The sequence below is a fragment of the Acanthopagrus latus genome, chromosome 19 (assembly GCF_904848185.1).
Source record: "Acanthopagrus latus isolate v.2019 chromosome 19, fAcaLat1.1, whole genome shotgun sequence".
NCBI classification, from domain to species: domain Eukaryota; kingdom Metazoa; phylum Chordata; class Actinopteri; order Spariformes; family Sparidae; genus Acanthopagrus; species Acanthopagrus latus.
The window spans coordinates 18,863,847-19,088,929 of record NC_051057.1 but is presented as its reverse complement, the minus strand read 5'-3'; the positions used below and the strand labels follow the sequence as shown (position 1 = coordinate 19,088,929).

Sequence of the window (225,083 nt, the reverse complement as noted above, 5' to 3'; positions counted from 1 at the left end):
TGCTTGTGGTGTGGGAAAAAGGGATGTGGACAGAAGAGGAGCGAACAGATGAAGGGATGGGGGGGGGATAACAAGCTCTTTGCCAACCAGGCAACCATGAGTGCTATTGCTCTGCTGGATTGAATGCAACAGGCCTGGCTTTTTCAGCCTGACTACTGGAGCATGTGAACACACATCTTCCCCGCCATGGGAGAGGAGGCTGTCATGACAAAGCCAATGCCTTTGCCTCTGTTACTTTCGCTTACTGTCCCTTCCTGCTCCTCATCTACGTCTGTGTCTCACCCGGTCCTCATTTCTTGTCTTATTTGTGCTCGCTATCTGTTTTTTTTTTTTTTGTCTTTTTTTTCCCCCCCTCCGCTCTTTCTCTTTCGGTCTCATTGTATATAACACAAGGTGACATTATTTTCATCCTCTTTCAGAATGGAATGAAAAGCATCTGGGTGATGTGCAGTCAAGGCCTGCTGTCAAAAGCTTTGAACGTTCGCCACCTTTCAGGGAAAATCCTAATTGAAAACCCGGGGCTCCGGAGGTAACAACAAATAAACTAGAAAATGCACAAGCTAGAAATGAATACAGATGTGATCTGATACAAAAAAACCTCAAGCAGTTTCCTTAAAATGATTGTGTGCCTTAATATGGAGGGAACATTTTTTTTTTTGAGAGAGGATCCCACGTGGCTCAGACGGCAAGTTTTTGTTGTGATATTCCTCACAAACTCTTTTTTTTTTCCTTGTGTGTATCAGAGACATGAAAGATGGTGTTTCAAAGTTTGTGGAAGTTTGCGGCTCGTTCCCTGATGGTGGATTTTTATGGCAGAAACAATCAAGTAATTAAGTATGAAAGCATCCAAGCAAACTTATCAAACTACCCCTCCAGCAAAATCAACTTCTCTGTTCTTCATCATGCGCACAGTAGACTACATACTCTTAACAGCTGTTAGACCTGAATACTGTAGGGACTGATACACTTTGCACCATCTTCTCCAGCAAACCTAAATTCTGCTGTTTCATCGGTCAAAACCAAACGAACTGCTGGAGTAAAGGTTCTGCAGAACAACAGATACGTTGCAACTTTAAGTTTCTTTATGCCAAACTTTCTGTTTCTATCTGTGCTGATTAGGTTTAGGAAAGTTTGGAGAACATCACTGTTGGGTTTAAAATACTGGTTTTGGATGAGGTCTTTATGAAAAAAATGACCAGACTTCTTTTAAATGCTGTGACGTTATGTACCTGTAATGCTATCTGTAGTTAGCATGCGACGAGGTGAACATGACTAAATATAGTTTGAATAAAACTTAATGCAAGTCATTATCTCCTGTCATCGGTTTGAGTGGCAGAAGTTACACGTTTGCATATAAGGACAAAGAACAACAACAACGGGAGAGAACGTTACTAGAATTTGGTCATTTATATGAAGTATTTCTAGGCAAGAATGATGTTTATTCAACGCTGACTCACCTTGTAGCTCTGCTTTGGTCTCCTCCAGCTCCTGAGGTCAGATTCTGTCTGTGAAGCTGCTAGTTGAATTTATTTACTCGCTTAGTTGCTAGACTTTTTTTTTCTTTTTCTTTTTTTTTTCAGATTTCTGTTTTGTGCTGGGCAGGTATCGTGTGTGTGTGGGCGAGTTATTTTGTTGAAAACAGATCCTGCTGATGGAAATGAGGCTGATCAATTAAAATTCAGGAGCTGTTCCAAAAACAAAACAACAAGATAAAATAGGCTGAAAAAGCTCCGTGGAGCTTGAGGGGGCTGGATGAAAACTTTTCTGTGGCTTTTCACCTCACGTGTGGTCGTTTATTATTTAGACAGTACACGAAACATTTCTTATTATTCTATCATCAGCGTCAGAAGCACGACAGCCATGAACAAGATGCATTTTGAAGCTTTAACCTGAAGCTGCACGAGCCGTACCTCCGCTCAGCGCATCATACTTTGTATTGCAGCGGCCGTGTCGACAAGGAGGATCTCGTCTGACAGACTTGTTTTGCCTTTGCAGGGATTTTGTAGGCGCCGATCCGAGTGTGAATTGAGAGCGCAGCCCGAGCTGCCACGGCTTCCCTCCCTGCTCTGTGACACAGACCACTGAATGCTCGCAAGTCGGTGTGTCATTAGGATTCGGATCAGGACGCCGTCTCAGTCGACACAAACTGAGGTGAATGAACATGTCTGTCTGCAGCGAGACGTTTTCTCTTTCAGAACCTGCTGCGATGCGTCTGGAGGGAAATTGCTGCGGATGACCTCTGTACTCGATTGTTATCTATCGCAACTATTTACCTAGATTTCTTTTTTTTCCCCCCCTCTTCTTCTCTCTTATGTGAGCTCTCTATCTTGGAGCTCCTCGAAAGAAAGAACGAATGTCACTTTAGTTTCTAGATGTGCTCTGCTGAAGTGCCGTCGCCTGGCTGCATATGAAAGATGCCGCCAGTTCATGATAAACTTTCAGTAACATTGATTATTCACACAGATGCAGGAGATTGTCCTTGAAGAACGACTGTCTCTGCAGCGTTGGCAGCCGGTGTCACCAACACTGGTGTCATAATTTTTGCCTGTGTGCAAAATTGCATCTGCAAGCATGACAACACTTTCAACACGCCGTATATCAATGAGGATTAAGACAATTTATACATGGAGGGTGTGCGTGTGGAGGGGACGGCGTGCTGCAGAATCTCCTGGTGAGGAAATATGAGAACGAGATAAAATACCTAAAAAAAAGGGGAAGTCGGGTTGATAAAAACCTGTTACATTAAATTATTCGAAGTCTAACCCCTCTGCAAGACAAGTTCTAAGCTGCAACTCAGCAAGATTTCCATTCCTCCCCCGTAATCTATTTAACCCTCGGGGGACCGGGAGAGGTATGGGCTAAATTAGTGTAATCTGAATGAGGAGTTTCTTGAATATGGTGGTTTCAGCCGGTGAGGGATCGTATCCGCCCGCAGCTCCAACGGGCCTGACAGACAATGAGGATATGGCCATCCGAATCGATAACAGCCAATCCCCCATGATTAGGTCATCCATTAGTTCACTTGATCTTTCGACCCGTCTTACATTGCATCTGATGAAAATGTAATCGCTCAATACTCGCCCCGGATGATTAGTCCAAATTCCTTGCTCCTCGGTGAGGGAGGAGCAGGGGGAATGTTTTGATGCAGCATATGCAAATAAGTCCAGAAGCTTTTTTGTATTTCGGTCGTGGCGCCGGAGTCAGGGGGGACGTCATCTCAACCCGGGCCTTGTCCCCTTGAACATCAAGGCCCCTCTGATCCCCCGGCTCTCTGGAGCCTCGCGAAAAAACAGCATGTAGCGAAATGCATGTTCACATACTGTGTACGATGCAAAGAGGAAAATAAAAAAACAAAAAAACACACACTGGCCGGACCCCTCGCTGACAGAAAACGCAGCTCCTGATGTGTCTTAGCCTCGACAGAAAGAAGAAGAAGAAAAAAGAAAAAATCAATCGACAAGAAAAAGAATTAAAAAAGAATAAAACACAATTAAAGGGGGTGGATTCAAATGTCTTGGTGCAATTATAGAGCAGAAGGGGGCGCAGAGAGATAAATTAGAACGACCACTAAATGGAATCCAGTTTGATGATAAATCAGGGTCCCATTGTCAAGATCACGGTGTGAAAAAGGTCACCCGCTTTGAATCATCGCCCCCCGCCGCCGTCCGACGCATTCGAAGGCCGACACGCGGCGCAATGAATTCTATTTTCATAAACTTAAAAATCTTGAATCAAAATTGATTAAACTGCAGTTGTTAGGACATTATCATATATCACTGGGCTTCTCTTCCGCCTCGCTCTTGATCAAAAACAACCACTTCATGTGTGTCCTGTCATCGCCGTCGTCCGACTCGTGTTCGCTGTGCTGTTGTGCTGCCGTGCTGTTGTGCTTTGCTGCTGTTCTAAACGGATTACACATGTTATGACAGCTTTTTTAGCTGTGAGCACAGCAGCATGTTTTCTTTAAATGTCCACTGGGGAAATCAATACCTTGTTTAGAGCTGAAATTGGCCGGTCAATGATACAATCATCTGTTTCCAATGACGGTGAAAGGCAGTTACTGGAATTATAATGTCAACCTTCTCGCAGCCAGTCAGAGACTGACCGGCAATTAACATGACTCATCAACTTATTTGCCTGTTATGAGTATTGATCTGTAATTAGCCGTGTATTATACATCTGCAGTTTCAGAGGAGGCTGTGTGGAGAGATTGTGGAGGAGCAAAAAGCAAAAAAAAAAAAACGCAAAATCAGTTTATTGCATTGTTTTCTGCAGGAACGTCCTTAATGGCCACGATTAGCACATCATGGCGAGTCGTTGTTGTCGGGCCGTCTCGTATTACAACAATGATTAAAGTGGGAGCTGGGAAAACATGATGATGCTGGTAAGAATGAACAACATTAGGAAAAACAACCTACTTACTGATGTCATTACTGTCATGGCAAACTCACCCATCTCTTGCTTGGATGATGATGTCTCCTGATTTTACATGGCAAACAAAAGTCAATTTTTAATGAAGTCATTGTGGAGATAACGTCAAAAGCGACACTATAGTCGCACGCTCGCTTGCTGTCTGGATAAGGTGTAAACTGTTAGCTAAAGGTAGGTGAGAAATGACTGAAACTGTTGGATTAAGGAAAAAACTGTTGAAACTGATAGCTAAACGTTGGGTCATAATGTGTCATAAACAGGAAGCTAAAAGCAATGAAGACATTTGGAATAGTTTGCAAAGAGTATTGAACAATAGTCGTTTGTTAAAACTACTGAAAAGCAATAGATATAGTTAGCTAAAAGTACAGAAACTAGTTAAAATACTTAGCTGAAAGTGTAGAAAAGCAGTTGTTAGCTAAAAGTGATGAAAACTGATAGATACAGTTAGCTAAAAGTACTAAAACTAGTTGAAGAGTATTTGAAAAGCAGTTGCTAGCTGAAAGTGCTGAAAAAGGTTTGGCACGGTTGGCTAAAATGTTGGAAAATCAGTTGTTGAAAGCAATGAAAATACACCTTAAAAGTAATTTCAAAGACGTGAAAATTTGGAATCAACAGATGTTAGCTAGAAGTTGCCAAAGGGATAAACAACATAAAGGATGTGCTGTTGGTAGTAAGCTAGGCTAAAGGTGATCAATGGGTAAACAGCTGAGATAGTTCAAAGTAATGGATAAATTAAAGTTAGCTAACTAAAACTAAATAAATAATGCAATTCTTAGCTTAATATATGTATAAGCAGTTAAGATACCTTTCAGAATAATACCTTAACAACAGACCTTCTGCCTAGTTAGCTTAAAGAAATAGATACATGGATTAATTTGCTAGCTAGCCTTACACTGTAGATATCAGGCTAAAACCAGACTTGCAGGGCTCGTTCAGTGTAGCTAACAGAACAGTCAGCTAAATATTGTAATAACTAAATCAATGGATAGAGCTTAAACATTTTAACAGTTGAGCTAAATTTAGTTGAGTTAAAATTAGCTTAACATGGGTTAACGTTAAGCCAGCTAAATAATGGCATAAATTTGTTAGCACCCGTTCAACGGTACGAATGTTAGTGAACAATATCAATGTTTATTCGGTTAATAATCTTAAATAACACCCTGTTTGAAATTCAACGCTCAAAGGAACGTTACAGGTGCTGTTGATATCTGACTAATAGAGCAGTAAACCACTTGTGTAAATGCTAAATGCTGCTACCGAGATGCCGCACCAAAAAAAAAAAAATCAATCCTTGTTGTCACTGGAGGTCATATTTTATTAATCTTCCATAAGCTGCTACAGTATCTCCCCCGAACTGTTTTCCTTGTTAGCCTGTGAACAAAAAGCCCCATCAAGCAGTGTGTCACCTGGGACCAGATAACAGTAGGCCAGGTGAGCGGAGGTCAGAGCATCCTGATGAGGGGAGGGGTGGTGGTCGGGAGGAAGGTGGGGCGGAGGAGGGAGATGTAAGGGAGGCACTGGCGGTTAAATGGCGAGGACCAGGGGTGGCGGAGGAGAGGACGGGGGAGGAGGAGGGGGAGCCACATCACCTCGGGCATCTCCTGACCGCGTGTGATTGATGGGGAAGAGCCGACGAGCCGGGCTCCCAATGTCACTCTCCAATTAAATAACTCTCACCGCTGAACTGCAGCCTCACCCCTCCTCCTCCTCCCTCCACCTCCTCCTGCGATACACCTCCCTCTTCTCCTCCCTTTCACCTCTCCCTTTATTACCACACACCCTCTCTCTCCCCCTCCGTACTCCGTCTCCCTTATTCTCTCCTCCCTCTTTTATCCCTCTTCAGTCTACTGTATCTTATTATTATTTTTTTTTTTTTTAGTTTTTTTGTTCTACCTGTCCATCGTCCCGAGTGTCTAATTCCAGCTCTCTTGCTAACTGCTCTTCCAGTTCTGACAGACAGAGGCTGCTCTTTCTGTTAGTTTGGGTCAGCGCGCTCTTCCTTTCTCAAACAAACCCCCCCCCCCCAAACAAAAGACAGGGAAAGGGAAAAGCTGCACATTGGTAACGTTTCCTGTCTCGGGGAAAAAAAAAAGAAAATGCAAATGCACGCAGGGCAGAAAAACTGCGTGGGTGACTAATGATCGGGGCTGTGTTCAAACTGGGACGTAATCTTTTTTCTCATATGTGAGAACAGGTGTATTTACTATGAAAAGGGAAAAAAAAAAATGCACCAGGAGTTCAGACTGTTTACCCACTAGTGTTGTATTCTGTGCGGACGCGTCGCTTGCTGTGTGTTGACTGTCGCTAATTGGGAACGAGAGCTGATTCTGGGTCTGTTTCAGAGGTGCAGCAGCGTAGAGAGAGAGAAAAGCCAAGACCGGTGCTGCAGTCCAGTGTCACCACAGGAGCTCCGATTGGAGCTAATTGGATGAAAAAAAAACAAAACAAAACAAAAAAAAACAAATAGAAAATGTGAGGCGTGCAGAAGTCCACTTAAAAAAGTGGGTATTTAAGAAACTTAGGAGAAACTTCTGTGCAAAGAAAAGAAAAATCTGTGATTTTTTTTTTTTTTTTTTTGTGACCTGCAGGATTTTTAATGAATTCTCAAGGTGAACGAGGGGTGTTGGAAAAATCCTCTCCCCGGCTGAAAGGTGTCATGAATATTTTTATTTATTTATTCATTTATTTACTGTATCGATTCTCTCTCTCTCTCTCCCAGTCATTTAACAGCACACATGCCATCTGCTGTGCCAAACACTTGGCAGGTTTGTGGGCACTTGCTTCTTCTTCTTCTTCTTCTTCTTCTTCTTCTTCTTCTTCTTCTTCTTCTTCCTTTCTCGGTGCCAAAAACGCTGCGTGCGTTTTTCTGGCTCCCTCCCACCTCGCCAACTTATTCTGGTCACCAAAAAAAAAAAAAAACTATTTCGATAGCCTCCCCCCTCCTCCTCTCCTCCTCCTCCTCACTCCAGTAACCAGGATTTTTGTTTTCTGTCTCGTCCTGTGGTCTGACTTCGCTCGCTGCTGCTGCGCGTCCCCCTCTCTTGTTGCCTTTTTTTTTTTTTCCTTACCGAGCGAGAGAGAGATGGATATGTAAACCCAAAAGCCTGCAGCTGGGGTTCCCTGCACGGAAGGCAGCACTGCGCAGGATACAGAGGAGGGAGAGGGAGAGAGAGGGAGGAGAGAGAAGGGGAGAGAGAGGAGAGAGGAGAGAGGAGAGGAGAGTGGGGATCAGACCTGCCACATCCCTGCCAAGGGTGAGAGCATTTTACGCGCCGATCTCTCCAGCAGCTCTTCCTTCTTTCCTTCTTTCCACCATCAGGACTAAATTCCACCATGCAAACTTTTCCTCTCGTTCCGACGTAAAAGAAACAACTTTTACCACCGCGGACCTCCGTCTGAACTTCTCCCGGTGAGTACATTTTTATTCCCAAAGATTGCAGATCATGTGTCGGCACACACCCGCACAAACACGCACGCACGCACGTTCTCGCCACGCATCTCCTCTGTTCGGTGCGCATTTTCCGTCCCCGTCGTCTGGGATTAGTATTCAGTGGACACAGGTTTCCTGCGGCGCTCGCTCTCTGATTTTTTTAATTTATTTATTTATTTTTTGTGCCGCCCGATTCCCATCATGCGTTCATCTGGCACCATCATCAGTCCTCCTCCTCCTCCTCCGCCTCCTCCTCGATGCCCGAAGTTGTTGAGATGTTCAATCGATCCGTGTGAATGATCCGAGCTGTTCCTTTTCTATTTTTTCCTTTCTTTTTTTATTATTGGACGATCTCCCCTCTGATCGATTCATGAACAGGTGCGAACCCTGCGAACTTTTTTATTTTTTATTCCCCCCTCTCCCCCTCCCGCCTGGGCTTGCAGGTGTTGACGGCTAATGCGCAATGATGGATACTTAACAGGAGGGTCAGAGCAGGTAGGTCACACCTGAAGACAAGGCCGTGGAGAGGAGAGGAGAGTCCATGTCACAGATTACAGGCTGCAAAATCAGGGTGCATGCAGGGTAAAAAAAAAAAATAATGCAAGAACTTCTAATGAGTCAAATTAGGGATCAGAAACAGAAGATCAGCCAACTGCAGTGGGAAGAAGTGCCAGAGAACGACCGAATGTGCTTGTTTTAGGAGCAAATGTGATTACAGGTGGATCGATGTGTAATAAAATGACTGGTGGAGACGGATCCGTCCTGCAGAGCAAGTTTACTTTCAAGAAAAAGCATCGACGTGTGTGTGTGAGAGAGGAACTGGGTTTTTATTGCCGGCGGGGTGATGAAGTATTTTTGCTCAAGCCGTCAGCAGCGTCTGTGAATGATGTGGCGTTGCTGCCAGAGATGTTTATGTGTCTGTGAATGAACTTAAAGGAGCAATACGTAGTTTTTTTTTGGGGGGGGAAGACGTTTTAAAGGTCTTTATAGATGTTTCGTCATGCTTTAAACAAACTAAATGAACAAACTCTTTGTTTTCATGACTGGATTAACAGACCGACCTTAAAGGACAACACAGCTTCATGCTGTTGCACTTTGTTGATATGTGGCGGACCCTGCCACCTGTCTAGCTTCCAGCAGTGTTTTGGCCACCTTATTTTTGTCTGGGAGCAGCTTGTTTATTCAGTCATGGAAAACATTTTTGACTTTGCATTATCACCTCATTCATATTGTGTGTTTTGTATTTCTTCTCCAAAACTACATAGTGCCCCTTTAAAACATTTCATTAAAGGGGAAGTCTGTACTTTTAGGGAACAAATTTTAAACAGAAGAGGAAAACTGTTCATCGATTGATTTTAATTGATGTTTTATTCAATTTGGTGAAACAAACTGACCTTGAAGGACAAAACTATTTCAAAAAGCTTTGCTTTATTTACATGTGGCGGACCCTGCCACGTGTCTAGCTTCAAACAGTTTTATTAGGACCTTATTATCCTCTGAGAGCAGCTTGTTTATTCAGTTATTGAAGAAAAAAATGTATATTTCTACCTCATTAATATCGTAAACAACACAGTTTGAATTTCTTCCTCCAAAACTTCGTGGTGCCCCTTTAAAGTCTCAGTTTAAAGAGTTTGCGATTCCAAAAACTTGCAGTCGACCAAACGACCAGAGGATCCGATCCCTGGAACAGGTTCCTGTGTTTTCCAACGTGCAAGGTGTGAATGAAGCCGTTGAAGAGCACTCCACAGATGTTGCGTCGCCGCTCCCTCGCAGAAGATGTGAGGCGAATTCAAACGCGTGAGGAGGAGGAGGAGGAGGAGGAGGAGGAGGAGGGTGGGAAGACCACCTCATAAAGCTGGAGGACTCGGGTTCAAGCTCCTGCCTCAGTGAGACTCTGATCTGCGCTGCGAGTGTCCTTGAAGACCTGCCAGCAGCTCCGGGGTTGCTGAGGCTCTTCAGCTGACCCCCCGTCCCCCCTCCACAGTCCTCGAAAGAGACAAACAAAGAGGGAAGGTCGAGGGAAAAATCAATGAAGAGCCACGATAGTTATTTACACAACAACTGCTCATATGTTCTCTTGTTTTTCTTCAGTAAACGCTTCAAAACGAAAGAAAACATACTTTCAACTTAAATGAAATCAGTAAAAATCCGTCTCAAAGCCTCATTAACTCAACTTTTAAGCAGTTTTATGCTTTGTATTCCGGCCCACGAGGAGCAGAGACACTTCGGAGCGTTCACAATGATTGAGGAGAATATGGATCAGAGGAAGCGTGTGATTGGTTACTGAGCCCTGTAGCTCTGGTAATCCTGTTGTGCGACTGGCAAATGGGATTAGAAACACAAGTGTGTAAGAGAAAGAGAGCCGGGGGGACAACCGGGAGGCTTCACGTTCACGGCTTTATCTCGCCTTTTTCTACTTAATTTGGGCGTCATCGCCCCGACGCCGCCCCGACGAGCGGGCCCTAGTTACAGGAAGTCGAAAATGGACCCTGACTGTTTTTGAGTCAGCAGAAGAGGATCCTTTGTGCTGATGTCTGAGTGTTTCTTTTTTTTTTTTTTGAGATGATAAGACAAAAAAGCAGCAGTTAGATTTTTCCTCTGCAGGGCGGGAAAACCAACTGAAGCATTTAGAGCGTTTGGCACCAAAAACATCGCCAGCGCTCCGAGGCAGGAGGGTAAAAACTGCCTCTAAATGAAGAACAATAGGCGGTTTGATATCTGGAAGTTAAAGAACAATCCCTTCTTCTCTTTCTCAGCTCGCCCCTTCTCCTTTTCATATTTTTTTTTTTCCTGTCTCAGACGTCAGGCTCCCGGTTCTCACTCGTGCAAAGTATGAATAACAGCTCCAGCACGACTGAGATAATCCATCAAAGCGAACACGGAACGCCTTCATTTGGTTCTCGCCCCAAAGTTGCTCTCTTGTTTTTTTCCCCGTCGTCGCGCTCCGAGTCGAGTGTTTTCATATCGGCGCCGCGTTACCCCTCCGCTCGCTGTCAATCACCTGACAGCAACAGGAAGGGGGGGGGATGGAAGGCGTCACGAGAAAAACAGTCCCCTGTCACATCCATCTCTCGATTTTATTGCACACTTTCATTTTTTAAACAAAAAATAAAAACTGTACTGAGAAAATTGGTTAATTGCTTAAAGGTGCACTGTGTGGTTTTGGGGGAAGAGAAACTTCTTAATCGACTGAATAAACAAACTGACTTTGAGGAAAACACAATTTTATACAGTTTCATTTTGTTTATACGTGGCGGACCCTGCCACTCTTCAGCTTCTAACAGTGTTATGGGGACCTGATTTTCCTCGTTATTCCTTATTGTGAACATTTTATTTATCATTACTTCATTCTTGTTATTAATATCAGAATCCCGAGTTTGAAATTCCTTCTCCAGATCTTCACAGCTCCCCTTTAATAATCTGAACAGGACAATAAATCAGCTGGAGCTCGTTTCATATCAGGCTGATATCTGCCTCGCTGAGCACGCCGCTGCACCCACAGCTACATTAGTGTTATCTCGCCGTCTGCGTCTGACTCCCGTCTCTCCTAATGTTCAGGGTTTTAGCAGAAAATGAGGAGCATTAACGCGGTCCGCTCGGCTCAGACTGACCCCGCCGCCGATTCCTTCTCCCCTCTCCTCTCCCACAACACCACCGCTGCAACCTGCCTCCACAGCTCGTGCTGCCCTGCAGCCACATCTGCTCCACTTTCCACCTCTACCATTAAATTGTCATGCAGAGGCAGTGACTTTGTGTGTCTGCGAAAAAAAAAAAACGCTCGTGCGCCGCGGCCCTTAGCGTGTCGGGGTTATGTTTTTTCTGGTTCAGGTCGGGGAGCACGAGGAAGATCAGGGCGAATGTTTGCACGGCTTCTTCTGCTCGGATAAAGTTCTGCCTGGTCGGGGGGGGGGGGTCGGAGAGAGAGAGAGAGAGAGAGAGAGAGAGAGAGAGAGGGAAGAAGGAAGAGGGAGAGAAACAGATCAAAAATAGATTCTCAGATGTTCTCGCAAACATTTAGCTGTCTGCAGAGGTGACGATCGCGCCTTCATGATTCATTTCGCCGTTAATCATTAGCACCGGTGGATAATGACTTTGCCGTGGCGAAGTACAACAAATCACTTCCACAGGATGTGTGGTGGTGTGCTGTTTTTATTTTGCTCTGAGGGGGGAGGGAGGGGAGGGAGGGAGGAGGGGAGGGGAGGGGTTGAGTCAAATGAGAACTGGAGAATCTGTGTGGGAAGGAAGAGGTCACTTTATGCCAAAGCAATTACCTTCCTCATCCCGGGCCCTGCCAATACCCGGCGTAGAGGAGGGAGAAAGAGAGGTCAGCGTTGAAATAAATATACGTGCGGTCAAGCTCTCGGTTTTCTAAACGTCTGCTTTCAGGAGACCTCCCGAAGTCTCCTGGCATTTGTGGAGTCAGCGTCAGCCCAACAAGTTGCGTAGGTCTGCCGGCGAGCGCCGCCGCCGACCTCTGACGAAGGGGTGCCGCTCCTCCGAGGTGTTTATCGAGGGAATTAGTCGAATATTACAACGACGGTGCCGGCGATGTGATCAAGTTTATGTACTACTCCACACCGCCAGCATGTGTTGTGACACCAAGAACATTATCTGTCACCAGCTGATGCCCCCCACCCCCCACACCCTCACCCTGACAAGTCCTCATGTCCTGGCATCTTGGGGGATCTGTCACGGCACGACGACGGCAGGGAGACAGATCCCCCTTTGCATGTGCCGGTGCCGGCGAACAGACTGCGAGGAGTAGAGGTCAGGAGCGCTCGGGCCATCACGCTGCTGACAGCTCAGATTTATTTTTAATCTCCGGCGATGGAGAGCTCGCCACACAGATCATGTGGCTTGTTAGTGTTTGAGTGGCAAAAGCCCCGCCACCATTACGCCGCGATCTTATACAAAGAAAAAGTGACAAAATAATGACCTTGGTGGAGGTAAGGCCCGGATAATTGGGAGGCAGCCTGAATGGCGTTTTTGGATTGTTATTCCGCACGGCGAGTGTTGTCTCGCTCGCTGTGAAATCTGCATGGAGAGCTCCAGGTTCGTTTTCACCTCCCGTCTTCCGCTGATTAACACTCTGACCTCTCCACAGTTTTCCTCGGGCGCGAGGGCGTGCATGTGAAGGACGTCCCCTGCACCATATTTACCGTCTGCCCCCGTTTTTTTTTTTTTTTGACCAATTTCTTTATGATTGGTGAAAAATGTCATTATCGTTGCATCAGCAGGCACATTACTCGCTGTCTAAAGTGACTGCGGTCACACAGGCAATTTTGCTGACGGTACGTTCTCCCTTCTCTCCCCTATGTCTTTGTCTCTCTCTTTTTTTCTCTCTCCCTCCCTCTCTCTCTCTGTTCTGATAGGTGCCAATTATACAGCCCGAGTGTTGAAGCCTGCCCGGTCACCACTGACCCTGTTAGCCAGCTTTAATGTCAACTCCCTGGCTCCAAAGTGGAGGGAATTACCCCACTTTTAGTCTCCAATCAGGAAAAAAAGAAGAACAACACAGCAAAATGCAGAGCTTGACTCTATCCCGACCCATGCGCTCTTCTCCGGGTCTGACTGCTCTTGCGTTCTGGTGAAAACACAGGGTCAGGACTGTGTGGATAAAACCCTGAGGGTTTTGACATTTCAGCCTTACTGTCTTTTTTTAGTCTATCGCTGCTCTTCTGGCCTCGGTGCTTTTTTGGAGGAGGCCCAGATGACGGGGTGGCGCTGCTCAGGCATATGCAGAGCCCTGGCTCTCCTGGCGCTCCTGTTTCCCTTGCGGCAGAGGGGCTGCTGGGGGCTGAATCCCAGCTCTGGGGACCTGGAGAAGTCCCCGCGCTCTGATCCAGACCCCTGGGAGGGCCTGCACAGGAACAAACGCAGCTGGGTATGGAACCAGTTCTTCGTATTGGAGGAGTACACGGGGAATGAACCGCTCTACGTTGGCAAGGTAAGAGATCTGTTACTGGAGCAGCATCAGCACGGCTTAAAGGGGCACTATGTGGTTTTAGGAGAAGGGTTTTAAACTCGAAACAGTATGAGGTAATCATACACAACTCAGAAATGTTCCATAACTGAATAAACAAACTGTTGTCAGAGGAAAATGAGGCGTTTGGAGCCAGACAGGTGGCAGGGTCCGCCAAAAATAAACAAAGTAAAACTAGAGTGTTGTCCTTTAAGCTCAGTTTGTTTATTCGGTCATGGAAACAAAGAGAGTTTCTTTATTTAGTTTGTTTTTAGCCGTAAGAAATCAGACAAAGAATGATCTTTCTCTTCTGAATACAAATGTCTCGCATAGTGCACCTTTAACAACGTGCACAAGGATTCAAATGTGTAGTAAACCCATTCACACGTGCCGTATTTCATGCAGAGCCTGCTCCGGGGTTTGGTGCACCTGTACAGTGATACACATATCAATAACCTCTTACCATAACGACCTGAGAAATCTAGGACACAGCAGTTGTTTTCACAGAGTTGTACATATTCTCACTGCCCTATATACAGTATTAAACAAATGAAAAGGGAAAACACAGACTGTGTGGGAAGGCGTTCTGTGTTTTTTTTCCTTTTTTTTTTTCCTTTTTATTTTTTTATCCCAGCCCGGCTGGAGTGTGAGCCTGTGCAAATGTACAGTGTTCAGTGTAGAGGACGGTGAACGACTTGACATGCTAATTTGCATTGCAATCATTGCCCGGGAAAAAAGGTACATATTACTCAAATGTGTCTTTGTGGAGTGGGTGTTCTGCCAAGGTACAAGCAGATAGATCAAAGTAATGCATGTTTTGGCAGATAAATAAGTACGGAGCCCTCCCAGTGACACGAGTGGCGTAGATAATATGAGGGTGCAACCGACAAAGTGACTAATCAGGCATGTGCGAGTTACAATAACGCTGCTGTTCTATTATGGATCACATTCCCCAGAGGTGAAACTGTGCGCGCACCGGTGGCCTTCAGATAAGCAGAAGCAGGAATACCACAGTTTAAAACGATCTCAGTCACAGCTTCAGTGTTTCCCACAGAATCAGACTTTAACTGTGGTGGTGGCTCGAGACTTCCGGTGACCTTGTTGGCTAACTTTCGGTTTAGCGAAAAGCTAACCTGAATGAGGATAAAATAATTGAACTGGGTGGCTCTTCTAGACCATTGTGTTGGACTGAATTGCTCAAATTTGGACCGTAAAACAAGTCATTTAATGGAGGTTGTGAGGTTTTCATCTTTGTTTAACACACTTTCACAATGTTAGCATTTGGGAAAAAGTCCTCAGTGCGTCAAATGACGATGTAGTTACACGGCTTGGCCACGACAAAAACTGGCTTCAAGGCCTGGCGCTCTTTGTGGGGGCTTGATCTCGACGATGAGGCCACTTACAAGTTACTCTCAAGCCAACTGCATTTAATAGTCCTCCTCCTCTTCTTCTTTGGTGGTTTTACCAGCAGACAAAAAAAAAAACAAAAAACAAACCACATTGCCATCCACTGTATGGGAGTATATAACATCGTGCTTTTCACTGACGGGTGCTCTGTCTGTGGTGAGTGAGAACGGGACGCATAGCTCCAAAAACAGAAAATCAATATGTGGAGGCCAATGTTGTATATTGTAAATTAATAAATTAATGTGTGGGAAACACTGAGGTAAATGGTCTGCAAGTATTATCACTTAAAAGCAAACTAAACTGTAACGATTTTATAAGCAGCATATAATAAATTGAGAAACATTTACGTAGTTTTAAGCAGATATGGGGACATTTTAAGTGTTTTAATCCTTTACTGGTTATAAAGAGTTAATAAACACATTACATAATATAATATTAGTCAGGCTAAGTTCACAGTGCCATCAAGCCTCTCATTGCCTCATTACAGACAAATGCATTAATAAACCCTTGTATGTGTATGTATTAGAATACTTTGAGGTTCAACGTCCAGTTTCATTGTCTGTGTACACCACAAGAGGAAAAATGTACATTAACATTTGCTTATGAATACAATATAGTGTGTTTTAAGCGTTAAATCGGGGTTTAACAAGTGTTTACAAAGTTCCAATTATGCAGAAAGGCTTAATTAATGAGGCGTTGGGAGACTGCTTATAATGCAGGGAAAATATCTCATGTGGGTGTTTAACGAGTATTCGATATTACATTTTTGTGGCTTCACAGCAGAGTTCTCTCCATGTTGTGGGGGGGGGGGGGGGGGGGGGGGGCAGTCGCTGTAGTGGGTGTGCATTGTGAACATGAGGGGGGCTGAGGACAAAGCCCTGTGGGGCCCCGATGTTAAGAGTGGAGGAGGTTTGACCTCAAAAGTTCAAATTGTCTGTTGTCTGCCTGTGAGGACATCCAACATCCACTTGCAGAGTCTGGTACTCAAGCTGAGAGTGCTCGAGCACCAGAGGTTTCCACTGGAAGTTAGAATATAGAGTACCTCGGATAAACGTTACTGTGTTTTCCCTCTAAAATGTGGTGATGTAGATGCACATGGCGCCGCCAACAACAACCACTACTTTACTAGATTTAGGAAAAGATTGTTGTTTGGGTTAAAGTCACGATGTTACTTGTGTGACTTTGGTTACTATCGTAGGTCTGTTGCTAGGCAGACTTTGTCGCTTATTATCCTCTGTCCAGATTTCCTCCTTTGCTGCTGTAGTTGTTACTTTGGCCGCCTAATGAGAAACGTAAACACGGGTTGTTATAAGCTGCTTTCACATTTCAGGAAGATCGTTTGTATTCGCTCTGTTGTGACCCATTACTATTAAAAGTTTTCCCAGCCAGGTCTTTCTTGGAAAGGAGGTTTCGATGTCAAGAGACTTCCTAGAAGTAACTGGTGTTTTTTTGATTACAGATACCTTAAAGTTTACTTGACACAACTGGAAGTAACTAGGTGACTATAGCTGTCAAAGGAATGTAAGTAAATAGTAGAAAAGACTGATTATTCCCTCTAAAATGTAGTAAAGTAAATGAACAATACAGCGTGAAACTGAAAGAGTCGTGTAACTTGTAACTTCGCTTGTCAACTAAAAGTGTAGCGTACAACATAATGTTACTTCCATCTGAAATGCAGGGAAACAGATCTGCAAGACAAAGGAATCGAGAGGGCGAAATCAAACAGAAGCTCCCTAAAATGAGCTTTAAATGAAACTACTCTGTCCCCCCCCCCCCCCAGCCCTTTGCTTTCAGCACCACGGTGTAAATGGACAGCTCCTGCCTGGGAAAATGGCTCTGGTGTGTGAACAGTACGGGCCAGATGGGTCTCGGATTGGTCTCTAGATCCCTGTTATCTTGGAGAATTTTCTGGTCTTATTATTAAATTAGTTTTCATCTTTCCGCTCATCTGCAGGATAATCATTCTCATCTGCATGTATTTGCAGGGTCTGCTCTCACAAGCCCATTTCCTTGCTGTCTCTGAACTGGATTAGTGTCTCCAGCTGGAATTAGGATACATTTGACTGTCCTATTGTTCTCCGCCGTGGTTCTTGTTTTTTGTTTTTTCGCCAGAGGGATGTCGGAGGGGAAAGCATCTAAATCAGAGTGAGCCTATTTGTGACACTGCCGGAGTTCAGCTAAAGGTCATTCTCTCGCCCAAACAGGAGTCTCGTCTGATCTGCACATCTCCAGATATCGAGAGCATTCTTTTGAACGTCTGCTCTCTGATTCGAGCATGTCCTTGTCCCGCGTTGACCGTTCAAACGTCGGAGAAGCGAGAGGGCCGGCGCAGTAGTCGGGAAATTTCGAGAGGCCTTTTTTTCTTTTCCGCACATGCTCGTGTCTGATTGCTTTTCTTGTTAGTAAATCCCGCAGGACACAAACAGGCTGATTACTTATTCATAGATGTGTGGAGATCTGCTTATCCACATAGAATATACGCAAACTCATTTGCAAACCCTCCTTTTCCTAACAGGTAGTGCTTTTTCTCCCCCTCGTGTGCGTATTGATTAATCTTTTGTTTCGTTTAGTATCAGCGCATTTATAGTCGTATCACTTGCTGCCGTCTGGGGAAACATGCGAAAAGTCACACCGGCCCCCGTCCCCGTCTCGTGCATGTGACCTCGTGGCTGAGCTCAGTCTAACAATTCCCCCCGAAAATATGAAAGATCAGATTCATTTCCGTCCCCGCGGGGCAGAGCAGGCTGCCCGGGAGCCTGAGGAGCTGTCACATTATTTGCTTCCTAAGATCGCAGTTGTCACATGGCGTGTGTGTTTGTTTGGTATCACAAGGACACGCTGTAAAAAAAAAAAAAAAAAAAGTGCGGGACGGGACATCCTGACCTCGTGAGCGACACAGAAGGTCCGGCCCTGTCAGGGGAAAAACGACCTTACTAGAAATGAATGCTTCGGCTGGGTTTTTTTGTCATAGCTCAGCGCTTAATATTTCCAGCAGGTGATGGGCAAAAAAAAAAAAAAACACACCGAAGTGACATCGCCAGTAATCGCTTCTGTCAGACGTATCTAATAGGACAGACAATGGGAATCTGTGTCCAAACAACGGCACAGCCGCCACACAGTTTGGTGGTTTCTTTGGCTGCAAGGCGGAAGAGGAGTGTGATATAGTTGGTAGGAAAATGGGAAGTCATCACTTTGGCCCTGGCTGCTCCCTTTTGCATCTGCAGTCTGCTCGGCTTTAATGCATTCTGTCAGATTCTGAATTTCACAACCAAATGTCTCATTATGCCTTGGCACTCCGCCTCGGGTAAGTGTACTGGCCTGGAATCAGCTGCAGTCACACATCAAGCCGGTGGAAACATACATTAAAGTCGGGGGGGGGGGGGGGCACGGCAAATTGGTGACGCACATATTTAGACAAGCGGCGGAGCAACTCATCCACTTAACAAACACTTTACTGGTACACATGATGCGATTAGCGATTACGACGAGTAACGCTGCGTCAACGTCTCCGAGCGTTGAAATGCTTCTGCTGAGTAAGCAATGTTCGCGGGCGCAAAATAAAGCGTTTTTGTGCCACATGACGGCGGCAATTTTCGAGTGTCAGGTTTGGATCTTTGTCAGTGCGCCGGCTTTCCTCCGTAACTTTTCCCGCAACGCTTCCACTTGCATGCAATTAACGACGTGTCTTTTTCTCCCCACGGATCTGTTTATGTTCGACTGGAGACGTTCGCAGCCTGCGAGGCAGAGTGCCGCCTCACCACACACACCGAATCGCACCTTTTTTAAAAAAAAAAAAAACTCCCACCACAAAGAGGTCTCCAAAATTGGCAGTCCGACTAACCATCAGAGTAATGGAAGGACTTATTCCACTTTATAATTCAGGCTGCATGCGGGCGAGCATTAGCCGGGGCCTCTCCTGCTCCTGTCCCTGAAGGATTTTCTCCCAGTGCAAACAGAAAGGAGCTCAATGAGGAGCAGGAAAATGGAAAACGTCTCCTGACGGAACAATCTCTTAAAGCATGAAGAGAGGAAACGATAAAGGAAGCAGGACGTTTTCCTTTTTTTTCCCCTCTCTCTCTCTCTCTCTTTTTTATTGCAGCGATCATCAGATGTGTTTATGAGCGCGCCTCGTGAGAAAATTCCTGACCCCGGTGGCGAGAACCTGGTGTTGCGTGTGACAGTAATTAAGTTTAATAATCAAACAATATGCATCATGATGCGTCAGGGATACACTCCCAGAGATAATTGCGACGGAGCCAACACAACACGTTACCGCTATGCAAAACCCACTTCATTAGCATTCCGCGAGACGTTCACTGTCAAACGGGTTAGAATCATAGAGCACGGGGGGCGCCGCTGCAAAGGTCAGCCTCAATAGCATCTACTCGCACTGGCTGGTGCTGCAAACACGCAGCCGGGGAGTGGTGGTGAGCCGCCGAGGAGGGTGATGCGAGCCGACAGGGAGGGGGGGGCCACATCATACACACCACGCTACCCAGGGACGAGAGCTCGCAGAGAGGGAAGCTCATGAGGCGTCCTGGGGGCCTGTGGGATGGTGGGGAAAGCCTTTATCTGAGCCAGAGAATCAAAGGGAATGAAAACAGCGGTGTAAAGCAGACCAGAGGGGGAGTTATCAAGTAGGGTGGGGGAAAGGACAGCAGAGGAACATTGTTTACAGTCCTCTCGGATGCAGCACAGGGCCGAGGCTGGCACTGTTCTTTTTTTTTGTTAGATCCTGTAATGTCCAGAAGGAGGTCAGGAAGAAGTCAAGACAGCGTTGAGTACAGTGAGATGCATTCAAGAGCAAAAGGGGCCATTATATCGGTCACTTAATACAGAAAAATGGGTAAACAAAAGGTTTAAAGTACCCATCAACACCCAGCTACACTCGGAAAAGGATAAAAAATAAGCCATTGCGAATATTCCGCCTCATGCCACCGACAAATCCAAGGAACGGTGTTGCCACATGCAGAATAACCCAATAATTATACACAGAGAGGTAGTATATCGTAACACCAGTGGGCTGGTGACAAAAACAGAAATATTTGAGAACATCATCGTGTTAAATCAACTGTGAAAGTAATTGTTAGTTGCAGCTCTGTTTCTAATCAACCTCACCGCCGAGAGACAGTTTGACACTTAAACCAAACAAAAGGTCAGAAAATACAGTCACAAGCTCATTGTCCCACGGGCCTGACGAGTCCTGACGAGTCCTGCTCAGTACCGGCAGACGTCACTCTGTCGATTGATTGATTGATCGGTCTGTCAGCAAAAATCTCCCCAACCTTTTGTGACCAGTGTTTTAGCCAGAAGACTGAAATTTGGCGCGCAGGTCCAGTTTGTATAACGTCCAAATGGATTCATAGACTCGCACAAGATTTTGTAGAAAGGTTGATCATGAGCGATCAGAAGGACAGATGATTATCTGTTCGTGCCAACTGACTTAAAGAGGAGTGTCGGTGAGTTTCAGACAGATTAGGGCAATTTGAATGAATAATATGCAAAGTAGATAAAAGTTCATTAATGTGATGTCTGGAAAAATAAAATAATATGCGATGCTGAGTGACGGGAGAGACACAACCTGCCGTCATCTGTCTGTTGGTACATCGGTTCATTGGTCCACTTTAAATCAACACACAACTTTCTATCAGTGACACCGAAATTTACCATGGCAGTCAAGTGTGTGTCAGGATGTGTGTGTGTGTGCAGCGCTTATGACTTTACATGAAAACAGCGCCTAAACTCAGCCAAACACGATGTCATGCCGCTGCCCCGATCAGACTGCCAGTCATTCGGAAGTTAGGCATAATGGAAGTGGTCCAGCCCGACAGGAGTAGCAGCAGGTTGAGGAAGATGGCAACCGGGTCACAGTTTGTACGTGAGAAAGGTCCAAACAGGAAGTCCAAGTGGGCGGGTGTGCAGGTGGCTGCAGCTGCTCCGACCCATGAAGCCAAACAAGCTCCAGTTTTTTTGACTTTCATCACTCTGATGAATCTGGTTGAGATGTTCCAGAAATGTCGCGTCAAACACGATCCCTCTTTTTGTTCCCCAGGCGAGACAAGCAGCCGATGTCGGTACTTTTCCAGTGATTTTACTCCTTGTGGGTTTCAAATTATTACAGAAGCTGTTTGTCTTTTTTTCGGCAAAGTTGAGTTATTTACAGCGTTCGGTTTACTCGCTCTCCTCTCGTCTCATCCCCTCAGCTACATTTTTTCAAATCTGATGATGTCTTGACAAAATAACAGAGGTGGATGATTCCACCACTTGGTTGTGCTTGTATCTAGATGGGATAAATCCTTGTAGCTACTAATATTGTAACCTAATTAAATATTAAGTAACATTGTAGGCAGGGGGTGCTGAGAGATAGTTTGAAGTCGCTGTGTGTTTTATGTTTTTTGTCTGTAAAAATCTCTTTTATGTTTTTTTTTTTTTTTTTCGGTGGAGTACGAGGCTGCTGAAGTTTCCTGAAGTGCTGATGTATTGAATTTTCGACATCCCCAACAGGTCTGATCCTGAATTATTCAGGAGAGGTCTTCAGCCTGCGCTGAGAATGTAGACGGACTATGAATACACACGAAAGTTAAAGTTTTCAGATCGCTCTATTTTTTTCCTCTACAAAGTGGATAACAGGTGGCCTGGAGACTGTTGTGTTTGGTATCAAGCGCTCGCTCCGTTTCGATGAATAATGTACGCACAGCTCTTCATGTGTTGCTAAGACGCCGGTTAAATGTCTGCCACTTGTTCCTTCTTTGGAGGGTTTTCTGGTTACGGAGAAGAGACCGTTTTTCCTTTCATGGGATTTAAAAATGTATTTAATTCCTTCGAAAAGCAGGAGGAAAAAAGAAAAGCGGCGATGTGAGGAGGGAGAGGTGTCGGTCAGGCATCTCTATGCAGAGGCTTCTTGACTATTCTCCTCAAAAATGTAATGAGGCACTATAGACCAGCGCTCCTTTTTCATGGACTGGCTAATTACATTTCCCACGGATGGATCCGTATGAAATGAAAGTGGTTTGATCTCGGTTTTCTGCTTTTTCAAACCATTGGTCAAGAGACTGGAGGCATTACAAAATGTTTGCTTGAGTCTCTCTTACTTTTCCTTTTCACCACAGACAGCGTCTTCTTTAGAATCATTCATTATGTATTGCCCTGTGATCCCGGTGTAAAGTCTATCAAAACTGCCGAGGCCTCGCGGTAATCAGATTGTTCTCCACTTTTCAGCAGCGCCCAAACTTGGGTTTCTTTTTTCATGTTAAGGGAGGAACAGTGATTTGATTAACCCCTGTCAAATTTGAGGAAGGTGAAACCCAATTGCGTGGTGCAGTATCACCTTATCTTGGTTTCTTGGAGTTGTTTCCCATGTTGGGAAGTACCACTTAGGGGAATGATTCCCAAACCAGGGGTACGAATACCTGTGCAGGAGTCAGGGGGGAACCATGGAAAGAACATTAGGCCCAGCTCATACTTAAAAATATGCTTCGGTAACAGATACATACCGTATAATATAACATATTTGTGGTTTGGAGGAAAAGTAACACAAGAAGTCAAACTGACGTGAGGCTGATCTCAGTATATTTACCGTCACAACAAGGGGTTGCACTGTATATGTACAGTATTGGTGCGATAATGGGAAGCGGAGGCCTCATTAAAAGTGAGGAGAGTCAGGCATGCTTCCATTTGGTGGAGTCAGGGGTAGTTGCAGCTGCAGTGGTGCCGACCGCAGGGGGTGCGGCCAGCCGAGGCGAAAAGAAAAGATGAAACAGAATCAACTTTCGGGGTGAAATCGACCTCACGTTACCGCGGCAAATCACTTGTGCTAGCGATCGGATCAGAACAGTAGTGACTCGTCGGGTTTGCCTCGTGCACCGTTATGAATCTGCAGATCAGAGGCCATAAAGACAGAAGGCAGATCCATTATTTACAGAGAGATGCATTCAAATAAAACATTCAAGATAATATTAAACTTGCATTTACTACCACAGGTAGCAAGGCTACATGCTAGCTCTTTACTTTGTGTATTTTCCAGCAGGCGAACACAAAACACTCTTCTTCAAACTCACTTTTATTGTATTTTTCTTAACACACGCCGTTTATTGTTACTTTTTACATGAGATTTAGATGTCATTTAATCATGTTTTATTGTGTTTGCAATTATTTTGACTGTGAAGCACTTATTAACCCTCCACACAGAGCAGCCGTGGAGCGACGCCTGGGCCAATGCAAACACTCCGTGGCTATCCGCTGCGACGCCTCATTCTGTCTCAACGAGGCCTTATTGGCTCTCGGTTGATGATGAAATTACAGCTGACAAATGAAAAAAAGCCTGATGACACAAAGCCAAATTGCCTCTTATAGACTTAACAAGCGCAGCAGCAGGTAGCGGTAAGCGCCTTAAAATGTTGTTTTACAATGAAAACTAAGCGCAGCTCGCTGTTGTCGTCATCAAACTGCTGCGCCTTGTTAGAGCTGTGCAGCGTTGAGTGTAAAAATCAAACGTCCTTCCATTTTGGGCCTGTTTTTTTTCACAATGAAAAGATGATTGCAATTTACAAAGCACTGTTTCTTCTGTGAATGTTATGTAGCAGCGGCGGTGGGGGGTAATTTCTTTTTTGTATTTATTCTGCCTCTATTCCTGTTGGTGTGGGGCTTTGGCGAAGTGGTCGCAGTGCTACTGTTTATATTTAGCTGCTGATTGTGATTAAAGGGCTACTTCTATGCCCTCGGCCTTATGCTTTGAATAATATAATCCAGACTTTAAAACAAACAGCGTCCAAATTGATCAAGCTGTTCTTATTGTGGTGGTCCAAACGCCTCCTGGATGAATGTAGAGGAGATGCTACAAGGAGAGAAAAAGTCTCAACGCAACAACATTTATAAGAGCTAATCTGACTGTGCTCACTGCTTCTCAGCCTTTCTTACATACACTAGAGATTATGAACTTCTTTTTAAAGAACACAGATGTCAGTTTATTGGTTATGTTATTGGTGGCAGCCATGAAAAGCTGGTAGTTATTGGTATCGCCTGAAAGAAATCCATATTGTGCGTCCTTAGTCCCTACAACCACAAAACACCAACACGTCTCCAAACCAACTTAATCATAGTTATTCCTTAAGACAACAGGATGCACTTGAGAGTTTGTGAGATTACACACTCAGTGAAAGCAGTCAAAATCTCAACCATCTGCCAATCGAAAAGTTGAATTAAATCCAGATTAAAGATTGTTCATATAAATGGAGCTCGTCTGACAGGAATCTCCTTTTAATTAATTGCCATAACAAGCGGTTAGTGCAGTTTGTGTGATTTATATGAACATTAGAAAGCCTTAAAAGTGATTTACACACTCTCGCTTTGTTTACAAAAAGCGCACCGAGGGGTTGATTCTGACATCAGACCACTTTTTTTTTTGTCTTTTTGGAAACGGGAGAGGGGAAATCACGTAAACGAGTTATCAAACTTTTTTTTTTTCACCTTAACCTGATTACCGCTCTCTCAGTAATTTGCTTTTATGTGCGTTAGACAAAAAAAAGTGTTCAAATTGCAGCTTCGGCTGAAGTAACCCGAAGCCCTCTGCCTCCACCCTCCCTCTGCCTCCACTGCACACACCCAGCCCTCCCTTCACCCTCCTCCTTCCATTTACCATCCATTGGCTGAAGGGACCCTAATATGCTAAAACCGGGGATGCAGTGGCCACCTCTCGTTGTAATTAAATTCAGTCATAATGAATCATAGCCCCTAATCCTAAAACAGGCTATATTTCCACAGGGAGGAGAAATGACCTACATGTACTGGAAAAAGCTCTTAGTGTAGCCGTTTCTACTACAGCTTTTTTACTTTGGCACCCGCTCTGAAAGCATGACAAACACGCACAATCCTCACTTTGAGCCCTGTTGAAAGTAACCGACTGGTGTGTTGTGCCTATTGCCATATCATATATATATATATATATATATATGTATATATATATATATATATATATATATATATATATATATATATATATATATATATCTCACAGGGTGTAGTTAACAGAAATCAGGTAAAAGCTTCAAAGGATTTAAAAGCAAGTCGTGTCACAGTTTCTCAAGAGCTTCTTAATAACGTGGTCAAATATTGCCATTTTTTCACATCTCCATCCTGATTTCGGCTAATGTGATGTGACTTGAATAGCAATGTGATGTTAGACGGCTCATTGCTCTGCGGAGAAGAATGTGTGCGTGGTAACACAAGGCAATTAGGGTATTGTATGAGCCAGTCATCGGACTAATGTTGGTGATTCACAATGGTGCCTCTGCACCTTTGCTCCTGGAGGTGTATTTTATCATTTGGAGACCATGTTGGTTGCAGCCCAAGATCCTGTCACCGATCCATTGTGTAAAGAAATACACTTGGCAGCGAGGGGGAACGCAGAGATAATGCATACTTTGTTTTTTCTGTTTTGAATGGATGCAGATAGAAAGAGTGCACTTGGAGGGGGAGTGTGTTAATTACGATTTCTATCTTTGGTTTGCGGTGTTCGAATCATTGTGTTGGATTCATTAAAGTCTCTTTTTTTTGGTGCTTAATTGCACATAGTCACTAATTGCATCAGAGAGTTTAAAAATTTCAGCTTTTATTCTCGCCTAATAATGGCCTTCCACTATCAATCATGTGCTGCTGGAAACAGATTTTTCATTTGGGGCAGATTGGAGAGTGTTTTTTGGTAAAAAACAAATTGTTTGCTCTTCGTCATTGCACGTCTGTCCTCTTGATAACAAGAGCCACATTCAGGCTACACCTGTAAGGTGTCACAGTTAATAACGCTGTAAAATCTGCAAGGTAACGAGTCACTAAATGCACTAGAGTCTGGGTGGGAAAGTGAAAAAGCCAGTGCCTCTTTCCCCGTCCCTCATTATCACCACTGACGTGCCCTCCTGCAAGGCCCTTAACCCCAGCTGCTCCAGTGGAGCTGCTCCGAGGGCAGGCACATCACACTGTTGTTGTACTTGGCAGTTTCTGGCCGTGAATGTGTGTCACTGTGCAAATGTGATCTTCTTGAAAGAGACAGGCTTCCCTTTCCGTGAAACTTCCCTGAATAAATAAAGGTTAAAAAAAAACAAAAAAAAACACAGCAACTTTCAAATTTACAGCTCAGAAACAATGCACTTCCTCTTATTGGATCCCGCTATGCAAGTTAGACTTGCAGGCATCACACATCTGAAGCCAATGGAAGGAATGCCACAGGTGTCTTTCAGATTTAAATTAGGCTACATTTTGTGATGGATTGCTAGGTAATGCAACTTGTACATGTAGCTTAAAGGCGCAATTTGTAACATGTGGCCAGATATAGCCCCTCCCCATTTGAGAGAAGTTGCAGTGTGGAGATATGAGCCAGTGTGGTTCTCACTAAGCTTCACAAGACCTCAAGATTTCAAAAATAAATAAATAAATAAATAACTCACAACACATCAAGAAGTTAAATACTCTCACTTCTGTTTAAGTCATCGCAAAACACACCTCGTTCAAACTCACCAAACAGTCCTGGTACGGCTGTCCACAATCATCTCTGGTTCGGTTGAAATAAATCCTCAGTCCGCTGCACAAGATGGCGGACTCTCTCTCGCCCCTGTCCCGCTCCGTGTCCCGGCCTTCTCAGCCCTTGGTTCATAGTCTTGGTCAGAGCGATTGTAAATCGCCTCTGTACTTTATCACCTGACCTCCCTTGGTCTCAGAGGCTGTAAGGTCCCAGTTCTGTTTACAGCCATACGCAGTCTCAGTCTGCACAATGTGATATGCTGTCTTATAATTCTGTCCGTATTCTACAAATTACAGCTTTAAAGTAGCAGGAAGTCGTGTGCATGGCTGGTCTTTCAACTTGGCCAGGCAATTGTTTTTTATTTGTATGTGTTTCCCCTTGAGGATATGGGAAAATGGGGTCCGAGAGTCAGAGCAGAGGTTTTCTCGCTGCTCTGTGGCGCTAAAATCAGCATGCTTACAAGCTAGTGGTATCTCAGCTGAACATGTTAGCATGCTAACCCTACAAAAAGCATCCAAGGTTGATGGGAATGTATTTATCTTTTCTCCAATTTTTATTTTAGTCATAACCCAAATATTGAATAGTAAGCTAACATAATTCATGAGGGTGGCATTAATGTTTGAACCAAGTTTGGTTTTAATTTATTTAATAGACTTTGTTTAGACATTTCACTCAAACCCACACATGTAAACCTCACGGTGACGCTCGAGTAAAGGTCACGGCTTCACCAAAGTTGTGAGGATTCATCATCTGAGAGCCTCTGAACTCAAATTTGTGCCAATCCATCCAAGAGCTGTCATGAAATATCTCAGCCTGGACTAATGAGGTGGAGTGAGAGACAGAACCATCCCTAAAGGTATGACAACTAAATTACATCTGATAATGAGAGCGAAGCGAGGAAAACAAGGTCTTATCGCTTTGTACAAAGGTGTCTCATTCAAAGCCCGAGTTTTAACGACCAAACGATCCGGTAAATAATCAGAATGCAAGAAGTGACCTTTGCCGCTCGCCTTTCATCTGAGGTACTGCCGTGGCTGTAAAAGCATAATTGCTTCATTGAACAGAACTAACCCCACTCATTACTAATTCCACATGACTGACTCTGGACTTTCAATGCTCAAGGCTAATTCTTAAAAACAACCAAAATAACTGTATTGGAAATAGCTGCTGGCTGAATCAATTCTGTTTCTTTTTCATTCTCTTAACCTGAAGCATTCGTTCAATTTCAGGGACAATGGGGATAAGTGGATTTTGGGCGGTGCAGAAAATGTTTGGTAGTAATCTTTCTTCTCTTTCTTTATTCTCATACAGCCTCTTTTTTTATGCCCATGAAAAATCAGGGACACTGTCTTCTGTGTGTTAATTCAATCTGGTATTTGAATGTTCTTTCACATGTTGTGTGCATTATATTTTCCTTCCTTTATTCTTTTCTCCTCTTCCTTGTGATTCTTTGGTTGTGATTCTTCCGTATGAATGTAACTTTGTACAAAATGTCTACAGAAGCAGACTACTTTTATGACAATTTCAGATATTACCTGTATTAAACTTCTTTTCAGTCTGCCTTAAGCTGATGATTGGTTCGGCACTGGGCATGATCTAAACTATAGGTGCAAGACAAATTATTTTCACTCTATTCACACCAAATTTCATTCCATTTCAGCCCATTTTCCCCCTGCCTGTAGATATCACTCTCTGCATTCGGTTAAATTTAGTGGCTGCAGAGAAGTTTGAGGGATCTCTGTGAAGATATCCTGTTCTTGGAACTTAGCCCATTCATTTTCTATGGAAGAGATGAGTTCATAGTCTGACAGTGTTAAATTATGCCGAGGGGCTAAGGCTATGCAAAGACTATGGGATGATTCAGAGATGGATTGGGCTATGATCTGAAGTTGTTATTGAATTTGGCTCCTCATATCCCTCAGAATGAAGAATGAGAGTCGGGAGAGTGATTTGCTCTTTTTTCTCGGTGCAAGACTAAATATATTCACTACTGGAGGGATTGTGTACACATCAAAAGTCTGCCATCCCAAAGGCCCTCTCATGTTGGGGTTTAATAAGGTATTTTATTGTTTGAAGTAGTACTGCTTGTTTGAGTTGTTTATAATCCCATTGGATCGTAGCAGCACTGTTGGTGGTGTACAAGAGATGGCATTATCCGTGTTTTCTTTTCTTTTCCCGCTCTCACTGGGCTTTGGTTACATCGTATAATCCAGGTGGGCTTTCTCTTTCCTCCCCTGAAGAACTAAAAGCAAGTCTTGAGTCACAGGGTTCAGGATTTGTATTATGCCCTTCAATGCCAGCGGTGGGCAAATGGCATTTTTTCTCTGTTCATGGTGTGTCGCTGTAACACAGAGACATGAAGCTGAATGGAAAGCAGGGACAAAGTAGGTTCTGTAACTGGAATGTGAAAGTCAAAGGGAGTCCGGGTAATGGTGAAGACGTTCCAGTGACAAGACTGCAGTCCTTGAAAGCCTCAAGGTGTATTAGCCACACTGGATTTAACTAGTGGACAGTTGCACATTGCTAAGGGTAAGGCTGGTTTAAATATTCACCATCAGAACATACCACCCTTGGGGATTTAACTATTAAAAACAAGAGACAGAAATTCAGTTTGTTACAAAGTTCCATTTCTCAAAAGTATCGAGAGTAAACCCTCTCTACAAACAAATTAATAGAAGATCTTTGGGAAGGTAATCCTGTCTGTTCAGTTCAGTTCATCTCCGATCTGTAAATCCTCTTTCCAAACAAATCAAGTGAGGATAACTGGCAGAGTTATTAGTTTGGTTCAGTTCTTCCCTTACAAGTACACCATCTTCCCAAGGGTGTCAGTGACGGATCTCTGAAAAAGAAAATCTCCGGCACTGTTGTCAGTTTGATCGTCTACGATTACACGTTTGAGGTGGCTACTTTTTAGATGTCTTTTATTTTTCACGTGCTGCCTAAAAGGATATTGTCATTAAAGTATTTAGCATCTTCAGTGTGTGTAAAAAGGGGGCGAAAATTAGCGTGTCCACCCGGATGTCATATTTCAAATACTGCCGATCTGAGATGGAGCCTATGCATTTCGCGACTGCTGCAGAATGGCAGGAACGTGCGCTGATTGTACCCTATTAAATTGAAGATAGGTTACCAAATGTGAGACCACTGTGAGCGATGTAATCATATATTTTCCTGTCAAGCCCCTCTGTTTTTAATGATCACGGAAAAGATGAACTTGACTCCCAGTATTTCTCACTCATCTAACAAGGTCACACGTCAGGGGGAAAAAAAAAAAAAGAAAGAAGTGGTGAGTGCAACATGGTGGAGTGCATGCATCATACACACTGATGTATTAGAGTGGCTGTGCCTCAGCCGATTCTGACTGCAAGCTGTAGACTTTCTTTATGATTGGCCGTGAGCTGTAACGCAGCTGGGTAAACACTTTGTTGGGTCATTTGCATCTGTTTTCCCGTCGATGATCCGATCTACTTTACGTGGCATTCCATCAGTATCGACTGGAAGAATTGGGCGAACTCACCGCGTGCAGATATGTAGGTAAAAAAAATAAATGAGCTACAAAATCTCTCCTTGCATTTGCCACAGATGTTAACGATGGCAGGATTTGATGCAAAAACACCACCTATGGAAACTGAGTAAACAACTAGTATTTAGTTTACAGATCCCCTTCCTTTTTATTTAAAGGTTGAAAACATTAACAGTAAATGTCAAGAGAACTTCACGGCTCTCTCCACCTACACGTACAGTTACACACAGCGCTATGTTTTCTGTGCATTTTGGAACAAACAAGATATCATTAGTTGGAGCAGAAGACGACAAGGCCAGCTGAGATTAAATGGAAAGAGTCATTGAACAGCACCGAACATTAATAATGGACGGCAGACAAAGCGTAAGCCCGTGTTTTTTATTTGACCTCTACATCGACTGAACAACATGCATAACAGAACAGTCTCATCTGAAAATGTGTTTGTGCTTAAATGTTCTGCGTGTAAATGTGGTTGACGCTGAGGTGAAAACGTGCCGCAGTTTTGACCTGCGTCATTCGTCCCTGTCACACTGAAGTAGAAGAAAATTCAACTCATTACAAACACACTGCAGGTGATTTACTATAGCATAAATAATACGCAGTATTAGTATATGGGCATCCAGTGTATATTTTGAGTTGTGTGAAAGGTAGTTGGACCAATGTGATTGAGGGATCTTGAGCACTTTGTAGAAGAGGCTGGCCAAGTTCGACCTTTTCAGGTGGCTTTATTTTATACACGACCCGTCTGTCTGTCATGTTGCTTTAAGTAATTGGGTTAACATACAAAAATGACATAATGTACAAGTGAGTGACTTACTCTGTTAAGTGACATGAGGTATATCACTTACGAACAGTGTTGTTTGTTGTGATCTATGTTACGTAACGTTGCAGTACGGTATAGTATGCTGTGTTTTCTTACGTTACGGTACTGTATGGTACGTTGCGTTGTGATTGTCACGTTGAGTTACGTAACGTTGAGGCATGGTATGGTACATTGCGTTACATTACGGTACGTCGTGTAACGTCATGTTGCTGACGTTACCCTAACCAAGTATCTTTGAAGCCTAAACGTAACCAAACCATCACCATTTCACACATGAATAACAATCCAAAAGTTCTAAGGTAGTCATCAAGACAGAGAGATTATTTAACAGAGGTGTAAATATCCCCATCAACCCCAAACAGTTACATTAAGATATTCAAAAACTGGTTGAAATCTCCACAAAAATGCAACTTTTATGACATGACAGATGCTTAGTATTGTAACCAAGATACATAGTTAGGGAGACATTATACAGTGTGTTGAGTTAACATGTCTGTTGGTGGACAAATGGAAATACTATTTCTTCATATCCTCAAACTTAGTTTTGCATCTATGCTATAATTTCAACCTTGTTTCCTGCAAATGAGTTTTGGAGCAAATGCAGCAATACCTGTTATTTTTTTTTCATATTAACATAACGAGGAAATGGGGCCAAGTTGCAAAACTGTTGCCAAACGTATTAGTAAAACTTGACTGATGACATTTGATTGGTTATTCCTAGAAATATCTGTTTTTTTTTTAACACAACATCTGCTCACAATGCCTACAGACAGCATTATTAAACTTTATTTTTGGCACATGCAGCTCTCGGGTTTAGGTCAGCGAAAGGATCACGGTCTCCAGGGACTTGATCCACAATGTGCTACACTTCATACCAAAATCAGGTTCTTTCCGTGACCCTAAGCAAACTAACCGTAATCACAGATGGGACTCCCACGCAGCCTGTTCTCACTCTCAGCGTGTAATACAGCAGCCTGGTCAGCGGCCTTCAGCTCTGCGTTTGACACTGTAGTGACTCCTCTAGCATCAGTATAGGGAATGAGGAAAGTGTGTGTGAGCTTGGGGGTGCGAATTAGGTTTTTTTTTTGGTATATTTGCAGCACCAAAACCATGACATCTTGTGCAGTTTTACAAAGATTGCACTACAGTTAATGACTTTTTATTGGACCCATATATACCATTTTTATTTTATTTGAGGTTTTTAAAGATGTTTCATGTTCACATTGAAGTCAAATGTTTTCCTTATGGGTTTTTATTTGAAGTTCCTGCTGACCATAAAATGTCTTTTACTCACTTCGACTGAAAGAAATCTGGATCTTAAAGTGTGCATTTCTTACTGGTAATGGACATTTGAAACGCTCATTGACCTTGTTTCGGAAAAAGAAATAAACGATGAGCTGGGAAGTAGGTCCATGTCGCCAAGTCATGCAGGTCTGGTTTGATTTAGGATCAGGGACCAGGACGAGTCATGACATCTCCCCGCATTGGCCAAACTTTTGCTGACTCTTCATCTCTTGGCCCTGGGGTCTTTTCCGGCAGACGGTGGCATATACAGTAGAGATGTCATGCTCACTCCTTCGCTGTCTGGGGTACTTAAGGGCAACGACACGGCAACAGGAACAACACATCGGTTTCCCACGAGCTGCAGACAAAATCAGAGGTGACTCGTTCTCGACAGCGAGACCCCCAGATGTCATGTGAGCAGTAGATGGAACACAGAAAGCCGTGATATCACATTTTCGCTGTTTACATTTACAGGGTGTCTGCGCCGTCAGTGTTTCCTCTCGCTGTGGTGAACGCATTTTCAGCTTCTACTCCAAACTAACACCAGGCTTCATGCGGCGATGAGAGCCAGTCAGACGAATGATGTTAGGTCAGGGTGACTTTGTGTCATCTGACAATCTCTCTTCACATCATCGAGACAGCTTCATGATCAGAGAGGTGGTCATGCAAGGATTAAACAAAGGGCGTTAGATTTTTGATCTCATCAAATGGAATGGCAGATTTGGCTGACGACCTTCAAAGTTTGATATTTTAGAGGTTTTAGAAAAGCAGTTTCCCATTAGTAGTTATAACTTGTTTAACAAGTCTCACAATCTTACTATTGCTATTGCAGGGACATGATTATTTTTAGCAAATTTCACAGCAATTCATCGAATAAATTATGATTTTTCTACTACTAACTCAACTTTCAACCTTCTGATGGCACGAGAGGAAATGCCATGAGTTCACCAAAGTCATATAGGGTTTTTCCTCTTGGGACGGTTAATCTTTACAAAACATTGTGGCTATATATCCCGATTAGTTGACAAACATTGCCATCCCTGTACCTGTGCTGCTAGCATGGCTGAGAAAAGGCATATAGGTGCATATAAACACTTCCACTGTTTCTTTATCCTCCACAGAAAGCTTTGGTCTTGTCTTTTAGCTCACCCCTCATCAAAGTTTGCAGCACTACTTATTTTCCCATGTCTAAGTAAATACTTTGAAAGTTGAGTCCTCTGAGGCGGTCTGTTCCTTAGCCGATGTGACTGATATATTGCTCTATTAACACACCGGTTTTCCGTCTTATTGGCCCAGAAGATGGAGAAACTTCACGGCCTCATCACAAAACCTCTTCACGCTTTAGCTATGACTTTTACTAAAGGCCACTTTCAATAAATGTCAGGCTCCAAACATTGGTAAACAGTTTTAGCTCTAATCAAATTCCAGAGGGGTGATATACACGGTGAGGTTGCCATGTCTGTAGGATTACAAGGGTTCCACTTTGAAAATGGCACATTAAACAAATGGATCATTTCCCACTGGTGACGACAGTATTTATTCCCAACACTGAGGAGGCCTGCCCTTTCACTTCACGTCCCGCTCATCCAAACATCGAGCCCCTCCCCGACTCTTCACATCACCGACGAGGACTTGCTCACTCCAGTTACACAGCGCCGGCTCTGACAGGGAAAGCTGCACACTCATTACTTTTGAAATATTCTGCCGAAGGTGTCGAAATGTTGATCCGCAGAATTTTGGAATTAGAAGATTGCATCAGAGTTATGAGTATGCAGTTTTCTACTCCTTTGTTTGATGCGTGCGTGTGACCCAGAGTAATTCTCTCTTCTTCAGTGTGAGAAGCAGCGATACGTACACTCACATTGAGCAATAAATATTATTTTTTCACCCTAACAAATACATACTTTTATGTATATATATGTGTCTGTCAAGTATATTACTGTCATTATACTGTGCAGGTTTTTAGAGGTTAGTTTGGCATCAATTTGAGAGCAGAATGGCAACAAAAGCCTATAGGTAAATACATATAAAAGCGTACACAATAATACTGATAATAACACTGTACAGTAATAATAATACTGATCACCTTCTTCATGAGTTGTTCTGAATTAATTATGAACCAGCCGCTAACTAGTGACAACTTATTAATTACTAATTACTTCATCGTAACTTACTCTTTTTATGACGTAAAGTAAAACATAATTCTGAATAGTCATTGATTAATGATAATACTCATTACATAATCATTAGTTACTCTTTGAGCACCTTCAAGTAAAGTGAAACATAATACTGAGTAGTTACCAATTAGACTCATTAATTACCAATGAACTAATCATTAGTTACTCATAGAGAAACATACTATTGTAGTTACTAGGTAGACTCTTTACTTACTAATTACTTTTAACCATTAGCTACTCGTTTAGTCAACATACGACTAGAAGTTTAACAAGATACTCACTTTATCACTAATAACATAATCACTAGATAACTTGTTTACTGATGATTAAGTTATTAGTTATAAATTAGTCATTACTAGTTTGTACCAATCAGTGGCTGTTTGATAGTTAATCAGGAACAACTCAGAAGAAAGCAGTCAGTATGCTGAATCAGATATTCATGAATTCTTACTTGATGATTAATTAGTAACTTTCAGGAATTACTCATTAATGACTGATTAAATCATCAAGTCGTTCTTGATTCATTCTATACTGTATCTTTTCCACACGTCTGTGTAACTTATTTTAAAATATAACCTGGAAATGTTCACATTTTAGGAAAAGGAGCACAAACCTTGAAAGGGGCGAGTCTGTTGTTGTGAAGATAAACAACATTCTTCATCCTTTTTTCATTCATCACAACACATTTGGTGTAGGCTGAGTGTAGGCTAAAGTTTAGAAAGTACAATTTTGGTTGTTTGGTTTTAAGGTAGCAAAAACAGTTTGTTTTTGTTGAGGGTACCTTGTATATAAATTCATTTGTAGCGTCATCTGTTGTACCAACAAAAAGACGAGACAAAATCCTGCTTTGCTATTGTGTTGTAAATCTGTGGCCTTCAACATCTTTTCGATTTTCTTCGAACAATCATTTAAAAACTTTGTAAACATTTCAGAAAATCTGACGTCCATTCATTCTGTCCTTGTATTCATTTGTTAGTTTTTTGGGATGTTTGAAAACGTAACACAGATTCAGTCTAGAGCACCGAATATTAAATGGATCTTTCTTTTTTTATTATTGTCTGTTTGAACAGTACACATTTGGGTGTTTGTCCTTAATTAGAGAGTAGGCAGTTAAAAGTTGTCAGGAAATGAGGAGAGACAGATGGGAGAGGACGTAAAATAAATGTCCAAGTCTGAATTGGGCTTTTTGTGACTACATGGCCAATGTTCCAAACCCACTAAGCCAACAGGATGTCGCAGAAAGGAGTTTTTGTCTATCAGAGTCATATATAGTGAGGTAATGTCAGACTCCCGCTCTCAAAATGATGTGATTTATGGGTCATAATAAGGTTGTTATCTTCCTCCTGATCCACATCTCCAATATTTGGATTGTTCATTGTCCTTGTCGGTCATCTTCATCCATGTGTTGTAGGTGACTAGCGCCTGAGAAGAGATTATTGATGTCACTGTCATCAGGCGGTCACCTCAGAGTGCTGGGAGCGACGAGTACTCTTCACTGAACAGGTTTTTAATCAAAATAATGTGTGTCAAACACCATCGAAAACCTGTTTTTTCTGCGGAGTGCTGGAGTGTGGGTAAACAAACATTGACAATTATGCTTCTCCAAGCATTCAAAAAAATATATATATATGAATGAGATGAAAATGAGATGATGCTTATCAAAAACAATAGGAGAACAAGGGAAATAGAGGATTTTAAATTGCGATGGTGAAGATAGGCCTTCTATTTTGTTTTCCTTTTCCTTTTGAACAACCCCTTTGTCTGAAGGGTGTTTTTCTTTGCAAACGCATTTGTAAAGTCACATGAACAAGCTTAACCATATGTTGTGAAATTTCATTTTCCACAGCTGTTTCTTAAATTACTGTCGACTGCACTCCATTAAGCTCGCACGTATCATGGACTAAAAGCTTCTGCACAAGGTGACAACGATGTATAGCGCAGAGAGACTTGCTCATTGTGGTCTGACTGACATTTTGAGTGCAGTGGGGGCACGTATGGTGAATATAAAGATTAGAATTAATGAAAACATGAGAAAGTGCTTCGTCTGGAGTGATTTCACATTCATAGTCCACATGCATCATGTTCACTTCTTCCATATTCATCTATGTTATTTCAGCGGTAATCTGGTTTGTGGTTTATTACATTTACAGTGTCTAACGCATCGATGGCTGAGCTCATCATCTGTGGTCTTGTTGGATGTCATACACTATATCAAAATATGTGGTGACTTACTTAATATTGCTAGAAAACTGCATGTTAGTGACTATTTATCCATTTTTCATGTTGAGAACAGCTTTAGTTGCCGCCAATGTTTCCCTGGGGTTGAGTCTGGTGACCAATGGCAGACACATTGAGGCAGGTTCATTTCAGGAAAAGCAGTCGGATCCATAATCAGGCCGCTCTGTACGAAACATTACCTTCTTCCAGTTACAGCCGGGTTCCTGAAAACTGCCGTTAACTCTCCTGGGAGTTGGCAACGCTCATATCCACCTTAAAAATAATTAATACAAGCACATCACTGCCTGTTATCATATATTTTTTTTAGCATCCTAGCATTTAACACCAAAAACAAAGAACAGCTGAGGATGATGGGAATGTCATGAGACAGCATTAGACCCGTGATGGTTCTACATCAACATTAAAGTAGATAAACACCAAAACTGATCGTTCAGGTTGCTGTATGTGAGCCAGCAGATTTGGTCACTTTGTTAGAAGAACTTTTATGGATTCATTATTGAATCAAAACTACATTAATGTTTTTTTGTGATAGGCATCCCATCACAGAAAAATGGGATCATTGGAACTCAAGACTGCCATTTTACACACGTTCTGTATAAGTGTATGTAACCTTCAGACCACGATTGTATTTCACTGAATAAGCATGAATGTCAATCTCATGGCGGTACGCAGGATTTCTCCTCTGGGGACCATGAATGTTCGACTGTGAGCCAACCGATAGTTATTCAGATATTTCCGTCAGGAGAAGCAGGACTATGGATCTCATGTTGGTGCTACAGATGAATCCATCAGCAGGATTTCTCTTCTGGGTACCGTGGACGTCTTTCGCTCAGTTTGATGGTGATCCAGTGAACGGTCGTTGAGATACTTCAGTCTGGATCAGAGTTCTGCGATGTCTTCACTACTCGAAGCGCTGTGCCGAAATCCCTTTCCCAGGCAGCTGCACGCCACTTCACAGTTTAATTAATGCGACTGTGACGACTCTCGTGAGCGCGATGCGACCTCACGTGTGATCCCAGCGATCCCAAAGCACCTGCTCGGGTTTAAATGTCTGGGAACTCCCCTTGATTATCAGCCGATAGGACTAATGGAGCTTCTTAAATGACTTTGAGGACAAATCCAGTTACCGTTCACATCCAGGTCTAACAAAACTGCAGTAGTTCTTCACACAAAAAGTATAATGAATTCCTCTCCATGGTACAGTAAGAACAACTTCCTCATTTTAGCCTCCAGTTTCAACAGAGTGCCAGGGCCCTTTTTTTTCACATGACAGCCAATGGGGAATGGCAGCAAGACGGATGGAAGGAAGCCACTTTGGAGAGGCCTGTGCTTTTTGTTGGCGGAGCGGAGCCCCCTTTTTTAAAGTTGTAGAACATTTTAACTGTACAGGCGCGACCGCATGAAGTGGACCGCCGTTTGGGTGAACCGACTAATCACAAGAAAATGTGCCTCAGTATGTTTTTGTTCCTTTGCACAGCTGGCACAACATGCCAACAAAGGAGCAGGTAGAGCAGTTTGCAGCAGTTTTGAAATCGTTGTCGAGCCGCGTTGATTCTGTCGCCGCACAGTACGTGTTGAAAACCTTGAAACTACACACAAAGCGACCATTAGCATCATAATCGACTCCTTCTAAACATTCTTGTTCTTCCATGTAATTTCCAGCTCGAATTTTTTTTTTTTTATATCTGATTGTATAAAACCTGCTCTGTGCTCTCTGTAAAGCAATAGCAGCACTTTTTTTGTATTGAAAAGGCACACTTAAGCCCAATTGGACTCAGGAAAGAATCAATTCAAAGTGATTCACGGCGGAGAGAAGAGTGAGTGAGCCGGTGCTATGTGGGCTGACACAACAAGCAGGAACAAGAAAAAGGGGGACTTGAAATGAAATTTAAAGTGCGGTTAGAAAAATAAACAGATTGTGAGGTTTGGCTCCTGCATTTGTACGACATCTGTCAATAAGGTCGTCAGCTTTTATCACCTGCGACAAACGACTTCTTCAGAAATAACGGTCGGCTCCTTTTTTCCCACCTCGTCTCCATGTATAAAAGTGACATTTTAATGTAACCTCCTCCTGTTTAAACACCCTTCAGATTGTCATTTAACATTAAAAAAATGTCACACCCATTGCACTCTTCCATCTCCACACCAGCCCTTTAATATTAACAATGAGAGGAAAAAAAAGTACTTTTATAATATGATGAATAGGGTCACATAGGTACAATTATCACCTCAGAAATGAGGTTTCACAGCACCACAGTAGACGTTATGATATGATTGTCATTGCGATCATTATTATGCTGATTAATATAAGTTAGAAACATCCTAAACTCAATGAAAACAGACATGCACCTTGGTTTAACAATGCTTTATTGTAATCCCATAAAATAGAATGTTCTGAGATGTATATATGTTTTTTTTTATAACACTAATAATGTAGAATTCAACACTGTATAAAAAAAACTCAATAAAATAGGGAAAAAAACCAGCAAATTACAGAACAACAAGCAAATGCAAGCACAGACATGAGGCTTGATTTACAGGAGAGCTCGCAAAAAAAGACAAACACAGACAGATGAGAGCAAAGACGAGCGGAAAGCAGAGGCTGAGTGGAAGAACAGAACAGCAGCAGTAAATGTTAAAACAGCAACACAGTTTACGGTCAGGCAACAAGGCAGTTTAGCAGCGTCCAAGGCGGGTATTTACAGGTGTGGTTTTAGCAGAGCAACGTTGTATTTCACAGGTGAAATGTTTCAGTCTTGATCCATTTTGGTCTCTAAGTATATTATTCTGGACACTTTAAGGCGGATGAGTTGACCGCGGCGCTGCTCAGCTTTGCAGTTTCATAAGTAAATCGTAATGTCCATTTATAATGCGTCAAATTCTGATTCATTTAGTGGAAATCTGTCTTTGACCCGGGGCCACGCTCGATACAGATTTTGACAGGAGCTCAGTGTTTCAGTGTTTTTAAGTGGGCTGTAACTCTGGACGAGTTCGACCGGAGGTTCAGAATAAATAACTGAAAAAGTTTCCTCTGTTTTTTATTTGTTATGACGCTTTTGTAAACAACATTGATATTCCGGCGGTTGACCGTTGGCCCCTGTGAAGTCAGAATGATAAGTGATGTGTTAAAAGTTTCTTTTATTGAGTGAATCTTTGTTGTTTTTATACTTTTTTTCCTATTTAATATGTTTTTCTCGCGTGGCTGCAAGCTCATAGTTCATGGCATTTGTGACCTCATCAGTGTCACAGATATTTGACAACATCGGAAATTCTGATAAAATGTACTTCTTGATTCATTTTTTCTAAAGTTAATCCATCGTAGGTCTTAAATACGACTATTCCCAATCAAAGAAATCTTCGTTTTCAAACAGTATTTGATATTGAAGGAGAAAATGTGCACCGCATTCATATCTGAAGCTGCTGAAAGAGTTGGTCTGATAAATGGAAGTTGTAGAAAAAGAACAGTTTTTGAACTGAAAGGTTAAATATCGTTCGCCTTTTCTTGTGGCAACTTGTAATAGCTTCTCTCGACACTCGCAGACTTTAACCTTGAGCACAAACGCGTCTCTCTCATCAGGATTTTTGCTGAATTGGTGTCCAGTATTTCTACATTTCCACCCGCAGACGGGAGGAGTAACATCTGTTATCGCAGGTCCGGCATGCAAATAAGATCCCTTGTGTTGAAACACAGTTCCTCTCATCGCTGTTCACTTTTTTTTTTTTCTCTCAATTAGATTGGTCCCTTCAATAGGCTGTCAGCTCCAGCCTGTACTCTGATGAGAAAAAAAAAAAAAAAAAAAACAGTCGTCACAACGATAGCATCTAAGGAGCCTTTCTGTGACAAAAGGCTTTGATTCCCTCACCCATAATACTTTGAAAGGGATGCCTATTCCTGTCTCCCATTTATGTGCATCTCTGTGATGAGGGCAGCTGAATGCCACGCCGACACACACACACATGCACACACACACACACACTGACACAAAATAAAAAATAAAGTGAAAAGCTTGCCCTGATTGCTAGCTTGATTACTTTCATTGATGTGGATGACAAATCGGCATGGTGGCAAGGCTGGCAAACCACGAGAAGAAGAAGAAGAAGGAGAATTCGGATTGAAAAGGCCCCTGGATGCACTCCTGCATGTCTTTAATTAACATGTGTGTGTCAAGGGCTACTCCAAAACGCAGTCGCATTGTGCCGGAGTAAATTAGGATGTTGAATGTTTGTCACCTTTGAAATCTATTGAGAGGCTCGTGTCGGGCAGCTTCTGCCTGATGGGTGCTGAACCTCTCGCAGTGGAGCGGGTACTCTGTCATGTTTGTGTGCACGGATCTGCTCGCTGTGTGTCTACAGTGTTTGAGAGGAGCATCACACTCGACGCCGGCGCTGATACAGCCGCTTAGCGCTTGTGCTCAACATCAGCAAATTGAGTTTGTCCGTTTCTGACGCCGCCGGCTAATGCCTGCAGTATATCAGCTTTCTCTCACTGTAAAGCCCTTCTAAGCTTTAATAGGTTTCATCTGATCATCTCTAATTACAAGTGAGACGTCGACAAATGCAGTTTAACTTGTCTGAGTTTAAACTGAAGATATCTGCAGTTGCACTCAGAGTGGCGATCCTCTGAATGTTTGTGACTAATTAATTAAAGGCGTCTATAATGAAATCATCGCTGTTGTATCGTTTATTGTAGCGGCAGGATTCACGTTATGCATTAGTGAGAAGTCAGAACTTTAATTTAAGAGATCTATAGTTACATTTAGACTTTTAGCGCTAATTAGATTCTAAACTACTCTGCATTCATTATTTGTAGTATTTATTATGTGTATGTCAAACTGTCCAGTGCGTTAAAGCCTCTGCTTCAACTTTTGTCTCTTTCCTTTGGAGAGTTAACGTGAATAAAAGTTTTTATTCATTTTAAATCACCGCATTCGCAAAGAGAAATGGCCTCACTTGCTAAAAAACACAGTTACAAAGTGCTGATATTGAAACTGCTCGACAAACTCAAATAAATCAACCACCAAATGTTACAGGGGTATTATGAAAAACCATTAAGTGATATAAAAGTTTAATGCTATGCTCTGTGTGGTCGACACGCCCAGCCGGTGTTACAATACACTTTTTAAAATCTGACCCGCAGGTTATGAAACACACAGACGAAAACGTTTAGTTGGACCTGACGGATATTTTTGGGCACATTTGAGTCCCGGCTTTTATGAGAAAATGTTTTTTTTTTTTTAAATTAAAATCCAAGTAATTGTCCATTTAAACAAGCTGATATTATAACATTTTAGCCATTCAGCAGCCTAAATATGGGGTTTGTTGGTTGAAAAGCGTCAGACTGCAGCACCGCAATTCAAATGAAGTCATTATATTCAGCAGTAAGTAAGTTGGTGTCAACTTTATCTGTTCTTCTTCTGTTAACTCTTAATGTAGCCGACTGTGGTTCGATTAAACATAGATCAAGTCCGTCATTCAACCAGTTTTCCAAAGAAAGAAAAACACACGTCATTCATTATTAATTATTAACAGATTAATGATTATTAAGGCTGCCGGCCGCTCTGATTCCTGCCAGTCAGAATATGATTAAGTAGTTTGAATTCAAGTTTTGACTTCTCAGAATGCACCGCAGATGTGTTCAACGTAGGTCCAAGAAATGTTAGAAGAATTACTGCCAATATTCATTAATGACGATGGTTTGGATGTAACTTTTAAACAGAACAGTACGCAGGCTGCTCCGCACCACATGCAGAGTGCATCTCGTCTCAGGGTTATGTACAATAAACAAAGCCCCATGTATGAATAAAATGTACGTGACACCCGCGTACCATGACCAACACTGACAGAAACATGACGGATTTATTTAATAAGTCAGAACTTGGATTAAAACAAAAAAGAAAACGTTTTTTTTTTTTTTTTTTTTTTTTCTCTCTTTCTTGCCTCGGAGATCTTGACTGAAATTGTTCAGGCCCCATTTCTATGGAGAAAAAAAAAAAAATCCAAATTCATTTTTCCCCCCACATGGAAACAGAGCCATTATCTCCTCGGTGTTATGACTCAGCCGGCAGGTGCAGATATGAGCCGCCGCTGTCTGATGGAGACAAAGTGTACAAATGGCAGTCAGAATCGAGGGAAAAAATCGCTCCTGACTTTGATTGAAAGCCGATTCTCTTATGTGAACAGTCGGCGCATGGTAGAGAAAGCGGCGCGCCCTGCCTTATCCCCGCTGAAAACTGCCTGTCTGCATTTTCATATTTATCCTCTCAAGAAAAGCTATACGTGTGACGCTTTGTACCTGCTGTCAAGCCTTTAAGAGTCTGCTGAACTGCCTCTTTGACTCCTTTGAATCAGCTTATTCAGGACAGGAACTACAATTTTGCCTTATTTAGTTTAGTTCTATAGATTAGAAAGCTGTTATTTATTTATTTATTTTTTTGACGTATCGACTCCTTCGACTTATATTTCATCTGCTGTCACCAACTTAACTGTTTGCGGCGCTCACACAGCTGTTTCTAGTGCTTTACCGTTCAGCTGTCACTTCAGCTGATTTCATTTCTCGCACTTCAACATGAAGTTCAACAGCCTACAGGGCTTCAAGTCAAAACTGACAAAATAAAAAAAAAATAGAAAATGCTCTGAGGGATTTCAGCTGCTCTTATGTGTTACAGTTAAAGTCAATTCAGATTCTTTCAGCGTTTCAACTTAAACGGGCAACTGTGTCGATTTTCAACCAGCTTTGTATCGCTGCGAAATTTCTCTCCCATTTTACCGACACCCAGAACTCCCCACTCGAGTCTTGTTCTGGCTTGTTTTTCTACATTATGTATGCCAACTCAGATCAAACTGTCAAAACCAGGCAGCGCTGACGGACCGAGATTCTGTTACCGCACTTCCTTTTTCTCACCTAGAATGTTTTCTTACTGTTAAGCTGCGATAGAAGGATAATGAGCCGTAAGTGGACGCCATATTGTTCCTTTACTGTGAAAAGAGGCTGAAATAACTCCGATCAAACTGTAAAATGAGGCAGTGCTGATCACACATGAACCATCTGATTTGATTTGATTTGATTTTTGAAAAATGTTTGTCTTTCTACAGTCTCTAGAGCCAAGGGTCGACTTTCTAGTCTTGAAATACAAAGAAATTGAAATTTAAAGACTTTTTTTCTTTTGAGAACAGTGTTTAAATGTGTACTGTAACAAATTATTATAAAACAAACAAAAAAAAACCCCAGCAGAAATAAATAATAAATAATAAATTAAAATGGCAGTATACTGTAAAAAGTGTGGGGTGAGGTGCATCATCCCATTGGCTGAAAGAATCGACCAACGCCGTGCTTCGTTCCGCAAACATTGAGTATCCAACTTTAACGATGAAAACAACTTGTTTGAATTAAGAAATGAATCATTTAATTTGCTGCTGCCTCTTTTTAAACCAATGTACTAACTGGAATCATCATCATTAATGGAGTCTTGTTGTTGGAAAAATCTGTAAATTACAGTTACGTTAAACAAATTGTAGAAAAACAGTCAAATAATGGCAACCCTGCTGTTTACTGCAAAATCCAGGAAATACAGCCGTGTACTGTAATTCAGTATAATTTACTGTTGACGTTGATTACATCGTTTTAATTAAAAAAAACTAATTAATTTCAGTCATGCGATGGAGTAACACACAAAGGTCAGTGTGTATCCTCATTCATTTTGATTTTGCTAACTTATTGACAGAAAATAAACATTCTTTCATCAACTTTTGAACTGTTAATTGTTGTGAAATATCTGCTAATTAGCTCTGTGGCTAAGTGCTAAGCTTATCAGACAGTCACTGTCTTCTCTCGTAATGACACGAGCCTCCAAAATGGGTTCAAAATGATACTTAAACCTCTGAAGGTAACTTAGAAGAGTGAAGCTAAGAAGGAAAACATCTCCGACATTAGCATCAAGTATCTGTGTGCTCGGAAATGTTTCCATCAGGCCAAGTAAATAACTAAGTTATTACGGTGGGATAGACTCATTAAGTGCAAATGATTTTGAAAACAGTACAGCTGCTGAAAAAACACATTGGAGAGATGGTGCACTGTGCTGAAAATATCTAAATCAGTAAATCTCTGAGATTGCCTCACAAATAGGTTTGAGCTTTTATAAGCGGTTATGTGTTGATGCTGCAATCTGCTTCATCGCGATGACTCAGGTGACATTAAGCCAAACAAATAGCCAATAAATACCTAACTACCATGTAATCATGGTGTTCTTATGTGTTCAGGTGCAGTCGTTTACATCTTATGAGTGATTGTTTTGAAAGATTAGTGTTATTTTGAAATCCGAAGCCTTACACAGTGTCAAACTGATAATGATTTATGTTTTCAACAAATTTGAGCTGTCACGTTCAGACAATGTATTGATTAGTTGATCACCTGATTCACCTTATTCCAGCAGTCAGCGTCTAGTGCCACACAAAATTGGTTTCAAAATTTGGCTGTGAACTCAGACAGAACCTCAGGAAGTTCAGTTAACTTGGATGTTTTAGACTTTCATACAGATTTATGTCTACCTGTGACTTTTCCTAAGCATGTTACAGTCATTTATTATAATATTATCCAGCCGTTTGTCAGTAGATGTGTCTAAAAAAAAAAAAATAAAAAAAAAACAGAGAATATTGAAGTAGGAGTGACTTTATTTCACAGAAATATTTGATCCACTGAAAATGAGCAACAAAAGACTCTTTGCCACATGCAGGTTTCCTTGAGGAATCAACTTTGCCAAATAATCACCTTCACTACCTGAATGTCAACAAAATGTCTGATAATGCTGAAAAGCTGAGAATCAACATCACTTTTCACGAGTCTTTAAAGCACATGTATAGTATTTGTAAGTCAAATGTTATTAAACTTTTGGGAACAAATGTGGGGTGCCCAAGTAAAGTATATGTGTGGGAAACACTCCAATAATAGCTATTGTAGCTGCTAACGGTTGTCTGTGGTTTTATAGTTATGTTACTAATCAATAATGAATAATAGTTGCAGTCATGTTTCAAACAAAAATGTCAACATTTGCTGATTCCAGCCTCTTAAATGTGAGGATTTGCTACTTTTCACTGTCACTGATGATAAACGTAAACGAAGAAGAGATTTTGGACAGTAAACACAGTTAAGGACAGATTTGATTGATATCATTAAAATATTGATAGAATATCGTTAAGTTGTTTGGTCATAACAAAAACATGATATTGTGTTGGCCCTTATTTGAGGAATGTGATTTTGGACTGATGAGATTTTTTCTCTTTTTAATGAATTATAGGCTAAATGGTTGATCTCTTAATTGTGAAAATGAAAAGCAGAATAATCGTTGTAGGCACTGGTGGACACGTTGCCCTTCCAGTAGACAAAACATGGTGCAGTGCCCTCTCTGCAAATATATCATGACTTTCTGCATACATATATACGGTGCCATTATTATTTTCTTGCCCCTGAAACACCCTGAAGCCTCCACTGTTTGCAGGCCTGAAAACCAAACAAAATTAATACAAATATTGAACATGAGGAATATAAAAGATAAATGAGCTTGAAAAGAGTCAATAGAATAATATCATGAAATGTCAAAAGTGAAGTGAATAGACATCATTTATTAAATATAAGGATCATAAGGAAATAAACGTAGACAGATCCCATTGATCTGCTCACCACTGTGTGTTAGCTAACAGTTTCTCCATGGTGATGGCTGAATCCCAGCCTCCCTACGTGAGATGAAAAAGGAGCGGCTGATCCACGGAGCCTCTCTCCGGGCACACAGCAGCAGCGGCACCATGGCTACTCACCAGAACATGGCTGAGTGAATAGATGAAAAGCCAAGCATGTCGGGAGCTCATGTCAGTGACAGCTGCACCGGAGCCCCCGTCTGCTGTCCTTCTTTATTTGAGCTTCATGTATGTTTTATTTAATGAATCCCAACTCCTGCAGATGGCACGTACTAAGTGTCCGGTAATAACCTTCATCCGCTGGCGAGTGGAGTTAAGAGCTGGATATAATACAATCGTGAAGTGTGTGATTTACTCTGTGGGGAGGATTTCTATATGCAGGCGTCTTGTACGGCATCAATTTCTCAACAGGAAACAATGTCAGAGTACAACATCGTTGATGTTTCATTTTATTTTTGGGATTGCTTGTGAAACATGCTGTACTACCTTGTTCCGAGAGACGCTGTTAAGCCTTTCTGTGAAATATCTTGAGGGCGACTGTTGATTAAGGGCTCTCGCGCTGCGGCAGAGGCTGTTGCAGTGTACTGGATCCAGTGTTGCTCACAGGTTGCCTGTAGGTATGGACGTTTGTATCCATTTTGGGTTGTGCACGGACCGTTGAATAGGAGAATCTGTACTCGAGAGGCCCAAATACAAAGCTTGAAACATGAATCTTGGGGCTCTGGCGCTTTTATTTTTTGTTGTTTTTGGTTTTATTTCGGGCCTCTGTAGTTTCCTGCTTTGCTTCACTGGGCGTAAAGAGGAGCAAAATAGAACTACACACTCGCCAACATGAGTTTTCATGTAGCAAAGAGTGGCAACGGTTCGAACACGTTGCGCTGTGGTTCTGGCGATGGGACAAGCATGTGTCGGTGGGTTTTTAGTGGGCTCTTTTATGCTTTCTTACCGCTCTCCCTTGCCACAAGGTAAACAAGCAAACACAAAGCTAACAGGCGGCTCCCCGGAGAACTGCCTGCATACAAAGTGATGATAAGTGTCAGCACTGATTTCAGAAGGGTTCGTGTTCAGATCCCACCCCTCCTTCACAATCCCTGGGAGTGCCTTTGAGCTACACCGCTGCGCTGCACGCTGCGTTGCACTCACCTCGAGGGAGGCGGAGAAAAGAATTACAGAGGAGTCTTTACGTTTTTGCAAGTGAAGCAACTATGGGCGCTCAGTAAAAGTAATACGAGTTGAAACTTCAAATACCACCTGAAAATGAGCAGTGACGGTTTTAAAATGGGTTAGATTAATGAGAGAGAAAAAGTATTTGACCAGGGTATACTTTTAATAAGCCCTGCCAAGCCATACATATTTTATGTAGTGCTCAGTGTTGATGAGATTTAAGAGATGGGATGTGCGGAGCCAGTTTGCGGCACTCTTATGTGTCCTTCCAGCGCCAGGCAGACAGTGGGAAATGAAGCAAGCCAAACAGTTCACTGAAAAGACCACACAGTGTGCTTGACCCTTCACCCGGCTCACATGCTTTGTGGCCTGTCAGTTCGGTCCTCCGTGTCCATGGCATTTACCGGAAACAAACGGCCACGGATGGCTTCCTCAAGATTAAATGTTGACTCTCCGCGGCTGACAATTTACCTCGAGTTCGCTCCTGACAGCAGGAGATGGTGAATAAACACAGTGGGCTCCGCGAAAGGGGCCCGCCATATGCACGCCGAGGCTTGAGGACACAACCAATGCAATCATCATGCCTCTAATGCAGCATCCATCAGCCGGCTGATGGATTCCATTAATAAAAGACCTTTGGTGTTGTATCGTCGTGTTCAGCATGTACTCCTTCAGTGCCACCAATATAATATTGACCTAATCATTCCCCACCCCTGCAGCGCTGGCTTGGAACCTGAAATACCATTGTTATTTATCCCATAATGAGATGTTGACATTTACAGATATATTGAAGGAAGAGCTTCAACAGCAATCTTGTGTGAGTACACTGTGATATAAAACGGAATGGTGCACAAAAGGCTTTTGTCGTCGCGCTGCACAATAAACAACGAGAGAGGCCAGTGCATAATTGAAAAGCACTGTACACAGTGTGCTCGTATTTGCTCACTTGTTCTGTTTTGACAATAAAAAATAATCTCAACAATGAAAAGTAATTAAATTGCTCAAATATAACCTTCTGTAAAAACTGTTGCTGCACAGAGAAATACATTAGCTGCGCTGTTTTGCGTTCGCAAAGCACATAAAATCATGTAGCTTAGAAGAGGTTCAGACAAACCATCAGCACACTCGAGAAGGGAGAAGGCAGGCTGTGTCCCTGACTGATTTTTGAAAGGGAGAGGCCAGTGAATATTTATTTAATAGTCATTTCACAACACCAGGGTTGATATCGCTGATGCTCAGCTGATGAACCATCATGTTTGTGGTGTTTCCAGTCAAGATGCTTTGTTTTGCCCCTCTGTAAAAGTTGAGGAGAATTTCTCTCCGGAATGTAACATTCTTACGTTTTCTTAAAGGTCGGAGATATAAAAATTCTGACCCCATAGTTTTGAGGTCAGAATTTCAGGCAGAATACCGACCCGAAAGTGGGAATGAGACTCAGACTGCCTTCCCCACCTTCAAGACGTGGAGCCTCTCCTGTGCTTTTTTCATCTTAATCATTGTTCTTGCAAAGATTACAAGGTAGTCCAGAGGCACCGCAGATGTATGCTGCATGGGAAGGTGGAAAATTATCTTGAGTGTGGGGTTCAGGAATAGTGTGTCATGGTCTTAGGAAACAGACCAGCCTGAAAAAGGGGCGATAGGGATTCCAGTTTTTTGACGAACCTCAGGTTCAGGAGGATCATTGTGGTGTTTCAATCAGGCTCTTTGAAGAATTGATCAGCTCTGTACATTTTCACAGATATTGGAGTGGTCACTGACGTTGCAGTTTACGTATACGGTAACTTACGAAGGTGTTTATAGTGTTCCTGAAAGTGTCTTGAAGGGTGGTGTGCGGGAGCCATTTGAACGGAGGCGAGAGCTGAGTTTGCACTTCCAGCAGTGATTTAGGAACATTCTTGGTATAGATTAGTTAGTTAATTATCATAACCCCGGGGCACAGCCGAGGAGTAGAGTGTTGGTATCCCATTTGTTAACCTGGAGTAACTGTAGTGTCGAACCTTGGACAGAAGTCCTTTTGCATACAGTGTTTGCAAAGTCTGCCTGCAACGAGCTACAAAACCTTTTGGGGCATGTTATAAAAGCTTCGTCTTAAAAATTTTAGAAAAACAAATGTTTCCTGAAGAATCATTTTACATCAGCATATTTAGCGAAAGTTAATTTGTAGGGAAATTATTCGGAAATTGCTTGTTTCATTTAATCAGTACTGAAATGATGGTGGGAGTTGCATTTAATGTGATTTCTTTAAGATAGTAAAACGTATGTGGTGGTGGGATTATAAATAAATCCTGCCATGAACCAATGTGAAAGCTGCGCTTGCATTTCAAGCAGAAATGTATGAGCGTGCTTGCTGATAAATTTGTTGATTGTTTGTTACTTTAGGGTACAAAATCTCAGGTGCAGGCATGGAGCTGAGTGTATCGCTAGTTTGGTGTTTGGAGTCCAACCGCGTCAGAAATTTAAAGTTTAAAAAACACAGCGTTGCACTTGGTTATGCACATAACAAGAAAAAGATATTCTTTCATAGATGACAAAAGAGTCATAGAATCTAATAGATAGGTGTGAATGGTAGCTCTTCGTCCGTCTGACGAGACGTTCCCATGGAGTGTACCCGCCATCGTCTCTTTGCTGACGATGTTCTCCTGTTCATGAGGCATCCAGCGCCACGAGACGTTTGAAATGACAAGGACGGTGCTCGGCAGTGCAGTGCTAAATCTCTGACAAACCCATGAGTTTGCAGTGTTAACGCTGTGATTATTGGCGCCGTGCTTGATACGTTGCAGGAACCATTTGTGCAATAGGCGGAGAGAGCTTGGCTCGCGAGCGAGACGGAAAAGTTAAATTATTTCTTTTTTAGCAGACATCCATCTGTCGACTCCACCTGGCCCTTGCTGATTTTGGTGTGTAGGCAACACGATTCAAAACACTTTGAAGACTGAGAACACCATTGATGTGTGGATATTAGAGGTCTAATTGAGGCTGTATTCTAAACACATTTAATACCAAATGTTGAGAATCTGGAAAAACATCCCCTTACAAACAAACAAAAACACTAAAAGCCTGCTCTCCCTGCTTTTGCTGTTAATTGAGGTGTTTTGTCACGCTGGAGGTGATGGGGTAAAAGACAGAAATATGCACTCTGCTAAATGCTGACAGTCGAAAATGGTCCATCTGTCCATCTTTGAATACCAACAGCGGCCTTCCCTTAAGATATGAGGCGGCGTGTGATCGCTCTGATGTTCCAGCACATTGAAGGGGTTGATGGCCATCAGACAGCTCTGACTTCAAACGGGGTTTATTAAAGTCTGGTTACAAGCTTCAAGTGTTCTTTTTTTAGAGATGTTCAAGGATACTTTTTTTTTGAGTCATCTTTCAGGAAGGGTCTTGAGGTCATCTTTACACTCCTGACTCGCTCCTCCGAGATTAAAACTCCACAATAAGCAGGAGGTTGTTGTAGTGACTACGCCGGTTCAATGATAAAGATGTAGTGCTTTCTTTGTAGACGCAGAATGTCTGTGTGTGTGTGTGGAAAATTAAAACAACCCCTATTAATATTCTGGCTAAGTTCATAGTGGTAGCCCGCATGCTTTGAGCTGAAAAAGATTTGATTAGGAGATGTGAACTCGACTGTTATTTGCTGTGCCACTAATTTTAGAGAAGGACGGTTTACACGGCCGTTAAAAAGGACTCGTCTGACAGCATAGCTCTCGGTTTATGACCTCAGCTCCTCAGGCAAAAACCTGTAGAATCTGTTTTTGCCGTCAGCAGTGGGCGAATATAAAGCCGCACTTTGTATTTTTCGGCTGATCTTAAAAGTCCCATATCGTAGAAAATGAGACATTCATGTCCTCTTGATCCAAAAGAAGGTCCGGCCGCTGTATTAACACCGAGAAAACATCAAAAGAGCTCAATCTGTAGAGAAACGCACACAGCATTATCTGAGACGGGGCCTTTCAACAAGCTATCAGGACTTTCAACCCATTTGCCAGAATAAATGTTTGCAATGCACTTGTGTGCTTGTTGCAACTTTACATTTCTTGAAATTGAATTTTCTCTTTCAAACTGCGGCAGTGCTGCTTCTGATCTGGTCAGGCTTAGCCACAGAAATCACTTGGTTAGGGTTAACAAAAACACCTAAAGTACTAGTTTTGTCACCATAAACACGACTACAGATGTCCTGAATTCTCATTAAATAAGATAAATCAGTTGTTTGTTGCTACAGACTAACTGGAACTTGTCCTGAGGTCCATGAGAGTATCCAGTCGTGTCGTGCAAACCTGGCAACCACCCTCAGTCACAGCTAATGCAGAAACAACCGGTGACTAATTAGATCCCAGCTGATTCGTTAGCTCAGTCATGACCACTAGATGTGTGGCTAACTGAGCTAACTTGCTAATAGTTATCAGCAGCTGTAGTTGGCAGCAGGTAGTGGTTACTCCGGCGATACGCTGCCCCCCTCATTTGTTTTGAGTATGAATTTCTCAGCCACCCTTAAGTCATTATGATCTGAGCAAAGACAGCAAACATGCAGCGTAGTCTCCACTCGGACAGAAATATTTATTCATAATTGCAAAATGTGGACGAAGCATTTCATCTTGACTTTCCAAATAACGGCTGTCTGGACAGAGAGCAGGAGAAAACAACGCTCGTTGTTCTTTAATTCATTCGAGCACATTTTTAATAGCTGTTTTATGTTCGTTTATGTGACATGCTTTAGTTACTGGTTAATGGAAAATGTGTAGTTTCATAATTTGTGACCATTACATCAGTCAGTCAGTCACGTTGGCTTTGCAGAAAGATTTCATTCCATTATTTGTGGCAAAATGCAAATGGTGATGCGATTTTTGCAGCGTAATTAATTCGTGCATAAACGGTTCATGTTTTTGATCTTCTGATCTGATTCAGATGTTTGTCCAATAAACACGATGTGTATTTGCCTGTCGCGCTTGTGTACATATCAGCAAAGACAGTGGAATTCATAGGGCATAAATATTGAATAGTTAATACATTTGCATATTTTATCAGCATGTAATACGAGATATTTCTTTATTTTATTGGATGAAAAGAGTGACTAAATGTGCCGAAGTACAGCCAAGTTTAAAATCAGTTTTGATTAATTAAGCTTTTTTACATAATGCGAGGCAACAACCTTACTGGTGTCAACAGTTTTTTAATAAATGCTAGTTGAACAAAACAGAAGCCCTCAAGTCATTCTCAAGTCTGGCATCACAACTAAAACATAAAAATATTTTTCCAGGCAGATTCTTTGATAGCATCCTTCAATCTGATGTTCTTTTTTTTTCCTTCCAACAGCTACACTCAGACGTGGACAAAGGAGACGGCAAGGTCAAGTATGTGCTCTCCGGTGAGGGCGCCACCTCCATCTTCACCATTGATGAGAACACGGGAGACATCCACGCCACGAAGCGCCTCGATCGGGAGGCGCAAGCTTACTACACCCTCCAAGCTCAAGCCGTAGACCGAATCACCAACATACCCGTGGAGCCCAGGTCTGAATTCGTGGTCAAGGTCCAGGACATCAACGATAATGAGCCAAAGTTTCTTGATGGGCCGTACTTGGCAGGGGTACCGGAGATGTCACCCTTGGGTAAGTCTCCCAATTAGTCTTTAAAATAATCCAATATCAGTTTCCATTTTTTTGAATTATTATCATATTTTCCATCCTTTCCTGCTCTCTCTCTCTCTCTCTCTCGCTCTCACACACACACTTTCTCTTTGACTTGCCCTCCCTCCAACATCAGCATCTGATCATTTTCCACCTCGCTGAATTCGTCTTCATCTCTCTCAGTCTTCAGGTCACGGGGGAGAATCGAGAGGTTTTGCAATATTAATTTGAAATCCAGCACGTTCGCTTTGTACCACTCGATACCAGCGAATCACATCGGGCTCTATTTAAGCTGCATCAGGTTCCGCGTGTCGGTCGAGGTCCAGGTTAAACTGCTCCGGTTTGTGCAACATGCGGGACTTTTTCGGCTACTTTGTTCTTTTCCACTAATGCTCTATGCTTACGTGTGAAACCTTGGATTGGTCTTGGGATTTTTCATAAACCTTCGATTCAGTTGTTGAAGGCATGATGATGTACAAAGATTGGACTGGCGAGGCGGCCTTGGAACTTTTGACAAGGCGAGACGATTTATTCATGTGTCTCCCTTAGAAATTCAAAGTACAACATGAAAGACATTGAGAGCAGAATAACACAAGGAAAAAGGAAATGCAAGAAAGTATAAAAGATAATATTAAAGAAATCCCTGAATTTTTAATGCCGAAATGTTTTTAGCCTTAAAAGTCGACATTATTAAATATATGTGGAAAAGCAGTTGCAAGCAGCTCCGCATGTGTTGATTTAAATGTAAAAACAGGATGATCAGATTATCTGACAGCTGTACTGTTCAAGCTGTGGATCAAAACTAAACTACATGTGTTAAAACATGAAGGTGGTACTAAAAAATAAGGACTTTTAGAAGTAATTTCCATTAGAGTGATTCATTTGGACAAAATGTGTTATTAAAAACTCTTGATTTACTTTTTTTTTTAGCTATCACACACTTGATCAGGCACCTTCTCCAACTCACAAACAAAAAATAAGTAAGATTAAAAGTCTGAGTCCATTAAAAATGTTTCTGTTCTCAATGTGAGTGCTTTCCATCCTACAAATGGCAGTTCGGTGCGCTGCACTCTCAGGACTTTTATCTCGGCTGCCGACAGTTTAAAAATGTTCCACTTTGGGTAAAAAAAAACAAAAAAAAAAATAAACTGCACCACTTGTCACTAGCTGCATGTCAATCAGGAACGACTGGTGAATGAAGTAAGGCAAATGTTTTGTATGGTAGATGACATGTGATAATGAGTCTTGTCAGGAAGACTTTGGCGCTCAGACTCGACAGGGAGATTTCGTGGCATTTTTCCCCGAGCAGCAGCAGCGGCGGCAAGAACACCTCCCGTTGAGTCCTGACGCGGGTGTTGGTGGTGGTTGATAACGATGAAGCTGACGAAGGCGGCGACTCTGTGAAGACTGGGCTGTGATCGGGAGGAGGGGGAGGGCGCACGCAAAAACAGCAGCGTGAATGAACTGCAGGCAGGAGACAAATAATTAAAAAGACAGCAGCAAGGCTAACAGTGAAGGTGTGTCGCTGTGCTGCTGGACGGATGTGCCCGGCTGATGTGAACGACTGATACCTCAGATAACAGCAGGCAATTATAAGTGAGCATGAGGGAAGGGAGTGACTGCAAGGATAAAAATCCAAATTAAAAATGCCAGTTACATTCTGATTAAACTCTTTGGGGCATGTTAACACATCTTATTGCATCACTTTATATAGCGTCCTGCTAAACAGTCTGAGCAGAATGAATTATTAATATCATCGCTGTCACTTTTTACGCAGCCGCCCGATCACAGCCGAGGAGGACGGGACGAACACCACCTTCGAATCTTACATGTGCAAGAAGAAAACTCATTCTGTCAGTCTGTGAAACTTGCAAAACATAAACTAACAATAACTTCTGTGGGTTTTGAGAACATTAGCTTTAATTTCAAATCATATTTCTGCCTCAATAATCGATCTCTTTTTGTTCAGTTTTTGGTCTCAACCCGCAGAAATATCTAGCTCTGCAGCTGCTAACTGCACCGCTGTTGGACTCGGTACCCAACAGTTTTGAAGCCATGTTTTGCTGCATCGCTTTAAGCAAGAAATCATGCTAACATAAAATGGTAACGACCATTATTTTGCCACGTTAGCGTGCAACAAACCGCTAATAAGCAGTAAACATAAAGCGAAGCTGATGAAAATGTCTTGCAGGTATTTTGTCCTGATGCTCATGATTTCGCAAAGTCAGATGATCACCATGGTCCTTGACAAATTATGAAGAGGTGACCATGAACGTCTGAAATTAAAGCATGGCGTCTCTCTGCTCTGTGGCTGTTGAATTATTTCAGTCTGGACCGACAGTGTTGCTGGAACTGACCTGCCATATAAATCCACTCCTCTGGCATGGCTGGAACCATTATACAGCTGCTGCTGTCAGTTCATATTCTGTTGATCACATTAACATTCATTACCGCAGATATTTTTCTTTCTATCTGTCTGTTTTTTGAAATGTGGTCCTGGAGGGAGGCATCCTATCAGGAGCCCCCCCGTCTTTAAACCGGCTGCTGCTCGCTGCATGGTCAAGATTTCCTCCAAGGTTTATGGCGGGGTCACGCTCGAGCTTTAAGAATGCGAGTAAATGCAAATGAGCCGCAACAACATCCAGAGGCTTTTCCAACATGGCAGGTATTTAGAAACACAGCTATAACGAGAGGGAGACCTCTGTATTGATAAGCCATTATACTCCCTATATGGCACTTTAAATATTTTATCAGTTTAACGAAGTTGTTTCAGGTTAGCTTATCGTTTTTTCCTTCTTTCGTGCTATAGATCGTCCCGTTTTAGCGTTTTAGTCAACAGGAAATGAGTGCCGCCGACCATAAAACCCTGTCGATATGCTGTTTCATGGTGTTTTCTAAGTCTGACTCAGTGTATTGTAATGTGAGGTCTGAATTAATGTCTTAATTTACATATTTATCACCACATATATGCCAGCACAGACCTCCAGGCCCAGAAATGTTGATGAGTGACCCAAAAAATGGACTGCAGCAATCTTAAGGACTGAATCAGGCTCCAAGGCCAAAGGCATGTTTTCCACAAATTAGACTCACTGGTCGCCACTCGCCGGCACTTACAGGTACCTCTCTGCGGAAAATGTCTCGGAAATGTGTTTCAGAGACAAACACATTGCCGTCCGTTCAACAGAGCGGCAGAGGCACCTTTAACTTGCTCCGAGGGGTTCCCGAGGCGCTGCCAGGCATGCTGGGAGCTTTTGGTCTAATCACGAGTGAGTGTTGACTGATGGGATGGAGACAGAAATGATCTGGATGTCAGTCGACTGGCCTCGTATAGTACTGGACATGTGGTAGCTGAGGGGGAGGTGGAGGCAGAGTGAGCTCTGGCTTTGAATACATATCGTTGCATGTGTCATGCGTACGGTTTTAAGGCGTAACAGGACATTAACGGATAAGTTCACCATAAAAATGTAAATGTAGTCATTATCTGCTCTCTTCACATGTGGATGGAAAGTCGGGTAAAGTTTCACAGTCCACAAAACATCCCTGGAGCTTCACAGCAAAGCAACATTATACAATTCTCCTGAACGACTGAAGTAGACGGGGACCAGCTGGAAAAAAAACATCAAGTCTCTCCATACGGCTTGTCAGGACTTATCCAAGTCTCTGGAAGCCCCAAATTGATTTGAAAAGACGATATCTACACACTGTCTTTGAGACAAAATCTCTACTCTAGCTACTGAGCTAAAGGAGCTGGCACAAGGAAAAAAGAAACTACCAAAAATAATAAAAATGTAAATTGGTTCCATACAGCTAGTCTGGTGTAAACTAAGTTTTCGGAAGCCCAGAGATCCAGAATTGATTTGAAAAGACAATATTTACACCCTTGGCGCTCGGTCAAGCTCGTCCAACAACTTAGCAAGTTGTGTGCAAGCTAATGCTGTTAGCTCAGCAGCTACATTGAAGATTTCGGCTTTAAAAAAGGTTGTTAAAAAACTACTTCTCAAAGTTTGGGATCTCGGGGCTTCTGGAGACTTGGATTACGCCAGACGAACTGCATGGAAGTCTCCATTTACGCTGTGAAGCTCCAGAAATGTTTTGTGGATGACGTAACTTCAACCGACTTCCCATGGCTTGTGCGTGAAAAGATAATGCTTTTTATTTTTTGGTGAAAACATCCTTTTCTTTCCTCTTTGAACCTGAGTAAGCGGATCAGTTTGGCCATTTAGAGCATTTTTGAGAGCATTAATTTCGAATCGTACTTCTGCCCAGTAATAGATCTCTTTTTGTTCTGTATTTGGTCTCCACCCACAGAAATATCTGTCTCATTAGCCGCTCGTGGCACTGCTGTGTTCACCAGCTAGTCATGAACTGTGTCCGCTTGTGGTTTGGTGCTGGATGGCTAGTACACGTTGGGTTTTTATATTGATTTTTAGCAGGAAACTGCTGCCTGCTGCAGCTGGAGACGACCCTTTAAAACCCAGCATCAGTAATGTGCGACGCTATAAAGCTCCGTATCACTGCAAAGTTGATTAGAGTCGCTTTTAATTTCACGGTTTTACAGAATAAAAGCACATTACATTTCACACCGATAAACAAAATCGCTCATTTTGCACATCAGCGTCACCTCAGCGCCTCAGACATGCAAACGCGGCACCATACAGATGGAAATGAGCGAAAACAAAGGTGTTTATGGCTTTTTGAGAACCCTCAAAGTCAAAATGAACATTTTCGGGCAGGCATGCAGTGTAAGTGGGAGTCGTTCCAAGAGAAGCAGTGCTTTGCTTACTACACAGGCACGGAGATCTCTGAAGGATTACACAGCCGACTGTCAACGGGGGGTACAGAGCTCAGGCTTAAGGAACCAGAGGATTAGAGTACAAGGGCTCGGAGTCTCGTGTCCAACCCGAGATAAGACAGCAACTCGGTACATCAACCACAGAGGAGGATGCGTTCACACCACGAGCGCCGAGACGCAGGGTCACCCTCCGCCACTTTATTTACTCTGCTAGCTCCTGTGAAGGTCTTCGCCACAAGTTGAGGGAACAAGGGGAGAATAATGCGTCGCCTCTCTGTAAATATCTACTCAAAGCAATTATCAATGCAGTAAAGAACAGGGACGGGCCGAGCACCTCTTGTCCTCAATAATTCCTTTATAGATGTCTTTAAATCATTAATGGTCACAGCTCTGCAGCGCTGATGAATGGGTTCAATTTAGAGGAAATCATGAATTTAATTAATTAAAGTAATTAGAGGCAGTGCTCGTCCATACACACGGAGACCTTATGGCCCGAGGATCTCCGAGGGCTTTTGTCTTAATCACGACAGAGACGTCAAATAAAAAAAGACGGGGGGAGCTCGAGGACAGTTGGAGGTGTGACAATCGGCGGTCTTGGCTCTCTCCGGCTGCACAGCGCCGGGGCCAAAGGAGCAGTCTGAGGGCTCATTACAAGCATAGAGAATGTAATGTCAACCCAAGGCCACGGCTTTTGAATTTACTACTCGCCAAGTCCTATATCCAGCTGTCATTGTTCCTGTCTAATTCATGAGACCGGAGATCAAGGATGGGGATAGTCATTTAATTCTGGAAATGAGAAAGGTGTTCCGGTTTAGGAAAAGTCGATTCAAATTATTATTATTTTTTTTTTCTCCGTCACAGGTGCAGGTGTCAGCGTCACGTTCAGTCCTCTTTGGATAGTGGCTTATGAATATACACTCAGTGGCCACTTTATTAAGTACACTTCTACATTTAGATGGTCATTACTCAGGTTTTATATCGAGAGGTGTTTCCAGTTTCTTGTCCTCCTGATACGCAAACACAAGTGGCTGCAGCATATTTGAAACACATCTGAATATGAAGCAGCCCAGTACAACACCATCACCAATTCTTAATCAATTAACCCCTCGATAGCTGTATTGCCACTGACGTATATTTATGTGGATTTTGAACAGAAAGATTAATTAAGACGTCAACATTTGAAAACAATTTTCAAGAAGTTTTCATGCTCGTTTGAGGAGAGTTTTGTCTTTCTCCAAAAAGAGTTAATGTGCTTAGCAGGAGATAGAAAACCTCCTTCAGGAAAGGTTTTGATCAGTAGCGAGCACTGAAATCTCCTGACTGATCAGATGTTCCTGCTCTGTCCCCTGTGGTGTCCCTCCTGGATGCTCCCATAAAACTGCCTCTCCCAGATTCAAAGTTATTAAAACTGAGACATATATTTACACGTTCTGGTGTCTAAATTATTCAAACCTAGTAAATGTTTTGGACTCGGTCCAGTAGATCACCTCGGCTGGCAGCTGTAACTTAAACCTTTGGGGCAACTCTGGCCATGAAAGTTACATTCAGTTACAGAAAGTGTTTGAAAGTGAAAGTGAAAGTGTTTATGTGTTTTTGCCGCTGATGAAGTCTTCTCTCCAGCTCTGATTCAGATTTCCTCTGTTTTCTTCCGGCAACAAGTCAGTGAAGGATTCAGACAAAGACTGCTTCTTGTGCAGGACTTTTGTTTCTGGTTACAAAAAATGATCTATTTATTTATTTATTTATTTATTAGGCAGTTGGAGTTGACCGAAAGCATTACGTCAGCTTTGAGTTCAAATTCCAACCAATTCCAACACAAAGCGTCAGTATTACTATCTTACTTCAGAACTGCTTCCCCATCTTCAACTGATCGGTCTTGGGTTTCATGAGGTTCTTCTTCCTGGTCAGTGATCAATACGTCTTGCTGTCGGTGCCGCTTAGCAGTACAATGCTCTGCCTCCCTGTCGCTGCTATGCGCTGACAGTCTGACTGAGGATAAGTACCTCATACCCCACATCAATAGACCTGAACTATCCCTTTAAATTCCCACAGTCCTTCATTGAAGACCAAAGCAGCTGGATCTGTTTCTTCACCTTGTTCTCCACCTTGTTTATTGGCAGCTGGTAAACAACAGGTTCTGTTTCTGGTTCGCTTCCTCTTCTTTCCCTCCTCTGTTAGTTACAGTCATCTGTAGCATTAGCTATTCCACAGTCATCTGACAAAACTATGCCACATTTTAAATGGTTGCCGGGAAATAAATACAACAGGCATCATAAATGTGTGGCGAACCGGCTGAATTGGCTTGTGTTAGATTAGACAGGCGCACCTTTACAGTTGAAAATGTTTTAACAAAAAAACACATAAAGGCAGCAGGCAGTTAGTAACTTCCCCTCAAAACTGCTGTAATTCATTTTCAGCCGGCAATTGCAAATAAAAGTCAATCGAAGTCGGAGCAATAATCCCTGCTTATGTGAAACAGTGGGGCGCAGGTGTGAATGTGCATGAATATAATCAACTTAATCAGCGGTGGCAGCTCTGAATACTCATGAAGGCATTGCAGAACCGCCGGCTTCAGACGGAATGTTTTATTGTTTTTAATACTGTTGTTTTGTTTTTTTCATGTGATGCATGTTTCAGTTCAATTTACAAGTCTCAGATTAGGTTTCTCTACAGTGGCGTGACAATGCATTTACATACAGAGGGTGGCCCGCCCTTTGTTTGAAAAACTAGATGCAGTTCGTATTCATAAAAAAAAAAAAAAAAAAAAAAAGTTATGTCACATTCTGGGTCACACTCCTCAAAAACAAACAGGCCGTCGGATTTGCATTCTGAGCGCGCTCATATTGTTTGCTGACAGTCGGTTGCGGCCCGGCGTGTGTGCGCGAGCGGCTGAAGAATACCTGTCTCCCGGTTCATATCAAGCACGCCACATTTATTTTCATTACTGGCAGATGACAGTTGCTCACCCAGGATGCGGAATTGATTAGGAAACCTGTTTTGTACGCAGCTGCTGGGAATAAGGGGAGGGAGGAAAAAAAAAAAAAAAAGAGGAGGAAAAAAAATAAAAGAAAGTGAAATGTGAAGATCGGATCCATCACCTCAATGAGGACGGACAAATATTGAAGGGACACAGACGAGGGGGCAAATTGAGTAGCAGATGACAGCCTCGTGGAGCAGAAAGAAGCTATTCAGGCTGTTTGTCAGCTTTTTTGACATCCCGCCTCAGCCCTCCGCTGGTATTACCTTTCATTCTTACAATGTTTTGAGAGAACAGCGTGTTTTGTTGGACTCGCAGGGCAAACAACCTGAGGATGGAGCAAAAAAATAAAATATATATATATATATATATATGAGCCTTTAAAAGCTGTGCTCCCTCTCAGTCCATATTGTATGTTAATTTACGGCTGCGCGGGCCGAGCGCTGCATGCTGTGATTTTAACTATCAACCCTGTAATAGAGATTTAGACGTCGCCCGGGTTCTCTTTCATACAGTCATCTTTTGACCTTGGCGTTTTAAACTACCTGTAATATAACCTGTCATGACTAAGAGGTGATGATATAATCTAGGTGTCCTTCCACAACCGGGGCCCCGGTGATAACTTCTCCAGCTTCACCCGAGCTTCTATTATATTGTTCACATCCAGGGCCAGAGCCTGTTAATTCTGCTTTTACGGCCAGAACGGAGAACTCTAATCTTCAATTTCCATGATCACTTCATTCTGTAAAAGCTTGTAAAATACATCTCATGTTGGAAAGTGAGATTTTTATTAGGGTGTTTTCCTCCAAAGTAAAAAAAAAAAAAAAGTATATATATATCACCCCAACTTGTAAGACAGCACTTTACCGTCGGATGCTACAATATGGACTCAGGCTTCAGCCGGATATGTACAGCGAGCAATTAAAGTGAAATACTCGAACATCAGCTGGAAGAGGCACACTCGTGGAGAGAAGAGTGCCTTTTCCCTTTCTCAAGGTTACTTCAACAATATCTGCCGCTGATGATTTCACCGCTCGCCGAGTGTGTGGTAGGCGTCAGCTTTCAGGCCAACGCCGATGTTCAGTCTATGGGCAGGAAACAGCCTGAATCAAAGTGGGTGTTGATACGTAATCAATTAATTGGCTTTTCTTCCTCTTCATTATCAGCTGGATATCAGTTCTTTGACGCAGAGTCGAACGTCGAACATGTGACCAATAAACGAGCAACAAGGCTCACTCACACCGCGCTGAACGACCCATTGAAATTGATTGGCAGTGATTGTCGCTGATTATGTTTTTTGTTTTTTTTTCCCCCTGTGAAAAAATCTTCAAACGCTCCTCCGCGTTACCTTCCAGCGCCGCGGCTGTCGGCTCGAGTCACGTCAGCCGGCGTTCTGGTGGTGCGTTTAAAAAAAAAAAAGAGAGAGAGTGCATAAGGAGTCATGTCTGATGTCTCCCTCACTGCCTCCGAGGGAGAGTGGGAGAGGACAATACAGTTCTGCACGCACAAACAACAGTTGTCAGTTGTCAGCAGAGTTCACAGTCGAGTTTGAAAACAAATTTCCTTCTTGTAAGCTGGGAGGAAGTTTGGGGATTTGGGGGGCAGTGCCGGGCAGTAAAACAAAATCAGGCTTTATATCATGGGTTTTATCTGCAGTGCTCTGCTGCCTGCTGTCAGTTTTTATCCGGGGACTAAGGTGATACAGCTATATAGTTACATTCTTTACTGGATGGCTAACAGAACATAACATATATATTGTACACTGACCTTTTTTGCTTTTAATTAAAACCTGAGTTACAGATGCTTCTGCCTTGGTAGCTTATAGCCGGTCGATGGTGTTTCCACAATGTGACAGATGTATCGGGCGTCTAGCTAACCTGTTGCTAATTTTCATCCCCTGTTCCTGGTTAGGGTTTTAAAATATCAACTCACTTGCCAGATTAAATGTCATAAATTAATTTTCTAACCACAGATATGTTGGAAGTTGACATGTTGATGTTGTAACATCATCATTTGACATGTTGTAACAACACTTTGCTTATGCTGTAGTTATTTTAGACACAGAAAACACATGGTTAGGGTTCATAAAAGATCATGTTTTGGCTTTTAATAACAGTTTTGGGTGCATCAAGCCTCGACTTCTCATCAAAAAGAGATATTTTCTTGCCATAAGTCCAGATAGGTCCCCCTTAGAAATATCCACTGGTTTCACCCTTACAATTGTTGAAACTCCACCACCATCACCTCTACCTCCCGATATGATGGTCAGGTAACAAACATATGGCTAATGTGAACGAGATATAAAGAATGAAAAGCCTATGACACTTAGAAATGACATCAGTGGCTTGCAGAAGCGCTAATATCCAACATTTTATCTTTAAAGTAGGTTAAAACAACTACAAACATTGGTCAGTGCTAAATGTAGCTACATTGGCTTAGCTGCCATCTTACCTGCCAGCTTTGTGGTTGACGATAGCAGATTGTAATTTGACCACAGTTAAAGTACAAAGCTCTATTTTATTTTCGTATTTAAGCTTTTTCTTCAACAACAACCTCAATGTTACCAAACACAGGAACATGGGACTCTGCTGAATGATGTAACGACTCTATAGGTTTATGTTAGCGGCCATCTTTGCTTCTGGCTCTCAGTACCACATTGTATCATCTAATCCCAATAAACCTGAGTCATAATGTTATTAGAATATTGTAAAATGGAGTAAAACTAACCAATGAGAGAAGAGGACTGAAGCAGGTTGACTCGTTTGCCGGCCTGTGGAAACGAGCCGTGGCACTGCTATGCAGATTTAGCGTCGGAGGGAGCTGCAATGGCAATATAGGCTCGATATCACATTCGTTTAAGTATTAGCAGCAGCAAATTTACATGTAAATTAAGGTTGAAAATCACCCTTGGAAATCTACTTGATTTATTAAATGATGGGTTTTCAAATTAAGGTGTTAAGGTGTTAATCCAGTGCCTAGATTAGTTTTTGCCTTCTATGAACCTCTTATATATCTTAATACACCTTGAAATGATAATTAAGGGATATGTCAAATAGTTCAAATTAAAGTGTAAATTAAAGGAAAGGCTGTATACCCCTGATATCATACTTAGTTAAAGGCTTTTTTTTTCGAATTATGGTTTATGTTTAGGGGGTTTGGTTTTCACCTTTTTATGCAGAAATTAAGGGATGTCTGGCAACAACGCCAAGTACTTTATTCCTAATTAAAGTGTGAATGTTTTCAGGGGTAAATTAAGTATTTATTTGTGGTAATTAACAGGTTTATCTTATATGTTGTACTGCATGGATTCAGGCTCAGTTGACCATTTTTGGATAGAAAAGCCAAGCGTGCATTGTTTCCCTCTGGTCCAATAAAAGAACAACAAATTTTCACTTTAAGATCATATAATTCCTCAGAAAAGAAGAGGAATGCTTCATTAAACAAGGAGGTCTGCCTTTCACCGAGCGTCACAAACTAAACTACACTTGATATTTGTTTGTGCGACAGAGCCGATATCCGTGCCTCTCGCCTTCAGATATCATTTTGTTTTCATGGTTTAAATTGTTTGCCCTCTGCAGACAGACAGATGCAGTTTAGGGACCTTAAAGGGTCCACCATCTGTGCGTGTTAACAGAGATTTCAACTGGAAAATAAATGAGAACATAATAAAAAGAAAAAGTGAAAAATTGAAGGAAAAAGTCTTTTTCCCAACTCCCAACTGTATCCTTTCTCTACTTTGGTCATAAAATTCTTTATTCTACAGAGTGTTATTGAGCCCTAATTAGTGAAAGACAAAGAGACAGTCTCCTCCTATGACATCGCTGGAGGACATATTCAAACTCTTTGACTCTTTCTGAAACAAAAAATCCCCAAAACTTAGCAGTTTCGGGGATCGGTGTGATGTGAGACGCATGATGATTTAGCTTCGTCTTGTTCGGTGCTGGTGAAACGCCTCTTTTAGCACAGCACAGCTTGTGTTGTTGCTCGAGCCCATTTGGCTGCCGAATTGGAAGCAACAGATTGAAGTTTGCCGGGAAAAAAAGATGCTCCTGACTGATCTGCGGCAGGCAAATGGAAACAATGGCAGCAGAAATGATCTCTCTCTTAAGGCTGCGAGTTACGGTTACATATTTTTCCGTTACAGCGTTCCTGCAAACGACGGCAACGAGGGGAAGTGTTGTTTGCTGCACAGCGTTTGAGGGGCCGAGAGCGGCTGGCGTCACACCTTTGGTGCTGCTGGAGGTTTTCTGAGAAACACTGTTAAACTCAAAACGCTTAACATTTTGTGTAAACATTGAACTCAGTACAAAACTAAAGTAAACACCAGTCCCAAAAGAGGAAGCCAGCGTAATGACTGATGTCTAATGAGATTATTTACTGCCTCAGAAGTTACATTTTCATCACCCCCCCCCTCTTTTTTCCAAGCTTTCAAGCAGGATCGGTCATGCCCGCTGTTGATGCGATGACTATTTTTCCTCATTTAGCTCCATTTGACTCGGCTTTTCCTGTTTTTTTTGTTTTTTTCCGGCCCGCAGGAACGATGGTGGTGCAAGTGGCGGCCACTGATGCAGACGACCCGACGTACGGGAACAGCGCCAGGGTGGTGTACAGCATCATCCACGGACAGCCCTACTTCTCAGTGGAGCCCAAGACAGGTGGGTGCAACAGGTGTTAAACAAAAGCAATGGTGGTTTTTGTTTATGTGCTGACACGGCCGCAGTGTGTCCTCTAAATGCCCTGACACATATTTTCTTCATCAGCTTTTTACTACGAGCTGTAAGGTTTTACATTAAAATGATTATCGTCTGGGGTTTTGGAGATGTAAATGTATTTAATAATGTTCATCACTGGACTTTTTTTATACTGAAAGGTGTTATTTTTTTGTCTCTGAGGGGGGCAGTCTATTCACCAACAACTATGAATACAGTTAAGTCTTCAGTGTGGGTCCTTAGTGGCTTTGTTTTTTTAAATCAGGTGTATTAAGGTAGCTGTTATCTATACAGTAGGTTTATATGCACAGTGCTCAAACCGTCCAGTGCAGCAGCTCTGTTTTAGCTCCTGTCTCTTTAAGAAACCTCTTCCTGAATACTCAGTCTGCTCTCATTGGTCAGCTCACACAAGCCTGAGCCAGCAACGCTAACCGTGTCTCCTGTCTGCTCTGCCAGCTCTGAAGCTTCACGTCTACGTCCTGCAAATGTTTGACGTATTGTGATGTCACAAAGTCACGGATTTATAGGCCAGGCCACTGACGAGGTGTTTCAGGAGCAGTGTTTTCTGTGGGAGAAAGGAGCGCCTGCTTTTGCCGACTTCAACCTTGTGAACTTTTAAGATCTGAGAACGAATATGGAACATTGAGGGAATGGAAAAGAATGAAAAAAAAATAATAATAGCAGTCAGCAGTTTTGTGTGGTTTAAATTGAGTTCGATATTGGATTAGGCTCGACTGAATTCAAGGGGATTGCTGGGCTTTGGTAGAGGTATGCTACTCTACTGAATGCCCTCCGATTTGATGTCGCTATGATGATGAAGCATTCCTGACTTGTATTTTCCATCATTGTACAAATATGCTATGATATTAAGAGGGAAATCTCCAGGGACAATGTGTATTTTCAGAACAACAGTCCATCTGAGCAGAGACAACTGGATAACTGGCTGTTGGACAGATGGGCTTTCAGTCCAATGGGACATTTTTTGGGACTATTGGGATTTCAGACAAATGGGTCATTGAAACAATGAGCGTTAGCCCATTAGGCACCGTAAGCTATCGCAGCAGCAAAGCCCCTGAGTTATTTCCAAAGCTACATAGTGTGGCTTTAAGCTATGGTCATGCTGGAATTTACACCACACTTAAGTGCCTTGATGCCGACATTTAAAAAAAAACCCATCACAATGCTTTTATTTTGCACAAATTAAAGCACTGAATTTTCAAAGACAGCAGCTGACAGCTAAAGCTCTGTCGTCGCTCGGCGCAATAAACATAACAGCAATCAAATTAGAGAACAGTTAGAAAAAGAAGCCTGAGAGAGAGAGAGAGAGAGAGAGAGAGGGAGGAAAAAAACAGAGCTCAGACGAACTGTGAGACGAGATGTGAGGTAGTTTGTTGACTTGTGGGCCGTTTCATCCTGAGAAGTGCGACGGCGGTCCTCGCTGCATCTTCATAGCCGGCTCATTAGCCACTGCCCTGCCGAGGCTCGGCTACTTCACGCAAAGTGCTCTTGCGACGAAAACAGAAAAATATGGGCCATCCCGTGATATTAGCCTTCATCATCTGCTTTGGCGAGCGCCACATACACACATGCTGAAGGTTTTTATGAATGTATAGCTCTAATTCATGAACTGGTGAAAGCCCACTGCAATGCAGGGATTTATAGTGTTTATTTTGCAGACCTGGGCGGACGGAGAAAATAGGAAAGAGGGGAGCGAAGGCAAAGATGCCACGCTGACCTGCGAGGTTCACTTGTAAACATTCAATAAGACCAACCACCGGAAGAAAACGGAGCAATTCGGAGAGGGAAAAAAAATGAATGCAGATGGGAATAAAAGGAGACGACTTCATACTGCGTTGGCTTTATGGATGAGGTGTCTGAGGAGGGGAAGATGTTGTGAGCATCACAATTTCGGCACGCTCGGCTGTGAGGTCTGTACACTTTCACAGGATTCATATGTTGTTTTTCACTTTCCAAGAGACCTTTCGACTAATGAAGCCTCCTGCCGAAGATTTCATTAGGGGAACATTTCCATGTTTCCATGTTTTGGGGGCGAACATTTACATGTTTTATACACTCTAAATGAATAAGTTCCTTGTGGATACTCTTTAAGCTCCAACGGCTCCACTGGGATGCCTCCGAGGCTGTAAATCTTTGATTTTCCTCAGAAGCTAGAAAACTTCCGTGGGCTAATTAATGTGTTTAAATCACCTTCTTTAAGATGAATTTGGTTTGGAAACTGGAGAATTTGTGCTCCCATGTTTTCCTCAGTTCCTCTCTTCCATTAATTCAGCTGGTGATCAAGCGCCGCACGTTATTGGGTGTTGATAAATCTGGTCTTTTTTTTCAGTAGGCATCGTTTAAGCCAGAAAATAGCTGATAATTTGGCCGGCTCGGTCCAAATTCAGCCAAAGACGGACCGTATCAGTCCAGATGGCTGTTTTAAAGCGTCATGTTTACATCATGAAAACTCCCAGTTTAAAGTATATTCTAATGAGTTCTGTATATATATATATATATATATATATATATATATATATATATATATATATATATATATATATATATATATATATATTGTGCTTAAGTAATCCATTGAGCAATTATTGAATTGAAACTACATTTTCTGAACATTTTCAAGTTGACTTGAAGATATCTTGGTTTGATGCATCTCATTTCAGCCCCCTGATTGGCTCAAATTCTACTGGTGTTTGTTTTCTGTTTGGTCAAAGTGACATGTAAAAAAGCACAGACTGATAGAAGACTAGATATCAGACACTACTGCTGCTGTATTTGATCTTTAGCAGCACATACATATGTATGACCAAATTATGAATTTAAGTCCAATATTCACTTTACTTTATACTCTATTTTGGTCTCCACCAGTTCCTGAAGGAAATACTGGGCTAGCTAGTGGCTACTTTTATCTGCTATTTGGTGCCTGAGAGGTAGCATGAACCTTTCTTCCTTTTCTGCCTGTTCAATCAAAAATTGTCCAAAACACTGAAGATGTATCTTCCACTTGAAAACAATAGGGGACAATTCTTGACAAATGACACAAGGAAAATTATTTAAAAAACACTGAGCAGGCATCATTTTCCACTGAGGCTGTCTGATTTGACCATAACACAGATTGTCGATTGTCAGTGACTCGCAAAACAACATGGCCGCTGAGGTGTATGAGCAACTGGTGAACTGGGCCGTCAGTGTACAGTCACTGGTTGGTTTGGTTTCGCCAGAGGAGACCACTTGCTTAGTTTAAGCACCAAATCTCCTGTATCTTCAGTTGGAAATGTACCTATGGTGACTTACATTACGTCCCGTTGGTTTCCTCACCGTACTACGTTAACTCACTGTTCTCCATTTCAAACATCCATCCCCGACCTCCTCACTTTACAGACTTTTTCGCTCCTTACTCAAGATACTGCTGCCATCCAACAAAAACCCCAGATCGTAATAACCTGTCTTACTTTGTTTTTCTGATGAAAACAGTCTCGTGGTGATTGAAAAAAATATCATCTTGGAAAAAAAAAAAAAAAGATGTTTGCCAAGTGATTTAAGTTGCCTTTTGAGGTTTAAGCTTTCAAACTTTAAGCTAACAGATAAATCCCACGTTGGTGCTCTCTCTCTGTAGGACAACAGCAGGTTTATTAACCTGTCAGACAAGCACCACACACACACACACACACACACACACACACACACACACACACCTAAATGTGCACCCAGACACAGCCCTTGGGCCCCTGCCAGCGCCACGGCTTTCAGCTGCCCATCACTGCCGGACCACGACTGATTATACTTGGCTCCCTTTTCCATCCGCGTAGAAGGTGATTGGATCTCATGGTTATGAGATGCAATATCGGTGTCACAATTGAATATCACGGATGGCTGTCGGGGAGGTGTGACTCCGTGTGGGACTGGACGCAGGGAGGCATGAAGACATGTTCTCGTTGTTTGACAGCAGTAACCTTAATAACAACCTATAGAGTCGAGCAGCGACTTATAGAGGAGTAACTCGCGTGTCAGGGGGTGAAATCCTGCAGGCTTTCATAGCAGCATCATTACTGCGGAGGAGTCTCTGTTGGTTTACACAAGTTTTTTGAAGTTTTATTTTTAGTTGTTTTTTTTTTCCTTCCTTATATTGCTCCCTGAAAAAAAGAGCACGGGATACAACTGTAATTGAGAGAAATATTAGGAAGTGCTCGCCCGGTTACCTTCGTCTTCATCTTAATTTAGTTACCTTTCAAGAAGGACTACCTCGGGGAAATAAAAATTTATGCTGCTAAATAATGCTCGGCTGGTTCCCTTTGAAAAACCCCGAGCTCCTGCATTGTCATCAACTTTCAACACTGTGGTCCCTTTTTTTTTTTTTTTTTTAACAAATACGCTGCCTTTTATATTTATGTCTCTATTTGTGGCTTAGTTATTTGACATTTTCTGAAAAATCACAGCACTTCCTGCTCTTTAATTACATTTATCACAAAGTCACTTGGCAATTTATCGCACTTAAAAGATTTTTTCAACCGGCTTCGTATCACTGCCATCTCTGTAGCCTGAGTGAACAATGGTAAACTTCTCTCCAATCTGCCTAAACCCAGATAACCTGTTGTTTAGCCAGCAAAACATCCCCCCAATCAGAGCCTGATTAGAAGATAGATCACACCAGGCAGGCTACTCTCTGTTTCCCCTCTCACATGCACACAGCAAACAAAATGACCTACCAAGATCATTATTATGCTCATTCATTTAGTCGAATTTATCTGGAAGTGGAAGTGGAAGTGGTGACCGTATGGTTTCTGTATCATGTGGCTGAGAAAAGAACCAAAATCCTGTTCATTGTCTATGATTTGGCTAAAGTTGAAAAAAATATATACATATTTTAGTGGACTATTAAGCTATAATATGATATTGTTTGTTACCGACTGGCTGCTTAACTGTCCCCTGTTTTAAAATGGACAATTAGCCAAAACCAAGTTTATTGGAGTGCAGTGCATTCTGGTTGTTGTAGTTTTTTCTACCTTTTGTGTAAAATGGAAACACCACAGCCCTTTTTCTCTGCTTCTTCTGGTTATGTAGCACGGATTTCTAAAGTATTTACATCTTTCTACTGCATAGACAGCCCAGTTTTATGCTAAGGCCATCTTCCAATCAGTGAAGTAGTTCTTTGATTTCTGCTAGTTCTTATTTTTGTTCGGTATGTTTTCATTGTTTGAGAGTGTAACACGACCATATTAAGAGTCGATGTAGTTACATTAGAAAAGAACAACATAAGAAAAATAAATAGGTATAATGATAATTCGTCAATACAATGCAGCATGTATACATGAGGTCAAGTTATTTTAGGTGCAATCAATACAGTTATGTCAATTAAATATTTAATTCTGCTGTTGAAGCCTTGTAAGTGCTCAACCAACAAAAACGTCTTTCAGCCTTTCAGAACAACCTTGTGAAATATGCTGGCTGACCTTCTTATCATATATTTGATTATTTTGTGATTAATTCAAATTCTGATCATGAAGAGCTTAAAATAAATAAATAAATAAATAAATAAATGGAGGAGGCCTCATTTATCATGTTGTGTTGGGCAGAAGTTTCCAAAACAGGGTCGGAACTGAGTCTTGACCGCTTGCCTCTGGCTGTTCAGTGATCTTTAACAAGGTTTGCGCACAAACCCATCGATGAGTCTCAAGTGAGACACCCTGACACCAATACCAATTAGAGCGAGAGCCGACATTTACTTAAGTGATGTTCAAACAGCATGTCTGCCCCATAAAGTCCCCATTACTCTCATGTCATGTTTTTTTCTCGAGGCCCATCCGGCTCAATGACCGGAGCCCATTCTTTCACAGCCTCGGCTCATGACGTGTTTTTCATTAAGCTAAGTGGAGTTTTAAATCCCAAGGTTGATATTTCAAAAGCTTTTTGGGGTTACGATTGCTTACTGTAAGTGGCCTGTATCCTCCGACAGTAGATTGTGATGCTAAGTGGAGTTTATTTGTGCTACGTGTCATACTGTGACTGTACAAACAATCGGCACTGTGGTTGAGTCGTGATGCAGAGATGTCAGCAAATGCCAGTCTGCCTTATTCTTAAGACTGACTCCTATATTTAACTTTTCTTTGTACCTTGACACCCTTTTACTATCTCAGTTTTTCTATCCAGTAGGAATCTAGCGAGGTTTATAGAGGTCTTTTCTGAAAAATGTCAATCACAAGAACACAGAATGTCCCCGCACAGCATTTTACTTCTTTGATGCGCAGAAAAATTGGAATTTAAACCACATTTATCTTCATTTCTACACAACCTAACCTCTTGGATTAAAGGGTAACTTAACTAATTTTAATTATACACGTTAAAGTGTGTTCACAGGTCTGAAGGAGTGCAAATGCATATGTGAAAAAGGTAGCATGAAGCCTTTTTTTGGCTCCAGACGAAGCTGCATGTATTCTGATGAATTGCTTGTAGTTTATAGTGGCTTAGTTGCATTTGTGGGTACTGTAGGAGCTTTACAGGCGCAATATTGAAGGATATTAGTTTTTAATTCAAAAAATTAACTAAAATTATCGACAGAATGTGAAAACATGACAGATTTGATGCTATACCGAAGACATCCAGGCCTACAGTGTGTACCATGTTACAAGGTTCATCTACAGAAGTTAGCATGCTAACCAGCTAGCCCTTATCGACTTTGTACTTAAAGATAGTACAAATCAGGAACACGGGATGAAAACATACTAACTAAGTAAAGGAAAACAAAGACTTAATTACACAGGGGCTACTGAGCGAATGAAACACTGATATACGCAGAAAAAGGGTGTGAAAACAGACAAAGACAGGCAGTGGAAAGAAAAGCATGAAATAGAACTCAAACTCAACTCAACTAAACTAAAATCTAGGACCATGACAGTGTGCCTTACTGTTATTAGTGGCACAGCATTGATGGAGTGAGGAATGAGGCAATTATACCAATCCTACCAACACAACACAAGATACCCTATAATGACAATGAATTTGTGTTGTGGGGCAATTAGCTCTCAATATAGAAAGTGTTTTTGCTAGACTTATTTCTGGAAACATTGGGTCCAACTAATAACTGGAAATCTCACTAATGTCAGTGTGCTCGTAATTGTGATGAAACCTAGTTTACTAACCCAGAAAGTAGGCCGATCCTTAATAACGACCTAGCTACAGAGGCGATTTCCAGTCCCTGTTGAGTCAGCCTTAAGCTAACTGACTGATATATTTCCTTAACTGAATACCACACATATAAACACAATACTAGATTAGCTAGCTCAATCTTATTATAACTAAGATATCTGGTGAATTTTTTTTTCTTGCACAGGTTTAGCTATTATCTGTGAACTCACATGTATTATTAAGCTAGTAGTGGTGGATTGAGACATTTATAGTGATTGGACAAAATCACCAAGAGGATATAGTGGTTAAGTAAGAAGTGGGTAAATTATAAATGCCCTCTTGGCAAACTGTCCAATGTTAAGTTAGTGCTTAACCATGTTGCAATTTGATTGTCCTAATTTGCAAACGTCCCAGACCAAAACTGTCCGTGCACATGTTGACTCGCAAAATTGGTTTGGCATTTTGGCGACATCACAATCCCACTTTTAGCTTTCTCACCTGTTTCTCACCCTTAAAAAAAACATGGTCAGACTTCTGTGTGGATCGAAACACTGCGATTGACAGTCAAAGCATGCCGTGGCAAACGATGAGCGGGAGTCAAAGTGCACTGTAAACGACGAGTGAAAGGTTCAACTGGAAGAACTCAGAGGGTGGTGATTTTTTTATTACTTAGCACCGTAATACTCAGGCGCTGAAAATAGTAAATGATTATTGATACATGCTGCTTAAATATAAGTGTGTACTTCAAGATGATAAGTTTCTTTAAATGGGGAAGCAGAAACCATAAACTCACCTACCCGAAGTCAATAATGGGGATTCATTTTCTCTACTTGCTCCATTGCTCAGGCACCTCATGTTCCTCGTATACATTGCTTTGTGTAGGTGGTCATATTTTAAATCTGCACTTTATAATGAGAGGTGTTGCTGCTGCAGTCTGACTGTCATTGGTCGGGTGTGGCCAGGAGTTTATGGTGGCTAATGTTAGCAAAGTTTAAATCACTGAGTTTTCTGACTTGGTTAGACTTAAAGGTGCACCATGTAGAGTTCTTTAGAGGAGAAAAATCTGCATTGGATTGATTTTCTTGACTGTATGAACTGAAAAACAACCTGTACAGAAAGGTCAACACAATTTCATACTGTTTTACTTTATTTATATTTGCAGGACCCTTCTAAGAAGCCACCTCTCTGGTTTGAAACTGAAAATATTCACATTCAGGAAACTGGAATTAGAGAATTAACTACACAGATTGATCTGTTATCAAAATTGTTGGTGATTGGTTTAATATTGATCCATCCTGATCGATCCATCCATGCTGCGCTGCTTGGTTTGAAACATCATCCGCGTGAGAGACAAATCCAAAATTGATAGTCAAATCAGAGTTTGTGTCGGGGAAAATAACCCGACCAAAAATATAACTCAATAGAGCAAGACTTCAAATGAAAGTCTTGAAAAGGTGCAGAAAATCACTGCTTGTCAAACACTGGAAAAATGGAAATGACTCTCACTATGAGCACGTAAAGCAAAACAAACATAGCTTGTTGTTTGTAGACAGAAGTGACAAAAGTATAAGTATTATCTCCTGAAGTAGAAATACAACTACGTGTTTAAAGGAAATGTACTCAACGTATGAAAGTAAAAAGTATCCTTCTGACAGATATTTCTACCAACTGTTTCTGTGCATAGCTAACTGAACCTGACGTCATGATAATATAACTCAAGGACTATTTAACTTAAAGGGAGGATCAGTAGGATTTGTCTGTGCTGTTTGTAAATGCACCAGACTGATAGTTGATGTTGAGTCTCATGTCCCAGGATGACAAAAATACTGACATTTTGTGTTGGTAACGATTCCTGAGCAGCGACAAAGTGAGAGAATAAGAAAATCCAGGTCCCTATTTCTGTCTGTTTCCATCTTGTTCCGTCTTTTTTTGGTAATTTCATCTTCTGCCATGCGTGATATACACTGATTCAGCTTTGGCGTGCCTGTTTTGAAAATGTAAGGAGTAGAAAGTACAGATATTTGTGTTCCAATGGAGGGAGGGGAAAGTGAAAAGATGTCAGGAAAGTACAGATACCTGAAAAATCAGTATGGTAACAGAGTATTGTGTATGTTGTTACTTCCCACCTCTATTTGCAGCGTTGATCCATCCAGCTGGTTTCATTTTCCATGATTCCCTTGCATCAGTTGTTTGCTTTACTCTTGTGAGAACACCATTGAAAATGTCTGCAGCATGGTAAAACTTGGTCTACCAGCAGTACAAGTAGAGAAGCATCAAACATTCACCGCCAGAAGCTGCTGGTCATGGCCGGACAAGTAAGACTGTAGAAGCAGGAAAAACTCCTTGGTGTATTGAATTGCGTTATTTCCTCTCTCAATAGTTCCATAGTCTCAGTTTAAATGGTGTTACGGGTGTTGGATATGGTGTCAGCCCTCGTTGTTGGCTGTGAAAGGGACCACATTGTTTGTGTTAACTGTTAGTTTTTAACATATTGTCAATACCATGTATCTTACAGAATACACTCCGGGGGTGAGACAAGCGGCGCTCCCGACAGCAGCCCAACGATTGAGTGTTGTGGGATGAGCGCTGCGCTTCTGTCTTTGCGAGTTACTAATTAGTCCCATTTGCGGCACACGCCTGGGCCATAGCGGAGGGTGACTTTGACAAAGTGCCGGCGCTGAAATACACTCTAAGCTCCGCGCTGCAATACTGCACTAGCGATTAAGTGGCACAGGGCTAATGGTCAGGGTGGGTGGGGGAGGGGAGGCTGATGCGTGTGACCTGGTGTTAGGATGGTAGCATCCTGGCTCTCTCTCGTCTAACAAGTCTCTTTACTCTGGTCCTTAATCCCAAATTGAATCTACAAGGTGCCCTTGGGGGGAAAATAGTACTTAATCCTGAATAGCTCCGATAACTTCCAAGCAACACATAATGTCTGCAAAACACATAAGTTGCCGCGCCTAAAGGTGCTCAGTTAAGACACGATTTTGCAAAATATATTGATTGATAGCTTCGAGTTTGGTTTGAAGGTGACGTCTGAAAAACGCTACTGCTGTTAAGGACCGCGTTCTAATTGATGGCAGGCTCAAGGAGGTTTGAACAGCTGCCTCCAGCTCCGTACACCTTGGCGATATGGCAAGTCCTCCAGAGACAATTATCCGCGCACATTAGCGCTGCTAAGCATGCGTGCACGCTCGCTAAAACCTCAATGGCTGGAATAACAAGAGAAGAATTTAGTTAGTGGGAAGTGCCAGGTGCCTCAATGAGAGGATTAATTACATTCTAGAGGGGGTATTTAAGATGTGACACGGCCTGCCTCTCCCAGCGACGCGACTGTGACATCTGAGTATGACAGGCGCTCAGGTGAGAGGAGGCTGGACGGACGGAGCTTTGTGCGTGTTTTTGTGTGGATCTAATTAGATGGATTCAGTCAAATAAAGGAGAAGGCCACGTCTGAACCATTGTGTAATCATCACGTGTGGAATTCTAGCACAGAGGTCAGAAGGAGATGGGTCGGCCGTTAATGAAGATATCAGCGTGGTCCTTTTAAAACAACAGATGCACGTTTGAATCTACACGGTGATCCAGGTCTGGTACCTGAATTTGAAAATACGTGGGAAAAAAGATACAATGAGGAGATAAAAAAAATCTTGAATTTCATGCTGAAACAAACTAAATAATCAAACTCTCTTTTTTTCCATGACTGAAGAAAATGAATAAAACCAACTGAGCAACACAATTTCATGCTGTTTTACTATGTTTGTATTTGGCGGACCCCGCCACCTTTCCTAGCTCAAATGCTGCTCTGTTGGATTTATTCAATTGTGGAAATTATAAATTCTGAGTTTGTATTATAACCTTAACAACATTGGAAATATGACCTTTCTGAGTTCCTCTGCCAAAATCTACATAATGACCCTTTAAGTAGGCTTCAAATACAAACAGGCATTGGAGAGCATCTCCTTGTGTGTGTTTCTCTACATAGTCACATCGTCCAATAAGTAAATAACATCAGAATCAGCTGTCGGATATTTAAAGACTCGTGTGCTTCTCTTCAAAACGAGCTGTGGTCGTTTCCCCCGCACCAGATCCTCGTTGTGGCGACTGCACTAAATCGAGAACATTACTGCTGAAGGCTGGATATAAATCTGGCTGCCTCCTGTAATATCGAGAGGGAGATGCAATTTTTCAGTTCCAATCACAAACAAACACACACAGACACACAGACACACACACCTGCATGCGTGCGTGAACAGGAGAGCACACTTCCTCTCAGCCGTGCATTTCAAAATAAATGGATATTGTGCCTTTTACAACATGTTTGACTTCACCAAAAGGTTTGAATAACACTTTGCGCTGCGGCATCATGTAGCCCCCCCTTCACACTCCTGGATCCCTGGGTCAGTATGGTGACCCGTGATTAGAGCCTGGTGCCTGAATGTCACTCAGTAATAAACTACCCGGGCTGGAGGTTTTATTCCCTGTTTGTACGGCCTGTTTTTGTGTTATAGGATCCATTCCTTGTAAGTGGACCGCCCGAGGCTTTTTTCGGTAAATCGCATACTGCACCCTTCATGTTTAAGTGTTCATCACCTTCATCAATACCTCTCATAGCTGCACGCAGAGCCAGAGGCTTCCTCCCGAAAAAAGAAAAAAAAAAAACTGCACTTTTATTTCCTCTTCCCAAGACAAATGTCAAGTATCTGGGCTTTAGCGGGGAGCGTGGCCCACCCGTCTGCCGCCAGTGGTGTGGAGACAGCTAGACAAATGCGCGGCTACAATGCGTCTGGCTCGCACCGGAGGCAAGGAGTCGCGGGCACAATGCGAGGCCGTGCCGTGATAGCGACAGAAGGATTTTAATCATCGCCTCTCCCCGGGAATGACACCAGCGCCGCACGGGGTAACAGAGATAGAAAGGCGGGGGTGGGGGCACCCAGCAGACAAACAACAGCCTCGCAACATCGCCGTGTGGATTAGTCGTGTCGCTCGGTGAGAAGTATGTGTGCTTCTGGCCAGGCGGCAGGAGAAACATGTCGCTGTTTTTTTTTGTTTTTTTTTTCCTCCTAGGAATCAGGATTCATGGCATCATTAACCACGGCCAATAACTCTCAGGCTCCAACACACCAAGCTGATATTAAATAAGTATATCAATTGTGTGTGAAGCCTATCTATGGCTTAGTGAGATCATTTATTTGTCTCACTGCCGGCTCCACAATCCTCACATCTCCTTCTACTTTATTTCACCTTTTAGGTGCCACCCTGCTGCAGCCGTTATTACAGCCCGGCCATTATCCAGCCTCTACTTGTCCTGAATGTTTAAAGATGCCCCCCTTTCAAGTCTAGACATGGATGCTTCGTCCCTGTGGTGATGATGTTGTATTGGGGGGTGGAAGTGTAGAAAAGAAAAGTTTCTCCTCGCTTCTGTTTGTGTCTAGCTGGTATTAAGGGAGCGGCGGCGGATCGAAAGGCTCGACAGTAACCTCTCTGATGCAACCTGGTAAACAAGGGTTCACAGGTGTCACAGTGGCGGGCGCCCGGAGCAGCGGCGGTGCTCTTTAATTGGCTACCAGGTTAGACCGTTGGAAAGAGGCGAACGGTGGGAAGTGATGAATGGGTGGATGGAGAAAAAAAGGATGTGAGGGGGATGAACGGAGCAGATGGGTGAATATCTGATGCCTGAATTCTAAAAGCACAAAGCTTTCAGAAAGAAAATAAATAAATAAATAAAAAAACAATAAGAAAGAAACAGATGACATGTTTTGACTTTGTCGTTGAGGCAGTCGCTGATCACCCCCCTCAGTGCCGTGTGACGGCGCCCCACTGTTCATTATTTGATTCAGGACTGAAAATGGCATGTTTTGTAGAGCAACAAGCGAAAGATTATTGCTTTATTGACCAGCGTCATCCCACTGTAAGCCCGCTGGCAGGGACTTGCGGAGGAGAAGAAGCGGGGCCGGCTTGGTATAATTTAGCTAACTGAGCCATTTAGTTAGAGCAGCCAATAACAGTTTTCAGCTGGAGGGGCTGCGATGACATTAATAAAGGATGGCGGAGAGAGAGAAAATTAAACACTTAATGGAATTGTTTATTTTCAAGTACGGCCGCGGCTGACGGTCAAAAGGCTTCTTCGTTCCTCTCTTGAAGTCTTCTGACCCACTTTTCTTGATTTGTTTGTCCTTCGTCCCTTGTTCCTCGAGTGAGCTTAATTACAAATACTAAGTGTGTGTGTGAGAGTGTGTGTGTGTGTGTGTGTGTGCTTGTGCTACTCTTGTGAGAACCAGACTTGCACAGGGATAAAGCAAGACAGAGGGTCGGCTTCGACATGTGGCGAGGTGGTTTTCAACGCCCGGATGAATTACAGAGCCCGTCAGTGAGGCTCGTAACTCAGTTATAGCAGAACACAGTCCTCAAACACACACGGTGCTGGAACCAGTGGACCTTCATCCATGTTGGTGATTTATCAGAAATCTGTTAGATATATATTTTACATTCACAGTCACATATTTGTAATTTTTTCCCCTGTTGTTCAATGTCAAATATTTTATTGTATTTACATCCGTGGTCAAGGTGTAGTAGAACAGAAGAATACCTCCACCAAGGCCCAACAGCTGCCTTTAATTCAATCGGGACTTCAGAAGCAACCTTTTTTCATCAAGATCAATGCATTGTTCCCTGAGAGATGAATGGAAATTTTGAAGATACACCTGTTTCACAATGCTAAAAGTGCAATATCCTGTCTTTTTTTATTATAAAGCAGGTCTAGGTGCCCATATTCAGAAACTGTCTCTAAACGAGCAGTCAGTCACTGCCCTCAGCCAGGCCCCCAGCACAGGATGCAGAAATGCACAGTGGGCGGTGCCTGCTCGAGCCTGCGAGACCTGTCCAATCAGAGCAGATTGGGCTTGTTTGGAGGCGGGCCTTAAAGAGATATGCACCAAAGGGTGGATAGAGCAGCTGGACGCACAAAAACGACAAGTATGAACCTGAAAATGAGCAAAACATGAGAAGAAAGTGAGAAAAAATGATTGCATCTGTTCCCTTTGTCTAGATCTGCACCATCCTCCATCCAAATGTCCAATAAACCTTTGAGATCTATGAGGAAGGATGACGTATCTTTATTCCTCCCTCTGTACAAAAACATCCCAGATACCAACGCTACCGTCTCGTGCTAATGATGTCATTAAGAGCCAGAGTCTGCGTAGCAGTAACTCATGACATCACTTCTCATTTTTATGGCATCAAGTAACCGATTGGTATGAAGGGAACAGGAAATGTATGGAAAAGGCAGAAAATCACAACAAGTCCACATTAATGTAAAAGGGGAGCTGATCAACGAACTCGACAAGGTTTCACTGAGCGTTCATCGAGGGGTGTGGCTTCCCCTCTCCGTTATACATCCTGTTCACATCGCCCAGAGCATGATGGGAGCTGTAGTGCATATTCAGCATCCGTGACCCTTTCATCACTGCATTTTTTATCATTAGTATTGACATAACAGTGTCAGTATTGATGCACAGACTGATGTTCGCAGCTATCTGCTCAGATTTTTGCTTATAAGCAGAAACTTGTGGACGTGCAGGCAAAAATTGCCTCTTTATTACAATACAAATGCATCTCACAGACCAAATAATGAGATTTCTGTGTAACCAACATGTCTGGAAAATAACTGTATAGGCCTCAGGCATGCTTAGGCCAAACATGTGGTGAATGCGCCACGAGCCGGTAAATGAAGGGAGTGAAAACCAAGCGAAAACGGCCAAGTTCATCAGATTCAGATGTGTTTTTTATTCATGTTTTCTGCTGTTCGTCAACTCCTCAGGAAAATATGTGACTTATTAAGATGCTTGAAACTCTGCCACGTTCACCAGCTAGCTACTAACTACGTCTGTCGGCAGTTGGAGTGGATTAAAAAAAGGTATAAATCTATCTCTTCATATCAGCCGGTGAAATCTGCAAACATCCTCGGTCGCCTAATCACGTCTCAAAAACAACACAGTCCCCGTCAAGGGCACCGCTGATTGAGAACTCTTCCGTACATGTAATGAGCAAATAAGTACGGCATTTCCTTTTTTTTTCTTCCCTGAGAGTGGGCCTCAATTACATGTCAAATTTGTGTGTAATTTAAAGGATTATGAGAAATTCTTCAGGTGCCCAACTCCAAGCAAAGAAGCCTCCTCTTTTGATCTGCTTCATCAGACTGTGAATGCGATAAAGCAGCTCAGAACGATTCATTTATTCCTGCGACTGTGTGCCGCGTGGCTTTGTGGGGTCCGTAATGAGTAATCTCCCACGTTCCCTAAGAATCTTTAATAAGTGCCATTTAATGAATGAAACACATTGTGTGGTAAGTCATTAACTTTGGGAGCAACAGTGATTGCTTTTGAGGGATTAGGACGCTTTTTTCCTTTGCATTTGAATGCGTGCCGTTAATTTCAGCGGAATTATCATCTTTGTAGTCGGGAGATAAAGTCGAGATTGGAAAACTGTCATTAATGAAAAAGATTTCTGTTTTTGTATTTTTGTGCATGTTGTACTACATCTTGGCTGAATGCCGGCGTCGGCGAAAGGTGCAAACAGTCAACTACAGACAAATGCCAGTCATTTGATGCCAGTGTTGTCACATCTCTGATCCTTTTCTGATAGAGATCAATCGTGACAGGGGGACAGACAGATAATGCCTCCCCTGGCGGCGAAAATGTCCCCTCGCATGTGCTCACTTTTTTTTCCGACAACGTCTTAATCTCGTCACATGTCAGACGGCTAAACTGTGTGGAGTGACAGCGCGTTTGAGGGCACATAAGAGTCACGATTCATCGCTGTTGGGTAAACAAGCAACCAGCCATTATGGGCATCCCACATTAACCTCCAGTCATGTTTTCTTATAATTACTGCTTGAAGACTTGAAGTGAACAACTTTCTGCAGTCAGAATTTATCTTTAGCAAAAGCCATTTCCACATGAATCCTTCCAGTACTTGAGTGTTGTACTTGTCAACCAGTAGTTAAAATAATTTTAGGGCTTGATGTGTAATTTTGTCTTTTTGTCACTTTTTGGGAGGGGGGGGGTGCTTTTGATGCTTTTCTACAAAAACAAACATGAACTGGAGACATTTAAATCGCTGTAGTTTTTGACAACTGTCAATCCTGCTGATGGAAGAAGAAATATATCAAAATACAGATGATGATAACATTTATGAAAGATATTTTCTTGGCTTAAAGCAGAGATCTTCACTGTGGAAAGATGAACAAACAGGTCACATGGCTAACAGTGATAATTAGTGTAAACATATATGGTAGGTAGCAATTTAACAGTTCAAATAAATAGGCAAGGTAAGTGGAAACACAGGTGAAATATTTAGTTTAAAAAAGGAGGAAATGTTTGAATTTGATAGCTACATAAACTGTTGAAGTTGCAGCTTAAATCTTTTTAAAGTAATACATGGAAATTGTTAGCTAAAAGGAATGGCTAAAACATGACGTTCAACTAAAGTAAACAGGTCAATCTAGTTGGCTAAAATGAACATATAAATAGGTGAAACAGTCAGCTGAAAGTAGCCTATTGGATAAATGGTTTGAAATCTAAATAACTCATTTAAAGGACTGGTTTAAAACGTTGAAACACTTAGCTAAAATGGATAAATGGTTGAAAGAGGAAGCTAAATAGAAAGCTAAATAATCAGTCAGCCTCAACAGTTAAACATACTTAGCTCGAATAGATAAACGGAACATAGCAGTTAGCTAAAAGTAATAGATAAATGGTTGAAATACCTTAAAGGAGAATAAATAAAAGGTTATGATTAATACCTAATGGTAGGTGATAAAGAGCACCTTGAAAAACATGCTAAAAATAAATAGCTCCAACAGTCATCTGAAAGTAACAGATAGTTATAGATAGTGGCTGTTAGCCAAAACTACTGGATAAACAGTTGGAATACTAAAACTATGTGGATAAATGGCTGCGATAGCTATCTGGCTAAAGTAGTTGTAGCTGTTGTACTAAACATTTGTAGCAGTTAGCTAAAAGTAATGGATTAACAGCTGAAATACTGAACTAAATGGATAAATGGGTGTAATAGATAGCTAGCTAAAGTAGCTAAAAATAATGGATACATGGTTGAAAACATAAATGATTACAATTAACATCAACAGTTGGAATAGTTATTTAATAGATACTGATATATAGTTAGTAAATTGATAAGAGGTTTTTAAGTAAAACTAATGGATAAACAGTTAAATTACTGAGCCAAATGGATAAATGATTGTGATAGCTAGCTAGCTAAAGTAGCAAGAGGCCTAAACTGGTGTAGCCAGTTTGCTAAAAGTAATGGATAAATGGTTGAATAAATAAATGATTACAGTTAACATTAACAGTTGGAATAGTTATTTTCAGATACTGATATACAGTTAGCTAATTGATGAGAGGTTTTTAGCTAAGATTGCTGCATAAAATGTTAAATGGATAAATAGAATAAGATTGAAATGTCCAGCGTCTCCACATGGTAGCTGTAATAGTAGCATAAATGGCAACTTGATGAAATGAACCATGAAACCATGTTGTCGGCTATCCACTTAAATTTAGTGTTACATCACGTTTATTATCAGCTCTAAGCTGTTGATAGACGGGTTCTTGAGTGAATCTGTGGGTACAGTATGTCTGACTGAGAGCATCTTTTTCTCCCTCCCTCCCTCCCTCCTTCTCCTCAGGCGTCATCAGAACAGCCCTCCCCAACATGGACCGGGAGACGAGGGACCAGTATGTTCTCGTCATCCAGGCCAAAGACATGGTCGGCCAGATGGGCGGCCTCTCCGGCACCACCTCCGTCACCGTCACACTAACCGATGTCAACGACAACCCTCCTCGGTTCACTCACAGTAAGACTCCCTGTTCCCGCTCTGCCTCTGCAGCGTCGATCGCGGCAGTCATGTACGGTACACAGCGTGTTCTGAACAGTGACTCAGCAATCAGAAATAAAACCTCCAGCTCTTCGCTTCACTTGCATGTGTTTTGTTCCAGTTGAATGGGAGGTTTTAAAAATCTATTATCACTAGAAAACCACTTGAACTCCACGAACCCAGCAAGGGCATACTCTGTATTGTATGCCATGAATGCAGCGGTACAAAAAGACTGGGCTGATAATTCGCCCATGAAAAGACATTTCATTTTACTCTATTACTAACAACACTAGGAAATTATTTTTTTGTTGAACAGGAAGTACTCAGAGATCTCAGAAGACAAACGCTGTCATTAAATCCTCGTCGTTAAACTTCATCACGTCCGTTTTCTAAGGTTACGTTAACGGCCTTCCTCGCCCCCATTCTCGATTTATCTCTCTGACTTCCTTACATTTGTATTTTCAGCAAACATTTGGACTTTTTTTTTTCTTGCCTTCCTGCAAGGTGTGCAGCTCCCTGCTTTACTCTTCATCAGAGCTCGGGGAATGCTTTGGCGTTGGACACCAGGATCAATCAGGCTCCGTTTTTTTTGTTGTCAGCCTATTTCACGGGTTGCTAATGGGTTCCAGGCCGAGCTTTAGGATTCAAAGGCATGCACTGCTTCTCATGATAATCCGAAGCGCCGGCAATCGGTTTACCGCTGATAGCCCGACCAATGTCTGGCCGGTGCTCTCACCACTAGACTGCCGTGGAGCAGAGTCAATTTGCTGGCCCCCGGGGGGAAAAGAAAGGTTCGAGTTTGCACAACAAGTCATCAATGGCGTTTTAACCCAGTGCTGTCACGCTGAGAAGAAAGAGTCTTTGGAGGAGTTTGGGTTTTTTTTTTTTTTGCTCCCGCTGTCGCACTCCCAGGGTCATGGGTCAGAATCGATAGACCATTATGGAGCATCAGAGCTGATAGAGTCAGGAGCTATAGCTAGCCCTTGGAAAAAACAAAAAAACAAAAAAAAACATGGGGAAGAGAAGAAGCCAAGGTTAGCTGCATGAGAGGACAGGCTGCGGGGGAGGTGTGCCGAGAAAGGGAAAAGAGGTAGGTGCCGGGGCAAAAACGGAGAGAGAGGAAAGCAATTCTTTGGTCTTTTAAAGAGCGGCTATTCCACGGCAAATTAAAAAGCCATTATAAAGATTACATGGCGGCAAACAATGTCAGGCAGATTAGCATTTAGACGGTGGCAGAGGGAGACACTGTGAGGAACACAGAAAAGGTTTGGTAATGAGCTCTGCCATGGTGATTGGAGAGATTATGATTATGAATATGATTCCCTGCTTTATTCTTATAAGAGTGCCTTAAATCCGAGGGGTCAGACAAAAAGCGCAGGGTGCACAATGGAGAGTTTGGCAGTAATAGATTCTTCAAGTGGACATTTCATCCCTAAGCCTGACTCATCATTTTTCCTCTTCTTCTTTTCTCTGTTTTTGGTCCAAGAGATATCCCTTTACATCCAGCCAGAGTTTAATATATTCTACTAGTTGTAAAACTTGCCGAAATCTGACATCAAATTAGTCTTTGCCTTCTTAATTGCATATTTTATTTTCCTGTTGCCGTTGCCACTGCCTCCACTGCTGTGTGAAGTTAAAACACAGTGCCTTTTTTTAAGTTTTCTTCTGTATATCGCTGTTGCTGCCTGTCCGTGTTACGCAACATGAATATATTCGGGAGCGACGCGGCCGAATCAAAGCTGAAGGGGCATGAAAACAAACGGAGCTGCTTGAAGGTGAGTTGCTGGTGAAAGAAGTGCGTCCAACCTTTTGTTTTTCCCCTTCCTGTCCTTCCTCTTTCTCTCAGAGAACTATCAGTACACGGTGCCGGAGTCGCTGCCGGTGCAGTCCGTGGTGGCCAGAATCAAAGCAGCCGATGCGGATATAGGCTCCAACGCGGAGATGGACTTCAGGATCATGGACGGCGACGGGCCCGGCATGTTCAACATCACCACAGATGAGGAGACGCAAGACGGGATCATCATCCTCCTGAAGGTGATGCTTAATTCAGACTCTCTGTCCATAAATGGTACTACACCTCATCTCCTGAGAGTCAGTGAGACAGAAATAGCACCATTAAGTATACTTGAGCAGCTGGTGTAGCAATGAATATATTGGACGGGTATAAATCCACAGAAAACTCTGTGCATTCATTTTTCTGTCGTCAAGTTCTCAGCACGCAAGTCTTTCCTTCATACTAACTGCCAGCTCTAACTGTGAAGTTAAAACTTTGCTTGAGGTTCAATTCTCTCTGTTGTCACAACGCTGTGCTTATGCTGTGGTTGGGTTTAGGCGAACAAAACACTTGGTTAGGGTTTGAAAAAGATCGCATTTTTTTCACCAAGAGCAGCCCTGGTTCCCTCGTCAAACTGCCTCTCAAACGTAGCTGGAAATTGTTCTCCTTATATCAGAAATATCCAGTGGTTTTTCACTCACATACACAAAAAACACCTACACCTGAGCCCCCGTCACCCTCCGATACAAAGCTCTGCTTATATGCATGTGGTGTGAATTGAATATGATATTTTATACCAATTTCAATATGCTACACATCCTTTGATAAATACATGTATGTATTTTGCGTAAATATTAACTGCAAACATTTGATTATTTCACACATTATTACACTGTAAAACCAAACAAGTGGCCAACCCTCGGATATAAACGCTCACTGTGACGACCTTTTTCATTGTCCGATGCTAAAACAAACGGTCCTCCCCATTAAATTAAGGCCTAAACCAGCCGGTGGATTGATCTCACTAACAGGTGCTTCCTCTGTAGCTGAAGGCTGATATGGTTATTCCTCTGCGCCACAGAGCTCCATTATTGTCAATGAGTCACACAGCTGCACCGGGTGATGTATTCCTTCATTAACATGAACGGGGGACACTGTGGTTGTGGAGTTCCTTATACACCAGCTGCTGGAAATATTTACCAGAGCACCACATGTATATTAATCCGCAGTGGAAAATAGTCCCTGGGAAAAAAAAAAAAAAAAAAAGCACCATTTACCAAGAAACACAATGTCCAGCTGTTTGAGGAACTTGAAAGAATGAAACTACATATTTGTGACTTGTTGTGACTGTTTGCTTGATAAACTGAGATGTTTAAGCAGCAGGCGTCGTTCCACTGCAGAACGTAAGGATAACTATGTCTTCCTGTTTTCCCTTTCTGTTCTGTAAAGTGTCTCCTGCACCTTGTTGGTTAAGTGATAATCACTAATAGCAAATCAGCATCGACTACCTCCGACACCTTTTCATCGAAGTAAACATCCCGCGGTTAACCGAACAGCAGCAGCGGACAGACAGCGCTGTAGGGATCGACGGAGGGCACTGAGACAGTTTAACACTCCTCTCACCATGTGAACCATTGATATCCGCCGACGTCGATAAATACAAACTTTTCAACTTAAATGTGTAACAAGGCCATTTATTTGCTTCCACGGGGAAATGTGTTGCACATTGTTGCCTCACATTGGGATGCACCGCAGCTCACGCTTTTATTTTTCAGGCTTTTTCTCGGAGCTCTTGAGACGGTCTCCTCGGGGCCACATGCATGTGACAGTTCATTGCCGCCGCTTTTTTGTTGGACACGGGCGATTCTTGTCAGACGGGCCAATTTGATCCTTTGTTTGTTTTGCACCAAACAGACAATTACAACGTTGGGAGGGAGAGTCGCTGACAATGAAAGTGTCAAATCAATGTTCTCCTGTAGTATATTATGTGTTGCAACGGGGAGTTCCAGACGAAAATGGCGAAGCGGTTTTAAAAGCATTCATTTGAGAACGTTTTTCACGGCGGTGTTTGGCTCTCTCCAAATCAATATTATTGCTTTCAGAGCACACAGTAACTATAATCCATCAGCAGATGGCTTTGTTTAAATATGACTCCGTGTTAAATTGTAATGGGTCTTTACAATCAACATCTTTAATTAGGATCAATACCTCAGCACTGTATGAATGATTTACAGATGGAAGAGAAATGTATTCTGTTCTTTTACCCTTCACTGACTGTGGAGCCACCGTCACTTGTGACCAAGAACATCTGAACATTTGCTGCCACTTCAAAACCCGACGTCTCTTCTTTTGACAAGTAAAGCGAACGTCTCTCACATCTGCTCATGTGTTGTTCCTCGTCTGTCTCCTCTAGCCTCTAGACTTCGAAACAAAGAGCAGCTTCTCTCTGAGAATCGAAGCCACAAACAGGAATATTGACTCCAACTTCTTGAGCCTGGGCCCATTTAGCGACACGACGTCCGTCAAGGTGACGGTGGAAGACGTGAACGAGCCGCCTGTCTTCTCCTCGCCACTCAGCAAGATGGTTGTTTCGGAAGACGCCAAAGTTGGCACGTCGATCGGGAGAGTCTCTGCCCACGATCCAGACAACTCCAACAATGGCATCAGGTAACGATCTGCACTTACAAACTGTCAGCTCACACCTCTTGTGATCAGATATTACTTTGCCGCATAGCATTTTCAAATCAACATGTAGGTAACTGGAACACAAAGGTACATTTTTTAACCTTAAGAAAGACGTATCATCAAGTATCATGATTGCCGAATTCACAAGAAGGCCCAAACAGTTTAGAATTTGTCGTCAATGGTGTTAAACAAAATTTAGAGATTCTCTGAACTCAACAACTCACAAAACTGAGAGATTTTTAAAAGGGAGTCTGAGGATTTTTTACGAATGCGTCAAAGTAATTGGCTCTATTGGGTATTGTGTGCAGCTTTCATAAAATCTGACATGTTTACCGTCTACGTTTAGTGTTAAATTGCTAAATGTTGGCAGGCAGACGCACTTCAGACTTTGGGAAAAAGACAAACCAACATTTTTTTTACAAGATGAGAAACTTAATGTGTTATATCTAATGCTGATTTGGCATGAAGGCATGAATAATTTTGAATTTCCCACAGCTGTCTGAGGACTTTCTCTACGGGGCATTGAAGCAGCTCCCCGTGCCCAAGAAGGGATGAATGATTTAGAATTTGCTGTCGCTATTTTGCAAGATTTGTTCAGGTTCTTCTCTCTCAACAACTCTTACAATCAGGCGATTTTATTGAGGGAGTCCAGGGATATTGTGGATATTAGTTTGATGTTCAAGTCCCCAAACATCTGCTGCTAATATGGACAGGTTCAGAGAGCCTACGGAAACCAGGTGGTGAGTTATCCATCGTGGCTGTTGTTGTGGCTGTTGTCTGGAGGACGTCAGTCGAGTAGCCAGTCCTTCAGTGTGGACAGGAAACACGAACTGTGTGTAAACACTGCTGAAACAATTTAGCAAGACCGTCTCTGAGGGATCGGATCTCAAAATGTGTTCTCAATGCGTCTCGGTTGTGTTCGCACCTTTGCTCAGAGCTGTCCACCTGTGGTCGGATCACCCAGGACGGACGTTTGTGCAACATCTGAACAGCCTCTTTTAATCTCCCAGTCATTTCAAAATATCAGTAATGATTCACTTAAATTCAGTAAAACTCTCCAGAGCTGTTTGTTAAAGAACAAAACCCAGGGGTAAAGTTCAAGTTAAAAAGACCGATTTGTCAATAAACGGGTTAATCCATTCAGCTCCCCCACATTATGTATAGACGCGGAATCCGTAGGCCCTCGAAATGTCCCTGCGTGGCTGTCACAAAGACACTGCCAGATGGTGAGAGGGCTGAGGAGTGCAGCATTCGCAAAAACTGAAATGCCATCTTGAACAAGAGAAGGGCATTCCTGCAGGAGGGTCAAGGCTCCACACTTGTGCCGTGGCATTTACGGCTCAAAAACAAGCACTCACATCGCCAGGCTGCGCGGTGTCACTCCGGAGATACCCACCCATTCTGCATTAATTGAATGAATATTGTACGGTATTCATGCTCGGCCTGTTAGGATTGTTAGTAATCTTAATCAGAAAATCAAATTACTCCACATTGTGGCTGTAAATTGCCTCTTTTTGCTCCTGCGACTGTTATCAGCGTCTGCAATATATTTCACTACATCTGTTGAAATTAAAATTATTGTGGAACTAATGCAGCCACAAGAGTCAAATTACATTGCAATAATACCCTTTGGATGTAGGCTAATTGAAGTTGTAATTTTCTCCAGAAATATGAGTTGCTGTGTGTTGAAAGGGGGTCGGATCAGTGTTGTGTGCTGAGGGACATGTAGACAGCCTTCAATATTATCCAAATTTAATAGGGTTTCATTGCACTCGCGCTATTGTTTCTGCCGCATTTTCTGAATTTAAACTACGTCTGGACTTTAGATTTAATTACGTTTCACTTCTTAGACGATTCATTGATTGTTTGATTTAAGTTCTTTCAGTTTTAATCGAACATTTCATGTGGCTGTCGCCGCCACGGCTTCATAATCTTTTAATACAAGTCAGAGAATGTAAAATGTCAAATCAATACCACTATCTTAAAGCAATTTTTAATGTTGGTTGTGTGTGTGTGGTTTTTTTTTTTTTTGTCCAGGTACTCCATCGACAGGAACACGGACCTGGAGCGCTTCTTCAACGTGGACGCTATGAGTGGGGTCATCAGCACGGCCAAGTCTCTGGACCGAGAGGCCAACTCGGTCCACAACCTCACCATCTTCGCCATGGAGAGCCGTAAGTTCGCTTCCAGTCAATCTCAAAATCTCAGTCAGGGTTCAAATTTGCTGAGCTCCTTCCCCAAGCAGCAGCTGTCCATTCACAGCCAAGAAAACCTGACAAGGCTCGGCACATTTGTCAAGCTTTGGATTTCTCTACAGATGGTACAGTTTTTGGCACAGTACAAGTGTTCTTAGAGTTTGGTCAAACAAGAGCAAAAAGTCTAAGGAATGGATTAAACTTCCTGTGCTGACTTCCTCCTTTGCTGCAGTTATGATTACTCCAGCCACTAGAGGTCGCTGCCCCAAAAGAAACATTTAAATATGGGCCATAATAAAATGCTTTCACGGTCGACCTTTACATTGTTTTCTGATGGAGGACGCCCTGGAAACTACAAATGATAGGACCAATTAGCTCATTACTGTAATATAAGTTAAATGCTTTTTTTTGTATTACCATGACTTCTGATGATGTTGACTTGTATCTTATTTAGCCTTTAAGTTTTGTCGTTTAACATGCATGTAGGCGTCAGATACATTACCTGCTCCTTTATAACTTAAAAATCAGAGTAAAACATTGAAGTCATGAGTTTTCAACCATGTAATGATGCTAACATTAGCTAAACTACCTAGCTAGCCACAGCTGCTGAGATTAGTTGCCATGTCAGCCTGTGAAATGTATAGTTGCTGGCTTAAAATCACAAGCATGTCCGTGTCTACCTCTGTTTGAGATTAGGAAGCCATTGTTTTAAAAATTAATAAGTATTTCAGGCAGTAAATCTGCCACTGGGGCTTAGAGAGGGGTCACTTCAGCTGTCACCACGAGGACGCGAATGAAAACAGAGATCCTCTCCGTCCTGTTATCGTCTCGAGAATGTCTCTGAGGCTTCGGCGCCGTGGACAGCACTGTTGATAAGGTTGTTGTCGGGCTGTTTGGGGAATGTTAATTCATGCACAGGACGGTCATTTTGACCTCCACGTGTCCCTGAACCGTGGGGACGAGATGCTGACTAAGGGTGGGCGATCTCACCCACGGGTGATCTATGTAAATGTGATGTGAAGAAGTGCTGCCTGCCTTTTTTCGATTCGTCTCTCTGCAGGTCAAAAGACGTGATTACCTTTTTTTCCACCACGGCGTTTCTATCATACCTGCGTCGTCATGCAAACACAGCTGACAACAGTCATCGGCACACTTTCAGGCCGAGCTTTCAACACATCTGCGTCACATCACTATAAGTTAAAGAAGACAAGCAGCCTGTCAGCGCGGCAGTTCCTCTGCTTTCACATCTTCACACCGAACACTGAGTGAAAAAGCCTTTTTTTTTTTTTCAAAAGCTTTTTTATCACTCTTTGCTTCCAAGATGTGTTTTTATTTACATCTAACGGCACACAGACGCAGCACTCGGTTGATTCCCGAGTGTGACCGCTTGCCTGATATAGCAACAAAGAGAAGGCAGCCTATAATAATAGCCATATGAAATGTCACAACAGCCCTTCATGCATGAGGTAGCGGCTTCTGACACGCGGTGACACTTGGGTGCTGTTTCCGGCTGAAAAACATCTTCGAGTTCACGGACTGGCAGCAGAATCCACTGCCCCGTACGCCTGATGACAGTATTTATAGTAAATGGGCTCCTTGTATCTGAAAAGAGTCCAGGGACCGCGTGGTTGAGGGATGTTGTGCATTTGAGCTCCAGTCACTCACATTTCATCGTCTCCGCGCTGACCACGCCAATGACAAGAAGTCCGTGGCCTGAGGCCCCGCGCGTCCTTTTTATCGCCATCAAATCAGCCGGCATCACGAATGTCATCGAGTCATCTGTGGCCGGCGTTGGCCGCGACGCCAGGCCGAATCATCATCTTGCACTCAGACGCAGCCATTTAGCCATCAGTGTGTGTTGGGGAGACAGAGGCGTGAAGCCCGGCGTGCAAGACGGCTCTCCGGCGCACGCAGCCGTCGCAAGCGTAGTCACTTCGGCTCCATCCATGGCAGAGCTGGGGGAGGACGCCAGCTGTTGGAGGCGCACTGCATATTTCATTACAGCAGCGCCTCCCCCCCCCCCCACACACCTTCTTCCCTCCCTCCTCTTCCTCCTCCCTTCTCCTTTTGTGATTAATTAAAGCACACGAGGAAGATCAATATTCCATAATTTGGCCAAGTGCATCAACACCAAGTTGAGGCAGGAGTGAAAGTGTTTAAAGGAAAGTTTTCTGAATGCTTTGACATGAAACGGGGGGCTCTCTCTCTCTCTTCTCTCTCTCTCTCTCTCTCTCTCTCTCTCTCTCTCCTCCAGAGGACCCGACCCAAATTGGAAAAGGCATCTCTCTCATCACGGTGTCGGACATAAATGATAATGCCCCGGTCTTCGCCATCGACTATGAAACTCTGCTCTGTGAGAACGCCTTGCCAGGACAGGTAAGACCCAGCAACCTCTCTGCAGTCGGTTCCAGCTTCGTTTCCCTTTTCTCTCTCCCCGCCAGCTTGAAGTTTGACTCACAAAGACAGCCCGCTGACTCTCAAAGCCATTAAAACCCTTTCTTGTTCCTCAAAACAAGTCCGCTGTGCACATATCTCGCCTCGCAGCTCGAGGTCATCCCGGGGAGAAGACATCATTAGTATGAGACACATCCTTAAGATTTAATAGCACGTATTGTAGGTGTTATCGTTCATTAGAGATGTTACTCTCGGTCCATACTGTCAAAGCTGACTAAATTAATGACGGTGCTTGACTCTGCCTGTGGTCTTAATCCACAATAATATCACGCTGTAATGTGATATCTCACGCCGGGATGGAGTGGTGCTCTGACGCGATCCGACTTTTCTGTTCTGAGGACTGGTGTAATTAGACGGTCACCGCGGAGGCCAGCGGGGCAGCGAAGGCATCACAGTATCAAAAACAGGAAAAAAAAGGGGGGGCCCTGGGAGAGTTCTGAGCTTGGAGATTTGATCGAGGAAATAAAGTAAAAAAAAAAAAAAGGAATAAAGCAGAAGCTGTAGCCATGAATCGCATCCCCCCCCCCTTGCTTAGCATTTGGCCTCATTGTTGCTAAATGACTTGTGTGTCCGCGGCGGCGATTCGTCTGCTCTTGGCATTTGGAAAATACAATCAGAGGCGAAGGGTAAAGGAGGCGTGTAGTCCCGGGAACGTACAATTGATCAGAATGATGCATTGTATTGGAAATGGCTATTAGGCCCTTTTAAATATGTTATTTGCATTCATATTTCGGAGCTGTTTGTCACCATGCTCATGGGAGGGTGAACTAAAATAGCAAATGATTTCATTTGCCAAAAACATGAGGGACTATATTTCATGTGTGCGTTTGTTGTTTTTTTTTTTCCCCTATGTGCATGATGCTTGACCACAATGCATCTCTCTATTTCGCAGCGAGGTCACGGAGCCTCGCAGGTGAAGCTTACTGGCGCTGCGTCTGTGTTTTCTTGTGTTTGTCTTTTGTTTCTTTTGTTCACACACACAAAAAATTACAAATGAGTTCAGTAATCAGGATTCTGGAGAGAGCTGGTGTAGTTTGACATTTAAAAAAAAACGAGGGACAATATTTCATATTATTTCGCTCTCTGTGCACGATGCTTGGCCACAATGCTGCAATCTTTCAGCAGGGTTTCAGGTTACGTTTCGTTCACAGGGTCGTTCACACTTAAATTAGTGAAAAATACAGAGTTCAATGCAAATAATTTAACCCAACTTTGTCAAATTTTCGTTCTGAGGATGGGTGTAGTTGGATGCCAAATTCGCAAATGACAAAACTGTTCTATGTTTATCTTTTATTTGTTTGAGTCAGGTTTAAAATAGCGAAAACACAAATGGAGTTCAGTATAGAGAATTCAGCGTACCTTGGTCTAACTTTTTCTTCTGAGGACACCAAGTTGGACACTAACATAGCAAATAATTGAATTAGGAATGAGAAACTATATTTCATACTGAATTTTATATTTTCTTAGTGAGGTTTTGGAGCCTTACAGGTGAAGCTCACCGCTGTGGTTGTCTCTTGTTTGTTTTGTTCACACTTAAAATAGCGAAAAACACAAATGGAGTTCAATACAAAGAACTGCGCCCACCTTGACGTGAATTATGGCCAGATCTAAATTTAATTAATCAGATTTTCGCCTCAGGGTGCAGACTGTTTGCTGGAATAAACACCGCCTCTTTATTAGATGCCATCGTTATTGAAGAACGCATTCTACCAGAGCTGGATGTCTATTTTTGGTTAATGATGCCTCCACTTACAGACGAGATGAGATGATCGTCGTTGCTCGGCGATTTCAAATTTAGAGGATCCCCGGCAACAATCATCTATCACCCATCAATATCCCCCTCACTTTCAGATTCAACACATAATTTGTACATTTCTCCCCACGAGCACCTGATAAATTACGGCACAGAGCCTATGACAATACTGAAACAAAGTCATTCCCCAACAATCAAACCGGCCCCCAGGACATAGCAACATCCGTGGCCCATGACAGCATCATCAGCAGGAAAAGGTACAGCAAATCTGTAATTACTCAGCTGAGGCAGACAGATTGCTTACTCGATGCCAGTGATAGCTGAGCTGTGAGGTCCCCCCTCGGTGTAGCTGGGAGCCGCTGTGCTGTAAAGCTGCTCGCGACGGAGACCTCCGTCCTCGTCTGCCCGCCGAGGAGGACGTGCCGCATTGAGGAGCCCATCAAATAAGCTGCTATAGCTACAAGCTAGTTTTAGCGTGCTAATAGTCAAGACGCTGTCAGCAGTTTGTGGCTGTGTGGAAATGTTTTTTTGTTTTTTTAACCTCCACCTTATTCAGCGGATGTCAAATGTTCCGAAGGGTTTCTGGCTGCTGAATTTCGGAGCCTCTGTGGCGCAGGAGCAAGGTAACCGAGGACAGACGTCAGTTGTAGGATTTTTTAAAGACGATTCAGTGAAATTATTACAAATATGAGCGAGGACTGGGTACAAAGTGTCGTCTTTCACTCATGCCGATGGTTTTTGTTACACGGAGGGGAAGTAAATCACAAAAAACACAAGTAAAAGTCACATTTTCATTTGGGAAATATGATACGTTTTCGTTTTCAGGTTATTCAAATCTTTGTCATACATGTGCCTCGTGAACAAAATATCTCAGGAGCTCCTGCAGGGAACAAACGTCCACTTCACCTCAAGGATGAACTGATTAGATTCTGGCGGTCACTGATCACCGTGACCCCACGAAACAATGTCTCTTGCCACATGTTGTGGTTATCGACAAGGGTCGAAAGGGGAGCTTTAATAATGTAAGATCCAAAAAAAATCAACAGCAGGCAATGTCGCTAACAAAAACCGGGCTGGGGCCAAGCCAAAAAATATACGAAGAAATGAATACAAACCTGGATGAAGCTCATGGAACAGAAGCATGATTGCAAAAAAACAAACAAACAAACAAACAAAAAAAACACAAGGGCACACACAACAACAACAGGAACAAAACAGATTAATCGACAAAGAGAGAGGGCTAATACATGTGGGCTTATGAACATATGAAAAGAAAAGGGTGGGAAAAAGACAAAGACAGGAAGTGGAAAGTCATAACAAGACTTGTGATGATAACTCCTACAAAATAAAACAGGAAACATCTCAACTGACAAACTACAACACCATAACTGAGTGTAGATGTTCTGAGCTGCTGGGTTGAACATGTGTGAAGCCTCCATGTGCTCTAATCACAGTCAGCTTTATTGGACTCTATTGTTTCTTCCAATGCTCATGCTCACTTGTAGACATTCAGTGGTAGTCCAACCACAAGCTGTAATTGAGTTTGAGGTGATTATTGTTGCACCACGAGGCAATGTTCTCCATCAGTCCTCTATACTTAACAGTAAAAATAGCCTTTAAGTGAAGGCGGCATGTTTCCTCGCTGGAAATTGTTCCCTTGAATAACACATGTAAAGAGAGCCGCAGAATGACACGTAATACCTTTTATTAAATTCCTTGAAAGCCTTCATCGCCGAGGCTACATTATATGAGTCTGGACAGATATGATTCCAAAACGGCATCTTGACGGGTAAGTGGAGGCAAACAGCCTGGAGGTGGTAATTCTAGTTTCATTAAAAAAAAAAAAAAACAGCACACATGTTTATGTGAAAAGATACCGAAGCCCTGAGAAGCAGGTGAGGATTTATTTATTTATTCATTTATTTATTTTATGTCTGATCCATTTTCAAAGTCTGATCAAAAGTGTTGAGAAAAAAATTTTTTTTTGCCAGGACAACTTTTCTAAAATGAGTGAATTTTTACATTTTTAAAAATATTTTTCTGAAGAATTTTTTTTTTTCTTCTCGTGTAAATCCTAGTGAAAAGAAAATTCAGTAATCTAACATGTGAAGCGGAGTGAGAGCAAAGGTTCGGTCAGAGAATGTGTTTTTTCTTTTGTGGAAGGCTCAAATGTTTGTTTTTTGTGATACTCATTTTAGACAACAGGTTGAAATTCATTACTACCTTGCGGCAAAAAAGTTTTTTGTTTTTTTTCTTCCATCAGTGGTCAAGTCAGAACCACATAGAGAGACATAGAAAACAAATTGGATCGCCCAAAAAAATTTACAATTGCCTCCGTAAGAATCACATGATGGTCAATGTGATGCAAATTTGTAACAGGTTATATGAAAATTAAATTATTAAACGATTTGGCTTTTTTTACATGATCAAATACAAAAAGAAATCATGTTGTCAATGTCAAAAATGATCCGAAATTCGCTCACAACATTCCCGTAATAAACATGAATATCTGTTTGCTTCCATGTGCTTCGTCGTGTCCTTCGCTTCATTAATGAGCAAATTAGGTTATTTTTCCACATCAATTCAAATTCCTAATTCCAGTGCGGTCTAAATGAATCCGTCCTGTTTAACCAGCTCTGACGTGCCGTCCTTAGCGGGGGAGGGGGGGGCGGCAGGCGAGAAATGGAAATTTCATGATGAAATTTACACCCAAAAAACACATACAGAGCAAAAGGGAAGGAGGGAGGTTGACATTTGAATGCGAAAACCCCGCTTGAATTACAACGAGGTGTCGGCTGTCTGTTAGCAGACGGACCGGGTGGACTTGTAACCTGTCAGATGTGCGCGCCCCACCAACCCCCTGATTCCTAATTAATTAAAAATGCCCCCGTTGTGTGCTGTGTGTCCAGTGAACAGTTGGTCGGACTGTCTGCTCCGCTTCCCTGCAAAGGTTTGTTAAAAAAAAAAATAAAAAAAAAATATCTAAGGCCGCCCACTGGCTGTCACGCCCATTGGCTTATTCACAGCTGCGACAAAGATGAAATGATAACATTTGCCAGTTGAGGCCAGGGTCGACTGTGTGGCTCTGTAGCTCAGATTAACAGGGAGTGCTTGGATGGAATAACCTGCCATTTTTCAGGCCTAATTAAGGCCGTCTCGTGGCACCGGCTCTCTCCAGAGATGCCACTTGTTACGGATCATCGGTGCGTCTGTCTTCTGCCATAATATTAATTGATATTATGATGGGGTGGAGGGGGCAGAGGCAGCTGGGGGAGGGGATGGTAGGGAGGGGTAAGGGGGTCACGTTTTACAATCACTTCAGTGTAACCATTACATACATGAGTGGACTTGGCATTCTGCTGCCCCCAATTTGCTCCCCGGCCCCTCCCTGCACTCCTGCAGCATCCCAGAGGAGGCGCGGCGGCCTCCGGAGATTTGTGAATGTTTAGTTTGAGACGGTTTGCCTCCACAGAGGAATGAAACAGAAATGCTGCTTCAGAAGCGAGACAGTTATTGTAGTGTGGCCCGTTTACCAACACAGTCGGTGTGCGTCAAACCTCGTTCTTCTTCTCCGAGTCGTGACTGAACACACTGACGTGATACGCACAATCCTAGATTCGGTGTTACAGTTTCCCGATGATCATTATTTTTGGCGTCATTCCGAATAAACATCCGTTACACCGCTTTGAAAGACCGCATAGAAAGAAGGCACTGCTTATAATGACAGAACCTGCATGAGAATTATTACAATTTCAAGTTTTCTTTGGTATCAGAATAATCTGGTGACATTTGTCCAGACATTGATGCAAAGAAGAAACACTAATAGCTAATTCGGCATAACTTCAAAGCAACATTATGTAGAATCTTTTTTGCCCGGAAATAGACGCTTCTGAACTCAGAACTTGCTTTAAAATCATCATGTTTTTTAAGTTTTCTTCACTGTTCACTGCGAACAGGAAGTGCTAATTCGGCATACTTTTAATGCTACAAATTCACCAAATGTGTAGACAAAAAGGCTTTAGCAACTGATCTCAAGTTCTAAAAAGCATTACAGGAACTATAGTTCCACAACTAAAACAAGGAATGTTCAAATAGGAGTTCCATATAGCAGTTAGCACTGATAACAACACTTTTATGTCCCTGGAACAGCCTCTCTTCTATGCGTTCAGACATAAACTACTGCAGCTGTCTTGATTTTATCTGAGTGTCAGACTTTGAAAAACTCTTGGTCAAAAAAAACTTCCAAGTATCACTTTTCTTCTCTGTCCCCGGATCAAAACTACCTCACCTCATCTCCCTCGACTGTCTCATCAATCTCGCGAACAACAAAAAGACAAACATCCTCACACCTCCAGTCTTCATGTAAATTATCAGTTTATTATAGGTGTTGCATCAAGATCAAGCGGGGGGGGGGGTGAAAACAGACATGCCAAGGCGCAAAGAAAATGTGGAAGAAAAAAAACATTAGCGTGTGGTGGCATACTGTCTCGTTCTATAAAAAGACAGAACGTGATGCAGATTTAATCTCAGATCTCACCGGGAGATCGCTTTAACCTCGCCGGTTCGGGCCCGTCGGCTCATGCCAGCATACATGCTGGTGTCACGATGAACGTCGGCGAATGGTTCAGATAATCAATGTGAAAGAGATATAGCTCACTATTAAAATATGTCTGTGTGTGTGTGTGTGATGACAGCAGGTTGGGGTGTGACGGGTTGTGAGCGGATGCCTTCAATCCGGAGGGTGAACTCGTGGGTGCCATGAGGAGGGTGCGGGTGATGTTTGGCGGTGGTGGTGGCAGTGGTGGGGGAGGCGATGTCATGGGAAGCCGTCGCCACCGCCGCCGTAGAGTGAGGAGTGTGAAAAACTGCACGACCGTCACTTCCTCCGTCAACACGAGCCCCCGGTGACAGCTGTCTGGTCGCCACGGCAACGAGTGCCACCTATTTGATGCCGCGCTTTTATTTATACTCTTAGCTCGACTTTCAAGCGGCGGGCTTGATCTTATCGCATGAATCACCCGGCTGACGATCTGATAATTACACTCTCAGGACAATATAATAAAAGTCGACTTTCTTTTAGAGCGCAGTGTTTACTCCGTCGGTGTCAAAGAGAGGAGAAGTGTTATTCAAGCTCATTATCCCACAGATTTTTCTTTTTGCATCCTCTCAAACTAGCCGTGCCACATTAGCCGACATTACTTTCCTCATTACGGAGGCTGCAAGTCCGTCTCTTCCCCGAGAGCCTGAGTCGCTGCAGACACACTCACAGAGCAGTGAGTTACGGCCGCCGCTGCAGTGAGGAAACATGCTTCAAGTGTTTGGGGAGAATCTCGATTGTCAGCGAGAGGAGACACATTTTAGCTGGCAGGAGGTGATTTGTGAGATTAGTGTTGGGTCCATGAAGGTTCAGCTCAATCACCCAGGTGCCGGCTACGATGGAGATACATGCGACACAAGACCCGTCCTCAATCAGAAGTACAATTTTAGTGTTTGACTTCAGATTAAAGACAGATATAGCTGAAGCTTAGATCTACGACTGGATTGTTTGAACAGTTTTAGTTACGAGTGTAAGACCTGGAGTTTTGGACCAGTGTCTGAATATATGACATGTTTTTCTACTGAATTCCTTTTACATGTTCTAACAGATCTTCACTGATCTTGCATCAGTTTTTCCTGGATGAAACATCTCAAGTCAGAAAAAACATACTTACTTTCAGTTTTACCTCAGGAAAAATAAAATTAAACAAGATTGAGACTTTTTATAAAGTGCAAACCGAGTTGAGTTTGAGCTGCAGAATGATTATTATTTGCCATCCAACACTTTTTCTCCATTTGCTCCATCTGCTTGTATCAGAAATGTCAAACTGGCGATATTCAATAATGAATTAATTAATTTTATACAAACGCATTAAAGTGTGTTTACAGGTCTGGTGGTAGCTACATGTGATCTGATATAAGGCCTCCAGTGATGTCACACAGTGGCTGCCAGTTGCATTGTGGGTAAAGTAGGTGTCATAAATTGAAAAAAGAAAGAATGCGTGGATTTAAAAAGGTGATATCTCTGAACTGTCCGTAATGAGTCCAACAGTGTTGTGTTATGTTACAGCACTAGACCAGTGGAATGCTTTTTCAAAACCTGGTGCCTGCATTACCCACAATGCAACGTGGCCACTGAGCAGCAACACTGGAGGCAATTTATCAGATTGCATGTAGCTGTTGTTTAACAGCCTTTTGTTTATTGCTTAATAAACAGTTTATTGAGGTTTAAATTGCCTGTTTGCAGTAAAATACCTAACTTAACTACAGATAAATTAACTATAAATTTACCATTTACTAATGATGGTCATAATGCACTCGGGTTTAACGGGGGTCTCAGATGAAAGCATTGTGATTTGTGTTTTGGATAATAAAAATAAAACTTGACTGGATATAGCATTTAATAAAATATAGCAAACCGCTCATTGCATTAGTGTTAAATAAAGTTTGTAACTCTCTGATCAAAAACAAAAGCAGAACTAAAAGTGAATGTCCAATATTAAAGACAGGGACTAATTAGAGCTCTAATGCAAAGCGCTGATAAGGTGTCAGCCTGGCTGTTGATGATGCCGGCGCCTTCAAACTTCATCGCCTCATTAAAAGAAGTTTACTGGGTGTCAGGTTTTATTTATTTTTTTAATCCGCGACAACGAGGTGGAACGACTTTACATCAGACACAAGAAAGACTGTCACCTTTGCTCCTGTCAGAGTCTGAAACGTCTACTGACAAGGCGTTTGAGGAGCTGTGAGAGGAGCCTCTGTTGGTGACAGATCTTTGTTACTTTCAAGATCTTTTACACGCTCAAGAATCTATAAAACATTGCAGGAAATACATAATGGGTCTCGTTTAATCTGCCAGCTCCATGTGTGGGGAAACACTGTCAGTATGAGCCTCAACAAGTTCCTCAGCAGTGTCAGGTGTGGTGCAGTTGATGAGCTCGCAGGTCATAAATGTTGAGAATAGCTGTTTTTGTCATCGTCCTGTCATTTTGGTTTCACCTGTGTCTCCCCGCCTCCCTCCACCTGCACCTCATCCCCTCATTAGTTCTTTGTGTATTTAAGCATGTGTGCTCCACGCTGCCTCTGTCAGTTCTAACCTGTGTTTTTCACCTGGTGTGTTTACTCTTACACTATTTAAATGTGTTTTTTGTCACCTTTTGAAATTGTTTGACTTCTTTGCCTGCACTTTATATCCAAAAGGTTTCTGCACATGGCAAAATTAAAGAGTAAAACGAGTGCCGATCGCTGCAGATTGACGACTATCCATTTGTTGCAGCACTAATATAATGTAAATGCCGCTGTTGTTTGCACATCCTCTGCCTCCTCCTCCCCACCCGCCTCCTCGATGCCGACAAACAGAGACCTTTTGTCCTTTTTTTCCATCCTCCCTGATCCGACCTGCAGCCACGTGTAAACTCAAAAAACCTTTAATTCCGTGATTCATAGGCCTCCGTGGTCTTGCCTCTGCGACAGGCACCAGTCGGCTGCCGCTGTTAATGTCTCTCAGCGAGAATTTATGCCTACATCCGCGCCGCTCTCCTCCTGTCTGCTGCTCAACCCATCAGAGATTTCCCCCAACCAAAGGTTCTGTGGAACGCCTTGCATCAGAGCCGCACTAATGAAAGGCATTATACATTACAAAGTGTTTGATTTAAGCATGATTTACAGTCCTTTTTCCCTCAGCAGAGAGGGGGGGGAAAAAAAGAGAAATTCCTGGAGATAAGCTGCGGATCCATCTGCAATATTCAAAAGGGACATCAAAGGGTTCAAATTGTGTATAGGAGGTGACGACGTAAGAGCCACAAAGAAAAAAGGGGTTTCTATCAGATGTGGAATTTCCATAACAGAGTGAGAGGCTTGCGAGTTATTATGATCCGCCGAATCAATGGCAGCTTTCATGATATGCAGCTGAGCATGCACAACGCCGCGTGTCGAGGTGCGTCTACCTGTCACTGATCTGCCGCCGACACAAACATCACTTGTTGTCTGTGTGCGCGCAGATATCCCAAATGTTCTTGAAGTAGAGCAGATAACCTTTTTTTTTTTCTTCTCCCCCTCTGCCTCCCACATAAATTTCCCCTTGCACTGCGAAACCAAACAGTAAATACGCTCACACACACACACACAAAAAAACACAACCGCAGCATAGTTTGCGATTACTTCTTCTGATGAAAGAGCAACTATTTTAATTTAGTTTGGAAACAGAGTAAAATATTCATGAATTTTCACCCCGCCTGCCAGATTTAATAATTGGCAGGATGTCGTTTTTACCACCTACACCAGCCCCCTAATACCTGACAGCTTGTAACCAGCAGCATTTAATCACAGCTGACAACTGATAATCCATGTCTCAACGCTGATGGATCATTGGCTTTTATTTTTTATTTTTTTTTACCTTCTCCTTCTTCTTCCTCGCCCCTCTTCATTTTATTTGACTTCTTTTTTTTTCATTTTGTTTTTGTCTTGATGTGCGACGTAGGGGCTGTTTTTTTTTGTGGGGGGGGGGGGTGATGTGATAATTTAGTGTGAATTGGCTTTTAAGAATCCTTTGGATCACGTCCGAGGGTGTGCGTTGTCACAGGGTTGAGTTTGTTTTTTTCTTTTTTCTTTTTTTCTCTAGACTGTCTGTCTACAAAGGGATCCGGGCGGCTTGATCTAAATTTATAAGGACACTGCTGCAGTAACTCCCACTTTGATGGCCGTCTTGGTGGCTATCATTTGTCGTCCATATGGCATGTGTGTGTGTGATATGCCTCTCCTGTACAGCGTGTACTGACTGAGATGCTTTTTTTTTTTTTTTTTTTTTCCTTCCCTGCTGCACAGAAGGCGCTGAAATTAAAGCTCGGTGTTCTTCTTCACTGAGAAAGAGATAACTTGATTTCCAGATACAGCCTTTATTCAGATTAAAAAAAAAAAAATAAAATCATTACAGCTCATGCTAGTGGGTGTAAATAAATGGGTTTATTTGGGTAATTTGATTTCCTGCATTATTTATAGTTGTCAACCACGCCATATAATAAAGGCAGTGCAAATCTGTTTAGTCTGTTTTTTTTTTTTTTGTTTTTTTTTTTTTGGAGAGGCGAAGTAAAAGTGGGCCGAAACAAATAGCGTTCACTTGTTTAACTCGCAGATATGAACGCTTGTCTTGTTTCGCCTCGGGCGAGAGCTGTTCTTATCATGAGTCATTTTCCTGCTTGTAATAATGAAGTGGGAATGCCTGACTGCATAACATATGCATTTAGTTTAAACAGATTCAGCGTGACAACATTCAGCAGACTCACTTTGTTACATGTTGGTTAATGCAGGCGGTTACATGGGACTTGGCTTTAGATATTAGAGTGAGAATACCGTCTTATATTCATTAAACCTGCGATATTTTGTTGTACTTCTGGCAGGTGGTTGAAGTTGCAAAGCTTTTTCCAGGACCTTTTTTCTTCAAGAAGTGGCAGAAAAATAATTTGTTTGTGTGTTTTTGTAATTTACTTTCATGTTAGAGGAGTGAGCAGGAGGAGGTGAATGCATACGCCCCAAAAAGTTCTGATGGCTTTGTAATAATGTGTCGGAAAATATGCTCAGCCGATCAATTTGGATGCTCATTAATGGTGAAGGTTTCTTACTAATACTAATATTACCATTACCACCCAGTCACCAGAATAAATGTGCTATTTTTACTGTATTTTAGTCATTCGGTTTATTTCTCAGGGACAGTGCTTATTGTTGAACATTACTGTGAATGTGCAATAATTAGCAATGAGGCTGGTTTTCATCCACAGTCCTTGGTCAGGTGTAAAGTTTGCAACCAAAAATCAAGAAACAAGTTTAAAACAACAAACATGATCAAAACTGCGGATATGTTGAAATCTTTAAGCTCTGTTTTCTATTATGTTTGCCTGTGGTCTAGTTAGATTTGAGAAAAGATCACATTTTAACTTAAGTTACCTTTTAAGATTAGTAAAATTGAATATATATTTGGTTGCCACCAACATTGCTGATGATGTCCTGAGGTGTTGTCAGAAACACATGACCAGAAGTCCTGATGTCTGCTTTGAAATATCCAGCAGTTTCACACTGACAGATGTTGAAACACAGTGGTGAACTGTGGTCACTGGCTTGACAGCTGTCTCGCCTGTAGTCCACTGAAGTTTTATCCACGTTTGATATATTAGTCAGGACTAAAGATGTTATGTGAATGTGATGTGATATGATATGAAATGTTTTGTGAGGATGTCAACATCGGATGTAGCCTAACTTATAAACAGTGGACAAAGGTGTGTTAGGTGTAATGTCATCATGTATTCAATGAAAGAACTGTCCCTAATGAGGGAAATCAAGAATATCACTGATGATATCGTTAATAATAACCCAACAATGCAGGATTTATGTGAGATGAAATTAATTCAATACTTTTTAGAAGTTCATCACATCATTTTAAAAATACTTGATTTCTTGTCCATAAAATGTCTGATTTGATTTGCAGATTGTTGAAGGTCTTGTCTTGTATTCAGACGGTAGAGATGCACATTGTTAGAGGCTCACGGCTTGAAAACTCTGTGGTCAGTTAAAACAAACAATAGATTTCTGTCGTTTATTGCCCGAAGGAACAATGAAACACAAAGAAAAAAAAAAACCCATTGTCTTTTTTTTCGTTCCGTTGGATGTGATCGTCTCGGCGGATGGGCTGAAAGAACAGTTGCTGGACAAAGATTTGGTTTCGGAGAAAACACTTCCCAAAAGAAAACACTTCATCCCTTCTAAGAGGGTGCCAAGCTCTTGCCAAATAAGCACTTACTGTACTCCAAGAGATAAATGTCACAAAACCTCTGCCAAACATTATCAAACAAATCCTTTTCCATCAATCAAAATCGAGCTGATTTTTCTCTCCCGTTTCACTTACACCATTACTGGGACTTTTAAGAAGGATTTATGCCTTAGTGTACATAAATCTATGACAAGAGTGAGCAGTGATGCAAATACAAAGGCTTGGCAACAATGCTCTCCTTAAACCGATACTCTAAATGCATGCACACATTAAACAATTTACAGCTTGAGTTAACACCTAATCAGGCAGCCAGATTGGATAAAGATCAGCGAGGTAACTAATCTCAAATGTCTCTGATTGTCTCCTCGGTGTTTCCCTGTTGCTTTCAGGTGATACAGACCATCAGCGCGGTGGATAAGGACGAACCTCTCAGCGGCCACCGCTTTTATTTCACTCTGGCCGCACCGGCTGCCGGCAACCTCAACTTCACTCTGCGAGATAACAAAGGTATTACTCTTGTTATTTTGTGATTATCCTCAGTAGAAGTAGGAATGTGCAAGTCGAGGGTCTCTGCAGGTTGTGAAACATCTTGAAAAGCTTCCTCAAAAAAAAGGTATTTTAAGTTTAATTTAGTCTTAAATATGTTCCCTCAGTTATGTTTTAAGTGGTTTTGTATTTGAGGGTTAGACATCCAAACAAAAAGAGGAGTTCCAGTCATCACAATCAGACCTTCATAACTTTCCCTGGAGAACAATAGTTGGTAGTTGAGTCTTATCCCCGTGTTGTCGAACACTGATGCTTTTGCTTGGTGTGCAACCGAAGCTGCCAAACCAGAGCGCCAGTCCTCAATCAGTAAGTTGATTAAGGTTCTCAGTCATCCGGGTGATGGTAATTCTGAGTGCTGTCTGGCAACTGGACTTCATTCAGTTCAGTTGCCTACAATACAGCACTTAAAATTAGTTGTCAGTAACAATCCTTCTAAAGGAAATTTCAATTTTGTGGCTCTGGTTTATCATGAACAATAGTCAGGGACTTTGAAACATGTTTTGTTTTTTTTTGTTTTTTTCATACTGGTCATTTAAAGATCCATTTCTAATTTTATTAAACTAGGAAGTCCCTTCAGATTGAAATCTCCTTGCCAAAGGAGACCTGGCAAAGACCAACTACCTGTTATAATTTAAAAAGAAATGAAACCCAACAGCCTTGAAATATAAACATTTAAAAAAAAAACAGAAGGAAGAAACTGAATCAAGCTTAACTAAGGCAGTTATTTAATTTGAATCATTATTTTTCAGTTTAATGAACTCTTAACACCTCTTTAAAATATTTCCAAGGGGACTAGATTATTAAGATGTAGCATGGTCTCCAGATTATTCAAAGTCAAGGCTACAAAGTAGAGGAGGAATGGCCTTTCACACAAAAATACAGAAATGTAGTTTCCTGTGCAGACTAATGCTGCGCTCCAGTCCGTGTTGAAGGTCGGAATTTGCTACTTGAAATTTCCAACTTCTGACCTCCAAGTGTTCGAAATGCACGACCCCCAAAAGTTAACAACAAAAATCTGACTGACTGTGACAGAATGATCGCTCCTTGGCAACATGAGCGAACCCTCAGCAGTGCAGCCTGCCTGCATATATAAATAAAGAAGAGGAGGTGAATTGACACATGAGGTGGCAGACGCCATTATACATTTCATTTTACAGCACTTTTATCATTGGGAATGTGTCTAAATATTCCATTCTCTCACCTAGAACAAAAGCTGTTGTCGTCAAATACATCCCACCTTCTTCCCACGAGGGTGCTGCCATTGTTGTTTGACGTTCGACAACTGCTCCTTCGTGAAGTTTGGCTACATTCGAGTTAAAAAGTAGGAACTTGGAGTTGCCCTTTGGAGCATTAGTGACCCCCAGTCTACCAAAGCATTAAGTATACAATGAGGAGGCGATTGGAGACAAAATCCACTCTACATATCAAGCCACCACTCCAGAGACAGATGTAGCAGAGGCGTTATGTCTCCGTCCCATTGAGCCTTGAGTGAATTCCTCCAAATTTGGTACAAATATCCAATCTGATCCGAGGTCAAACTGTTTAGAAATGGCGGTCGAAGGTAAAGGTTACTGTGACCTCACGTCTTTCTCATTCTCCCAGCTGGAGATTTCGACCATATTTCACATTTGGTCGGATACTGAAATCACTGACTCTAATCTGGGGTCGCCACCTTGAAACTGTGGTGACTGTAGAGAACTTTGGAATACATTATTTGTCATTTATAATGACTCACCTCTTTAGGGAAGAAATCTTTTGATGGCCAGTATGCAGGAAGAATTATTGTGGCAAGAAAACCAGGTTTCAATCTTCATCTGAGCACCTGCCTCGTGTTGTAAGGACGTGAAAATTGTAATCGTCTCCTTTAATAATCCTGGGAGAAGTGATTGGTATGAACTATTAGGAAGTACTTTTTAAATGTTACATAATTATAGATAATTGTAGGCCCTGTCATCCCTGCTGCTTTTCTATCACACTTCAAACAGTATGATTGTCAAAGGTATTTGATTGCGCTCCATATGGTCCTAATAAAGTCTTAGATTTAACTTGGTGAACCCTGAAGTCAGTCACTGCTTTAAACCTTGTCAAGGCTCCGAGTGTCAGATCAACGCTCTTGCATGCAGCTGCTGAATCAAAACTCTGTAAAAGGTCTTCGTCAAGCTAGGTATGGTCTATTTGCTGCTTACTTCCCTAGTTCCAGTTGAGCCTTGCAGCGATGCAATCGACACTTCGGCCATTGCTCACTCCGGCTCTCTATATCTGCCCTCCATCTGGACACAATCCACTCTGCAATCTGACTCAGGAGAAGAAGTACAGAGTAGCCGGTGCCTCACGGCGTGCCCGGCCGTGCCAAATGAAACCATAATTCTGCTATGACAATGCCCTCACTACCTTTCTCTCTCTTTTTTTTTTTGTAGTAATTGTTCATCAAAAACGAATGCAAGAACAAACTTTGTGCTGCAACTGGAGCACATCCGAGTTAACTCCATTCGTGCCACAATCCACTACACCACAGCCCTGTTCTTCTCTGTGTGAGGTCTCTGTGTGCTCGATCACAGAATAACTTTAACCTCAACACACAGGCTGCAAACTCTCTTTGTAGCATTATGATTTGCACACCACCTACACGCCAAGCAGTGGGCGACTGAACAAAATTAGCTTCTCCTAAAGGAAAACTTAAGTGTTAATTTGCATAAAGCTTCAAGGACATGAGCGTTAGGAGTCCATCAGTGGTTTGCGTATGCATCAGATCCCCACCGCTTTATGTGCGGGGCGGACACATTCTCTTAGGTAATGCCCTGAGTTTAGTGTTTCGTTCGAACACGCTGGAGCTCGTCTGAGGCTGCCATGTTCTTTCAGCAGCAGCAGCAGCAGTCGGGTGTGCTACTGTGATCCATGTGAGAGCAGACCTGTGAGTGGTACATGATGTTCCAGGTAACCTCTGTGCAGATTACAAGCAACTCGGCTGCAAGATAGCTTTTGTTAAAGACACGGGAAGACCTTGGTTTCGGAATGTTGAGTATGTGTATCAACACTCTCACCAGACATGAATGTAAATCAGCATCTGCAGAAATTCAACAAATATCATTTAAAGGTCCAATTTGCAAGATGATTAGTGAGTCTTATTCCCGACTCTGAGTTGTGCACCTAAATGATCCCAAATGTTACCAACAATGTTCAAACCCAGAGAAATCCAGTTTTGTTCAAGCGATGTCTGTCGCTATAACTTTCAGGCAACAGGAAGTTAGCAAGCCTGCTTTTAAACATTAACTTTTCCATCAAGATTTCGGCCCGAGTACATCAGATAGATGGTGGATGTCGTATAAAGAGGAAGACAACAACTCCCAGGATCCCACGCTACTTCACAATATCATCAAACCCATAGTGGCAGAAACTAAACTAAAACAATTTATCACAAGTAAAGGGATATTCCTGCTATACTACTTTTTCAGTTCCCTATGGTACAGCACTTATAATAACAATGACCTGGATGATTGAGAATCTTCCCCAAGTAAAAGGAATAGTTGAGGGAAACATACTTACTTAATATCTTAAAGAGATTTAGATAGTAAGTATGAAGTTATAGAAATGACATGGCCCTTTTTTGTTAAACCATAACCACAGGCACAAAACCCAGCTCCCTTACAGAAAAGTTTCTTCCAAGTTCGTTATAGAAGCATTTTTTTCTGGCCTGATCCCTGACCTCAGCTCCATCCAATACATTTTGGATGAACCGGCGCATGCTAGATGTCATTGCCCAGTATCAGTGCCTGACCTCACTAATATGGCTGTAGCTGAATGGGAGAAAATGTTGTGAAAAGCCCGAAACTAGAGAGTGAAGACTCCTGCGGCATCATGATTTTGGGGAATGAATTATTCAGCGATGAATTCAGGTGCTTACAAACTTTTGCAATGTAGCTTTTGTGTCTGGCAACTTATTTTGACTTAGAAGGAGGATAAATGTTAAGGACGTGACCAAATATTTACACATTTAGCTCCCGAGCATATTTGTTTAACAATCTTAAGTGTTTCACTTTCAACCCTTCCACTGTATGTTTTTTTTTTCCCTTCAGCTGTGAGAACATTCTGCTGATTTGGCTAATGTCTCGATATTAATTTCACCTTGTTCTGAGACTCTGAGAGCAAAGCGAAGATAAATCTGAATATCGCTCTGGAAAGAAAAGAGAAAAAAACAGAAAACACAAAGGAGTTGTCTGTCAAGGCCAGAATCTACATTTCAATTGCGGCTGCTCAATTTGAAAGCACATTTTAATCTATTGAAATAGTTGTCATGAAATGGCTTTTTTTAGCTGCTGTAATGACATATTGTTCTCCTCTGGCTGCCTCTTTCTCTCATTAACGCTCAGATTTCATATAAGATTTTACCATCAGACCAAAAGCTGTTATTAGCCAACAGGTGGTCAAGATCAGGCAGAGACGCCACAGTGTGTCATGTAATGAATTGTGTTAATGACACCATCTGTTGCCTGCTTCTCATACTGTAAAATCATTTCAAACTGCACAACCCGAACACAGCAATCATTACAGAGTAGAAGTTAAGCCTCTTGCTAGTCATATATATGCAGATCATTGCTCGCTTGAAGCCGGTGAACCTGATATGCACATTAAACGCGGCTTCCTTACAAGTCTGTGTGCTTTTGCTCCTGTTTTGCAGACAACACGGCGTCCGTGCTGACGAAGCGAGGCGGCTTCAGGCGGCGGGAGCAACCTGTGTATCGGCTGCCCGTGCTGATTGTGGACAGTGGAAGTCCTGCGCTCAGCAGCACGAACACACTCTCGGTGCGGGTGTGCGACTGCGACTCCGACGGCGTGGCTTTGTCCTGCGGGGCCGTGGCCTACACCGCCACCGGCCTCAGCACCGGCGCCCTGCTGGCTATTTTAGGCTGCATCATGACGCTTCTGGGTAAGATCCACGTGACCTCAGTGTCAGGCACTCAAGTCCATCCAGTAATGAGTGGAGGAGGTTGGAGTGCAGTTCAGAGTGAGCATTATTGTAGAGGTGGCCATTATTTCGAACAGCTGTGAGGACATTTCATCTGGAGACTGGTTTGTAACGTGTCTCGTCGAAGTGTGGCGGTGATGGAAGACTGTTCGGAGTAACACAAGGTGAAACACTGACTCACACTACAAGGAAAAGTCCTGCTTCCATAGTTGTACCTGAATATTTGATTAGTATCATGAGAGCAAAATGTCCTCAGATTATCAAAAGTAAAAATAAAATCACCTCCATGAGTGTAACGTTACAACTCAGGGTTGCTACACAAACATAGAACATAAACTATGCAGTCATTTAGGCCATAAACATTTCTACATAAATACGTATAAACACCTGCTATGTAGCTATATTACATCAGGATGAATGTAAACAAGATGGTGATGATGACGTGGTCGGCATCTTCACATTACAAGGTAAACATCTGGTAAACTCTGGCCATCGGCTTTTATAGCGTTTGAGCACCGTGCATCAATGATGTAAACACAGAGTCCAACTCTCCGTGTCCTGTGTTCTGCCTGCCTGGATCACAGTTCGTCCAAGAGAAACAGCTTGACACGGGATGTTTTGGGGCGTTAACAGCCTCCGGGTCCCGTTTGGTCTATTTCAGTTTCCCTGTGACCAGACGTTAGCCAGGAGCAGCCTTAAATCAGAGCTGGATTAGCGTAGCTCTCCTCTCTCTCCTGCCCCCAGGGAGGTCCAGCTGGCCAGGTTGGATGGTCCAGCAGTGATTGTCTCAGAGTCCGCTGGTCTTCAGTGTTATTGAATGTTATTGAATTGTAATGTGTATTTCAGCAACAAAGCCACAAAAAGATAACAGTTAACAAGGCAAATGAGTGGTGAAATTTGTCATGTTTTTTTTGTTTGGTAAAGTATAGGAAAAGATCTCACGTTGGGTTAAAACAACTTAATTCAGTCACATCGCTCACGTAAGTCTCATTCCGTTCTTTACGTATGTTTCCTTTACTTACATGACATGAATTTAAAAACAACAAGTGAACCACTCTTTCCTTCGGGGGGGTTTGTTGAATGACATATCCAACCACCCCAACCAGCCTGACTCACTGGACTTCAAGATGTGATGCTAGACTGGGAATTTGCAGCGTCAAATTTAGAAGTGAATGTCGTCTGACCAGGCTGCTGAATTAAACAGGCTGGAAGGATCCAACGCTGGCAACCGTCCACGGTGATATTTCCCTCCCACTACCCTCCTTTCAGCGGAAAAAGAAAATGCTAAAAACGACTGGCAACACTTTCCAGTTGGCCTCCATTTGTTTCTTAAGTTGCAGCGGGAACACATTTAAGCTAACGACCTTTGCGGTTCATGTTTAGGTTCAGATTTAAGTGGAGGTAACGCAGATGCATCGTGCAGCGCTTCAAAAAACACGGCTCACCTCGGCAGACTCATCTTGGCTGCTATGTATTTTTCAGGCAGTTGAATGATGTTTTTGAGGAATTAAAAAAAAAAAACAGAGTTGCATCTGGAGGTCTTGCACATGTCAAACCTGGGGGGAGCTATCTGCCCCTCATATTTCCTCTTTGGTAAATACATGTGACCCAGGTCAGCCCGCTCTGAATAGCAGCCCGGCTGTTTACAAGTAAAATGTTGTTACTGAAATCCTGCCAACAGAATCAATTACCTAGAGGAGGTATGCTGGGTTTTTTTTTTTTTTTTGGGAGGGGGGCGATTTGAGTGTTAAGCTTGACCCATCAAGATGGTAAAAATGTTTTCCGTGGGTTGTACGCTGATGGAATACGCGGTCACCCAGGGCTGTTACCTTGACTTCATGTGAAAGATTGAATCCTGCTTGTCCAAACTTTAACAAATGTACGAGAATAACATCATTTATCCAAAAGAAGTGCTGGCATTATACATTCATCACATCATTTTATTATCTAAAAAAGAAAAAAGATGTATTTATGTTATTTTCTTTTTTAACCTCCTATTGGCAGTGTGTCAGCTATGTGTCACTGCTCCTGCTGCGTTCGAGCACGCTAAAAAGAATAAAGTGTAACGATGTGCATTTTCATTGAGAGAAAACGGCGCCTAAAGGCAGCCTGAGTCAGTGATGAGATTTCAGATTTTCAGATCATTTTCCCGTCTGCAGGAGCTGTCATGATGGCTTCCCCCAGATACGTTTTATAAGCTTTAATTATAATACTTCATGAAGGTCAGAGGGGATAACTACTGTATGGAAATGCTGCATATTTTCAAGGACGGGCCCTCCTCTGCCGCTGTTCTTCACGGTCTAACGCCATATGTTAAGATGTTACTAAAGACACTTGTAAATGGGAATTCATTAACATAACCTTAAAGATGCCGCAGCGCTGAGGCATCACCTCCAGGGCCGCATTATTACTCATAAAAACCCACAGACAAAAGCATTACTACATCGAGGCAGAGTCGTAGTTTAACGCTTAGGTGATCTTCATTGGGAGGCGAGGAGGATCTAAGCAGAATGTACAATAACCGAAAATGAATTCTTCGATGGGGTCAGGCTCCGCTTCGTGTTCCAGTACCCTTGAAGAAAAGATTTCATTGCAGCAGAGAATACGTTTTTGTGATAAATGAAAACTTCAAAAGAGCAACAGGGGGGAATGCGGAGCCACACAACCCTGAACGGGGTATCGCTAATGAAAGCTGGCTCTGTTCTGCGCAGCGTGGCCTCAGGCCACGGGCTTAGAACTAATGGCCTCCAGTTTAATATACCTCCAAGATGCCTTGTCTGCGTGTTTGTGTGAGGGTGTGAGTGTGTCCTCAGCTGTCTCCATCACTCTGTTTTGCTCAATTGGATCAGCCTCTTCCCTCCTTTTTCTCTGCCTCCTTCTTTGTGCATATTCCCCCTCGCAGCGCCTCCTTTTCTTACCTTCTATTAACAGCCAACGTGCGACCGCTCTGCCCAGTCCTTTATTCTGATCTTCCTTGATGGTCTTCCATCAGGACCTCTTTCAATCTCCTAGGTAGCAATTGAAGCCGTGATTGCGTGTGATTGTATTGTTTTCGATGAGACACGAACCAGAATAAGATCTCGCTGCTGTCATCCGCTGCTGTCAGTCTCAAAAATCTCTCTGCTTTTTTTTTTTCTCCTTCCTTCCTTCCCCACCTTCCTCCATCAATCTCGTTCTCTCTCCACATCAGGTGAGAGAAACACACACGCACACACACACACACACACACACACACACACACACACACACACACACACACACACACACACACACACACACTCCTGCCAGCAACACGCTGATTCCAGTCATCCGTCGTCATGACTGGGTCTAATAACTGCGATGCGTGGAGAGCTCTTCAGAGTGCCACTCCTCTACTTGTCTCGGGATTCATGTGTCGGAGAAACTTCAATCACAACAGTTGAGACAAACTGTGCTGCTTTCCACCTGCCTGCCTTTCAAGAAACAAAAAAAGAAAAGAAAACCCAGCCGAGCCTGCGTGTGTGCATTAGCTTTGGCTCTACGTGCTCATAAGCTAAGTGGCCATTAATCATAGGTTGATATTTTTAGATTTAATTACTGAGCTTGTCCTCTACTCCTTGCTGTAATATTCCTGAAAATATCTGGGCGCAACTATGTTTATTTATTTATTTTCTTTTTTTAAGTAAATGTCACTTGAAACCTTCTTTTAATGACACAGTGAATTTGGTTGAAACCAAACTACTGAGACGATCATTATCTTGTTAAGATCCGGTTGCCTTCTCCCCCCTCCCGCCCCACAGTACAGGTCAGGTATTGCTCAATCCTCCGGAGGCCCAATTAGGACATCACGTAGCACTCTGATTCTCCAGACAGTTATTTCTGTCTCATCGGACTCATTCTATAAATCTTCACGTCCACTCATCTGTCTCCTATTTTCCTGCCTGCCTCCCGTGTTAGCTCTCCGTCTCAGTCTCTGTTTATTCGCCTGTATTCAAACAGCAGACAAATTCTTGTTTTTTTTTGTTTTTTTTTTCCCAAATCTCCGAGCTCCGCCGTGCACCACATTGTAACCTACGCGTGGCATTTGCATCATATCTGTGTGCTTTAAATACGAGAACTGTTGGCTGTAGTAACACAAGTTGACACGCCGGAAAATACAAGGAAAGGAAAAACAGCCCCCTTTTTTTTTTTTCTTAAGCGAGTTTAGTCAATTAAGAGCAGATTTGTCTTCGTTATGACAGTCTGGCAAAAGCTAAAAAGACCTCTTGTGAGGCTTCTGGGAGAAGAAAAAAAACAACGCTAACAGCTTGCGGAGGGGTACATAGAACAAAATAAGAACCGAAATGCGACGACAGTTAAGAAGCACGGACACATAAGTTGGACAGATTCACGGTAAATAGTGTGACAGATAACATCAGCAGCAGCAAAGAAGCCATAAAAGCCGCTTGAAGTGTTGCAGAAAACATACAACAGCACAGATAAAGACTAAAACGCTGGGATTTTTAGCCAGAAAACTTGTTTTGTTAGATTCCGATTGTTTCTTTGCCCTTTATCAAGTCGAGGTCGGCGTGCACGAAGAGTGATATCTGTCATGATGCCGAGGAGGCACGAGACCTGGACGCCTTCACTTTCTCTCCTTCATGCCTGTGTTGTCTTTTCATCATAGCAGTTTTAAAGCAGTGCTGCTGCACATCTGAAATGATCGATTAATATCAGTTTTGGATTGATGGGCGGACAAAATAAGCCATTTTTAATACAGCCCTTCGCGGCACCTTGGCCATTCTTATCTTAATTTCTTTTTTCTTTACATTTTAGCCTAAATTTAAGTAATTTAAGGAGGATAAAAACATGTGGGAAGTCCTGAAAAGCCAGTGGTGGACTCAGGATGTTTGAGCAGCGGGGGCAGAAAAAAATACAAAGGGCACCACATGAATCCTGGGGATTATGAACTTATGAACTGGACCTATGAAAAGTGAAGAGATTGGGCAGGTCAACACTTCTGTCCACTGGAAAAAACTAAGTTGAGATAATTGGTTTGTAATTGAAAACAAACATAACACGTGATTAAGAATAACAACAAAAATCAAATTACAATGACCAATTTATGCATTCTTTTTTTTCCCATTGAAACACACACTGTGGGCGGGGTATAGTTATAAGAGGTAATCGATTGGATCAGTCAGCTATGGAGGGATGTGTAGTTGGTCTGGATCTGCAGAAATGAATAAATCTTTTGTGACCAAAGTTCAAGATGACTGAAATCCAAGCACAGGACCAGACTGTGACACTGCTCATGGTCAAGTGTGTTTTGTGTTTGATGTGATGGGCCCCAATTTATATTTGAGGTCGTCGAAGGTATTCAACAGGTTAAAAAAAAAAAGTTCAAATATTCTGTGATCTTTATTGAGGGAGAAGTAATCGGTGTCATTTTATGGATTTGTTGTTATGCTTCTTTAACCTGTTAGACACACAGTGGAGGTTTGTTTGTATGCCACAACAGCTGTGCAGAGAGGATCCGCATGGAAATTTGCAAGAGGACTGGATTTGCTGCGGTGCTTTATTGTCTCTGCAGAACGTCGGCTGCACTTCCTAACTCACTGTGTTACACCTAATACAACACGTACGCGTAACAACCTTATTTTATATACATAAGATGGAAAGTGTTGAGAGAAAAAAAAGTGGTTTGAGTTTTAAAATGAGTTCCATAATTCATATTCATGGTATGCCCTGAATACAAAAACTGTTCTGTCTGGCTTTGTACTAGTTGGCCATGACAAATATCTCGTGCTGTGTTTTTTATGTACTGCAGATTCTGAACAGCTGGTTCAATTAAAAAGAGCTTTTTAATCAGAGCCCAAACTCTGACTGCTTGTTCTGTACAGTCAGATAAAGACTGTTAAAGAATTGACAATCCACTGGCTGTACACGGTTGAGTATTTTATATATTGATAGTTCAGGATGCCGTTCTGTCAAAGCGAGGACATGCGCTAGCTGTTTAGCTCAGCTCAGGGATTACTGTGTACTTTGAAGGTTCAAGGTCTTTTTATTTGTCATTCTGCAATAGAGGGTGCGTTCAAGTGCAAGCTGTCGCTTTTTTATGCTACACAGGAAAAATACATTCTATGGTTGAGTCCTGAGGATAAGCTCAAGAGTCTCACAGCCGGAGAGAAGAAGCAAACTTAAACTAACACTCTTTCTAGATGAATCTTTACTAACTTGAAAGTGAAATGTGTAAGAATTTCGGTGCAAAACATTCAAAAATTAACAAACATTTGCAACAGAATGTTACAACAGTTTTGATGTAATGTCGAAGACGTCTATGCATTGTGTTGAGGGGATCTGTTGAGGTTAGCGTGCTAACTAGCCAGTTTGTAGCGCAACAAGTTCCCTAAGAAGAGCCACAGCGACATCCTCAGGAACCGAGCCTGTAGTCCACAGCCGAAGATCAGCAGAACTGCTGAAACTCCTGAGGAAGAGCTTGACGCCAGTGATCCAACATGGAGAGAAGTCCAGGACATTGTACAGAAACCCCCTTCAGCATCTGCCCCAGGGCCAAGTGCTAGACCTTATAAAGTATACGAGAGATGCCCAGTTCTCCTCCACAGGTTATGGAAACTGTTGCGGCGGATGTGGACAAAAGGCATCATTCCATCGTCCTGGAGAAGATCAGAGGGGTGTTTTGTACCCAAGTAAATGGACTCCTCTGACGTCAGCCAGTTTCTCACTTAAGTGCAAGATATTCTTTTCTGTCCTGGCAAAAAGGATGACTACCCACATGGTGGAGAACAAATATATCGACACATCGGTCAAGAAGGGTGGCATTCCGGGTTTCTCCGGGTGCTTGGAACATACGGGTGTCCTCAACCAGCTGATCCAGGAGGCCAGGCAGTCGGTTGTCTGGCTTGACTTGGCAAACGCATAGGGATCAATCCCACATGGCCTCATCAAAGCAGCTATTGAACTCTACCATATCCCCCACCACATCAGGGGAATGATTACCAGCTACATCGGAGGATTTAAGCTATGGCTCAAAACTGCCCATGTGTCTGGTGACCAATCACCAGCAAGGCCAGCACATGTTGTGTTTTGGTGCTGGTCTATGCTGTTTTTTTTTCCAGCAGGGTAGTCTGATCGTAAACAACTTTCATTCCTCCGGTTCTCTGAGCTCCTGTACCTAACAAGCTAACGTCAGCAACAGTTAGTAGCGGTAGTTAGCTGTTATCCATTTATTCAAGCTTCCAGTCCCAGCAGAGTTAGCTAAGATAAGAAACTAGCTTTAGAGGTAACTAAGCTAACTAGCTTACGTCAGCAACAGTTAGTTGGCAGGTACGCAGTTCTTTCGAGCTGCCAGTCCAGGCTAGCTGCACAGTTGATTAAGCTAACTAGCTAACATCAGCAATATTTTGGAAGAAGTTAGCGGTTACCCTGGTGATATGCTGCCCTCTTATTGTCTGGAGAATTAATTCAACAGGTGGCCAATTCTTACATACTGCACCTTTTAATTCTGATTGATGCTGGGTAATAATAATAACACATAATCATAATTTAACCAAAACTGCTCAGAAACTTTTGCATGCATGAGGCTGTAGTGAGAAGCTAATTAACAAAATAGGTATTCAAGGCGTTCAAGCATTTGGCAAGGCTGCTTTATTTTTCCAACACCAGAGTGACACCGGTACACAACCCTCCTTTTGGTTTTCAGACAGTGTCACAGTTGCAGATGGTTACCTCTCGCTTAGAAATTGCACTGCGGCACAGAAGCATAGGGAATGTGTGGGTGACAGAACGAGTGAATAATCATCCGCAGGTTCACCAGAATCACACGGCGCGCGCAGGAAAAAAAAAAAAAAAGAAAGTACTCATAATGAGAAAAGAGCATTCGATGATGCATGCTGGTAAGAAAAGGGCAGAACAGAAGCAAACTCACCTTGTTCGGTATCGATTGTGCGGGGCTGGATCATTTAAACAATTCAATTACAGAGAAAGCCTTTGTAACACTAAATTGATCTCTGTTTCTCATTCAGTACAACATCATCAGTAAATGTGTTATGAAGACTCTGACTGCTGCTGTTGTGCCACGATCGTGTGTGTGTGTGTGTGTGTGTGTGTGTGTGTGTGTGTGTGTTTGCTCAACTGTCTGGGCCGGGAATCATCTCTTCACAGGACCCGGCGGTACCTGACACACACCCACCATTTGTATTCTCGGGCCGTCCACCTGCTCGTCCTCGTAGGACGCGATTCGGATGTTGGCCCCCTTCCAGCGTGTGTGACGCATCGTAGCTGCCTTCTAGGCATTAAACCCTAAAGAGCTTTGCTGGAAAGCGCTGAGAATATTCTATTTCAATGTGCCACTTTGTGATTCACTTTAGAGAAGCCCGACTGAATCGAATAGAATTTGAAATGACTTGAGTTCCTGAAATCAGAGGAAACAATCTTCAGCAGAAATGTTTGCCGTTCTGTCTTGAAGCACTTAAAAAAAAAAAAAAGAAAAAAAAAGAAAAGTGTGGTGGATATTAGTGGAGGTTATTAGACTGGAGGGGCAAAAAGAAAACTGTACCAGCGCTCCATTTTTTTTGGGTACCAGCAGTCAGCAAATAGCCAACAGAGAGCTACCCATTCATCTCCTGCAGCCTTTCCATGTGACACTTCTCTCCGTTCCATCTCTTCCATTTGCTCCCTTATTAGAGGGTGTGAAGTGGTGTTTGAATTTGGTTCCTGGGCCTCTTCCTCTCACTGCCTGCAGTAGCCCGATGCCGAGAAGGGAAAAAGAAATATGGGCCCACGGAACGATATTTCACTGGCAGCCGCTTGACATTGATGGATAGAGGATCATTAGACATTTGCCAGTTTGCTTGGGCGTAGAGTTATTTTCAGCAATAATGTATGGGAGAGGGGAACAGGGGCTGGAGGAGGGCTCCTGGAAGGATCGCAGGAGGGCCACAGATTCCGGTGTGGTGGTGGAGCTTTAGTGTGTGAGTCTTGAAGCGAAATGTAGGTGGTGGAAACCACAGACGGGCACACGTATATTACATTTCGGGATTTAGTTTCGTAAACTCTTTTTTTGGATTGGATTCATGGTGCAGTGGTCCCTAACCTTTCTTTGCCACTTGAACTCGCGTCAAATGTATGCGCTTGAATTGATTTCAAACAGAATTTGCAGTGTGGAGCCTTTGTCTCCACCGTCTTGCAGCACCAGCCGCGCTGCAGCCCAAACTGTCACTACGGTTTTATCCGCTTCATCTGTTACTGTTTGACTTTGTAACTGATGTTCATTCATGTAAAAGTCCAGAAAGTCCAGTCGTTTGGGCCTGTTTCATAATATTTCCATACAGCTGCACTGTAAATGTTTGGGTGATCTACCACCACTGAATCTGAGTGTTTAGCAGGTCCATTACTTCAAGCTAACAATTTCAACTCTTTATTACTTTTAGCTGTATATCCATTAGTCTTAGCTAATGGATGAATGGCTGAACGTTTTTCGCTAACTAGCCTAACTGAGCAGATGTTTCCTTACTTTAGCTCCCAGTTTCAGCTGTTCATTCATTCATTACTCTTTGCCAAACATTTCTAGCACCTATCCGTTACTTTTAGCTAACTATTTGAACAGTTTGTTTCATGACTTACAGGCAAACGTCTATTTCAACCATTTACCAGGCATTGATCCATTCCTGTCAGCCAAGTGTCCATTACTCTTAGTTGTTATTGCAACTGTTTATCTGTTAGCTAGCTGCCCTAGCGTACTTGAACTGATTTCAGCTGTTTATTCATTATTTCTAGCTCACTGTTTAATTGTCATTTAATTTGAACTTGTAATCGATTCCTTTCAGCTAACAGTTTCAGCTGTTTATCTATTTTTGTCCATTTAGTATATTTGGCATTAGTTATCTGAAGCCATTGTCTGTCTGTTCCCTTTAACACACATGTTCAGCTGTTAATCCATTAATTCAATAAATATCTGAACTGATTTTTCAGTACTCTGATCCAACAATTTCAACTGTACATCCATTACTTTTAGCTTATTATTTTAATAACTTACAATGCTGATTGCTGATACTTGCAGATGTGTGTCTCTTGTGGCACCAGTACTCCCCAGTCGATAATCACTGTCATTGTGTATTTAGCTCTTCTAAAAGCCAAATAAGACGTGACTGTCAATCAATAATAACTTCGACATCTCTCCCTCTCTCTGCAGTGATGGTTCTGCTGATCGTGACGATGCGTCGCAGGAGGAAGGAGCCCCTGATCCTGGAGGAGGAGAGGGACATCAGAGAGAACATCGTCCGCTACGACGACGAGGGCGGCGGCGAGGAGGACACGGAGGCGTTCGACATGGTCACCCTCCGCAACCTGAACGTCATCAGGGACCCCAACGTGCGGCGAGATGTCACCCCGGACACTCCCACTTTCTTTCATTACCCATCAACTTCCCGCCCGTCCTATAAATCCCTGCCGGACAACGTGGTGTTTCGAGAGTTCATTTGGGAGCGACTCAAGGATGCTGACGTGGACCCGTCAGCTCCTCCGTACGACTCTCTGCAGACGTACGCTTTTGAAGGCAGCGGCTCTGTAGCTGAGTCGCTAAGCTCTCTGGAGTCACTAAGTACAGACTCGGATCAGAACTACGACTATCTCAGCAACTGGGGGCCACGCTTCAAAAAGCTGGCCGACCTGTACGGCAACAGCGACGGCACCAGCGTCTTCTCATAGCCCCTTAAATGTTTCTCTTAAAACAATTGTTGGACTTTAAGATGAAAAAAAAAAAAGAAATAATTAAGAGTAATTTATTGTCAGAGAAAAATGATTTTGTCTGCCTTAGTGCATCGGAGGGAGGGAAAAAAAAGATTCAAAGACAACACGAGAGAGATTGAAAGAAAAACACTTTGACTTCAAAGGTTCTCGGTTTGTTTACCTCCTTGTATGGATTTTCAAAAGCGTGCCACGGTGAGTTTTGACACAGACTTCAAAAGTGACTCGATGGAGGAGGAAACCTTGTGTGCAAAAAAGACATTAAAAGGTTTTTGGATTTTTTCGGGGGCTCCGGTCCAACCGCCGACTGCCGTATGCATACATGTTGGATCATTTTTACGGGGAGGCACCTGTCCTTTTCATTCCAGGCGACGGGCACCGACCCAGCACTCTTTTTTTTTTTTTTTTTGCTTTGATGCATTCCTTTGCTATCTTTGTGCAAAAAAAAAAGAAAAAGAAAAGAAAAAAAAAAAAACACATCAATGTTTCTCATGAGATGCTGTGTCCCTGGCGGCTAACCAGTAGTCACTTGAGCGTTCATGCAAAATTTGACAATTTCTATGCGGTTTTTTTGGGGGGTTTTTTTGCATTTTTTTTTCTTCCTTTCTGGGAGGGTTTTTTGTCAGTAGGATGACGAGAATAAACTTTTTAAAGCGTCAGAGCCACATTATTCATGGACTCTGTCAGAAACCTCACCGCTATATGAAGAGTGCTGCAAAGTGCACACGTCCTGTATAAACAAGTAGTCGACGTGCTGAGGAAAGTGATTTGAGGAGAAAGAAGCGATGCTCTCGTCGGTTCGCGTATGATTTCTCTTATTCTCCTTACAATACATTTTGCAGATGTTGCAACGTAGTGTTTGTCTGAGTCTGTTTTTCTTCAGCCTTTTATATTTCCGAGTCCGATGTATAATTTCTGAGCTATACAATTCAGTTGTTCTCTTTGTACGAGGCTTCGGGGTGGTGGGAACGTCTGCTGTGTGAGAAAAAAAAGCTCCGCCGAAGGATCCTTGTTGTGTTTGATGGCGAGACTCACACCAACTAGACTCTAGAAAAAAAAAAAAAGACTTTGTTTCTGAAGTGACGGCAGTTTGTAAGTAAATGAACTTTTGCTTCTGTAGTTTCGCAGAGTCCAGCGTATATTGTAATTCAGAAATGAACTCAGTAATGTCTACGGTTTGTTTTTTCTTGAGTGGTGAAAGGACACACTGTATGATAATAATCATGTGCCGCATTGTGCCGATTTCCTTTTTTTGTTTTTTGTTTTGTTTTTTTTGGTTTCTCCAGCTTCAACGAGTTATGTTACAATTGGGTGTCGACATGTTGCGATGTTACTATTTATTTTCAAGAGGCAGAATTGTGCAAATGATGTTTTTATCCTTTTGCTGAAAATAAAAAAATTGACATTCAGTTCCTTAAAAAAAAAAAAAAAAAAAAAGACTGGAGGGGATTTTTCTTTCAATCCATCCGATCATAGCGAAGTCGAACCACAAACTTACATTTGCAGATAATCATCAACGGTTTTAGAGAGCAGCGCCTGAACTGACTCTGAGAATTTGGGGAGCTGAAGGGAACCAGAGGACGGGGCTGGGGAACGAGGAGGAGGAGGAGGAGGAGGAGGAGGAGGAGGAGGAGGATCTCTTTTTGATGAGGCTTTTGTAGCCTAGTTGAAAGGCCTGATCGACACGGTGCACTGACTCTCCTCAGAGGTGTGTGTGTGTGTGTGTGTGTGTGTGTGTGATGACTGTGAGGCTCACCGTCGGCCATCTGAAGAGGTTTTTTTTGGCGAGTTGGCCGGGCTTGCGTCTCTCAGTCAAAGGAAGCATCATTAAAGGTGTGTTCAAATACACATGAGGCGCCGCAAATAAACAAGTCTGCTGCACTTATTTTGACCAGAACAGAACCAGAAGTTCCACAGTGCAACACCGGTTTATATGAAGTACTGTAGCTTGATATTTTATTCTGTCGCTTCTATATATCAATTTAAAAGTTAGATTGAATGTGACCTCACTACAGGATGTTGAATATGGCTTTATAAGCCTGATTTTATTTTGGCTTATTAACAGCAAAATCTAATGATATTGTCTATAAAGAATCTGAATTAATTAATTAATACTGTACTTACAGATTGTAAAGTCTTCCTCATGCAGGGACAAGATGGCCAAGATAACTTCAGATTAATAGTTTTTTACAGTTTATAGAACTATAAGTCAAAAGCAGCCACAGCGACTCCACGTTCAGCAGATGAGATGAAAATCGAGAGAAATATCCCAGAGTCCCTTATAAAATCGCTCAATTTTGTGAGTTCTTTTAGTTAGAGGAACTTAAGAATTCATCGTACTCAGCATTTCACAAAGTTTATTAATTATTCGGGCCTTCTTGTAAATTCGGCATAAGTTATACATCGAGTTATACCTTTCCTTGTGTAAATGATAATGTGTCCTGGGGATGTACGTGTTTATTTGCCACTTCGAGACGTGTCATGCCAGGTGTGAAGTGACGGACTTACAGCTGCTCACAGGATACAGATACATTTCACATTTTTTATGGGTTAGTCATTTAGTTAGTCGACCAAATAGCCACTTAACTAGTTACGTCTGTCGCTAAGCACAGAAAAAACTCTTACAACTCTTACAACTTACTACTTCTTTGATTGAAAGGGTACATTGTTTCCTGTTTTTGTAAATATAATGCTGCTTTTTCAAACTCAAAAACAAACAACAGACAAACCAGAGAAAGTGCATCAATTTAACACAGATTCCAGCTGTTCAAACTGCACTTCTACTGCTCCTTTCATACTAAAATAGTAGAAACAAACACTGTGGCTGTGGTCTATGAATGTTTGAAGCCCCCCCCCCCCCTTTAAAATATTATGTGTTGGAGCACCGACTGCACAAAAATCACCCACAAAAAACAAAGACAGCTGACTCGCTTCCTCTGTTTGACCCGAGCAATTCCTCTAATCGGGCCCGGGGCGAGAATTTTAGAGTTATTGATGTCGTGGGTTCAAATTCCACCAGTGCAACGTACAACAACTGTTAATATTTTACCTTTTTCATTTTTTCATGTTCTATATATTATTTATTTTGGTTTTAAACAACCGGACAGGAACCAGAGTGCTTTCCAGTGGAGGCTGATGGTTTACAACCAGCCTCAGCACGGGTTCAGATGATGTAGTGAACATAACTAATCAGATAAAACAGGCAGAAATGCTTTAACGACACAGATGGAAAAGACTGAAGATGGAGGGAGAATGGAAACCTGACAGAACTGATCAGGAGAAAGAAGTTAGCAGAAATGGAACAAAACTAATATCAGACTGAAACATACGATGAGCGGGCAGTAGTAGCATTTATCTGTGATATTACACAATGGTCCCTGGAGCACACGTCATTACAAATTGGAAGCAAATGGTAAAAAAAAATCCCCCAAATAAATCGACCATTTGACCTTTACCTCCTTCCTTTCCTGCAGGTGGTTGTTGGTCTCGACACGTCACCGTCTCTGGGTTCAGACTACCTGCTTTTGTATTTCGTCTTTGAAAATGGTGTCGACGTAATTGTGCGGCAATTTTACCTTATCTCTGAAAATGTATAATTGAATTAATCACTTTCCATTTTGCCGTTTTAACTCCCGACCATGACCGCCGTCGAGTGTGTCACTCTGCCTCGGCTGATGACTCCAAAACAATTTGTGTTCAAAAAGTGGCCGACTAGTCGTCTCTTAGCTGTCGGTGCGTCTCGACAGCACCTCACGGCTCTCATGAATACGACTGACAGTATAATTCGCGGTGATGCAATCGATTGCAATGAACTTGTTATGAATCTTTGCTTGGTAAATATGCCGTCTCCTTACAGGTATTGACACAGTCTCCGAAGCTTTGAACCTGGCAAAAACAAAAACCTCTGAGAATTTTTAAGTGTGAGTCAGGAGTAACCAAGGTCAGCGCGGGGTGCTCGTTAGGATGCAGTTCACACAAACCTACAGGAAGAAGATGTGGAGAGGCTTCTTCCTTAACATATTCACAGCTTACCGTCCTTGATAGCCTCTTGTAACGTATTCGACAACACAGAGATCACTTGTCAATCTAAACATCGCAAGGGGAAGGGTTCTTGTGGAAATCAGGGGATGGAAAACCGGAATGTACTTGTAAGCGGCTGACAAACACGAGAAAAGGCAAAGCGCTCGATTGATTTATGTGTTTTTTTAAAATTCAATGTCAGATTGCGTAACATCGTGGAGAAGGAACAAAAAAAAAAAAAAACAACTAATTCTTCCTCTTACATGTTGAAAAATCATCAGTGAAAAACACAGATACAAAAGAAAAGTAATTATCAAAATAATGAATTAAAATAATAACACTACAACAGAAAAAAGGGGCACAAAAATATAACTTCAGAAATGAGAAATGACAATAACAATACTAAAAAATAAAGTTATAAAAATAAGTATTCTAATGAGATTCAAAATATTTTTTAATTGAGTTCTGGTAAGAAGACACTGTTCTGATGACCTCCTACATTGTGTAGTATGTGATGGTTATAAATCACTTTTCTTGCAGCCAAATGATTTTTTTTCTTTTTTTAAAAAAAAGTCAGTTCTAGTACAAAGAGTGAGACACAATGTGCTGCAGCTAAAATGGCTGAAATGTGAGCGGAGCTTTGGACAGGCTGAACTCGATTAACTGAAGACTGAGATAAGCCCGGAAAAAGTGCATTATGGTCGTCTTACTTGGAGGTTAGAAGGAGTGGATGGCTTCTTTTTTAAATCCTAATCCTAAATTCTTACACTCTGGTACTCTATGGTTTGATAGAATAAATAAATAAAGGAGTGCTAAACCATGATGACAGTGGGAGCAGGAGAGATGATTAATTGATGATTGGTCGATTCATTTATCAATGTCATGAGGACAGTCGTGTAGAATCAATAGATCATTAGATAACAGCGACAGATGTATAACAACATGTCATCTACATACAAACAAGCTCACTTAAAGCTGCTGTGGCTGTTGTTAAGCAAAATGCGTGTAATCTAACTTTAAAATGTCCACGCTTGGAAAAAACTTGATTGTGCTCCTGTAACAACAGGCTTTAGCATTTTAGCTAAATGCTAAACAGTCGGTTAGCATTCAGCATTAGCACACGCTCGTCATCAGGTTTGTCATGGAGACCCAAAGTCTCACTTTTAAAGCCCAGTGTACCTACTGTCACAATACTTTCGCATTTGTGCTAAGCTCCACTTGATGTGCTGTTACAATACTTGCATTCTAGCTAAAGGCTGATAGCATCTAGCATCTTACACATCAATGAGCACTGTCACTTATAGCCAGAATGGCCACAAGTTAGCAAAAGTTAGCAAAAGCAGTGCTACGGCTCTGCATGTGCTACTGCAACAAAGCTGTAGCATTTTGGCTAAATGCTGAACATACGTTTAGCATCAGCAAAAGTTACATAGCCTCACATTAAACCTTAAATTCTTTATAAATGTGATGAAACTTGGGCATTTTAGCTAGGCTATATGCTGAATGGTAGACCAGCTTAGCATTTAGCATCAACACATAGGCCTAGTGGAAGCTGTCCAGCAAAGTTATGCAGTTGCACATAAAAAAATTATATACTCTCAGGATGATTTGCTGAAACCTGACTTGGGCCGCTGTAATAATACTTTAGCATTACAGCTGAATTGTAGCTGAGCATTTATCATGCAACCTCAAAGGCTGTTCTGCAAAGGTTACATATTGTAGATCACTTTAAAACGTCTACACTGTAATTAAACGTGTTGGAACTCGAATGTGATGTATTTCTGTTTCCTCCGCAGCCATTTGTTTTCTGAGTTTTATGAAAAAAAGGAGGACTATAAACCCAGAAAAGAGTCCAGTGATGCGCAGATGGATCACACATAGAGCTCATGAGATTTCTTTTATCTAAGCAGATAGACGGCGGCTCGAACACAGACATCCGATGTAAACCCCACCGCTGATAACGTCTGCGACCAGATGTTGATTCTGATTGACCGGCTGTCAATCAAAATCAGCAGACAGCGTCTTTTAAGCCAGCCGCCCGAGGGTACTTATGAGCAATCAGGGACCCTCTGCTATCAAGGGCTCAATCTGGACCTGGGTTGATTACTCATGTTGGCCCTGGCGCCTTGGCTGCGGAGGCCCAGGGCAGCTCGAGACACTTCACTCAATTCTTATCATAACCATGCATCATCAACAAATTGCCCTGACAAAGAGGTGTCCATTTTCAGAGACCCTCTCTACGAGATGGGGAACACGCTTTTCCCTCAGATTGTCTGCTGGAACATCGCTAATGGAGTTTGACCTCTTGGCTGCCTGTTAAAGAAATCATTCTCTGCAGTAGCCTCCTGGCTTTCACGTGCAGCGCAGGTGTCTGAGATAATACATCACTCGCTAACTCTCCGTCTATTTATAGCGAATAAGTACAGTGCTTTCTTGTGATTAACGGCATCATTTCTTCAATTATGTGCGGCTCTAAACTTCTGGAGAGACAATTACAACTAACAGGATGCTCGATGTTTGTGCCAAAATGGGAAGCATAAACCAAAAAGGATGTACACAGTAGAATTTTTATGCGTGGGGCAGTTAATCACCAGAAGACGAATCCGTCGTAGATGATAATGTAAAGAAAATGTGCTCTGTGTTTTATCTTTCTTCCAGGGGGCTTCAAGCGTTCACCTGGGGTCTAAGTTGCCCTCCTCTCTAGCACAGAGGCTGCGGAATGAGTTGAAATATAAGCTTAACTCGGAGCCAACTGGGTAGTAAGTCCTCGCATATTTATGCATGCGGGGTGAATATTTATTTCTGCGATTACCCAGCATGCAACAAAACTCCAAAGAACGTCTGCCTCTGTGTCTCGCACAAGAACAAATATAAAAATAAATAATCGTCCGGGAGCCGGGGCGCCTGTTGGTGGCGGACAAACGTGGGGGCCCCTGCTCAGGCATCAGCTGGACGGCTCCTCACTGGTCCTTTGAACGAGAGAAAAAGGGGGGAAAGGAAGATCAAAGGCCGTTGCAAGCGCCATGTTTTATTCTCTGTCTCTCTCTCAGTGGCTCGCACGGCTCGCCTCGCCTTCAGCAAGAGAAACGTCAGACCTGAGGTTTGTGTACTCTATAGTTCCACACAAATTAGACTGGTCCCAGACCTGGCCGATATAAATAATTCTCTTGAGAGGAGTGTGTGTGTGTGTGTGTGTGTGTGTGTGTGTGTGTGTGAGTAGGAGTGCAACAGCTTGCTTCTTCGAGCGCCTGGGGAATTGCGAGCAGCGAGGGGAAAGTAGGTCAAAAGTGGCAAGATTACGGTAATAGGGCGTAAAAAGAAGGAAAATTTGGGATAATAAGTGGAAAATAACTCGAGATGGATCCACCGTTAATGTGCCAGTGTCCGCCGAAAATCGACCGGAGTTACGTCGGCGGGAATAATTTGACTGGACGAAATATGAGCATGTGCAATCACTGCGGATTGAGCAAAGGACGCCATTTAGCTCGTCTCAGAAAAGGTCAAAAGCAACGACATGATTGGGAGAACACCTTGCAATCACGATTCAGTCATGGTAAAGGTGCAAAAAAAAAAAATAAAAAATTACAAATGAAGTGAAACTGGCAACACAACGTGAAGTGTGCTGCTGAAGTTAGCATGCTAACCAGCTAAACCCAGCCTGTAACCTTCCTGGTACTGCCAGTCTCTAGCTGCACAACTAACTAAGCTAACAAGCCAAAAGTTAGCAGTGGTCAGCCCTGTTTTTGTTTTGAAGGTGTGTCTAACTCCCACAAACTGCATCTTTAAAGCTCAACCTCACAGAAATGTATCTGCGGTGCATCTGGTCCATGAACTATTAGACTCTCTATTGAATCTGATCCCTGAAAAACAATATTTACTTTAATCTGGTTGTCCCAACATTTTCCCCACTTTCCACTAACTCTGTCTGCCACTTTTTTTTTTTCATAGTTTAAGCCTTGAAATCTCACCCAAGGAGAAACTTTATTGCATCATCCAATTTCTTTGCCTTGGATGGTTAAAAGGAAAAAAAAATCTTTGGGAGCAACGTCTCATACAAAATACAGTAAGAGCGAGTGGACGGTCCTGCAGGGAACAGCTTCAGTTTTCAGCCGTTTTTCGGGTCCCCCTAATTCTCATCTCGACACGTGACAGCGGCGCCGATACTAACATGCTCAGAGCATCAGTACAATGATGAATTAAAGTAATTAGAAAATGATGCACTGGAGCCCTCTCCAGTGATGATTGGCAAAAACATGTCAGGGCAGCATCAGCATTAATGAGCCATAATCGACATAGGCCCTAATTAGCAGCACTTTGTACTTTTACATAGGTTTATCATCATTAGCCAAGCCTGGCTTGATATAGCTCTGAATGCGTGGGTGGTATAAGTGTTTGTTTATCATGTAGACACGGAAAATAGTTACATGCTACAACAGCCCTGGTGGCGTGGAAGCGTTTCCGTAGGCCCGCGCCTGCCGTCAGAAGGGGCTCCGGGGCTAATTAGATCTCAGAAGACTGAGGAAGGATAAAACATGCATATTTAAACAAACAGCCGGCTTTTTTCTGTAGGTGTACGGGGGGTTTTCTTAGACATATTTAGCTGAATTATACATTCAAATCAGGATGAGTAATAAATCATCTATCAATGGGACTATTACAACCCATCAACAACGCTTTAACACCGCTTCTGTGCACTTTGGTTGGCACCGTTGTGTTTTAAAATTCATCAGTCCAACTTCCGGTTTGAACTTGTCGCGGAGAGGATCCCTCTCCGTGTTCGTCTGCCATAATTAATGAAAATATTCATCGATCATGTCCCCTGCCGCCCGCTAATTTACATATTTCTACATGGAGCAACCGAAGCACGCTCCCTCGCTTAATAATTCACCGCTTGTTTTTCCCCCTTTTCTATTGTCGCTTCAAGGTGCGAGCACGGCGGGTTTATTTTCCTAAGAAAACCGAATGGCACAATGAGAGGATGGAATTATCCTGGTTGTATTTAATTGAGTTTGACCAGGTCCCTGCTCAGTGTCGGTCTAATCTCCCCGCAGCACTGTAGTCTCTCTCCCAGGGAGACAGGGGAGGCCGATAAACTTTGAAGCTTGCGCTGAGAACCTGCTCGCTGCACCCTCTGCATTATTCATGATCCGGGGACTAGAGCATCTTCAAATGGCCTGTCATTTCCTTTTACCCTCCATCACAATGGCCATATGCTGCACACACTAGAGGAAGGGGATACGGGGGGTGAGGGCGGGGGAAAATGCAATCTCCAGCTAAGCCTAGCCAAACAGGGAACACGCACATACTAACAGATACATTCACAGGTAAACCCACACAAAGAGATATGTACAAGAGGGAAAGGCTTGGGAATTCAGAAAAAAAAAAAAAAATCTGCCGTGGCATATTTCAATCTTGATTCAAACACTAACCTCCTCCCACTGCCTCCACCCCCACGCAGCACTGCTGCCGAAGTAAACACCGTGATATTCCCGCATTCCTGCCAAGCTGGAGTTGGGCGGGCGGGGAAAAAAAAAAAAAAAAGTTATGAGAGGACAAACGAAAGGAACAATCAAAAGTTTTTCAGCAAGACCCATTCAAGTTTTTTCATGACATTTTCTGGAAAGGTAAGAGCTTCTCCGGTATAATTGTTCTCACAGGAGAAAAAGAAGAAGTCTCTCAGCTTTTTTCTTTTTTTTTTTTTCGGTTTGTTTGTTTCTCAGAACTAAACAAAGTAGGCGTAATCATTGTCAGATTGCCAGAGTGGAAGTCGCACGCTCTCCAGTTCCGCCGATTCTTGTCTCGGATCCACGACACTTTGTCAGCCAACCCTCGAGTCCTTTGCAGCCGATGTTCCGCGCCTTATTTGTATTTACAGAGTTTGTTTGCGTGACGGAGCCACACGAGGCACGTCCCTCGGAGGTAATTGGGATTGCCGTCATTTGGCCTCCCTAATGTCTGCCATTCAGCATTAACATATCATTAGCTCTTTCTGGGACCGTTCACTCAGAAAATTAGAGGTCTCCGTAGACCTCCGGCTCCATCAGTGTGGCACAACCAGTTGACACCTTCTCTTTTGTAGGTCTCAGGAGACGGAGAATGAAAGGAGGCGTGGGAGTGAGAAGTAGTACTTCAGGTGTTTTTTTTTTTGTTTTTTTTTGGATATATTCATCGGTGAAACTTTGGATTTGTAGCTGCAGATGGAATAAAATTATCTCTTTTCATGGTGACGATAATTGACTTTTCTTTTGCCTGACCTTCATCTTGAAGTTAAAAAAAAAAAAAAAAAAAAAGGGAGAGCGGACAGATTGTGGAACGTGATAAACCTGCATACATGGTTCCCGAGGGCTGATGCAGATTCTCCTAAAATAACATCCGCCACAAAGTGATTTGTTAAATGCTTCTGTAAAAAAAAAAAAAAACTGCCCGTCCTTGTTGAATGGTGGAGATGAACCGGCGCTGCCTTGATACCTAATGACAAAACATCTGCTAGATTGTTCCTGCGCTGTGATGGAATCGCTGTAGCTGCAGCATTTAGTCTTAGTGAATAGCTTGTTTTGACACGTATAATGGCGTCAAGTCTAACTTGTTTTGCTTGTTGTCCCACACACTAAATAGGTAGCTGCTGCAGAGCGAAGCTGCTCTTCTCCAGGGTAATTAGAGGTTAAAATTAATTCCAAATAGAAAACACAAAATGTGCAACGCCACAAATAACTCCGTCTAATAGGAGAACGGTGGCTTAGCTGGTTCTGTGTTTACCCGCAGGGTCAGTGTGCTTCAGTCGATGCCAATTCCTTCTTCTCTGCCGCCTCTCCTCTACTGTATAATCGCTTGTGTTGGAAACGGAGGAGGTACTCGGAGCACCGTGGTCGCCGGATGGTTACAGAACACAACATGGAACTGCAGTGACGACTGTCCGTCCTTCTCGCCATTTCCTGTCTGCTTCTTCACCTCCCCCTGAAAAATAAAGGCGAGAAAATGCCCTCAAAATATTCACCAGCGTGTCATTTCTTCTGAACGTGAAAGATGTGTATGAACATTTTTGATAATAACCTGGAATATAAAAGAAAATCCTAAGTTTTTGTATTTACACTCTATGTAATTTATGTACATTTCACTGCAAATATCGAAAAAGTAAACACTTGAATCTTGAATTTGATAAACAAACATAACAATAATTTGACTTTTGGTCTTTTTGGTTCACTTTTACCACTTAAAATGTAGAAATAATACATTAATAAAAACTTTTTCCTCCCTGCCTTTATGATTTCTTCTCACTTGGTGTTCCTCTCTGGAAACGTTGGAAGTGGAGAAGAAAAGCAACAAAAAGTGAAGAAAAAAGTTATTTGATGATTATTATAGAATGTCTTTCATTGTGTTTTTCAAGGAGTAAGAGAGTTAAACTATTTGCAGATATTTATAAAGAAGCAGTTGTAGCAATATCTTACGTGGGAACAGTCTTGATAGAAGTACTTTACAGCGCTGATGAGCATTTTTCACCATTTTCTAAACCATTAATCAAGCAGAATGACACTTAGTAGCGTGCATACCTCCGCCGAGACCCAACATTCCCATTTTTTACGCCCTCTTAAATTCCAGCCACCAACATATGCCTGATGTCATTCATCAGGATCCGTCCATTATTCCCTGAGAAACTGCAGAAAATGTCAAAAAACACAATGTTGGGATGTTAAAGAAGGAGGGGAAAAAGTTTTTGGATCCGTCCCTTTGTCGGCAGAGCTGACCTGCCATAAAAAGATTAGATTTGATACCTCAGCGTAAACAAAATGACAATTAAAACAAAAATCTTCCCTCAGTGCGTCTCCCCATATCAACACACCCAAATCCTTTTGTATAATCCTTTAATATGAGCGAGGTGCGGGCCCGCTAGTGTTGTTGTATTACTATTATCATAAACCAGATACCAAACACAATCAGACAGAATAAAAGTTAGAGCCGCTCATGACTGCACGCATCAATCAAATAGAGAAAAATATCCTCAAGGTTGCTTCATAGCTGGCAGCCAAATATCGCTATCTGGCCGAGGGACACGTTCGGGCACCTGATGGGCGTATCAACACATGCGAGGCGCTGAGTAAATATTTCCCGTGGACGAACCATTAGAAAGGCACTGTTTGGTGGTAAAGGATGTCTAATCCCTGCTGGTATGTGTTTCAAATTCGGCAGACAGAAGGAAGCTGATCCAATTCCCTGCATCCTGCAGGACACAGATCTGCATTTCCTCTACACTTTGATGAAACAGCAGCCAAGCTGTCCGCCTCCATTAACAGCCCCTCTGATTTTACACTGTGCTCTGACAACTCTGAGCGCATGTGTGTGTGTGTGTGTGTGACTCTGCTTGAATGAGTGTCTGTGGGTGCATATAATAAATATGTTTCAGTGCATACGCCTTGATGTACGTCTGGGGATGTGTATGTTTATATTGCTTTATAGCAAAGGAGCATGAGGTGTCATGACCGGGACAGCCCATGTTTATTTTTAGAAAACATCGGACAGGTTGAAAGCTGCCGGGAGAAAATAATAAATAAATCAGACTTGATGTAACTGCCTGTAATGTACAGCATGCAGTGTACCAGTACAGAGACACACATGCATGTACAAGAGTGAAGATGCTGTGAAGTTGTGGCGGCAATCTGGGACGATATAAAGAATTTATTTGGGATTTTGAGGGTCATAATCTGAAGCACTAACATCATGTTCTGATCGTATTTCATAATATATCAGATACCGTCTGTCATAGCTGCTTTAACTTGAATCAGAGGCTGTTTTTTTTGCTTATTTGCACTTCAGCTCACAGTCACAACATGTCTCAGCCTCGCATGTGATAGGAAAACCTTCCCTGATATGTCATCACTCGACAGGATTTCTACATATGTTATCAAGTGCTTTATGAAATACAAGCAGTTTGGCCTGAGCCTCCAGGGCAGGGCTGCACAAACTCTAAACTGAAACTTAATTGTGGGCCATGAGCCAAAAGCATTAATATACTGTATTGTATTCCTATAATGCAAAATGGTGCCAAGATACCCTGAACTGACTGACTGCCTCTGCCAGCTACACTCATGTCATGAATATAATAATGATAATTAAGGATCCTACATACTTAATGAGCATTTTTATCTTTAAAAGACAAACAAACAAAAGACACAAATATCATTATATGATCATGATTGCTACTTTAGTTATCATTACCATTATTATTTTTGCTGGAAACATCTGTTAGACCAAACAGACTCTCCTGCCCACTCACAATCACCTTGTATTTACATTTTTACATTTTACCAACCATTAACCGCCTTTCAGTTCAAAGATACTAGGCTATAATTAGTCAATATGTGTGTTTTTTAAAAAACATTTACAGTTCACATGTGTGTTTATTTGTGTTATGATTAATTGATTAGATGACTGTAAGAAAATGAGTTGCCAACAATTTTGATATGTTTACATTCTTGAAATGAAATAATGAAATAATTGACATAAACAATTAAAGGTGCAACGTGTACGACTGGTCCACCTGTTGAGTTCATACTCAGAACAAACTGGGGGCAGCTTGTCACCAGAGCAACCGCTAACTGCTGTTAGCTAGTAGCTAGTTAGCTAGTTAGCCATCCAGCACTGGTTTACACCACTAACGCTGGACTTAGCTAAACGATCGCTGGTTAGCATGCAGTCTCCAGTAGATATCTAAATCATATAGTTGATTATGTAAATATTTATTTAAACTCTCACATATACCTTTAATGCACGTTTAATCATTTAGGCCAATGTTAAACATTTTCCAGAGTTTGGGGGGTTTCAGACAAACCATCAGATTATTTGATAATGAAAATGATCTTCAGGATCTTCAGTTGTAGCCATAGTTCGAGTCATTTCTTTGTTCGTTTTTGAATAAAAAATATCTCGTTAAGCTACAAAAAAGTCACATAGACACTGTAACATTTAAATCTGCGACTCCTACAGATGTTAAAGGTTAAAGTTTAACTACCTGCAGTACTCCAGGATGTATCAAAAGGAAACACGGCAGTGTTTCTATTCTACTATGCTGTCGTCTCATAGTACACGTATTATAAGACAGAGACAAGGACAGCAATGTAAATTGGCCCCAGTGCTTTTTTTTTTTTTTTTTTTTCGTTTCACACTAGTATTTTCTAGGTCACATCCTTTTAACACTGTATCAGTACAAACATGGCTGGTGGCTCGGATACTCAGACTCAAGGGGTCTTCTAAATGCCACGCCGGCTCGTCACAGTTATGCAGAACAATGATCCACACAGCTTGAAGGGCAGGACACAGGAAAAAAAAAAAGAAAAGGGTAAAAAAAAAAAAAAAAAGGGAATATTTTTGTTCCACCTCCGTGATGACGCGTATGTACAGGATGGTTAACGACGATAAATTGGCCAGAAATTGGCCAATGAGTTCAGACGCGCTAGTAATGTGGCTTAAATTGCATGCCCTTTCAGGCAGGGGGAACAAACCTCCTCAATGTCAGCGCTCTCTCCCACATGTTGAGTGCTTAGTTTGCCATGCAGTACAAGATCTCCGGGCCTGTTTAGTATTCATCCACTTGAGTTTCCTAAAGGTTACCAAACCTAATTAGACATTTATGCAGGATCTTCAAAGGTCCCTCCGTTATTAATGATGTGCTACTTCTGAGGACTGCATCGATGGCTTTTTTTTTTTTTTTTTCTGACTCGAAGAGCACACTCCTCACAATATGCGCATACACAATGGAGACATGCAGACACCCCCCCTAAAGAAATGCGCGAACTGGCCGGCGGCTGGCTGGTGGTGATTACTAAAAACGCTTGCATAACGTACTCGCACTTGAAAATGCACAGACACGCTCAGACTGTACACGTTATATTTTTCATGCCGTGGTTTAATACAGGGGGCAAACGCACCAAAAGAAAGGGCTGTCCTACGTGAGCCAACTGTAACAAAATGCAGCCTCCTTCAAAATAAAAGCACAAGTCTCTGCATAGTAAAACAGCTAATAACACCAAACTGCACTGTTTCAGTGCCTCCCTACCAGTGTTGTTTGATGGTGGGGGACACAGCTATCCATTGTGGGTTATTTTCAGCCATAACTAGAACTTTCTTGGACCACAAAGTCATCAGATCCGGCTTTTTGGCTGTGCGCGCCAACTGTGCGCCAAGCAGGGGTTCTGGCATGTGATGACTTCGCTCCTCTCTCCTCCAGGTAAGAGAGGAGGAGCAACCTTGTATGGTAGCGAACAGAGAGAGGCAGATACATTTTTGTGCAATGAACCACACATATGATGATTTTAATAAGTCAATAAAGTCACAGTTTCATGTAAATTAAGATAAATATCATCTAGTGTTGTGTCAAACTGCTCAGTGAATTACATTGTCTGGATCAACAAACGTCACCAACACCAACTCGGCACAGAAAAGACACTAACGAAGGTGAAAGTAGAAATAAAACCGTCTTTATTGACACCTGCAGTTATGTGGAAGGGCTGTTCATTAGTTTTTGTTTCTACAGAAAAACAAAAAAACATCCTCCAAAAGCCAACTTGACACCTTCAGCCTCCCTCGCTGCCCTTTAACACGATTAGCCGAATCCGATCGGCGAATTATTTTTCAATTATGCAGCCCGTGTTTACATCCGGTCTCAGCACGGGGCCCACGGTAAACGCAGTTGACAAGACTCCCCAAATAAAATTCAATTTCCATTTATTATTTACATTCGGCCTTTAATCAATTATGAATGACAGCTAATTAGTGGTGTGCAGGGGCCATCGCTCTCCGCCATGTCAGAGCCGACCGAACGTACTGTATGTCACGGACTGTGGACGTTGACAAAAAACCTCTCACCACTTTACAGATTTGGGTGTCTTTTTTCTGAGGAGACTTCACTAATCATCTGTGAAAGTGCGTGCGGGAGGTGGTGGGGGTGGGGGTGTGCACGTGGGCGCGCGTGCGTGTGTGTGTGTGTGTGTGTGTGTGTGTGTGTGTGTGTGCGTGCGTGCGAGCACAAGGGGTGCATGTGTTTGATAATAATAAGGCAAGCGAAAATGAAGAGGAGCTAAACTGTGTAAGTCATTTCTCATTTCCTTGCTCCGGTGCCTGTCAGAAAGAAAAAAGCCCTGCATTTTGAATGATGGCCCAGACAACAAAAAGTGAACAACAAACCCCTCGGCTCTGAGGGGAGAGATGGAGGAAGAGAAAGTACGGGGAAAAAAAGGAAGGAGGAGGAGGGAAAGAAAGAAAGAGAAAGAAAGAAAAAGAAAGAAGGAAGGGTGCAAACATCAGTGACAAATACAGTTTTTAGAAAATGACCAAACCAACAAACAAACAAAGCAAAATCCCGACATCAATGCCTTCATAATATGGCTGAACATGCCCTGAAAGTGAAACATAACGGGGGGGAAAAAAAAAATCACCTATACAGTTGGCGCTCGTACAGTTTTGGAAGGACCTTTCAAGGGGCTGATTTAATGTGCGAGCATCAATCCTTTAGCAGCGCAGGGGCCTTGACAGCAAGTGAAAGTAATCTCTTCTTTATTAATGGGACTTTTCACTTTGGACCCGGGGCCTTTGGTATTCCATAATGGTAGTTTCATACTACAGACCTAAAGGAAAAGAACAATATGAAATCAGATCAAGTGGATGTGTTACGTATGATAAGTGGAAAGTATTTCTTTTATTTTTCTATACTCAGCAGCGCCCTTCGAGCACATGAAGAGAAAAAAAAAAAAAAACAACAACAGATGAGATGTAAGAAGGCAAAGTGTGAAAATAGCTTAAAGTGCTTTGTGTTTTGATTCATTGAATAAGTCTGATGGCGTGTGTGGCGAGGGAAAACCTTCATCTTGTGATGAGACCAAACAAAAGGAAATTATTTTAATTGCTTCAGTTAAAAAAAAAAAAAAAAACGCCTAATTGTGTTCCGTGTCAGTTTGACTAATTTGATAATCTCGTCTAAGTGTTCCAGCGTCTTTCAAAAGCTACCTGCGCTCAAAAAACCGCACTGATAAAAATCCTTGACTCTTTGGAAACAAACATATTGATGTAAACCCATACTTCAGCCATGAATCCAGCCTATGAGGATATCTGTCAGGAGCTTCTCTCGACCCCATGACTTCCTTTTTTTCTTTTCAAGTCGATTCCAAGAGTTCCTTCCTCACCACTTGAGTCCACTAGATGCACAGTAGAGCAACATATTCAGGGCGTTAGGCAAAAAAAAAAGTCATCTTCCCTAACACCCCGGTGCTGGAAACATATGGCAGATTGACCTTTTTCTATCAAGAAACTCAATAACAATCTCAAAATATTAATCAAGTTTTGCGACCGCTGCATGGGAGCCTCTGAAAACGTGGTTTTAAATCGTAAGCTGCCACAATCAATATTTTTAGAAGAACAGGATCAAATCACTGCATGTAATGGGAAAGGTTGCCCATGGCAACGGATTCTGCTGCTCCTCGATAAAACATTGCAACAAGTTTGTGATAGTGGGTCATTTAGTGGCTAAAGATGCAGATCAATTTCTTATGAGCTGGTGGAGACCAAAACCAGAGCAAAAAGGAGAGTGACTGTTGGACTTTGGACATTTATAAGGTTGCAAGAAAGTCCAATTGAAAGCTACTTTGGCTGAATAATCTGCTGAATATGTAAATAAGCAACGTTTTGCTAACATCAACTTGACATATGATACAACATGAAATATTCATAACTAATAAGAATGGCTGGTTAAAACAATAACGACTCATTTCATGAACTGCAAACTTAAAAGGGCACTGTGTAGTTTTTGGAGATGAAAAACAAACTCAGAAATATTTATTTTTTTCATAACTGAATAAACAAGCTGTTCTCAGAGCTCGAAGCTTGAAAGCTAGAAAGGTGGCAGGGTCCGCCACATGGCCTTCAAGGTCAGTTTTTTTATTCAGTCATGAAAGAAGAATAGAGTTTGTTTATTTAGTTTGTTTAGCCATAAGAATGAAATTGAATTTCTTCCCCAAAACTACACAATGTTCCTTTAAAGAAGTTGAAGTGGACAAAATACAAGAAACAGCAACAAGAAGAAGAACAGGGCAGAGGATCGTCGTACAAAAGAAAAGAAGCAATAAAAACAGAAAAATAAACACAGAACATCTTGAATGATAAATTGAAGAAGAAATTGAGATTCACAACACAGACATTTTTACGAATCCAACCCGAAAGCAATCAAAATCTTAGCAGGACGCCTCGGGGTACGACAAAATATAAATTTAATAGACAAGATCAGAGACCTTTAACTAACAAAATAGCCTACGAACTGGAGGAAAATCACAAAGTCTTCAAAGACTATTTTGAAACTAACATCAAAGACAAAAAAAAAAAAAAAACCTCTTTTCTCATCTCACATTCTTTTTAAGAGCTCAGCAGACTAAAAGTCTCAGTTAATCTGCTTCACCGGCACTGTGTGGGTGTTTCTTGATCAGGTTTCGAAACTGAATTTTAGAACTTTTTCTAACTTTGACAGAAAATAATAACCAGACTTGCCAGATAGTTTGTGTCACTTATCAAACTGTTGAAACTCTCCTGAAGAAAATACTAAGCAGGTGATCGGAAGAAGAGCAGAAACATCTAGCCACCAAGAAGGGCCTTCAGTGTCATCTTCTTTCAATTAAATACACTCTCAAGCTGTGAAAACACGAACGCTAGCAGCATCTACGCTCACCTCTTGAGGCTTCACTTCACTCGATGGTCATCGCATCTAAATCACACCTGTAGTGGTCTCTCAAAAGACGCTGATGGGTTTGAACTCATATCTTAAATCCTGCCAAGATTTGATCCAGCTGCAATGAAAACAACAAGAAACAACAAGAATTTCAACCCAAACTTTAAGCGTTCCAGATGTTTATTAACTATGAATTGTCTTTAAAGAATTCAGGAACCGCATTAACATCAACAGAAGTCAGTGAGTTGCATCCCAACAAATAAAAGATGAACAGGAAATTACAGAACCGCAGTCGGCGCCAAGAGCAGGTTGTCGGTGATAATGACGGCTGTGATGAGGCCTGAAGCCGAAGTCTTGAGTTGAAGGATGACCTCTCATGCCTTTCACAACGCCGCTCGACTGCCTCCTGTGCGGCCCCGCTCTTCTGCGCTTTCATGGATTGCAATCAGCTTCGTCAAGAAAGGGAATGGCGGGGCATGTTTTTATGTTCGTTTTATGACGGAGTCAAAATGATGATTGGTAATTAGCAACAGGCTCACTAACTCTACAATCACACACACACGGTCGCAGGCTGTTCTGCTTTTTCCTCTCATCTCAGGAAGCAGTTGCTAATCGGGTGGGTGCTTAAGAATGGCTGCATCTGAAATTTGCATTTTTTTTATAATATGAAGCTGAAAGTGCTTAACATTAACGGTTGGTTCAATAAGGTCCAACAATGTGAAATCATGCATTTTGTCATGATATAAATGACCATAAAGGTTGATGGAGAAAACAGCATGTTACGGCCCAAAGCTGTTTGTTGTTCGGCGGCGACCTCTAGTGGTCGTAGGGAGCATTACGGCAGCAAAGGAGGAAGTCAGGTGACGTAGTGAAAGAGTGACACAGTCTGAATAAGGAGGAGGACAGAGTGGGCTGCTGGGTAAAACAAGTAAAACAAGCTCATGTTATTTTAACTTACTATTATTGTTAAGTGACATCACACACATACATAAACTCAGTTATAAGGTATAATGTGTACACTCCTTACTATTTGTTCACTGTTATTTGCATATTTACAAGCAGAGTTAGAAGAACCTTTTCTGCTTCTCTTACGTTTACCTCTGTCCAAGTCCTGCATGCTCCTCATTGGTTAGTTCAGTGACAGGAAGTGTTGTTGTGGTCGTGGAACATTCATACACAGGAAGTTCTGCTGTCCCAAACACTCAGGTCTCATCATCATTACGACCCAAACCATGATGTTGGTGATGTCAGGTGTTTAGGTATGAGAATGTGAATTTATCCACTGTAGCTAGCTACCTGATGAAGCTAACGTTTCTTTATCATTCCCTCACATTAAGTTTTGCATTCCTATGATCTAATCAATCTAAGGAAGGCTGTGAACACGGTACTGGTCCGACTACAGTGGGTTGAACGGATGACTCAATTTAAAACAAGACCACACAAGAGAACTTATGTACGTATTTGATGGCTTCATCATGCAACCCTAAGCTAATTGATAACGTTTTTTCTAATACAGGCTAGTTAGCCAGACAAGCTAACGATCACAGGACTCTTACAGCTCCACATCACGTGTGGGGAGAGAAGTACCCAGTTGCTAATGCTCTGACTAAGCAATATAAAACAGTTTCTTGAGCCAGATCCATCCACCCCACAACAAAAATTCAGCTTCAGCACGAATAGTCTTGATAATAATCCAGCTGCCTCAGGCGTGACATCAAACTTTCAGCTGTCTTGTAAATGGTATCGCATATTACCCCCCCTCCCCCCCAAAACAACCACCAATTAGCCTCTGATGAGCAACAAAACAAGTCTCCAAAGTTCTTTATTACTTATTAATTTCATTTCAAAGTCTGACAATCCCCGAGTCTCATCACGAACGAGGGGAAAGCTCATTAATGGACCAGAGTGGTGACGGCTCACATGAAACAACTTCCCCGGAAATGTATTCTGTAAATCCTAAAAACACCGAAGTTTGCATAATCTTTTAACACACTTGCTGTCAGATTTGAATCCAGCGCACATGGCGGCGCGATAACAGTCTGATTATGAGCAAGGGATCACACGTGGAAATCAGTTTGATTAAACTGGTGAGTGTGGGTGAACATTTCAAACCGCCTGCCTCCTAACATCAAGCCTCTGCGCTGTTCCTGCTCTCCTGCTCGCAATTTAACATCGCTGTGATCGCTGGCTGATCAATCAAATATCTTAATGATGAAGAGATGAGATCCATCCTGCTCAAACAGTCATCAAATCTCCATCCTCCATCACTTATAAAATGGAGGACATTTCAGACTTTCTTTTCTTATTGGTTAAAATCACAGACACTGTAACCACCTTTCTGGCTTCCAACGGTGTTCTGGGAACCTTATTTCTTCTCTAAAACTACAGAGTGCACCTTTATTTTTGCAACATAAAGAAATATAAAGGTTCAACATATCCATGGTTTGCAGAGGCATTCCCTGCCAATATTTATTCTAGTAAATGAGTAGAAACTGCTGGCACTGAGAACAAAACATGTGATATTTTGAATTTCGAGACACACGCTGTGGTGATACGCTTTGTGATGCTCAGAATCAGGTCCAAGTCGTCAGCGCCGCACTTTATATACTGTAGTAATTATCTACTCATTACAGAACTGCACACGAACGATGCGATTTCTCTCCAGCCAAAACCTTAAGGCCTACACGATGCTAATGATTTTTATTCTTTTTTTTTTTTTTTAATGGCTCTCAAAAAAGTCGTTCTCTCAAAAAATCGTTCTCGGGCATCTTTTCAATCAGCTCGCTGTCTGCCAAAATGAGAGCCCCACTCAAAGACCCTCCAGTGAGCATTGTGGCGCTCTGTGTGATGGGCTTGGCACCGTCATTTTTTTTTTTTTTAAAAAGAAGACGAGCCGAAATCTATAACCTGAGCAGGAGAGCAGAGGACAGAGACAGTTGACGGAGAGAAATCCTTCACACTGCTGTAATGGGTATAATTACACAAAGAAAAGGGCTGTTAGGTTAAATTACCCGTGATATTCACCATGGGTAATGACAGAAATTCGGAAGGTTAAGTGACACCAGGAGCTGAATGACTTTTGACATTAAGGCACTTTTGAAAAAGGAATTAGAACAGAACCTTTATGGGAAAAATCCAATACCCAACATGTTGGACTGAAAGGACGGCGAAAAAAAGCCTTCTTTTTTAGAGCACCTGTGTCTTTAGAAGCCATTGTCAGACAATGATTTAGTCTAAAAAGCGCTGGCCTGGATAGATTGTTTCCAACGGTGGGAGCTATTTGAAGCTCACTTTGAGTTGCGGCGATGTCTGGAAATTGTCCTGCTGAGCGGTGCACCTACTCACACAAGTAACCATGGCAAGAAAAAGGAAAAAGAGGCTGCATAGATTCAAGCAATTAGTTGTTTCCCTCATATTCTGCTACCTCGAGGCAGTTCAGCTACTTCTTTTTCCCAAATAGGGTTTGTGCGTGAGTTTCTCCAGTTATTTTTCTTCTTCTCCAGTAAGTAACAGTATTCTCTCAAGTCCGAACGCTGACCTTCGCGGACAGCAAACAGCCCAATTAGCGGATGAGAAGGTGAAGGGGGCCGGACCTCGTCCCCGTGCAATTACCTCGAGTCACCCCTCGAGCAGCCACCCACACAACAAACAGTGAGAGCGCAGCGTCTGCCAATAATCCTGTAAATGACCATGAAGAGAGACGAGAGAGCCAGGCGCCCTCCATTATTCACTCTTTTCCACAGCACTCCGGCTGTTGCGATCCCCGAGAGTTTTTCCACTTCCTTTATACATTTAAAATCAAGCCTCGGCTAACTTTTAAGCATCTATTCAATCTCACTTTGGCTTCGTGTGATGTAAGATGCAACAAAAGTCTCATCATACAGCAAACCACATGCGAAACAGTCGATATATTTAATGGACACTGTTTTGTGCACAAGCTTTAATTTCTGTGAGAATAAAACACAATTGCTGTTTAGAAAAATATGTTGCAATGCACATACAAGAAGGGAAGTATGCATCGATTTATATAATTTCATAATGTATGATACGAATACACATGTTAAGAGCCAAAACAATAAAAAAACAGCAACACAATAGGAATGAAATGATATGACAAATTGTATAAAAATGTAAGCTCCACAGTTGTGTAATACTCTCAGTATTATACAATATGTGTCACACTGTATTAACTGTAATAATGAATAAAGCATGAATTATATCACTTTGCCCAGATTGTGAGATTTCAGCGGCTTCTGACTCAGGCACCTGAGCATTAGTGAGTAATACTCAGGGTAGAGCGAGGAACCCACGTGCAGCATTATAACGTGCTGTAAACAAAGAGAAAAAGCAAGAATTCATCCAGACGAGAGACGGTTGAGAAGGAGAAGGTTTGCAGGCAGTAATCAATGTTGTCGCTGGATCACATTATGGTTTATTGATGCTGCTGTGCATGCAACAGGTGCTTAAACCCCGAACAACAAAACACCCAATTTGTAAATGTTACAATGGTTATGTTTCAGCACAAACAGCTCTTGTTCAGGGTCGGGAAAAGATCATGTTTTGGCTTGAAATACCTGAATGTGTCACCACAAACATAGCTGGAGATGTCCTGGCTACCTGTCAGAATCGCCACAAACATGTCAGGCTGCGCTGTCAGGCCTACGAATGACAGGAAATTCTGTCGGCCATCGTCAATAAAAGATACCCAGTGGTTTCACACTAACGAATGTTGAAACCCAGTCTACAACAGTGGTCACTGGCTTGGTACTCGTGTCCACCACTATCCCTCCACCTCCTGATGTCAGAGTCAAGTTGTAAACATGTGATGTGAATAACTATTGGAGACATGTTAAAATGGCACATGTAAATGTTAATGCATCAGTAGTGTTCACATTTTACTCTGGTGATTGGGGCTGGAAAGGGTCAAAAACAAATAATATACTTTTTATTAGTAGTATAAAAGTAGTACAAAACTGCATCACATGATATCTGTGATTCGTCAGCATCAATAGTCCTCCTAGTTGCCACCTGTTAAAAAAAAAAACTACCCCCCAGCATACTGTACTGCCCTAATGTTAGCTAGCTAGTATTAGAAACGTGAACGTCAGCTAGCGTTAGCACACGTTAACATATGATGGCTAGCGTAAGAAAAGTTAGGTAAACTTTGCTAGCTCACATTAGCAATGTTGTGTAGTGCACAAATTGGCAAATGCTTGTGGGGGCAGATGATTTGAACGACAGCAATGTTGTAATATGAAAACAGTGGTAGGGGGGAGACTGAAAGCCACATTTAGAGGCTGAATTCTATAAATAATATATTTAAGTTTGGTTAAAGCTAGAAATGATTGGTTAGAGCTGCATGAATCAATATTATCTTTGCATTTCCCCGAAGCTTGAACAGCAATTTAGCTTCTTTTTGGTCATTGTTTGGTTTTCAAGCCAAGGAAGAATCAGCAACCTGTGTATGTTCAATAAAAACACTCACAGTGCACCACCTGCCCAGTGCAACACAGCAGACAAAACAAAGCACCCATCTACACACGGTGGAGCAGCTACAGGCTAAAGTCGTGTGATTTTTCTCAGGAGTTGGTGGAGAACGAAGCACGGAGCTGGAAGAAGAAGAAGAAGAAGAAGAAGAAGAAGAAGAAGAAGAAGAAGAAGAAGAAGAAGAAGAAGGGATATCTGACCGCCAATGAATGCCCATGTTGTCGCGTCCGCCACGGACAGTTTCTTAATGTGTCGTGTTTGTGCCACTGTTCCCAAGCAACCACATATAAATTAATGCAGCTTTGAATTTATGGAAGAAGGTTGAGCGAAACAAACACAGACTTTAGGTCAGCCAGCAGAGCCCCTCAGAAGGTGTCCTCCTCTCCCGGGCCGTACCACGGGGTGAGTCTAACCAGGCAGGGTCTGGGATTGCTAACAGGCGGCTCAGGTCTGAGCTCCAAAGTAAACGAGTCCAGCGAGCTCAGGGACCCTGTGGGAGACCCAGACCCTTCATAAGCGTAGGTTCTTAGGCAGTCGAATGGGGGAACGTGAGGATCCTGGTCAGCCTCCGCCAGCCTGTCCAGAATAAACTGCCTGAAGACGTCGTCCTCTGGCCCGATGAGGTGGGACTCTCGCAGGGACATCCGTATGCTCGCCCTGACGTCCTCCCTCCGCAGCCTCCTCTCCCTCCTCCTGGGGTGGTGGCGCAGCGGCACGGCAGGCTGGCAGAAGTCCAGGTCTGCTCCCAAACCCCCCGGTTCTCCGTAATACAGCACCTTCTGCGACACCATCTCGGGCAGCTCCAGATCCTTCGCCTCCACCTCCAGTCCCTCCTGCTGCTTCCGCCTGTGTCTCCTCAGCATTAGCATTAGAACTGACAGCACTGCAGACACAACGCAGTAGGAGATCATTACAGTTAAACACCGGGGCTTGAGCTTAGTGACAAGAAAGCTTCTAGGGTGCCTGATAGAGCATGCATGTAGAACGTAGGGAAAAAAAATAAATAACAGCAATTAGATTTGTTTTTCTGTAACTTGTTGTGCAAAAAAAGCTTTTTAAAAAAAGAGGGGTAAATCAGGCTGTAAGTTATTTTTTTTAATTTCAGCTCACACACACAGAAAGAATTCTTTTATTGGCTCCACGTGGCTCAGAATGCAGAGAAGGGTGTTTGTTTTATTCCTGCCGTTGTTTTTGTGCTCATCCGACACAATGTTAGCATAGCAGGTATTGCCATTAATCTTTCATGTGATGGGCACGGGGAGGACACAAAGCAGCTGAGGTCATAATAAAGCTCTTCACTATGCAAACCCATCAACGTCCCCGGACAGCGTTGCTGCTGATGTATTGCAACCAGTCCGCTCATTACCTGACATCATCGCTCCGCAGGCCTCTCAGCATTTTAAGAGCGTGTGTGTGTGTGTGTGTGTGTGTGTGTGTGTGTGTGTGTGTGTGTTAAAGGCACGCTGGTGAGTTTTAAAAAAGGGGGCATTCAAATGAAAGTGCAAATTTGTTAATGAAAAATCCTGCCGCTCAACACACGTCTGGATACTTGCCACAGTGATGCGAGGCGGGAGCCGCTCTAGCTCGACAGATCCGCTGAAAGAAGAATGACTTTCTTTTTGTAACGTGACATCGGTGAGATTGTCATAGTTTCATTAAGCGCCATAATAAAGCAATTTCCTAAAGGAATATACTAACTTTTTGGGGAGTTTGATCCTTGGTCACCTTGCAGCTAATGACTATGAGTTAAGTAATTATGGATGTCTAGCCTTTACTCGGAGCTGGCAACGCTTCCCTTTTTCTTCTCAAAAATCTCAGTCGACATCATTAGTGAAATCCTGTGAAGCCGCAGTGCAAGAAATCGGCTCTCTGGCACACTTGACTCCTCTCGCGCAAACAAAACAAACTCCACTCCTAACGTGCCTCTCAGAAAGAGTAATTATGCTCAGTCAGACGTCTGTCTCGTCAATCTCGCCGAGGTCTCGTGGAAATCTTGCCAAAAAATTGTCAGGACGAGATCTTCCGTGATCTCTGCAGCAGCCCTTTTTTTATTGGCCGTTTGAAAGATGTGTGGATATGCCAAACTCCAGAAACATCCCCTCTGTGAGTGACGGATCGTTGTTATTCTTCTCTGGCGTAATTTTGTTTCTTTTTATAAAGTGCATCAACAGTCTGCCGCGTTTCCACATGAATTGCTCCTGACCTTGCAGAGGTCTTCAAGGTCGAGAGGATCGTGAAAGAGAGACGCTTCCCTTCTGAAAGTCAAGATAAAGTCTGTGTCGACGTTCAGCGTTTCAACAAACCTGTCAGGTCAAACCTGTCAGGTCAAAGAGACTGAGATAGAAATAGTACACATTTAGTACAGATAGTACATTCTTGAGATTTCAAAACCAGGAAAGATAATCGGGCCAGACGTTTTCAGATGGTTTTCATTGTTGATTTTACGTGTCCTGGTTGTCAGGGACATATTTTCCGCTGAGCACTCGTCTGCTTGGGGCCCTCAACAGCCAGATGTTTCAAAAAGCTGCTAAGTGTGGTCGTAACTGTGTTTTACGAGAACATCCTGGATTTGTGATACACAGGATCCGACCCGATCAGCGCTCATCACGGACGAAGCTTTTTTCAAAATCGTCTGTATGCAGTCTGATGAGGCAGCCTACGTCTTATGAGTATATGGTGACTGATGTTAACAAGTGATTGACCAGATGTGACTCACAGGCCACCTTTGTAGACTGAAAAGACGTCCACTGGAGAGACGGAATGACGGTTTTCTAAATATTAACTAGTGACGTCGACATGACATCCTGACAGGGTTCAAAATGAAAGTTTTAACCATTTTAGACATCTTTTCACCCTCACTAACAGACGTCTGGAGGAGCTCCTTGTAGTTCAAAATCAAACTTTTCATGACAGACAAATCTTCACTGTAGCTTTAACTAGCCAGCTGTTGGTGTTTGCTCACAGCCTGCTTCTGCATCCAAACTGCACAGCTGTTTAAAGTACAACATGATTAACCTTATGTGCGCTGGCAGGTGTCAATTACAACAAGAAATGAAACCTGATTAAATGTAGATCGGTAAAAATAGATAATAGGTAAACATGCATCCAGACCAAACTGGCACATAATGGAGTTCGAAAATTAAACAAGCTAGGGAAAGAGTTTAAAGGTATCTGTTCAGAGACTTAAGGAACTACTAATTAGCTAACTATGGTGTGTGTGTGCGCGCGTGTGTGTGTGTGTATAATCATATGTAATCTGTTTTACTCTTGACATTATTGTCAGTTTAGTGGCTCCACATATAAACATTTATCATTTAGAAGAACTAATCTTCCAGCCTCAGTTTCTTGTTTCTCTTTTAAAGACAGACCCCGAGTTGATTCTGATGCCAGATGGCCAAGACTTCCAAGGACTAAGCTCCATAAAAAGAGTTTATTCCTTATTTCTCTCTCTCTCTTTTTTTCTACTTCTTATTATATTGATTGATATTGATATTGTGGACTGACATGAGACATATGAAAATGAGACAAGGCGGAGCAGGCTTTACCTGTGAGCGTGACCAGGCAGACCAGAAGCCCTAACAAGGTTTGCAGGCTGACCCCCATCGACAGGGCGAGGGCCTCCACCCCTCCTGAGGGACAGTGCCCGGCGGGCTGGCAGCTGCACACACTGATGGTCAGGGTGTTGGTGCTGGAGAGAGCCGGAGAGCCGCTATCCGTCACCACGACGGGCAGGAGATACTGGGTCCGGTCCTTGCGGGTGAAAGTGCTCCTGCGTGCGACGATGCCGGCTGTATTATCTGAAAGTGAAGATAATGAGAGGTGCACTCTTCAGTGGCCTTCAAGAAAACACGAGTGGCACTGATGTTTGGGGGAGGGGGAATAAAAAACACTAAGCTCTCTGAGACGCTCTGTCAAATATCATTTCCAGTGTGTGCAAAACTACATTTGGCACTTGAACAATAACTTTTTTTCTTAAATATGCCTTGTGGCGGATGGAAATGTCTTGTATTAAATGTGTTCCTTCTCGTTTCATTATTCACTTCCTGGTCACTGACTGGACCGCTGCTTTGCATTGCTAACCACTCATACGCCGCACTTGCATACATTTCATTTATAATTTTCATTATAAACCTGGAGAAAGGCTCGACTGCCTGCTGACTACAAGGCAAACACTCTTTTAAGTTTACTTTCTTGATGGGCGCCAGCCTCGCAAAATGAAACCGACTAAAAAGGATGTCAGAATGTGGCACTTACAGGCGCATAGTGTTCGTTTAAATTAAAGTGCTGCGTCCTTCTACCTGTTGTCACACAGTTATCCCGCTGCTGGTTTAGCCGTAGCTTAGCATCATTATTCCAGCCAGCGTGTCACTCCATCTGGTTTTCTTTTATTCATGTTTTTGCCCCACAGCTTACAGTATGTCATCGGTGAGAGGAAACGTCTTGGTGCAAAAAGGTATTATGAGGGCCTCATAGCATCGGTGCCGAATCACTCAGCAGCTGCACACGAAGGGGAATTCAACCACTAACGGTGAAAGTTTAATTCTGCTACTGTATTACACTGAATCTGTACCAAAAAACCCAACAGTTTTCCACTCTTTAAAAAATCAGTTTCACAATCCAATTTTGCATGATTGCTGTTTTAGCTCTCTGGCATTTTTTTCATTATTCACTGTCTACTGAATATCTCCAAGTTTTATCATCATCATCACCACAAGTTTTATACTTGTGCTTTGTTTGCTCAAAATCCCAAGTAGGCCTGAAATACTTTTATTGGCTGTCTTGCCGAGAGCTAGATGAGAAGATCAATACTCAGAATCTGCTCTTCTGACTAATGGCAAGAAATCAGATAATTGTTTTTCCCACAATGTGAAAAAACTGCTCTTTTAATAAGAAAACTTAGAGTGTGAAAAATAAGTATTTCAGTTTTACCACCTTGAGTCTTGGGCTTAACCCAGAACAGCATTACAGCAGTCACCTAACCAACTGTTGCTGTAAAAAACAAACAAGAAAACAACTCCAAAAAGCAAAAAAATGGCCCGATATGGCTCATCTGGTTTAATCTAAGCTTCTGGAAGCCCTTGGAACCCTGATTGGTTTAAAAAGACAACATTAACACCCTTGAGAAGCAGTTGAGCTACTGCAGCCCCTTCAGACGGGGTATGTGCGAATGCTTTTAGCTACGCAGCTATAGTGAAGATTTCCACTTTAAAAGGCTGTAAACAATGTCTCTTCAAATCATTTGGGGATTAGGAGCTTCTTGAGACTTTAATAACACCAGATGTGCTGTGTGGAGCCACTTTATGTTTGTTTTTTTAGGTTGTTTTTTTTTAATGTTGTTTAAGAGAATGCAGCAATGTTGTTTTGCAGCTGTAAATGAACAGCTTCTGGTTAACCACAATCACGGTGGGTGTAAGCACCACCCACTTCTGGATGAAGCCCCGCCCATCCATAGTACAGATGTGGATACAGATAAATAAGGTGGTTGGACAGATACAGATACACACCGCTTTATACTTACTATTAATTCATCTTTTAAACATCATTTAACATATTGGTAAACAGAAGTTGCCATTTTTATTATTTATTTGACAACTATGCTGAGTTCTGGATCAACATGTTTGATTAAAGATCAGAAGGGAAATATCTGCAGAACAACTTTTTATATAAATAAAATGAATCAGCTTCAGTCGGCTGTCCAATGAGGATTTGTTCTGATATCTTGAGGACGTGTGTGACACATTTTTGCTGATGACACTTCGAAATGTTACTCATTCAACCCTGACATATAGTCAGAACAATCAGTGTGACGACGGACTGATCTGCCGGCCACCGAGCAGCAGCCTGCCTTGCCAAAGGGAACCTCAGTGGCAGTAATGACGTCATAATCATCCTGCTGATTGATCTTATTAACTGTAACCTTGATTATCTCTGATGGTGAAGTTTGGATTGATGTTCTTGTCGGGGACCATGGAGAAGTAGAAGTGGTGTCCCTCCACAGGCTCGTCCGGATCGACAGCGCTGAGCAGCTGAATTACCTGAGACACACAAAAGACACATTACACAGGAAATATGAGCAACACAAGCGCCGCAAACACACAACAGATTCCCCTGGAGGGTCGACGTCATCATGTTTACCCTTCGTAATTCCTTTCTCAGAAATACGACACAGAATCTCATCCGGCAGGTGACAGTGTTATGTATATATTGTGGTAGCTGAAGTGCTGTGCAGCACTCACATGAGTCATTGTGAGACCTTCAATATGTAAAAAAAATAATAATAATATACAGAAGAGTTGTCTGAAGCAATATAATAATAACTTCACTGCCCGCGTTCATGGAAATTCTCAATGCCAAACTGTGATATAGTAAATCATGAATCAGTGCATCATAATATACATACTTCTCCCGACTGCGTTCCCTCACAGATATATGGCTGGTAATCTCTTGCAAGCCTTGGCACATTGTCGTTTATGTCCAGCACTTTGATGAACACCACCACAGAGGAGGATAAATGGTTCTGCGCTGCAGTAGTGAAGATAGACATTTGCTGGAGTCCGCTGGGTGCATGTATCATAAATGCTTTGTAAAAGCTCTGTCAAAATAACACTTGAGACAGATCAATGTTTCTTTATCTTTAGACACGACTGAGCATGAAATGTGCATCAACATTTTTACTACTTTCTCCAAACCAGGACGAATTAAACAGTAAAAAACAGTCAAAGCAAAAGTAGATCTTTCTAAGGAGTGTTAAGAGTTTGCATTGCTCTATCAGTAGTTTCCCAACCAATGTTTCAGTCTGCATTTTTGCATTATTGGCATAAAATAATGTTCTCAAACTGCCGATGTTTAGTAGGTTAAGTCAAGTTTGTTTTTGTAGTGCTGATGTGAGACAATTACAGTTTAACCACCCATCCTTTAGCCTACTTTTTAGATAGCTCTTCCAACCATTTATTCATTCATTTAATCTAATTCTATCATTAAATCATTACTTTTGGTTTATAATTTTTGCTCATTATTCATGCATTTTACCAAAGTTCATCATTTTAGTGTTTAATGTAGCTAACTCTCTCAAGTCCTTTAATCATAACCTTTGCTTATTTTTACTATTTTATTCAGTAATTTTGCTTCTCCATCAACTTTAGCTCGCTATTTTACCTGTTCATTCATTACTTTTAGCTGTTTTAATCATCTACCCATTTATTTTGGCTATGACATTTAGGCTCGCAAACTCTTTAAATTTATTTTTCAGTTTCGCTAACAGCTTCTGATTTTTCAACCATTCATTCTGGTGTTTTTCTTGTGGGCTGTGCCTGTATTTTGTTTCTTTGTGCCCTGAGGTGTTCTTGCAGAGGCCGGGCGTGGCTTCCCTGGTTGGCTGGAGCTCCGGCCTCTCACACACCTGCAGCTCGTCTAATCATCAGCGGCAGCTTAAATACTCCGGTCTTCCCTCCACCTGATGGCAGATTGTTTCCACTCACCCCCACTGGTGTTTATGACTGCAACAACTCGTGCTTATCTCTTGTAATTTTTTGCTCTAGTGATACTTCGTTTGAACCACCTGTCTAATTTTCTCAAGTGTTTTCATTGTTCACCTCTGAGCTGCCACAAGACAAACTCCACTGTGGATCCACCTGCGACTAATTCACCTGTGCCGCCACCTCGGCCTCTACCTTCCAGTGGCCTCGGCTTCACCACCTGCTGCGCCGCTCGCCTGAGCCATTATCAACACTTTCATTATAACACTTTCTCCTGAACAAACCAATAAATTAATTAAAACTTTCCCCTGGCTTGGTTTCCATTTTTGGGTTAATTGGGCTAATTTAAGAATTTATTCAAGAGGTGTAACAGTATCAACCATTAGCCTTCTTGTAGCTAACTGGCTAATTAAATTGTTGAATCATTGCCTCACAGTTTCCCCATTTATTCAGTACTTTTTGGCATTTCACAGTTTATCATTACTTCTAACTAACTTTCATTTTTTTTTTTACATCATTTAGTATATCTGTCAATTTAAGATACCCCTGTTATTACCAGTTTACTTAACTATTTAAGCTATTTAAATCACCTATCCATTGATATTTGGTTTTTATCCAGTTTTTCATTACATTTAGCTAATTGTTATCACTGTCGTAATTTTTAACTTATCATTTCAGTCACTGATATTTTTAAAGTGATAGTTCGTGTTTTTTGAAGTGGGGTCATATGAAGTACATATCTATAGTTGCTTTACGTCGCCGTCAGACCTGCTTTTCTTTTGGCACTACATTTTTGTCAACCGTAGAACCTCCGTATCCCTACGCGGTTACGCTAATGCGGAGGGACACGGAGAGTTAAGATTCCTTTTTATCAAAAGTAAACCTCTCGTCCAGCAGCTGGGCCTCACACTGTATTTCGCCTCTCGCAGATCAGCTGTTGCCCAGTTCACTAATGCGTAGGGATACAGAGGTTCTACGGTTGAGAAAATGTAGTGCCAAAAGAAAGGCAGGCCTTGTTTTAGGTGGTTTATTTCGCTTTCTCTGTGGACCCCGTTCACTGCAGTACAAAGCTGAGTGTCTGGGCTGGAGCGACTCTCTGCTTCTCCAAACTCAGGCTGCGCTGATCGGTGATTATGGTAGGGAACAGATCGACTATAGATATGTACTTTATATGACCCCACTTCAAAAAACCTGAACCTTCCCTTTAAGCTAACAATTATCAATTTCATATATGATATATATCAATATCAATACATATAGCTCAACATTTCAGCTGTTAGCCAACAAGTAGCTAACTAGCTAACTGAATTGTTTATCAGTGGCCATAGCTAACAATTTAAACCATTTCATTCATTACTTTTAGCATCTAGTTCAACCATTTTAATTGCTTTTTAGGTAGCCTTACAGTTAGCTTAGCTCTCTGCTCGCTTTAGTTTTTCGTGCACTGAGTAGCAACGCGTCTTGTTTGTGTGTTAAAGCTGACTCAGCATATGGATACACTGAAAAAGAAAATGCAATTTTGTCATTTCTGTTTGTTCAGTAACTTAATCTTTAAGAAAAATCTTTCCACGTGATCTCTGGCAGCTGCTGGTTGGGAATTACTGTTGCAGACAAAGATTTGGCATGAACACATTGTCAGTAAATCCTGGACAGCTTTCATGAGCAAGCATAAATGATTTATCAAATGTTTTTGTAAAAGGAAAAAACAGATTATCCTTACATATTTCCTTTGCTTCAACGGTCAAGTTGTGCCAGTCTGAAGTCTCTCTGTCCAGAGCCTTAGTGACACTTATAGTCCCGTTGTTCGGGTCGATTCTGAAAACTTTTGCGGCTTCGCTCCTTCTGTCGATTGAATATCTGAGAGAAAAATCCCGGAGACGCACATTTTAGCAGGTTGTTTTCTGGGCAAACAAAACATTGTGATACCACAGGGAGATTAATTAGGCAAACCGCTCATTTTTGTAATCTGTTGACAGATATCCAACAAAGAAGCTACACACACACACACACACACACACACACACACACACACACACACACACAGGCGAGGGTGACACAAACACAACAACGCTGCGACAAAACAAAGCATCTCACGCAGATGGCAAAGGAAAACTTTTGTGCATTTTTTAATTGAATTTCATTTTCTAATCTGACCGCAGCCCTTTTCTCTATTTCTCAGAAGTGAGTAAATATCATTTTTAAAGAAGAGTAAGACGCGGTATCTTGTAAACAGAGCGGAGCGGGAACTTTGTTCCGCCGGTTTTGAAGTTGAATAATCGTCTGTCCGCACAGCGATACAGGTGCTGCTGCTGCGCTGACACAATACACATCCTGCTGTCTTTGTCTTGGTGATAGTGGGTGAAAAGTTGGCGTTTGCATTCTTCTCATGCGAAAAAAAAAAAATAAACCTAAAGGAGCAAAAAATGTATCACCCACAGCATGCAGAGATATTCATGAGGCGAGTGTTTTGCTGTGTTTCTTGCGCAGGTCTTTCACGCCGCCGCACCTTTTTAGCCCTCATTATCACAAGCGACTTCAACACAAATGGAGAATTAGAGCAAACCGCTTCTGAAAACACGCCAAAGTAATGAATCATTTGTTGGTTGTGCCACATTACGGATAACGACATGGGAAATAAGCCAATTTGACCAAAGCAAACTTAATCATATTTAGTAGAACTGTGGAAACCTCTAAAATGTCAGCTCGGATATATTAATCAACGAGACACTGTCACCAAAGGGACAGTAATGGACGCTAGACTGAGGATGATATGCAGCACCTGCCACTCTTAAGCTCTGTTGAGATGGACTACAGGCACCAGTACTGCTGCTGTCTCCTCTGCAACGTGCCCCACTTGCAAATGACTGCAAATCTCAATTCCATATGCCACCTCGTATGGTGCTTTATTACATTCCCACGTCCTAGCCACGTCGCTTTGTGATAATACCACCGCAATAGATAGAAAAGCCTGTGAGGTATGAAAAAAAGAAAAAGAAAAAGAAAAGTCGTCATGATTTATTCAGCAGGGCTCATTTCCTACTAAAGTAATACGAGATAAATATGACCATGTACAGGGTATCCAGAGATCAAGGGTAAAAATGGATGCACCGAGCCAGTAACATTATTTGAAATGGAATGATTTTTCACCCTGTGGAGGAAGCTGTCTGGGGCGGCCTGTCGAGAGACGTTACGCCCCCACCAGCCTGGGCATCTACCTCGTCATTATCACACTGGCAGTACAGGTGGCAGATGCCATTCTTCCTGCTTTTGGACGGGTTTCCACATTACCTGATGGGCTTGTTGACTATGTCAGTGTCTCTGGCGCCAACGCTGCCAACGACAGTCCCCACAGCCGCATTCTCGGGAACTTTCAACTCGTAGACCGGAGCGAGGAAGACGGGCGGCTCGTCAACATCCTCCACAACGATCTTGAGCGTGGTCCTGTCCCGGAACTCCTCCAGAGTCAGAAAGCGAAGGTCCACGTGGTCATTGACTGCCTCTGCAGCCATGACAAAACGTCTTTTAGTTTCAAAGTCCAACGGCTGTGAAGGAAAGAAACGCGTTTGTTTTATTAACTGGTGTGGTCGAACAGAGGCTGCTCGTCAGCACCGTTACGCCGGCCTTTTTTTTCAAATATGTTTTGCCAACTTGTACTTAAGACAGATGATTATCCCTCTGAGTGCAGGATGAGTCAGACTGGATGCTAAAATTGTTTAGTCAATGTCAATAAGCTGCCAGCTGTGAGCGCGCACTTAAATAAAGCTGTGTTTTCGATTAACATTATGATGCTAGTAATAAGAAAACAGCATGTGAACCATTACTGCATTCCCACAATGATTCAGAGACAGTCAATAATGTTTTTTCTTATTTATTTTTTTATTTTTTTTTATTTCATTATCACGGCATCTAAATTGAAATCTTCTCTGTGTTACAATAGAATCATGCTGTACAGGGAAACAATAAAGAATGAGGCCAAGAGGGCAACAAGAGTAATCTAACACAGCAACAAATATATATTTAAATCACTGGGTGCTAGTTGAATACACAGAGCTCAGGTTTATACAATCACAAGGCTTCTAACACACAGTCAGATTTAAATGTACAACTTCTTGTCGGTTTATTATTTTCTGCATTTTTCTCTGTTTGGTTCTCGTTCTATAATGATTCTGCTTCTGAAAGGCAGCAGCTAATTGGCCTGTTATTTGCTGAACTTTCTACAGACTTCACTTTCCCCGAGCCAAGAAACAGCCCGTCACATAACATCCTGTAAAACTGTGACTAAGAGTATTTACATTTATTATTTTCTCAGGGTAGATAAAAGTTTGTGTTGTTAATTAGTGAACTTTAGCCGGCAGGTGGATTCCAGTCTTTGTGCAAAGCTAAGCTAGCTAGCAAGTTCATTTACTCAAGCTTAAGAAATAGTCGAGCACATACTGTAACACCCAGGAAAACTATATTCATTAGTTGTCTCCCCTGTTCCCAGTCTTTGTGCTAAGCTAAGCTAACTGGCTACAGGTCATAGTTTTAGATTTACCAGTAAATAATATCTCTCTGATCCTCTCATTTCTAATTACCAGTGTAATTCCCCAAATCAATGCCTGGCTGCTATTTATTTGAGTTTGTTATGCACTCCTGATTCCAAAAGTGGATTTTCATTCATTGATTTTTGTAAATATATTCCACATTTTATGAGAGCTGTTTGGTTCATTCCACAGGTAAACAGGATCTTTGGTGAGAGCTGATAGTGAGCATCCTCAAAAGGCTCGGGACGGGACGAGGACCGCCACTTTGTGAAACTGCTGTCAGTAAACACAGTTAGTTTGAATTCTGTAGTTGTTTACCTTGTATGCAGCATCCCAACTATGTCAGCGCCAAAACATCTCTAACGTGTCTTCTGCTAATTATGCCCTAAAATCCGGCCTTTGTAAAGTTTGTCGGACAGTTCAAAGTTTCCCCACGAGGGAAAAAGGCCTGACGTCCAAAGTGTTAATGAGATAAAAACTGGCACGTTTCAGCCCTGAAATCATCAAAAGCATTTCCATTCTTTCTTCTTGTGTTGTAGCCCAGCACGGACTACCCCCCTGTCCATGTGGGCTCGGGCTACTTCCCTGTACATTTGGGCTCCGACTACTTCCCTGTACATATGGGCTCAGTCTACGCCCGTGCATGTCCGTGACCTGGAAGCGTGTTGATATTACTGTTTTCTGCCAGGTGTGTGACTGTGTGTGATTATTGCGTCGCGGTGCCAAGCTGTCATGCTGTTGCGTCTGCTAGGCTCATTAATTTTTAAAGGAATAATTAAGTTTTTTTTTTGTTTTTTTTTGTCGCTGATTGCTGGTGTATCTGTGTGGTTTTTAATGTCGATGCTGCCGCGGTCCGCCAGCTGTCTGTCTGTCTGTCTGTCTGTCTGGGAGCACGCTTGCATGATTATTGGGGAGTGACTGGACATGCTGCTGTGCCCTCCATGAGGTGCAATGATTATCATTTATTTATTTTTTTAATTCATGTTGGTGTCTGTCATTTAATTAAATCTTTTAATGCTGGAGATTTAAGAATGATCGTAATAACTGCCTGTAGTTTTCATAGTGAAGACACTGAATCTATATATTCTGATGACACTGTTCAGACTGTAGTTTTGGAGAAGACAGTTCAAACTCCGGATTCTTAATATTTATTTCTTAAACAAAATCTCAGAAATGTTTATTTTTTTCCATAGCTGAATAAACAAGATGTTCTCAGGGGGAAATAAGGTCCGCAGAACAGTGTTTGAAAAGAAAAGGTGGCAGGGTCCGCCACATAAAAGCAAAGTAACAGTATGAAATTGTTTTTATTCAGTCGTGAAAACAAAAGTTTGTTTATTGAACTTGTTCAGGCAGGAGATCTCTCCCTTCACAGTATACTGTGTACTCACCTTGGCTAGCACGACCACTCCCTCCTGCGTCACCGGGTCCGTCTCGATAATAAAAGTAGAGCTTTCCTCCAGGTCGTCCTCCAGACTGTAAGTCATCCTGGCATTGATGCCGACGTCTGCATCCCTTGCCATGATCCTGCCAACCGTGGTGCCCACAGCTGCATTTTCAGGAACGGCGAAAGCATACAGGTCTGAGGAAGAAAGGATATTTAAGCAGTGATTAATGTCGACAGCGAATGGCTTGAGAGGTTGGACGTTGGAAGAAACACCCGAATCTGAATGATACCGAACGACAACTCTCATTTAGAGATAAACAAGAAATAAAAAGAAAAAGTTCCTTTACCGCGACATCGCCCCCACAGAAACTTGTCAGTGAGTCGTTAAGTGCTAGTCAAGAGAGTTTGCTAGTGATAAGAACGTTGCGGCGGAGGGTCAATTTGTGTGAGTCACAGATAAATTGTGGCAACTCCACATAATCCCGGCCTGACTCTAATAAGAAGATGAGAAAATGTGATTGTGTCTTTTGAGGGACTCCATTTGGATGGATGCCACAACGCGCAAGGAATTCAACAGCAAACAGCTGCTCGTCGGGAAGGGATTTTTTTTTTTTTTTTAAATAAATCCCCGCTGATAATAATTTGCAATTATGTGACAAAACGCAGGGCACAGTTCAAAGTGAAGTGTGGCCGTACAATATTAATAAGGCCCCCTTTGACTGAACATGGAGTCCATGGGATGCGGTCGCACCGGCAATGAATGCGAATGTGATATTAATAGTTAAAAGTATCATCCTCGCCGTCTCATTTTCTACAGAATTGATTTCTTCCCTGGGCATTCATTTAGCCGGGGGTTTATCGCTGGGAAGGGCGAGGTTTGTTTCCAAAGGTCATGACAAATGTCCTCTCATGTGTGAATGATTAAATTCGTCCAGTGGGCGACACATGTACGTGTGCACACGCTGATGAACAGAACATCCCCGTCTCCTCCACTCTTTCTCTTTCTCTGTCTCTCTCTCTCACTCTTTCCTCGACTGTCTCCTTTTTAATTTTGGCTGCCGTCTGAATAACGAGATGTGTACGGCCGACTGCGGCGCCGGCGGCACAGAGAAAAAAACAAAAAACAAAAAAAAAACCCACCCACCCGAAACCGGAGAAGAGTGATCAAATAAATACCTCGTAGGTATAATATCAAACATCTCCTCGCAGTCTGCAGCGCTTTGTACTCGCTCATTGATTCCCCCTCAGTGTGCATGGCCCGGTGTTTGCATCACTGTGACTCATGCTGGATGAGTGACTCACGGTGCTGGAATGTGGGCCCATTGTCGTTGACATCAGTCAGGCTGACTGTGACCGTGGTGGAGGCGGAGTAGCCGCCGCTGAGGCCCAGCATGTCCTTCACCTGCACCACCACCAGGTACTGCTCCCTGGCCTCGCGGTCCATGTCGGGCCAGGATGTTACGATGATCCCTGCAGGTGGAGGAGACGTACAGAGAGAGAGAGAGAGAGGAGAGGTGAGGTGAGCTCACCTGGAGGAGGATTTCTCCCTTTCAACTTTTCATTTTCACCGAAATGAAAGTAAACTTGTGTCTCAAGTAGACTTGGAGAGCTGCTCAAAGCTGCACCGTCAAGTTTGGAGGAGGAAATCTTAACCAGAAGAGAAAGATCTTCACTGACTGATTTCACGCCTAAACAAACTAAATAAGCACGCTCTCTTTGCTTTCATGGATGAATAAACTGAATAAACAAAACTGACCTCAAGAGACAACACAATTCCTTACTGTTTATATACTGCATGCTTAGTTTATATGTGGCGGACCCTGCCAACTTTCTAGCTTCAAACAGTGTTGTGGGGACCTTGTTGTCCTCTGAGAACAGCTTGTGTATTCAGTTAAGGGGGGGGGGAATTGTAAGTACTAAAATTCTTAGTTTGGATTTCTTTGCTTAAAACTACAAAGTGACCATTTTCTTTAAAGGATAAGTTCACCCAAAAATGAAAGTAAAGACATTATTGACTCACGTAGATGGAAACTGGGATCAAGTTTCATTGTCCACAAAACATTTTAGGAGCTTTGCAGCAAGACAGTGTCGCAGCATTCTCCGAAACAACTAAAGTAGACGGGGACTTATTTTAAAAACCTATAAAAACAGCTTCCCAGAAAGCATGAAACGGCTCCATACAGCTTGGCTGAAATCCCAAATCTCTGGAAGCCCTGAGATCCCAAATTTGATTTGAAAAGACAATAATTTGAGTTCATGGACTTGTGTCAGACAGTGTGTGTGAGATTTGGCTCAGCAGCTACAGTGCAGGTTTTGGCTTTTGAAAAAGTTAAATATCGTCTTTTCAAATCAATGCAGGCTTTCAGAGACTTTCCTAGACTTTTAGGTTTTTTCGAACAAGTCTCCAGCTACATTAATGGTTCACAAGATTTGCTGCAACACTTTTGTTTTGCCATGAAGTTCCGGAAAATGTGTTGTGGGACAGAAAAACTGCTGCGGACTTTTTTGTCAGCATGAGGAGTACATTTTCATTTTTGGGGAGAACTTAACCTTTAAAGTCTCCAGAAATGATCAGTGCACAAATAGATATAGATATTAGATATCAAGCAGGCTCTAATATGACTCATTGCTTCAGTGGACAGCAGGTGTTGTGAAGATATCTTAAACATCTCTAAGGCAGATCTTGTTTGACTGTCTCTCCGTACCTCCATGGCCATAAAACAGATCTTTAGTTTAATTTATGTTTGGAAGAAAGGCAAAATCATTTCCTTAAACAGCTCGGCACCATTGTTTTTTAGCACATGTTGCTCGAGGAAAAATAAAAAGCACATCTGCTGAGGATTAAAACATTTTCAGGTGCAATATGTACTTTATATTATGAGGTCAATAAAAGTGGAAGACTCAAAATAAATGAGAACACGAGTCACAGAGGAGTAAAATACATCAGAACGAAGCTAAAAAGTAAGTACCTTGCTTGTAGGATCACTTTTTTTTGTTTTGTTTTGTGTTTTTTAATGTTTCCCAACAGCTCAAGTGAAGCCACGAGCTCTGTCTGGAGAGAACTGCTGCCCACTCCTCGATGAAAACTTACGATTGGATTCCTAAAAAGTCAGATTTGCCCTTTTACATGTTGCTTTCATTAACATTTAAACAGTTTTTTTTTTTTTTTTTACGTCAATAATTGCCCTCCCTCCTAACTCTTTCACAATCAGGTCAACAATGTGTGTGGGAGGCGTTGTATCTGACCTCGGTATTACACAGTCAAATAGTGTGAGTGCACATGCAGTGACATCAGCTGAACCAATAAACACTCACATTTTTTATTTTTTTTTTGTCCCCCCCAGCGGTCTAAAGGAGTAGCGAAATCTGTGAGGAAGTTATTTTAGGAGATGAAGCCGCGGGGGGATTCGATACAGTTCTGTGTGAGGAAGGTGAGAAATGGTGTCGGACATGTTGAAAAGTGACTCGGGCCCAAGACGAGACGGCATCTCATCTCAGGAGCCCGACAGCGAAAACATCCCTGCCCTCGTGTCTTCTCTCAGCCCACTTGTGGCGAAGTTAAACATTATTTCTCCCACAGCCGAAATCTCTAGTGCACCTTCCTCGCACCCCTGAGAGACTTGTGGATTTATTGTGGAATTAAAGGATAAGTTCATCCCCTCAAAAAAAGAAAAATTTGCTCATTACCTACTGAAGAGTTGGGAAAACCATGGCGCCAGTATTCGACGAGATGGGAATGAGACTCCAAAGCCAACTTTTTCTTACAAATAGGATCTTTAAGTCATGTAAAGGAGTTCATGAATCCAGAAGTTACACAGTGATTTAAACCTAACCAAAAAATGTGACCGTACCATGAAAGTCCAGTAAACGGCATCAGTCACGTTGCTTTGGGAACGCTTGCAGTTGCCCTATTCGCTTGTTTAGTATGAAGATGTGTCGCCATTTTATTTTCAGTTACGGTCCCATTTTCCACCTGGCGTGAGGGCGAGTAGATAATGTCTGAACTTTCATTTTAGGGGTGAACTTATCCTTTAAAAAGGGGTCACTTTGTAGGCTTTTGGAGAAGAAATCCAAACTCAGAATTGTAATGAGGTATTTTTTCCTTAACTAAATAAACAAGCTATTCTCAGGGGAAAATTAACTCCCAAGAACATTGTTTTTTAAGCCAGGAAAAAGGTGGCAGGGTCCGCCACATGCGGTGGATGAAACTTCCCCCTGACTTTCCTCTGGGCAGCGGGAGTCAGTAGATAATGACTCGATTATGGTGTTTGGTGTGATAGCGTCTGTATCTGTCGGTTGGTACCCGTCTTTGGCTCCACGGAGAAGTAGGGCTCCCCCTGCAGGATGGAGTAGATGAGCTTGGCGTGGTTTCCAAACATGGGATCATCAGCATCTGTGGCTGTCACCTGGGCCACCGTGGTCCCTGTAGGGGTGGGGGGGGGATGGGGATCACACAGTCAGAGTTAGCTCAGGCAGCAGTTCCAGTCGACGGGGAAATAAAGTGATTATGCCACACTCCCGCAGGGTCTGTCTGTCTGGCTCAGAGGGGGGAGCGCTGGAAATGGAAGAGGCGAAGGGAGGGAGGCAGGGGGAGGTAGAGTTAGAGGAGGGGATGTTGACAAAGGCGGGTTGGGGGGGCGGGGGAGCGGCGCCGGCCTTTCACAGCTCAGTCAGGCTGTGCAGGTGTGTGCGACAGCCTCCTCAGCCCTATAGCGACGTCTCTCGCCATCCACCTGCCCCTCAATTTCTCCCCTTCGCACTCCGATTCAGTTCCACCTCTCTATCTTTCACACTTACCACCCTTTTCTCCCCGCCGACCGTATCCTTCTCCTAACCTTGCTTTTCTACAATATCTTCCTCTCTCTCTCTCTCTCTCTCTCAGCTCGTCTTGTCTTTATCATTCTGTCTTTTTCTCCTTTTTCCCAGAGAGCACTCTGTCTTTTCTCTCTCACAGCCGGGGATTTATTTCTTATTTTCAGTCCAACCTTCCCCCTTTTCACTTTCCCCTTTTTCCTGAGTCAAATGCATTATGATTTATTACAAGTGAGATATTACGCCGCAAAAAGCAGATTACATATAAATTGAAATGGTAATGTTTGCGGTATGAAAGGGCAGCAGATATAATAACATTATTTAAAGAAATTTAAGGCAGCCGGGCCACGATTTAGAATCCAATAGTTTTGATTTCCTGAACGGCGACAGATGACAGACAATAATATAACCTTTTTGGCTGGTTCATTGTCTTCGGTCGAGATTAAAGACAATTCATTTCAAAGTAAAGCTCTAAAGACAATAAAGCCACGTTTTTATCTTTGGAACTGAGAACGTTAGCTGATCACTCGCTTTATGAAAAATATTTAAAACTCTCTAAAACTACAAAACCAACAGTGGTGAATATGTAGCTGGGGCTAACAGTTAGCCATATAGCTTAGCTTAGCATACAAACTGTAAACAGAGGCGAGTGTACAGACTAACTAACATGTATAAAGCTGAAGTGTGAAATCAAAAATTCCCTGATAGTTCGGCCGAGCAGTAACTCCACGATGACTCCAGGAAGTTAAAGCCCCTCAATTAGCGAAGTTTAGCGGCTGCTACTTTCAGCTATATATATTTAGCATAAAGACACATGGATGCTAACAAACTTCTTTTGTAACACTTGTCAAGAAAAACTCACTTTCAATATGCTGATGTTTAGCAGGCTTAGAGATTCATTTGATGTATGAAGGAGCACAGTGATAGTGGGTTGGTCTCTATAATTGCATTTGTAGTAATAATACAAACGGTGAGAAAAAGGCGTGTGCGTTGTGAAGCGAGCGTGTGGGAGGGAAAGAGAGAGTGTGGCGGAGGGCAGCGGAGAGGAGGAATAGCACAAGTTGTCAATTAAGCAGTCGGCGCTGATGACATTGATTACATACATTATGTTCTAAAAAGGGCAAGCAGCCCCATGATGAGCAGAGTCGCATTCAACACCAACAGCAACAGCAACTTTCCACTGTGACGGTTTAGTTGCATGACAGTTCTTTGGTCTTTTGGCTTTAGCTCACTAGCAGTTGAGTTTCGCAGAGCTTTACAAGCCAGTCAGTAGTTTTGACGACCTTGAGATGACGCAATAAATCATTTATCAGGATGTTAAAGGTCCTATTTGTAAGTAAATTTGATTTTTGAGTCTCATTCCCCAACTCGTCAAACGCTTTGAGACGGTAGGGCGGAACGGTCGCCACTCCAAAGCGTTGTGTGTTGGACAAGTTTTTAAAAAAAAAAAACAAACAAAAAAAACTTTTCTTACAAATAGGATCTTCAAATTTTGAGGTTTGGAGAACTTATACAAAGCCAAGAAAAGTATTTTTGTGTGTGTGAGTGAATGTGAGTACAAGCACTACCCATGCTTGTGTTGTGTCTCAGAATTGGTTCATGAAGCCCAGCTAGGCCAGAGGCATAATGGGATGAACACAACTGGACAAATTTGAGGGGGGGGGTTGCATATCCCTGGAAGTAAAAAACAAGCTAGAAACTTTCTTGGAGTACCCGCCAGACCAGCATTTGTTATCTGGACTGAATAGGAGCCATTGTTGGGTCCAGTATCCGTCTCTTACACTACATCAGTGGTATGAGCAAAGTAATTTGTATACAAAATTTCATGGCAGCTCCTCTAATAATAAAGATATTTCTGTCTGAACTAGAGTTGTTGATTAACTGACTGACGTATTGTATTGTATTGTGTTACTGCTAAAGGAGTGCTCTCATGGCGTTCTTAAACGTACCGGTTTCACACATCTCAGGGATGCTGGACACATACGGCTCGTTCTGGAACTGGGGGACATTGTCATTGATGTCCTGCACCGTGATGATAAACTCCGACTCGGGCTCCTCCGGTTCATTGGTCCTCCTGTTGATCGCCTGGGCTTGAAGGACGTAGAAGGCCTTTTCCTCACGGTCGAGCTTCTTCAGGGTCCGGATATCGCCGGAATACTCATCCATTTCAAACACGTCCCCGGCGCCCTCTCCCGATAATATGTACTTGATAGAAAACTCCCCTCGGTCAGAGTCAGATTTGAGCTAAAAGACAGAAGGGAGGGTGCATGAAAGCTTATTTTCATTCAATTTTCTCAGACCAGAAAACATGCAATTTCAAAGGGAAGCACCGTATTAAGGACATGGCGGACATTCAATCTGAAGTTGTACCTTGCCAATAAAGTGGGGAGAAGCTTCCTCCAGGACTAAAAACTGTTTCCAGATCCAGCCTCTCTTCAGGCGACGGTGCAAATGAGTGGACCCCTGGGCCATTTGTTGGGCTTCCAGACCTTGAGTACCGCTCAGAACCCCGCCAGGAATCATAGAAAAGGCCGTCACCATGGCCAAAACACTCGGCATGCTCATTTTTACTGTCCATCCGTGCATTTCCTCTGCACTTCCCATGGTTTAGTGGACAAAAAATATAGAGGTCCAGCGCCACCAATTCTTCATTCGACAGCACAGTAATTCACCATCCCGGCTGTGCTGCATCCCATCTTGTTATGATGGCGGTTTGTATGCATGCTCATGTCTCTGAAATAAAAGTTAACAATTTAATTAATGGCTGCGGTGAGAAATCTCCAGCAGTGCACGGAGATTGCAAAATGAGGAAATTAAAAATCTTTAGAAGCGCAGTATAAAATACAAAACTCAAGTGTTTCATTACACAAAGCTTAAAAAAACACGTGAGTGTTTGTGTAATTACACAGATATATATTCAAGACGTGTATATCTGTCTGAAATTAAAGTGGACTGTCAGTTTGTGAAAAACAAATCAGACTTGTAGTGTTTACATGCTGTAAATACCAACCAGGCATACTAGTACATCAGGGTGTATTCAGGTGGGTCACTCATAGGACTTTACCCAAGGCAAGCCAATACATAATGAAATGTAATGTTTTTTTTTTTCTTTTTAATTGAACATATAAAATATACAGTAATGCATTTAAGGCAAACCATGATACATAACAACAAGGCAGATGTCTGCAAAAAACTGGCCAACTAAAAGTGTGTGATAAATGGTTGAAATAATTATCTAAAAGTGTTAAAAGTTGTGAATAAAGTGTTTAAAATGTTAGCTAATTGTATAGGATAAACGGTCGAAATAGTTAGCTAAAAGCAATAAATATGCAGTTGATACTATAAGCTAAAATTGATGAATAAACAGTTAAAATAAGCCAAAAAAGATCAAATAGGATGAATGGTTGAAATAGGCTTGTTAGCAAAAAAAGCAATAAAGTTAGTGGCCAGTAAGCTAAAAGTATTCTAATGAACAAACAGTTTAAATTGGTAAAAACAATACATAAATAGTTGACATTGTTGGCTAAAAGTACAGTATAAATAGGTGAAATGCTAAGCTAAAAGTAAATTACGTACTACTTTTAATCCATAACATTTGCAAATTTCAAGCAAGAAAGCCAGTTTGCATTTTTACAAGAGCAACACGAAGCCTTTGTCTGAACTCTCCTTTTGTTGTCTTGCATCCTGCAGTCCTGCACGGGCGGCTGAAAACAGCCCTCTGTTTTTTATTCAGACAACGCTCTGCATTGTGTTTCTTAGGGGGGGAGCAGGGCCTGAACATCATTCCTTAAGCATGACACTGCACTCTGCAGCTGACTAATGAAGACTTCTAATTAGATCAATGTCTCCCCAGACATGGAAAACAGAGACACACATGCCTCTGACAAACTATGAGTCAAATCGATGCACCAATTATAACGTGCACCGAGATCAGGGTCAAGAGTGTAAGGACGATGGAAAGTCAGACTACACAGCAAATTGGTTGGGACAACACAAATAAAATATCTTGAACTGACAACCCTGCCAAAGTTAGCTTCAACAATTTAACTGCTTTTCATATATATGGATTTTGCTGCATCTTCTTTCTGCTGACAATAACAATCCGCTGTCAGCTCCACTAAACATATCGCTGTCAGAAATACTCACATCATCGCATCACAGCTTTGTCATCCTGTGTTAACAATGCTGCGCTTGTTTGACATGGCGAACCTCCTCGATTCTCTTAGGAAAAGAGCAGGAAATTCCTCCAGTGAAATTACTAAATATCAGTGTGCAGAAGTGCCTGTTCAAAACATGTTGTTTGGTGCAGATTATCTGGTGATGTGAGGGGTTTACACATCCAGTTTTGAGCTTCCTGAACTTATATGGGCCCGATAATATCAAAAACATTTGATACTTGTGATTTAAAATGTGGATGACAATGAGAGAGGCATCCCCGAGGCAGCTGACAGTCCTGCCTGTGACTCCCCACTCATCTATACTCATTTAACACAGCAAGTTGCTCCATCGCTCAATCTACATTTTGTATTCTAGCCATGGAGGCTAAGGCTAGCTAGCATACTACAGTTGACAGAGACATAAAATCTCACTGAAGACTAGCAAACGTTTTATTGATGATATCGCCCTACTAATCCAGACTCGTTTAACCTTTGGCTTGTATTTTGTTTTTTTTTTCCCTCACAGAAATGTGTTGAAACAGCAAGTTGTTGAACCACCCTAAGCTCCATTTTATTTACGTCTGCTTCCCCATGAGATCACGAGAGAGGGATCGCGTGTGAGCCCAGATTCAGTCTGTCCAAATTGCACCAAATTCAACAAAGCACTTCCTGGTATCCTCCTCAGCAGCAAACCTGCCAAGTGTGAAGTAAATCGGACAAACAGTTCTCGAGATGTGCTAATTACAGACAGACAGACAACAATTATTGGCTGCTTGGCTCAAACCATGGCTGTTCTTTTCACTTTCCAATTATGTGAGACCCCTGTCTTACAGTCCTTTACCTTGAAAAGCTACACAAGTGATTTGTCTAGACATGAAGCCATGAACCCATCTGTGCTGCCCAGTCAAGCATCAAACCACACATCAACACTCAGAAGGATCAGTTGTGATTAAGGTCTACAAGTCACAACAGCCATTACTCTGACCCATTTTAATAGAGTTTTTTGACACTGTAATATCAGCACATAGCAAGCACAGTCCCACAATGTGGACGTTTTAATCCAAAGTGCTGCACGGGAACACAAGTGCATGCGTCATTCGCATGGAAGCATGAAATTTAATACACAAGAGTGCGTTGTTTCAGCATTTTTGGAATAGTTGCAGTATTAATGCTCTAACAACTCATAATGTTCATGTTCTGTCTTGTAAAAAAGCAAATTAGGCGTCACGACCCATTTGTAATGAACTGGTAAAATCAATTACTAAAGCGTGTATTTCATTTCTGGAATTCAATTTCGATACAGAACATGAAAGAAAGTGTTTGAGCTCATGTATGTCTTCACGGCGGCCGTATTCATATCTCCGAGCGTCCGCGGAGTGACATTCCAATTAGTGGCCAGTGAATCGTGAGCTGTTATGGTCTTTTCTTTTATAGGGCTGCCAAGCACGCGCCCAAACCGAACGCCTTGAGCCAGAAACTAGACAACAGCCCCTCAATGATGTTACACCGAGCAACTGCCAACATGCCAAGGAGTCTTGCTTAAAAAAAACCAAAACCTTCCCGGGGTGATCAGTGTCTGGAATAGTGCACAGGTCAACAGATGTTTAGGTGCCAATTTAACAAGATGGGCCTTTCTGAAAATAAGTGATGAAATTCTGGGGAAATAATGGGTATGCCAAAGGAAAAAAAAAAAAAAACTCCAGCTCCTCTCCAGGTGAGAATATAGCGAAGGCACCAGGGAGCAAATATAACACATGTCCACGTGTGAGGTGTCCTGATGGTGCTGGATAATAATCGTGAACCCGCTGAAGTCTTATTTTAAAGGATCAAATACAGTGGTAGACCTTATGTAAGACAAATCAGTTGTCAGACTTTCTGAGACGCTGAACATACACCGTATAGAAAAAACACTTTCAGCTCTGTGGGCAGTTTTCCCTCTTTTCGAAAGAACGTCTTGTTTCTACGTGACGTGACGAACATGCAGAGTGCCCCGAGGTTGACAACCGTTCATTACCTCTAATGGGCCTTCCACCCATTTCCATCAGGCAACCCGTAGCCTGTATGTACAGTACGCTACTCCGCCACATGACAGACGTGACAACGAGGTTGCAGTCTCACAATGTTAAGCACTAGATGCGCTGAGACCGTCACATTATTTTCCCTATATGGTGATGCGTTCCTCGCTAATAAAGCGTCACTCTGTTGTGGAAACGAATCCGGGGTGATGTTAAAAATGTGTCTAATGCGCCCACGCAAATGTTGAGCCGCTGCAATAAAGAAGGAAAAGTAGCTTCTTGACATTGTGGATGAGACAATCAGTGTCATTATGCAGTGCCAGCGCTAAGTGCGACGTGATGCTAACTTTATACGGAGAGTAGTTATTCTGTTTTTCATGCATCAGTCCTCCTGGCTTTTGGAGAATAATGGAAAAATGTAAAGAGTGTGTAATGCCAAAATCAAGACAACGGATGTAAATATACTCAGCTGAATCAAACCTCTCATTTAACCGCAGCTATGTTCAATCTCGAAGAAAAATCCATCTGTTTTAAAGCCTCACGTCGTTAAGATCAACCTTCCAAGACAAAATGTCCTTAATTGGTCATTTGGGAGCTTATCATGGGACTTGTTGTTTACCGTTCAGCTCCATGAAACAGCAACACTGACATGCAGTCTATGTTTTCCTAAATCAGGACCTCAAACGAGTCCAGAGACTGCGCCCGAAACAAGAGGGAACGTCGAGTCCTCATGTACGTGGAAAATATGTAATTTGTTTGATTTCATTATGAGCACAAGTGGAAATCACCAGGCGTGCAGCAAGTGTCACGGATTCCTGCTGGCATTTATCAGCGATAAGACTTCATCCTATTATTTGTCTTCTTTTTTTTTATGAAAACAATTAACTGATGCTCCAGAACTTTAAAAAAAAAGAGAAAGAAAAAGATGAGTGGGTTTAAAACTACAGGCATATTATCTATAAAAAGGCTTAATTATTGTGATAAAAAATAAGTTTGTGACAAATTTTAATTTAAGCTTAAAGTAACATCAGACATGGGCGGAATTCTGAGAGCGGTTGATCATTTTAATACACGTGTTTTTAAAGGCCGAACCAAACTTGAGTATGCGGCAATGTTTGGTCTTTACATTCAATTGTTTGTCCGCCTTTCTTTTGGGGAGATAATGTGACGCCACATCATGGTTGCAGCTCTCAGACGTGTTCATTGTTCTGCCAAGGTTTTCGCCTCGTATTCACAATGGTCAGCAGTTGCAGAAGAGAGTGTTGAAAAAAGAAAAGAAAAAAAGAACGAAAGTTGTGTTTTGTTGCTACTTTAGGAATGTACAGAGGTCAAAATGGGGTTTAATAAAATCAATTAACGATATCAATCATCAAAACTGAGGTCGACTGAAGAAATGACTTTGTTAAACAGTTAATGGAGTGCTGTTTGCTTCGGCATATAGTTATTAATGACTGAAATCTGGAGACAGACGTTCCTGCAAAAGCTGCTTTGAGGCGGGAAGTTATGCTTCTGTGGCAGCGTTGTGGCACTCAAAGAAAATGAATCCATCATTTTACAGCCACCTCTCTCACAGTGTAAGCTTATGGGAGAGTCTTTTTGGGCCCCAGTGCGTCACGTAACGTTGTAATTAAATGGCTCAGCCACAATGAAAATTGGCTCCAAAGACTGTCTTCCTTTGGGCTTGTTTCCTGTAAAAACAGGCAGTTTGGGAGGAAGATTGTCACAGATGTTGTTCTACACCCTGGGGAGTCAGCGAATAAGACTGCTAGCTGCACAGCTACGAACTAACAACAACAACAAGCAACGTTAGCAGAAGTTACCAGTTACGTTAGCAACAAAGCTACGAAACTGTAACTGGCCTCCAACCGTCCAATCCAAGTTAAGCTATCAGTCCGGAGTTGAGGCACAGCAGACGAAGGAAATCAGGAAATACTTTTATCTGCTAACTACGATCGAGTTTCATCCATTAAAGATGAAAAGTTGTGTTTTTGTGCAGTAATCCTTGAGGTTCAGCGACGCTCCGCTCTGCTGGCGTCCTTCTATTCATACATCCACAGCACTGTCATAAAAATTAAGAGAGCGTTTATCGGTCTGTGAATTAGAATTCACCCCTGAGTGGAGGATGAGTCATTTTCATCATTTTCCAGGAAACTACAAGCGCTGAATAACTTAGAATACGTGAAAAGGGAGTTTTCTGCTAGTTTTGGGCCTGAAACTAACACTCAGGTGAGATATTGACCAAAGAAAATGTGATTAAAACACTCCAACATCAATTTATGCGGGTGGCCCTTGTGGAGAAAACCAGTACCACCGCCCCCTCAACTCGTAAAGATCTCGATCCAGCTAGTGAGTGAAAGAAAGCCTAATTTTTTTCATTTTTAACAGCTGTTTTCAGCAACAACTGCACCGTGTCCACCAAACAGCTTCTTTCCTCAGCACCCAAGCCGTAAAAAAATAGGTTTTGATTCCCAAGACTTATCCCAAACCAGATAAACTAAAATAAACTAAACTAAAAAACTATAAAGAAATAGCTCGTCTTCTAACTCATTACCTCATGTGTTCATGTGGGTTATATATTAAATTGAAACTGCGTCATAACCAGTTAAAAGTTCCTTGTAGTGAGTTTAAAGATGCAGGAAATGCTCTGATATCTTGCTGTTACAAACACAAAGAAGCCCTGAACAGCATGTATTCAGTTACTATGAATTAAAAACCTGCTGTTGATGCTTTTATGTTATGAGAAAAAAAAAAAACCCTTCTCTACTCTTTGTATTCCTCTCTATCCTCCTTTCCTAGATAATACATTGAAAGTGTATCTAATTATCATCTGACAAAAGATCATCTCTTATGGGAGGTATAGCATCGACCGACACACCCACCTTGTTTGTTTGATGCTGCCGCCCCCCCTCCACGCCACTCGTCACCAGGCGCCGTCGAGAGAGATCATCTCCGGGTGTAAAAGAAACTCAATCTGCTCGGCTAAATGCCCTGGTACTGGAAAGCAATTCAGTTACCACAATGGCAGAAAGCGAACGCCCCGTGGCTCGCACAATGCATAATCCCCTCCGCTTGACGACCTCCCCCTTTTCTTCTTCTTCTTCTTCTTTCTCGCCCCCTTTTTTTTCTGCCCTTCTCAAACTTCCTGGAGAAGAACAAACACAGGCCCTATTGTCTTGCGACTCGCATCTGAACGCTGCAGAACACTCGGGGCCTTCATCGTCATGCAAATACTCGCAGCCCCAGACTTACAAATGGATTTCTATCTTTTCACCCCTCTCTGGGTTTTTTTTTTTTTCTCTTCCACTTTCGCGAACAATCCGGCGCTTATTAGAGTCGAGCTCGGAGCACGGACGGGGATGGTAATTCATCCAGTGTACGACCACTATTTCTGCAAGTGATAGGAAAGGCAACAGGCTGTTTTTTGACATTCAGGGCCGAGGGAGCATGTTGTCCCCGCATGCCTCGTCCTGCTGGGTCACAGCTAAAAATTGACCCGTCATGACACCCGGCATGCAAAAATCACTGGAGATGTTGTTCGTCCTCTGCGCTCACCCTGGTTGTTTACATGCGCCTGTGATCGGGGGGCTAGAGGGGTAAATAAAGGGTAGTTAGACTCTGTTTACCTCGGCTACACTGCCAAGGCCGAGATGGATGGAAAAAGATGGAACATTCAGTGTGTCTCGGAAAGCCAATCCAGAATGAAACACAATCTATACAGACTTGATTATAGATCATTTTTGGGGGGGGGTGGACAGAACAACAGTGAAACTGGCAGATGCGGAGTTGTTGAAGCCAAACCACATATAGAGAGAACAGTTTGACTTTTAGGTGAAAAATCTGAATTTTGCTCTCCTCATTGATTTTTTTGTGTGTTTGTTTTCCTACTTCTGCCTTTTGCACTGCTGCCATAAACAAACGTCTGACAGCTCAAACAGTCCTCTACCGCAAATACAGTTGTAGAGGAGACCCTGGATTTAAATATCTAACAGACATCTTGCTCTTTGAATTCAGCTGGATTTAGATCACTTCATCACTAAAAATTACAAGTTAGTCCATAGAAATGCTCTGGGATCTGGTGCAGTGTCTTGTTATTTAAGGGTTGCTGGTTCAGTTCCCCTAGTCTGCATGTCAAAGTGTCCTTGGGAAAGATACAGACCTAGATCACAGATACAGATACAGCATCTTTACTTTCTCCATGTTTCAACATCCTGCTATTCCCCCCCATGTCTGTTCCTTATCTGTGGTACTGCCTGATCAGTATTTCCATCATCAGCTCCACACAAAAACATAGTGTTTAATTCAGAACATTATTGATTCAGACTTTTTTTGTTAGTGGTTACGTGTCAAAGCAAAATTCAGTTACTTGTTGCTGATCTAATTAATTCAAAAAGGTATAATTATCCCCTTTTACTTGAAATTAGGAATGTATAAGATATGAGTTTTAGTTTGAAATGTTATAAAAAAAAAAAATCAACACTGTGAAAAAACAATAGTGTTGACATCACGTCAAAGACGTCTGTGTATTGTGTTGCAGATATATCTGCTGAAGTTAGCATGCTAACCCGGCTAGCCAATTTGTAACAGCAAGATAATCAGTTAGCCTGCCGTACTTTCACCTGGCACCTACTGTATGTCAGCTTTTGGTGTGTGATGGTGTGACGTACCGTATCCCCTGTTGTTAGCTTTGTCGTGTTGACTGTCATGCTGCTAAATCCAGTTAAGCTAGGTCCCCTAACCCCGTCTGGGCAAACTCCTGGCCCGCTGGCTCCATGGCTAATGGAGCCAATAGCTAATTAGCAAATGGTAGCTAGCTTCAGCCAAGGTGAGCTAGCAAAGAGAAGCAGTTATTGATTTCCCCCAATGTTTTTGGCGCTATCTTTGAATTCTGGCCATATTTTGCAACTTTACTTTCTGGTATTTAATGTGAGATTTTATTATTCATCTTGGCAGGTTTCAAATAATGCCATATTCTCTGTTATACAAAGTTACAGGGGAGCACGGAACAAACTATGCTGGAGTTCACAACAAAAACTATGAGCGGGCACTCTTTCACAGCCCTCCTTTTGTAAAGTGTGCTAAAGTAACATTGACAAACAAGTGTTTTCGTGCATTCACCCTCCACCAAGCTGGATGTTTTTGTTTTTTTTAATTTCCTATCGTGAGTCATTTTTGATTTGACAACCAAATAACCTTTCAGTTTAAATACCCAAAGAGCCTCGTTGCGTGCATCTTGTAAACATGCTAACCTCCAAGGGCTAATTACAAAACTGAACGATGCTAATTGGAGCGCTCCGAGAGGGCAGAGCTGGCGCTGTTGGGTGTGAATGTCTCTAAAGTGGCGGCGGCGGCCCTCCCTTCCTCGCAGCTTCGTGACAGGGCTGAATTTGTTATTTTCCGAAGTTGAGATTAGTTCTCCCTGTGAACTCCACCGCTCCCATTCTGATTCCATATCAAACAGAGAAATGTCAGGACCTGCACTGTGACATTTAAAACCCCCATTGTAGACCTTGTCTAATTGAGCCTCCCTCATTATAATGATGGAGTGTGGACCAACCACCGCGGAAGAACATCAGGGATGAAAAGCTACGGTTTGGTGCCGACGAGGAATTATTTACATTCCCGCGCTTCTTCCTCTCCGCCGCGGATCCGACTATCTCTCAGTCTCCGGTGACATTTCAAAGCTGTCAAATAATGGGCACGGAGTAATGGTCAGCATATTTGCGACAAGATAAAGGTGAGTCTGGTCAAATCCGCATTTGCCAGGATGTCATGTTGTATAAATAATGTAAGCTGTAATGGTGATATACAGCTCGTGTATACCCCTGTATTATTCACTATCAGCAGAGACATCAGCGTCCTGACAGGAGGCACAAAGAGACGATAATGTGGGTCTGACATTAAATTGATGATTTCACACAGCCGCACACTGTTGTTTTCCACATTTTTCACGCCACTGTGCCCCTCTGATGAATGTTTTTGAATATGTCTTTGAAAAACAAGTTATTCTCAATCGAACACTACACCACTGTCAGCTTAGAGTTCACAAGTTCAGGCCTCAAACGGAGATGAAGTGCTGAACTGTTCGGGCGCCGGCACGTTAGAGGCAGATGTGCCCTTCACGGCTTACATTCATATTGTTGCGTCGCCTCGCTGTAATTGGAGGAAGAATAAAGCGTCATTGGCATTCTGCTCAGTCCACTGTGGTGAATTTGATGAGAATGTCACATTAAAAATGCATGTTCCTCATACGTTCTTTGGCCTTTGTCTTTAGCCATGGGAAACAGCGGACACTTATGACAAATAAGGACGGCGCTGACGCTGCCTGAGGTGGATCTCTGTGTTCGACAGGAAGCATCAGCGAATTCTTCCCCGTGTCTGCCTCCTCCACATGAGACCAGGCATTTGTCAACCGCCCGGGCTGATGGAGGAGGGGGAGAGAAATTGGGTCACAATGGAAAACACTGTGTCGACCTATGGACATCACTCTGAGAGGAAATCTAAGCAAAAGCAAACATTCCTCACCTGATAAATGTTGATATGCAGCAGGACTTTCATGAATCAAGGTCGCTTTTCTTGGGAAAATGCTCAATGAAAGCTTCATACATCACAGTTTATCTTTTTGTTGTTGTTGTGGTTTGTGGTAATCTTTGAACCAACAGCTCAGACAGCCAACTTATGGCCGACAGCCAACCGTCGACCAGCTGCTGGCCGATCACTCGTGAGATAGATCCTCCAGGAATCCGCCACGAATGAGCACTTGCTCAGTTTCTCCTGGGCAGGGAGGGAAATCTCCTGGAACCAGACGCAAAACTTTTGTTCAGATAAAAGACGTTTTGAAGAGGCTCTGTCCAACAGAATATATAGCTCAACATGGGAAGCAATTAAGAGCATTTAATGAAGTAGTTCCTAGACGCTTATACCTAACTCGTAACTTCATCCCTATATTTGTCTGCCAGTTGCAGCAGCTCGTTATTAAGAGATCGGTGTTTTATATATAAAACACAGAAATGCGGAGGCGTACGTTATAGAGATTTTAATGATCCAACAGTTTCTGAAAGTGTTGAATCTCTACATTGACAAGCACCTACAATAAAATACCACTGTTTTCATGAAAAGAACATGTTTCTCTGATTAGCTGGCAGTCGCAGGTATTCTCCGAATCAAATTATAATGTGCAGAAAACTGTATTAACCAGCACAGTTTAGTGTACATCAGCCCTGAGCGAGCAAGAACCAGCACACATCAAGGCTCTATGTGTGTTTTAATTCAGTTGAGCCTCTCAATGAACTCAGCACTCACCAGGGAGTCCGGTTCTTTCTCTTCTTTTCCCCTTACCCTACATTTCCCACTGAGGTCAAGTCGATATAAACACAAGACAACAGAGGATACATCTGCTGATTCAGGTTGATAAGAAGGAGTGAAGGTAAATCCTCTTGTTTTATCCCTAAAGTTTAAAATGTCTCCCGAACTCTCCTCCCATCAGTAAACGGTTCCAGTCCGATGTGACTCCGGGTGTTTACTCCTCCAGATGTTTTGGCTCTCTCACTCAACTCTTTCCTGCTCTGCCCGGCCTCAACAAACATTCAGAAAAGCTGCATGACACACATATCAAATTATATTATGTTATATTATTATATTATATTTTCAACTTGAGTCTTTCTTACAACCCTGCTAGTCTAAAACACAAATTCCTGTCTGTTTGTGTCTTTGCATTGAGTCTGTATGTGATCTAGATTTATATTTGCTTTGCTTACTGTGGAAAACACACGATGAGAAAATCTCTGCTTCTTTGATGAAAAAAAAAAGTCAACTACAAAGGTGCATTTCATAGCAACCCGATCTTCAAGGATTCAGCGACCACTGCTCTGTGTTTTGCTTCCAACTGCAACAACACGGTGTTTTGAAATCCCTACATCAATGATGGTGGACGAGCGCGGGGATTGTAGCATTTAGGCAAAACAGACAAAACATTTTCCCAACACAAAGATTACATGAGCTAACACAAGCCGTGTCACAGACCTGGAGATCTGTACAATCTGCCAAGCGATGCCTGTATTTCTATGTTTTGAGAATAATGACTTAAAAAAAAAATGGCATAGAAAATTACCTTTGGATCTTGCAGCTCCCTTCATCTCGCCTCACATTATCAACATAGCAACAAACATACGCTGCCATGCAGTTAACGCTCACAACACACTTCTAATTTATGACTCACATCTTTACCTCAGATGGCGGTATGCTTTATGTGAAATAATAAAGGTGTGATGTAAACATGGCAATGTGTAAAGACATTTTGTTCCCGAAGTGTTGCATTTGGCAGATTGCGGCCTGTAATTAGGAGGACGGTGGGGGTGACAAGTCCACAAGTTGTGGGCCTGTGGTGCTTTTTCATACACCGGCCTGACTCGGTTTAATCAGCCCAGCCCAGTGTAACGCTGTTATTTGAACCGCTAAAATCGGATGAAGTGTCCTCTGTTGTCTGCTCTGTTCTTGAGATTTTTGTCTGCACTGGTGTTAAGCACTTCAACTAACAGTTAAGCGTACCTACACGAGCCACCGTGGCACGACAGTCTTATCGCTGTATTTCTGTTTTATGTCAGCAAAGTTTCATCTTCAGAGAGAGTGAGAACTGACAGCGTCCCTCGAAGGGATTAGCTGAAGGAAACGAGCACACTCCCTCTCTGTTCTCGGGGGAAATATAGTTTTTGAGTCGAACGTGCCGTATCCATCACGCTGATGAAATGCATAATTAATTCTCATCATTTCTGTAATCCTTCTCTAGACTTGACCGTGAAGATGAAAATTACAAGCCGGGGCCCCGTGCATGTCAGCCCGGCAGGGTGATATCTATTGTAGTTTTCTCTCACAGCGCGGATGATAAATCAGCAAGGTTACAAAGTATTTACACAAATAAGTTGAAAACAATCGATCCAGTGCGCCACACTGTCATACCCTTAGGGATGTAGTTCCCCTGGAAGAATGCACAATCCCCCTGGCCTGGGTTCATTTGAGACGCAGATTGTGTCTGATTGATCAATGAGAACCACTGCTGAGCCATCAATCTAACAGGAGTGGAATAGGAAAAAGGGGAACATTAACATGTATAAGCTGCCGTGTCCCGACAATGTCCTCTACCTTGAGTTGGTGGGAAAGCAGCCACCTCTGGGGACACGAACAAAAGTGGTAAGTCTAAGACCTGCGACAGGAACGCGTTATATAAGGACAACAGGGACGATGTCAACATCTCACCGCCTTTGTGATCTCATCTCTGTCACGGCAGAAGCTCCTTATCTCTGTATCTCACCGAAAATATATCTATCACGAAGCTGCTGCTGCTGCTGCTGCTGCTGTTGAACAGCTTTTTCTTTGCCCAGGTTAGAGAGTTAATAATCTCGTAATTGTCTAAAGCTTGAATGTCACCTTCAGCTGCCCTACAGGTAATCATCACCGCAAGCCGCTAATGAAAGTATAAAAATTAGCTGGCGCCTTTTTTCGGCCGCCTCCATGTGGCACCATTTAAGACAAACAGGTGATTAATGAGTGATTTGTGCTGGTTTTACTGGTAGACAGATGTTCCATATAGCAGCCGTTATTGGGCTGAGCAGTTAAGACCCGTTCGTCAAGGTCTTTCTACAGGAGAGCATTGCTTCTAGGATCCGCTCCCAGCATCGCAAACAACAGCTAGAAAAAATAATAACAGGACACAATAACACAGAATTTAAATGAGCTCCTTTTGTTGTAGAAAAGTATAGAACTCCAATGATTCAGCAGCAACAAAAACAAACACATTTTTTGGACATATTATATTTGTGGAAGCAGTTTAAACTCCAGCCCGTCTGCGTGGGCGTTTTCCATGGCAGCAGTTGACTGACATCTGAGACACAGCATAGCTGGGAGACAAGCCATCAACATCTGTCAGGCCCAATTCTGCAACCAGGATGTTTTTTACTTACTTTGAGGTCGACACACTGTTGGTTACGTACCAACATGTATTCTTTACAGCAATCAAGGAGTCTGAGGAAGGCTCATCATGCTGTTTACTTGAAGCTGTAAGCCTAGCTTGCTAACATAGCACTAATTCCTCTCTCAGAGGTCCTTTAAAGACCGCATGAGTCACAGCTCTGCAACAAGGCCGTCCCACTTAAAAGGCTCATCTTATTTAACATCGATCACTTCGGACTTTGTGGTCTGGAGAGGTGACATCTCCGTAAAATGCGTCCTTCAAAGGATACAGCCCACGAATTCAGACGCAGCTAAAGAAGTGGGTCTAGCTGGCAGTAAGCAGTCTCTCTGTCATGTCTTATTATATCCCGACTTGTGGTTGGGAAATTGAAACCCACATACAGAAATGTAAGGACTGCTAATGTTTGCTACTTGGCTAACGACGCTGACTGACTGTGTGCCAGTTGGAAGGAAAGTGATACAACGTGCTCTGGACGCGGCGCCTCAACAATCGACTGAAGTTTGCTGCTGATCACACGGACAAAGAAAAAACCTTCTGGAGGAAAATGCTGTGGTCAGATGAAACAGAAATTGAGTTGTTTGGCCACAGTGATTATATATTTGGGTGGCGTGGTGGTGGTAGTATTTTGCTGTGGGGCTGTTTTGCTGCCAGTGGATCTGCGGCTCAAAAGAAACTAAATGGAATAATGAAGGAGGAGGATTATCTCCAAATTCTTCAGGAGAACTAAAAATCATCAGCCAGAAGATTGAGTCATGGGTACAGTTGGTCGTTCCAATAGAACAATAATCCCGAACACACATCAGAGGTGGTAAAGGAATGGCTGAATCAGGCTAGAATTGAGGTTTGTGCTGACCGTGCTCAGGGAAGAAGTCTGTGTCAGGCAGCTAACAACCTCAGTTGAAATTCACCAATACTGTCAAGAAGAGTGGTAAAAAATATTCAGCCAGAGGACGAACAGAAGCTTGTGGATGTCCATCAAAAGCACCCAGTTTCGCTGACATTTAACAGATTATTAGAAGTACTGTATGTATTTTCAGAAGGCCCATAATAAATTCATCACTGAAACAATCGTTTTTTTGTGATGAATCATTCGATCGCTTGAAAAATGAGAGCTGTAGAAATCAATGGAGCTCAAGACTGCCATGATGAACATGTTCTTTACAAGTGTATGTACACTTTTGACCACAGCTATAAAAATCTATTTTATTACTTGTCCACACTTTGCACAAATTAAATGACCTGCACAGACATCGTCAGCCGCCATCAATGATTAGTTTCGACTGAAGAGCGCTAATGTAGTTACAGCATAAACAATAAAACTTAAGTCATACAATTCCTCAAAAAGAGGTACAAACACTGAGGACATATACACTGATTTCTTAGCTATCTTAACTTTTCATCAGTTTGACAATTTGTGGTTGAGTTTTGAGTCTCATTCCCAACTCCCAATTTCCCAAGACTGGCTCATCTGCTATCCCTCCGCATCAGTGTTTGATGAGTCTGGAACTAGACTCAAAAATCTTTTGAACAAATTGGACCTTGAAGACATTTACATTTTATTTCACGATTTAAGCAAAACACCTCCAGGGCCAATGTCAGAAAACCATGGAAAGAGGGAAGGACAGTTGAAAACTGCTTGTTTCAGCTCATCTGAGGATGTTGGAAGTGCAAAAGGGCATCTTGACACACGTTGACAAGCGGTGAGAACTGCGCGTCTTGTTAACGTTCACCACCCTGATTTTTACACCTAATCTTGGGGGTTGAGTAGGTGACACTGCAGGCTCAACCACCCGTGCCGTCTTATATGCAGACTGAAAAACACAGCACTTCATCACCCAGAATACACTCAAAAACAAAAATATGTGGATATGCTGGTACACGGGGGAAGTTTATCACCCCTGCTGGTTTATGATAAATAATAGATGAGTTTACAAATTACTACAGATTCTGACATCATTTCTGTAAGCTGCAAAATATCTGCCGGGTGAACAAATGTCAGTCGTGGGGATATACAAGCATAAGCTTAAAATATTGACATTCAGATTGCAGCTAAATCAGTCCTCACAGTAGCCAGTCACAGTAATACTCAAGCCTCGTGGCATTATTCATTCAGTCCCGCAGTCATGCATCGGCACAGTAGCTAATCTCTGCCCCCAAGGCACTTCAGCAGTAATGCACCTGTTAAAAATCTCCATCCATGTCATTCTGAATTGTAAAAAGATTAGCTAATATTTTATAATAGTTTGGGGGATTTATTGGACACTTGTGTGTTTCTCTCCTGGCTGGAAGGCTGCACTGTCACTCGGTCGGTTCCATCATTTTCTTTTTTTCTCTCCCTCTCTCTCTCTCGCTCTATTTTAGGAGGATGGTGAAGCCCTCCCAAATTGTTGCTAAAAATGATAGCCTGTCCTGTTTAATGCTCTGAAACAACCAAAAGCAATCTCTATCCGGACATTTAGGTAAAATTGTCCAGGTTTTAATTTCAAAATGCCTGATGAGACGCTGCTGGAAACAATCAAAGAGGAGTAAGAAAGTCTTTAAAGCCATTATAGGACCAGTGTCACCGGGCTGCATTTTGTCTCATTCAGATTTTTTTTTTTTTTTTGGTTTGCTTCTTCTCAGTTAAAGCAGCAAGATGATGATTCCTCCATGCTCTTTTTCAGTTATAATAAATAAGAATGCTGCAGGAAAAACCAAATGTTGCAACCGAATATTTAGAGATCCCTTAAAATCTGTTTTGTTGTAACTGTGACAGTCGTACTGTAAGCTGTGAATTTGTGTGTTAAATCCTATTACCGGTCAATCCCTTGTTTCTCTCTGTATCTTTCCATCACAAACCTTTCTCTTAGGCATTTGTTGCTTGTTGTATTTTTTAAACCATTGTCTGATTTCATGATGCACTGCACCTCTTCTGAGAGATAATCTTAAACACTCTCTAATCTTTACACCTAAGAGCAGCAGATAATCCCCAATTTGATAAATTCTAGTTGTGCAATATGATAAATTACACAAAAAGCCCCAAGAAGTTAAAACCAGAGACGCACCTATTGCAATTTTCATTTCACAAGAAATGTTACTGCATGTCGCAGAGATGGAGACTGCGACGGCTGTGATTGGTCCAATTGGAAGCATCACATTGGCATTAACACAGGATTGTGTCATGTAGTTTCCCAAGTAAACACAGCACACTATTCAGCTGCTGCAGTCGCTTCAGACGGGCTGCCTGCTGTTCTTCCTGGATTACACCATACTTAACTTAAACTCCCCCTGATAAGCATTTGTGCAGTGTATACTGATATTCGAAATGTGCTGCAGTTGAAAGTTGGCCATTCAGGTTCTGACAACAGAGTGTGTTCTTCTTTTGCGTTTTTGACTCCCCGAGTATAGTGCAACAGATCTAACAGGTCATAGTTTCTTTCTGTCTGTTGAGGTAGAAAGACCAATCGGCCAGCCATGTCTGAAGCTGTCCAATTAAAGGTTTCGGTCAACTTAAAAGTTCCAAAGTTTCAGTTTGTCAGGAAACCAAAAAAAAAAATTAAAAATGTAGTTAACCAGAGGCTGTTCTTGAATTCAATCACTATGTATTTCCATTATGAAGAGCTCTGAGTGTAAAAGAAGCAATTAAAAAGATAGGTGATATATCTTGATATTCCACACTGCACAACTCAAAAGGTGGTGAACTGAATTTGAATTAGCACTTTTTTACACTCTAAGCCTCACAATTTGACAAAGATAAAAAAGAAAATCTGTAAATGTATTATATTCTCAAGAAGGATGCTGGCGAAGGCTATAAGTGACTTACAAAGGCACATCCTTGATACAAGGTTACAAATGATGGGTAGAGCACATCTTGTTAACATTTTTCACTGCACAATGCAGTGCCAGTTGTAGAGAAGTGCGAAACGGTAACTTGTCAAAGCAGGAGCAGTGTAGAGTCATGGATTTTTTAAAATAGAGCCACACAATATCTCACAATGTATAATTCTGGCCACCATGAAAACCATTTTGATGTTAGGATACTGTCACGGTAACAGAGATTTTTTTCATTTTTTTTCACTGATTGGAAGTAAGACCTCGGTAAACTGTGACCTCCTTGAAATGAAAGAATGATCTAATTCCAAAAAAGGAATCTTTCCTGTTTGATTTTGAGATAAAAATTGACAAGGACAGAATGCTGGTTCGGATATATCAGCAGTATTATTGCAAAAGCTCATTTGGGTGTGAGAGCTCAAACAAATGTTCAATACAGACTCGGCCTCCAGCGAATTGCAGTTAATTGCTTAGAGGCAGCTCCGAGGATTTGTCTCTGCGTGGTACTCAGATCTATACGTCTGTGGAGTCTTTTCTTTCGTCAGCACAACTCTGGGAATGACAATGCTGGTCTGCTAGTCAGTCGACCACTTTGGTCCAGAATGAATAATTCACGCTTGGATTGACATTAAATTTGAACAGATACCTGTGGTCCCCAGAAGATACACCCCACTGACTTTGTTGATTCCCCAACTTTTCACTTTCTAGTCACTAGTAGACTGACAAACTTATAACTATTGTATAATTTGAAAATATTCATGGTCCCCAGAGGATATATCCTGCTGACTTTGGTGATCTGTGAATGTTTCATCTGTTCAGAACTAGGGTGAAAATTCTTATCTTTTGGTTAAATGTCTTGAAAACTAAAGAATTATATGTATTACTGTGACATCTTATGCAGATATTCATGGTCCCTAAAGGATGAATCCCACTGGCTCTCGTGTTTTTCTGACTTTTCCTCTTGAACCACCAGCACAGCAAATTTTCAATGGATCCAGTGATGTCTCTCGATATCTCCTACTATGGATTGTCAGAACATTTTATAGGCTTACGGCGAATCATAGTTCCCATGAAGTATATCTTAATCGCAAAATAAGGTGGATATTGGTGTTTTTCAGCAACGTGTCTTGGCAGCTTTTGGATGGATTACCATGAAATTTGGTGCAGACATTAATGTCCCCTCTACAATGAATTTCAGCAACTTTAGCAACTACCTAAACTAACGTAACTCAACTTAATCAAAACCCGTCAGCCTTGGTCACAGCAGGGACGTGTAGTTCCATCACCAGGGGAAAAATCCTGTGTATGACCCATCCAACAACACCAAACACCCCCCCAAGTTTTCTTGCTTTTTACACTACTACCCAAGACGGGCGCATCAAGAAGTCATGCTAGAGGGGTAACAATAACTTCAAACTTAAAAGTGTCCACCACTGACCAGGCTGCTGTTTTTGATGTGTTGGGAGTGAGAACAGGCTGACTGCAGACTCTAAGGTTGCAATACACACTACACAAAGTGCAAAGTAATTTCTTTTGGAGTATAATGACAGAATGTTTTTATATTGCAGCGGAAATGAACAATTGGGTCCATATTTCCACTACAGAACAACATCAACAACTAAAAAGGGTAAAAAGGGATCTTGTACCTCAAGGGAGTCAGTGTGGTGGGTGGCTCAATTTCTGCCTCACAGCAAGAAGTTGCTCTGTTCAAACCCGAGTTGTCCACGTCTAATCTCTTTGAGAGACTGGCTTTATGTCTGTGGCGTGACTAGTCTCTTGTGCAGTGCATGCTGGGATGCACACCATCCCCCATGCAACCCCAAAGAAGATGAGCAATAACAGACAGATGTATGGTCTACCTGGACAAACATGTTAAGGTCAGTTATTTATTAGAAATAAATGTCATTTTCAAGAATGGATTCTATGAAGTAAGTAGATTGTATCAAATAAATCCCCTCACGTAATTGCATTGTACGCTATACTGACGAGTTATTGTCTCATGACGTCCAACACTTTGACATTGCGTCTCCGTACAGAGCGCTCAAAAACTTTGTTTAGGGTGAATTCTCTCCCTCGGCCATGACAATGCTGCCAGGCCTAACACTGAATGTCAGCCTGGACAATTGATACGATAAACCCAATTGAAACTTTCAATCTCTCTCCCGCTGATAAGAACAGAGGGAGTCGGCGAGGGGGGGGAAGAGGGGAGGGGGGCTTTTTTTTCCCTTGACGGCCGAGTGTCAGTAACAGCAGAATCTCTATTAGACCGGCGAGGAAAACAACATTTGGGGGCACATCTCCTGCAGCTCAGCTCGATACATTTTCCACAGCAATACGGTTTCAGTTTTTCTGAGTAAGTTGAAGAGAGGGGAGCCTTCATGATTTGTTGTGTGCTGGTAAAGACTGCTTGATGCCGTTGTATGTATGCTGCTCGATACTAAGTCTCTAGGGTGAGGTTTAGATAAAGTCAGACAACAACGGATGCAGTTCACGGTGCACGTGGGCACAAGTAAAAAATTCAATATAAAAACTCCTCCGATGATAAAACATTTTCCTGTAAAAATTCATTATAAAATATTTAAAAGATGCCGGTTTTGCCTTTGGGAATATAAAAATGATCCCAGCCTATCACAGTCTGTACAGTTTTCTCAAGCAGTTTCCCCTCCAGGCTTCAACCCTGCTTACCTTTTTTTTCCACAAGACTTCTTACATTGCTTGTGAGCAACTGGACTCATGAGAAGCAGGGAATGGAGTCAGACATAACGATTAGTCTGAGATTAGGGTCATGGCAAAGAGTACGGCTGTAGTTAGGGTTAGGCAGTATGAAGAAGTGTGATTAAGGTAAGGGTTACTGATAAGGGATAGGTTTTAAAAGGCAGGACAAAGGAGAGCAGGGACAGCAAGTCAAGGGAAAAAGCCAGGCTTGGACCCCAAAGGGAGGCCCAGAAACCAAGATCATGAGATGGAGATAATTCCAAATGCCAGTCATCCAACTGTCAGGGGTTAGGTTAAAACAGAGGGGGGTTAGGGTTGGGTTTGAATCGTGCTCACCCCAAGCCTCTCTGCCTCGGGGTGCCTATTTACAAAAATAAAACAAGTTTAAAAAAAAAGGCTAGAGCACTTGGGAGTTCAAACAAAATGTGAATAACATGCTCTTTGTTTGGGAAAAATCCAAGGCACTGTTTTGGCAAGAAGATTAAAAAGCCTTAATTCAAATGGGCTATTTCATGCCAAAATTCCTAAAAACATTGACAATGTTGGATGTTAGAAATGAGCTGAGTAGGAACTCATGTGTAGCAACATGAATGCCTTTCTTCATAAAGGCTTTTATAATCTATTTGCTAGAAGAATGCCTTGGGTTTTTCTTCTTTTTTAAAAAATTGAAAAGAACTAAATTTGCAAAATAGCCCATGCATGGCCAAAAGTATGTGGACACCAAATTTAAAATCTCACTCCAAAGCCATGGGTAATACCATGTAGCTAATACAGCATTCACTTGTCCAGGAACATAAGATCTTTGGAAGCTGGGTTAAGGATTTTACTCACATTCAGCTCAAGAGCATTACTGAGGTCAGCCTCTGATGTTAGTGATAAGGCCCGGTTTGCAGTCAGCATTTCAATTCACCTCAAAGGTGTTGCATTGGGTTTAGGCTCTGTGCAAGCCAGTCAAGCTCTTACACATAAAACTGGTAAAGCCATTTCTGAGGTGGAAGCAAACAATTGTCTTTTAACATGCAGCTCATACTGAGTCCCAATGCATCAAAAACAGCAGCCTGGTCAGTCACCTTGCACTTCTGAGTTTGACGATCTAACTGGCTCTATAGCGTCATAGCTGGAAGCGCCCATCCGGGGTATCGTTATGTAATGTTACTTATATGTAAGTGACGTGACTGAATGTTGTTTAACACAAAGCAGTTTTGTCTCCTAAACCTAACAAATTTGTTTTGTATCCTAAACCCTAAGAAAGTAGTTTTTCTTTCCCAAACCTATCCAATAAGTTTAGTTAACTAAACGTATAAAGTGCTTTTATTCCCTAAACATAACCAAGTAGACTTGTCCCCTAAACATATCCACATTGTTTTGTTCTCTAAACCTAAACCATGTTGTTTTGTTCCCTAAACTTATCCAAGTGGTTTTATACCCTAAACATAGCCAAGTAGTTTTATTCTCAAAACTTATCCAAGTAGTTTTATTGGAGTAGTTTTGCTCCATCATTTTTATAACAGTCCAGAAGTCACGTCAGTATATGTGAAAGATCTGTGCACAACTGTCACTAGAGGGGTTAACAGCTGAGTCATAGTGTGAAGCTTAAGGCCACTAAGCAAGCTGCTTTAGTCGAAGAGTTGAACGTCAGAACATGCTGAAATATAATGAAGCTGGTGCAGTAAAATTTCAAGTAATTGGAACTATTTTGACAAGGCCAAATGATCAAAAACAGCCAGTAAATGTACAACCTCTGTGAAATTTTGCTTTTTAGAAGAACACAATAGATCCATTGTTATTTGTGTTGTTGAAAGTTTTGGGAAAACATTGTTTACTAGAGATGGCCATGAGTCAGCGTGGTGAGCCGCCCCTCTAACAACACAGCACATGAAAAGATCCTTGCGACTGGGACTACATAACCATCCTGCCTCTGATGCCACTGTGTCCATCAGCGTATCGATCCAAAGACCTTATCAAGCAGTGTATCTGAAGCTAACAGGGTGGTGGGGATTGACTTAGTAAATCTCTACCCTTTCTAACTTTTCTTTTGATCTGAGCGCGGCCTCTTTGGTCTGTGTTTCATAATCAGCTGAATCGAACTTGTCCACCTCTCAGTTTCTCTCGACATGTGAGGACTGGAGCAAAGCCGGTCTCTGTGGGGTTGCCAAGTGCCACTTCAAAAGTATTTTAGCTAATTCTGTCAGTCCATGATGTATCTGGTTGGAAAAGGAGTGCATCTTCAGTTCACACCATTTAAAAATTTACGTCAAACTCATCAGCATATTCATATGTCACACAGCTTGTTGGCTTTTTACATTTGTGTAATCTTTTATTGATGCACCTTGTGTAACTATTGCATCATAGATTACAAAGAATAAAAGTGTGGGAACATCAGTATCATCAGAATAAATTGAATAATTGCAATAGTTGCACTGTCTCTGGTTATTTCATGATGACAACAGACAGAAGCATACATCATGTCCCACTTCCTCACAGCAATCTAAAGATGACACGGAGGGATAACAAATACAGACAGCTCCCATTGAAAACAGAGCTAACATCCTTCAAGTGGAAGACTTATAATCCAAATAACTAATATTGATATTATAAGTACTTGTCCAGTGATGTGCACCACCAAAGAACTGTAAAGTTTAACCTACAAACCATTTAGCATTACAGTATAACTTAATGTGACTTTCATAGTATTTTGAAGATTTAAGTGTAAATATCAACCATTTAAATTGATGCCAATAGTAAATTTACAGACAGTTAGCTCAGCAACCTTATTAAGTGCTCAGTATTGTGGATGGTGGTGTCGTTACAAAATTCATAACAGCGAAGAATCGATTAAACAGCGACTTAAGCATCCAAATTGTCAGTAGTCATGTTATAACAAATAACATTTTAAAACACTTTTTATTAAGTGTTTCACATTTAGGCCCAATGTAATAAACGGTGATTACATACATGAGCAATACTGTTTCTTTGCCTTGGTTGTGCAACTTTAGCGTAATTTTTGCACAATTGCATAAATGCAGCAGCCTCTTCCTCATCAGAAAAAAACAACTATATGGGTTGACTATGAAAGAAGCTTATTAAAATACGTGTTTTATTGTTCAGTGGCCTCCTCGCGTGGCTATAGTAAGTATTATGAGTGGAAATAAGGAGGTGAGGAGAAGGTTAACAGTTAAGGAACTTTCCCCCATAAAACAATCTTAACTGCTCCGAAGCAAACCAAAACAAAATTCTTTCTTTGGTCTACTTTGTTATGTTGTTCCATAGTTGTTAGTTAAAAGTATTAGTGCTTTAGTAGCCTACTTATATTTACTTTAAACATCACATTAAACTACAATTCACACACAACATGTTCCTCTGAACAGAAACGCTCGGTCCTGGATTGTGTTTAGCTTTGTTTGTTGTTCCCTCAGCAGTTCTTTTAGCTCCCTTGGGTGTAAACTATTAGTTCTCTATAGCTGTTAGCTTTATTAGCCAAACAGAATACAACTACTTTTTGTCCTGCAGATTTCAAGAATAGTTTGCCTTTCACAAAGCATTATCAGGGAAGTAACAGAGTGCATCCCCCATTAAGATTGAGTCGAACGAGTCTTTTCATATTTCAACACGTATTTTTTATTTTTTTTTTTTTTGTGCTGACTAGCCACCCTGTAATGGTAACTATAGTAACAGCTACAGTGCTCAGCTTTAGTCAAGGGTTCAGTTCAGTTTATTACAATTTACATACGCACATAAAAAAAAAAAAAAAAGAAAGAAAAGAAAATCCCTTTTGTCCCATAGGCGTCTTGGGGAAGTTCTCTTTTCATCATCTTCTATCATCTCTGGGATGACTGGATGCTGTTAGTCTCGAGCCACATGCACATGAGCAACACAGCGTTTTCACAAGATTCAAAAGCATCCAAGTAAACCGTGTACCCAAAGCACTCTGCTGAACCTGACATATAAAGACTGTTTACGTAAACAGAGCTGTTCCTGCTAACAGTCAGGATACTAACCCTCTTAGACTGAGTCATACTGTTGCTTTTAGTGCACGAGAAAGGAAAACGGTGATTCCAGTGTTAGCTTTGTAATCCTCTTGGCACCTAGACAAACAGACAGGGGCAGTAAGACTGAGCTTTTCCTCCAAAAAATAAAGTATGGTGATGGCTGGTGGTAAGATTAACGGTGTGTTGTCCTTCCCCTGTATTTAGCTTCCAGGAAAGAAGTGAACATGTAGTTCAGTATTTTCCCCAAGAGCTCTATACTGTTCAATGCTCGATGCCGGAGTTCTCTTTCCCAGAGAAGCTTGTTTTAAGCTGCGCATTGCTACAATATGCATATTGCATTAGAAGAGGTATTAAGAGATTTGTAACTAGGAGAAAAACACGGATTTAGATTAGACGTTTCTCGGAGTGACTGCTATTTATTTGAGAATGAACAGATATATTCAATTTGCACGGGATCAGATATCAGAAGGAATTAAATCAATCCAATGAATTTTAATGTACGGTGACGATATAACCTGCAGTCTTTGTGTCTTTGATACTACAGCTGACCTCAGCCGCAGGACGCCGCACTCAGTTCTAGTAGCTGGTTTCATCTACATTTTTAAGTTCTGTAATTATGCATCTATTGATTGAGCGTATGACATATTGCCTCACAAACAGGAAATCAAGGCAGACTTGATTTCTAGATCACAAAAGTAAAATGAGTGAGGATGGGAAAAATGCCAGCATAATGTTCAAGTCCATACAGTTATGCACAGATTGATAATTAGCTGCATAATTTTGTTGTTGTTCATGTACACAGTCGATTAGGCTCAGCTTCTTAACAATATGCTGAATTACTGGACACTAAAAGCTTGATGTTGTTAGAATTATGATAAAAGAGGTTTGTGCACTTATTTATAAGTCATATTTATCCTGATTTTATGCATCATTCAATCTTAAATGTAATTGTTTTATTAACGCTGTCGGATTATTGTTATCCGTCTTATTGATTTCTAAGCAAAAGCTTTCCAGTGGATTTTTCTGGTGTTGTATTTGTGCTTTTTTTGTTTGTTTTTTACAGCAGTGAATCATCTGAAAAAACTTCCTCTGCTGCCGACAAACATCTCGAAGTCATAAATGAGCAGTGTGGGTGCTCTGGGGGAAGAGTTGTCCATATTAATCCACGGGAGCGATTCAAGGTCAAGGGCAGCGATCTCACAGTTGTGTAGCTGAGCGGAGAAGGCTCCAGCACAAATGTATCATAACCTGTCCTTTGTCCGCAGAATGGAGTTCATCGAGTATGAGCATTTCATGGATCTCTTTCCATTTTCTGAGGGGTGAGGCGGTGATACAGAATCGCCCGCCTCTCAGTCCCCAAGAACAGTTTGTTTAGTCAAGGCAAAATATCACAGCGTACCGCAACAAAGTCACACCAAGAGCAGCCTGGTGTCTGTTTTCACCAGGATCAAATAGGCAATAAATTGTGCACATTATTTCCCTATTTTAAGTGGAAATTAAACCCCCACTAGCATCTTTATTAGACTTGGCGTAGACTCTCGTCGATTTAAGATGTATTCTGTCCAACACATCCTATAAAAAAAGTGCTCATACGATGCTGTGGAAATAAGAAAACTGCATTCAAAAACCTCAAGTATCATGATACGATAAAATCACAGTTTCTGGATTATATTACTGCTGCATGCATGCATCATATTCGATAAGATTATCTTGCAATTGTATATGAATTGTAATTGTATTTGTTTGCAGTAACTGCAAAGTAAAGCTGTCGGACAGTCAGTTGACATGCCAACACTGGTGAAAGGATTATGTACTTTTGGAGAAGAAACTCAAACTCATAATTTGAATATTTACCGCATTAATGAGGTAATAATACAAACTCGGGCATTTGTTTTTTCCATATCTGGAAAAAACAGGCAGCTCTCAGAGGAAAATAAGGTTCACAGAACACTGCTTGAAGCTAGAAAGGTGTCAGGGTCCGCCAAATACTAGTGTAACGGTATGAAATTGTGTTGTTGTCCTTTAAGGTCAGTTGATTTATTCTGTTTATTCAGTCATGAAAATAAAGACAGTCTGTTTATTTTGTTTATTCAGTCATAAAATAAATGTAGATCTTTCTCTCCTGATCAACATTTCCTCCCCAAAACTGCGTAGTGCACCTTTAAGTTAAGGTAAAGATTGCAGTCACTTTTATTAGAAAACAATGGTGACTTTTTTTGTCTTGTTTTTCCATTTATTATATCATCAATATCCATTTGTGTCTTTCCAAATGAAGACAAAGTAACATTAATTCCATCCATGCACATATTCAAAAAACCCTCGAGGCTCAGTGAGGGGAGGGAACGTGTCTGTGGGTGTTTGTGTCGCTGTTTCCCAAAAAAATCTCTGTCTCTGCCCGTCTGGACATAAACACGGAGTCTCTGAATATATATCCTCCATCTTCCATGACCTTAAACACCACTTGCATGCGTACGAAACCCTTGAAAAAAGAGCGTTGTGTTTAAAATGTATGTGTGGACAGGGCCATGTCGATGTGGTGTGAGCCTTACATGAACATTTCCCACGTTAACATGCTGAAAAGTGTGTGTTTTTATACAGAATGGATACATTTTGACACGACGATGACATTTGGCTTCTGCGGCTTCAGCCTACACTTCTGCCGAGCGGCTCTTTACCAGCTTCACTTTAGCCTCTGCTCCCTCTTGAATGCTCTTTTTCTTTCCTCACTCCGACTCCCTCCTGCCTCGCTCTCCCTCTAAGTACAGCTGTCCATGACAGGGTCAGCGTTTCCTCCGGGCACAGCTCCGTCTCTTCCTCTCTGCCGCTCTGATTGGCGCCATTGGAGAAAACTGCACAAGTTGAAATTACAGCCTGTCTTTTGAATGAAATACATTTTGAAACCATCTTCTTAATTAAATTATAAAAGCTGTGATTATGTCTGAGTAAAGGCTGCTCTGCGTTAGTGCCAACTGCGTTTCGGTGGAGCGGTGACAGGGATTGATGGGGAGCATAAATATGATGATGTGGCCGGCTCTGTGGGGAGGCGAACGGCAAAACCTTTCACGGAGTCATTCATCTAAATTTTTAATTTAGTTTTAATAAAATGGCACAACTTTTTCTTTTCTATCATTTCTACACTGTTTAAGTGAAGCAGTGTCGATGGGTTTATTTTGTCAAAGTGCATCAGAGAGTGAGCTGCTGCTTTTTGTCAGTGTTCATGAAATCATGAAAATTTGGTTAAAAGTCACATTTTCCTGTGCTTTTTCAACCATTTTAAACATCCTCTATGTAAGAAAAGTTGTTTTTTTTTTTAGCGCCATTCCGTCACACACTGACCCTTTGGGATGTCAGCTCGCCCGACCTACAATCCTAATGCCTAATTGTTTGACGAGTTGGGACTAACAAATACTGTATAAGCTTAAAGTTCTTGTAAAATGTGAATTTTCTTCTTGAGCATTTAGTTTCTTTGTGGCAAAATCGGGTCATTAAGTTCGAAACACAGCATTTTGTAAAAGATCCCAAAACATGTAGTTCTACTGCATTTAAAGTGATGGCGGCACAGTACTAGTACTGCATCAAAATGTCTAAAACATACTCGAGCTTATCTTGTTTGAGTTGTGTACTTTCATTATCCCAAATGTGTCCAGCTATGTTTATACAAGTTTACTCAAGATAGTAGTGCACTTGATTTTGTGACTCGTGCTAATTTTGAGTTTGGGAACTCAGCAAACCCGACTAAAATTAAGGTGATTAAAACTTAAAAAATATCCCTTGTTAGTGAAGATTTGTGCCTGATTCACGCCTGCAATGGTGATTGTTTACTGGTGTGTTCATTCACCCTGTAAGCTGGAAGCTAGCAAGCAACAACCGAGGGTGTATGTGTCTGTGTGTTTGAATTCAGGTCAAGGTATCACTGCACTCAGCACTCACCAAACAAGACTCCGGCTCTCTCGTTTCTTTTCCCCTCTTCCATCTGTAATGCTGTTGTGTAGTGGAGTGCAGTTCCGGTCCAGCTTCAGCTGCCAGTTAATATTACAGAGAGCATAAACACCAGACAGTGGGGGTCACCTCTGCAAATCGCTGCTGCAGTCAGGTTGATAAATAGGAGTGAAGATAAACTTTCAGTATTTAAAAGTGAACTTAAGAGCTCTCCTCTTAATAGTAACCAGCTCTGGATCAGAGTGACTGGGATGTTTATTCCTCCAGAGGTTCTGGCTCTGCACCTCAGCAAACCTATGCTACTTATGCCAATATTGGGCTTTTTACTCAACATCATTTATTTGACAATATTAGTCATTTTGCAGATTCATATCATCTCCACAAAAAAAACAAATCCAACTAATAAATTAAGGTGAATGATGAGGGATTAAGCAACCCAGCAGTATAGTTATAATTAGCTCCTCCATTACCAGCTGCAAGTAAAAGATCTGAGTACTTCTTCAAACAGTTTGCATTTGCAAATCCACTAGCTGCAATACTTGAGAACATCCAGCTAATCAATGCACAGCACCAGACTGATCAAAGCACAGAGGCATTAGGCTTAGTACATACACAGGTTTAGACAGCTGAAAACCCTCGAATTGTTCGCAGTGCTGAGGATAAAACAAACCAAACATCGACAAAAATGACCTACTCTCTTGTTTCCGCACAGGCAAAATAGTTATGTCTATCATTATCCAGTAGGAACCAATGTGGCCAAGTCCAAGATGTCAGACGACCAGACTTCCAGCTGGGTTTTGAGAATCTACTCCATGAACTAATCCTTGGATTGCTGAGCATTGCTGAGACAGCAGAAGAATTCAAAACATACCGCAGTCTTCACGCTTAGCATTCGCATTCAGGAAGGATGCCACCACAGTGCCCCAACTGTGTCAGTGTGTTTGTAGATTATTGAACATTTGCATAAAAATAAATATGACTGCACACGCAAAGCCGGCTATTTTTCCCTTCACACGAGGGATCATCTCGGAGCCACGGCAAATCCTGAGCTTTGTTCATTGACCCCGTGGGGTCAATTACGTCTGCGGCAAGAAGACACGCAGAGTGCCTCGAGTTCACGGGACCGTAGTGTTGGCACGTTGATCGATGGCGGGGATGCTTATCAGCCGCAGTGTGTTACAGACACCTAATTGCAATTGATTCCTTTTGCTGTACCATTAATTGTGAATCCTCGCTCAATCACAAACTCCACACTACACATGTTGTACTCTAAAACTAAAACTTCATTCATCAGTGGGCTCTAGATCGGTTTTCAATACAGGAGTGCCACTGCAGACAGTTCCAGAGCTAAGAGACACGCCATCTTGCTCGGAGCGTCGGGCTTCACTCTGCTGTACGTGGCGCCTGGATGGTGTAAAGGTCAAGGTTGATAGTTAACAGCTGACTGCTCTCATCAAGATGTCAGCACACTGACTGTGGGTGTCAAATCACTAACAAGAAAATCAAATATAATAACATGAATGTTTTCATTCTTTTTAGCAATGCCAGGGAGTCTTAGGGAGTCATTCAGTCGATTACTTTGGTCCAAACTGTGAAATCTAAACAAATATTTGAAGGGTTGACATGAAATACTGAACATCCATGATCATGGACTGAGGGCTAATCCTTGAATTTGGCGAGTCACTGACTTTTCCTCTGCCACGGGCATGAGGTTGACATTTATAGTTTTAAATGAAATGTCTTGACAACTTTTGGATGGATTGCCATGATATTTGGTGCAAACGCTGACGGCCCCTCAGGATTATTATGACTTTATATGTGGCTTTCTCATTTGGTAAAAAAAAAAATAAGAATCAATTTTAACTACTTGCAAAACAAAATATGATGGATATATTTCCAGGTGTCCTTAAAGGAAACACCCAGTTTGCAATATCTTGTCCAAGAACACTTCGACGTGCAGGCCAGGGGAATCAAACAAACCACCTTCCGATAACAAGACGCTGCCTCCACATAAACATCAGGCCTGTATTAGTCTTACGCATGAATATGTGCAGGAGGTAAAATGAGTCACGCATCATGTGAATAAACAATTAATTAGCGACAGTTTTTTCTTGCTTTCAAAGACAAACTATCACGCAAACATCTTTCAACAAAGTCTCTTTATTTTTCCCCCCTAAGCTCCATGTGCTGCCTTATAAACACCTTCACCCGGAGAAGCACTTCCCCAGAGTTTTACTGGAATAAACATACAGTGATACCAGACAGGAAATGTGGAACCAACCATGAGGCCAACAGCTATGAAACCGCTTCTTGCCCCCTGGCAACGGAGTGTACATAACTAAACAGCAGATTCTCAGCAGCAAAGAGAGAGAAGCTTGCCCAAAGGATAAACTCCTCCAGGAAGCCTTGAAAGAAATTGGTTATTAAATAAGGTAGACCGGAGATAAAGATGTCAGCAGTAATAATGCTTTTCATTTTGACTCTGATCTTATTTGTTCAGAGGGGAGGGCGAGCCGCACAGTCTCACTGAGTTGACATAAGGGTTTCACCCACTGCTGAGAGACTGATCCGTCAGCAGATACATGGCAACGCTGTCTTTGTCGCCCTGCGCTGGTGAGGACAAACTAATATAGTGGAACTGCAGAGGTGGCAATTTCTTTCTAACACACTTAATGCTCCATACATACACACAGATGGGCCCCGAGCACAGGCACTAACAGTCACTGCTGATGTATACAGGCTGAGGTGGTTTACACTGAGTGCAGCTGAGGTGCTCTGCTGTCCTACATGTCCCTGTGGCGAACTGAAATGATGGGACACTCTGTACAGTAGACTCGGACCATTTGGTCATCCTTCTGTAAACAAGCCAGAGCTCGGCATTTGTTAGCTTTTCTGTAGGTGTCATACAACATGTTTCTATTCGCACATAGCGAGTGTAAATGAGCTAAGGAGCAGAACGGTGGCCAGAAGAAATGTTGGCTATCTTTCTGCAGAGTCACAAATAACTTAGTGTGTCTTTATGCTGCAACTTTTGGTTATTGAGGTGGTGTTTTCTATTTCTATCTTGCCACAACGCTGTACTGGTAACGTTTAGACATATGGACCACTTGGTTAGGGTTAGGCATAATCATAAAATACATGTTTTGGTCAACACAGTAATGGGTGGAGGCGGTTCGACCACTGGTGAAAGATAGACAGTTTTGCTCTCCATGACAACAGCTGGAAATTTCCCCAGGTTTCCTTTAAAAACATCTGGTTTTGCTCTCCACAAAAAAGGCTGGATATGTCCACAGGTGTCCTTAACACATGCCTGATTTCTGTCGCCACAAGAGTGGATGGAAATTTCCTCACGTCTCCTTAAAAACACCTGGTTTTGCTGGAATAAAAGCAGCTTGAAATGTTGCCAGGTGTCTTTAAAAATATCCAGTGTTGTGTCTTGAACCGTAAGAAATATCCCAAGTTCTTCTTAAGAAAATACCCGGTGTTGCTCTCCACAAAAACAGCTGGAAGTGTCCACAGGTCTCCTTAAAAACAAGTTAAGGATTTAACTTTTAGCAGAATCACAGCAGCTCGAAATGTCCCCAGGTGTCCTCAAAAATATCAAGTGGTGTGACTCGAACTGTGGACCGGCAGTTTGATAGCCTTGTTTGCTTGTGATAACACCAGCAACCTTCCCCTCCATCTGGAAATATTCCCAGGTCTCCTTAAGAAAAGAACTGGTGTTGCTCTCCACAAAAATGGTCTCCTTTAAAATAGAAACCACTATATTCTTGCAGCTATGCTGTAAGGAGAGAATAAAGAAACAAACACAATAAACTGATCCAACTTCTAAAATATAATGACTACTGCGTGTTAGATAAACACACAACATAAAAGGACACAATGGAAATCACCTGGAGACACGATTACTTGGGGAAGAAACTAATTAAAGAGATCAAAACAATTAGGAACATTTACATAATTGTTGTTGAAGTTCTTCGGGAAAGTGCACAAACAGGAAGATGTCGACAAGGAGAACGTTTCGCCGCTAATTGTAGTTCAGCTCTTTCCTTTAAAAAGGAGAGAATGGTCAGCAGGTCCATTAGCATTCATAATTGCAATCCTCTGAAGCAAGTCAATCTGACCTCACACGTAGATGTAGCAGCCCAGTATTTTATTTTACCAGTGTAGTGGGTCCATGTAGGATGAACTAATGCAGGCCAGTACAGCAGGCCCGCAGTAAATCCTGCCTTCATGAAGGTTATAATGATTTGTTTTTGTTTACTGAGGTGCTGACTCCACTTCAGGGTCGCTTTCAAGGCTGTAGTTTGCGCTGCTGTTGAAATCGTATATTGTGTTATACTGACAGCTGCTTCTCACGTTATGGACTCCTGCTATAGGATGATAGACGCCACAAAAATTGTATAACTCCCCCTCTGGCTGCTCTTTTCCCCTTGGAGGGTTTTCAAGAGCTGCTCGAAACACGACTTTAACTCGTCGGCCTTTTAGCTGCGCCTCACCCGACCTGCTCCTGTGTTTCCTCTGCTAAACCTCTGCTGTCTCCGTGTGTCATCAGCTGATCTCATTTTATCTCCTTCTGGCTCGTTACGTTAACGTAAAGCCTCCACTAAGACTTTACAGCAACCATCATTAATACATGGTGAATTCACAATCACACAAACAATGAAATGCTCCAACAGTCCCCTTCTTATTTAAACACCACTACACCCAGAGTTTCCTTCTACCAGCCTCCTAAATATGCCTAATGTTTTAAAAATCCAGATCCATGCATTATTCTCTAAGAAATTAGCAAAAATGCTAAAAAATGCTCTTTCTCGGAAACTTATAGAGAGTGAGAAAAAGATTCCTGGATCCAGATCTGCAGTAAAAAAAGTTATGAGGTCAATTCTGGGGCCGAGATCCATCCTCCGCTCAAGTTTTTTTTTCGAGCTCTGGACTCTCAACTTGCTTCCTGTCTGTCCTTAACTAACTGTGTGAGTATAAATTATTTCCTGCAGATAGTGTGCCGCCTTAAAAGATAAATCTCCTATAAAGAAATTGTCCTAAACTGAGGCAGAGACAAACTTTGGTCATTTAGCTCTGGCAGGTTTAACTAAACTAATAAGATTACTTCTGCCTCTGGAGCGGCTCTGCCTCTGAGAAATGTTTGTATAACTAAAACTCCAATTTGCTCGATGCAAATAAACTGCCGCTCATTGTCTCTTCGGGCCTCCCTCAGCTCCGTCCTTCCTCCCGACCAGAAGTAATTTCTCTCGCCGCTCCCCTGCCACTTGATCATGCAAATCAATACGGGGCAAAAAAAAAATGTTTTAAAGAGGGGAACCATGAAGATGGAAGTAACGCTCAAAATCTAACACCTTCTCCGTGCAACTTATACTCACTTCCTATGTCTAAGTTTTGCACGTGTGTCGCAGGAATTTTGTGGAATATTTTGCAGGATTCTCGCCGACTCCTGACAAGTGTTAGGAGTGTGTAGTCGGTAATTAGTAGCCACACCGGCGATGAGACAAAAAACAATCATCTTTCATTAGACACACTTGTCTGTTTAGAAGCGTGCTGGCGCAGCTAATCTGGAGTATGAATAAAACCGGGCTTGTTAAGTGTTAGTCAGTAATTAAATCCTACTAGCTTTTCAGTCTGTTGCACATGAAGCGTCAGATTAAATCAAGTCGCGGGTAAAGAGAAAAGGGTCAGACGTGCGCTTAACGTGCGAGGGGTTGTGTTCAAATGCTTAAAAAAAAAAATACTGAATTGGAAATCGTGCGCTGCCTGGTGTTTTTTTTCTCGGTGTGCTCTTTTCTTGGCCTCCTCTCAGGTAAAGTGAGTGTTACCGAATGTACAGTAAATCCTAGTAGCACAAATGTAGGTCTCGTCTATTAGCAAATCATTAGTTTTGGATGATACTTGCGTAGCTTCCAGCTCTCAGCTCATTATCAAGGTATGACAGACTCACGCGCACACCCTCAAATCTCTCAACAAAAGGTCTTAGGACATCACAAGCAATTTGCACTGTTTTTCCATCAGCTACAGCTCTATTTACAGGTTGTCAGAGACAATAGAACTTAATTAAAAAGAACACAGTTATCAACCTCATTACGGCCGTGAATTTAGGCAAGTCAACTCAGGCATCTCATTTAATTAACTAGCCTTTACAAAGCCGCTTAGCACCGGCGAAAATGAATCTTTTTTTTTTTTTCCCCTGCTTTCCACTCTTTCACCCTCCATGTGCACAAAGCACAAACACACAAACATACACACAGATGCATCACTGTTTCAGGTTCTTTGCTGCGTCTCAAGGTTATACATGCTTTTATCTTTTTGCCGCGCTGTGGATTATCATTATTTCACTGTTGTTGGACATTTGGCTCGGAAGAAAAAAACTTGATACTGGGAACTTATACATATCAAATTAGAAGACTTTTCTCGTAGGTGTTAATGAGAACTTGAATGGTTGTTTGTCACTTTGCGTCAGCTTACCTGTGATGAGCCCCTGCGTGACCCCGCAATGGATAATAATTGATGGATGTTTCTAAAAAGACCCAACAGAAACCAAGGAAAGAAAAAAAGCTGCTGTAAGTAATATATTTTTATTAATACAACCATAAATAGCTCTTAATTCCAACAGTAATCACTGTTACAGAGTGTGTGTGGGATACAGACAAATGGTGCACATTTGCCACAGATTTGTTGACTATAACGTCATCCTTTTTAGTTAGTTGAGGATATCATTGGTGTAATTAAAAGTCTAGTATCTTCTATCTTATCGCTAAACTTAAAGGTTTATTTTACTTACTGGTGCTCTGAGCTAACATCAGCATGTTCATATGCGTGCCATCACAATGCCAATACTTACTAGGGACGGTGTTTATCATGTCAGGCATCTTAGTTCAGTATTTTAGCACGCTAACATTTGCTAATCAACAATAAAGCTAGTTTTGACAAGTTTTGTCATACACTTGTAGCAGTCCCATTGTTTAAGACTTGCTATCTGTCTTTGTTTTGAGCTGATTCTTTTTAAAAATCCCTCTGGATTAATTGCAGTGGATTCAGATCACCTGTGCACAGCTTGGTGGAGACTAACTCCTGATTGAGGAGCGGAAGCAGCTTGGGGCGTCCCCCTCTCAGCCAATCACTGTGTGACAACACCCCTTTCTGTGAAGGCTTAAAAGAGGTGGGAAATAGCATCCAGGTGACTCTCACAGTCGTTCTGAATCTGTGCCTGACTCACTAAGAACCTCAGCCCTTTAGATTCCCAGCCAGAAACTCTGTTTGTTAGTCTGTTTAGGCCCTATTGTGTTTTCTTGACGGTCCCATGTCATTTTAATGAGGGAAACTGTGTTAGTTTTTTGCCCCCTTGGTGGCGCTACAGAGAAAGATAAGGTATCACCAGAGTCCCCTGGATTCATCATGTTGCCTGCAGGAACGCCTCCACCAAATTTGATAGCAATCCATCCAACAGTTGTTGAGAGACATTTCTGCCCCAAGTGCAGCACAGACCAACATCGCCCGCACTCCTATTAATGTATAAATGAAGTCATAAACCGAGACTTGGCATGTAGCTGAGATACTGGATCCATCGCTCAGAAAGACCCAGCTGCTCCGCTTGTTAACCTTGACTCGGCCTGCCAATAAAACCTAAAAAACACCTCCGCCACGGATGCACATGACCTTTCAAAAGCTTGTACTTCTGCATGACATTTCATTTAGCATCTACTCACTGTATTAGTTTTGGTCTGTAACCACATCATATGCCAGTGCGGCTAATTCCTCTCACGCATTAAGGCACACTGGATAAAACCCCCCACCCCCACCTCATATTGATTAAAGGGTGTTTTCAAACCTGGTTGCTCTCACTTCTTCCCTCTTGAATTAATCAATGCTCTCACCTCAGTAGGACACTGAGGTGACACTGGTAACACAACCCAGTCAATGGGCCCCCGACTCGTTGACCAACATTCACCTCATTGAACCTGCCACAAGCGCTTAAGCGAGGGGAAAAAAAAGGAGATGTGAAGATTGAAACAAAGACGCAAGACTGGGAGTACATTACACCCAGGCCTTTTTAATTACAGATCCCCAAATAATAATCCTCAGATCCCAGAACTCATTCAGCTTTGTTCTCAGCTATCAGTTTAGTCTGTGCCTAACCTTGAGTCACTGTAATTATACATTAGGTTCCTATGAAGGGGCCCAGCGGCATAGTCTGGCTGCTGAAATGTGGGTCGTGAGTGTTTTGTGTTCTTTTCTTTAATCTAAAATATATTTAAGGGAGACATGGGGCCAGACAGGACACAGCTCTACATCACCCAGTGGGGTGCCTGTCTGCTGTAGCCACAGGGTCCGGTTGGATGATTTATACCACAATACCAATGGCTGTGATGGTAATATACTACAGGTAATTGAAAAGAAAATTGAATTAGGTCAACAGAGGCAGTGACAGTCATTGGATGTCACACAAAGGCTTTACAACTACAACATCATTCTGCCACGCTGGCCCCATTAAGCATCTCGCTGCCAATTCTAATATCAGCGGACTAGATAATTGTCGCCATATTTCACTTAGACTTAACACACCCTGAAACTGTAGCTCAGCCTATTGTGATACACGCACTGCTGCACTGATAAGGTTCTGTACAAGTTGTCTAGTTGTATAAAATGAGATAAGACCTTATCTCTCGAGTCGCCCTCTCTGCCTGTATGGGTGGTATCCTCAGGGGAAGTAGCATGGGAGGAACGTGAACTGTCATGTCAAGTAGTGACATCGTGACAGGGGCCATGGAGGGTCACGTACCCCCCTCCCCCCTGCTCGGAAAGCTGATTGGCAACCCCTACCAGAGTCAGGAGGTAGATGGTGCTTGGCTTGCTAATATCATAAATTGATTGTTGGTTACAGGCCTGGAGGCCCTGGACCGGAGCCTGGCAGAGACTGTTGGTGTGTTTGTTGGAAAGTCAAACAGCTATAAAGAAATGCAAATTGACAAAGAGACACAAATTGACCACCAACAGACGAACAGTGACATCAGAGAGACGCAACCTGACAACAGAGAGATGCAAAATGACCACGGTAAGAAACAGAACGACGACGGAAAAGCACAAAACTGACAAGAGCTGCAGAAGGAGATAGAAACCGAGTACCAAGGGACACAAAATGACTTCAATCAGAGCAACTAAAAAGAGACTACAAAAACACACAAACGATGACACAAAATGAGATGCAAAGTGACTGCAAGGAGGCACTAATTGACAACACATAGCAGACGAAGAGAAACAAAACAACTACAAAAAGACGCAAAATGACAGTAAATGACCACAGACATGCAAACAGCTACAAACACAAACAAACTGACTGCAAAGAGATGCAAAACAATCAAGAGACGTACAAAATGAGATACAAAAAGGACACAAAATGAGACAGAAAATGAGGGAAAGCTGCACCAAATGACTACAGAGACGGGCAAAATAACTTTAGAGACACCAAATGACTACAGAGAGACACAGAACGACTACAAAGAGAAACAAAACAACTACAAAGAGACACAAAGATTAAAAAAAGAATAAATGAGACACAAAAAGGACATAAAATGGGATGGAAGAACAAGTGCAGACACAAAGATGACAAATAAGAACAAAAGGAGCACAAATGGATGCAAATAATGATACAAAATGAGACGCAATGTGACTACAAAGACACTAAATGACCCCAGACATACAACGCAACCCCACAGAGAAGCTAAATCAGTACAAATTGATGTTTATCGAGCACAAAGAAACACAAGCCTGACTACAAAGGGGACACAGACCTGTGACTACAACACTATGTATAGAAATTTAGTTGTTTCATGTGTTTCTTTTAGTGTCTTCCTTTTTAATGTATGAGGCGTAGGGGGGCCTTTTTGCATGTCTGGGTCTCGGGGCCTGCTTACTCTGGAACATTTATCTGCCTGTAGGTTATTTGAAGTTATAAATAGCAGCCACATATTGACATTATTTCATATTAGTGCTGTGTAGACTCACTACCTTCGTCCTGATGGTTTACTGTTGGCTGATCAGGATTGTCTCTGAGCAGGTCATCTAGCTGATGGACACTCGGTAGCCTCCGCAGTGGCTTCATGTCGGTAAACAGTCTCAAGTTATTTGTTTGGTATTACATATCAGGCTGAACAAACAAATAATTCAAACCCCTTCTTTAAAGCTGTATTTTCCATAAGAGCGCGCGCGTGAATCATGGTGTGCTAAGTGCGTTCCCTCTTCCTTTTCCAAAGAATTAATACCAATCTAAACGCTCTGCATGTGTAAAATGTCACCGAGAATGTTTGCGGTTAAGCGAACGGCGGGCGAGACCATAATTCACTCTAACCATCTCTAATGACACACAGCGTAATTGACAGATAACGGAATTAATTAATTTGGATTTGCCGCGACACCTTTTTTTTTCGCGGGCTCTGAAGTCGCTTGTTTACTCGAATTAAGCCGCTTTGTTGATGCATGACTGCAGGACCCTTTTATATTATTTCTTTTTTTTTTTATTCTAAGTGCAATGGAGACGGGGGGCCGTGAGCCGGGTGTGAAATGAGGGGAAAAAATACTGTCCAGGCCGCGGTGCAGTTGTTGGGGGGCTGTCTGGCCTGGCTCCAGGTTTTCGCCTCTTTAGTTACAGCGCTGTCACAGCTTGTTTACAGGAGTCCCGCACACTTTACTGTAATCGTCCTGTGAGGTATAGGTACGACGGCTTTAAGCTTGGATTACTGAACGGCGAGGTGTGAATACAAAGTAAAATTTTATTTCCCTATACTAAATATGCCTGTTGCAATCATATCCTTTCGCTGTAACATGACCGCCTAAGTAAATATAATGCAGTTTCTCAGGACTTTCGAGGCTTCTCCAGGATATGGCCCCGCTGTGTGAAATAAAAGCGATTTTTTTTTTTATTTATTTTTTTTCAGTCGTGCACACCTGCTGCTCAGTTATTGTACATTATAACAACAGTCGTGAGAGGGAATATTGACAGAGCTCAGCCGGAATGAGAGCATTACCTTTTTTTTTTTTTCATGCAGCAAAATGCCGGATTATTACAGCGGTTTTTAGCTTGGTTGGATAAAAAGTCCACAGCTGCCAGCGCACAAAGGCAGAGAAAGAGGGGGGGGTGAAAATATAATATGCATTGCTTTCATTCACACAATTATTGCCTCACACGTGGAAGACGGTAATATGAAATGTTCCTATAACAGCTGGGTCGCAGTCTTCTTTCGCCGCACGTTGAATATATTCATGATCTGGCCGCAAGATGGTAAGCTCTCCCTCCCCTCCCCATTCCTTTACATCCTCCCCTTGTGCAACGTCGAGCGGCGGTGAGGCTGATCGGCGTGGACAGTTTTTGTCTGAGGGGAAACGGGGAGAGGAGACAGGAGTGACACAACTGTGGCCTCCTGCTGAGAAAAGAGAAGGAGGGAGAGGCAGGAGGGAGAGGGTGGCTAGTAGATAAATAGACTAATCTAATTTGTTACCTCAGCCAAATGTATTCCAAATCCTCCCTCCTGTGCCCTCCCCTCGTCCCCGGCCCGTTGGTGGATGATGCTAAAATGTTTGGGCAGGAAGGGGACGCAACCGGGAGAGAGCTCGCCCAGAGGAAGTTCAACGCTGTCCCACGGTGCTCTCTGACACATTGTGCGATTCGGTATTCTGCATTTTTTTTTTTTTTTTTAAAACCCCGCTGCCCATCCCCGGCACTTGCAATGAAATGCATCTACTTATGCAAATCAGAGTGTACAGAATAACCCGCGAAATGACTCTAATAATGTATTGATAGTAATATATTGCCACTGGAAATTGAAACTGAGAGATGTTGTCTCATCGGGAGCCGAAACCAAAAGTACAGATCAATTTAAAATGGCAAATGACTGTGCTCCCTGAGCCCATTTCTAAGAAGTGAGTAATAGATCTCTGATCATAGGCTATTACTGGTCAGGCAAGGGCTCGGCTGCCTGTGGAATACAGAGAGCGCTCCTTGACTTTTACATCAAAAAGACGCCGCAGAGAAAGTCCTCGGAGCCGTGGGCACCGCGGATCTCTGGGGCAGCACCGCATGAGGAGTACAGTCGAATCTCCGGGTTTCATCTTTCTCTCTGGTCTTTATTAATGGCGGCAGGATTCTAATCCAGAGAGTTGCGCTGAGTCCACTGATGCTAATCACGCGTGCCTGTTTGAGACGGAGAGAGAGCATTTTCATACGGCGAGCGAGCCGGCTGCAGAGAGACTGAGACGCTAATGCAGGGTCAGAAACCCTCATCACAACTGAGAGAATTATTTATATCGGGAGACACTGATAGGTGGGGTTCCGCTTTAAAGGTATAAAAAGAAATATCTCCATGTAAAAATGACTTAAAACTACTAGAACTTTGCCGTATATAAAGTCGAGTACTTGCACTATCCCAAATGTTCCCAACTAAGTATAAACACAGAGAAATCCCTGATGTGTTTCAAGCTGAGGCCCGTTTCATGTGGTCGCTGGACGCTTTAACTTGCAGGGGAAACATCAGATGAAACATTAGAGAGGGAGGAAGGAAGGAATCAAACTTTCAATCCATGGCCTTGTCCGTTTTTAACATTTCTATTGATTCTAGTCAAGTCTGGTAGATTTTCAACTGCAGCTCACATGATCTAACGCTACCTCAGGACATCCTGCAGACTGCATGATTCTGGTCGTGCTTCTGTGCTTCCTGCTTTTATTTTGAAGTTTTACCCTCATGTGTCGTCCTTTTTTTTTTTTCTGTGTCTTGTTTCTAATTAGCCCTTCTGTCTTTTGTTTGTTTTTTTTGTTCCTGCATTGTACTTTGCTCTTTTTTGGTTGTTACTTTATTTTAGCTTTTGTGTTTCTACTTTTATATTCTGGTGGATTTTTGCTGGCTGGTTTTGGATTCTTGATTATTGGACACTCAGCTCTTTGTGAATTAAAGCTCGCCCTTTCTGTTCTTTCTCCCGCCTGCCTCCTTGGTGTTTATGCATTTGGGTCCTCAACCTTTTTGCCCCCAGTTTGTAACATGAGAGACTCCGAGCAGTAGTTCAACATCAGTCACTGGCTCAATTAACCCCACAACATTTGGCTCACTTCGCCCCATTGTCGCCATTTTGGAGGAAAACATTTTTTAGCTCCAACTCATTGTTAACTCAGACTAAAACTACCTAGCTTAGCAATTCAGACTAATCTTTAACTAAAGATTTATACGTATACAAATCAACAAGATGTGTAATAACCAGAAATCTCCACGCTTACTGTGATATAGTGCCATGAAGTGATTATATACGTCTGTATCGTTTGATAAGTCTTGTCAGTCAGCAGCATGACTTTATTTGTCAGGTGGGATTAATTTAATTCTATGATTATGCATATTAGGCTTTTTTTTATTATTAAATGTATATTATCAAAAGAACAATCCCTGAGGAGCATTTGTGCCAATTCTGGTAGTTTTCCACTTCTGACAGATTTTCATTGTGGGGAAAAAAGCTATTAGCTGCTGCAGTAGTCAGACCTCTGATGGAGAAACTGTTAGAAAAATGTCAATAACGGAAACCCAAATAGACTTTTTTTATTTATTTAAAAGTACTGTCAACACCAATCACATACTGTATAGAGAGCAAAATGAAAAATCCATTGTATTAAACTCAGTTCAGTCAGTTTTATGTTTGTAAGAAATTCTCAGGATAAGAAAAGTCAAGTCTCCTGTTTTTAAGACTTGGTTGCAAGAAACATGGTGGTGCAACGTGGCCGACCTCTGTGGAAAAAGATTTCCTCCCTCACTAGATATAAAAGGGTCATTGTGAGGTAACGAGAACACAATGGTTCTTAGTTTAATCAACAGTAAGGTATATGTGGCTATTATATTCAATTTTCTGCCCCTGAATCCACCTAAATCCTTCACCCTGGACCTCTAAGTGTGGTGATAGTGTCACATCTCTTCCACCTTTTTGACAGGAAAAGCTTTCACGACATTTCAGGCGCAGGAAAAATAAAGCGCAGGGACTCGTCTCAGCGAAAACCAAGTTGTTTTAATTATTCAAACGTCTCGTCTCGTCGTGTTTGCCGACAGTGAAACCTCCTATATGCGAGATGAGACGATGCAAATGAAGACCTTTTTGATCTGACAGTCAAAATTGATGGGTGGGTCCCTCAGATCACAACAAGGGTGTGATGAGAGATGAGAGAGAGCGAGGGAGAGAAATCTGAATTTCAAATTCCTCTCTTTATTACGTGGCCTGTGTGTGTGTTACAGGTATATGGCAGCGCTCAGACTGGACATACACTGAATGTGGAGTGCGAGAGATAAATTGGTATTTTGAAAAGACTCGCTGCGATCCATTTTTTTTTTTTTTTTTGTAGGAGGACCTCGGAGAATATCATTGTGCAGTAATGTCCTCTCCAGTCTCTCCTCCTCCTCGACATCTCAATAACAATATTCCTGCACACTCCAGGTCAACCTTAAAGATTTTTGCGGCCCTTCAGGGCTGAAATATTTTGCATCTAGATTCCTTATTTGTCGTGTTCCTTAGTTCAACAGCATGCATCAACATGAAAAGGACTGTGTTTATATACCGTCGCCTTTTAGTGCGTTATTATTGATCAAAGTTGACAGCTACACATGTTGGATAAAGGGGAAACATCGTGATGATGTATTTTTGTTGCATTATTTATCATGGCCGGCCTGCTAGGGCGACGGTCCCTGAGGTAATATGTCTCCTGATACATTATATCAGACAAATCTCTGGCTCACTCTGGAGAGTTTTCGCCTCAGAGTTTCATAACGCATTCATTTTCTGTTATGTAACATTAATGTTTCAGTGTCCGGGGGAATGTGTGTGTGTGTGTGTGTGTGTGTGTGTGTGTGTGTGTGTGTGTGTGTGTGTGTGTGTGTGTGTGTGTGTGTGTGTGTGTGTACGTACAGTATCTACCAATAATTTCATGTTTTATTTATGATGAAATGGCAGTACGTCTGGGAAAGACTCACATTGTGTTTTCTTCAGAGTGAGTCGGTCTGCGAAATTCATTTTTTATTCCAGCTGGCTGTAGATGTATTCAATAAAAAGGTCTGTAGGTGAGGTGAAGTGTGAATAGTGTGCCTTTTGTTGCCTCTGAATAACCTTGGTTTTTAGAGGGAAACGGTAAAACCACAGGATGCTTGTTCAGTAAAAACCACATCTATTCAAGAGTAAGTGAGGCGCATAAGTCTATCTTCATAACTCACAATGAAATCAGGGTCATTGTAAGTGGAAACATACTGAGACATATTTTATGTAGGCTAACATGGAAGGTGGCAACAACCTGGATCCATCAACGATTGCAGATTATGAAACTTCAATTTGCTTGTCATTTAAGCAAGAACTTAATTGTCCATCAATCATCACTGAACTCCAAATCTAAACCGCGAGCTGCACGGCTAACTGAGCTAACCGGCTAAAGGCAGCAGCTGTTAACAGCAGTAAGCGGTCACTCGCTGTCGAGTATGAATTTGACAGGTGTCCAATTCTTACGCAGAGCACCTTTAACTGTAAACTGATCGATCTGTGAAAGTAGAACTGTTTTCAACAGCATCTCATATATATTTAAAGGGGTATTTACCGATTTATTATATGGTAGAACAAAATGTGAATGTGAACGTTATTTCAGGCATCTCGCCTGAAAATCCATTCAAACTCTTACTAAAACTCCCAAACAATACATCCTACACCTCCCAAAATGCAACATCATGTCTTTTCATTTGACCCCTTCTTGAACTCCTGAAGGATTTCTGTCTTGGCTCACTTCCTGAAACATAAAATCGGAGAATTGAGTCTCAACACTGAGATGTTTTTCTAAGAACTCGGGAATAACAGAAGACTAAATATCCTAATTATGAATTAAAAGCTTGTGAAAGTGTGGGCAGCATACTAATACCTCTTTAGTCTGACTCCTGATTAGAATGTTTTCCCATGATTTGATTTGATTATCCATTCGATCCATTATTCATGTAATAAAATGTGTTAAGTGCCACTTGTCAATTTTATTTTTGTCTTTTCTTTTGCAACCATCAAATTTGTTTGGTTTTTTTTTTTAATCACTTTCATCACTTCTGTATCTGACGTGCATTCGTCTCAAATAGTTTTCCTGCTTCTATTTTCGTCGCTTCATTATCAGCTCGACTGTCATCGATGAAACACTTTGTATATTATTTGCACACTCCCGCGCAGACGGTGGATCACGAGGACATCTGTTAAACACACAGTAATACATGTTTATGCACACTTCACAAACATGACATCATGCATGAATAAGGATGCATCCATTAATGCAGCAACTTAATGGAAAAACAATTCACCTTTCGGTCACCATGATTCCTGAGTTACTGATGTTCATGTCTGCTCTTAAAGGGAAGAGCTCAAAAACATTGTACATTTAATCTCCTCAAGTGTTATCATGATCATTTGAAGATGCTCTTAATAGGAAAAATAGATTTTTGAACCCGATTTCCAACTCGTCAAATACTGACGCGTCGGGCCGGCCGCCATCCTGGTGCGTCAGTTCTTGACGAGTCGGGAGTGAGAATAAAAAATCGACTTTTCTTACAGATATGACCTTTTAAGCACTACCATGTTTCATGTTTCTGTCATGTTTGCTGCCCTTCAGTTAACAAGGTGCAACTGCACATTTTGCTTGTCTTCTATACGTGATGCTGCAGCTGCTGGCTTTTGTTTTTGTGCAACTTTAAAGGGTCAGTTCACACAAATCATGAAGGAATGCGTACACTGTGTTTTTTATCTACCTCAGTATTTTATCTTTTATTTTACAGCCAGTTAAGCATTTTATCGTACATAGTATTTGGGGTTTTATTTTATATAGAGAGACTCTTTGCAGTTTTTCCAACTATTTTTTTTTACCTGTATGTGAGAAACAGTTGAGAGGTGACAGGAAACTGGGGACTCCTGCATGCCTCAAACTAGCAAACCACGTTAACAATTTACGGTTTAGGGTTTTTTGTTGTTTTTTTGTTTTGAGCACCAGAACCTTATTTCTCCCACATTCACTGGATTTAAATGACAGATGGTTGAATATCTTAAAACCTTAACAAATGGTTTATGTAAGGAATTAATGGTTCTTTGTCATTAGAGCGAATGTACCCTTTAAGGTAGAAACTGCAACCACTGTGCCAATCACTTGAGATCACTTATGTTCTATAGAGGATTTGTATTATATTATTAAATTCGTATGTGTAATCAATTATCCAAAATGCCAGACTGGATTAAGAAGCAATTATTTTAAAAAATAAATAAATAAAAAAAAATGCTTTTTTTTCTCCACAACGATTGTAAACAACTTAATAGGTTTACGTATGTAATCAGTGCGGAGACAATAATGAGATTATTGCATGTAAAAGCAGCTATAGTCCTAATGACACGCTCAGCCCCGGCTGCTGATCGCACTCTGATTATCTGCAGCAGGGCCCTCGTAGAGATGGATTATTAGATTTCACTCAAGTGCCTGAAAGATTCTGGTGTCTGGAGTTTAGCGTGTGTGTGTGTGTGTGTGTGTGTGTGTGTGTGTGTGTGTGTGTGTGTGTGTGTGTGTGTGTGTGTGTGTGTGTGTGTGTGTGTGTGTGTGTGTGTGTGTGTGTGTGTGTGTGTGTGTGTGTGTGTGTGTGTGTGTGTGTGTGTGTGTGTGGTGCAGCGAAGGGAGGCGCAGGAGACAAAGTGATTTTTTTTTTTTTTTTTAATTTATATTTTTTTTTTTTGAGAGCCTGAAGATGTTTGAAGTGTGTTAAACAGTTCAGAGTTGTTGTAAAAACTGGCAAAGCACCAACTATTCGGCGGGCTCCCACAGGATGCACGAGCTGTCGGGGCGTCGAGCTCGCTTTGTTCGGCTTCGATATATAGAATCAACACATCAGCAGGAGCGAAAAAACATCAGCCTCTGAGTTTAGACTTGTTTCCTTTCATTGCCATCGCACTTCCCGTTGCCTCTCATTAGACGTTCACGTGTTTTCAAGTCTGTCTTGATGATGCAGTCACGCGTCTTCGTGTATATTTAAATCATTGCGGGTGCTGTCACTCATCCTGCATCCTGAATAAAACAATTTAAAGAGGCAACAAAGGTTATATATGTACGGTCAACATCACACGTCAGTGTGAAAAGTACCCTGAAAAGTAAAAGTGAAGATATCCTGTTAAAATATTACTTTGGTAAACGTGAGAGTCACTCACATGGATCGCAATTCAGTGAAAGTCTTAAATTTAATTTCCTGACAGTAAAAGTTATTTAAACATTTATGTGTGTATCTGCAAAGTGACTAATAAAGTTACCGATTAAAGGTAGTGGAGTACAAAAAGGAGTAAAAGTACAATATTTGTCTCCAAAATGAAGTGGTGATAAAGTAACGGAAAATGGAAATACTTAAGTAAAGTACAAGAACCTCAAAACTGTGCAAGAGAATATTTACTCAGTTATATGTTGTACTTTTAACTTGGCTACACTGACTGCATATTTTGTTGTATTGTTAATAATTGTGTGTTTCGCACTCAACAAACATTTTGAGAACGTCACTTTGGGCAAATCTATTAATATAGAGAAAAAGTCCATTATTCATAAAGCGATGGTTAGTTGCAGTCCTGCTCTCTCATGAATTCCTGTTTCTTACAGGCAGTTTGATAGAAATGTGCCGACATTTTGTGAAACCTACCACGTCGACTTATCTGTCCATCACGTCGGTCGTGCCAACGTCAATCACAGAGACCCTGACAGTCTCAGGGCAGCAGCGTGAACGGACTCTCAAGACAAAATGAAAACTGATGAATAATTGGTTTATTGCAAGTTAACCCCAGAGAGGCGAATTACTCTGCAGTCTTCGACCGATATTTAAAAGCAAAATTAAAGGCATTTAGCATAAAAATGCAATTTAAGATGCAGTTTACTTTTGAATTTGTTGTTATTGTTCGTTTTTTAAGATGACAAAATGCAGGAGAGAAGGTCCCTAAAACTTCCAGCTTCAGTTTTCACAAATTCCTCCCTGTTTTTTTTTTAACAGTGGCAGACTCAGGATGTTTGAGGGTCAGGGGCGAAACATATAAAAAGGGCACCAGCGTGCAGAACATCATGACACATTGACATTATGTCCACTTGGAGGGCATCCTGGGAAGGACTTAATCATATCTTATTAATCACAGGGGCATTCAAGAGCACAGTTTTGAAGCATGTTTCTCAAAAATAGGGGCACTGGGGTGACTGATTTTGACAATGTCAAAAAATACTGAACATTAAATCACAATTAAAGTCAACTAAACGGCAGAACAGTTGTCTTATATTGTACAGATGTTCCTAATAAAGTGGCCACTGACCGTTTCTACTGTATGTGTGTAAGAAAAGCAACATGTGCAGCTCAGGTATTTGTGTGAATAAGTCTAGAGCAAAGGTTGCAGTTATGGTAATACACAACAAAACCATTACGGGCTGCGTCGAGGCAAATTCAGCAGAAGTGTCTGTATGTGATCCATCCAGCTGCAATCTCGTCAGGAGCCGCTAATTTGCATGACAACGGAGGAGCGTGTCTGCAGATTTCATTACACCTATACAGTGCAGCAGTCGGCACCATGCTGTTACCGTTTTGGCTGCAGCTGAGTAACAAATGCTGGGTTTTTGTTGTTTTTTTTTTGCTTTCTTCATATCGATTGAAAAATGATGGCTTAATTATGATAATTCATTTTTCGCCTTGTAACTTCTCCCCCCTCGTCTCCGCCGAGGATTGTAATTAATCCATTACCAACAACACCTGTTATTCAATATGCTGATGAAGACACCTCTGAGGTAAAACATTGAAACAGTGGCGATAGCAGCGCATCAATGCGTGTGACGTGTATTCTTCAAAGGGGCGATTAAGCTCTCCTGATTGATTTCCCCCGATGAATCATAATAACAGTGGTGGGTAAACTCCGCTGCAGAGTGGAGACACAGAATGAGCATTTTTCATTCCTGAGAAGATGAAAGGTTTCTGACTGCCTGCTCTGAGTCTGTGCTGTACATCTGTCTATACTACCTGTATTATAATGTGTCCTTTTGTTCACTTTAGCATTTATTTGTTGTTTAAGCAATCTATTTGACATTTTGGGGAAACATGTTTATTTGCTTTCTGGCAGCTGGTGAGCTTAGCTTAGCATAGAAGGCAGTAAACAGTGAAACAGCTAATAAGTCTCTGTCCAAAGATGAAACTCCAACCAACCAGCACCAATCCAAGGCTCGCTAATCAACACATCATATTTTCATATTTTTGATTTTTGGTGGTGTAATACGATGATGATTTTACCGCTTTCACACTGCAGTTTTCAGAGCGATAATATCAACATGGTATAATGTGTTAATTGGGAGACTCAAAAGGTGATGGTCGATTAAACTTCCTCAACTCGGTCACCATGACTAAATGTTGGCAGTCAACGTTTCTTTCGTTCTCTCTGCATGAACACGATATGAAACGTTTTGTAGAATACTCAAAATGTAGGCCTGTGAAACAAATATCACATGTTTATGATCTGACTGTTGTATCAGGAGGTGGAGAAAATGGACGTGGATTTGCAGGGAAGAAAGCTGCCAAGCCGGTGACCACAGTTGAAGACTGTGTTCCAAAATTTGTAAAGGTGACACAATTAGATATGTTCAGGAGATATTTGTCAGATTTTGCCAGACTATGATTTAAAAAGGTTAAAAGAATGAACAAACTTTATCAACAGGATGAAGAAACAACCACCTAGAGCTACTACACACACTCCAAACTGATCTTTTTCACTTGTGTGCATTTTTGTTGCAGCATCATGAGCATATGTAAAGAAATTTTCTAAAAATATATTAATAAAAACAATAACAATAAATACACTGGAGGGGCACCTCCGTCAAGGCTTTTTATTACATGCAAATCTGCAAATGCAACCATTATATATTCATGTATATATTTCCAAATCTATCATAATTATGTCAAAATATGGTTGAGCCCTGCTAAAGCCTCACAGTAGTGTCTGTGCATCTTTGTTTCATTACAATGATGGAAGTGGACTTGTAGTCAAACGTGTTAACGTCAAAGTGTTGAGTAGCTCTGTGTTCCAACAGTGGTCGACTTTATAAAGTAGCTCACATGGAGGCATCAGCGTTAAATTTAATGACATCATGTCAAAGTGTTGTGGAGATATCTAATAAAGTTAGCATGCTAACTAGCTAGCCCCGACCCGTCTCTTAATACCACTTTGTAATGAACCCTGTTGTTAAACCATCGCCCCGCGGTGACTCCCCCTGTGATCTGACGTCCCAGTTCACACCAATTATAGAACCACTGACTCGATGGCTAAATGAGCCACGTGCTAACAGTAGGTAGCTTCAGCCAAGGACAGCAGCTGTTGGTTACTATGGTGGTTTGCTGCCACCAACGGTTTCATGACTTTTGGTGACAGAAATTTGATAATTTTGAAGGGAAGTTGAAACAAGTTGGCCACAACCAAAACAGCTATTTTTAAGCGAAAGCATAATCTTTTCCAAACCCCAAACCAAATGGTTTTTGTGCCTATACCTAACCAGCAGCTAGATACAGCCCAGGACAGAAATATATATCAACAAATCCCACATTTATTCCGGAGACTGGACTGACATCTTCTTTTTCTTCATCTTTTCATATAATCAGGCTGGCTGCTTCCCCCTTGTTGCCCGTGTTAATGCTTAGCTAAGCTAAGATGCTACTGTAGGTAGTTTTGTCATTCACTGAACCCTCTCTGCGGCCTGAAAGCAAATGTATCTCCTAAAAATGATGAACAACTCCTTTTCCAGAACGACCCGACACAGAGCCAAAACACCAATCATCGTAACACTTTAACAGGTAATATAAATGTTTAAATGTGAATACTATCAAGGAGAATGCAGATAGCCGGCTTGAGGTCATTGTTGGTAATGACGTCTAATATATCCAGCCAGCCAGAATTTGTGAAGAACAGCTAGAAAACAGCATCAGGAAATAATGATGGTATTCCGGTGAACACCTTCCTGCTGCTCCAGTTATAATTAATTGGAGTCTTGTACTAAAAACAGTTTCAACAATGCCTGTCTAAACTTTTCCATGTGATTGAGTTTTATATCCGGGCGGCGCTGCGAATCCTGAGCCACAAATGCATCCTGATCCTCAGGAAATCATCCCGGATTACTGTCAAAGTCACATTTTTCTATCATTTACAATTCAGTTTTCAATGGATCTGGCTCAGCACGAAGCCCGACTGACGCTCCACATTATGGCGCGGGACAAAATTCTCTTTCATTGTTACCAGTATGGAGACAGGAGACAGAAGTGACTGTTCAGTCAGGATTTGAAGCTAAATATAAAATAAAGATGTCTGCGAGACACTTGACAAGCTGAGACACTGTTTCTCTCTAAAACGCTGTTTGTCAATGTTTACACTGTTGGAATAGTTTATATGCTTCACTATTGCAGAGTACTCTGTCGCACTACAGGCGTATCCACAGTAAAAGGCAGCACATTGTTGGTCAGCATTCTTCCACTATGATATTAAGGCCTTGGAAATAATCCCTCTGGATGACATGTTCCTATTTAGCGAGTCTTCTCAAACAGCTGCTGCCTTATTGTCCTGACATTTCCAGGGAATTAGTTATTATTCAGACGTGTTTATTGAGACTTATTGTCTGATCTTGTTTTATTAAACTCCCTCCGTTTTCACTCCAGATATCCCACTTTACTAAAGCACTCCGACTCAAATTGAAGCGACATATGAGGAGTAAACAATCAGCCTTCGGTCCGCGTGAGGACGTTTTTAATACCCACAGCCACAAACTAGACGATGAAAAATGTGTCTTTAAATAATTGGCAGCGCGACTGAGCCGCTATCAATTGGAGCAATCAAACAAGGAAAAGCAAGTGTTTATTACAAGGTAAAGCACAGATGGCTCCAACAAGTGTTAACGTGGCCCTGTTCAACTGTGGCTTAACCTATCGCTTCAAGCAAAATAACTCCCCATCAAACAGCTTGTGAAACACCCTCCTAGTCTCCAGTCTAGACTGTTAGAACGCCAAAGAGACTGTTCCTTTGAACTCTTCAAAATAGAAAGTTGAAAGCGCAAAAAAAAAAAAAAAAAAAAGTGTAAACGGGGGAGATACTGGAGGACGCGGTGTCTTGTTAACAAGGTCTATCATGTGTCGGGAGAAACTTTCAGACTGTGTTCTTGTTTGGAGTTGATTTACTGAAAACCAGAAGGGAGGCTTATTGTGCCGGAGAAAAGGTCAGGAGTCATTTTTGACTAATGTTGTTTTTTATCTCCGGCGTGCCGTCTCGCTGATTAAATATGTTGAAGTTCAACATACAGAACAGAGAGACTGGGTGTTCTCGCCGTGGCCTTGCGCGTGGGTGCGAGATGCAGTGACATCCTTAAGTTTGGATAGAAGGGTGACGACATTTTGGGTCAAACAAATGTAATTAACTGGCTTTGCTCATGAGTTTTGGCATATTGAGTTGCTAAAAACTCAGAAATAGAGCCAGAAAATGTCAAAGATTTGACCACGAAGGACGGGAAAGTTATATTTGAGGGAAATGAGCCGCTGTGTGCTGCACGAAACCCTGTGCAGTGTGTCGAGTTTCTCATATTTATTGTTTCATCCAGTGAGAACCGTCCTCCCACAACCTCCCTCTTGACCTCCTCACCTATAGCTACTATACACACTCCAAACTGATCTTTTTCACTTGTGTGCATTCTTGTTGCAGCAAATCATGAGCATATGTAAAGGAAATATTCTGAATGTATATTAATAAAATAACAATAAATACAGTGGAGGGGCACTCGGAGAGCGCAGAACTCCGTCAAGGCTTTCTATTACATGCAAATCTGCAAATGCAACCATTATATATTCATGCATATATTTCCAAATCTATTAGAATTATGTCAAAATATGGTTGAGCCCTGCTAAAGCCTCATGATATTGTCTGTGTATCTTTGACTACAAGTCCACTTCCAACATTGTAATGAAACAAACGTGTTAACGTCAAAGTGTTGAGTAGCTCCGTGTTCCAACAGTGGTCGACTTTAGAGTACATAGCTCACATGGAGGCATCAGCGTTAAATTTAAACCGTTTCATAACCAGTTAAAAGCTCCTTGTCGTACATTTAAAAGCTGCTATTAGTAAGAAAATTTGATTTTTGAGCCTCAGTCCCGACTCATCAAAGTTGGCTCTTTGGTTTGGCGATTGATAGATAGCTGTCATTTGATACACTGTGCATTTATTAAAAGTATTTTAAAATCACTTCTTTGACGAAATTTATAAATGATTGCTAACATTCAGTCAGTCTTCATCATCCAACAGGACCTAAACCGACCCAAGAAGTTCCCTAAACATAGAGGAGCAGACCGCAGTCACTGTGATGTCATCCTGGATCGCTGAGCTCGTTGTCCTGTCTGGAAGACTAAACCCAGCAGGGGAAAACCATCATCATCATCATCTTGATCATCATCATCATCATCATCATCATCATCATCATCATCATCATCATCATCATCATTATTATTATCATCATTTGATCCCTAAATATACCCATAATCAGACAAGAATTGACTGTTCAATCAACAGCTTTGCAGAGCTGCACCGCTCTATTCATCACCGCGCTCTGAAATTACATTACCACGCTGCCACTGCTCCAAACAATCGCGGATGCAGTACATCTTACAGTTTCACCCTGCGAGGTGGAGAGGACCCCAGGACATGTGAACTCCTCACAGTGGGCAGCCGCTCATTCATCCTCTGAGTCCCTTTTCTTTCTCCTCCTGACACAGATGTATATCCTTATCCTGACAGCATCACACTGAGCAGGAGACCACACACTGAATGAGCCAAAATAATGCAATTCTTCTGAAGATGCACTGCCTTAATATCACGGCACAGTAGATGCCTGGATCCTCTCCAGATCTCCGGATATCCCTAGCATGAATGTGAAAAAATACCAATCAGTAGGACAATGTGAGTCTTTGCTGGAGACTAACCTCTGCCTTGGATGAACAAGAATGTGTACATGGTGTATCTGTCAATCTGCGTGAGAGCTCTGTCGTGTTCGTGAGAGTGATTGATTTGGAGCACCAGCTGCAGCCCCAGCTCCTCAACACAAATTGTAATTGGATCCCTCGAGGGAATATATATATCTATACCAGATCTGGATGAGGGGATGAATCTGTGGTGTTGGTCGTCCTTTACAGTTTCTTTCAATCTTGTCATTCTGGACATTTTTTTTTTTTCAAGACAATGAGCACCACCGCCCAGGCCTCCGGTCTAACGTCACTGTTCCTGAAACCTCACTGTCATTTGATCGACGTATCAGCCGCGACACCCCGATATCAGAGCCCTCATTACTTCAGCACAGATCTTGTCCACCCCTGGCACCTTCCCACTGTGGAGACCTACACCGTGACCTCTGCCAAAGAGATGAGCAAGCGAGGACTCTCTTACCAAGAGGATGTTTCTTCCACCTTCTGACAACATTTCAAGTTAGTTATCAGTCATTCATGTCGAGAACGTCATGAACCACCGGCCTTTCAAGAGACGGTTTGCCTGAATCTTTAGACGATTTCCTCTAAGTAGGTCTTCTAAGGATGAAGGGGTCAATATGACTCATCATGTCTGATGGTCAGTTCATGTCCAATACCCTCTCCACCCACACCGCTCTGATGTTCAAATAACGATGGCGACTGCGTTCAATAGCATTTTAAACTTCCCCCAAACCAGCAATCTGATAAAAGCACCCACTTGCAGCATCAATTTGTAAGATGAGCGGTGGTGAGAACGAAGCGAAGTGTTCAAGCATCTCTTGTCGCTGTTTTTTTTTTTTTTTAACGTCTTCCATGAACAAACAAGCCTGCCCACTTCAGGAAAACAGCCGTATAGGATGAAAACTCAAGAAGAGCAATACAACCCATACATTACGTTTGTTGCCCTCTTCCAGCTGTAGTGGAGTAAAGTGACAAGAGGCAATATATGAGCCTATGCCCGCCCTAGACCCTACAACAGCCACAACACGACAACCTCTTCTTTCTCTTTCCTTTTGAGCCTCTTACAGCCGAATTTATTTCATTTTATCAGCTATATTTTTTTAATGAAATATAAGCTTTATTATCTGGAAAACATAACAGATGCACATCATATTGTCTTTCATGGCTTAAAGGGATATTCCGGTGTAAATTTCTCCTCTCTTTCTCCATAATCGACTCGCATGGACTTCCCCACGACAGGAAGTTGCTGCAGGAGAGTGGTGAGTTGTGTTCACTTTACAATAGCAACCTGGCTAAGCTACCTGCTGTTTGATGCCTCAAACTATGTGCTGAGACCCTGTTTGTACTGTTGCTGAAGTTTGGTGCTGTTCTGTGACTCTGATGGTGTTTCTTGGTGGAGGCTCATACTGCAATGTATTGTCATGCAGCCATTTCAGAGGTTGATAAACCTACTGCGTAAACTAGCGGTCTGCAAACTTGATCTCTCGAGGGGGGTCTTACTGTGTCACGGGGTGTTAGACCATGGATTAAACTTACACTGGAATATCCCTTTAAGCCACAATGTGTACCCGTTATGTTTTCCAGCTAATAACGGCTTATATTTAATTAAAAATGTAGCTGATAAAACTAAACAAATCAATGTGAAGTGTCAAACTCCAGTAGATTGATGCCAGAGGCACTTACAGATCTTCTGACAGCTTTTGGGGAGGGAAACAACTTTAACCTTTCAAATGGTTCAGCAACAGTTTTGAATTAAGGATAATTTTACATTCATTTCCAGGAATGGCAACAGATTTAATCAAGTACTCTTCTTGGCCAAACCTATCCAAATGTCGGCTGTGTGTTTCACTGTTATGCTGCTTATGCTTAAGTAAGTTTTGTCAACGCTGACAGTCGATCCATTCAAGCATTCTTGTCTCTAGGAAGGTATTTGTTCTTGCCCTGCCTTTGAAATTTAAGATTCTGAGCACACACAACTTTTTCCCTCAGACTTGGTCAGACAACACGTCTGCGAGCTTGATGTTCATTAGATTGTTCCTGGGCTGCCTCTGTGGTAACTACTCAAAAACTTTTCTCTCAGCTCAGAGCAGCTATCCCGAACAACAGTCGCTCCTTAACTCGGCGTGTCACATCTTTCCTTGCCATTATTCATTCACAGCCATGAAAGATCTCTCTCCTTTTTTTAATGACACATGGCTCAGTGACAAGCCGGTGGCGTACAGTGCAGCGAGGGATGTAGATGGCCAGAACTGGGTAATTGCTCGGGTATCGGGGGAAACGAGACCAAATTGGAATGAGTCTTGGAGGCTGGAGCCACGTTGATTGAGAAGCAGCAGCGGTGGCGAGAAGGGGCAGACTTCCTCCATGGGAGCACAGATAAGGAGGACACAGACAAAAAGAGAGGGGAGACCCAGGCATCCATTAGAGGTGTGTGTGTGTGTGTGTGTGTGTGTGTGTGTGTGTGTGTGTGTGTGTGTGTGTGTGTGTGTGTGTGTGGGCTGCACGAGCACACAAGTAAGCATGGGAGTCGAAAAAAGCGCCGGTTTGCTCTGTAATGAGCTGAATGAGTGTAATATTCTTTGGCGGCATAAGTCTGGTTTGGCCTCGGCGTGGGAGGCTTCCTCCACCTCACCTTGGGCCCTGCCATTGTTTCATCAAAGCTTAATGATCCTGCATGCACTGTGACAAGCACAGGGGTATATTAGTGACACTGTGCATTCATACGAGGCATCATTATAATGAATATGCTGCACAGGCCGGGACGATATATTAGAAAGCATTTTGACAGTGGTGTAAATCTAAGTCAAGGAATGAGCAAATGCTAGTCTCACGTCAGTTTCAGCAAAGCGGTCAAAAGGTGTTTCCACTGAGGGTTTCCTCCGTTGTATAATTAGTGTCGGTTCCGTTTTTTGAAGTACTTTGTTGTACCATGGTGAAAAAAAACTGAAGATACCATTCATTACCATCATAATACCTTGGTACTTTTTATAAGTATTAAGTCCAAGAGTTTCTCTCGCCGTGGCCAGCTGCCAACACTTTGTCAGCTCGGGTACTTTGTGGAAAAGTTGGAGATTTATTCGCTAGCACTGCTGAGTGGCAGCTGTGTAACCATTAAGCTAATTTTTTTTTTTTTTTTTTCTTCCCTGAGATAAAGCTGAATAAGAGGGTATTTTGCACGGAGGCACATTCTCCCGAAGACCCCAAGATAATTAAAGGGAAGTGGGGGATTGGGGGTGATCTTTGGATCCTGATGCACAGCCATGGAGCTCACCATTCAAGCACCACTTGTGATCTCCGCGGGCCTCCATCGGGGGACAGGAGGGGTCGTGACACGGCCAAGCCTGATCAAGGATTCCTCTGTCTTTTGTTCCCCGCGGTTCCCCTCTCTGGTGTGCTCTCTCTCTTGCTGTTGGCAGTCCCCGCTATGTTGTGTACCCACCTTTTTTAATGACACAAAATTAAAATAATTCCTTGTCAGGGAAAATTGGCAACACAAGTTAGTATGATAATTAATATCCGCCGCATTTTTAATCACAGATTCTCTGTGTTTTAAAATTCCGCACTATTACGACTCTACAAAGCACACGCAGGGACACACAGATGTCAGAGTCTCTGTGATGCATGGTAGCCAGCCGGTTTTCTTTATCAGCGCAGCGTACTGTACTGTTCGGCTCGCTCCCAGCAACATACCTCCCCTGACTCTGAGATAAAACATGGGGTCTGTCACACAGACTTGTGCTGAGGCCCGGCAGGGGAGCCCTAATGATTGCAATAAAAAACAAATGCAAATGATTACCTAGGGGTTCCCTCTTGTGTGGAATCTGTCGCTCAGCCTCTGGCTGTCAGGATGGATCACTGCCATCGTCTGTGGACACGGAGTGTTAGGAAAATAAACACCAACTGGGCCAACGCAGGCAGCGACAATGCAATAACAATAATACTATTATCTGTTACAATGTGGGGTGGCAAGCTAAGACCATTTTTGGTGAAGAATGATGGGTAACGGGCTGAGCAGAATCACACGCCGCCAAACTGGGCGATCAAATTAGCCGCTGTTTATTTGCAAGTTCTGATGTTGCACCATTTTTACAGCCGAACAAGCAGTCTGAATTTTTGGTTTGTTTTTGGCCGGTGTGAAGTCATGATTCTCTTTATTATGTTTTTATACTTCTGCTGTAGTCTGAAACCATGGATCTCAGCGACGTTAAGGTTCAGTGAGCAGCCATTTTTACAACTGTGACAATGTATTTTCAGGTGTGGAATGTATTAATCAAGCATTACCCTTGGAGAAGCAGAGCCTGACCAGTATTTTAGGCTGATATTGTCCTATCACATCCGTATGTGTTGTCTGATTTAAACAACAGACAATATACTTTTATAGTTTGACTTGAAAATATCCTGCCTCTGTTACATATCTTACTTCATAACTCTACAGCCAGAAAATGTTGTATTGCTGTCGACTAAACTGGGTGATCCAAACCATGTTCCTTGAGGGACCCCTTTTCTGTCATTGAGTAAACTGATGACCTCTTCCTCACCGATATAAAAGAACTGCTGAGGCCTGTTGTATATTTCTCTTTAAAGGTTTTCTCAGGTCCCTTAAAATCCAGAGGGCCTTCTGTTAAACTTTGGTGACCCCTCAAGAAAACCAGGACCTTGATGTTGGGAGCAACTGGATTCAACGATCCAACTGCAGCTTTTAAGAAGCAATTCAAATACTTTTGCTTGTAAGAAACATCTTAAATGCAGTTTGCTGTTTGTGATGCTGTGGTATAGATGATCTGGCATTCACGTCACATTTTCTGTGACAAGGCATCTGTTTGTTTCTTTGTTTGTTGAGATAACAAGAATCAGTTTGTCTTTTTATCCGGCAAATTCAGAATCAGCTACTTTAAGACCTGTTTTCCACCCAAATGGCGTAAATATCCACTTACACATTCTGCAAGGACTAAAACCAACTATTGTCAAACTCTTCAGACTAAAAGCACCAATCACGTATTTTCCTCCTCAAACTGACAATAGATACCTCTTTTTTTTGTTGTTGCGTTACCTCATCATCCCGAAGTAAATACTGATACACAGTTTAATGGCTTTAGAAAGTCCAATCACGGCACAAAAGAAGTGCGTCTGAAAAACTGTGCAGCCAAAACAGGAGGAGGAATTGGTTTGGTCTGTTTACGTTTACGTTGTCACAGTTTAAGTTTGTGGTTCTTTTTAAGTCCTGTTTTATTTGGAAGTTACATCCTGTCTTTCTACTTCCTACCTTTGTCTGTTTTCCCATCCTTCTCGCTCCTCACCTGTGTTCAGTTAATAATGACTCCCAGTCTATTGAAGTCCTCGCCTTCCACTCTTTCTTTGTCAGTTTGTCCCACTGTGTGTTTCTGGCTTTTTCATCCCTGATTCCTCGTGT

At 42.1% G+C, this 225,083-nt stretch overlaps 2 protein-coding genes and 1 long non-coding RNA gene across 6 annotated transcripts; 1 reads left to right on the top strand and 2 right to left on the bottom strand.

Annotated features, from left to right (window-relative positions):
- The first annotated feature begins 7,422 nt into the window (after positions 1-7,422).
- On the top strand, positions 7,423-122,718 carry LOC119009026 (cadherin-7-like). 2 transcript variants are annotated; one of them, XM_037079914.1, is made up of 12 exons: positions 7,423-7,840; positions 13,234-13,808; positions 52,946-53,240; positions 65,563-65,682; positions 83,576-83,743; positions 85,611-85,798; positions 87,952-88,205; positions 90,261-90,397; positions 92,673-92,794; positions 105,810-105,927; positions 110,642-110,890; positions 121,101-122,718. In XM_037079914.1, exons 2-12 carry the CDS (start codon positions 13,572-13,574, stop codon positions 121,613-121,615), a joined length of 2,403 nt encoding a protein of 800 aa, XP_036935809.1. In that variant the 5' UTR covers positions 7,423-7,840; positions 13,234-13,571; the 3' UTR covers positions 121,616-122,718. The 2 variants fall into 2 exon arrangements, with proteins under 2 accessions (XP_036935809.1, XP_036935810.1); XM_037079915.1 differs by lacking the exon at positions 7,423-7,840 and adding an exon at positions 8,032-8,356.
- A 21,588-nt stretch (positions 122,719-144,306) lies between these two features.
- cdh19 (cadherin 19, type 2) lies at positions 144,307-174,970 on the bottom strand. 3 transcript variants are annotated; one of them, XM_037080161.1, is made up of 12 exons: positions 174,893-174,970; positions 166,427-166,789; positions 166,006-166,300; positions 163,548-163,667; positions 160,547-160,714; positions 159,249-159,439; positions 156,626-156,879; positions 155,058-155,194; positions 152,263-152,384; positions 151,780-151,897; positions 149,408-149,659; positions 144,307-146,745 (listed from the first exon to the last, which is right to left on the bottom strand). In XM_037080161.1, the coding sequence occupies exons 2-12, from the start codon at positions 166,658-166,660 to the stop codon at positions 146,228-146,230; spliced, it is 2,409 nt and encodes an 802-aa protein (XP_036936056.1). In that variant the 5' UTR covers positions 166,661-166,789; positions 174,893-174,970; the 3' UTR covers positions 144,307-146,227. The 3 variants fall into 3 exon arrangements, with proteins under 3 accessions (XP_036936056.1, XP_036936055.1, XP_036936057.1); XM_037080160.1 differs by lacking the exon at positions 174,893-174,970 and adding an exon at positions 173,108-173,234; XM_037080162.1 differs by lacking the exons at positions 144,307-146,745; positions 174,893-174,970 and adding exons at positions 146,777-147,458; positions 173,108-173,234.
- Positions 174,971-196,810: 21,840 nt separating this feature from the next.
- On the bottom strand, positions 196,811-201,636 carry LOC119008702. The gene is made up of 4 exons (XR_005071488.1): positions 201,499-201,636; positions 201,123-201,174; positions 198,603-198,694; positions 196,811-198,426 (listed from the first exon to the last, which is right to left on the bottom strand). It is a non-coding gene; the product is annotated as an uncharacterized LOC119008702 (long non-coding RNA).
- Between the last annotated feature and the right edge of the window lie 23,447 nt (positions 201,637-225,083).

Bases quoted from the DNA above. Each gene is read 5' to 3' on its own strand.
- LOC119009026 (XM_037079914.1), top strand. From the start codon at position 13,572: ATGACGGGGTGGCGCTGCTCAGGCATATGCAGAGCCCTGGCTCTCCTG. The intron at 85,799-87,951 runs GTGATGCTTAAT...TGTCTCCTCTAG, and splicing joins GGATCATCATCCTCCTGAAG to CCTCTAGACTTCGAAACAAA. The intron at 90,398-92,672 runs GTAAGTTCGCTT...TCTCTCCTCCAG, and splicing joins CATCTTCGCCATGGAGAGCC to AGGACCCGACCCAAATTGGA.
- cdh19 (XM_037080161.1), bottom strand. From the start codon at position 166,660: ATGGGAAGTGCAGAGGAAATGCACGGATGGACAGTAAAAATGAGCATG. The intron at 155,195-156,625 runs GTAATGTGGAAA...TTTTTCTCTCAG, and splicing joins ATAGTCAACAAGCCCATCAG to ATATTCAATCGACAGAAGGA. The intron at 152,385-155,057 runs GTAAGGATAATC...TCACTACTGCAG, and splicing joins CGTTGAAGCAAAGGAAATAT to CGCAGAACCATTTATCCTCC.